This window comes from Rhinichthys klamathensis, unplaced genomic scaffold, assembly GCF_029890125.1.
Source record: "Rhinichthys klamathensis goyatoka isolate OS25496 unplaced genomic scaffold, OSU_Roscu_1.1 h1tg000687l_1, whole genome shotgun sequence".
NCBI lineage: Eukaryota > Metazoa > Chordata > Actinopteri > Cypriniformes > Leuciscidae > Rhinichthys > Rhinichthys klamathensis.
In genome coordinates this window covers 917128-1205485 of record NW_026607115.1, presented here as the reverse complement: position 1 = coordinate 1205485, position 288358 = coordinate 917128, and the positions used below count along the sequence as shown (strand labels likewise).

The 288358-nt window shown below is 43.0% G+C and overlaps 3 protein-coding genes across 5 annotated transcripts in view; 2 read left to right on the top strand and 1 right to left on the bottom strand.

The window, feature by feature from the left end:
- Nucleotides 1-60186: 60186 nt before the first annotated feature.
- On the top strand, nucleotides 60187-276005 carry zgc:174917 (uncharacterized protein LOC565650 homolog). 3 transcript variants are annotated; one of them, XM_056241987.1, is made up of 8 exons: nucleotides 60187-60191; nucleotides 272245-272294; nucleotides 272741-272872; nucleotides 273242-273485; nucleotides 274388-274479; nucleotides 274557-274696; nucleotides 275382-275486; nucleotides 275569-276005. In XM_056241987.1, exons 3-8 carry the CDS (start codon nucleotides 272743-272745, stop codon nucleotides 275650-275652), a joined length of 795 nt encoding a protein of 264 aa, XP_056097962.1. In that variant the 5' UTR covers nucleotides 60187-60191; nucleotides 272245-272294; nucleotides 272741-272742; the 3' UTR covers nucleotides 275653-276005. The 3 variants fall into 3 exon arrangements, with proteins under 3 accessions (XP_056097962.1, XP_056097960.1, XP_056097961.1); XM_056241985.1 differs by lacking the exon at nucleotides 60187-60191 and adding an exon at nucleotides 272078-272141 and having other exon boundaries at nucleotides 272248-272294; nucleotides 272641-272872; XM_056241986.1 differs by lacking the exon at nucleotides 60187-60191 and adding an exon at nucleotides 272117-272141 and having other exon boundaries at nucleotides 272248-272294.
- Nucleotides 267602-270737, top strand: si:ch211-153b23.7 (TNFAIP3-interacting protein 3). Its single transcript, XM_056241990.1, has 3 exons — nucleotides 267602-267707; nucleotides 268445-268570; nucleotides 270323-270737. The coding sequence occupies exons 1-3, from the start codon at nucleotides 267630-267632 to the stop codon at nucleotides 270548-270550; spliced, it is 432 nt and encodes a 143-aa protein (XP_056097965.1). The 5' UTR covers nucleotides 267602-267629; the 3' UTR covers nucleotides 270551-270737.
- An 11379-nt stretch (nucleotides 276006-287384) lies between the features above and the next one.
- si:ch211-153b23.5 (uncharacterized protein LOC321177 homolog) overlaps nucleotides 287385-288358 on the bottom strand; it is a 4262-nt gene continuing 3288 nt past the window's right edge. Inside the window, exons 4-5 of the mRNA XM_056241988.1 lie at nucleotides 288236-288358; nucleotides 287385-287589 (exon numbers count right to left, since the gene is read on the bottom strand). The exon at nucleotides 288236-288358 is cut by the window's right edge and continues 79 nt beyond it. Of these exons, the coding sequence (XP_056097963.1) occupies nucleotides 287397-287589; nucleotides 288236-288358 (316 nt within the window). The 3' untranslated portion in view covers nucleotides 287385-287396. The remainder of the gene's footprint in view (nucleotides 287590-288235) is intronic.

Genomic DNA, 288358 nt, shown 5'->3' with positions numbered 1-288358 from the left:
TTCTGCAGTGTGTGCCAATCCACTCAACCTGAATGGCACACACACACCTGGACACACTATGAATGACCACAGGACTTCACTTCAGCACCTGAATGGACATGTGGTTGACATCACTTAAGGACAATGATGACTCCATGCAGCCACAACAACTTCTGCTCACGGACACAATCTCAGCAGAGCCCTGCCCACAGAGCTCACCAGACAGACAGACCGGGACATATTAGAACCAAGATTCAGCTCCCAAGGACGACTTTCTGGAAAACAGCGAGGGAAACTAGGACAGCATATTACAGCCTCCGAAAACACCAGAGCAACAGCCCCTCTCCCCAGACACGTTATCCCTCTCTCCAGCATCTCCACTTCTGTGCTTCTCAGAGAAAATGGAAAAATTGGTGTATGCTGGAACCAAACTATCCCAGCTCGCCCTCCCCCTCCTCCTGTGAGAGCTCTTCAGACTCTGCCCCTTCTCCATCAGTGATATGTGTCGGGTCCCCGCTATGATAACAGTAACTTTCTTAAATGTTTGCAAAACAAGCGGGAACCCAGTGTGCCTGAATCTTTCTCTATTGCTGTTCAATTACATGATAGAAAATCTAAGGCCTTCAAAAGCAGTAAAGCAAACCCATCTAATCTGGTGCCTATCACACGCCAAACTAAGATTGCTGTGGGGACAAAAAGTAAGACTGTTAAGTTAGCACTTTTAAACATCCGCTCACTCAAAAATAAATCACTTCCAGTCAACGACTTAATAACCACATACAACCTGGACTTTATGTTTCTAAATTAAACTTGGCTAGAAGACAGCTGCAGTGCAACAGTCCTCAATCAAACATCCCCTCCTAACTTTACTTTTATGAGTGTCTGCAGATCGGGTAAGAGAGGTGGGGGCTTAGCTGCTCTTTTTAAAGATGTCCATGAATGAAAGCAAATATCATTTGGGAATTACCCGTCTTTCGAATATCTGGGTATTGTGTTAAAAGGTACTCCACGTATTTTACTTATCATTATTTACAGGCCTCCAAAATACTCTCCAGCCTTTGCTGAGGACTTTACAGAACTGCTATCAACAATTTCCTCAGAGTTTGACTGTTTTGCCATTGCTGGAGATTTTAACATTCACATAGATAATGCAGAAAACAATATGGCAAAAAAAAAAAAAATCAAAACTGTTTTAAAAACCTTTGATCTGACTCAGCATGTATATGGTCCCACACAAAATCGTGGACACACTCTAGATTTACTTATCAGTAAGGGTCGAAACATCTCATTGATTGTTATTGAGTATGTAGCACTGTCTGATAATTTCTGTATTTACTTTGATATATTGATCTCTCCTGCCATTGAAGCTAGATCTGTGTCTGTCAAGAAGAGATGCTTAAATGAGAACACTAGTGTGCTATTTATGAAGGCTATATCTTTAAAACCAAGCATATCTGCTGACTCTGTTGATTTTCTCCTTGATTGTTTTAACTCAAAAGTTAAAAGTGTAATTGATGATATTGCTCCTGTGAAAGTCAGGAAGAATAGTAGTAGACAAAAAGCACCTTGGAGAAACTAAACAGCTGTGCAAAATATGAAAAGACAATGCAGAAGAGCAGAGCCCATGTGGCGGAAGACAAAACTTGTAGTCCATTATAACATCTACAAAGACAGTATCCATGCTTTTAATATGGAACTAGGCAAAGCTAGACAGACTTTCTTCTCGAATATTTTAAACAGCAACTTAAACAACACATGCACTCTTTTTGTTACTGTAGAGAGACTGACAAACCCCCCAAGCCAGATTCCCATTGAAATGCTCTCAGACACCTAGTGCAGTGAGTTTGCTTCTTTCTTCTCTGAGAAAATCAATAATATCAGAAAGGTGATCAGCACATCCTTGTGTAGCTCTGGGGTCAGACAGATCAGACCACAACCTGAGAACGTCTCGGTTACGTATGTAACCCTTGTTCCCTGATAGGGAACGAGACGCTGCGTCAAACGCTGCGGGAACGCCCCTGCGTTGTGCGTCATGAAGCACGTATGGAATCAGCCCAATGGAGAGATGAAACGTCATAGGCGGGTGACGTCATCGACCAGGAAACTATAAAGCACCCCAAAAACACAAGCGCATTAGCTTCTGATAGGCTTGAAGGAAGCGCTAACGGGAGTGCCGGGAGTATGGCGGAGCGACGCAGCGTCTCGTTCCCTATCAGGGAACTAGGGTTACATACGTAACCGAGACGTTCCCTTTCAAGGGAACTTCGAGCTGCGTCAAACGCTGCGGGAACGCGAATACCCACGTCGCCATAGGACCAAATGACCGTCATGTGAGACTAGCGCACAGAGGACGAGAGCACCTGTGCCCCAGGGGTAGAGCTTAAGTCTAGGTCATAGAACTTAATAAAAGTATGCGGTGAAGACCATCCAGCCGCATCACAAACATCACTCAGGGAAACCCTCGACAAAAGAGCTTTAGAAGCAGCCATACTCCTGGTAGAGTGAGCTCGGACAACCAAAGGTGAAGGCTGGCCAGCCGACTCATAAGCAAGTGAGATAGCCTCGACCACCCACTTGCTCATTCTCTGTTTAGACGCAGGACACCCTTTCCTGGGTGGCCCGAAACATACAAAAAGTTGTTCTGATTTCCTCCACAGGGCAGCTCTGTGGACATAAGCGTCTAATGCCCTAACAGGGCAGAGTGAATTAAGTTTCTCCTGGTCCGATGACATAAATGGAGGAGGACAGAAAGCCTGCAGAACCGTAGGTCTAACGATATTAGTAGGGACCTTAGGAACGTAACCTGGTCTAGGATGCAGAAAAGCTTTAACCATGCCAGGTGCAAATTCCAGGCACGAGGGTGAAACCGACAGAGCCTGCAAATCTCCGATTCTTTTTAGTGAAGAGATAGCAAGTAAAAAGATAGTCTTAAAAGTGAGAAACTTCTCGGGAACTTCTTCGATAGGTTCAAAAGGAGCTAGGGAAAGACCTTCTAATACAATGGCCAGATCCCAAGTCGGCACCCTTGTACGAACTGCTGGCCTCAGCCTCAAAGTGCCACGGAGGAAACGAGTTATAAGCGGGTGTCTCCCAAGAGAAACTCCACTGAAAGGGACGTGGTAAGCAGCTAGTGCCGCCACATACACCTTTAGTGTGGAGGGGGATAACCCTGTGGAGAAGCGCTCCTGCAGGAATTCCAGCACTGCACCCACTGGGCAGTTAACTGGGTCCTGCAGGTGTTCTCCACACCAAGAAGTGAAAAGTTTCCACTTCAAGGCATAAAGCTTCCTCGTGGATGGAGCTCTGGAGTTAACCCTCTGGGGACCAGAGTGTTTTTGGGGCCCTTGGGATGTTTTGACATGCACTGACATTTGTGCTTTTTTCAGTTATTTATAAACATGTTAATGGCAAAGGTGTAAATTCACTCTATATAGCACAAACTTGGCTACCATGATGAGTGAGCAACATGTATGTACATGTTTGTATTTTTAATAGAATAATGTTTATGCGTGGTTATTGAAAAAAATAAAAATGAAAGTTGCTGAAATAAGACCACAAAACACATATTGATTATTTCTTCACAAGACTTTTGAAAATTGTATCACATAGCCTAGAATATTTGCTCCAAAACTATGTGAGAATCATCCTGACTACTCATTCAGATAAGTCAATAAAGTCTTTTACATTTTTAATGACGTGTTTTGTTTGAGAAAGCTTTATGCGAGGAGGCGTGGTCTCTCATTAATATGTGTGGAATTTCACACCTGAGAAAGACAAAGACCCTCCCCATAATGGCCCTATTAGGTGCTATCAGGCCATATCATTACAGGAGCTTTGCACAAAGAATGAGGAGATTTAAAAAAGAATGGCTTTTAGATTGTTTGGATTTATATAAGGAAAATACAGGGTGCATAAGTCTGGACACTTCTATCACACACCCTTCACCGTATAGACATGGTTTTATTTCAGTTCAAAGTTAGAGTTGGAAACATCTTGAAAAGAAAATTGTCTTTCTCCATAAATGTCTTAGTTTGATCATACATATTTCAAAGTTGAGGATTCATTATTTTGATAGCTTGAACAAACACTAAAACATCTTAGTTGATTAGTTTATTGACAAAACATACTATATATTTAACATATGAGCAGAAACTCCTAAAAAAAGCTTATTTGATGTCTATTTTAGAGTAAAAACTTTATCCAAAACGAGTCAACGAAATGTTATTTAGTCTGTAACAGTGCGTATCTGTGCGTTCATTCATTCATTCATTCACACACACACACACACACACACACACACACACACACACACACACACACGCACACACACACACACACACACATGATTCACATTTAACAGTACGCTATTTTTCCGTTTACAGACACTACGTTATTCTATATCGCGATTAGAACAAAGCACTTGCAAAAAACACTTACTTCTCAGCTGAATCTGTTCATCCTCGCAGTGAAAATAAACCCAGTGGTAAATGTCCCAGGATTGTTCCTCATATAGCCGCGCAAGACGACAGTAGATTAATCTGACTAAAAAATAATGTGTGTTTTCAGAGTTTATGGGCGTTCACAGCGTCTCAATGTGTTGCTTCACATATTTGCGTTTGAATAGCGCGTGCTCTCCGTGGGCGTGTCACATTACCAGGGATAATCAGCTGAGAGAACGATAATGAGACGGGCTGACACGTCTCTCTTTTTATATAGATAACATAAACGGAGAATATTAATTTTAGTTTTGAATCGGATCATTTAAAAGTACAAACTCAAACGATTTAAAAGATATATTGCTTATGGCTGGGTGAATAGTATAAGCTGAGTTGTGTTGAAGATTAGAGACGTGCTCCAGAAAAAAAGTTCACGGTGACTGCAGGCAGAACGCACACCCTGTTTATTTTCTTTATTTTACAAAAGCACAATATTTTATTTCGATTGTATGTGCGCACATAAAAAAGTAGACATTTAACAGATTATTTTCTCATATTTCTTAACTCTATATGAACAGAAATGATGGTAGTACTTTAAGTCTATTTTTCTGCTATGTGAAAAAAAACGAGCAAAACGTGCCCGCGCGTTTCTGGTCCCCAGAGGGTTAAGAATGGTCTCAACAACCTCGGTTGAGAGACCGGAGTCTATGAGCTGGGCCCCCTCAGAGGCCAAGCCCACAGTTTCCACAATTCTGGGCGGGGGTGAAGTATCGTGCCGCCCGCCTGGGAGAGTAGATCCCTCCTGACCGGGAGCTCCAAAGGAGAACCGTCCAGGAGAGAAATCAGGTCCGCAAACCATACTCGGGCCGGCCAGAACGGGGCTACTAGTAGTAGACTGACCCCGTCCCGGCGGACCCTCTCCAGAACTCCTGGTAACAGAGCAATCGGGGGAAAGGCGTACAGACGTGACCTCGGCCACGGCTGCACCATAGCATCCAACCCCAGGGGGGCTGGATGAGTGATGGAGAACCACCGATGACAATGCGTGGTCTCCTTGGAAGCGAATAGGTCCACCTCGGCGCGACCGAAACTCAACCAAAGGAGCTCCACCACCTCGGGGTGGAGTCTCCATTCCCCTGGCCTCGGCCCCTGCCTCGACAGGGAGTCTGCTACCACATTCAAATACCCAGGAAGATACATTGCTCTCAGAGATAGTAGCTTCCCTTGGGACCACAGGAGGATCTGACGGGCCAACTTGTAAAGCCGGCGAGACCGCAGGCCCCCCTGATGATTTATATAAGAGACCACCGACGTGTTGTCTGATTGAACTAACACATGATGGCCTCTCAGGTCTGTTAGGAAGTATTTCAGAGCCTGAAACACAGCCAACATCTCTAGACAATTTATGTGCCACGATAGATGATGATCCTGCGACAGACCTTGGGCTGGGCGACCACTCATGACCGCCCCCCACCCTGTGAGGGAAGCATCCGTCGTTAGCGTTATGCGACGACAAAGAGCCCCCAGCACAGGACCTTTGGATAGGAACCAAGTTTCTCTCCACATGACCAGAGCACGAAGGCAGCGCCGCGTGACTTTGAACGTGCGGAGCGGATTTCCCCTCGGGGAGAATCCCTTGGTCCTGAGCCACCACTGTAGCGGTCTCATGTACAACAGGCCGCAAGGTATAACGTTGGACGCTGCTGCCATCAGACCCAACAGTCTCTGAAACTGCTTCACAGTGAGTAGCTGGCCTAGCTTCACTTGTTTCACAGCTGAGAGAATCGAAGCGATGCGGGTCGGAGAGAGTCGCGCCCGCATCGAGACCGAATCCCAAACGACACCCAGAAAAGTGGTCTTCTGGGAAGGAGATAATACACTTTTCTTTGCGTTCAGCCTCAACCCCAACTTTCTGATATGAGCGAGGACGACATCTCGATGCTGAACCGCCATCTGCTCCGTCTGAGCTAAAATCAACCAATCGTCGATGTAATTGAGAATACGAATGCCCTGAAGCTTCAGAGGCACTAGTGCTGCATCCATGCATTTCGTGAAAGTGCGGGGAGATAAAGCTAGGCCAAACGGAAGAACCCTGTACTGGTACGCCTCGCCCCCGAAGGCGAACCTCAGGAACTTCCTGTGTTGTGGAAGGATGGAAACGTGGAAGTACGCGTCCTTCAGATCTATCGTGACAAACCAGTCCTCGGATCTGATTTGAGACACGATCTGCTTGATAGTGAGCATCTTGAATTTTAGCTTCCCTACTGAGCGATTCAATATGCGCAGGTCTAAAATTGGACGCAACCCCCCATCCTTCTTTGGAACGATGAAATATCGGCTGTAATAACCTGACTCCAAACTGGGAGGAGGAACCCGTTCTATAGCCTCCTTTTGAAGGAGCGTTTTCACCTCTTGTTCCAATACCAGAGCCTGCTCGGGGCCCACCACTGTGTGCAGAACCCCTCTGAATTTTGGTGGACGACACCTGAACTGGATAGCATAACCCTTTTCTACTGTCTGCAGGACCCAATGAGATATTTTTGGAAGGCTTTTCCACTCTGCCAGAAATTCTACTAAGGGTACCAGTCTCTCGAGACTGGCCTCTGGTGTAACTTGAGCAGCAAACGCAGCGCCCTGTAACGGCGCACCGGCAGGGAACAACTAGTTTGACCGCTCTGAGACCCTCCTCAGAGGGAGCGAGCGTCCCTCGGGAAAGCGCTCGCTGGGATCGTCTGTGCCCCGGCATAAAGGCGGGGTTGGCAGAACGAGCCCCTGAGGGCACCGAGGAGAAATGGGCACCGTAAGAAGAGGTGAACACCTTTCCGCCTCGGTGGGGACCACCCTCAGTATCCTGAATGCCTTGGCGTCAGGACTTCTTCTTAGCCGAAGCCTTCTTAGCCAATATAACTGTCCTCAGATCAGTTCTATTGCTAGAAGGCTTCGGCTGAGAGTGTCGCGGCTGAGCCCACTGTCCAGCAGGGGGAGCACGAGACGCGACACTCTGCCTCTGCTGCGCTCTATGTGATGAGCTCATAGACGGCCGGGGCTGCTCCCGCCCAGCAGCCCCAGGGACGTGAACTTTCAGGGGAAGAAACTTTTTAAAAGCTGCAGTTTGTTTCTTTTCTACCTGGAATTTATCGATAACTGAATTTACAGCATCACCAAACAAACCCAGGGGAGAGAGAGGAGCATCTAAAAGAAAAGCTTTTTCTTTCTCTTTAATATTGGTTTGATTTAACCACAAATGTCTTTCTGCGGCCACCAGAGCTGCCATAGAACGACCCACTAGCTTGGCCGATTCTCTGGTGGCACGCAGGGATAAATCAGCAGCCTGACGCAGTTCGCGAACTACGTCAGCACTGACCTCCTCACTCTCACTCACGTCCCTTAGCAGATCAGCCTGGTATGCCTGCAAGATTGACATAGTATGCAGGCATGACGCAGCCTGACCTGCTGCCGAATATGCTTTACCCACCAAAGCCGAGGTGTTTCTTAAAGGCTTGGTGGGTAATGCCGGTGCCTTAAAAGATGATGCTGCTTCGGGGGAGAGATGGCTCGCAAGCGTCTCTTCCACACGAGGCAAAGCACCATAACCATGAGCCTTGGCTCCCATTATATTTGCATATGTTGAAGTCTGGGGACTAAACACTCTATATGACACCGGTTTTCTCCATGATTTCGACACCTCGGTGTGGAGATCATGGAAAAACGGCAGGCACCGGCGTGGAGGCTGCACACGTGACGGCAAAAATCTCTCATCCAACTTTGATTTAGAAACAGACTCCTGTCTAGTCACTGGCCATTCAATATTGAGTTTTTCAACAGCTCTTGTTAAAACCTCCATAAGCTCATCACTTTTGGGAGTGTGGGGTGGCGAATCCTCCACATCTCCCTCAACACTGACAACATCCAGCTCCTCAGAACTGGATAGCTGCAGCATTGGTGCCTCAGCCCGAGCGGAAGAAACCGCAGCGCGTGCTTCCGAACCCGGGACTGAGGCACTGGATCTCACAGGTGAAGGGAGAGATAAGGCAGAGCCCGTCTCAAACCCCGCTGTGAGATCCATCTGCGATCCCCACGATAAGCGCCGCCGCTCTGCCTCGGCAGAAGCGGGACCCGAACCGCGGGGAGCGCGCACCGAACCGCTCTCCTCAAAGAGCGCTCGGCGGGAGCGGAGCGTCCTTAACGGCAGACGCTCGCAATGCTCACAGTCTGCCCCCTCGAGAGCAGACTGGGCATGCTGAACTCCCAAACAAACAACACAAAGATCATGTGTATCCCCGCTCGTTAAATAACGCGAGCAGGGAGGAACACACTTCCTAAACTGTTGTTCGTCCGCCATATCTCTCAATATAAGGATAAATTGTTTGTGTGGTGCAGGGTATGTAAAGACAGACAATATCACACAGGGACAGATTCACATGTAGCGCGACTGAAAGCACAGAAGCTAATGCGCTTGTGTTTTTGGGGTGCTTTATAGTTTCCTGGTCGATGACGTCACCCGCCTATGACGTTTCATCTCTCCATTGGGCTGATTCCATACGTGCTTCATGACGCACAACGCAGGGGCGTTCCCGCAGCGTTTGACGCAGCTCGAAGTTCCCTTGAAAGGGAAAGTAGTTACTATGTCTGTTTTCGAAGAAATTGAAGGCAAAATTTTGGTAGAAACCGTACAGCACCTTAAAACATCAACCTGCGCCATTGACGCACTTCCTACATCTTTTTTTCAAAAGTGTGTTAAACAGCTTAGAAGCAGATCTCCTAGAATTGGTAAATGTCTCACTTCTCTCTGGGAGTTTTCCAAATTCCCTGAAAACGGCAGTTGTCAAGCCCCTGCTGAAAAAGAGCTATCTGGATAAGACCATCTTAAGCAACTATAGACCGATCTCAAATCTTCCTTTTGTAGTGTTGTAGTGAAAATGACAGTTCCAACCAGAAAAGACTATTATCCGTAAGAACTTCACGGACCCTAATTGCATGTTTGGTTTCTGTGTCAGCATGCAGAAAATCAAACACAGAGCATGCCTTATGTGCATGTAACGATGAAAAGTTATAAGATTGAACTTTTAAGTGTCTAAATTTGTATTTTGTGAGAGTTATTAGAACTCTCAAAGGGGGAAATGTAGTGTTACAAATTTATTAAATGTTTAATTTACGTTCCAGTACAATAGTATATAAACTGAGAAAGTATAGTAGACTGAATTTAGCATTTGAGGTATAAATGAGCAAGAGATTCTGCCAGTCCTGGTCTCTCTATTGTAAGTTAAATGAATCAGATTACTGAGACTCTTCGTCTTTAATGGCTCTTGGAGCCCCTGGCTCAGTTTGAATAGTTATACTGATTGGATTAGGATTGGTAACACTCTCAGGCTGCGTTTACACTTGGCATTAAGATGCGACCTGTCTCTGGATGTTGTCCACATACACATTGAAAAGACAAGTGTAAACGCACATCTGATCGGAATGTTATCCGATCAGCGTGTCCCGGTTCGGAGGTAGTCGAGGACGCATTGTGATACACGGATCTCAGTGTAATGTAAACGCAATCCAGCCATCGTGTCTGCATTCACAGGTGAACGTAATTTAAATCCCCGCCCAGTCTCCCCGCGTGACTGTCAGAAAGTAATGGCCAGCCGCCAGACGCAGTTTAGACACGAAATTAAACTTATTTGAACAATAAACGTCAATCTTTAAAACAGTTTATTTATGTGTCATTTTTTATTTTAATTGTGCAACATTATCTGAACGAGGCGATCGCCTGTACACTCACAGTCAGTCATGAGATCTTAATGAAGAGCTGCACTTGCCAGAGGAATAATCTGACTTTTTTAATGTTTTAAATTTTGAATGTTTTTTTTTTGTTTTAGCATGTTTATCAATCTCCCATTTCTGTCAATATAGTCATTGCACGCAACCTTAAACCCAGATGATCAATGATGTGACTTGTTTAACATGATCAACCCAGTTATTTTTGTAAGATCAATTCTGGAGGTAGGCCTATTCCTTCTTTCAAAAAATATAATTTGATCTAATTAATGGAGATTGCATATGAAAGTAAAGTGAGTGAGTGAAAGCAATTGGGATGTTGTTTAATTTGTATCATCTTTACTATTAATCTGGTGTCGTGCCACAGACCTGATTTAAATATTATGCGGGAAACAGAAATCCGATCGGTTATCCAGATACAGAGGCTGCTTAATGTGAACAAATATAAACGCACCATGTCCTGATTGGCTAATGATCCGCTTGATGATCTGCTTGATCGGATCACGGTGATCGCATGTTAATGCCAAGTGTAAACGCAGCCTCAGTCTAAGAGCAGGTTCCTAAACCTGTATACTTAATTTACATGCTTTGTTTCAGAGTGTCTCCCCCTCGATGTAACTCCTCCCCCTCTAAAATGAATAAACTACAGTCTGTATTTTATTTTAGTCAGACTTGGATGGAAAGACTACAGCAACACAACAGCTCGTCTTCTCAATAAAATAATCAGACTTAAGATACAACTGGAGTCTTCTGGTCTTCGCTTCTGTGTTTTCTAACACTTTAGAAGAAATAAGTTCACAACACTTTCATAGGCAAGATCATTGAAAAAGTTGTCTTCAATCAGCTGAACAAATTCTTAAGCTTGAATGGATACTTTGACAATTTTCAATCTGGTTTCCGATCGCATCACAGCACAGAGAATACAGCACAACACAGCTCATAAAGATAATAAACGATACTTGCTTAAATACTGATACAGGCGAATTATCAGGACTGGTACTACTCGACCTCAGTGCTGCATTTGACACTGTCGATCACAACATACTTCTTGAAAGGATCGAAAACTGGGTGGGGCTTTCTGGGATAGTGCTTAAAGGTTTCAGGTCATACTTAGAAGGGAGAGGTTATTATGAGACCATAAGTCTGAATGGACATCCATGACATGCGGAGTCCCTCAAGGCTCAATTCTTGCTCCACTCCTATTCAACCTGTATATGCTCCCAATGAGCCAAAAAATGAGAAAGAACCAAATTGCTTACCACAGCTATGCAGACGACACACAGCTCTACTTAGCCCTATCGCCTAATGACTACACCCCCATTGACTCCCTGTGCCAATGCATTGATGAAGTAAACAGTTGGATGTGCCAAAACTTTCTTCAGTTAAACAAAGACAAAACTGAAGTCATTGCGTTTGGAAACAAAGATGAAGTTCTCAAGGTGAATGCATACCTTGACGCTAGGGGTCTAACAACTAAAAATCAAGTCAAGTCAATCAAGTACTATCATCTGAAAAATATTGCAAGAATTAGATGCTTTGTTTCCAATCAAGACTTAGAGAAACTTGTGCATGCTTCTATCACCAGCAGGGTGGATTATTGTAATGGACTCCTCACTGGCCTTCCTAAAAAGACCATAAGACAGTTGCAGCTCATACAGAACGCTGCTGCCAGGATTCTGAGCAGGACCAGAAAATATGAACATATCACACCAGTCCTCAGGTCTTTACACTGGCTCCCAGTTACATTTAGGATTGATTTTAAAGTATTATTACTGGTATATAAATCGTTCAAAGGGCTAGGACCTCAATATATTGCAGATATGCTCACTGAATATAAACCTAACAGGATCACTCAGATCATTAGGATCATATCAGTTAGAAATACCAAGGGTTCACTCTAAGCATGGAGAGTCTGCTTTTAGCTATTCTGCCAGCCGCAGCTGGATCCAGCTTCCAGAGGAGATCAGATGTGCTCTTACAGTAGTCACATTCAAATCCAGACTCAAAACACATCTGTTTAGCTATGCATTTACTGAATGCGCACTGTGCCACTGTTAGTCCGACTGTTTTTACTGTACTTTATTTATTTTTTATTCTAAACTGTTTTAATTATTCTTATTTGTTTTGATTATTTTAATTTCTTCTATGTAAAGCACTTTGAATTACCATTGTGTATGAAAGGTGCTAGATAAATGAACTTGCCTTGCTGAATATCTATTACTGAATAAGAGACAAACATGTACCAATTGTCTTTAAAGATTATTTATTCCCTTGCAAGGAATGGTCAGCAATCATACAGTCATACAGGGCAACCTGTTAGCAACTTAGTTGGTTGGCAATGGGAAATTGCATTGCAACCAACAAAGTTGCTAACTTAGTTAGCAACTATGGTTTTGGGAAACGCACCCCAGAGTGGCTGCAGAGTGTGACAATGTGAGGAGGGCATCCTTCCTTCTTTATAGTCCCAACCCCGCCCCCCAAGGTTATTTCTCTAAGCCAAATGAAAATATGTCTTAGCCATAACTAACAGTTCGTTAGATTTGCTTATCTTACAGTGGAGGCACTCTGTCTCATACACATCAGCCACACATTACTTTTTGTCAAGTCACGTATACAAGGTCATACACATTATTCTGTTCTGACCAATTGCGTAGCTTGAGCAAAGCAAGCAAACTGTCATCTACAATGGTGAAAGTCTCAAATTGGTTAAATAAGTCTTGATTGTCTCTTAATGTAAGCAAAACAGTTTGCATGTATTTCACTGTACGAAAACAGAACTCGGTGAATCCAGACATCATATTTAATGGTGAAGCAATCAAATCTGTGACACATGTTAAATATTTAGGAATAATAATAGACCACCAACACCTTTCTTTTAAAAAGCAAGTAAGAAGGGTTATAAATAATGTTACATTTTAATTAAATAATTTTAAAAACATCAGGCACAACCTTTCTCAATCAGCTGCACTACTTTTTGTACATACTCTGATTCTCCCTAAATTTTCTCTTGGAGTAACAAGCAGGTGACAAGCAGGTGCATCTACACTTAAGCCTGTGTACTCCCTCCATAAACAAATTATGAAAGTGCTAGACAACAAACCAAGGGACTATCACCATTGTACTATTTTGAAAAGGTAAAATTTTTAATTTTTTTAATAATTTTGTATTTTATACTGATGTGTGCCTGATGTACAAAATTAAAATTATTCATAATCTTGCTCCCCCTCCTCTTAAAGGATTAGTTCACTTTTTAAAAAACTTTTGCTGATAATTTACTTACCCCCATGTCATCCAAGATGTCCATGTCTTTCTTTCTTCAGTCGAAAAGAAATTAATGTTTTTGATGAAAACATTCCAGGATTTTTCTCCATATAATGGACTTCAATGGTAGCCAAACGGTTCAAGGTCTAAATGACCGTTTCAGTTCAGCTTCAAAGGGCTTTAAACGATACCAGACGATGAATAAGGGTCTTATCTAGAGAAACGATCTGTCATTTCAAAAATAAATAAAAAAGTTTTGTTCATTTTGATGAACGAGTTCGAACAGGAGAGTTCGCAAGGCGAGCATTTGTGCCTATAACACTTTAACTTTTTTATTTATTTTTGAAATGACCGATCGTTTCGCTAGATAAGACCCTTATTCATCGTCTGGTATCGTTTAAAGCCCTTTGAAGCTGCACTGAAACGGTCATTTAGGCCTTGAACCGTTTGGCTACCATTGAAGTCCATTATATGGAGAAAAATCCTGGAATGTTTTCATCAAAAACATTAATTTCTTTTCGACTGAAGAAAGAAGGACATGGACATCTTGGATGACATGGGGGTAAGTAAATTATCAGCAAAAGTTTTTTTAAAAGTGAACTAATCCTTTAAGGGATGCCTGGCCCATAACGGAAGTGCCGGTAGGACTAGAGCATCTGCCAGGGGTGATTTGATACCGCAGTATAGAAAAACAACCTTTGGTCAAAAAGCTTTTTTGGTTAGAGTAGTGGGGACATGGAATTCCTTACCCATAAACATCCGAAGCATTGATAGCTTCTCAATTTTTAAAAACAAGCTTAAGTACTGGCTACTATCAGAACAAATCTGCAACCATTAATGACTGTGTTGTAAATTATCTGTTTAATATACTGATTTTGTAAATCTTACATTCCTGGACACATGTATTGTGATGTTTTATGTGGTGTATATGTAATATTGTATGTTATTTTTTTGTTTACCTGCCCAGGGACAGCAGATGTAAATGAGCTATTAGCCAACTCTGGTGCAATTCCTTTTAATTTTGCATTGTCCCTGTAAAAATAAACAATAAAATAAAATGAAAGGCTTAACAGGCTTAGCATACAACTTGAAAAAGTAACTCCAGAAAGCAGTCTTCATAACTTCAGTGACTTTAAAGCTGCTGTCCGTAACTTTTTTCAAGTTAAAAATAATCCAAAATAATTATTAAAAAAAAACATATTCAGCCAGTGTTCAAAACTATCTGCTTGCCGTAGCTCGATTCAAAACGGTTAGCTTGTAATAATGATTTTATTTCCAGTGGTACTGGTGGATTTCCGCGGGAAATTCGAGCATGTCTTTGCGTCATTACGTCACATCCGTACACATAAAGAAGGAGTTTTGGCTAGCTATACTGCGCGTGAGGATGTTGACGTTGGGGAGAGTAGAGATGCTTTTTCTCGCAGCACTTTACATAATTGAACTTATGGCGGATCCAGAAAGATCCAAACGACAATCATCAGTGTCAACTGGAGATTCACCAGTTATAAAACCCAAAAGACTTCGTATTTCGGATTTAAAGTGGCTAGAGAAAGACAGCAACCGTCTCATGTGAACACAAGGAACATAGGCAGGGCGTTTGGTGCGTGAACTCCGTGTTTTGAAGGGGTTCAAAACGGAAGAAGAGACGCTTTTTTCTGCTGGACAAGTAAGACATTTCAATAGTTCAATCGTGTAACAGTACCACAATTGTTTGCTTAATTCACACAGTTATGGAGTTTCCTTTGTTGTGCCTTTCTCGTTTAGCTATTATGGAGAATATGAATTCTGAACTACAGGTAACCATAAAACACATTAAATGTAGTCACGCAAAGCTGATGTTGTTAACATTAACAATTTGAGAACAAAGTATAATTTGCACGGTTCGACATGATAAGCGATCGTTAGATTTAATCAGCGCGATTTACTGCAGTGCAATCAATGCATTTTCCCCGTAGTTGATCTGAACAAAAGTGAATGTTACTTACTTGTTCAGATGACATTTTCCGGTGAAAATTCTTATGTTGGTCATCCTGTACTTCCAAAAAGTAGAATGTGTGATTCTGAATGCCAGTAACGTTATCCACACCGGCGCTGTGACCGACAGCCGCGACGCGCACTCTCCTCACAACATTGTGTTCATCCGCGCTGTTTCATGCCGATGTACAACTCACGTAAAATTACAGTTTTTCTCGATTGCTTAAACACATTTCTTGAAACTATGCCTCGTATTCTCAAAACAGTAAACACAAATCCATAACGTCTCACCCAATTCCCCAAACATCCTATTTTCAGGTCAAAATGAAGCTCTACACTCAAAACCATTCACTCTTGCTGAAAAACCAAACTTTGCCCTCAGACAGGACACACAAGCCCTCAAAAATACACACACTACAACATAGTCTTACACACTGGTGCTATAAATTCAAAACAACATTTCCAAAACTGGTAATTCATGTAGCTTGTGGTCCCCCGCCCTCCCTCCCCCCCATCTTTTTTTTTACTCTCTCCTACTCTTACGTAAGATGTGTGTGAGCATCATATGACAGTAAAAGAGCACATGCACACAAACCTTATTCAAATATGGAATTGTATTGGAATGGTAAAGAGTGTTGGTACATGCCTCCCTCCACATGTATCCAAGGATACAATATGATGAACAAGTCTAAGAATGTTCCACATATGGTTGAAATACCATCATTTGCCTAGAAAGATAACATTCTGTGAGCTAAGACTATAAAGGAGAAAGGATGCCCTCCCTTCACTATCACACTCTGCAGCCACTCTGTGTGACTGTACGACTGCTGGCCTTTTCTTGCAAGAACATAAACCTCATCAAAGACAATTGGAAATGTTTGTCTCTTATTCAGTGATAGAAATTTGTTTGCCACCACACCTCCCTGAAGGTTCTGATGATGGAGGCGACAGTGAAGCGACTCAAATTTGGCTGTACTCTTTGCCCAGCCTCCCTCATAGTCATACCATGGACAAGGACATGGCCAACTAAAGTGGCTTGAATTTCATCTGAGACTGCTTGTCTTCTTGTCCTTCCTCCTCCTTCTCCTCCTTCTCCTCCTTCTCCTCCCCCTCCTCCCCTCCCTCCTCCTCTTCCTCCTCCTCCTCTCCCTCCTCGACCTATTGCTTACAGTTTTTCTCGATTGCTTAAACACATTTCTTGAACCTATGCCTCGTATTCTCAAAACAGTAAACACAAATCCATAACGTCTCACCCAATTCCCCAAACATCCTATTTTCAGGTCAAAATGAAGCTCTACACTCAAAACCATTCACTCTTGCTGAAAAACCAAACTTTGCCCTCAGACAGGACACACAAGCCCTCAGAAATACACACACTACAACATAGTCTTACACACTGGTGCTATAAATTCAAAATAACATTTCCAAAACTGGTAATTCATGTTGCTTGTGGTCCCCCGCCCTCCCTCCCTCCCCCCCATCTTTTTTTTCCCCTCTCTCCTACTCGTACGTAAGATGTGTGTGAGCATCATATGACAGTAAAAGAGCACACACAAACCTTATTCAAATCTGGAATTGTATTGGAATGGTAAAGAGTGTTGGTATGCCTCCACTCAAGGATACAATATGATGAACAAGTCTAAGAATGTTCCACATATGGTTGAAATACCATCATTGGCCTAGAAAGATAACATTCTGGGAGTCAAGACAATAAAGGAGAAAGGATGCCCTCCCTTCACTGTCACACTCTGCAGCCGCTCTGTGTGACTGTACGACTGCTGGCCTTTTCTTGCAAGAACATAAACCTCATCAAAGACAATTGGAAATGTTTGTCTCTTATTCAGTGATATAAATTTGTTTGCCACCACACCTTCCTGAAGGTTCTGATGATGGAGGCGACGGTGAAGCGACTCAAATTTGGCTGTACTCGTTGCCCAGCCTCCCTCACAGTCATACCATGGACAAGGACATGGCCAACTAAAGTACCTTGAATTTCATCCAAGACTGCTTGTCTTCTTGCCCTTGCCCTTCCTCCTCCTCCTCCTCCGCCTCTTCCTCCTCCTCCTTCTTCTCCTCCTCTTCCTCCTCCTATTCCTCTTCCTCCTCCTGTTCCTCTTCCTCCTCCTCTTCCTCCTCTTCCTCCTCCTCCTTCTTCTCCTCCTCCTCCTCCTCCTCCTCTTCCTCCTCCTATTCCTCTTCCTCCTCCTGTTCCTCTTCCTCCTCCTCTTCCTCTCCCTCCTCCTCTTCCTCTCCCTCCTCCTCCTCCTCTTCCTTTTCCTCCTCCTCATCCTCCTCATCTTCCTCCTCCTCCTCTTCCTCCTCCTCATCCTCCTCCTCTTCCTCTCCCTCCTCGACATATTGCTTAATTTCTCTGTGGATCCATTGTTCCAAAACTCAGTAAACTGATTGTATAACCTTTTATCTATCTATTGAAGGATCTGACTGATGTGTGTTCAATTTTGACTCTTAGTGTTTTCACCTGGGTAATTGTGTGCTAACTGAGCTGAAGCTGTGCTGACTTGAGTGAACAATTTTGAATGCTAGTGCTTTCTAAATGACCACGTGGTGTAGGCAATGAGAAATGAAGGGATTTGTGTGTAGAGTTTTGCTGTGACAGTTCAACAAATCTGACTAATGTGTCAAAACAGGGTAATAGTGTTCATAGTTCAGTGAAATGGGTGTGCTTTTTGATAAATGGCATTATGGTTTTGAAATTTTAGTTCAAAAGCCTGGTTATAGTGTTTAAGCAATCGAGAAAAACTGTAATTTCTCTGTGGATCCATTGTTCCAAAACTCAGTAAACTGATTTTTATCTTTTATAAAATATTGTATAACCTTTTATCTATTGAAGGATCTGACTGATGTGTGTTCAATTTTGACTCTTAGTGTTTTCACCTGGGTAATTGTGTGCTAACTGAGCTGAAGCTGTGCTGACTTGAGTGAACAATATTGAATGCTAGTGCTTTCTAAATGACCACGTGGTGTAGGCAATGAGAAATGAAGGGATTTGTGTGTAGAGTTTTGCTGTGACAGTTCAACAAATTTGACTAATGTGTCAAAACAGGGGAATAGTGTTCATAGTTCAGTGAAATGGGTGTGCTTTTTGATAAATGGCATTATAGTTTTGAAATTTTAGTTCAAAAGCCTGGTTATAGTGTTTAAACAATCAAGAAAAACTGTAATAATTCCGCGAATGACTGCAATTGCAGACTTCAAACAGAGATGGCGACAAAGAGGAAAAGCTACGGACTGCAGCTTTAAGATCAAATATGTTCATAATTGTATATCAAGAGCAGGGATACGTTTGTGAGCATTTCTGTTTAGTGATTTCGGTAACGCTTTAGATTACAGCCCGGAAAGTACTGGGTAATTAAAGCAATTTTACAGCGTAAACTTCGTAGTTATAGTGTGTACCTATAACGTACTTACAATATAAGTATAAGGGAACAATATTTTAAGTTTGGGGAATAAAGGGGTAACAACCAGGAGAATTAAAAAATTATTAATATTGTGAGTAGCTATTATAGAACTAAGGGGTACTTATTCTACTATTATGATATAACAATCTTACATTTGTGATCAATTTAGCAAGAAAATACACTGCGTACCTTTTTGAAATAATGGTGAACCAGTACATTGTATAGGCTTTATAAATAGATATAATAGATATGTACCCTGTAATTTTTTTTTTTAAATAAAAGTGCAATGAAAACGAAAACTATTGCAACTTTAGCTTAAATATTGGGGAAAGATACTCTTGTTTCATGTAGCTTGTTACCCTCTTGTTCCATGTAGTTACAGGGTAAGTACAATAAAAATGCACACACAATCTTATATCACTGACTCAGAAACCTTTATTTATTATACAAGCACCACTTACCCTGTAACCACATGAAACAAGATATATTTCCCAGTATTTAAAAAAATTAAAATAGTCTTAACTTTTCTTGCCTTGAAACATGTTAGCCCAAACTTAAACATCTGCACTTTTGCTATAAAAAAATAAATGAAATAAAAGTATAAATGCATAGATATGTACCCTGTCATTTTTAAAAAGCCTATACAGTATGTATTGCCTTGGTACACAATTATTACAAAAAGGTATGCAGTGTATGTTCTCACGAAATTGCTCCCAAATGTAAGATTGTTGTATCATATAGTAGAATAAGTACCCCTTAGTTCTATAATACTTACAGTATAAATATTTTTTTTAATTCTCCTGGTTGTTACCCCTTTATTCCCCAAACTTTACATATTGTTCCCTTATACTTACATGCAAGTACTTTATAGGTAGGCTTACACTATAATTACAGAAAGTTACTCTGTAAATTCCTCTTAATTACACAGTACTTTCCGGGCTGTAATCTAAAGCGTTACCGTGATTTCACCTGCGAAGACTGTGCACGAGCCACAATAGAATGTTGTTCTCCAACATAATATTGGCAAAAAAACTCACATGATTTCAAAAACACCACATTTAAGCGCCAGATCACCTCTTACTTGACACAAATGAACTTCAACTGCATATGTTTTATTTGGATTAGGTATCCGTGCAGTGAGATGTTTAAAAAGTTTTGGGGACAATATCGACTCTGCATGGCAAAAAGTGATGGGGATATGTCGCACGCGACAAATTACGCATATGATCACAACTATTCAGTGTTTTCAACAACGTTTATTTGAGGTTTCATACATTTAGACCACTGTAACGTCACGCCAGCAGAGGGAGCCTTCTCCTGAATACTGACTGTGTGCCACTCCCTCTGCTTCACTGGTTACTTCCTGTTTGTAAGACATTTAAGCCTGACCTGGCTTACAGACCATCGCAAAGTATTGCCAGCCTGTCTAACTAAGCATTCTATTATCATTGTCTTGTTTATGTTTATTTGTTTATTGTCTTGTTTATGACAATTGTCTGCTTTGTTCCGTTTACGCTATTTGGATTACCCCTTGCTCTGTTGTTTGGACTAGACTGCCTAATTGTGTGTTACCTCTGCCTGCCTCACGTTTATGCTATCTGCCTACCGATTTTGATTTGTTTGCTGTGGAATTGAATAAAGGTCTCCAAATGGATTCTAACTCAGCCTCCGCCTCGTTACAGCTACTATATAAAAAAGACATTTATAGTTTGTTAAATTCAAATTCCATACACTGATGTCTATGGAAGCTATAATAATCCTTTCAGTTATAATTTGACGAAGTGTTATATTCATATCAGATACACATTGTGTATGAAACAATAAAATTTACTCTATTCTTCTCCCAGTTCACCGATCACCTACTTTTATGTATTTCGGGGAAAATAGATGAATTTATGTGATGTAAATCCGACACGATTCTCTGACATGATCAATGTTGGTGTTTAAACGACAAAACACATTCACTTCCACATAGGCTATTTGTCAATAACAAGTTTGTTAAAATAAATTCATTTTAAATTAAAAACGAATTAAACACGATACACATCTGTTGTGGCTGCATGACGCCTCACCAATTATTAATACGCTCTAAAATTATGGTCGCCTTAAAAAAAACTAATGCTGTTTCTCTGGTCAGACAATACGTCGGTGGTCTCCTACATAACTCATCAGGGGGGTCTGCGGTCAATCCTTCTTTACAGACTGGCACACCAGATTCTCCTGTGGGCCCAGGGCAAACTGCTCTCAGTAAGGGCAGTATACATCCCTGGGCACCTGAATCAGGGAGCAGACATCCAGTCGAGGCAGGGGCTGAGGCTTGGGGAATGTAGATTCCACCACGAGGTGGTGGAGTTCATTTGGAGGACGTTCGGCTGGGCGGAAGTTTGCATCCCAGGAAACGACCCCACTGTACTCTCTGGATCCCCCTCATGCATCCAGCCCTGCTGGGGCCATGGTGCAGACGTGGCCAAGGTTGCGTCTGTACTCATTTCCCCCAAATTGCTCTGTTCCCGGGAGTTCTAGGGATGGTTCACTAGGACAGGGTTCATCTAATACTAGTAGCCATGTTATGGCTGGCCCGAGTATTTGACCTGAGGTCCCTTCTCGACGGCTCTCCTTGGGAGATTCCAGTCAGGAGGGACCTTCTTTCTCAGGCAGGGGGTACTGTCTTTCACCCCCATCCAGAACTGTGGAAACTATGGGTTTAGCCCCTGAGTGGGACCAACTCCTGAACTCTGGTCTCTCAACTGAGGTTGTTTAGACCATCCAAAATTAGCAGATATGTTACACTGATAGAATATATAAACTGAGACCAATAGTCATGTTATTGACAGAAGCATTTTGTTTTTGTACTTTTTTGTTGATGTGAAATGTACCCTCAATTATAGCATGGGTCAACTCATTATATTTGCTTACTGCCTACAATGGCTTGGCAACCACTTTAAAAAAGATAACCAGAAATAGAACAGCCCGGACAGCAATGTAATGTCTGAGTGCAGCCTCTGCCTGTCTGCGTGTGTTGCCATGGCAGATAATTGAAATTTAGCCTTGAATATGCCAAAGTGTGGAATGCTTTAATGCAGATGAATGAAATGTATCTACTACTGTTATGTTTCTTGAGAGATATTTAGAAAGATTTATCCTTTTTTATTGAATGCCCACATTGTGTTTTAATGAAGAATATGTCTGAGAGACAGCTCTAGGGTTCCACTATAGTATGAAACCAGACATCAATTTGGAGATGTGTTTCTACCAGACATACTAAACAAAGCAGGAGGAAGCAATTCGACTGTTCTGCATAGTCTTTTATCTAATAGTTTTTCAAACTGTGATGGCAGCAAGTTCAAGCTCACTTTGTAGACTACTCTATATGACAGAAACCCAAGAAACAATTTGACATTTTATCGACAGTTTATATTTTTTTACACCATAAAGCTGACTGTACTTTTAAAAATCTGCCAAATTCTTAGAACTATCATTTTTTTATTCATGTTCAATTCATTTATTGTTATGGGAAAAAAAAAACCTTTTGATAAAATGTCAATGTAATGTGTTATTATTTTTTATATGTTTTTTTTATATGTTTGCACATCTGTTTAGCCATGCATTTACTGAATGAGCACTGTGCCACTGTCCGTCCGACTGTTCTTACTGTACTGGTTTTGTCTTTGTTTGTTTTCCAATTTCTAATTTATTTATTTTTATAATCTCTGGAAGAGATTTTGAAGGAGAGCGGGAGAGTCTTCACTCCGATGAGGCGAGTGAAGGAGTAAGTTATACTGCTGTATAAGAAGTCGCTGAGAGCGTCGTTAAGGGTAATGGCAGCAGACAGCGCACACGAAGCGTGCTGGGCATTACTGGTGTAGCACCACCCCAGCAGAGTACGTCCCTGGGCTAGAGGCCCAGTGGCACCGTAAACCGGCTCAATCTCTTCCATCTCAGATAGGGGTGGACCAGTACTACTTTATTTGATTTATTCTAAACTGTTTTAATTATTCTTATTTGTTTTGATTATTTTAATTTCTTCTATGTAAAGCACTTTGAATTGCCACTGTGTATGAAATATGCTATATAAATAAACTTGCCTTGCCTTGCCTTGCCTTTTTACCAATATATTTGTCAAGGGAAAAAGTATTTTTAAAATTTCTGTACATTTTGCATCATGAACATTTTTAGATTTTCTTCCAATGTCTTAAAAAATATATAAAATATCTTACTGACACAAACTCATAAGGGTCTGCAGGTGTCCTCTCTGTGAAATAATTTCCTGCAGTGTTATGGTGCATGTCCACTATCATGGAGCAAGCGGAGCAGAGCCAGCATTTTCAATTGATTCCTAAGGAAGATGAGATTCCTGGTGGAATGAACTGAAAATGCTTGCTCTGCTCCAAGCCAGTGGACACACACCATTATGATGTAACATATGCTTTGTTTCATTCTATTATAGTTATCCTACTTACTGTGTGACGTAGTCTGCGTTTACACGTGGCATTAACATACGACCTGTATCCGGTTGTCCACATACACATTGAAGAGACAAGTGTAAATGCACTTCTGATCGGATCTCAGTGTAATGTAAACACAATCCAGCCATCATGTCTGCATTCACAGGTAGACGTCATATAAATCCCCGCCCAGTCTCCCCACGTGGCTGTCAGAAAATTATGGCCAGACGCAGTTTAGACAAGAAATTAAATTTATTTGACCCTTACAATAAACGGCAAACTTTAAAACAGTTTATTTAGACTTACATGATACTATGTGTGTCATTTTTCATTTTAATTGTGCAACATTATCTGAACGAGGCGATCGCCTGTACAGTCACAGTCAGTCATGAGATCTTAATGAAGAGCTGCACGCTGCTTTGCCAGAGGAATAATCGGAATCTGATTTTTTAAAATGTTTTAAATGTTTAATGTTTTTATTGTTTCAGCATGTTTATCAATCTTCCATTTCTGTCAATATAGTCATTGCACGCTATAACCTAAAACCCAGATGATCGATGATGTGACTTGTTTAACATGATCAACCCAGTTATTTTTGTATGATCAACTCTGGAAGTATTCCTTCGTTCAAAAAACCTAATTTGATCTAACACTGGAGATTGCATAGGAGTGAGTGAAAGCAATTGGGACACTGTTTAATTTGTATCATCTTTACTTTTAATCTGGTGTCGCGCCTTAGAACTAATTTAAATTAAAAAAAAGTAATGAATTACAATATTGTATTACTCCCTAAAAAGTAACTAATTGCATTACCTTTAATGGAAAAAAATGGTACTTTTGAAAAAGTTATATTTTTGGCAAATGTAAAGGCCCAATTTTTTACACCAAAATTGAAATGAAAAAGCCTCAGGTGGAAGAAAATGCAAATTCACGCCTGTACAGTAGTGGGTGCAGCTCAAACAAACCTTTCAGCTGTGCTGCGATTCTGTACCCCAGAAGGATATGACACAGGAGAAGAAAGTGGAACACTCTTACTTCAACAATAAAAACACAAATGTCATGTTTATTTAAAGTCATGTTTGCTTACCAGGGGTGCGTTTCCCGAAAGCATCGTTAGCCAACTATGGTCGCAAGTTGGTCGCAAATCCCATTGAACTCTATTGGTAACGACGGAACTTGCGACCATAGTTGGCTAACGATGCTTTCGGGAAACGTACCCCAGTATGGTTGAATTGGATCATCAAAAGGCAGCAGCAAAGGCATTACTTAATAAAGTGAGATTAAATACATAAAGTATATTTGTGTTATTTAACATTACTGCAGGTTTGCGTAATATTCTGAGTTTGCATTTCACTGTTTTTACTCATTTTGAGGAATACTGGATCAGTATTTGTGCAAGTGAGTTGAGTAAATACATGCTCAAATTTAGAATTACAATAACCTGTAACGCGTGAGCAGGCATGGGCAGAAGACCACCATGGTGGGGCAGATGACCACCACAGCCTGGCAGACAGGACTGAACATCCCCATGGTGGGGCAGATGACCACCACAGCAGATCAGATAGGATTGAAGACCCCCATGTCGGAGCAGAAGAACACCACAACTGTGTAGACTACCACAGCAGGGCAGGCGGAGCTGAAAACCACCAAGGCGTAGCTGAGCCCCACCAGGGTAGATCGAGTGAAACTGAAACACAGAGCACAGAGAGGTAAGAATTGGCCTCAGAGGCTGTGTCAAAGGGGAGCTCAAGGGCATTCTCGATTATCCTAAAAGGACCAGGTTGTCCTGTGTGGTCATTTTAAGGCAGACAGGCAGTTCAAGAATGACCTCTGTGGTCACATCAGGGCATACTGAAATCTCAGTGCGGCCTCCGTGGTCTCATCAAGGCAGACAGTAAGTTCACTGAATTTGGCATCACATCACTGACCTACTTGTATAACACAAATTATACCAACTTTGCATGATTAGATGTCTCATGAATGAGTTATGCACTTATAGAATCTAGAGTAGTGCACTCACACCTGGGGAAGCATTTTGAAATGAACAGCGTCATCATGGAAAAAAGTTGTGACTGGAGCTGATGCAGAATTCCTGATGTGTGATTTGTTTAATTTTTACGTGTCTGAAGCATTGATTGTTCATTTCATCTCTCACATCAATTATTGTCTCCCATGACTTGCAGAAGCTTTAGTTCATTCTTGGTTGCCATCCAGTGGAGTGTGGCTCATTTTACAACTCACCACATTTTACCATTGACCTTTTTGGAGGTAGAACATTTAAAAAATGCTGCAGATGACATCACAGAAAAGCTTTTTTGTACTATTTATCAATTTACATAAAATATCAGATGTGTGAAATATGATGATAATTCGCTGAATGTTGTAGCATCTTCCATCTTGTTTAGACTTTTTCACCAGAACTGACCATGCAATTATACATTTTTCATGATGTCCTCTAATCAGCATCCAAAAGCATGAATTAGTTTTAACTTTGAACATTGTGTTGACAAATTTGACCTGAGCATGACACTTGCTCCATACAGTTCACTGAATTTGGACATTTTGACATGGATCATGTGAAAGGGCCTTTACAGTAACATTAAAAGAATTTTGAAATTAACAATATTATACATCTAATCTGTGATTTAAATTGGCCGAAAATTTGTATGGGTTCGATGCCAAACTCAAGTGTCAAGTTTTCAAAGTGTGAAAATGTGCCATCTGGTTTTGGGATCAACACAGGTCTTCAAAAAGACATGCCAAAACTGGTCAGATCATACAGATGGTGAGCAGAGAACTTTTTCCACTTTTAATGGTCTCCCGAGACTCGGTTGCAAAAGTAGGCTAGATGTTCACATGGTGGCACATGTTAACAAGACCTCAAGGCCATGAGCCGCATCTTTAATGATGAGATGCACAAGAGCATGAAGTGTGGGCACACTTGAATGCCAAAAAATAATGGAGGCAATTTTTATTATAGAACAGAGAAGGCACTAGACCTGTGTGACAAAGCTGAACATCTTCTCAACGAAATCTCTGCCTAGTGGTGTTGCTGGAATGAGTTTTGGAGGTAAGGGGCAGAAGATGGATGGGTCATGGTGTCACTACATAGAGGAAATTGAGCTCATGAATATTAATTAATGCACACAGACACTGCAAGATAAACTTCTTAGTCCAGTCATGTTGCTAGTAAACATTCATTGCCATAAATGCTGCCTTAGAGATACAATATCAAGTCAGTTTTATGTTTGCTCAAATATTTTGAATGTGTTTTGATACTTTTAATAAATATTGGGAATAATTGAGGAGCAGGTAGTTATTACTTTGTAGTGAAAAATAAAGAAGGATTTTTTTCTTTAAATTGTGCACAATAAAACCATGAAAATAAATAATTAAGAAAGTAAGTTGGATCAATTTTGATTTCATGTTTGAATCTAAATTTGAGTTTAGAATATAAAACCAAGTAAAAAAGAATAACTCCAAGAAAAAATAAAAGAATAATTTATAAAATAGAGCCCTGAAGTTGAAATATTTAATAAAAATATTCTATTCTGTCGTTAAACTGCTGTGGATTATTTAGTCCTGTGAATTCAAGCGAAGGCATAATAAGGAAATGCAGGCAGTACCGAAGATGAATGGGATCATAGAGAATGTGACTGTAGTAATGGTGCTACCTGAACCCAAGAGGACTGTCAGTTTCTCATTAGTCAACACTTTCTTATCTTGGCAACCCTTGTGTTCGTCCCTTGACAGTGAAGTCTCTTAATATCTGCAGTGTCTTATCATACAGTAATCCTCTTAATGCATGATAATACATCAGGTTTACCACTTAAGTTATCCTCTGCACTCCACTCAGAAGGGACCTAGAAGGGGTACAATTAAGTTGGCTCATATCCAGCATACCTTCGCCTGGCAATACTGCCAGCAGCACTGCAGCTATAAAAAATGTAAATGTGCGTTGGGCAGGATAACAGGCCCGGTTTGCTGCTTCAGCGGCTTCACACATGAACATTTAAGAGCGCATCTGTTCTTGCTTACTGTGAGTTATCCTGTGTGTGAATGAATCTGAGCTTGGGAATCATTCACAAGACAGAAAAAATGCTGTTTAGCACTGTGGCAGACAGTGTGTAGGTGTTACCATAAACTGTTAAAGTCATCAAGGACACTTCATGAGAACAGTTGTTAATTTGATGATGGACATGAAACTATTAACACTGCTGACTTGCAAAGTTTTCAGTCGAATTCTTATGCATATATCAGAGATGGGACCATCTTCTCTCCGCAAATGGATTATACTAGTTATTTTGGTGATCTGAATGTAAGAAAATATAGCTTTTGTGTGGTGGTGTATTCTGCTGCCAGGCCAGTAGGTGGCAATGTCACTTTATAAAGAAACTACTCACCAATAGACACGTAATACGTTTGTAGTTTAAACAGAGATGATAACAGTATTGGGTAACACTTTATAATAACTGCATGCTATTAATCATTTGTTAAGCATGAGTAAACAGTTAATCCATCATTTATAAAACATTAATAGACATTAATAAGCAGTTTATAAATACAGCTATAAACGCTTTTTTTCTTGATTTATAAGCATATCTATAATGCGTTTAATAATTGTATTTTCATACCTTGTTAATGATCAATTAATAATTTCTAAATGAAGTATAGCATTATTTACAAACAAGAGTTGTCAGTCATTCATAAGATCACTTAGAAAGTGTAAGTAAATGTAGTAAATACAGGTAGTTATAAAGCATTTAGTAGTGGTCAGTTAACTATTTTGTGAGCTCATCTAAAGTGAGGACTATTCATGCTTTGTAAAGCATTTATAAAGGAGATTTGAAGGCGCATCAATCTTCTAAACAGTAAAATGTAACTAACACAACACAGTGATACAGAACATAGAAATATTTAACAGCCTTTAAATCTCCTTTATAAATGCTTTACAAGGCATGAATAGTCCTCACTTTAGATGAGCTCACAAACATAGTTAACTGACCACTACTAAATGCTTTATAACTACCCGAATTAACCATGAATTACAGCATAAATACATGTTAATAAAGCATTTATTAACACACTAAGTAACCATCACTATATGTCTGAATAATAAGATGTATGAATGTACATTTAAATAGTTTATTAATTAATTTACTTACACGTTCTAAGTAATATATGAACCACTGAAAACTCTTATAGGAAAACTCCGGCGCAAAATGAACCTTTGGTCTAATTACACATTGGTACCTAGTCAACCGTTATCTGAGATTTGTTTTCATGATTATCGAATGTAAATAGTTTTATCTCTAAAAACAGTTTAGCCTATAAAGCTAGTATAACGCTAGTATATTGGGCATAGATCAATGACAAATAAAAATCGCTTGTTAATACCACTAACAAGGCTCAAAATAGCCCCACACTAACACGGTAGCATAATGAGGGTCCCTACCTTCAAACCGAAGCATTGAGAACTTTGTCAGTGTACAGATAGTTTAATAAGAAGATATTTAATACATACAGTCAACTTCGCGTATACAGGCAGGAGCCATCTTTGAGATACAGTCTCTACCAGTCGATCTACGAACGCCGATCCAAGCCTGCTGTTCGCGCTCACCTTATCACAACTTATAGCTCGTTCACATCTCACCAGCGCACTTGGATCGGCGTTCGTAGATTGACTGGTAGAGACTGTATTTCAAAGATGGCTCCTGCCTGTATTCGCGAAGTTGACTGTATGTATTAAATATCTTCTTATTAAACTGTCTGGACACTGACAAAGTTCTCAATGCTTCGGTTTGAAGTTTGAAATCATCAGCCAATGAGATCGCGCATTCAGTCTTTTTACTTTCACGATTGGTTGCTGATAAAAAAAGGAAATGACCATATTTGGATCCAACAGGATTGTACAGAAGAGAGAGAGCTTCCTAACAGTGCATGTGATGAGAGGGTGACGGCAGAGATCGCGGAGAAGTATGTTGATCAAGAACGCAAACTTTTGTTGAATTTATGAGAAATCTACAGACGCAAACAGACGAAGTGTAGTAAAATAAAGACCTAAATGTGTATTTCGGACTTTTTTTCACCACAAGTCTGAAAGAAGACATGTTATTGAAGACAAATATCCAAAAATCTCAAAATTGACCAGTAAAAAAAACGCGACGTTTTCGCCTGCCGTGTCTCGCCTTAATATTTAAACAGTACACACACTGTTATCAGTATTATTTTGGACAAAGTTTTGCACATTTCACTTCAATACACTGAAGCATGCGTCGTGAATTAGCAATGTGGAAACGGTGGTTTGTTACTGCAGTAATATCACGTTCAGTGCTATATAAGTCTGTATATCGTAGCAACGAGCACAAGACTGTGCTGTTATGAATCCAGTGGGAAAATAGATCTCGTGTATTGTTTATATATTTCGTGTGTGTATGTCTCTATGTGATAGAATTATTTTTTGATGCAAATAATTCTAGCCGGCTCAGCCAAACTTTATCAGATGGCGGCTCAATTTGGCTTATGAAATTATTGGCTGGCGGCGGCTGAAATTCTAAATGGCGCAAATGGCGCAAATGGCGGCGGCTTCGGGGTCTAGTGTTGGGGGTACTCCAACACCAGGATTGGGAACCAGTGGCTTAAAATAATTATATATGTAAGGTTGAGGCAGGAATGAAGCGGAGAGCGAATCCAAATGCAAGCACTATTTTAATAATAATAATAATAATACAAAAAGGTAATCCAGGGTAAACAAAGAAATTAGAACAAGAACAAGGCGACAGCTACAAGCAACAGCAAACAACGACCAACAAACAACAACTGAAGCACAGGGGTTTAAATACACAGGCAAACAAGCTAAACAAGATAACAAGGGGGCGGGGCTAATTAGAAACACCTGGAGAGACTAAGGGGGCTTTCACACTGGCAGTTTAGTTCGGAACGGGGCACGGTTCGCATGAAAAATCGCTAATGTGAAGCTGTCATGGGACCCGGGTGCGCACTGGGGTACCGAACCCGAGACTACCTGGAGGAGGTGGTCTGAGTTCGGTTACTCCCGCACCGTGCCACGGTTCGCGTGAATGTGAAAGCAGCATGGACTCATGAGCGCACTTGTTCAGGAAGTAAAGTGACCTGCGCATGCGTTTTAGCTTATTGTGATGTATTCAGTTAAATAAAACACTTGTAAGGGATGATAGTGTTAATGATTTACCTTGGATACGAGCGAGAGTGAGCCTGCAGTGTATTCGTGCATTGCGCGTGAAATCAGGGCACCAAATTTGGAAATCCAATGTCTCCTCGAAAGAGTCCGTTTGCAAGCAGCAGAAGGCCACCTTATGTGACACACGCACAGTAAACCTGTATTGTTCACTCAACTGCGCATAATAGCAGCGAATTAATAAAAAAATGCACAATATTGACCCGCGTTCTGTTTTCTATCATGCGCCGTGCACGTTTGCGATGACGTAATATGCACGCAAACGCATCAAGGTTCGATAGAATCAAGTTGAGTGTGAAACCAGACCAACGCTGCGGGGGGTGCCGGGAACAAACGCGCTCGGGCTCGGGCCGCAGCAATCGAGCCCACTGTGAAAGCCCCCTAATAAACACGAAAAACTACAAAGGACTACAAAACATGGCACAGGACAGGAAATAACAAAAGTCCACACAAGACAAGGAAAACATAAGACAGGAATCGTGAAAAAATATATATATATATAAAAAGATATCGAATATCTTGAATGGAGGACAACAAAGTATTTTTGTTGTCAGCAATCACATACTGGCTTTAATTGATAATCCGGATTCAAGAGTTTGTAACAAAAATGTGTCTGGCACAGTTCTTCAAATCATATACTTCAATGCAGGTAGAATTGAATGGAAAAGCACAGCCCACAGCAAAAGAGTGTACTTTAAAAGATAAGGGCCAATGTCACCTCTTCTGAACGAGGCAATTTCTCCCCTGTCTGAAAATCAAAGTATGATCAATATAACTTTGAGCTGATAAGAAATAATAAGAATAACTAATGCAATCTTTTTATTCTTTTGCCTTTCATTTTTGTGCACTTAAGGTCCTGTCACTAAATTACAGTCAAAGAATTTGAAATTGATAAGGGAAGGTAAGCTGGCCTTTAATGAAACAAGTCAAAAGAGGTATGTGCTGACCAGCATGCTCTATGATTGATTGGCCATTGAAGGTGCCAGACTAGCAGTGCTCTCTATAATCATCGCCTCAAAAAATCTATTCCTCACAAAATTGCATTAATACTTTGGAACCTTGCATTGATATATCAAGTATGTGTGTTGGGCGTTCAGATTTCCTACAGCGTAATAAATTAAAAGTCAAAGTAGCATTTTAGCACAACAAAAACGTGAAGCGAACTGTGTGTGAGAGATTGAGTTATCCCACATATCACTCTTCCTTGACGCAAGCTATAAGGTCATAAGACCATTTTATTTTATTTGTCATTTTCAAGTAATCGTTTTTCAGAACCAAGCTAGAACCAAGATTATCAAATAGATTACCCAGAGTCATAAATTGAGATAAAAAGAATATATAATATATCTGGCATCTAACTAATACTACTGTTTCTAATATTAAAATGTACAGTCTTAAAGACTGGGAATAAAAGATTTGGTACAATTATAATGTATTATAATGGAGGTGTCAGGTTGTGGGTTAGGGATGAGGCGATGAGGTGATGACTCAATCACAGAAGACTGAAGGGCTTTTATTAATAATACAATTAAAACAAAACTCAAACAAAGACTACCCTGAGGGAGGAAAACAAGAGACTTGTGTTGGACTTGACACGACACATGAGGTTACATTCAGCACAGAATGATCCAGCAAGATCCAGCACAGGACTGCAAACATAGGGATAATAAATAGGGAGCAAACAAGGCAGGTAACAAGGGAGGACAGGTGGGGCAAATTAACCAATAATCAGGTAACAAGATGGACGGGGTTAGACAATCGACAGGAGAACACATGGCATAAGGAAACACACATGACCAGCCATGTCTTCACAACAAACATGACTAAAACAAGCCATGTGCTCACAAAAACGAGACATGAGAACTCATAAGCCGCGTGTTCACACAGAACATGACAACATGAAAGCACACAGCCAGTGTACAACACAAGCTGCGTGCTACACAGCACAAGACAAAACACAACATGAAAGCATGTGGCCGATGTAAACACGAATCCCGTGCTACACAGAACACAACGAACGCGGACAGAAGAGCGTACGGTCCGAGCGAACTCGAAACCGCATGCTCACAGGACAAAACCGAGCACACGAGAACGAGTGTAAGCTCATCCTGTGCACTCACAACAGAATACAAACACGCGGAGCATGAATGTCCGAAACCTGACACAGAACCAAGCCAAACTAGAACGAAGTGCCGGGATCCAAACACCATGCCCCGCACATGAAACAAGGCACAGAGACAAGAGCGCAAGGCTCAAGCTTGAAGCCGCGCTCTTGGACAAAGACAAGACAAAACAGGAGTGTCAGGGCTCTGTCACAAAACCAAGAAATAAACTATACAGAAGTGAAAGAACCCTGACAGGAGGATTCTAAAATGTTTTCTTATTTTAAAGACCCGGCGCTTCTCATCTAGTTCTGCAAACCACATATAACCATATATATATATGATTGTGGCAGGGCGGGTTAGATCCCGCCCTATTATTTGTGGTTGTCACCTGAATGATTGGTGCCCATGCCTGGCTTATTTAAGGTGGAGTTCAGGCCACCTGGGTATGCGTCATTGTTACGATCGCTTCTGTGTGTGTGCGCACGTAGCTCTGCGGGAGCCAGGTTAGGGTCGGGATTGGTGCGACTTTGCTGTTGGGTACAGCCTGTCTTTAACTCCAGCTCATGTGTAGGATCAGATGGAACACCTGCACATTTGTGGTTTTCTTATTATGAATGAAGCTGTGATTAGCTGAATAATCTGTGGGTCGTGCGATCTACTACTGGGAGCTGAAGGCCCCCGGTGTAGGGAAGCTAGCTGTCCTTGCCCTTTTGGTGGTGGTGTTTTCTTCACAGAGTGTTTTGCCATTGGCACCTCACCCTCACTTAGCGAGTGTGAGTGTGAGTCTGTTTGTGTGGAGTGTAATTGGGTGAGTGGTGTGGTCGTAGGATACTCACTGCTCAGCTAGCCGCCTTACTGGTAAGCCTCAGCCTGAAAGTTCTTTTTTTCCTTTATTTTAATTTTTTTGTCTGGTGCACTCTGAAGTTGTGTAAACTCTTGCCCTGTGTCAACAGTTTTTATACATTTTATATCATTATTGTTGTGAAAATAAAATTGTTTTGTATTCATATCCACGTGTCCAGCCCAGTCTCACACCCAAGGCGTCAACTAACTGACGCTTTAGACCATGTTTGGCCATGCGTCAATATGCCGACGCACAGGGTACCCCTTGAGCGTCAATATGAGACGCGCCTCCTAGTGGTCTAATCCTAACCCTACCCCAGACCTAAACCTACCCATAACAGAAGCGTCATCTAACTGACGCTAAAGGGTGCGCGGCATTTGATGACGCCCGAGGATGAGCGTCTCATGTTGACGTTTGGGGGGTGGTGTGTGCGTCGGCATGTTGACGCATGGTCAGAAGCGTCAGTTAGATGACGCCTTGGGATGAGACTGTGTTGACGTGTCCGGTCCTCCGTGGTAGCGAACCTGTGACTTATGAAATTTCCCCATTCATGGAAACGGGGTGGTGTAGTCTGCTCTTTATCTTGCTCCATCTTGTTCATTAGTGTAATTGTTGCCCTACCTCGCCACAATCTGGCATATGGAATGTGGACAGTGGACACACGTTGACAAAACATATCAAAGGTTGGCTTGCTCATCCTAAAATTTCGGACCCACTGCTCCTCGTTAAAGCCCGCCACGATCTCATGAAAGTGCGTTTATTGCACGTTTTTTTTTTTCACATGGCATTTACGCCAAAAATAGTTTTTGTGTGCATGATACGCACTTTATGGCGTTTAATACGCACCTTTACAGTCCGTATCATATGCAAGCAAAAACTATTTTTGACGTATAAATGGCATGAGAAATAAAATTTGTGCTATAGATACTCACTTTTATGAGATCGTGTTGTATGTTCCCACCTGTCCTGAGATCTCGCTGCACGTTCTTCCATCTGAGCAAGAAGACCCCTTTAAACATGCGCGATGTTTCAGTCAAGTGTAAACACATGACTCGGATATGGGTCACAATTTAACGAACGTGTAAACGGACGGTAAAAAAAATAGGATATAGGCAACAAATCAGAATTGGGCATCAAGACCTGTAAGTGTAAACGAGGCCTTAGACGGAGACGTGGGTGTATATACAGTTGTTTGTTGTTGTTGTTCTTTGTTGTTGTTGTTCTTTCTTTTTTTTTTCTGTCTCCCCTCTTTTGGTCTTTACTTGGATTGTAGGATTGACTTTTCCTTGGTGAGGAGTGGCAGCAGAACAGCAGTGCACGTCTTGTGTATTAAATCTAGCCCTTATTGTGGGCCTATATTTTCACCTTTCACTGGTACACTGGTGAGTAGTGTTGCTTTCGTCAACGAAAATTATGACTAAATATCGTCGCCAACGAACCTTTATCACGTGACGAAAACGAGACGAGACGCAACGTAAATGCTGATCATGTGACGATGACTATAACTAAATGTATAATGCAATATCGTTGACGAATAAAAACGAGACTAAATGTGGTTTACAAAATAAAAACTATGCTAAAATGTCTCTTCATTTTCGTTGACCAAAACGAGACGAGACGAAATGTTATTTAACGTTATTTCGTCTCGTTAACTTGCATTATTATTATGCAGCATTTCTGTTTCGTGTGTCACTTCAGGGGCTGCATCAGATCGCACTGCGCAGACGCAGGCGACATCACTTCCTCAAGCCCCACTCGCGGCATTATTTAGAAGATCCAGCTGCGTGAGTTACGGCTGTTTCACACATACTCCGTGTGTAGTGCGTATGCGGTGCGTGTTGCGGTGTGTATGCAGGAGCAGCACGAGCTAGTGTGCTTTCACATGTGTTCCGTTTGCAGTGCGCAACTGATCTACGGCTGTACCACAATCACAACATTTATTCTCTATTTTTTATTTCAAATCAATATTTTTAGCCTACATCCATTATGTCGCGTTGTTAAGGTAGGCTACTGTGTAGATCTCTGCTCTGCTGTTATGCACGCACGCATTGACGGACCGCATCCGCGTGCGTGTGAGCGCTCTAACCATATAGGCTCTACATGGGTGCGGGAAAAAATACGGAGTATGTGTGAAACAGGCGTTAGCATAAACGACAACAAACAAAGTTATGCTAACACAGAGCAGTCTGACACAGAGAAAGGGATTCGTCTTTGGGAGAAAAAGAAGAAATGACATTTGGAAAAACTTTCATTTCATCATGTGTGTAGGGTACTTCTAACATGTTTGGTTGGTAAAATAAATATGTTGTAAATTCAAATCAGAGCATTTTCAGTGTCTGGAATGGATGTATTCTTGAGTCTATAAGGTAACAATAATATAATAAGATAACAGAAGATAAGATTGTTTGAAATGGGTTTGGCTAAAAGAAAATTTTGGTTTCGTCTATACTATAGGTCAAGTCAAGTCAAGTCATCTTCATTTATATAGCGCTTTTAACAATGGATTGTTTCAAAGCAGCTTTACAGAGATAAACATATAATTTAAGGTAACAGATAGGTACTTATACTATATTGACTGGGTTAAATAGAATACTAAAAAGAGACTAAAATACAATTTACATTGACTAAAACTAGACTGTCTTTCGTCGACTAAAACTAGACTAAAATGTCATCAGTTTTCGTCGACTAAAACTAGACTAAAATAACATCAGTTTTCGTCGACTAAAACTAGACTAGACTAAAAAGAGTATGAATGTGACTAAAACTAATAAAAACTAAAATGACAGCTTGACACAAAGACTAGACTAAAACTAAAATTAAAACAGGCCGCCAAAAACAAAACTACTGGTGAGTGCCTCTGTAGTTAAAGTATGGAAGAGAAATTACAAGAATTGAGGGAAATGATTGCTCTGCTAAGAGCAGATAATGAGAGGTTGCGTCAGGAGCATATTCCTGTGCCCCCAGGTCCCAGTGACGCACCGCCTCCTCTTCCTGGGCCTTCTGTTCCTTCACAACCCAGCAATGTTAATGTCACCCGACCAGAACGATTTGTTTTTGTACCACGAGACAGGAAGTGTCCAAAATTTAATGCAGGGTTGGCCTGAGGAGGCCCAGGCTTGTATGCGCGATTGTCACCTCACTGATACCGATAAGGTGTTTTACTTGTTTGACCACTTTTAAGGGGAGGCAAGGGAAGATATCAAGTACCGCCCAGAGGTAGAGCGTAAAGACCCAGACAGAATTATTTCAGCTTTGCGAGAATTATATGGTCAGTCATATGTTTCATTACAGGAGGTATTTTTCGCGAGAAAGCAACAGGAGGGGGAGAGCTTGTTGGAGTTCTCCCTTGTCCTGATGGGTCTCCTTGAGCAAGTGAAACAACGATCCCCTCACGGTATGTCAAATTCACATGTTTTACTACGAGACCAATTTGTCGAACGTGTTTTTGATAGCGCCCTCTGTCGCGAATTAAAACAGTTGATACGCAGTGAACCTACATTAACTTTGTTGGAGGTTCGTAGCGAAGCCCTTAGATGGGAGAGGGGGAGGGTATGTCAGGAAGCACCAGGGCCCGAAGTCATTCTGTTCCATCAGCTCATGGGATTCAATTTGGGGTGCAAGGGGATCCATTTGTTGGTGTGAGTAGTATATCTAGGAATTCGGGGTTGGTTGAGTTGAAGGATATGCTTAAAGGTGCCCTAGAATGTTTTTTTTTTTTTTTTTTATAATGTTTCCTGGGTTACCCTTATAATGTTAGTATGTTTTTTAGATAAAAAATAATCATAATTTAGAAATAAATGGCATTTTTCCTAGCCTGCTTTTAGCCTCTGATTTGAACACTCTGTTTGAAGGGGCGTGTCTGCTGTGGGATTCAGTGTAACCGCGGCCACTGCTGTGATTGGCTGACATGCTTGCATATGAAATTGCTACGCATTACATGTGAAACTCTCTCCCGAACAGTGTTGGGCAGTAACGCGTTACTAGTAACGCGTTACTGTAACGCAGTTACTTTTGACAGTAACTAATACTGTAACGCATTACTTTTTAAATAAAGTAACTCCGTTATCGTTACCATATGGTGCGTTGTCCGTTACTTTTTTAAATTAATTAGTTGCTGGAGCGGCTGAGAAGTGTGCGCTGTTACACAGTACGAGATCACTGAAGAGACTGCTAGCATTATACAGAGCGAGAGGACACATAAACTCACTGGCTGAGTTGTTTACGTTAACACGTGAGGCAGCGCGAGCACGGAGATTACAAGCTGCACGGAGAGCGCTGAGCACTTCAGATGCCCATTTAAAACACAGACAGCGAAACGGTATGAATACAGAACACTAAAGTACACATTGCCATATCATTATAAAGTAATATTTTGTCTAGATGCTGCATCAACAGAGAAAGAACAGAAGCTTGCCGTCGAGTCTGAGAGGAATAACATTAGTAACGGCTAACTTACCTCAAGCGATTAAAGCAATGTGACCAAAACACACGCAGACCTGACCCAGATGTTTTATGTCGCAATTGTTACCATCTATTTGCATTAGTTTATATCCAGCTGGTCACTGTTATGCATTCATTAGCCGGCGAAGTTGTATTTTTAAAGCTGACGTGATTGCTTACATTGATATGTTCATGCAGCGACATCAAGTTTCCTAATCAAGTGTTCTAAAATTTAAGCAAATAAAGTGAAAGACTATACATGTAATATATAGGTCTACATTTATGTAATTTTAATGCTCTGGCCTTTGCAGATATTTAAATATGGCCATCTTCTATAAGCTTGAATCATATAAAATGGTAACACTTTACAATGAGATTACAATTTTAGCATTAAATATGGTTAATAAATGTTGTAGAAGTATCATTCATTGTTAGTTTTTTAATTTCAACATTTACTTAATACATTTGAAATTGAGTTTAAATTGTTATTGTATCTGTTATTACCTTAGTTAATTAGCCTACTATGAACTAACAAGAATGATCAAGGTACAATTGTATTGCTCAAATATTCATTCATGCAGTAAAAACGTATTACTGTCAGCTGCATGAACATATCAATGTTGAGAAAGCAAACACATCACTAGCTTTACACATGCTTGTTTTGTTATTTATTTCAGAAATCCTTGTGATATATTCAGTTTGTGCTGGTCTGACTTAAATAAAATAGTGTTTAAAAATTACTTTCTGTTTAAGTCAGTTTTGTGTTTGTATAGACCATAACGCATAAAAGGGCATTAATTGGAACATTAAAGAACTTTCTTTAAAAAAGTAACTAAAAAGTTACTTTTCACAGTAACGCATTACTTTTTGGTGCAAGTAATCAACAAAGTAATTGAGTTACTTTTTGAATGAAGTAACTAGTAACTGTAACTAGTTACTATTTCTTAGTAACTAGCACAACACTGCTCCCGAATACTTTTACTACTGCTATTATACGTTTTTACTATAACAGCTATCGAGATTAACGAATCATGAGATGTTTTTAAAGTATTTAGATCTATTCCCATCACATAAAATGTTGCCGTGATGAGCATTGAGCAGATGACAGTGTTGATCGCGAGAATGAAGATCTTATCATTGCAAAGCAGTTTCTGCACTCTCTCTGCTTTCACCAATGCAAACACGATGATGTAAATACAGTAAGAGCTTCGTTGTGCAGTAACATGCGTCATTGATTTCATAACGAGTTTGGCAAGTGTCCAGATCAACTCGTGCTGTGTGGAAAGATTGTTCTTTGATCCCTTTCTGTATATAATTTGTTCACAATTTAAATACGATTATTTTCATCCTACTAAAAGAAACGATGTGAAGCTGATATTTTAGTCACTGGCTTGACTTACTGATGCATAAACAGTATTGAACGATTTTGAGAGAAAGATTACCTGTCTGAACTTGAACAATTACACATCAGAAAGTGTTGCTTGGTAGCTCGATCCGAGGCCAGCTCTGTATTGGCCCAAGTTGAGGAAACAGTCGTCGGTGAAATGTTTGGAAATTTCCAGAGAAAATAAAATTAACCCATTGTTTCTTCAGAGGCTCAGATGAAGGAACTAAAAAATACTTTTGTGTTCATGTGTACATCCACACTGAGCAACTGCCCTGCTTCGGCTGCGCAGTTCCGCCTGGCATTGAGGGCTGGCATTATGCAAATATTTGGAGGCGTACATATTAATGATCCCGACTATTGCGTCACAGTCGGTATTGTGTGGAGAACCGACCGTTTTTCAGGGATGTTTTTCATAAACGTGAATTAAATGAGAACGCGAAAACAGTCCAGTTTGAGATTCACTCTATGTCATGTCCATGCACTGAAGTCTTGTTATTTGACTATACCAAGGTAAATTCAATTTTGAATTAAAGCTGCTAGCAGCATTTAGCGGTGTTCAAGCATTTAAGACAGTTAAGACAGTTAAGACAGTTAAGCTCAAAAGCATCAAAAGACATTTAAGGTTTATGTAGCAAGCATTTAACCACTAACATCATAGATGGAATAGACCATGTTTTAGCATGATTTGCCATGATATACAACATTTCAGTGTGATTGTTAATGATTTACTATGTTACAGTATGATTTACCATAGTTTACTATGATATACCGAGTTCTAGTATGATTCACCATGGTTTACCCTGTTCTTGCATGATTTACCACAATTGAACACATTCTAGTAGCCTATGATGTAATATGATTCTAGCATGCTTTATCATAGTTTACCTTGATTTGTCTTAGTTTACCTTGATTTACCATGTTATAGGATGATTTACCAGGATTGTAACATGCTTTACCATGATTAATCACATTGCTAGCATGATTTACCATGATACACTATGTAATAATATTATTTACTGTGATTTACCATGTTTCTATCGTGATTTACCATGATTTACCACGTTGCTAGCAATTATGTGAAGCTTCAGAACAGTAAAGTGAATTGAAAGACAAAATATGATTGTGTTATTATAGTATTTTGTCACATAAGGTTATTTTTTAGTGTCTAAATATATGAATGCAAAAGCACATGTGAAAAGACTATTAATAAGTATAATGTCCAACAGAGGGTAGTAGAAGACCACTTATTGCTATAGTACCACTTTTATTTTGAACTACTTGGTTTAATCAGTATTGTGCACTAAAGCAAACCAGTCTTTCAATGTGAATTCCATTATGCATGCTCACACACACACACACACACACACACACACACACACACACACACACACACACACACACACACACACACACACACACACACACACACACACACACACACACACACACACAATTTTGGGTTATGATATTGTGAAAATCTCTTTTTGTGGTCCTTAAGCATTTCAGATATTTATTTGTGATGTAAAAATATTAAACTTTCTAATAAATCATTATTTAATATTATATTATTTATTATAAATATTATTTCCAACATACTAAATATCTTTAAGCATTTGTTTGTTAGCCATTGCTGAAAACTGGTTAAAAAGATTAAAAATGTCTAATGCTGTTGCTCCCTCTAGTGGACAACAGCGGTTTTACAGCCTACATAAACGGTTGAAATGAATGACGGGAAATTAGTTTTTTTTTTTTACTTATATCTCGGGAACGAGAAAGTGTAAAAATCTGAAACTCAGAACTTAGATAGTGTTAGAGGAGCTCTGTTGAACAAGACCATCCCGGTGTTGCTGGGTGATTGGGGGCGGGAGTAATGTCCGTTTAAATGCATATCTTTGTGGGCTTATATCTCGGCAATGCCTGGGTCAAATCGCACCAAACTCGAATCGAAGCGAGATGAGGACGAGCCCTTTCCAACAAGCTCTTCCACAAGGATCTAGATGGTCTGGATCAAGAGTTATAGCCGTTTCAAGTTGGGGTTATCACAGATTAGCGATCCGCGGGGGGGGGGGGGGGGGCGCTCCCGAGCCCCGCGACGATAGATTTGGATCAAGATCCCCGAGAGGACCTTACCATCAAAATTTGAGCGGGCAGAGACTTTCCGTTTTCGAGTTATGAGTGAATTTGTACTTGGGGGGGCGTGGCCCAATGTTTTACTTTCGTTTTGAGGCTTCCTGTGACAATTAATTATAGAGGCAAATTTTGTCTGATTTGTCTGAAATTTTTCAATGCCGTACAGAGTGATATTACACATGTTCTTGACCTTTTTTAAAGAAGATCTGAGCATTCATTCAAGAGATCAGCATTTAAAGCCAATACAGGCAATTTACCATAGGAAATGTATGGTTTTAAAGCTTTTTGACAGTTATAGCGCCAAGTATGGTCTGATCTCCATGAAACTTTGCATGCTTCTTCACCATGTTATGACACATATGCTCACCAATTTTTGTTTAGTTCTGAGTTTTTATTTATGATTTATAGGCTTTTGTGTGTATTTGACACGCCCCTTTTCTAAATGACCCTGTTATAACCATACGAAAAATGCAAAAGTTCAACTTTTTTTCAATGATTATTGATCTTGAGAGTCCAGAGAATTGTCCTAGACTGGTTTGGTTCCGATCGGGCGAAAATCCAGGGACTAGTTCGCAAAAGTAGGTTTTTAACATATTCGTGAATATTTAATGAACGATTTGATTGACAGCAATGGTTCTAGAGGCAAATTTGTTCAGCCTGAGGAGATCTATCAAATGATATGCATATTTTGGGGATGTGTGCAACACCACCTGATTACAGAGCCGTAAAACTTGTTAGCGCCAACTAGTGGCCAATTTCTTTCAAAACTCTTACAGACCTCTTGGGCCATGAGGCAAACATGCCCATCGATTTTCGTTCCGATTGGCCTCCGTTAACCTCGTCTAATAGGTGCTCAAATTCATTGGCCGATGGCGGCCATGTTTTTTGAGTTACGCCAATTTCCTCATACACATACATGGCACCTTGGACCAAGACACTGCATACCAATTTTTAAGTCAATCTGACTAACGGTCAGGTGGTCATAGCCCCATTTAGGTTTTTTGTGTGCTATAGCGCCACCTAGTGTTAGGTCGACGCGATTTTTTTACTGTGACCTCAGATTGAACTCATACACATGTGTTCCAAGTTTGGTGAAGATATCTCATTTACTTCTCGAGTTATAGCCATTTTAGTAAAATAGGCTCCTCCCACAACGATCATTTTACTCCCCCTAGCAACCGTGAATCGAAAATTCAACTTTTTTTCAATGATTATTGATATTCAGACTCCAGAGAACATGTATGCATTTGTCTGGTTTTGATCGGGCGAAAAACCAGGGACTAGTTCGCAAAAGTAGGTTTTTGACAAAATTCAAAATGGCGGAAAAATTTGCATACCGGAAATGAAATCGGAGATATACGTTTTGTTCTTCAGTCCTCCAGCTTTCCAATGATATAAGACACTTGAGTCTACGACATACGGTTTAGGAGTTATGAGCAGTTTCGCGCAATTGATTGCTGTAGCGCCACCTATAGGCCAATCGTGGTCATACTTTCTGAGGCTCTCCTCGATTTTTGTACTACCATCTGACAAAGTTTCAGAGCTCCAGCACTTACGGTTTGTTCTGCACGATGCGTTTTACGGCAGAAGAATAATAATAATAATAATAATAATAATAATAATAATTAAAGCTGCTAGCAGCATTTAGCGGTGTTCAAGCAGTTAAGGCCTTTAAGGCCGTTAAGCACAAAAGCATCAAAAGACATTAAGTTTTATGTAGCAAGCATTTAAACATTGACATCATAGATGGAATAGACCATGTTTTAGCATGATTTACCATGATATACCAAATTTAGTGTGATTTTTCATGATCTACCATGTTCCAGTATGATTTACCATGAATCTAGCATGATTTACCACAGTTTACCATGATTTCCCATGTTATAGGATGATTTACCATGATATACCACATTCTAGAATGATTTACCAGGATTGTAGCATGATTTACCATGATTCATCACATTGCTAGCATGATTTGCCATGATCCACCATGTAATAGTATTTTTTACTATGATTTACCATGTTTCTATCGTGATTTACCATGATTTACCACATTGCTGCATTGATGTGAAGGGCCAATAAAAATGAAGTGATAAACTCTGACAAAAAATGATTGTGTTATAATAGTTAACATGGAAAAACTGGTTTGCTTTAGTGCTTTGATTTACTGTTGAAAATCAAGTGTGTCAAAATGAGAGTGAGACAATAAGTGGTCTTCTACTGCCCTCTGCTGGCCATTCTACTTATTAATAAAGTGTTTTCACAGGTGCTTTTACACTCATATGTAGACATTTGATCACACACACACACACACACATACACACAAAGTCATTATATAAATATATTTTAATGGTCTATAAGCATTTAATGTCTTTGCAAGCTATTAATCAGATTATTCAGCATTTATTCAGAAACCTAGGACTACACACACACATTCTGTTGTAGATACAGATATTTGAACTATGTGATGGAAAAAAGAAATGTTTACTGCAATTGTCCTTCAGGATTCATATTTCTCAATGTACTACAATAGTCAGTTTACCATGGTTTGTCTTAGTTTACCTTGATGTTACCTTGTTGTGACCGAATGTTACACAATAATTTATCATGATATACCACATTCTAGAATGATTCAGCAGGATTGTAGCATGATTTACTATGATTTACCACGTTGTTAGCAATTATGTGAAGCTTCAGAACAGTAAAGTGAATTGAAAGACAAAATATGATTGTGTTATTATAGTAATTGTCACATAAGGTTATTTTTTAGTGTCTGAATATATGAATGCAAAAGCACATGTGAAAAGACTATTAATAAGTATAATGTCCAGCAGAGGGTAGTAGAAGACCACTTATTGCTATAGTACCACTTTTATTTTGAACTACTTGGTTTAATCAGTATCAGGGTTTCCGCGGGGTCATAAAAAGTCATAAAAACGTCCGGCTTTTCCATACAAGGTCATAAATTACATTTAGCCACATCTTAAATTGATATGCTCATTCATTCATTATCGCGATATAATGTTTTCTCTATAAAACGATATCAAGAGTTCGATAAATGTTAGATCATGTTTATGCGCCAAAAGCGGAACGAAACTCATTTGAACCGCGCGCGCCTCACGGAGCGTTTATCCGCTCGGCTCAAAGTCCAAACGGCAGCGTAGCGCGATCAAGCTCACTAGAGCAGACACGTTCTTTTACTGTCTATGGTTAACTTTGATCAGTCTCGATCACGAGATCCAGTGAGAAGCACTTGAATTCAGCGAAGAACACAAATGTCTCAGTGATTTAAACCAGTTTAAAGGCAGATGAAACAGCGCTGACGAACAGGAGAAACACTGTGCGCAACTATACAGTCAGAAAGCTTTTCCATCTACACATTTACATCCTTTACCATGGTTTTACTGTAACGTTAGCCTAGTAATATTAACTGCACCATGAAATGTGGGATACATATTGAATTGTATTATATTATTAATGTAGACAATGTATTAAAGGACTAATGGAATATAATTACAGTATTTATGTATTTAGGCTATAGCCTACTGTTTTTCATACATTTCATAAAGATACGTGCCATCAAAGCCAGGCAACACAAACCTGTTTCAAGACTTGAAACAATATCCCCCATTAGCACATGCAGAAACTAAGAAATTAATTTTGAAATAAAGATATTATTTTTGTTAAGGAAAAAATACAAATGTTTGAATGTTCTACCTCAGATTTGTGAAATGTTCACCTGTTTGGCAAGTGTTTGTCATGATATGTTTTGACAATAAAGAGTAGTTTAAAACCACAATTAACGCTCTGGTTTCTACAACTTTCAGTTAGGAACAAAAATCTGCCTTCAAAGTTCAAAGAAATAAAGAATTGACATTTATCGTCATAATTATCGATATTGACTGATATTATCGTGATAAGTGTTGTGTTGTTCCTGTGTTATTGATACTTAGGAAAAGGGAGCCTTCAGTTTGTTACTCTTAAGAAAATGGAACCTTTCAATAATTAAACTTATTACTTTTAATGAAAGTCAATAAAAAAAGACTTTTGAAAGGAAGTTATTTTTCGTAATTCGAGTAGGTCATAAATTTAAATAATATTGGTCATAAAAAGGTCTTAAAAGGTCTTAAATTTGACTGACTAAACCCTGCAGAAACCCTGAGTATTGTGCACTAAAGCAAACCAGTCTTTCAATGTGAATACCATTATGCATGCTTACACACACACACAAACACACAATTGTGAGTTATGATATTGTGAAAATCTCTTTTTGTGGTCCTTAAGCATTTCAGATATTTATTTGTGATGTAAAAATATTAAACTTTCTAATAAATCATTATTTAATATTATATTATAAGCATTTGTTTGTTAGCCATTGCTGAAAACTGGTTAAAAAAGATTAAAAATATCTAATGCTGTTGCTCCCTCTAGTGGACAACAGCGGTTTTACAGCCTACATAAACGGTTGAAATGAATGACAGGAAATTCGTTTTTTTTTTTACTTATATCTCGGGAACGAGAAAGTGAAAAAATCTGAAACTCAGAACTTAGATAGGGTTAGAGGAGCCCTCTTGAACAAGACCATTCCCGTGTTGCTGAGTGATTGCTGTCGGGAGTAATGTCCGTTTAAATGCATATCTTTGTGGGCTTATATCTCGGGAATGCCCAGGCCAAATCGCACCAAACTCGAATCGAAGCTAGATGAGGACGAGCCCTTTCCAACAAGCTCTTCCACAAGGATCTAGATGGTCTGGATCAAGAGTTACAGCCGTTTCAAGTTGGGGTTCTCACAGATTAGCGATCCGCGGGGGGGCGCTCCCGAGCCCCGCGACGAAAGATTTGGATCAAGATCCCCGAGAGGACCTTACCATCAAAATTTCAGCGGGCAGAGACTTTCCGTTTTCGAGTTATGAGTGAATTCGTGCTTGGGGGGGCGTGGCCCAATGTTTTACTTTCGTTTTGAGGCTTCCTGTGACAATTAATTATAGAGGCAAATTTTGTCTGATTTGTCTGAAATTTTTCAATGCCGTACAGAGTGATATTACACATGTTCTTGACCTTTTTTAAAGAAGATCTGAGCATTCATTTAAGAGATCAGCATTTACAGCCAATACAGGCAATTTGCCATAGGAAATGTATGGTTTTAAAGCTTTTTGACAGTTATAGCGCCAACTATGGTCCGATCTCCATGAAACTTTGCATGCTTCTTCACCATGTTATGACACATATGCTCACCAATTTTTGTTTAGTTCTGAGTTTTTATTTATGATTTATAGGCTTTTGTGTGTATTTGACACGCCCCTTTTCTAAATGACCCTGTTATAGCCATACGAAAAATGCAAAAGTTCAACTTTTTTTCAATGATTATTGATCTAGAGAGTCCAGAGAATTGTCCTAGACTGGTCTGGTTCCAATCGGGCAAAAATCCAGGGACTAGTTCGCAAAAGTAGGTTTTTAACATATTCGTGAATATTTAATGAACGATTTGATTGACAGCAATGGTTCTAGAGGGAAAGTTGTTCATCCTGAGGAGATCTATCAAATGATATGCATATTTTCGGGATGTGTGCAACACCACGTGATTACAGAGCCGTAAAACTCGTTAGCGCCAACTAGTGGCCAATTTCTTTCAAAACTCTTACAGACCTCTTGGGCCATGAGTCAAACATGTCCGTCGAGTTTCGTTCCGATTGGCCTCCGTTAACCTCGTGTAATAGGTGCTCAAATTCATTGGCCGATGGCGGCCATGTTTTTTGAGTTACGCCAATTTCCTCATACACATACATGGCACCTTGGACCAAGACACTGCATACCAATTTTTAAGTCAATCGGACTAACGGTCAGGTGGTCATAGCCCGATTTAGGTTTTTTGTGTGTTATAGCGCCACCTAGTGTTAGGTCGACGCGATTTTTTTACTGTGACCTCAGATTGAACTCATACACATGTGTTCCAAGATTGGTGAAGATATCTCATTTACTTCTCGAGTTATAGCCATATTAGTAAAATAGGCTCCTCCCACAACGATCATTTTACTCCCCCTAGCGACCGTGAATCGAAAATTCAACTTTTTTTCAATGATTATTGATATTCAGACTCCAGAGAACATGTATGCATTTGTCTGGTTTTGATCGGGCGAAAAACCAGGGACTAGTTCGCAAAAGTAGGTTTTTGACAAAATTCAAAATGGCGGAAAAATTTGCATACCGGAAATGAAATCGGAGATATACGTTTTGTTCTTCAGGCCTCCAGCTTTCCAATGATATAAGACACTTGAGTCTACGACATACGGTTTAGGAGTTATGAGCAGTTTCGCGCAATTGATTGCTGTAGCGCCACCTATAGGCCAATCGGGGTCATACTTTCTGAGGCTCTCCTCGATTTTTGTACTACCCTCTGACAAAGTTTCAGAGCTCCAGCACTTACGGTTTGTTCTGCACGATGCGTTTTACGGCAGAAGAATAATAATAATAATAATAATAATAATAATAATAAAAATCAGTACAAATACAATAGGTTTTCAGCACTTCGTGCTTGAACACCTAAAAATCAGTACAAATACAATAGGTTTTCAGCACTTCGTGCTTGAACACCTAATTATAGGTCACCTTTAAATGCCAGCAAGAACAGTTAACTAAACTTGCACAAAGTTTTGGCGTTTGCAGACTCCCCAGTCGCGGAGTCAACCTCCCCGACAGGGGCTTGTTATATGTAGAGTGTGTCAAAAGCCTGGTCATTTTGCCAGGGATTGCGACAGCTGGAGGTAGACAGCCTGGCCCATCGGCAACATCAGGAAACTAGTCCTCTCCATGCTTCTGGGCCATAGCACGGAAGGGAGGTAACTGGCTCAAACGTCTCATTTATGTTGCATCTAATGTCATCATGTTGTACACCTTGTTGTATTGATTGGCGGAGTTCGAGTGCCCTGTTTGGTGGATACTGGCTCCATGGTAACTACGATCACCGATAGTTGTTTTCTGAAACATTTCGAACCATGGGGTCAGGATCGACTTAAAGGGGTCATATAATGGTACATGCACTTTTACAAGTTGATTGTACTGCAATATGTGTTGGCAGTGCCTGCACACAACCATCATTTAATGCTAAAAATCCATCCAGTGGTTTTGTTTTAATCTCCTTATATGTATTCCCGTCTCAAATCGAGCCGTTTCACCGTGTGACGTCACACGGCGCATGACGCCCCTCCCACGGTTGTTGATTGATAGCAGTTTCAACATAGACCGCCCTGAGCGAGCTCTCATCATAGTCCGTCATTGTTGATAGACTAGAGCAGAATGGCGTCTAAGCGATTGTGTTGTTCTGTTCTTGGGTGTAATAACAAACACAGAAATAATTTTGATGTTCCTAAATTTGAACGGCTGAAGACGCAGTGGCTGAGTTTTGTTTACGATGGGAATATTCCCCACGATCATCGTCAAAGCTTTCATGTTTGCGCGAATAATTTATCGTAGACTTCTTTATAAACGAGGGTCACTATAAAGCTGGTTTTGCTAAGAAGCTGCTCCTGAAAAAATAATCAGTACCAACTATTTATGTTCCCTCTGCACCTCCAGAAGAAGGGAGTGTAAAGTTGTATTAACCTTTATATTAATCTTTGCAAATGGCGGGAACAAGTTTTTCATGACCATTAGTTGTAACGTCAATCTGTCAATGAACTAAGGTATACATCAGTAAACACAGCGTTCGTAACTCACTACTCTACCCTGCCAGTGCATACAAAGATAGATCAAAGTGACATTACGTTAACCAACCATTCAGAAACGTCCTGTTCGAGCCTTAATTGTCGAACTTCTTTGCGGCCGTCATCTTGTTCCGGGTGCGACTCCGGTTCAAACTGATACGATTGCACAGATGTGTCCTCAAGAGATTCCAAGAGACTGCCATTCTTTCTCCAAAATATACCCTCAACTGTTGTCAAGGCAACACTTCATGTGCGCTGTGTCTAAACGCCCGCAGAATAGAGGGGTGGGGTTTATTATTTAAAGGAATATGCACTGAAACGGCGTGCTGAAAACAGAGCTGATTTTGACCAGGTAAAATTAGTGTTTTCTTAAAATACTAATGAGAATTTTTAATACAAGTATATTACAAAGTTTTCGTTTAGACCCTAAACATTCATATTAACTTGTACAAAAATGGCATTATATGACCCCTTTAAATCGTGCCAGTGGCTGCAGCTTTGAGCTGCTAATGGTCTTTCAATGCCCTATATCGGTTATATGGATTTGAGCATTGAACTGTGTGGTCAGTTAATTGCAGAATGAAGTGTGCTTGTTGTACGGGACCCTCCTGGTGGCTTGTGTACTCGGGTCCCAGGTGTTCTGCGAATGAATGTCCTTAGCCGATGCTACCAGGAGCTTTTCAGACAACATTGCCTGGCTCTTTTTGATAGAGGTTCCAAATTATGTTATACAGGCACTGCAACATTGTCATCTAGTTGATAATCAGTCTCCTGAGGTAAGTTCAGAAAGAGTTAGAGTGCGAGGGCGGAGACCATGTCGCATCCCAGGTGGCATGAGGAAGTTTGTGGCAGCTACTTGTTCTGAGCAATATGCCAAGAGTACTGTTCTTTTCGAGCCTCCAGATTCCGGGTTACCAGCTGGTCTGTTGGCTTCTCCTGCATTAGTGCAGGTTACATGAGGTACTGTTTATCTGTGTGGTTAGCTTGCCATCAGGAGTTAGTGAGGTCAGGTCTGTAGCAGCCACGGTGGGTTCCCTAGCCCTTGAAGTGATCCCCATTGTTCAAGAACAAATTGAAGCACTTGATTTGTCTGTTTTATCAGAAGTAGAACAGGGTCAGGTAAGGGACCTGCTTTACCTGTTCCAGTCTGTGTTTTCCACTCATGAGGGTGACTTGGGATGTACAGGCTTGATCTCTCACGACATTCCCCTGCCAGACACCATTCCTGTCCGGCAACGGTACAGTTGGATACCTCCGTCAGAATATGAGGTGGTGGAGTCCCACATCAATCAGCTGTTGGAGGCCGAAGTTATAAGGGAGAGTTGTAGTCTGTACACTTCCCCAATTGTCCTTGTTAAAAAGAAAGACGGTAGTCTGCGTATGTGTGTTGACTACCGTCAGCTAAATTCAAAGACTCGAAAGGACGCTTTCCCTCTGCCGCGCATCGAAGAATCGTTGGACTCCTTGACAGGGGCCTGCTGGTTCTCCACTATGGACTTGGCTAGTGGATACAATCAGGTCCCTGTCACTGAGAAAGATAGGCCTAAGACTGCATTCTGCACCCCTTTTGGGTTGTTTGAATGGAATCACATGCTCTTTGGGCTTTGCAATGCCCCAAGCACCTTCCAGCGTTTAATGGAATGGATGTTTGGGGACCAGCAGTGTAGGTCTTTACTCCTCGATGATCCACCCATCTGGATGATCCAAAGGAGGAATGGGAGAAGGTCGTGTGGTCTGATGAGACAAAAATAGAGCTTTTTGGTCTAAACTCCACTCGCCGTGTTTGGAGGAAGAAGAAGGATGAGTACAACCCCAAGAACACCAATCCCAACCGTGAAGCATGGAGGTGGAAACATAATTCTTTGGGGATGCTTTTCTGCAAAGGGGACAGGACAACTGAACCGTATTGAGGGGAGGATGGATGGGGCCATGTATCGGGAGATCTTGGCCAGCAACCTCCTTCCCTCAGTAAGAGCATTGAAGATGGGTCGTGGCTGGGTCTTCCAGCATGACAACGACCCGAAACACACAGCCAGGGCAACTAAGGAGTGGCTCCGTAAGAAGCATCTCAAGGTCCTGGAGTGGCCAAGCCAGTCTCCAGACCTGAACCCAATAGAAAATCTTTGGAGGGAGCTGAAAGTCCATATTACCCAGCGACAGCCCCAAAACCTGAAGGATCTGGAGAAGGTCTGTATAGAGGAGTGGGCCAAAATCCCTGCTGCAGTGTGTGCAAACCTGGTCAAGAACTACAGGAAACGTATGAACTCTGTAATTGCAAACAAAGTTTTCTCTACCAAATATTAAAGTTAAAATTGAAACGATTCTCTGGATTTTTGTTTTAGATTCCGTCACTCAGGAGTACCTATGATAAAAATTACAGACTTCTACATGCTTTGTAAGTGGGAAAACCTGCAAAATCAAAGTATCAAATACTTGTTCACCCCCACTGTATATACACTCACCTAAAGGATTATTAGGAACACCTGTTCAATTTCTCATTAATGCAATTATCTAATCAACCAATCACATGGCAGTTGCTTCAATGCATTTAGGGGTGTGGTCCTGGTCAAGACAATCTCCTGAACTCCAAACTGAATGTCATAATGGGAAAGAAAGGTGATTTAAGCAATTTTGAGCGTGGCATGGTTGTTGGTGCCAGACGGGCCGGTCTGAGTATTTCACAATCTGCTCAGTTACTGGGATTTTCACGCACAACCATTTCTAGGTTTTACAAAGAATGGCGTGAAAAGGGAAAAACATCCAGTATGCGGCAGTCCTGTGGGCGAAAATGCCTTGTTGATGCTAGTGGTCAGAGGAGAATGGGCCGACTGTTTCAAGCTGACAGAACAGCAACTTTGACTGAAATAACCACTTTTTACAACCGAGGTATGCAGCAAAGCATTTGTGAAGCCACAACACGCACAACCTTGAGGCGGATGGGCTACAACAGCAGAAGACCCCACCAGGTACCACTCATCTCCACTACAAGTAGGAAAAAAAGGCTACAATTTGCAAGAGCTCACCAAAATGTTGCCTGGTCTGATGAGTCTCGATTTCTGTTGAGACATTCAGATGGTAGAGTCAGAATTTGGCGTAAACAGAATGAGAACATGGATCCATCATGCCTTGTTACCACTGTGCAGGCTGGTGGTGGTGGTGTAATGGTGTGGGGATGTTTTCTTGGCACACTTTAGGCCCCTTAGTGCCAATTGGGCATCGTTTAAATGCCACGGCCTACCTGAGCATTGTTTCTGACCATGTCCATCCCTTTATGGCCAACATGTACCCATCCTCTGATGGCTACTTCCAGCAGGATAATGCACCATGTCACAAAGCTCGAATCATTTCAAATTGGTTTCTTGAACATGAAAATGAGTTCACTGTACTAAAATGGCCCCCACAGTCACCAGATCTCAACCCAATAGAGCATCTTTGGGATGTGGTGGAACGGGAGCTTCGTGCCCTGGATGTGCATCCCTCAAATCTCCATCAACTGCAAGTAAGTCTGATTTTGCCATATTACTCCTTATTACGACATACCAACAAAAACTTAAACCCAACGAACTCAGATAAAAAGACCATTAAGTGTTCGCTGCAGGCTGTTGATCTGTTAAGGGAATGCTTTGACTGAAATATTTGAAACAAACACAGACACCATACAGTACATAAACTTCTGTAAGAATTGTGTGTTAGGAGAAAACAGTCACTCTTTATTACCACAACAAATGCATTCTTAAAGCAAGTGCAACTGCCGGGGAGCAGAAAACAAATATCAGATACTGATGAATATGAAGCATCAACATATAAACTGCACACAGCCATTAAACAACAAATCAATCCATGCACATCAAATTAAAGAACAGTTTCATTCAGACTGTTTGGAAGAACCTTTGCAAAAAACCTCTAGAATCCCTACCAGATGATGAAGATGTTCCAAATTGGCATGGGGAGTTACTTTGAATGCTTTAATAATTCAGGTTGAGCATCTCTCCCACTTCCACCATTGACCCTGTCTCACTGACTCAATTTGATTAATTTCGATATATATAGGGTATATAAATTTTGCCAGGGGAAAAAAAATCTCTCAATTAATGCTGTAAACCAGTGGTTCCCAACCTTTTTAGGGTACTGAACCACCAAAACATTTTATCCTGCCTGAAGTACCCCCACAAGCGCATGTGATCGGTGTGATTTTTAGATTTGGTGTAAATTTTAGGTGATACCTGAATTTACCTGTAAATAATGATATTTTACTTCCTATAATAAATCTTATAATATAATACTTGTCTTTGTTCAATATTTGTATGACTTTTTCACATCTTCACATGTCAAGACCAATTATACAAAAACAAAGATCACATTTTATATAATAATAATAATAAATTTATTTTATATAGCGCCTTTAAAAGTTGCTTTCTCAAAGCGGTTTACAGGCAAACATAACAACAGAGAAAAATACACACTTTAAATACAAAAATAAACTAATACAATTAAGAATCAAGGAAAAGCAATCATAAAATAAAATGTTTTGAGAAAAGATTTAAAAGTCACTAATGTATTTGAATTCCAAAGCATAGGAAGAAAATTCTCTATCACAGAACGAAGCTGTGTCTTGGGAACAACCAAGAGACCAATCTGAGAGGAACGCAGATTACGACGGAGAAAACTTTGTACATAGTAGCAGCCTACTCTAAATATGTTTAGACCTGTGTATGACACAAAAGGACTTACCAATCAATGAGAAACTTGACCCTGTCTCTCACTCATAAGCTTGGTCAGTTTTGGGGGCAATGTGGCAACAGCGGCTATCAGGCTTTTCTCCAAGTTGAGTCTGGTTCTGTGCTTGGACTTGATTACGGCCATGGATGAAAATGTCACTTCACATAAATAGGTAGATCCAAATGGCAGGAGTTCATTCAGTGAATGTTTCCCCAAATCAGGATATTCCTTCTCCACATCACACCAGAACTGTGACAGGTTTGTTCTGAGTACCTCATCTTCAGTCCACGGTCTGAGGACACATCCAGCAGATTTTCCTGTAGTCTGGTAGGAATGTTGTTATCCGTACTTTCAGTCATGAAAGGATTACGGACCCAGTCAAGTTTGGCAGACTTGCTTTAATTATCAGGGAAGTAGGAGTTGAACTCACTGTTGAGTTTGGATAAATGTGTGCTTACTAATTGCACTATAGAAGCTCTGTCAACATCACCTGCAGAAAGATAGCTGTTGAGCTGCTGGAAACAACTTGTGTCCCCATCTTTACATTTACTCTCCCACAGTTTGATCTTCTTCATGAATCCACACACTTTGTCATACATGTTTAGGATGTGTGTGTCTTTACCCTGTAAAGTTAAATTCAGGTTGTTCAGTTTGCTAAAAAAATCAGCAAGATATGCAAGGCGGGCTACCCAGTCTGTGTTCTCCAACATAACAACAAGGGGATGTGAGTGTTCTGCCAGAAAAGCGCTTACTTCGTTGCGCAGCTCCAAAAGCCTCTGTAGTGCTTTACCTTTCGATAGCCAACGTACGTTGGTGTGAAGAAGTAGCTGTTGGTGCTCAGCGCCACTGTCATAACAGAGCCTTTCAAACAGTCTGTGATTCAGAGGCCGCGATTCAACAAAGTTTATCACTTTCACTGCGTCATTCAAAACTTCATGTAACTCAGGACTCATTCTCTTACTGGCCAGTGCCTCTCTGTGGATGATACAGTGATTCCACTGAACGTCGGAGTTTACTTTCTTAATCTGCGCGATTAACCCTTTCACCCTCCCAGTCATTGATGCTGCACCATCCGTGCACACATGAATACAGGACTTCCAATCCAGATTGTGCTCTGAGAAAAAGGTGTCGATAACGTGAAACACATCTTTACCGGTAGTGCTCCCCGTTAGCTTCTTGGAGAATAGAATGTGCTCGTTAATTTCAGAAATGTCTCTGTATCGCACAAACGCAATCAGCTGCGCTTCCCCAGTAACATCTGGTGACTCATCCAACTGCAGCGCGAATGGACCAGAAAGTTTGAACTTTTCAACTACTTGATCGACAATATCAACGGCCATGTCATCAATCCTACGGCACACTGTGTTATTGGACAATGGTACCGTTTTCAGTGTTATCAATCATTGTTTCTGCAAGAATTACAGCAGCAGGCAAAATTAGCTCCTCAGCAACAGTAAATGGCTTTTTGGATTTAGCCACAAGTAGCGACACAGCATATGAGGCCTCCAATGCTTTGGTTGACACTGCGGTCGTTTTTTTTTTGTTTTTTTTTGACTTCACTTAAACTCCGATAGTTTTCTTTGAAAAAACTCTGCTGTCTTACCGACACAGGTAAGATGCTTGGTACTTAGGTGTCGTTGTAAATGGGCTGGTTTCATGCTATTATTAGAGAGTACATCCCCGCAAAGGAAACACAGCGGCTGAGGCGGTTCAGAAGGTGTGGACGTGAAACCGAAAACGGCATACTGTCCATGAAATTGCCGGTACTTATCAGCTTTTTTTTTTTTTTTTTTTGGGTTCACTTGAGGTGCCGCTAGCACCGCTGCTGCTTGGAACGGCGTGTTTTTTTTAGCCATTGATACATGGCTAGCTAGTGTTCTACTCAAAGCTAGCCTCTCTGCCTGTTGCTATGGTCACTCTACTGCGCGGCCACACAGTGCGCGTCCACGGACAAGCACATTTGGCGGGAAGGACAGGGTGACTATATTATAACATGATTATAATGTTATATAATATATATATATATATATTATATAATTAAATTATATTATGTAATGTTTTGAAAATAGTCAATGGCTAAAAAAAATGTTTTAGTCTTTTGAGAATCATCCCACGTACCCCTAGGGGTACACGTACCCCCGGTTGGGAAACACTGCTGTAAACTATAGAGGGAACCCTGTGAGTTGGAGTTGGTACATTGCTATACTATTAAAAATAACAACCGATTTGTATACAAACATTTACATTGAACATAAGAGCATTTATTATAATAATAAAGTTATAATAATACATTTGTAATGCCACAATTATGTTTCTACTCCAATTCGTTTTTGAAATATAAACATTTAAACGGTAGCTGTCATAAAAACTTGTTTTCATGATGGATTTATTCAAACATACATTAAATTTTGATATTGAAGAACAGGTTAAGCAAAAATAGGTTACACTTTATTTCGATAGTCCACTTTAGACATTCTACTCACTATAAGTAACTTTTCAACAATGTCAACTAACTCTCATTGGAGTGTTAGTAGGCTGTAGTAGACTGCAAGGTTAAGGTTAGGTATTAGGGTTCGGGTTAGGAGAAAAAGTTAACTTGTAGTTGCCAGTAGAATGTCTGTTGGGGGACCAACAAAATAAAGTGTTAGGAGATATTAAGCCGACAGTCTACTAATCCTCTAATGGCAATTAGTTGACATGTAGCTGCAAAGTTACTTATAGTTAGTAGAATGTCTAAAGTGGACTACTGAAATAAAGTGTTACCCAAAAAGACAATGAATATGTAATATAGTGCATATCAAAATGTTTCTCTCTAGAATTATTTCTTTTAGCTGACTATTGAGTTTATGATCATTGAATGGCTTTTCTGAGGTAAATGTCCGTTAACGTTACTTGGCATTTTTTACAAGCTTATTCACGTCTTTCCCTGGTTGAAACACTAATTGAGCGATTACATGAGACATGATACATTTCAGTAAGCTACAGGCTACTGTATCTTTCAATATACCTTCTGATGTTCATTCATGTTTGTATCTTGTAATATATATATTACGAGAAACCAACATGAATGAACATCAGAAGGTATATTGAAAGATAAGCCTGCAGCTTACTGAAATCTATTATGTCTCATGTAATCGCGTATATATATATATATATATATATAATTTCTTGTTATAACTAGTAGTAAATGAGAAAAGATGGCCGATGGTCACCACAACTTTGCCAAGTATGACATGTTCCTGGATCAACATATTTTGTTGATCCTGGAACAACATTCCAGTCTGAAAATTTAGCCCACCAACAGGGCTATGGAAGATGCCACCAACATAGAACTTGAAGAGTTCCAAACTCTTAGAAGATGCACCAAACACCTATCAACGCATCCTTTTATTGACATTAACAGCTCTATTCTGTCGGCAATGATAGCCTAGTGGTTAGCGCACTGACATATGGTGCAACTGTGCCTCCGGCCGACCTGGGTTCAAATCTGCCTCGAGGTCCTTTGCAGATCCCATTCCTCTCTCTCCACCCAAAAACTTTCCTGTCAATCTCCATTATCCTATCGGCAAAAAGGCCCAAAAAAAGAGATATAAAAAAAGATAAACTACTCTATTCTCTCTTCACCTACAGTACAGATAAAATCGTCAGAAATGCTGCCTACACCACCGTTTTTAGGCTCATCTCTGAAAAGTTAACAACTTGAAATGGACAGAGCAACCTCCGGTGGTATCAGCAATGATCATTAATTGAACACATCAAACACCTTTGAAATCCTTGTGGATTTAGGACATTCAACTTGAAAATGGCAATTCAACATTTCACCAAAAAGGCACATCAAATACTGTGCATGAACTGTACTGTAGAACTTAGGCAATTCAGAATGACTCAGCACCTCTTAGTCAGTTCTTACACTGACATTGAGGAGAGCATTTTGGCATCATCTATCAGTGACTCCATAACAAAGGAAAAACAGTAACATGTCATCTTCAAACCCTTGGGGATCACAGGTTCCGAGCTCCCATCAGTGGAATCCCTGTACATACACACTAAAAAGATTGTTAAGGGCCCATCTCACCCAGCACATGACATGTTTCAGCCATTCCCCTCAGGCAGAGGTCTGAGATCATGAATAGCCTTTTTTTTCTCTTTTCCCTATTACCAGAAAGATATCACTGAAATAGGTGTCCTGAGGATATGTGACAGCTGCAGACTCTGTCAACAGAAATAAAGAGTCGGGAGAGTTCAGTGGCATGCAGATGTGTTCTAAAAAGAGTAGACAAAGTCTTCATCATTTGTTTGTTTGTCAAAATTTGAATACATGATACCGTTTCCAGACACATTTTCCAAGTAAAATAAATAAATAAATAAAAACATTTATTACACTATCAAAAAGTATTTTGCATTTTTAAATTTATAATAAATATAATGTTATATTTGTTTTTATCTAGTATAAATCTTGGTAATAGTTTAGAATAAAAGACCATCATTATTGGGTAACTGTGCAGGGAATAATGCATTCAAAAAGCAGAATTGCACTTTTATGACTTCACCTTAAAGGAGAACTCTGGGCAATTTTTAAGTTAATCTTGATCGTTATACCTTTGTGAGTATTGTCTCGCGCTGAAGTCCTGTGGGAACTCAGTTGTAGCCAGAAAAAGGTAAATAGCAGTGCGCAGGTGGGAGGAGCGTAGTGTGTGAAGAGTGATGATTGGAGTTGCTCACAAATGAAGAAGCTTGGAGTAATGTAACAATGGAGAATATAGAAGATTTTCAAGCCGTGTGTGCCCAAATGAAAGGATAAATAAAGTTTACATTACCTCCACAGTGGTTGCACCCGTCTTCGTCCACGGAATGGCATTTTTCTTCTGGAGGTAATGTGGGCTGGTGTGGCTACAGTGCCAGGGCTCAATTCTTTTCCCAGTGTTCAGCAATTTTAACATAATATCGTCATTATATCAGTGTTGATGGACCAAAATAAAACCATCAAGTAAATAGTATTGTGATACTTGGTGCCACAGTGACACTCTTGTCCCAAAAAGTATTGCTATACCACGATACTCAATATGTTGACCCACGGTGAGTCATTTTTCCCTGTTGCACCTACACAAAATTTGTGTCTCTCCTCTCCATTAGCCCTTCGTCTGCGCCGTGTGCTCCACCACCTTCGTCTCTTTTGCCTTTGTTCGTCCCTAAGGTGTCGTTGAGGCCTTCACCACCATGGCTCCTCCCTCCAGCGCCGCCACCGTGGTCCACCCATCCTGGCTGTGGCCTGGGTCACCATCTGCCGCTTCCTGCTCAAGGCTCCTCCCTGGCTTTCATCACCGTCATCACCACCCTGGATTCTTCTGTTCTACCTTCTCCCAATCAGCTGTCCACCTCCAGAGCAGCCTACAGTATCCTCTGCCTGTCTCAACATCTCCTCATCCTCTGCGCCTCCTCTCTACGGAGCGAGGACACGCCTTCCAAGAGGAGGCGTTCTGTCACGGTTCTGTTAGTTTGGACTTTTTGTGTTTCATCACCCTCAGCCCGAGTTAGTCGTTTTTTGTCTTGGTTACTCAGCCGTGCACTAATTATCTCCCTCATTTATCACGTATACTTAAGTTATGTTTGTGTTTCATTGTTCGGTCTCGTCTGATTATACGTGTGATTGCTCAGTTTGTGCCTTGTTCTGTGATTGCCTGTTGGATTATCTATTAAAGTCTTTACTTTGACATTCATATTCATCGCCGTGTGCCTATCTACAACCATCGTACGTGACAATACTATACAATGTGAATACTGAAAAGTTTTTTTTTTTTTTTCTGTAATGTTTAATGGTAATCTGATGGTTTAATTTGCTGGAGATAGCAAATGATGAAAAAAATGAATGTGTTAAACAAGATAAATAGTGTATGCTTAATTTCACTATAAGGGTGTGATTAATCGCAATTAAAAATGTTACTCTATTGACAGCCCTATATAAATATATATATATATATGAATGATAACATGAATGCCTGACGGGCTTTCTTGATCATAAACATGGAAATTTTGGCCGATACTGATAACTCTTCATATTTTGAAACCGATAACCGATGTATTGGCCAATAAATACAAATCTTTCTGAGCCTGATTACAAAAACAAAAGGCAAACAAATACAGTGAACAACTTTTTTTATTACTGCCGAAAACAAGGAAACATCTTGATCTTTTTTTCCCCAAAATCAACATGTTTCTTAACTTTTAAAATTAATTATATATATGGCCAACTTTTTTCATTTTATATAAATATCTATTGCCTGACAAAAAAAAGAAAATAATGCATAAATAAAGCTTACAAGTTACTGAACAACATTAACATAAATAATCAAAATACCAATCAAAGAATCAGAATGTGCAATGGATAAATAAAGCATGACTTTGTGTGTATTTAAGAACAGGTAGGCCAACTAGAAATGAATGATATGGAATTGTCTGACCATTTCGTTACTACTTATGTGAATGTAAGAGTGTAATGTTTTTGTTTTGTTTTTTAACGAAGTGAAGCATTTCGGCTTTCTCACACATAAGTCTGTTTCTATTTTCATCAATCACGTTTGATGCCGTTGAGATGGGATGTTCGCTGTCTACACTTACAGGGAGCTGACTGGTATTTGCGTGCTGCTTGGGCAAGGGCTAGAAAACGGGACATATTGCTTTTCCAAAACTGCAGTAGGCACTCATTCCTGGAAATGGGTGGCTCGCTTAGATGCATTCACCTACAAAGAAGAATACAAAGTGTATTACAATATGATGTTTTATATGTTAACAAAGTTCGGTTAGGAGCATGTTCAGATAGTTAACCTTATTAACATTAGAGGTGCGCATTCAGTTAATCAACTCATTAACGATAAGAGGTATATATACAGCAGACTTACCTCTGTTCGTCGATAGTTTATCAGCATCCCTCCACCGCCTTATCTCCTCACTTGTAGAATTATATTGACCTGACTTTAATAAATTAGTTTAATCTTGAATAACTTATAAAAAAAAGTTTGCTTAAACATTGCTTAACTTATTTTGATGAGTTACAGTAATGTAAAAACATTTTGTCATGGCTTATTGATTATATTTTTTACAGTGAACCTGGAACATGAATGTTTTGCTTTCTACTCTATATCGAAGTTGTCAAATAAAATGTTATTTATTTGTTGTATTTCTGTTTTTCTTCTTCTTTATCTTACAGAATGGTTAGGCAAAGCACTTTTGATTATGAGGGGGAAAAAACCTGAAAAAAACTTTGTATGTCTGATGTTCCTTGGTCATGTTTTCTTCAGGACCCTGACCATACATGTCAACCAGGGATGTTGCGCCTCCGTCGCTCTCAGTGCGTCTCTTTTTTAAAGGCGACTCTGTCTCACTTCTCTCTTTCTCTGTGTAATTTTCTGGTGTTGTCATCTTGTTCAGTTGTCTCAGCAGCATTTCTGTTGCTCGTTGATTAGTGGCTTTTTCAAAAAAGCTATCTTTATATTTTGGGTCCAAGATTGTTGCCAAGATGTACAAAGGCTCGGTGTATATGCTGTTAAACCGCTGCTTCACAGCCCCCAGCAGAGTCGTTTTTGTCGTCTTCACTCTACTATCTGTACTAAGACACTTGTTCAGTAAACGTTTCAAAGCCTCAACAGAGGGAAACACGTTTGAAGTCATTGCCGTGTGTGAACTTATTTCTCTCGTCAGTTATTAAAAAGGGTGCAAGAGTGTTACTGCATTTTCAATAAGGCCCCACTGGTACACGCTGAATAATGCGGGAAGCTTGTAGTCTGTGCTAACAAACTCGACATCATATAAAATGTACTGTTCCCTTGAGTCGGAGTGTCTTGTTGGAGGATCTTTTTTGACAATCCTAGCGCTGTCTGTATCTCTCCGAGTCGGGACATGGCAAGCTGAGAATGTTTGAAGTGTCCGCCTATCTTTTTCTCTATCGCCATAAGGTCGGAAATCTGGCTCAGAACTCATTTGTATATGGCTAACTAAAGAGTATGAGCTATGCAGCCAAGACTGTTCAAACCACAATCTTCCATGGCTTTCGCCATAGTTTGGCCATTATCTTGCATCACAACATGCACCAAATCTTTTGTTATGTTCCACTGAGCTAACAGGCATTCTTGTGCATGCAGCATTACTCTCTTCATCTCAAAGTGTTCCTCAATTCACTGAGCAGTAAGGCTCAACATACTCACTGGACTTACGTTGGAACTCCATATGTCAGTAATAAAACTTATATCAGGTACATCAACGATGCTAAAAGGTTGGTCATCAACTGAAATCATTTTCATAACTTTGCATGTGATTGCTTTTGCTTTGGCACTGCTCTTGCCGAATTTCCTCGTAATGTCAAGTATTTGTTGTACTGGCCTGTTGGTAAAGGCTACCGCTGTTTGTTTGGCAGTGACTTTTGTCTGATAGTCTTTATAAATTTCGGATTGGCGAAACTTCAGATGGCTTATTAAATTAGTTGTATTGAAGTTTTTTGTTCTACTTCCTCCTCGCAGTACCTCACAATGGCAGCTGTTGTTGCAAATTGCAATTGATGTCCTGTTTTTTCACGGTGAACAACTCCCACACCACCGACATCTTGTCTTCACTCTAGCATAAACTCTTTTAAAGCGCGCGTCTGCTGCGTGCTATGTGTCGTGTCATGTGGAAGGCACCAATCAAAACCCTCTTGGCCAACAACGTGCATCTGAAGTGGTTCAACCGGCAGAAATAATCCATAATTTATCTGTATTAATATATCGACAATTTTCTTATCGGACCGATAACACTAAAAATAATAATTTATCGACCGATAACGATATGGCGTTGATACATCGTGCATCCCTAATGTATATATATATATATATATATATATATATATACATGGCTTCTCCCGTGCTGATTTGGGTAGATTATCTGAACATTCTCATCCTGAACTTTGTTATTAAAACATGTGTCATGTCAAGAGTGATGCATCTTGATATCATAAAGAATTGTATCAAAATGTCCCGCAAGAGCATCTTTTCCAAACGACCCAGAAGGAATTTGTTGATGATCTGTGCTGTATGATGGAGCACCATGTCACAAGGCAAGCGTGATAATGTGGCTTGGAGATCATTATATTGACATTTTGCATCCGTGGCCAGGCAACTCCCCGGATCTTAATCTCATATAGAAAATCTTCAAAAGTTGAGAGGACAAGCAGAAGTTCTCAAATTGTGATATTGTGATCAACTCCGAGCGCTAATAAGGCAAGAATGGATCTTCATCAGTCAGGATTTGGCCCAGAAGCTGATATCCAGCACGCTAGAGCGAATTGCAAAGATTATGAAGAAGGGTCAACACTGTAAATATTAACTCTTTGCATATATTGAATGTTTTGGGCAATAAAAGCCTTTACAACTTACGAAATGCTTATCACTGTTTTCCAGTATACCATAGAAACATGAAAAGGCAAACACAAAAAATTAGGTGTCACTTTATTTTGATGGTCTCTTTAACACATTCTGTTGACTATACGTAACGTTGCACCAACATGTCTACTTACTCTCATTAAGAGTGTTAGTAGAGTATTAGTAGACTGGTAGGGTTAGGGTTAAAATAAGTAGACATGTAGTTACAAAATGTTATAGTCAGTAGAATGTCTGTTGGAGGACCATCACAATAAAGTGTTAGCAGATATTAAGCAGACAGTCTACTAATACTTGAATGAGAGTTAGTAGTTATATAGTAATTTGTGCTGCATTAGCTATTGATTAGTCTCACATTAATTATGAAGCTGTATATAGCTTCTTAGTTGTTTTCTGAGAGACATGAAAAAAAGTAGTTCCTAATTAGCTACAGATGACAGTTAACTACCGCAATCAACTGTGTGCTATTAATAATTCGAAAAGTTTGTAAATTCCTTCATGTTTTGATTTAATATAAATCCACCAATGGGGACCATTCACAATGCCTCCTTCTGAAATGAAAGCGTAGCGTAAGTTCCGCCAGGAAGACTCAATTGTTACGTCATGTATTACCTTCTCATCTATCCAATCGCGTCTAATACTTACGGTATAAAGACCGGTACTTACACGTGTTTGAGTTCGCAGATGCTGATGCTTCCATTGACCTCCATCCTCCCCACCACCTCCAAGATGGTTCCTTCCCTTCCAACCTCCCCACCACCACCAGTCCGGACCCTCGGATTGCGAGCTATGGACGGGGCCTACGCCAAAGAACTTTATTGCATGTATGGCTTGCTGGGCTGTTAATAAAATGCATCATTGTACAGTATCTTATCTCCCGAGTCTTTCTGGTAGAAATGTAATGCACTGGTTAGCACTGTTTGACAGTGTTACTTTGAATAATTTATAAATCACAAATTTGTATACTCTCATGATTTTCATTATTTAATTTTTGTTGTTGTGCAGTTGATTGTTTTCCTTGTCTCCTCTTGGAAAACTCCTCTGAGTTGTGAAGCTTGAGCAGTGAGATACTTCTTCTGAAGCGTTCTGAGGTTGTTATCTTCATTACATTTATTCTACCAGAAAGACTCGGGAGATAAAATTATATAACAAAGCGTATATGTATTAACAGCTCGCCAAGCATGAATTTATAAAGTTATTTGGCGTAGGCCCCGTCCTTAGCGATCAATGCGAGGGTAGAGGAATCTGCATGTCCTGCCTGAAGATAAAGGCGGGGCGCAGCCGACCCCTCTGGAGGTAAAGGAAGGGACCATCCTGGTGGTGGTGGGGAGGATGAAGGGGAAGGTACCATCTTGGTGGTGGTTGGGGAGGATGGAGGTAATTGGCAGCGTCAGTATCTGCGAACTCAGACAAATGTTAGCAAATGTGCAAACTCAGACAAATGTGAGTGTTAGCACATGATTGGTTAGAAGTGAGGTAATACATGACGCACTGATTGAGTCCTCCTAGCAGAACTACGCTAAAGCTTTCATTCATGGTTGTAGTAAAATGTCAGAAAAGTATATATTTTTTTTATTTAAAATGTTATCAGCACTAAAGGTAATATACACTCACCTAAAGGATTATTAGGAACACCTGTTCAATTTCTCATTAATGCAATTATCGAATCAACCAATCACATGGCAGTTGCTTCAATGCATTTAGGGTTGTGGTCCTGGTCAAGACAATCTCCTGAACTCCAAAATGAATGTCAGAATGGGAAAGAAAGGTGATTTAAGCAATTTTGAGCGTGGCATGGTTGTTGGTGCCAGACGGGCCGGTCTGAGTTTTTCACAATCTGCTCAGTTACTGAGATTTTCTCGCACAACCATTTCTAGGGTTTACAAAGAATGGTGTGAAAAGGGAAAAACATAGAGTATGCCGCAGTCCTGTGGGCGAAAATGCCTTGTTGATGCTAGAGGTCAGAGGAGAATGGGCCGAATGATTCAAGCTGATAGAAGAGCAACTTTGAATGAAATAACCACTCGTTACAACCGAGGTATGCAGCAAAGCATTTGTGAAGCCACAACACGCACAACCTTGAGGCGGATGGGCTACAACAGCAGAAGACCCCACCGGGTACCACTCATCTCCACTACAAATAAGAAAAAGAGGCTACAATTTGCAAGAGCTCACCAAAATTGGACAGTTGAAGACTGGAAAAATATTGCCTGGTCTGATGAGTCTCGATTTCTGTTGAGACATTCAGATGGTAGAGTCAGAATTTGGCGTAAACAGAATGAGAACATGGATCCATCATGCCTTGTCATGGCATGATGACAAGGCCCCTTTAGGCCTTGTCATCATTTAGGCCCCTTAGTGCCAATGGGGCATCGTTTAAATGCCACGGCCTACCTGAGCATTGTTTCTGACCATGTCCATCCCTTTATAGCCACCATGTACCCATCCTCTGATGGCTACTTCCAGCAGGATAATGCAACATGTCACAAAGCTTGAATCATTTCAAATTGGTTTCTTGAACATGACAATGAGTTCACTGTACTAAAATGGCCCCCACAGTCACCAGATGTCACCACTCGGTGAGTTGCTGTCACATGCCTGTCCTGTCTTGTGCTGCACTTGGGTGTTTTGTTATTTTGGGCCATGTGTTTGTGTCATTGTCTGATCCCTCCCCCTTATTACCTGATTATTGTTTGAGTTCTTCCACCTGTCCTCTCTTGATTAGTCCCCTTCTTAAGTCTCCTCTTGTTTGCAGTCTTTGTCGGATTGTTGTCTAATCTCTCCCGTTCCCCGTGATCCTCTGTTCAGGTTCAGTTGTTGTTTTATTTTTATTCATTGTGTTTTTCCCCCTCGTGGGTTTTGCTTTGTGTTTGTGTCACAGGTCGGGGTGGTCGACTGAGACCGCCAGCAGGGTCGAGCTCCAGCTCACACCAGGGCTCTTCTCGGCCCGACAAGATGAGGGGGAAGGGACAGCCCCTCGTTGGTGTGTTTCCAAGAAATGGTAGACGGAGCTTACGACTGGATGGACCTACTTCGGCCAGACGAGGTGAGTAGGGCGGTATGGTTCCTCTTCGGAAGAACTTCAATGACAAGATGGGGGCGTACAGCTAGATGGACACACTCAAGCCAGACGAGGTGAGTAGGCCGGTATGGTTCCTCTTTAGACGAACTTCAAGTGACAGGACAAGGGCGTACAGCTGGATGGACACACTCAAACCAGACGAGGTGAGTAGGCCGGTATGGTTCCTCTTCAGACGAACTTCAAGTGACAAGATAGGGGCGTACAGCTGGATGGGCACACTCAAGCCAGACGAGGTGAGTAGGCCGGTATGGTTCCTCTTTAGACGAACTTCAAGTGACAAGACAGGGGCGTACAGGTGGATGGACACACTCAAACCAGACGAGGTGAGTAGGCCGGTATGGTTCCTCTTTAGACGAACTTCAAGTGACAAGACGGGGCGTACAGGTGGATGGACAGACTCAAACCAGACGAGGTGAGTAGGCCGGTATGGTTCCTCTTCAGACAAGCTTCAAGTGACAGGACAGGGGCGTACAGATGGATGGACACACTCAAGCTAGACGAGGTGAGTAGGCCGGTATGGTTCCTCTTTAGATGAACTTCAAGTGACAAGACGGGTGTACAGCTGAATGGACAGAGACTTACAATTGAATGGACCCGCTCCGGTCAGTGAAGTGTGAATATTACATTCAAGTTCAAGTTTCAAGTTTACTTTATTTATATAGCACATTTAAAACAGTCGCAGACTGACCAAAGTGCTTCACAACAAAAGAACAGAACAAAAGAACATTAAATGAGCGCAATCCACTATAAGGCATACAGTTTCTGGTCCATCAAGGATTTTTTATTACATTGATCCTCAGCGGACACACCCTCAAGCTGGGCTGGTCCTCTCCATTCCCCTTTGACTGAACAGCACCGTAAGGGTCAGAACTGTGAGCAACAGCAATGTTATGTTCCACACTCAATAATTCTTCACTTCAACAACACTTCCGTGATACACATCAACTTCAACACTGCACTTCGCACACTGGGTGAAATAAGGCCATCGCTCACACTCTAACCTGACTCCTCTGCCACAATCCTGAACGGGGTCTGGGTGTCAGAGGGGTGAACTGGAGACCCGGGAGACACACTATTAACGGGTTAATTTTCAGCACTTTGTCCAAGCACACTGAGACAGCGATCTGGGATAGAGGTGATGCACACATAAATACTGGGAGAAGAGAGCAAAATATCATGAGCCAGTTATCCTCAAGACTGGATTTTACACAGTATTTCTTACTCCATTAACACATCTTCCATTCCTCATATCCATATAACAGCAGTACTGAAGGCTTGAATAAAGTCAATGAGTACTTATCTTCCTCAAGTGCATCGATGTTTTCCAGTTCACCCAATTCCTCTCCCTCCAGTTGGAACAACACTCCACAATGATCTTTCTTGGTTGCAATGAATACAAAGTCCAATAGCCCGCCCGTGAACAACAACTCCGACCGTATCGCCCTGTCTCTCCAGCTGAATTGAACCACACCCTTCACTCTCCGCCATCCCTTTTTATCAGCCGGATTCCTCATACGTGTCCCAATCATTGATCGCGGGGCTCTCGTGCACACCTGTTGTGTATTTCCTCCTCAATGGCTGCTCTTCCGATGACTCGCAAGCGGCCGGAACCAGCCTGGTGTTACACCGGGACTCTTCCGATGGGGAAACATTTGCCGCGAAATTTAGTTACGCTTGTTTCGGGTCACCCCGTGACATCTGTTTATTTAATCATTAAAGTATCATGTTCTCCTGCACTTGAGTCCTCACACCCTTTTTTCCTTGCACATTCCGTGACAGTTGCACAGTTTTTAAAACTAACGTTAAGGGTTGTTTTAAGGACATGTTTGTGCATGGCCATAGACAGCCACTCTGAAGCGGTCAGAGGCGATTCTAAAATAATCAAAAAGTCGAGACAGGACCCATCGTCACAATTTCTGTGTCCACCACTCTAGTTCATCCAAAACAAACTAGAAAATAGACTCAAAGTGCTAAATACCGGAATTATCCTTTAAGGCAGTTCTGAAGGCGAAAGGGGGTCAAGCACAGTATTAGTATGGTGTTCCTAATAATCCTTTAGGTAAGTGTATATTCCACACTAGTAACAGTTATTTTTAAAACATACAGATGCACCCATTTTGCATGGGTGCCTGGAAATGCACAATTTATCTGTCTACAGATGCCAGATTACTTTAAATAATGAATATGACATGTAGAATAAATGCCTCAGAGCCTTATGCATGTGAGACTATTGCCAGGCTATGTCTATCTATTATACTATTTTAGGCGGGGGAACTGCTGTTCCGTCTCCTTATTTTCTCTAAACATCAGATAAAATATGCAGAAGGTGTGCATATGACCCCAGCATCTCCATGCAGATAATGACAGGAAGAAGCAGTGTCTAAACGTTTGCGCAGCAGAGATGTCTACTAGTACTTGGGGTTGTCTTCAGGCTTGACTGCCTTGACCTGGTCCATGTGGATTTCTTGTCTCTAGTGATCAACATCATAAAGTATAGTGCGCACACTTTTAAGAGCAGTACTGTCAGTGTGTGGTGCTGGTTTAAAGATTTAATTTACTTTTAAAAAATACTGACGAAGTGAAACTGTGAATATAGGCAATGAGTGAATAATTAGTAGAAAACTAATTCAATTAAAAAGTAAACATTTTCCTGCTCATGTAAGCATCTTCTTTGTGCAAGGAGAATTAAAAGTGTGTAGCCCACATTAAATGAAAAATATTAGCGGAAGATTTCCGTGTGGAGGGGGAGTAAGTTTCACAGTTATGACAAAATAAGAACATTAAAAATGAGTGTTATCTGTCCCAAGTGTTACTATTTTACCCAGCATGTTTCTGACATTTATTTTGTTGGGCTGTATTTATGCAATACAGCAAAAAGCAAAATGAATAAATAAGTAATGATACAAAATGATGTCTTATAGATGAGATTTGAGCAAAACTGTGTGACAAGGCTATCAAGTTTTAATGTAATTGCATAGAGTAGTTCATTTTGGTCCTCTGATTGGGCAAGGTTTTCCTTAAAAGGAGAAACATTTAACTGTGAGATGATTTAAATAAAACACTCTTTAAAGATTTACTTTTTGTAGTCATTTGTAGACAGAACTTTTTGTAGTCCAAATGAAGTGACAAATATGCAATGAAACATTGGGGTTCAAAGTCTACAAATCTGAGCTACAAAGCTGTGAAAACACAATATTGAAACAGCCACTCAACCAGATTTCATTGTTGATTTTTTTCATGATGTGGTTCATAGGTGTGAAGGCAATTTCAAGGTGGACTGACCGTTCAGTCAAGATCAAGTCAAATTTATTTGTATAGTTCTTTTCACAATACTCCTAGTTTCAAAGCAGCCCCGTTAAGTTAATAATGCTTAAATGCGGTTTTATGGCTGGGCGATATGTAACAATGAATGATCCTCTGAATTTAAATTGAGCTATATTGTATTATTTTGGACCATTTCTGCAGGTTACATTTACATTAATGTATTTAGCAGATGCTTTTATCTCTATACTGTAACTCTATATCTCTATATATGATCTTTAGATGTTACAATAAAATTGTAAGGAATTAGGCTATATCAGTTGGAAAGATCATTCCACCAGTGAGGAACAGTGAAGGTACTGGAAAGTGATTTTGTGCCTGTATCTGTGATGTACCAGGAGGCACTGCTCACACACCGACTTCGGGCTTCTGGAGAGGATGACAATTTGTAAGAGGAGTGGCCTGTTGAGTACCGAAGCATCAATGTCTTGAACTTTATAACGTTGAAAAATGTTGCGTTTGCTTCACACAAGAGCAGGCATTTCCCCCTGTTGCCATGGGAACGTTATGAAGTGACGTAATTGCGCGATTTGAACATCATCGAAAAGCTGTAAAACAGGAGCACAGTTAATTTTTTTTTTATATTTTATTTATACATTTTTAAAGAAGTTGTAGCATATTCGTTTTGTAAAGCTACAGAACTTGTTTGACTCATCAATGTTTTGTAAGTTTGATGTGTTTATTAAGGTCTGAAATAAAACAAGATGAGAACTTAAATATTCCCAGCACTTTCTGTGATGAATGCATGCTTATCATTGGAAGTAATAAGAAATGACTCTTAACATTAAGGTAGTAGCCTAGTGAGAACAGGGTGTTGGGGGGATAACTTTTTTTTCTCTTTTTCATCAAACCGCCGTTTTTGCAAGTTCCCGAAGTTTTTGCAAGTTCCCGCAATTTCATTGCATAAAATTGTATAAATATCCCGAATATTCCATCGCATTTTTTAAGAAACTGGGCCGCAAAATCAAGGATTTTTGCCCGCAACATTCACAAAAAAACTGTTTTTTCTGGAAGGACTGTCTATTCGACCAACGATCTTTCGCAGCAAAATCTGCTTCATTCATCACATTATTCAACACTCGATTGGATTGGTCTATTACTGACACTAAACTACTGGTTCGTCATTTTGGTTGCCAAAGAGCCCTGACCTGCGTTGTGTGCAGTTCGCACGGTCACTCACCATCTTTCTCCCCCAAAACGTACAATAGCCAAGGTCCAGTAGCTGTCCGTGGTGCTGAACCACGAAGCGCCTCATTTGATGTAAAAATCCAATTAACGTAGCAACACTATCTAGCTGCCTTTCCCTCACCCTGATTCATCTTTCGTAGATCATCTAATTCCTCGGCTTTCTCAAGGGTTTTCGGGTTGGTGTTCTTTCTCAACTGTCTACTTCCTATTTAGCAAAAAATCTGCAGTCTGTCCTACTTGAACCTGAAATGGTTTCCTGTCTTTTATCAAAAATGAATTGAATAGAGGTTACTTCATTGGACTTTTCAGGTCCCTTCCTTTTATTCAATTTCGAGTCAATTTGTTCGGCATAGCAACACGCAAATATTTAGGGAAAATGCGTCTTATTTTTTGACATGTCCTATTAGTATATACACTCCAATAGCTTCGCAAGCATTAACGAATGCATCCCCTTAGAACCTTTCTCTTTGTATTATGCTTCAGTTGACAATGGTATTCAGTCAATCAAGCTGGCGGGACACGGCGCTCTGCTAGCCAAAGCGGACATTACCGACACTTTCAAAATCATGCCTATGCACCCCTCTGATTGGCCTCTTTTCGGTGTTAAATGGGAATCTAAATTCTATTTCGCAGTAAAAATCGCCTTTGGTTGTAGGAGCAGTCTTCATATCTTCAACTGCCTGTCAGAAGCTCTGTATTAGATCTTATTGAACTTTTGCAAGTTTCCTTTTGTGTTACACTTGCTCAACTATTTTTTGTTTAAAGATTTTCCTTCTTCGCAAAGCTCTGTGCTCGATACGCTAAAACAAGTTTTTCGTGATTTAGGAGTTCCCCTCTCAAATGAGAAAACCGTGGGTTCTTCAATGTCTCTAGACTTTCTATGCATAAATCTAGACGCTGTTTAGATGCAATTCTCTCTCCCTAATGAGAAACAAACAGAATTAGATCAGTTACTGAATCCGTTCTCTCGTTACAAACAGTATCTAAACGTGACATGCTCTCCCTCCTCGGCCATCTCAACTTCACCATGATAATTATTCCCCAAGTGTAAGAGACCGTGTGCATCTGCGGCTGATTATGGATTGATCGTCAACTGAGTCTTCCTCGGTCAGAAGGAATAGGCAAATCCAATGATGCAGTTTTGACTATTTATTGAGGAGAAGTCAGGTACATGGAGATGATGATGGTTTACAGGTATCAATATGACAAAATAGGTGTGTTTGTAGGTGTGTGTGTGTGTGTGTGTGTGTGTGTGTGTGTGGTTCTCTGAAACAGAAAATACAATAAAATGTATATTAATAAACATGTAGGCTATGGTTACATATAGTTGCATAAAGAAATGACCCGCAGTACGACCAAAATCCACTAGTGGGAGCTCTAACACTATAAATTAACTTGCATAGATGCCATAAATCTCCACATGGTGGAAAGTGCCAAAATAGGCGAACTATACATTAAATATAATATTTACGGTTATTTGCAAGGCAATAACTAAAGTATATACAGTAAATGGCTACTTTATGAGTGCATATGGACCGCCGTAGCGCATATGGGGCGCCGTAACGGCAACAGCCGTATAGCAGTAGTGAATAACACGAGTATAACAACTTCGCCATCTGGGCTAATAACTCTGCAATAAACGAGTCATTCATGCAAAAGCTGTACTTACATCTTAAGGACGCACACAGCACTCATACACACAAGATTAGCGCAGGATTAACAAAGGATGACAATTCTCTGCACCGTGAATACTGCTCTCATGGCACTGACTGGACCACACCAAACTGAAAGCTCCTAGCGCAACCACGAGCGATCGGAACTGCAACGAACGCATGCATTATGGGTAACGTAGTCTATGTCAGGGCATGGACTTTTAACAGCCGCCCCTGCATTTGCCTAGCAAATACACTCATTCAAAAGTCAACTAGTTTGAAGAAGTGCCGCTTGAATCCTCAGGCATTTCAGGGAGTTCCACCAGTTTGGTTACAGGGCGAATGTAGATACTGTCTTTAACCTTCATCTCCGCAGCTCGAACAACAACATCTGTCCCTGGGAAAACCTTGGTGATGGTCCCAACAAGCCAAAGTCCTCTGGGAAGATTGGAGTCAATGATCATCACAATTTGTCCCACAGTAGCATTATCAGTGGATTTCCTCCATTTATGTCTCAGCTGAAGCCCTGGGAGGTAGTTCTGGACGTTTCCAGAAATGATCACTGATCACATATGACTGTACTTTCTTCTTTACCACTCTTTTATAAACAAGCACTTTCTATTTTTATATCGTGTGAACTTATCTTTGATACTATTCCCTATAAAAAACAACCGGATTGCTTTGATATCGCTACTTAGATCCAACTTTGCGAATCTCGGCTACTAGCCTTTCAGCCCGCTAGCATTTCCGTGGCCTCGCGCCTATCGACCGTCTGATTTTACACCCGTTTCACTGAAAGGATACAGGTTATATCCAGCATTCCAGTCCTAAATTAGTAGTGATATTGGTTATCACTACTAATTTACTGTTCATCTGTTATAATGGCGAACATATCGGATGTGTGTCTAACGTTACCTCTGAGTGCAGGTGAGGACACATTCCAGCTGATTTCGGTACGATTGGAGCTGGAATCGGTGGAGAAACAGATCCGTGGTCTGCTGGAGAAACAAGCCGAGCTGCGGGATCGGCGATCAGCGCTTGAAACGTCACACGCCAATGCTCACAAGTCAGTGGTTAGTAACTTTTTGACTCCGACTTCGTCTACTCCGTGCGTTTCTCTGCCCAGGAGGACGCGATCATCTCTGGCTTCATTCACTCCGGCACCGACACAACACCATGGACCCTGGGTGATCCCACAGCGGAAGACACGAGCCAGGACCAGAGCAAGAACCTCTCCGCCCCTCCCGGTCTTCGAGATCTCCACCCGGAACCGCTTCTCCCCTCTTCGCGAGTCGGAACGCGACGACGCTGTGATCATCGGCACTTCCATGGTCCGCCATGTCCGCGCTACCTCATCAGGTAAGGGTAAGGTGCGCACTCACTGCTTTCCTGGTGCTCGTGTTCTTGATGTCGCCGCACAGGTTCCCGAGATCCTGAACGGTGAAGAGCGCTTTGGAGCTGTGGTGCTGCACGCGGGAACGAACGACATCAGGCTGCGGCAGACGGAGGTTCTGAAGAAGGACTACAGGAGCCTGATCGAGACGGTACGCAGCACAGCGCCTGAGGCAACGATCATCGTGTCTTGACCGCTTCCCACGTACCGACAAGGACAGGAAAGGTTCAGTAGATTATTTGCACTAAATGAATGGTTAATGTCATTGTGTAATGAACAGAAACTGCTGTTTGTAAAGAATTGGAATCTGTTCTGGGAGCGACCTAGTCTCTACCGTGCTGATGGCCTGCACCCCAGCAGATTCGGAGCGGCTGTTCTGTCGGACAACATCTCCAAGATGTTACACACCAACTGACTAGTAAGTCAAAGTCCAAATCACAGTCTTTACTGTCCCAACTTAATTGATATAAGTAGTGTAGAACATTATATAGAAACTGTGTCTATTCCTCGTCTAGTGAGGCCAAACAATAAATCTAGTGTAGGATCTAGGAAAAATCTTATTGTAATTAAACCAGAAAATCTAAATATCAGTGAACAAAAACCATTTCTAAAACTAGGTCTTCTAAACATTAGATCGCTCACACCTAAGGCGGTTATTGTAAATGAAATCGTCACAGATTATAGCTTCGATGTACTTTGCCTTACTGAAACCTGGCTTAAACCAAATGAGTATTTCGGTCTAAATGAGTCTACTCCACCAGGATACTGTTATAAGCATGAGCCCCGTCTGATCGGTCGTGGCGGCGGTGTTGCAACAATCTATAGAGATATTCTTAATGTTACTCAGAAAACAGGTCACAGGTTTAATTCGTCTGAAGTACTTGTGCTAAATGTTACGCTCTTAGATGTAAGAAAGAAATCCCTATTATCTCTAGCCTTGGCGACCGTATATAGACCTCCAGGGCCATATGCTGATTTCCTAAAAGAGTTTGCAGACTTTCTCTCAGATCTATTGATCAATGCCGACAAAACAATAATTGTTGGAGATTTTAACATACACGTAGATAACACAAATGATGCATTAGGGACTGCGTTTACAGATTTATTAAACTCCTTTGGGGTCAAGCAAAACGTCAGTGGTCCCACTCATCGTCTAAATCAAACACTAGATTTAATTATATCATACGGAACCAATCCAACCGATATAGATATTATACCGCAAAGTGACGATCTCACTGATCATTACATGGTAATTTGCATACTACGCACTGCTGAAATTAGTCATGTTGCGCCACGTTATAGACCAGGCAGAACAATCCTTCCAACCACTATAGATAGATTCTCAAATACCTTACCTGATCTATCTCATCTGCTCAGTGAACCCAAACAAACAGATGACCTAGAGGAAATGACTAGCAGTTTGAGCACCATTTTCTCTAGTACATTAGATATTGTTGCACCAATTAGATTAAAAAAGGTTAGAGAGAAAATTAAAGCACCATGGTACAATAGTACTACACATGTTATCAAGAGAGAAACTCGTAACTTAGAGCGTAAATGGAAACAAACTAATTTAGAGGTCTTTAGAATCGCGTGGAAAGACAGTATGTCACGTTATAAAAAGGCTCTTAAAGCAGCCAGGGCTTAGCATCTCCGCAAACTAATAGAAAATAACCAAAATAATCCAAGGTTTGTATTTAACACCGTGGCTAGACTAACAAATAAACAGACATCACCAGAGCAAAATATTCCGTTACAGTATAGTTGTAATGATTTTATGAATTACTTCAATGAGAAAATAGAAAGCATCCGAAACACAATTGTAAATGTACAATCGTCTATGGTGTCTTATGATTCAGCCTCAATTATGGCCCCTCAAGAACAACTACACCGCTTTACAACTATAGGACAGGAAGAGCTAAATAAACTTATCATTGCATCTAAACCAACAACATGTTTATTAGATCCAATACCCACTAAACTACTGAAAGAAGTGTTACCTGTAGTGGAAGAGCCTCTTCTCAATATTATTAACTCATCTTTGTTTTTAGGTCATGTTCCAAAAATATTCAAGCTGGCAGTAATAAAACCTCTTATTAAGAAACCGCAATTAGATCCAAATAACCTAGCAAATTACAGACCAATTTCAAATCTTCCATTTATGTCTAAAATACTAGAAAAAACTGTGTCCGCTCAATTGTGCTCTTTCTTGCAAGAAAATGAGATATATGAAAAATTTCAGTCAGGATTCAGACCGCATCATAGCACAGAAACTGCGCTAGTTAAAATTACAAATGATTTACTTTTAGCTTCTGACCAAGGCTGTATCTCAATACTAGTTCTACTCGATCTTAGCGCTGCGTTTGACACTATCGATCATAAAATACTCTTGGATCGACTACAAAACTACACTGGTGTTCAGGGACAGGCATTAAGCTGGTTCAGATCGCACTTATCAGACCGTTACCATTTTGTCTGTTCAAATGGGGAAAAATCGAAGATAATTCAGTAGACTATGGAGTGCCGCAAGGATCGGTGTTAGGCCCTCTGCTATTCTCAATATATATGCTGCCACTTGGTAATATTATAAGAAAACATGGAATTAATTTCCACTGCTATGCTGATGACACTCAATTATATATTTCATCACGACCAGATGAAAACACTAACTTATCTAAATTGACAGAGTGCCTTAAAGATATAAAATGCTGGATGAAGTGTAATTTCCTGCTATTAAATCCAGATAAAACGGAGGTATTACTTATTGGTCCAAAAAACTACCCACAAAATCTCTTACAATACAACTTTAATTTAGAAGGATGTCCTGTTACTTTATCCACTACAGTAAAAGACCTGGGTGTTATACTAGACCACAACTTGTCTTTCGAAAATCATATTTCATATATTACAAGAACTGCCTTTTTCCACCTTAGAAACATTGCTAAATTACGTAACATGCTATCTATTTCTGATGCAGAAAAGTTAGTTCATGCATTCATGACCTCGAGACTAGATTACTGTAATGCTTTATTAGCTGGTTGTCCTCCATCCTCAATAAACAAGCTACAGTTAGTGCAAAATGCACCCGCTAGAGTTCTTACCAGGACAAGAAAATATGATCATATAACACCAATTTTATCATCTCTACACTGGTTACCTATTAAGTTCCGTATCAATTACAAAGTACTACTACTGACCTATAAAGCCCTAAATGGTTAAGCTCCTGTGTATTTAATGGACCTTCTATCCCCCTACAATCCATCGCGTTCTTTAAGATCACTAAATTCGAGGCTTCTGGTCATTCCTAGGATATCTAAGTCCACTAAAGGAGGGAGGGCGTTCTCACATTTAGCTCCTAGACTCTGAAATAGCCTTCCTGATATTGTTCGAGGATCAGACTCGATATCCCAGTTCAAAACTAGATTAAAGACGCATCTCTTCAGCCAAGCATTCACATAATGCTTACCTTTTATACCACTGTTGAATCAGATTGAATGCATTAATATTATGAACAGCAGCTACGCGAATTATTTCCCATCTGCTTTTCTGCTGTTATCTCGGGACGCTAGACGACTCGACACCTGTGAAGAGACGACTCAACCCCGGCAATATGTTATGCCCTAAATTAATACATGATGATTAACTAACTGTATTTTTCTATGTACATTTCTGAAATGCACTTTCTGTAAAGCTGCTTTGAAACAATATGTATTGTGAAAAGCGCTATACAAATAAATTTGAATTGAATTGAATTGAATTGACTGTGTTTCCATCTTCTGTTGGATAGAGCATCATGAGGGCCGTATACTGCCTGTGGTAAGGCAGCGTCGCGCCGCCCCATTAGCAGCAGGTTTGGCGTGATGGGGTCCGGGTCAGCCACATCAGATGAAGCATATCCGAGTGGTTTAGAATTAAGGAGTCCTATAACTTCTATGAAAGCTGTTAGGAGCACTTCCTCTGCCACAACTTGGTCTTTCAGGACGCCTTGCAAGGCTGACTTAACGGATCGGATTTCCCTCTCCCAGGCTCCCCCGAAATGAGGAGAGTATGGTGGGTTGAAGTGGAAGTTGATAGTCTGATTAGCCAGTTGCTGCTGCAACTTTGGTGCCATGCTCTCAAAGGTACTCTGTAGTTCTTTATGGCCGCCCCTGAAATTGGTGCCCCGGTCAGACCACAGCTCGTACGGCTTCCCCCGGCGTGCAATAAACCTGCGTAATGACATTAAGAAAGAGTCAGTATCAAGGCTAGGGGTGAGATCTAACTGAATGCATCTAGTGGTGAGGCATTTGTAGATGATTCCCCAGCGTTTTTCTCTCCTACGCCCAATCTTAATCAGGTATGGTCCGAAACAGTCTACGCCTGTAGACCAGAAGGGCGGTTTGTAGAGTCTCAACCGAGATAAGGGAAGGTCAGCCGTCTTTGGTGTGGAGGGTGAGGCACGCCATCTCCTGCAGTCCACACACCGGTACTGATGTTTCTTAATGGCCTGGCGACCTCTGAGGATCCAGTAGATGCAGCGTAACTCTGCATAGAGTCTCTCTGTACCGGGGTGATACACTGAACATCATAGTACTTTATAATGAGCTGAGTCAGAGGGTGATCGGGTGATAACACAACTGGGTGGATGCTGTCAGGATCTACATCTGCAGCTTGACGCAGGCGACCTCCCACTCTGACTAGTCCACTGAGGCTGTCATACTCAGGGGAAAGGGTGCTGAGACGACTGCTCGAGCGAACAGGGTTACCTGCTTGTAAGGCTTGGACCTCCTCTGGGAAGCTGTCCTTCTGTGCAGATTGAATCAGCTGGGTCTCTGCCTCCAGGCACTCACTTGCAGTGTAGGGGGTGGTAGCCGCCCCCTGCAGGGATTGGTGAGTGGCCAGAATCAAATCATCTAAAGATGTGTACTGTGCTGGATCTGGCAGACTTGATGATACATTTGTAAGGCCACAGAAGGCGGTCTTTCTGAGTTCTTCACTGCTACATTCTGGGAACTCTGTCGGGGACTTCGGCCAGGTGTCAGGAGTCTGTGTGAGAAAGTGTGGGCCCTGTGACCATCGGCTGGAGACCGTGAGCTCTGACAGTGGTTTCCCTCTTGTGATGTCATCGGCTGGATTATCATCAGAGTTCACATACCCCCACTGTTCCGGAGAGGTCAGCTCCTGTATCTCACAGATCCGAGTCCCCACAAAAACTTTGTACCTGCAGGAACTGGACTGGATCCACTGAAGCACTGTCGTGGAATCTGTCCACAGGTAGACTGAGTGAAGGGGTTGTGAAAGCTCAGTTTGAAGTACCTTGGCCAGTTGGGCTCCAGTGAGCGCAGCACACAGCTCCAGTCGGGGTATCGACACCTGCTTACGGGGCGCTACTCTGGAACGTGCCTGCTCTATGACTCTGAGATAGGCCACAGCTCCATACGCCTTCTCTGAGAAGTCACAGAAGATGTGAGCCTCATATGTCGCACTGTTGCTGTTGTGAGGAGGAGCGTAACATCAGGGAATGGTTATATACTGGAGATGAGACAATTCCTTTTCCCATTCGAGCCAGGACCAAAGCAGGTTTCCTTCTATGGGCTCATCCCATCCTCTCTCTGTGCTCCACAGGGCCTGCACAATGAGCTTTGCTCTTGTAGTGTAGGGGGAGATATAACCCAATGGGTCATACTGACTGGCCAGGACTTTGTAAACATTGCGCAGCGTCACAGTTGTGTAGGTTACAGGGCGGTGCTTGTATCCCAGGACGTCAGTAGTGCAGTGCCAGCTGAGACCCAGTGTTGACTCCTGAGGATCAAGACCTTTAAGGTTTAACCACAGTTCACAACTAGCTGACCTGGCCGTACCTGGCAGATGAGCGACTACCTCAGGGATGTTGCTAGCCCACTGACGTATCTCAAATCCACCTTGGATAAGCAGCTCTCTCATTCTGTCAATGAGCAACTTGGCCTCTTGTGGGTCAAAAAGGGACTGCAGACAGTTGTCCACGTAGAAAGCTGTGTGGACAGAGTTGTAGGCGTTTTTATAGGTGTCTCTGTGCCTCCTTACGTGGCTCTGAAGGGCAAAGGTAGCACAGGGGCTACACGTTGTACCAAAGGGCAGGACTCTCCACTCATATGTGACCGATCACGGAAACTAGGGACACAAGTCGGTTCTTCGGCATTTTGAGTTATTCATAGATTCTGAAAGTGTAGTCTCCAAGCTTTCCAACGATGTGTAACACGTGGAAATCTGATAATATTTGGAGAAGTTGTGGCCATTTGAAGGTAGGAACTCAAAAAAGGTAAAATGGGAGAAAACGGCCTCAAAAGATTGTGCATTCTCACCTCTCTCTCCTGCTGGGAGTGACAATAGGGCTCATTTACATCTCATTTAGATAAGCCATACCCCCTGTAAAGCTCCCCCTGTGCTTTACAGCTTTTTTTTCTTTCCTGAGCTAGCTAATAACAATAGGTAGGTATGGGAAGGTCTAAACAGACCAAACATGAGATAACATGTACGTGTTCTTAGAATTAAAACAAAACGACAAACTTTAATGCTTAATGCAAACTCACCCCCAGGACCGGCGAATGCACTTCTGCCGCTCTAGGCGAAAAACAATTGTGCTGCCCCTCTATTTGCAACGTTTACCAGCAACAACACACAAAGACCAATATGCCATATACATATAACGCAAAACCAGCAACAACACACAAAGACCAATAAGCCATAGGCCTACATATAACGCAAATAGTGCGCAACGCGCGTGTGCCCAAAATGTCAACAATATTAAAGTTTATGCAGGAGGTAAATGCCTGCTGGCATTTTTCTTTAAGCAGTCATGACAGGAATTTTCCAAATAATCATATTTCCTCCTCAGATTACTGTTGCAAATCTCTTTACACCACTTTCTTATGTGCGTATACACACACAAATGAAATGTCCGCAAGCACATTATATCATCAGCAGGTTCAGCATCTTAAATAACGACTAGAGAGCAAATGAAGCTTAACTTACGTTTCAGAAACGCGCACGGCAGGCCTTCATCGCAGCAAAGGTCTTAACTGCATCCTCTATTTCGATTCTCTGTGCCAGTTCATGTTCTATGGAGATTGTTGCCAGTCCATTAAGTCTGTTCCCTGTTCACAAAACGTTCCCCATTCAAAGCAATCGGGACATCACATATGAAACAGTTAGCCACCGCTGTCAGCGAGCCGAGCCGCCGTATTCAAGCACCGAGGGCACGCGCGCCGCGCCCATACCTCCGGTTCAGTTTCCCGAGCCCACAAAGTGCGGCGAAAACATTTTCGGTGTAACTGCCACGCTTCAGCTCGTCTGCGACAATCTTTGCGGCGTCCATCTTCATTGAATTTTGATATCAGATAGAGCCGGCCAGAGCGCTGCATATTAAGTAGCCACGCTGTTGGGGGGCGGGGGCAAAAGCGCCGGCGGCTATTCAGTATGGAAATACACACAGACAATGACACGCCCCTACTGCATGCTAGAATCTCCGAAAAACAAGCCGATTTCAACCTCAAAATGTACGCTTTTAAATATACCAATACTGTTATCTCAAACATGTAGAGGCTTCTTCATGATCTCAACTAACAGATTCTGCAAAAAAGCGGAAATCACCAATTTTGGAAAAAAACGCTTCTTTCTCATTTTGCTCGCAAGTTGTGCTGCCGACTTGTGTCCCTGGTTTCCGTGACGGGTCACATATACATCTGGGGGCCTCTCTGTTTCACAGTCTCTCCATAAGAACCGCAGCAGGGGGCAGTCTTCAGGAAGCAGGCGGATCTGGTGAAACATGGCTTTTATGTCTCCGCTCACTGCTACAGGATACTGGCGGAAACGCAGAAGTACACCCAGCAGTGTAGGCCCCATGGTAGGTCCCGGCAGGAGGTAGTGGTTAAGAACGGTCCCCTGGAACTCAAAGGAGCAGTTAAAGACCACCCGAGCTTTGTTGTTATTATGTACAATGTGTTGTGGTACATACCAAGATTCAGCAGAGCTATGAATCTCTTCGGGAGTCAGCTTGACAACATAACCAGAATCTATCAACCTCTTGATCTCTTGGTTATACAGTATGTGAGTGCCAGGTCAGGATTCCTAGCTAGCTTACGCTCAGTGGACCTCAGAAGGCCTTTAACTACTTCAGAGGAGACATGCATCTGTGGGAAGTCCTTCTTCCTGAGCAGGGGGGTGGCATATCGCTCTACACCATCCACAGGTACTCTGATGGTCTTTGCCTCTAACATGGCTATGGCCTCTCTGTCCTCCTTTGAGAGTGTGACCTCTTTCCCAGGTCTATGAAGGGGAGCATCTAGTTGCCATAGACGCTGTACATCCTGTTGAAGGGCAATGGCAGGAGAAAGGCATGATATGTTCAGGCAGTGCGCCTCCCCCTGCTGTGTAGGCATACTGCAGCTCCGACCCTGGATGGCCCACCCGAGCCCACCGGTGAAGACATCGACAGGTCCTTGGGCTGAGCCTCGCAGGAAAGAACCTGCAGGAGTTATGAGGTGGGCATTGTCAGAGCCGATTAACACAAGTGGCTGTATCTGATTGAATCCTTCAAGCTGCACTCGTTGTAGGTGATGATACTTCTCCTTTAAGAGCTCCACTGCATGACTGTTCAGCTAAGCTGAGCTGTTGGGCGGTGAAGGCACGCGTGATCTTGTAACGTATTTCTGGCTTGGCCTTTGGGGACACGTGGAAAGAAACATAGCCTCCTTTAATATGGATCACATCTTGACGAATAGTACGCAGAGACAGAGTTTCCTCCTCCTGGATTAAGCCTAACGACTTGACAGCAGCAGGGAGTATAATGGTTTTCTCTGAGCCATCATCAAGAAGAGCATATGTGTCCAGAGATTTCCTTTGATAGTGTAACTGGATAGGCACAACCTTAAGCATTACACGGCCAGAGTGACTGATAGGATCCAAAAACACTCGGCTGGTGCTCACTGTTAAGCCCCGTTCACACTACAAGCGACTTTGTCGCTGCATGTCGCCAGTGGCTGGCGATGAGGTCGCTAGTGGGAGTTCCCACTACTGGTTGCCTTTATAAATGACATCCAATGATGTGGAGAAGGATCATACGCGCTCCGCTCCTATTGGTTGTCGCTCTCGAAAGTCGCTCCCCATTTGCATAAAGTTAAACAGATCTCAACTTTGTCGCGTCGCCAGACACGCCCCATCCGGTCGCCAACGGTCGCTGTCGCGCGTGTCGCCGGAAATCGCCAGCTCCCCATTGAAATGAATGGTATCGTGTCGCTTTGTCGCTTGTAGTGTGAACGGGGCTTTAGGATATTCGGGTCCCTCCTCTTCGCTTCAGACAGGTCATGAAGCACAATAAGTGCTATTCTCCACAGGTGCTACACATCTTCTTCAGAGTGCACTGCTCGGGGGTATGTTTACGGCCACAGCGCCAACATTTGGATTTTTCCTTTATCCAAGAAGCTGCAGCTTTGAGGTCTAGCTTCTTAAAATCTACACAGCCACTGAGGTAGTGCTCGGTCCCTTTACAGTATGGGCAGTATGGCTTAAACTGCTTCTTCTTAAAGGAGGGATAAGGATTAGTTATGAGTGCTTTAGTGTCTATCTTTGGCGGTGTTTGAGCGGGATCTGAGCCATAATATATGGATGTAGACTTACACTGTGCCCTGGACCCTGCAGAGGCTCTGGGGTTGCCCCTCTCTGGGCGTGGTCTGTCTGAGGGCTGTGGCTGAATGGCTTGCCGTGGTAACTGTAGAACTTGGGACTTGAACTCGAGCCACCCGGAGAAGTCGTACATATTGTAGGTGCGACTGCTGCCAGTGCGTATGATGCCACGTGTGATGCAGTTCTCGATGAAACTGTCTCTGTAGCTAGGCGGAAGTTTAGTGAGTAACCTATCTACGTGTGAACCACACTGGAGCTCACTGGCTGCCACATCGTCCATAGTACTGAGGAGCCCCACTAGGCTGGACACTGCCAGGGAGAAATCTTCAAAGGCTTGAGGTTCACCTGCTTTAATAGGAGAGCAGTTAAGTATAGCACTCAGTTCACTCTGGACTAATTGCCTGGGTTGCCCATATCTCTGCTCTAAAGCTTTCATTGCACAAGTGTAGGGAGTGCGGTCATGAATATAGCGTCTGGCCACTTGTAACGCACATGGATGCTCTAACTGATTATCAGAATGTGATATTTATACTCCTCTGTGAGATGAGCATGTGGCCCAAGTAGGCTGACCAGTCCTTTCTTCAGTAACACAAAGTCACTATCTCTACCTGATTTGAATGTCCTTAGTCTAGGCTTCGGGATGCCATGTGAAGATGCTAAGAGCATCTCCATCAGGTTTGGCTGGGTGACTTCAGCTGCAGGAGGTACTGTGTCTTGTGCAGTAAATGCAGCAGGCAGTGAAGGATAGGCAGAGACTGATGGATAGGCAGCAGAGTAGTAGCTGGCAGAATCAGGAGGAGGAGCTGCATAAAACTGGCTATAAGTCTGCTGTGCTGATATCCCTGGTGGTGGCTGATACAGTGACGCTGAGACTACAGGGAAGTCGTGGGATTGTGCAGAGAGTACCTGAGTGGAGCTGCCTGGAAACTGCGAGTGTTGGTACCTCTGACTGTATAAGGGCTCAGCCTGACGTGGTTCAAGCCTCCTAAACTGTACTGATTGGGCTACTTGATTGACAGGTTGTAGAGCAGGCTGAATCACATGACTCATTCTGGGGGGCGGAGCAAGTAGCAGTGCCGGCTGAATACCTGGATGGGCCACAGGGATTCTCAACTGGGGAGCAGGCTGTGGCACGGACCAAGGTGTAGACTGACCTGCAGGCTGAAATGCAGTATTCACCCTGGGCTGCAGTACAGGCGGTGTCACTGTCGGTTGCTGAAGCACAGGTTGAGGTACTAGCACTGCGCCTGGTTGCTGTGCAGGTTGAGCTACAGGATTCGGTGACAGCGGGCCTGGCTGAATATTTGAAATAGGTTGAATAATAGGGCCTAAATGTAGTGGAGCTGACTTAGGTGCTGAATGAAGAATGGGGTTTGAATTTTGCAGTGGTGAAGATGCAATGTGTTCTACTGGCCTTAACAGGTTCACAGGCGTTCTAATGTCCTGCCTCACTGCTGGTGCCAGTACTTGTAGCTGATCAGTAGTATGGATGTTGCTCATGCTCCCACTGCTATGCTGTGGTGTTTGGAGTAGAGCAGGAAGTGAAGCGGCTCTATCTTGCTGTTGAGCATCACTCTGAGTTGGTAGAAGGCTGCATGACACGCATGATCGCTCCAGTTGTTCCCCACGCTTTCTTAAGGCACCACTGGTCTCCTTCATAGTGATTTGCATCTCATTCACCATTTCCTTTTTCTTCTCCTTATAAGATTCCTCTGAACTGCTGCTGCTTGAAGACTCTGTCTCCTCTGGATCAGGTAGGTCGTGCTCATAATCCGGCAGATGTCCCGGAAGCTTTCTGTTCCTTCTTGGACGGGAAGTATGCTTTGGACTCTTCTCCTGAGGAAATTCATCTTGTGGAGTTGCCATCTTGTTGACTCAGCCAATAAACATCCGGCTCGAAGGACCACTTGTAAGAGACCGTGTGCGTCTGCAGCTGATTATGGATTGATCGTCAACTGAGTCTTCCTCGGTCAGAAGGAATAGGCAAATCCAATGATGCAGTTTTGACTATTTATTGAGGAGAAGTCAGGTACATGGAGATGATGATGGTTTACAGGTATCAATATGACAAAATAGGTGTGTTTGTAGGTGTGTGTGTGTGTGTGTGTGTGGTTCTCTGAAACAGAAAATACAATGAAATGTATATTAATAAACATGTAGGCTATGGTTGTTACATGTGTGTCCTGTGTTTCCCCCGTTCTTTGTGTATTTGGTTCAGTCCTGTTTCCAGTTTCCCGCTCCTCGTTAGTGTTTAGTTTATTCACCTGTGTCTAGTTCATTTGCCCCAGCTGTGCCTTGTTTCCCTAATCTGTTCTCTGTCTATGTAAACCCTGTGTTCTCCCTCACTCCTTGTCGGTTCTCGTTTATGTAACGTTTGTGTATGGTGTGTTGCTGTTTCCCGTGATCCTTGTTTTGTTTGAGTAAATTATATTTGAATTGGACCTGTTGACTGCTGCCTCTTCCTCTGCCTGCACCACACCCGTAACAGAAGAACCGACCAAGAAAAAGAAAAGAGAATGGATTTTGCAGCAGTAGAGATTCTGCTTCTCTCCCAGGAGGATCTGTCCCTCGAGGCCCACACACTGAGGTATTTGAACTTAGTACCATATGTTCATTATGATGACACCAGCCTCAGTGTGTTCTTCCGGGCAGGTCTCAATGCTGAGACCAAGGCACGCCTGCCCGGAGATGGGCCTCGGGGGAACTTTGTGAAGTATGTGCAGTGGGTGTTGAAGCATAATCGTGAGTCTCATCCTGCTGAGACTTGTTCACCGCTGGTCCCGTCCAGCATAGATCCAGAGCTTCCACCACTGATCCCGTCCAGCCCAGAGCAGCCTTCGCCGCTGGTTCCATCCAGCACCAGGCCCTCTACACCGCTGGTTCCGTCCAGTCCAGCCGACCTTTCACCACTGGTTCCGTCCAGTCCAGCCAAACCCTCGCCACTGGTTCCGTCCAGTCCAGCCAAGCCCTCGCCGCTGGTTCCGTCCAGCCCAGCCAATCCCTCGCCGCTGGTTCCGTCCAGCCCAGCCAAGCCTGCACCGCTGGTTCTGTCCAGCCAATCCGAGCCAGAGCCCGCTGATCCTGCGCCGGAGCCCGCTGATCCTGCGCTGGAGCCCATTCATGCTGCACTTGAGTCTGCTCTGGAAGACACGGCGCTCATTGTGGTGTCCGTGGCTGTTTTGTGTGTGTGGGCAGCACACACATCAACTACAGCCCATGAACCCAGCCCAGAGCTTCCCTGCAGCCCTGCAGAGCCTGAGCCCGTCGCCTGCCCGCCAGAGCCTGAGCCCGTCGCCTGCCCGCCAGAGCCTGAGCCCGTCGCCTGCCCGCCAGAGCCTGAGCCCGTCGCCTGCCCGCCAGAGCCTGAGCCCGTCGCCTGCCCGCCTGAGCCCGTCGCCTGCCCGCCAGAGCCTGAGCTTCAAGCCAGCCCTACAGAGCCTTCTCTACTGGTCCCATCCAGCCCTCCCAAGCCTGACCTGATCCACGTCCCGTCTGCCCACCCAGAGACTGTCCACGTCCCAGAGCCTGTCCCAGAGCCTGTGATTCCCCCCAAGAAAGTTTTGGGGGGGGGGATATAGGCCACCTGAAGGTGCGTCTCCACCATGGCCACCTGAAGTGGCCTCTCCACCCTGGCCACCTGAAGTGGCCTCTCCACCCTGGCCACCTGAAGTGGCCTCTCCACCCTGGCCACCTGAAGTGGCCTCTCCACCCTGGCCACCTGAAGTGGCCTCTCCACCCTGGCCACCTGAAGTGGCCTCTCCACCCTGGCCACCTGAAGTGGCCTCTCCACCCTGGCCACCTGAAGTGGCCTCTCCACCCTGGCCGCCCGAGGGAAAGTCTCCACCCTGGCCGCCCGAGGGAAAGTCTCCACCCTGGCCGCCCGAGGGAAAGTCTCCACCCTGGCCGCCCGAGGGAAAGTCTCCGCCCTGGCCGCCCGAGGGAAAGTCTCCGCCCTGGCCTCCTGCACATCCTGCTCCGCCCTGGCCTCCTGCACATCCTGCTCCGCCCTGGCCTCCTGCACGTCCTGCTCCGCCCTGGAGGCTTCCTGCTCAGGGTAGGCCACGCCCTCGTCAGCCTCCAGGGCGCCCGCCCCCCCACCCCTTTTGAAGTTATACGGCGCGAGGACGCGCCTTTTTGGAGGGGGCGTTATGTTACATGTGTGTCCTGTGTTTCCCCCGTTCTTTGTGTATTTGGTTCAGTCCTGTTTCCAGTTTCCCGCTCCTCGTTAGTGTTTAGTTTATTCACCTGTGTCTAGTTCATTTGCCCCAGCTGTGCCTTGTTTCCCTAATCTGTTCTCTGTCTATGTAAACCCTGTGTTCTCCCTCACTCCTTGTCGGTTCTCGTTTATGTAACGTTTGTGTATGGTGTGTTGCTGTTTCCCGTGATCCTTGTTTTGTTTGAGTAAATTATATTTGAATTGGACCTGTTGACTGCTGCCTCTTCCTCTGCCTGCACCACACCCGTAACAATGGTTACATATAGTTGCATAAAGAAATGACCCGCAGTACGACCAAAATCCACTAGTGGGAGCTTTAACACTATAAATTAACTTGCATAGATGCCATAAATCTCCACATGGTGGAAAGTGCCAAAATAGGCGAACTATACATTAAATATAATATTTACGGTTATTTGCAAGGCAATAACTAAAGTATATACAGTAAATGGCTACTTTATGAGCGCATATGGAGCGCCGTAGCGCATATGGAGCGCCGTAACGGCAACAGCCGTATAGCAGTAGTGAATAACACGAGTATAACAACTTCGCCATCTGGGCTAATAACTCTGCAATAAACGAGTCATTCATGCAAAAGCTGTACTTACATCTTAAGGACGCACACAGCACTCATACACACAAGATTAGCGCAGGATTAACAAAGGATGACAATTCTCGGTAACACTTTATTTTACGACCCGCAAACAACTGCGTAAGTAAACCGAAATTACGGTGTACGTTTCTGTAATTATAGTGTACTTCCGTGTAGGTATGAGGGAACAATATGTTAAGTTTTGGGTAATAAAGAGGTAACAAGCAGATATACAACCTGCAAATAACCTCGTAAGTAAACCGAAATTACTGTGTATGTTACTGTAATTATAGTGTACTTCCGTGTAGGTATAAGGGGAAAATATGTTAAGTTTTGGGTAATAAAGGGGTAACAAGCAGATATACAAGCAAATTATTTATAATGTAATTATTTTAAAACTAACAGGTACTCTGTTAATATATTCCAGGCAAAAATTGTACGTCTGTTGTATATAAAAGTTATCATCACATTTATGGCAAAATATGTTCTTGTGCAATGTTACAGGGTAATTGTGACATCTGTGGGTTGAAAATTAAACATATATATATATATATATATATATATATATATATGGCTGTAATGTATGTAAGCACAGTATGATAAAAATTGAATTTATTGGCTTTTCTTACTAGATTACTTAATGTTAAGTCAAAAAAATAGTTTCTGCTATGATTTTAATTTAGACCGTACCATGTAGTACTTAGTACTTACCTTATCACATTGTATTGCAATGACACTTAAATGTCAGGGCAAATATACTGTGTAATTAAAACGTTTTTTTTTTTTTTTTTCTTAATAAGAGTAGGCCCTACATTTCTCTGTAATTACTGTGCGAATAGTGTTGTTTCGTATTGTTACATAGTAAGTAGTGTTTGTTACCCGTTTCAACTATGTTTTTTACAGGGTAAGTGTAACTCCCGCGGGCTGTAAATTAAAGTGGCGCTTGTTACCTCCTTGTTCTGTGTAGTTACAGGGTAAGTACAACATTAAACCAGTATGCTGAAACAGACAAACCTAGCTTCACCACTAGCATTATCAACAAATTTCTAAATTGTAAAAGTACAGTAGCACAACTAAACCAAAACCATTTATTAAAACAAGTTTAACAATAAACAATCACAATGTTGAAATTACATCAACACAAACTGTAAACAGAACAGAAATAATCTTAAAATCACACTGTACATATGTTGCCAGAAATGTGATGATAACTTTTATATACAACAGACGTACAATTTTTGCCTGGAATATATTAACAGAATAGGTACCTGTTAGTTTAAACATAATTACATTATAAATAATTTGCTTGTATGTCTGCTTGTTACCCCTTTATTACCCAACACTTAACATATTGTTCCCTTATACCTACACGGAAGTACATTATAATTACAGAAACGTACACCGTAATTTCGGTTTACTTACGCAGTTGTTTGCGGGTCGTAAAATAAAGTGTTACCCAATTCTCTGCACCGTGAATACTGCTCTCATGGCACTGACTGGACCACACCAAATCGAAAGCGCCTAGCGCAACCACGAGCGATCGGAACTACAACGAACGCATGCATTATGGGTAACGTAGTCTTTGTCAGGGCACGGACTTTTAACACCAAGGTTTATCTTTTATTTTATTCCTTCCATAACTTAAGTGACATGGTCTACCTAGATGAAGGGTGCATGTCAGACCTTAAGTTTTGGGTGCATCTGCAAGACAATTGGAACGGCATCTCTTTGTTCTATAATGACAGCGGCATCTCTTTGTTCTGAGTCATCTGATGCTCTTGAGATTTTTACTGACACAGCCCCCTTGATTGGTTTTGGGGGATTTCTTTAAAAGGCCAAATTAATCCAAATTCTCGTTTTTGTCCCAAAATTCAGTCTCATCTACTCTAAATGATCATCTACTCTGAATCTCGACTTGGAAAGCGCAAACACATTATTATGTAGTTTGACAATGAAGCAGTTGTTGCCATTATTAACAAATTAATATCCCATTTCCAGGCAATTATGCTTATTCTTAGACGTCTAACCTGGCAATCCATTACTCATAATTTTATTATCAAAGCGAACATATCCCTGGTTATTCTACAGTAACTAAATTGCTGACTCCATCTCTCGCTTTCGTTTTCAGGCTTTCAGACGTCTCTCTCTAAGAGCCAACTTGGATCCAACACCCTTCCCGACCTTGTCCGAAATACAATAATTAAATTTGGTTTATGCCAAAGAAATGTGTGATACGATTATTGCTTGGATATATTTCTAAAAATTTTCTTTAATTCTTTCACAAAATAAAATCCAATTAAACATTTATCTGCCTATGGAGTCTTTCTGGTAGAAATTGTATGCCCGGAAATGGCAATTATTTGTATCATGATGTGAATAACGTGATGTGAACCAGTTTACTGCCATGTTGGTCAAGTGCTGGAGTTCCTTTAAGAGCGTCTCTCAGCAGGGCTGGCTCCAGCTACCTTAAAGGTTTATGTGGCCACAATTTCCGCTGACCACATACCTTTGGAAGGTGCTTCTGGGAGGCATCCCTTGGTGTCTCGGTTCTTGCATGGTGCCAGACGTTTGAGGCCTATCTTATCTTTTTTTTTTTTTTTTTTCATGGCTCCAACACACTCCAAAAAAGTTGTTGGGGCAGTGGCATGTTTACCACTGTGTCGCATCACATTTCCTTTTAATTACAGGAAACAAATCACAGATTCTTGATTTTATTGCATTTCACAAAATGTCCCAACTTTTCTTGAAATGGGGTTGTGTATTCCCAAAGTACTTTCTGCGGCTGGTCAGCCTGTTGTTTTCCAGGGTTTCTTTCCTCCATTTCATGAGACACAGGAGCAAGAAATTCCTCCATCTGTTATGTCCAGTCTGTGCTTTGACAGTTTATGTCCACCGTTCAGGCCAGTGGCATAGATGCTCTCAGTTTCTGGTATGTTTTTGTGGTCACAATAGAGGTAATGCGAACCATCGTTTCTGGCATGGGAGGCAGGTGCAAACAGGGACGATAAAGACTGCAGCCAATTTCTATTGTGTAAACTAGGTCCAATGTGTTGTTTTCCCTTGTTGCGAAGTTCACATGTTGGTAGAACTTAAAAAAAGTCATCAGTTGTTGATTTGTTGCTCACTAATAGAGCTGTACAGTTTGCAAAGAGCATCCCTGGTGTTGACACATGGGAGAATATACACAGCCACAATAACAATGGCTGTGAACACCCTCCGCAGATAGAAGGGTCGGCACTTCACAAACATGCTCCACCAGTGATGAACAGTGTTTGGACACTACTACAGCATTGTTACATTGTATTTGTTGATATAAACACATAAACCAACTCCAGACAGTGTTATGTCTCTGTCTGCTTGATACCAGGTTAGTCCGTGTAGCTGAACAGCAGAGTCCAGGACGTTTCAGTGAAAAATTATGTTTTATTTAAGTTCGGGAGGAGCACATTCAAATGATTTATCCAACCAGCATGAGAGGGCTATAAATACATTTTTTCTGCATCCTTCCACCACCCTGTCTCCTCACACTCGCCTGGTTACTATTCTAACCAGAGATACAGGGAGAGTTCTCTAGGTTCAGGCCACATTCGAAGCTTGAAGCCCTCCCCGGACAGCACGCCAAATGCGCAAACACTTTTACTCTATCTAATCATTTGTAAGTGTGAACTCTTGAATAAACAAACAGCAATCCCTTGTCTCACGCTGTGTAGACTGACAGAGTCTAATAAAGTCCCGTTTATTTTCCAGAGAGTATACATTTGAGAGCATGAGTGATGGGAGAGCTGGTCTTGTGGGGTTAGCTTTTAGTCTAGCTCATATGCCTCCGCGGTTTCCATGTTTCCTTCCCCTCTCACACAGCTTGCATGCGGGCAGCATCAGTGAGCGAATCCGCGGTCTTAGGGTTTGGCTTTCACAGACAAAGCTTCTTAGTGCTTCTAGCTTCTCAGTAGTCATCGGCAAAGGGTGATAGTTACAAGGCATTGGCAATCGTAGACATGTTGCAGTGTGGTTTCCTGATGTTTAAACGTTTAAGGAAGACTATTTGAATATGAGGAGACAAGACTAAATGGCTTAAAAACACTGTCTTTAATCTCTTAAGACCAAAAAACATTAAAACATTGTCTTTAGGACCCGGAGTAGCCTTTGCGTCTGACCACGCCACCATCTGGTTATGGTAGGCCTCAGAGCTTAACTTTTTTGCTCACTAGCCAATGTGGATAGTGGTTTTCCAAAATTACTAGCCACACAGCATTTTTACAAGCCACATTTTTGTTGTTGGAAAATTACGTTTTATATGATTAAAGTTGACAATGGGGCTTAAAACGTGCTAAAATGTACGGTACTTTCCTGTTATCCGGACCCCACCATATACCTAGGGGTAGGCCATCGTCCCTGATTGGTCTTAACCCCAGTGACGGGTAGGTTTAGGGGCGGGGTTAGGGGCAGGCCATCGTCCCTGATTGGTCTTAACCCCAGTGACGGGTAGGTTTAGGGGCGGGGTTAGGGGTAGGCCATCGTGGGGTCCGGATAACAGGAAAGTTATAATTTTTTCTAAGAAAAAATCCACAATTAAGGCAACAGGATTACAACTTTATATAGGCCTATATGACAGGTTTGGGGACTTTGGATTATTTGTTTTGCATCAGCATTTCCTCAGAGCTCTGAATTAATAATTATCATCATGAAGCTCTGGTAGCTCTGAGTAACTGGAGATATGTCCACCTGAAACAAGTATAGGCCTACAGGTCTTTATTTTCCAGATTATTTCCACAAACGCATCTCCTGCTTTCTTTCATGGCTTGATTAATTTTATTAAAACATAGAATTAACTCTGGAAAGATAGTTGTGATATGACGTGACATAAGGACATCCCTGCTAGTAGTTACACCTTGTCCCTTAATCGTGAAGATAATTTTTTCTTTATATCGGCCACGCACACTCACGCACTGACAATGTCTGAAGAGGGACTACATGAGCCTGATCGAGGCGGTACGCAACACAGCGCCTGAGGCAACGATCATCGTGTCTGGACCGCTTCCCACGTACCGACAAGGACAGGAAAGGTTCAGTAGACTATTTGCACTAAATGAATGGTTAATGTCACTGTGTAATGAACAGAAACTGCTCTTTGTAAATAATTGGAATCTGTTTTGGGAGCGACCCAGGCTGTACCGTGCTGATGGCCTGCACCCCAGCAGAGCCGGAGCGGCTGTTCTGTCGGATAATATCTCCAAGACGTTACGCACCAGATGACTAATAAGACAAAATCCAAATCACAGTCTTTGCTGTCCAAACTTAATTGATATACGTAGTGAAGAACATTATATAGAAACTGTGTCTATTCCTCGTTTAGTGAAGCCAAACAATAAATCTAGTGCAGGATCTAGCAAAAATCTTATTGTAATTAAACCAGAAAATCTAAATATCAGTGAACAAAAAGAATTTCTAAAGCTAGGTCTTCTAAACATTAGATCGCTCACACCTAAGGCGGTTATTGTAAATGAAATGGTCACAGATAATAATTTCGATATACTTTGCCTTACTGAAACCTGGCTTAAACCAAATGAGTATTTCGGTCTAAATGAGTCTACTCCGCCAAGATACTGTTATAAGCATGAGCCCCGTCTGATCGGTCGTGGCGGCGGTGTTGCAACAATCTATAAAGATATTCTTAATGTTTCTCAGAAAACAGGTCACAGATTTAATTCGTTTGAAGTACTTATGCTAAATGTTACGCTCTTAGATGTAAGAAAGAAATCCATATTATCTCTAGCCTTGGCTACTGTATATAGACCTCCAGGGCCATATGCTGAATTTCTAAAAGAGTTTGCAGACTTTCTCTCGGATCTATTGGTCAATGTCGATAAAGCAATAATTGTTGGAGATTTTAACATACACGTAGACAATAAAAATGATGCGTTAGGGGCTGCGTTTACAGATTTATTAAACTCCTTTGGGGTCAAGCAAAACGTCCGTGGTCCCACTCATCGTCTAAATCATACACTAGATTTAATTATATCATACGGAACCAATCCAACTGATATAGATATTATACCGCAAAGTGATGATGTCACTGATCATTACATGGTAACGTGCATAATACGTACTGCTGAAATATGTCATGTTGCGCCACGTTATAGACCAGGCAGAACAATCCTTCCAATCACTATAGATAGATTCTCAAATAGCTTACCTGATCTATCTCAGCTGCTTAGTGAACCCAAACAAACAGATGAACTAGAGGAAATGACTAGCAGTTTGAGCACCATTTTCACTAGTACATTAGATATTGTTGCACCAATTAGATTAAAAAAGGTTAAAGAGAAAACTAAAGCACCCTGGTACAACAGTGCTACGCATGATATCAAGAGAGAAACTCGTAACCTAGAGCGTAAATGGAAACAAACTAATTTAGAGGTCTTTAGAATCGCGTGGAAAGACAGTATGTCACGTTATAAAAAGGCTCTAAAAACAGCCAGGGCTGAGCACCTCCGCAAACTAATAGAAAATAACCAAAATAATCCAAGGTTCTTATTTAACACCGTGGCTAGACTAACAAATAAACAGACATCACCAGAGCAAAATATACCGTTACAGTTTAGTAGTAATGATTTTATGAATTATTTCAATGAGAAAATAGAAAGCATTCGAAACACAATTGTAAATGTACAATCCTCTATGGTCTCTTATGCTTCAACCTCAATTATGGCCCCTCTAGAACAACTACACCGCTTTGCAACGATAGGACAGGAAGAGCTAAATAAACTTATTATTGCATCTAAACCAACAACATGTTTATTAGATCCAATACCCACTAAACTACTGAAAGAAGTGTTACCTGTAGTGGAAGAGCCTCTTCTCAATATTATTAACTCGTCTTTATTCTTAGGTCATGTTCCAAGAATATTCAAGTTGGCAGTAATAAAACCTCTCATTAAGAAACCGCAATTAGATCCAAATAACCTAGCAAATTACAGACCCATTTCAAATCTTCCATTTATGTCCAAAATACTAGAAAAAGTTGTATCCGCTCAACTGTGCTCTTTTTTGCAAGAAAATGATATCTATGAAAAATTCCAGTCAGGATTCAGACCGCATCATAGTACAGAAACTGCGCTAGTTAAAATTACAAATGATCTACTCTTAGCTTCTGACCAAGGCTGTATCTCAATACTAGTCCTACTTGATCTTAGCGCCGCGTTCGACACTATAGATCATAAAATACTCTTGGATCGACTACAAAACTACACTGGTGTTCAGGGACAGGCATTAAGCTGGTTTAGATCGTACTTATCTGACCGTTATCATTTTGTCTCTTTACACGGGGGAAAATCAAAGTTAACGTCAGTAGACTACGGAGTACCGCAAGGATCGGTGCTAGGCCCTCTGCTATTCTCAATATATATGCTGCCACTTGGTAATATTATAAGAAAACATGGAATTAATTTCCACTGTTATGCTGACGACACTCAATTATATATTTCATCACGACCAGATGAAAACATTACCTCATCTAAATTGACAGAATGTCTCAAAGATATAAAATGCTGGATGACGCGTAATTTCCTGCTATTAAATTCAGATAAAACGGAGGTATTACTTATTGGTCCAAAAAACTACACACAAAACCTCTTACAATACGACTTTAATATAGAAGGATGTCCTGTTACTTTTTCCACTACAGTAAAAGACCTGGGTGTTATACTAGACCGCAACTTGTCTTTCGAAAATCATATTTCATATGTTACAAGAACAGCCTTTTTCCACCTTAGAAACATTGCTAAATTACGTAACATGCTATCTGTTTCTGATGCAGAAAAGTTAGTTCATGCATTCATGACCTCGAGACTAGATTACTGTAATGCTTTATTAGCTGGTTGTCCTGCATCTTCAATAAACAAGCTACAGTTAGTCCAAAATGCAGCCGCTAGAGTTCTTACTAGATCAAGAAAATATGATCATATAACACCGATTTTATCATCTCTGCACTGGTTACCTATTAAGTTCCGTATCAATTACAAAGTACTACTACTGACCTATAAAGCCCTTAATGGTTTAGCTCCTATGTACTTAACGGACCTTCTTTCGCCCTACAATCCACCGCGTTCTCTAAGATCACTAAATTCAAGGCTTCTGGTCATTCCTAGGATATCGAAGTCCACGAAAGGAGGGAGGGCATTCTCGCATTTAGCTCCAAAACTCTGGAATAGCCTTCCCGATACGGTCCGATGCTCTGACTCGCTGACACAGTTTAAAACTAGACTAAAGACGTGTCTCTTTAGTCAAGCATTCACATAATGCTTACCTTTTAGTCCTCTGCTATGCCATACGGAACCGTTTGCCACTGAAACTGCTTAACGCACCAGTGGGGCTCGACAGCCTTATAGACAAACGGGTCGGTCCGTATGGTTGCGGTTGGGTTGCGGAGAGTTTGGGTTGCGGAGAGTTGTGAGATTATGGTTTTCTAACACCTACTCCCGTGTAATGGAAATCATTATGAACATCAGCTATGCTAATTATTTCCCATCTGCCTTTCTGCTGTTATCTCGGGACGCTTGTCCCGAGAAAAATGGCGTTCGTAGGCTCCAGTTTTGTATCCTGCCTCTCACGGGGATTTCGGATGCCCCAACGCCTGTGATGAGAAGACCAACGCCTGTGAAGAGACGACTCAACGCCTGCGAAGAGACGACTCAACGCCGGCGATATGTTATCCCCTTAATATTACATGATTAACTAAATGTATTTTTTCCAGGTACTTTCTGATATGCACTTACTGTAAAGCTTCTTTGAAACCCTATGATTGTTAGCCAGAGAAGAACTGGCCCCTGACTAGCCTGGGTTCTCCCAAGGTTTTTTTCTCCATCCAATCTGATGGAGTTTTGGTTCCTTGCCACTGTCGCCTTGCTTTTGGCTTGCTTAGTTGGGGATATTTAATATTCAACAATATTATTGAACTGTGTTGTACTACTTTCATGTTATCACTGTGAAGCTGCTTTGATGCAATCTGTATTGTGAAAAGCGCTATATAAATAAATGTGACTTGACTTGACTTGACTGACTGAACGCTGTGTTGATGTGTGTGTGCATGCGACCAGTCACGTGTGATGATCGTTTGACAAAAGTCTGGATGTCATATTTGGCGCGCGCACCCTCGCACAGCGGCACTGCAGGAGAGCGTGAGACGCGCCTGTGGTCTGGATTCTCCTGCTATTAAAAAAGATCGCTATATCACCACATTAAGTTGATAATTAAATGTGCTCTATGTAACTTTTCTACTAAAATGAATCCTTTTTTTATTGCCTGTGTGTGAAGGGGTTGTAATCACACATTAAAATGATCCACTTGTCGAGTTTTGCTATTACCTCTGAAGGCCAGTATTCCTATTTCTATGTGAAGTCTCCGGGTCGGATTTACCGCGAAATCCAACGGATGTGACGTGCATGCATGCTCCCGAGCCTCTCTCCTTATATACAGTCTATTGTAGACGGTCAGGGAGTTACGTCCGGTTAAAGGCGCACGTTTTTCGGCTTATATCTCAGTCAATCTTTGATCAATATTCCCAAGACTCTAATCGTTCATAGTGCTGGACGGGGCCTTTTGAACGAGCCCACCCCCGAGGTCCAACTCGCCCGGCTCCCCGAGTTATAGCCGTTTGAAATCGGGGGTCCCAGCGAACGGCGATCCGGTAGGGGGCATCCCCGAGGCCGGCCACTCTAGAGTTCGGGCAAGGGTTCCCCTGGGACCTCCTCCCCCGAATATGAGCTCTCTGGGTCTTTGCGTTCCAGAGATACGAGCGATTTTCTTCTGAGATCGTGACGTCACCGGCGTCCGCAATTTTGCAGCGCGCCCGATGGTTTTCTGCTAATATCTCCGCGAAAACACCACCAAAAACTACGGAACTTATATGGTTCTTTTCAGCTCGACTAGATGGTCCCAACGAGCTAGGTGCTTGCCGAATCCGTCAAGTATTCGCCGAGATATTTGCGTAATAGACAGTATTGTCTATGAGTACGAGCACGAGCGCTCTTGTAAAATTTGGTTGCAATCTGAAACATCACCACTAGAGGCCGCTAAAAGTTACGTAGAGCACCTTTAAGGGCAGACTAAAACAGCCCTCAGTCCGACGGCCAGTCCGCGAGTTTAATCTCCGCGTGTCTTCTTGTTTACAGTGTTGTCGTTCAAGAGGCTTCACGAATGGACCAATGAGCAAACATAGGCTATGTGCAGGTAGTAGTACTCATGGGAGTTGTAGTGTCAAATTGCAATTCATTTGTTATGTCAGATGTCTTTTGACAAGACTACAATTTTTCAACACGCCAAAGTGGCTACTGGGAGTGACTGTGTTACCCGCCACGGGTGAAATCCACCCGCATTTGGCGGGTTGGTGGGTGTTAATGTCCAGTGTTGGGGAGTAACGGAATACATGTACTCAGAATACAAATTATGAGTAACTGTATTCCGTTACAGTTACAATTTAAATAGTTGGTATTTAGAATACAGTTACATTGTTGAAATCAATGGATTACATGACGATACTTCTCTGTTTCACGAGTTTATTCACTCTCTAAATAAATTAAGGCAACTCAAAATTTCCCAGAAGCCCCAATATGAAAACGAAAAAAATGCGCGGTTTGCGTGCGTGATCAGTCAATGGAGTTGGAAGAGGTGCAGCGGGAGCTAGAGATGGAGCCGGAACAACAGCAGAGCAAGAATGCATTTATATCTTGGAAATTTAAACGGGGGTAAATTTTACGGTAAAGAAAGAGAAGGGAGGGGGACGAAATATAACTGTGCAGTGCAACCTCTGCTTGCCAGCAACTAACCTCCTTTCAGCGTCCAAAGACTCCACCTCCAACCTGAAGAAGCATCTTAAAGTAAGTTTTTTATAATTTTTTTTATTAACGTTAGTCGTCTCCTGTAGTTTTACTGGTCACCTTGCTATTTTAAAGTTTTATATCCGGTAGCTACCTGCTTAGTTGACGTGCGTATTCATTTACTTCACATTCTCCTATGTGCTGATTTACTAGCCCCCGAGCCATTGAAAGACTGACTAGCCCCATTTGACATTAACGTTAGGGTGACCATACGTCCTCTTTTTCCCGGACATGTCTTCTTTTTGGACCTAAATAAATGCGTCCGGCCGCCCATTTCTAGATCACCCAAAATGTCGGGGATTCGGCTTTTGCTTTCTACAGTCGCCGTTCATTATGTTTATGCACACCTTTTGTTTCAATCGGACTGAATTCATTCAGATTGATGAAACTGAATGTAGTGTTTACATGAATGCTAAACAAGTGATTGCCGCTTTGATAGCGACCTAGAAGCCCGCATAAGGAAAGTAGGCTTATACAAGAGAACATCAGAAGCACTGAAATCTTTTTTTTTTTTTTACTGAAATAGTGTTTTTCTGTAAAAAAAATATTTTCTTTTAACCAATGGCCAAGAAAAGAAACTGTGTCATGTAAAAGGTGTTACAAGCTAAACTCTTTTTAATTATTATTATTTGTTTGTCATTATTCTATTGTTGCAGGCAAAAAGTTGAATGGAAATTATGTATTACTTGTGGAAGTAATCCAAGTATTCAGAATACAATACTTAGATTGAGTAATGTAACGGAATACGTTACAAATTACATTTTTGGGCATGTATTCTGTATTCTGTAACGAAATACATTTTGAAAGTATCCTTCCCAACACTGTTAATGTCAAGCCCTGGTAGGCCTACTATTGTTATGATACTATTGAAGTTCCTATAGTGTCAACATAATGCAGTGTCGAAGTTCCACTTTGAAGGAGAACGTCTCAGGTTATGAATGTTACAAACAAACACACTTTTTGTTATTTCATTTCTCTAATCTTCAGCTTTTTATTTCTGCTCTAGCTTCTGTACTTCTGTACTCTTGAGACTTGGCATTGTAGGTAAATTAAATTTCAATAAAAAATAAAGATATGCTCTCATAACGAATGCAACAGCCATTGAGTGGGGATTATTACTTTTAAATTCCTACTCTATCTATCTATTCCTAAACAGGGTGGATAAAAATTCTATAAATATATCAAGATTTTATGTTCCTACCAACTGGACTTTTTCTAGTGCCAAACAAGGCAGATTAACGGTGCAGGCATCATTGCATGGTGATGTAAAATGCAATACATTTTAGGGTTGAAGTTCCAGCCCAAATAATATATAGACCTATGATATAGGTCATGATATAGACTTATACCACAACTGTGATATCAAATGATATGATTTTAAACACACCACATACCTTTTAATATAAAGATGAAAATGTTGGAGTGCAAGCCTATACGTTCAAGAGATCCTGCTTTGTGGCCCCTGAGCTTTTAAAAGATGGAAAGCCCTGGACTGCAGTCTTAACAATATACGTGTAGAATCTGTCTTACAGTAAAAAGAAACAAAAAGAGTGAGACCTTGAGACAGATGCTTTGATTGGCAAGGAAACAATGAGCCAGGGCTCGTTCTCCACTGAGGAGGTGTTGCCTAGCAGCAGTAATGTGGCACTCTGCTGTATGTGTGTGTGCTTGTGTCGGTAAGAATGGATACAGGTCTGTAGGACTATTTAATGAGTATTGGCGGTGGCCAGAGATGTATTATCCCTCTGAATCACAATTTGGGATGCAATGAAAATATAAAATGCACCTGAGAATAGCAGAAAGCTCAGATTGAAGTCTCTATACTCACAAACCTATAAGTGTTTTTTAATGAGCACTTTAGTTTTCCTACTGCATTACAATTCTATAAATGTGCATTGATTCAGAGAGATGGTAGAACATTGGTGATTCATTGTTTCTCCCTCAGTCTTTTTTTCTTACCAGATTTAAACCCGGATTCAGTAATTAACAGCCATTAACTAGTGGGTCTCTTGTCACCATTTTGCACAAAATCTCAGTCATTACTATTGCTCTTCAGTGTCACCCATTTGTCTGCCCAGGTAGAAGGTGACGTTCCCGCGACCATGGGTAACGTTTCCTAAAAGTTCTCTAAAGGTGACGAACATTCCGAACCTTTACAGAACATTAGGGACGTTCCTGAAACGTCCTCTTTTGGTAATGAAAGTGCTGCAGTTCAGTACGTTCCTTAAATGACTTTAGGGGGACGTTCCGTAATGGTAATCTTATGGTCACATAACAACGTTACAAAGAGGACGTAATCAAAACGTTCTCATATGGGTCTAAGTTGGTCCTATTATAACGTTCCTTAAATTACTTTAGGGAGACGTTCCGTAATGGTAATCTTATGGTCACATAACAACGTTACAAAGAGGATGTAATCAAAACGTTCTCATATGGGTCTAAGTTGGTCCTATTATAACGTTGCGTATAGTACTTTAGGGGGACGTTCCGTAATGGTAATCTTATGGTCACATAACAACGTTACAAAGAGGACGTAATCAAAACGTTCTCATATGGGTCTAAGTTGGTCCTATTATAACGTTCCTTAAATTACTTTAGGGAGACGTTCCGTAATGGTAATCTTATGGTCACATAACAATGTTACAAAGAGGACGTAATCAAAACGTTCTCATATGGGTCTAAGTTGGTCATATTATAACGTTCCTTATAGGACTTTAGGGAGACGTTCCGCAATGGTAATCTTATGGTCACATAACAACGTTGCAAAGAGGATGTAATCAGAGCGTTCTCATATGGGTCTAAGTTGGTCCTATTATAACGTTCCTTATAGGACTTTAGGGGGACGTTCCGTAATGGTAATCTTATGGTCACATAACAACGTTACAAATAGGACGTAATCAAAACGTTCTCATATGGGTCTAAGTTGGTCCTATTATAACGTTCCTTAAATTACTTTAGGGAGACGTTCCGTAATGGTAATCTTATGGTCACATAACAATGTTACAAAGAGGACGTAATCAAAACGTTCTCAAATGGGTCTAAGTTGGTCCTATTATAACGTTCCTTATAGGACTTTAGGGGGACGTTCCGTAATGGTAATCTTATGGTCACATAACAACGTTACAAATAGGATGTAATCAAAACGTTCTCATATGGGTCTAAGTTGGTCCTATTATAACGTTCCTTAAATTACTTTAGGGAGACGTTCCGTAATGGTAATCTTATGGTCACATAACAATGTTACAAAGAGGACGTAATCAAAACGTTCTCATATGGGTCTAAGTTGGTCCTATTATAACGTTCCTTATAGGACTTTAGGGGGACGTTCCGTAAGGGTAATCTTATGGTTACACAACAACGTTACAAATAGGACGTAATCAAAACGTTCTCATATGGGTCTAAGTTGGTCATACAATGACGTTCTTTATGTGACTTTAGGGGAACGTTCCATATTGGTTATTTTATGGTCACATAGCAACATTACAAAGAGGACATAATAAGGACGTTCCCATATGGTTCTCTGTTGACCATATGAGAACGTTTTGTGACTAACTTAATGAGAACATTCTCATATACATCATGTTTTGTGCGCGGTGACGAGGGACGAACCGAGGTTCAACTTCCGTCAACTTCTGTCACGTTTCTCTGGTTTGTCTGCGGGCTGGACCCTTCTCGGACGGACACCTGGCGGCGGTCTTTTTCCTGTTTTCTTCACCGACAGCGAGCCAGAAAAAGCCAATGTGATTATCATGTAAAGTTATTTTAATGAACCATTCTCGCGTAGATGGTCAGGCTATATTGGCTTTTTTTTTTTTGATAAACAAGCTAACGTAAGCGCTAGGCCTATTCCAATTTGCTTATTTTAACTCTTGTTTACATAGCCTGCAGGGTCTCCTCACGAAATCTAAGCGGCATAAAGTTCAATGCGAGGGTCTTTAGAATATGTTTGTATTATTTTTGTCTCTTTTCTTTTATTGTCATTTTTTCCTATTATTTGGTAAAGGCTACACACCACTTTTCCATTGGAAAAAAGTTGTGGTGATCCCGCTATTTGGCCCGTTGATGTAAAACAGTCTTTTACAATTGTTATTATAAAATCAAGAATGCAGACGTTTTAAGCTCAGCAACAATGGCAGCAAAATGTACACAGTATATAAAAAAAAACTCCTGACACACACACAGAGCCTGCAAATCAGGTTGAAGCGGAGAAGCATCAGCTTCTTATTCTTTAAATATAACAGAAGACCTTAATAGGACAAAAAAAATAATATTCTAAGTTGGTCCCTAAAAGTTCTGCAGGACATTCTCAGAATGTTTTGGAAACATTGGATTTCTGAATTAAATATGGTCTTCTAAACGTTTCCAGAACGTCCTGAATGTTCCCTGAAGGTCCTCCAAATAACGTCCCCAAACCCTTTAAAGAACTGTCTGTGAACGTTGTAGGAACATTACTGTAACGATCAGCTGGAGTGCCCTCGAGAGCCACCAGAGGGCGCTCCACAATAGACTATGATCACTTCCTCACAAACTACATTTCCCATAACTCACTGCCCGGATTCATCAGCACTCATTTCATTCACCTGTGTCTTATCACCTTGTTTCTCTCACACCATAAATACCTGGTTTTCACATTCACTCGGTGCAAAGTATTGTTTTCCCAGTGAACTATTCTGAGCGTTTGTACCCTGTGTTTGTTTACCTGTTACGACTTTATCTGGACCTTACCTCTCGTTGTCTGCTGCCTGCCTTACTCTCTGCCTGGACTCTGTATTCTGATTGTTTCGCCGCCTGCCCCGACCCTTTGCCTGTTCTTGGACTCTGATTGTGTGCATTCTGCTCTGCTTATATCCCTGGTATTCGACCCTTGCCTGTCTGACCCTGTTATTTAATAAAGCCTGCAAATGGATCTCTCCTCGTCCGCTGCATCATTACAATTACCAAGCGACGTTCTTGACACCATCGGGACGTTCTCAGAATGTTTTGGAAACATTGGATTTCTAAATTAAATATTGTCCTCTAAACGTTTCCAGAACATCCTGAATGTTCCCCGAAAGTCCTCCAAATAACGTCCCCAAACCCTTTAAAGAACTCCACATTGTGACTGTCTGGGAACGTTGTGGGAACATTACCAAGCGACGTTCCTGACACCAGCGGGACGTTCTCAGAATGTTTTGGAAACATTGGATTTCTGAATTAAATATTGTCCTCTAAATGTTCCCAGAACATCCTGAATGTTCCCTGGAGGTCATCCAAATAACGTCCCCAAACCCTTTAAAGAACTCCACATTGTGTCTGTCTGGGAACGTTGTGGGAACGTTACCAGGCGGCGTCCTTGACACCAGCGGGGACGTTCTCAGAATGTTCTGGGAACATTGGATTTCTGAATTAAATATTGTCCTCTAAACGTTCCCAGAACATCCTGAATGTTCCCTGAAGGTCCTCCAAATAACGTCCCCAAACCCTTTAAAGAACTCCACATCGTGTCTGTCTGGGAACGTTGTGGGAACGTTACCAGGCGGCGTCCTTGACACCAGCGGGGACGTTCTCAGAATGTTCTGGGAACATTGGATTTCTGAATTAAATATTGTCCTCTAAACGTTCTCAGAACATCCTGAATGTTCCCTGAAGGTCCTCCAAATAACGTCCCCAAACCCTTTAAAGAACTCCACATCGTGTCTTTCTGGGAACGTTGTGGGAACGTTACCAGGCGACGTCCTTGACACCAGCAGGGACGTTCTCAGAATGTTCTGGGAACATTGGATTTCTGAATTAAATATTGTCCTCTAAACGTTCCCAGAACATCCCGAATGTTCCCTGAAGGTCCTCCAAATAACGTCCCCAAACCCTTTAAAGAACTCCACATTGTGTCTGTCTGGGAACGTTGTGGGAACGTTACCAGGCGGCGTCCTTGACACCAGCGGGGACGTTCTCAGAATGTTCTGGGAACATTGGATTTCTGAATTAAATATTGTCCTCTAAACGTTCCCAGAACATCCTGAATGTTCCCTGAAGGTCCTCCAAATAACGTCCCCAAACACTTTAAAGAACTCCACATCGTGTCTGTCTGGGAACGTTGTGGGAACGTTACCAGGCGGCGTCCTTGACACCAGCGGGGACGTTCTCAGAAAGTTCTGGGAACATTGGATTTCTGAATTAAATATTGTCCTCTAAACGTTCTCAGAACATCCTGAATGTTCCCTGAAGGTCCTCCAAATAACGTCCCCAAACCCTTTAAAGAACTCCACATCGTGTCTTTCTGGGAACGTTGTGGGAACGTTACCAGGCGACGTCCTTGACACCAGCAGGGACGTTCTCAGAATGTTCTGGGAACATTGGATTTCTGAATTAAATATTGTCCTCTAAACGTTCCCAGAACATCCCGAATGTTCCCTGAAGGTCCTCCAAATAACGTCCCCAAACCCTTTAAAGAACTCCACATCGTGTCTGTCTGGGTACGTTGTGGGAACGTTACCAGGCGACGTCCTTGACACCAGCGGGGACGTTCTCAGAATGTTCTGGGAACATTGGATTTCTGAATTAAATATTGTCCTCTAAACGTTCCCAGAACATCCTGAATGTTCCCTGAAGGTCCTCCAAATAACGTCCCCAAACCCTTTAAAGAACTCCACATCGTGTCTGTCTGGGAACGTTGTGGGAACGTTACCAGGCAACGTCCTTGACACCAGCGGGGACGTTCTCAGAACGTTCTGGGAACGTAAAATTTCTAGCTGGGTGGCTACCTTTAAGTCCTTCTAGTGAGCCCCTACTTTTATCTTTGAAAGGCATGATTATGATGTGAGGTGAGTTCAACTGACTTTGGTCAGATTAGAATAGAGTAGAATTGAATGCAATTTCCTAATTCTTTCTCTTCCAAAACACAGGAAGCTTTTATTACTCTTGTGACAAAATGAAGCGCAAAGGATGTACATAATGTGTGTAATTCATGCATTTTCTCATACTTCGGCTTGCACAAGCAAACAGCTCTGAGGCTGCATGTTGCCTCATAAACTCACTAAATGAGTAGAATTAAGTATTGCGGGGAGATTGTTCTTATGTGGGCCGGAATAAATTACAACGCATTTGTAGCTGCCATTTTTAAGGATGCACAGATTTTTTAATTCTGGCAAATACCAATAATTATTTTCATGTTATCAATTACTGATGCTACTATAAATATTATAATATTTATAAGTAATATTTATCCAAATAAATTAAAATTAACATTAGAAAATAAAATCAATCATTTAAAGTGTTACGGAATGGCTGTATCAAAGAAGCACACAACGAAGGATAATTTTAGGAAAGAGGTTTTTTATCCAAACCCACAAGGAACAGGAAGAGAAACTCAGGAAACAACCATCCAACATCAACGACGACAGACAACTAGACAGTACAGGGGCCTGTTTCAGAAAGGAGGCTAAGTGAAAACTCTGAGTATGTTAACCCTGAAATGAGGGAAACTCTGGGTTTTCCATTTCAGAATGGGATTTATGTCAAACCCATGAAAGCAGAGTAAGTCAAGCCCGTTTCTGAAAGAGAGGTAACTTATACTCAGAGTCAGTTACCATGGTAACTTATTAAGTAAGTAAGTAAGGTTTATTTCTATAGCACATTTAAAACAGCTCGCACTGACCAAAGTGCTGTACATAGTGCAGTAGGAACAGGGTAATAAAATAAAATAAAATACACAAATCAGTGATTTAGGCTAAATCCACATCAAGAGACAGACACTTAATTACAAACACAACAGAATTAGACAATTAAGATGCCGGAAAGGCCAATGTAAAAAGGTGAGTTTTGAGCCTGGCTTTAAAATTCACAATTGAAGGGGAACTTCTGATGTCAGATGGCAGTCGGTTCCACAGCTGAGGGCCAGCAACAGAAAAGGCTCTGTCACCTTTTTGCTTAAGCCGGGACCGTGGGACCTGGAGGAGGCCTTGACTGGAGGATCTGAGTGACCTAGGGCTACGTAAGGATGAATGATATCTGTTATGTAGCTGGGGGCCAGGGCGTGAAGAGATTTAAAAACCATCTAAAACCAGTATTTTAAATTGTATCCTAGACTGGACTGGAAGCCAGTGCAAGGAGGCTAGGACAGGTGTAATGTGTTCACGCTTTTTTTTTTTTTTTGTGAGCAGCCTAGCCGCTGCATTTTGAACCATCTGAAGCCGTGCCACCAGAGTTAGAGGAAGACCAAAGTAAAGAGAGTTACTATAGTCTAGGCGGGAGGTTATGAAGGCATGGATGACTTTTTCCAGATCATTGTATGACAGGACAGACTTGAGTTTGGAAATTATTTTTAATTGGTAAAAACTGGTATTTACAACAGATGATATTTGTTTCTCCAGGTTTAGATGGGAGTCAAAAATAACACCCAAGTTACGTGCATGGGATTTAACATAGGGTGCAAGGGGACCAAAGTCAGCAGGGATGGCAGTTTTGGATTTTGAGGGGCCAAAGACAATAACTTCAGTTCTCTTACGAGAGGTTCTCTCTTATTGCGTAAGTTTAGCTTACGCTACGGGAAAGATTCATCTTCTCGAGATATTGAAGCCAAAAAATTATCCTTAATTTTGTATTCATTTTCAACGCAGTGCAGCAGCTAGCTGACCTAGAGCAGGCAGTCTTGCATGCTCATTGGCTGCCCTGCTGGCATCTGCTGCAGCCTACCAGTGAGCCCCGCGTGACGTCACGCCCAATGAAGGGCGCCCGCGCCTTCATAGCGTCATAGCCCGCCAGAATGGGCGTGGCTTAGCGTATAAAAGAAGGGGCTGTAGGCTGAATTCCCTGATTTTCGTCTCTTCAGCGAAGCCCTTCGCATCGCTGGATCTGAGAGAAGCCACCGCCGCCGTCGAACAGCGAACAGCCAGCTTAGGACAGCGCTGAGGAAGCCGGCCGTCTTCGCCACCTTCAGCCATCCGTGCGAGCTACGCTATCCGGCGACGTATCCTTTTTACATTGCTTTTGTATTCTCTTACTCCTAAAAGAGCAGCGAGCGTCTTTTTCAAGATGCCTCGCACTTCCTGTGGCTCGTGCAGGGCCCCGCTCAGCGTCGGAGACCGCCACGTGATCTGCGCTCTCTGCCTGGGCCAGGAACACGCGGAGCTCGCCCTCGCGTCCGGGGGCTGCGAGTTCTGTGAAGCGCTTCCGCTGTCGACCCTGCGGGCTCGACTCAAGGCCTTCAACCCGGAAGCAGTCACTCCGCCCTTTGTGGGACCGCGCAAAAAGAAGCGCCGTTCCCAGAGACAGACGGAACCTGTGGCCACAGCGACGCGCTCGCCAGAGAACCTCCCTCGAGCCTCGCTCTCGCCTTCCCCGCCTCCCTTCACCGACGCGCAGCTGCCGCTCAAGAGCCTCACTGCCATCGCGTCTGAGGATGAGGCCGAAGGACACGCCACGAGAGACTGCTGCTCCATCCGCTGGCATCGGATAGCGAGGAATGGTCGCTAAACTCCGCCTCCTCGTCGATCCAGGTATCCGGCCGTACCCGCGCTGGAGCTGATGCGGAGCTGGTGCGTCTGTTGACGCAGGCGGTTGACCGACTCGGGCTCGAGTGGTCGCTGCCGAAGGAACCCATGCCGAACAGGCTCGACGGATGTTTCCTGCAAAGTCGCCGCCGTTCAGCCCCAGCAAGCAGGCCCGCTTCGTTCCTACCGGAGCTTCACACGTGGAATGGCTGTATCAAAGAAGCACACAACGAAGGATAATTTTAGGAAAGAGGTTTTTTATCCAAACCCACAAGGAACAGGAAGAGAAACTCAGGAAACAACCATCCAACATCAACGACGACAGACAACTAGACAGTACAGGGGCCTGTTTCAGAAAGGAGGCTAAGTGAAAACTCTGAGTATGTTAACCCTGAAATGAGGGAAACTCTGGGTTTTCCATTTCAGAATGGGATTTATGTCAAACCCATGAAAGCAGAGTAAGTCAAGCCCGTTTCTGAAAGAGAGGTAACTTATACTCAGAGTCAGTTACCATGGTAACTTATTAAGTAAGTAAGTAAGGTTTATTTCTATAGCACATTTAAAACAGCTCGCACTGACCAAAGTGCTGTACATAGTGCAGTAGGAACAGGGTAATAAAATAAAATAAAATACACAAATCAGTGATTTAGGCTAAATCCACATCAAGAGACAGACACTTAATTACAAACACAACAGAATTAGACAATTAAGATGCCGGAAAGGCCAATGTAAAAAGGTGAGTTTTGAGCCTGGCTTTAAAATTCACAATTGAAGGGGAACTTCTGATGTCAGATGGCAGTCGGTTCCACAGCTGAGGGCCAGCAACAGAAAAGGCTCTGTCACCTTTTTGCTTAAGCCGGGACCGTGGGACCTGGAGGAGGCCTTGACTGGAGGATCTGAGTGACCTAGGGCTACGTAAGGATGAATGATATCTGTTATGTAGCTGGGGGCCAGGGCGTGAAGAGATTTAAAAACCATCTAAAACCAGTATTTTAAATTGTATCCTAGACTGGACTGGAAGCCAGTGCAAGGAGGCTAGGACAGGTGTAATGTGTTCACGCTTTTTTTTTTTTTTTGTGAGCAGCCTAGCCGCTGCATTTTGAACCATCTGAAGCCGTGCCACCAGAGTTAGAGGAAGACCAAAGTAAAGAGAGTTACTATAGTCTAGGCGGGAGGTTATGAAGGCATGGATGACTTTTTCCAGATCATTGTATGACAGGACAGACTTGAGTTTGGAAATTATTTTTAATTGGTAAAAACTGGTATTTACAACAGATGATATTTGTTTCTCCAGGTTTAGATGGGAGTCAAAAATAACACCCAAGTTACGTGCATGGGATTTAACATAGGGTGCAAGGGGACCAAAGTCAGCAGGGATGGCAGTTTTGGATTTTGAGGGGCCAAAGACAATAACTTCAGTTCTCTTACGAGAGGTTCTCTCTTATTGCGTAAGTTTAGCTTACGCTACGGGAAAGATTCATCTTCTCGAGATATTGAAGCCAAAAAATTATCCTTAATTTTGTATTCATTTTCAACGCAGTGCAGCAGCTAGCTGACCTAGAGCAGGCAGTCTTGCATGCTCATTGGCTGCCCTGCTGGCATCTGCTGCAGCCTACCAGTGAGCCCCGCGTGACGTCACGCCCAATGAAGGGCGCCCGCGCCTTCATAGCGTCATAGCCCGCCAGAATGGGCGTGGCTTAGCGTATAAAAGAAGGGGCTGTAGGCTGAATTCCCTGATTTTCGTCTCTTCAGCGAAGCCCTTCGCATCGCTGGATCTGAGAGAAGCCACCGCCGCCGTCGAACAGCGAACAGCCAGCTTAGGACAGCGCTGAGGAAGCCGGCCGTCTTCGCCACCTTCAGCCATCCGTGCGAGCTACGCTATCCGGCGACGTATCCTTTTTACATTGCTTTTGTATTCTCTTACTCCTAAAAGAGCAGCGAGCGTCTTTTTCAAGATGCCTCGCACTTCCTGTGGCTCGTGCAGGGCCCCGCTCAGCGTCGGAGACCGCCACGTGATCTGCGCTCTCTGCCTGGGCCAGGAACACGCGGAGCTCGCCCTCGCGTCCGGGGGCTGCGAGTTCTGTGAAGCGCTTCCGCTGTCGACCCTGCGGGCTCGACTCAAGGCCTTCAACCCGGAAGCAGTCACTCCGCCCTTTGTGGGACCGCGCAAAAAGAAGCGCCGTTCCCAGAGACAGACGGAACCTGTGGCCACAGCGACGCGCTCGCCAGAGAACCTCCCTCGAGCCTCGCTCTCGCCTTCCCCGCCTCCCTTCACCGACGCGCAGCTGCCGCTCAAGAGCCTCACTGCCATCGCGTCTGAGGATGAGGCCGAAGGACACGCCACGAGAGACTGCTGCTCCATCCGCTGGCATCGGATAGCGAGGAATGGTCGCTAAACTCCGCCTCCTCGTCGATCCAGGTATCCGGCCGTACCCGCGCTGGAGCTGATGCGGAGCTGGTGCGTCTGTTGACGCAGGCGGTTGACCGACTCGGGCTCGAGTGGTCGCTGCCGAAGGAACCCATGCCGAACAGGCTCGACGGATGTTTCCTGCAAAGTCGCCGCCGTTCAGCCCCAGCAAGCAGGCCCGCTTCGTTCCTACCGGAGCTTCACACGTGGAACACACCCTTCTCTTCGAGGCTTCAGTCTCAGGCCTCCGCGTTGCTCTCCCAAGTGGACGGCGCCGCCGAGAGAGGATACACGGCTATTCCTCCTGTAGAAGAGACGGTCGCAGCGCACCTTTGTCCGCCCTCCGCGAGATGGCGGTCAAGGTCAGCCCTCCCGTCCAAAGCATGCAGAGCCACGTCCGCCTTGGTCGGCCGCGCATATGCCGCCTCCGGCCAGGACGCGTCTGCTCTCCACTTGGCTGTTTTACAAATCCTGCAAGCCGACCTCCTCCGTGAATGGGACGAGATGGGCCAGGACCCAGCTGCGGTTACAGATCTGAGAAGCGCGACGGATCTCTCTCTCCGCGCCACCAAGACCAGAGCTCAAGCCATCGGACGAGACATGGCCGCGTTGACTGGGACAGAGAGTCACCTCTGGTTAACGCTCGCGGATATGAGGGAGGCTGAGAACGCGCCGCTCTCCCCTACTGGTCTCTTCGGCCCAGCGGTGAACGGGATCGTTGACCGTTCTTCTGAGGTACAGAAGACAACGCAGGCCATGAACCTCTTCCTGCCGCGACGCTCAAGCTCCGCCACAGGCCGCTCTCGCGAGAGACAGAGCCAGCGTCTGGCGCGAACCAGCACCCAGCGTCCAGCACAGCCTCAGCCTTCGCAGCGACGCCAGGGCGGCCGCCCTAGGTCGCGCTCAGACAGCCGTCACAGACCGCCGCCCCCCAGAGGGCCTCGGCAAAAGATCACGCTGAAGTCTGAGCACACGAAGCAGTCCTAACCAAGAGAGAGAAAAGTGTTGAATATAAGAAATGGGTCCACAGGTCTGTGCCCACTATCTGCCCGCTCTGTGACACGGTCAATAAAACAGGTTATGAATGTGAGTCTCGTGCCCCTGAGAACTCAGGGGCTGCGAAAAAGGATGATTGGCTGATATTGGCACAGTCAGAGACGGAACTGTTATCTCACAGAACAGTGCTTCTCAGTCACCTGGAAAGCTTGGGTCTCACGGTCAACTGGACCAAGAGCTCAGTAATGCCCAGTCAGTCAATTTCCTTTTTAGGAATAGAAATGGAAGCTTTAGCTTAAGTTCTGTCAGGAAGACTCAATCAGCGCGCCATGTATTACCTCATCCCTATCCAATCAGGTGTTAACAGTCACAGTATATAAGATTGGTACTTACACTTGTCTGAGTTCGCAGATGCTGACGCTGCCATTCATTTGCTCGCGATCAGTTGCGTACCGCCATGTCTCAGGTAACTCAAATTGTCTGTGACTATTCCGAATCTGACGACGAATTCGTCCAGCCACCGTCTACTACTGCACGGCCCAGTACACGTATTCAGCGCCGTGACTCTCTATGGACACTCTCGTCTTCGGACATCATAACCAACTCCCTCGAAGCAGCTGGTATTCCCTTTAACCACGACTTGTCCAGGGAGGATCTGGTTCTCTTGGCCCAGAATACTCTGGGCAATCCTCCTAATCCTCTGGAAGGAAATCTGTAACAACACATTTTCAATGACTAATAACACTAACCTCCAGCTCATACAGTTCAAGATTATTCACAGGATTCACATCACTGAAAGAAAGATGTTTGTAATGGGCCTGAGGGACACAGACATTTGTTCACAATGCACACTGGGGAGCACAGATGACTATTTTCATGCCCTATGGACCTGTCAATCAGTTCATTCATTTTGGATATCAGTGACCACAAAACTCTCCGTTATCATGGGTTGTGGAATCCCTCCATCCCCGTCACTCTGTTTACTTAATAACTGCATGGAAGTTGATAATCTCCCAATCAAATACAAAAACCCCCTCCTCATCTCTCTAACTATCGCCAAGAAAGTAATTTTGCAAAACTGGAAGTCCAAGAACTGTATACATATCAAACACTGGACTAACCTTCTAATAGAATACATCACATTAGAAAAAATGACATACACTAACAAGAATATTATATCTACATTTCTTGATATCTGGAAACCATTCCTAACTTATCTTCATACAAATCAATAACCTGGAACCGGACCAACGCATTCTCCAAACTACACGTTTATAGACAAATAATGAATAATCTCTGAGTATTACTGTACAAGTACTATAATTATTCAGTATAGATGTCCTTTATATATATAAATATATATATATATATATATATATATACATATATATATATATATATATATATATATATGTATGTACATGTATCTATTTGTATGTATGTGTGTGTATGTATATTTGTAGATGTATGCATGCGTGTGTATATGTATGTGTGTGTGTATGTATGTATACATATGTTCGATAAGTTGTACTTTTATTTTATTTCTGCATACTATTGCTATTTTTATTTTTATTTTTATTAAAGATGGTGGTAGTAGGGATGATGATATTGACATTATTATTATTATTATTATTATAGAATGATTAGTCTTCCCTTCCTCTCTCTTTCTATATAAATGACAATTCAGAAAATATTACGTATAAATATGTATAAAATTTTGTTCAAAACATAAATGGTACATACATACCTCCCGATGCAGATACTAAAGCAGCCCTAAAAACTCTGTCTTATTCCATAAACGAGCTGCAAACTACACATCCAGAGGGAGTACTCATAGTTGCTGGGGACTTCAATCAGGCAAACATGAGAAAAGTCCTCCCTCATTTTTACCAACATGTGGACTTTGCTACAAGGGGAACCAACACACTGGACCATGTTTATACAAACATTAAGGGAGCATTCAAAGCATCACCCCGCCCCCACCTTGGCTCATCTGACCACCTTTCTGTCATGCTAACTCCATCATACAGACCCCTGCTTGTTAGAACAAAGCCCTCCTCAAAGCAGGTGAGAGTCTGGCCAGAGGGAGCCATGTCAGCTCTGCAGGACGGCTTTGAATGCACTGACTGGTCTGTCTTCAGAGATGCTGCCACCAAAAGCCATACTACAGACATCGAGGAGTATGATGATGTCGTATCAGGATACATACTCAAGTGCATGGATGATGTATGTGTCACAAAAAACATTACAGTCCGGGCAAACCAGAAACCATGGATGACAACTGAGGTCCGAGCCCTGCTCAAGGCCCGGAACTCTGCCTTCAAATCTGGGGATGTCACTGCTCTCAGGTCTGCAAGAGCCAATCTGAACAAAGCAATCAGATTGGCAAAGAGGGCACATGAACAAAAAATCCAGGGTCACTTCAATGACCACAGAGATACCAGGAAACTGTGGCAGGGAATCCAGGCTGTCACGGACTATAGGACTGCACCCCAGTCCTGTGATGACAACATGGATTTCTTTAACAACCTTAACAATTACTTCGGTAGGTTTGAAGCACAGAATACCATACCAGCAAGGAAAACCACCCCACAGGAAGGAGACCAGGTGCTCAGACTGGATCCAGCAGATGTCCAGCGGGTGCTGAAGAAAATCGACCCGCGGAAAGCTGCTGGTCCAGACATGATACCGGGCTGCTTGCTGAGGGAGTGTGCAGTCCAACTGTCTCATGTCCTCACAGACATATTCAACATCTCCCTGAGTCAAGCTGTTGTGCCTTCATGCTATAAAACCTCAGCCATCATTCCTGTTCCAAAAAAACACACTATCAATAGTCTGAATGACTACCGGCCCGTAGCACTCACTTCCATAATAATGAAGTGCTTTGAGAGACTAGTAAAGGACCATATCTCATCTACCCTCCCCCTCTCACTGGACCCATTTCAGTTTGCCTACCGCCCAAACCGCTCTACTGGGGATGCCATATCCACCACACTACACTTTAGCCTGGAACATCTGGAGAACAAGAACTCTCTTGTGCGAATGCTGTTTGTTGATTTCAGCTCGGCATTCAATACCATAATCCCCCAGCATCTGGTCAACAAGCTGGGCTCAGACGCATTGGGCATAAGTTCTCCTCTGTGTAACTGGATACTGGATTTTCTCACAGACAGGCCTCAGTTTTTGCGAGTAGGCAACAATACATCTACCATCATCTCACTGAGCACTGGCTCCCCGCAGGGATGTGTTCTTAGCCCTCTACTCTTCACACTGATGACTCATGACTGTTGCGCAAAGTCCAGCACCAATCACATCATAAAGTATGCAGACGACACGACAGTGGTGGGTCCTATCCAGGACGGAGATGAGAGAGCATATAGGGAGGAGGTGAGACTCTTTGCAGACTGGTGCAGGACAAACAACTTAGTCCTGAACGTCGATAAAACTAAGGAGATGGTGATTGACTTCAGGAGAAATCAGCCTGTGTATGCCCCGATCTACATCAATGGGACTGCTGTGGAGATCGTAAAAAACACAAAGTTCCTGAGGGTTCACATGGCTGACAACCTGTCCTGGAATCTGCACACCTCCTCCCTCATCAAAAAGGCACACCAGCGTTTGCACTTCCTGCGGCGGCTGAAGAGGGCCCACTTTAGTCCATCCAACCTGACCACTTTCTATAGGGGCACCATTGAAAGTGTTCTGACCAGCAACATCTCTCTTTGGTTTGAGAACTGTAAAGCTTCAGAGAGAAAGGCGCTGAGCAGAGTGGTGAGGATAGCTGAGCGGACTATTGGGACTACTCTGTCGACCATTCAGGAGCTGGCCCAGAAAAGATGCCTGTCAAGAGCAAAGGGCATCATCAAGGACCCCACTCATCCTGGCCACAAATTGTTTTCCCACCTTCCCTCTGGTAGGAGGTATCGCAGTCTGAGAACAAGGACTGCAAGGTTCAAAACTAGCTTCTTCCCCACTGCTGTCAGACTATTGAACACAAAAACCTACTAAAACATACCAATCAATGTGAATACTTCCTGTACATAATTATCTGTTCTGACCGCACCTTATGCTCAAATGCATTATTTTAGATATGGATATTTATACCTTCAATTATATATATCTAGATATTTATATTTACCAGTTTTAAGACGTTGTATATTTATATTTATCATTCTACATGCTCCGCATACCCATACAAACATTTTTTATTTATTTTTATTATGTAGCTAATATATATATATTTTTTTACGGTGTTTTTGATTGTTTCTGTGCTATTTTTTCAAGCTGTGAACTTTGCACGTAATTTCGTACTACAGTGTACTGTGGTATGACAATAAAGAAATCTTGAATCTTGAATCTTGAATGGTCTGGGTCGGGCGTCAGTTCTAGGTGCTGGTGGTGGGTACAACTGGCATATCCTGTTGGCATAATCATTACAGACTTAGTGATTGGACTGACTGGCCCCTCCCTTTCACTGCCTCTGGCCAGATCCCTCCCTCATGTTAAAGAATAATATTGATTTGATACCTGGGTTGGATGTGGTGTCTCTGGCTGGGGAGCTAACCAGTGCACACCTTGCTCAAAGCCATGGAAGGAAAAAAAAAAAGGAAAAAAAAGGGGGGCAAGAGGGCCAACCACCCATAACATTTGGTTATGTCAGGTCACAAACAAACTAAGGGAGCTTGGTTTGGAGGTGCCTGTTATGGTGCCCCGGCGCACTTTTTAGAGAAAACCTCAATGGAGCCTTAAAACATAACTACGGGGGTTGGGTGTCGCTGGCGGCGGTGAGGGGGAATCGGATTATTGAATAGAGGAGAGGTGTCGGTGTTTGTGTGGGTAGGGGGGTGGGGATGTCTGTTGGTTGTGCTCACTGGCAGCTGTGGATCAGCCCCCTGACCTAGAGTTTAGAGCAGGTACGGTGACATTATTTTGACTGACCTAAATGCATTGTTATTAGTACTATTGTTACTATTATTAAAGATTTCTAGAGCTAATGCTCCTATTATTGTCATGAATTATCATTATAAATATTATCATTGATACTATCACCACTAATATTAATATATTGCTGTTGTTGTTGTGATTGTTGGGATAATTAATACTTCACTAAAACTATACTGATACTACCGGACTGTCCCTATCCATACTTGCATCACAGAAAGGATCTCATGTCCCTACATACACCACTTTATCGATGACTGTACTGGGCTGTTTTGTATTTCGTTGTTTTTGTTTTGTTTTTGTGCTTTTTCTCTCTTATGTATTGTATATGTGTCTCACTACCTTGTATGTATTACTCCTTTGTTAATTTGCAATAAAAAAAAAAAAAAAAAAAAAAAAAAAAATCCTCCTAATCCAACGGATCAATCTTCTTCTACAAGTACTCCGTCAACTCAGCCAAAACAAGCAAGCCGGAAGAGAACAGCGAAATCTTCTTCAACCCATCCAGCAAAAAGATCCTCGCAGCAAGCCCGGGCCTCTTCTCCTGTTGACACCACTGATCGTGCAGATCCAAACGATCTCCTCATCCAAGCAGTACAAAGCCTCTCACAAACCGTCAAAGGATTAGAATCAAAGATGGCGAAGTTTGAAAATACTTTCGTTAATCCTCTCTTCAGCACAGAGCCCCGCCATAAACGTTTCAGTCATTCCTCAGGCCGGTCCTTCTTTTGCCGGATCCAGCGATCCATTGAGCGTGCCTTCATCTCACCAGCAAGCCCTTCCTTCAACGAACCATAATCCATTTCTGGATGTTCCTGCTCCTCTCTCAACTCCAGCTTTTAATCTCGTTACGGTATCACCAGCTCAATCATTTGGTAGGCGATTTGTTTCACCAGCCGCCGCCACTGTGTCTTCCAATGTCAGAACCAATATCATTCAAGGTAAGGACATTAATTTGGCTTCTCTACTACTTCCTTCGCCTGCAGCAGACAGGAAAATGGTTGACTGCGGTGACGTGGCAGTCTTTCTCAAGACATCCGATCCCAGATTGCAACGCAATCTTTCTTTTTCTGAATTTGTTATCGCTTTTAGCATCTTCAGAGACATTCTGTGTCAGACATTTCCCGATAGAAGGGAAGAGCTCGTCCTTTATTCAGCTATGATGGCTGACTTTAACCAAAGGTATGGGGGCACCCTCTTCTATGAATACCACAAGTCATTCTCCGCTAAATCTGCATCTTTTATCACGCTGTACAATTCAAAACTAGACTGGTCTGTCACTGACTCCGAACTGCTCATTCGCCATTTCGGCGGTCAAAAAACTCTGGCTTGCTCTATTTGTAGATCTCACGGACATTCTGCTCCATTTTGCCATAAAGTTTTCACCAACGACACGACGAACGCTGTCCGTGGTGCTGAAAAAGTAAGGCCCTTTCATGATGGCCGCAATCGATCAGTCGTTGATTCCAACGGAGTCCCTATTTGTGTGAACTTTAATGAATCTGTATGCTCATTTCCTAACTGTCGATTTACTCATATTTGTAGCTTCTGCAAGGATCCGCACCCGACCAACTCCCCGCGGGAAAGCCCCAAACCGGAAAAAATTCTGATTAACGCACATCCTTCTACTCCTATTAATGTTGCAGTTCTATCACGCAACCTCTCTTCTCACCCCGATTCGACTTTCGTTGATTCCGGTCTGTCCCAAGGGTTTCGGGTGGGCATCCTTTCCCAACTCACTTCTATTTTCCTAGCAAAAAATTTGCAATCAGCCACAAATGAACCAGACATGGTCTCCGCCTTGCTAGAGAGAGAAGTTAATAAAGGATATGTTATTGGCCCTTTTGCTTCTCCCCCTTTTTCTCCTTTCCGGATCAATTCTATCGGTGTAGCCACACGCAAATACTCCGGTAAAAAACGCCTCATTTTTGACATGTCTTCACCGCATTCCTCTTACACAGCAAGCGTAAACGAATGTATTCCTCTTCCACCTTTTTCTCTTCACTACGCGTCAGTTGACAATGCCATTCATTTAATTAAGCTAGCCGGTCAGGGTGCTTGGTTAGCAAAAGCTGGCATTACAGACGCTTTCAAGACTATGCCAATTCATCCTTCAGACTGGCCACTTTTCGGCGTCAGATGGAATTCAAAATTTTATTTCGCAGTAAGACTCACTTTCGGGTGTAGAAGCAGCCCTCACATTTTTAATAATCTCTCAGAGGCTCTGTGTTGGATCTTGTTGAACGTGTGTAAGCTACCTTTCGTTTTACATATCGTCGCTGCCCGATGAAACTCACGTATGTCCAAAACGGTTACTTTTCAGGAAGTGAAAAAAACACGTAATTTCAAAAGCAGTTGAACGTAGCGTTGTCATACTTGGTACGACAACTTTAAATGTAACCATATTCTTGCCAGTGTAATGATATAATCCACATTTGACCAAAATTGAGTTTAAATGGACATACGTGCATATTTTACAGTAACGGTGGTCGATACGCGTTTTTCCGATCATTAATTAGAATGACCCAGTCGCGTTTCATATTGACAGATGAATAGGCTACGCTCAGTTTATTAAATAGCCTACGTCTCAGTTTATTATATGTCTCTTGCAAACTATGAAGGGACAATGAATCAATACACTGACATGGCAATGATAGACTGATACTATGAGGGGGAAGCACAGGCGGAGCACTGCTACTTGGGCGCAGAGATCAGCTATCAAGCAACACCTGAAATAAAGCTTGCAAATTTGTTGATGAAAACATTTATTAAAATGAAGATACAATTTATACAAAACGAAATTTCAAGCAAAAATAATATTCGAAGATCGCTGGGTATTATTTGATTATTAGCATGTGAGCAAAGCGGAGCGGTGTGACGCTTATAAGTTAAAAAACTTAAACATACGTTAACGTTTCATATTTATGTTTAAATAATACAATGTTATTTTTTTTATTTCATCTATGTTGATTATATGAAAACGGAACCGCATGAGATCAGTAAGATAGGATCATAAGATGACCAATTAGGCCTATATCGGAAAACATTTGGAATGGGTCAGATTTTGATCTACTAAGCTTTGTTTTGTAGAAAGCCTTTCCTTAAATTTTATTTCGTTTTGTATAAATTGAATCTTCATTTTAATCAATGTTTCATCAACAAATTTGCCTGGATTAATAAATAAGCACTCATATGAAGTGTGCATTTCTCTCTATAGGCGCGTTCACTACTGCGAAAATGGCGAGTCTGCATCGTCAACTTTATCAACAATTCAAATGTTTCATGCATAATCATTACCTTCGCCGGTTCTTTGTGGCAAGCTTTATTTCAGGTGTTGCGTGATATCTCTGTGCCCAAGTAGCAGTGCTTCAAAACTTCACGAGACCGGCGAGATGCATCCACAGGGTGGGAGATACGCGGCGTGATTGACAGCTTTGACACCAAATGGATATACGTGAAAATCAGATGACATGATTTCACAACTTTTCATTGGTCATTTAGATAATGTGAAGCATGCTGTATACGGAAATGAACCTGGACATTATATCTGCAAAAAATCTCAAAATCGGCAAAATGGACATACGCGGTTTTCATCGGACAGCGACGAAATGCTCGATGACTTTCTGCTTATTGATTTTCCATCTAACCATTCCTCTATTCTAGACATCCTTAAACAGGTCTTCAGCGATGTCGGCGTTCCCCTCTCCGCTGAAAAAACCATGGGCCCTTCTACTTCGCTAGAATTTCTAGGCATTACACTCGACACGATTAACATGCAAGCTTCTCTCCCTCTCGAAAAGCTTGTAAGAATTAGGTCTTTCTTGGAATCTTTCTCTTTTCTACGAGTCGTATCGAAGCGCGACGTGCTGTCTCTGCTCGGGCATTTAAATTTCGCTATGAGCATTATTCCCCAAGGCAGGACTTTCATTTCTCGATTATTAACATTGGCTCACTCTGTCCCAAATTTAAGTGATTCGATTTTACTCGACGAAGGCTGTCTGTCCGATCTCAAATTTTGGACTCGCTCGCTGAATAACTGGAACGGGATTTCCTTTTTCTATAATGACGCTCTCGAATCATCCGCTGATTTACAATTATTCTCCGACGTCTTTTTTCAAGCCCAATGGGTCGCCGAAAAATGGCCAAAAGATTTTCCTAAATCTGATTCTGGCTCAATCTCTTCCGCGCTCTATGAGATTTATCCTCTCGCCGTCGCCAGCGTCATCTGGGGTTCGGCATGGACGCGCAAACGCATCTTGTTGTTTTGCGATAACGAAGCAACCGTTGCTATCATTAATAAAGGCAGAGCTTCTTGCCCTAAGATCATGCCTTTCCTGAGACACCTAGTATGGCAATCTGTCGTCTTTAATTTCATAATTAAAGCGGCTCACATTCCTGGTCACCAAAACACTATTGCTGATGCACTATCTCGTTTTCGTTTTCAGGCTTTCAGACAGCTCTGCCCTTCAGCCAATACCGATCCAACACCATGCCCTCCCCAAGCAGCCATAATGCTAAATTAGGAGAGTTGCTCAGCTCGGCTAGACGCTTTATCTCACTGGGTGTCGCTCCCTCCACACTTAAAGCTTACATTTCCGCATGGTCCGCTTTCGTTATGTTTTGTTTTTCCATGCATATTCCGTTATTTCCCATTTTGATTTCGACCGTTTGCTCTTTTTTAGTTTTCAATTTTGAAAATCGCAACCTTAAAATTTCTTCTTTACGTAGGTTGCTCGCTGGTATTCAATTCCATGCTAAATACTTTGATCCTAATTTTACAAGTCTCTTCTCGGCATATTCCATCCGATTATTACTTGAAGGCTTAGCTAAATCCTCTACTAAAACACCAGACAAACGCTTGCCAATCACATTGCCTTTATTGCACAGGCTTATTACCTCTCTTCGGAACGGTCTCTTTTCTACCTATTCAAACATTCTGCTCGAGGCTGTTTTTCTATCAGCTTTCTATGGTTTCATGCGTGCAGGTGAACTCACCTCAGAAACCAAAAATTTCGATCCTGCCCGTGGTATTTCTTTTTCCGACCTTCGCTTTTCACCCGATTTCTTCACTCTCTTTCTTAAACACTCTAAGACCGACTCTCAAGGCTCGGGTGTCACAATAACTATTTCAAAAATTAATAACACTTTCTGTCCCTTTCTCTCCATGATTACATTTCTTAAAATTCGTCCCTCTACTCCCAGTCACGCCTCTTTATTCATTCTTACTAACGGAGCACCTTTCTCCAAAACCTGGTTTAGGACTCATTTAGTTTCTACCCTCAAAAGCTGCTGTTTACCCCCCTCCCTTTATACCGGTCATTCGTTCCGGATTGGGGCAGCCACCACAGCAGCCGAACGAGGAGTGTCTACATCAGCTATCAAAATAATGGGAAGATGGTCTTCCTCAGCTTTCGAATCCTACATAAGAACTGATTCAAAAATTATCATTGAAGCCCAGAAAGCTCTCCATTAATAATCCAGGTAAATCCTCTTGCAACTACTGGTGGTGGTGGTACTACGTTATCCACTTTAGCGCAGTTCAATTTGCACTATCTGATAACGCCCCTCTGTACTCGTCTCTGTGTTTGTGTTTTGTCCCGCGGTGTCTCCGCTCGTCTTCTGTCTTTATGTGATCCTCCTCGGCCACTAGTCTAGCCGTGGTCCGTGCAGGCTATCATAGCTTTGTCCTTACTGTCCATCGCGGCCTGGTCTGTCTGGTCTAGTGACCTTGTTTCGTGAATATTGTCTTTCATGTGGCATTAGCGGACGGTGTGGCTCCTAAGCGGTCTCATCTCTGTGGTCTCCCATGTCCGTGTGGCCTATCGTGGCCTTGTCCTCTAAGGTCCATCGTGGCCTAGTGACCTCTAGGGGTCTTGGTTTTATGTGGCTCTATGGCCGTGTCTATGATTAGCTCGTTATGTGTGGCATATTGAAGCCTGTCCTACTTGTGGCCATCCCTGGTCTGTGGTCCATCGCGACCTTCTGTGTGGCTTAGTAGCTCTGTCTTATAGGTTTGTCTTCATGTGGCATTAGCGGCTGGTGTGGCTCCTAAGCGGTCTCGTCTCTGTGGTCTCCCATGGCCGTGTGCCCTACCGTGGCCTTGTCCTCCAAGGTCCATCGTGGCCTAGTGACCTCTAGAGGTCTTGGTTTTATGTGGCTCTATGGCCGAGTCTATGATTAGCTCGTTATGTGTGGCATATTGAAGCCTGTCCTACATGTGGCCATCCGTGGTCTGTGGTCCATCGCGACCTTCTGTGTGGCTTAGCAGCTCTGTCTTATAGGTTTGTCTTCATGTGGCATTAGCGGCCGGTGTGGCTCCTAAGCGGTCTCGTCTCTGTGGTCTCCCATGGCCGTGTGGCCTACCGTGGCCTTGTCCTCCAAGGTCCATCGTGGCCTAGTGACCTCTAGGGGTCTTGGTTTTATGTGGCTCTATGGGCGTGTCTATGATTAGCTGTTATGTGTGGCATATTGAAGCCTGTCCTACATGTGGCCATCCGTGGTCCGTGGTCCATCGCGACCTTCTGTGTGGCATAGCAGCTCTGTCTTATAGGTTTGTCTTCATGTGGCATTAGCGGCCGGTGTGGCTCCTAAGCGGTCTCGTCTCTGTGGTCTCCCATGGCCATGTGGCCTACCGTGGCCTTGTCCTCCAAGGTCCATCGTGGCCTAGTGACCTCTAGGGGTCTTGGTTTTATGTGGCTCTATGGCCATGTCTATGATTAGCTCGTTATGTGTAGCATATTGAAGCCTGTCCTACATGTGGCCATCCGTAGTCCGTGGTCCATCGCGACCTTCTGTGTGGCTTAGCAGCTCTGTCTTATAGGTTTGTCTTCATGTGGCATTAGCGACCGGTGTGGCTCCTAAGTGGTCTCTCATGCCCGTGTGGCCTACCATGGCCTTTTTCTATATGTGGCTATCAGGGCCTGTGGTCAAGCTGACCTCGTGTTTATGTGGTCTATCATGGCCTGTGGTCAAGCTGACCTCGTGTTTATGTGGTCTATCATGGCCTGTGGTCAAGCTGACCTTGTGTTTATGTGGTCTATCATGGCCTGCGGTCAAACTGACCCTGCGTTTATGTGGTCTATCACGGCCTGTGGTCAAGCTGACCTTGTGTTTATGTGGTCTATCATGGCCTGTGGTCAAACTGACCTCGTGTTTATGTGGTCTATCATGGCCTGTGGTCAAGCTGAGCTTGTGTTTATGTGGCCTATCATGGCCTGTGGTCAGGCTGACCTTGTGTTTATGTGGCCTATCATGGCCTGCGGTCAGGCTGACCTTGTGTTTATGTGGCGTATCATGGACTGTGGTCAAGCTGACCTTGTGTTTATGTGGCCTATCATGGCCTGTGGTCAGGGTGACCTTGTGTTTATGCGGTCAATCATGGCCTGTGGTCAAGATGACCTCATGTTATGTGGTCTAGCATGATGGTCCATTGGGCCCGGTTCTATATAAATAAATATATAAATAAATAATTTCATAAATAAATATTCATCATCTTATCTGTATTCTTCTTTCTCGTTTCAGGAACCGCAGGACCCACGACTGGTGGGTATATTTATTTACAGTTCTTTGGGGGTGGGCTCCGTCCTTGTGGAATTATTCTTCCACTTCTCTTTGGGGGTCGGCTGCGCCCCCGCCTTCATCTCAGGCGGGACATGCAGATTCGGCTAACCTCGCTTTGCTCGCTAAGGACGGGGCCTACGCCAAAGAACTCATAAATTTATGCTTGCTGAGCTGTCAATAAATGTATACAGCTTTTCAATTTATCTCCCGAGTCTTTCTGGTAGAACTGAATTCTGTGGCCATGACGGCTCGTTTGCCGCCTAGCCGCGTCTTTCCAGAAGGGTAGCTTTCTCCCTTTGAAAACGTTTCAAAGGATGCTGGGCTGTATGGCTTCAGAGGCAGCGATGCTCCAGCTGGGCCTACTGCGCATGTGCCCGCTCCAACACTGGTTGAATGCTCGCGCGTCTCGCCGAGCCTGGGTTTCTGGCGGCCAGAAAATCAGAACCTGCATAGCGGCTCTGCAGCCCTGGTTAGTAGCCGACTGGTACCAGCAGGGAGTGATGATGGGAACCATCTCTTATCGGAAAGTCATTTCGACAGACGCATCCAACTCGGGTTGGGGCGCGCTGTTCGAAGGCAGACCGGCCTTTGGCCAGTGGTCAGACCAAGAGAAGTGTTTTCACATAAACTGTCTGGAAATGATAGCGGTCGAGAACGCGCTGAAGCGCTTCCTCCCGTTCATACAGGACCAACATGTTCTCGTCCGCCCAGACAACATGTCTGTGGTTTCCTATGTAAACCGTCAGGGCGGTGTCAGATCCAGAAACCTCTGCAATCTGACGGAACGCATCCTTATTTGGTCCCAGATGCACCTGCGCTCGCATCAGTGCAATTGGATCAGCATTGGACATGATCCAATGTCTTAAAGTGACAGTGGGTAATAAACCTAATGCGGTCTGTATCCTTAATATTGGTCAAGCAACAAAAGAAAAAGAGAAAAGCATTCACTGCTCGTTAATAGCTTTAATAAGGATTTATTAGATTTAATTCATACAAATAAATGTCTTGTGCTTGAAATAATAAAGAATGTTGTATTTAAGTAGTTTTAAAGAATGCATATCATTAATTGAAAAGAAGACTGTTCTTATTTAGGAAAATTTTAGGTTCTACTTTATTTTTTAAGTCACAGTAGTAACTTAAATCTGTATCTGTATTGCATGTTCAAACTATAAAATCATTCAAATTAACAGGTTAATAGATGTTTTCTCCGGAAGTATGCGGGTTTGAAAATTTTAGAGAAATTCTAAATTAATGCATTACAATTGAACTAAACCCATTATATTTTAGTCATCTAAATTGTTTTAGTGTTAGTCTAGTTTTAGTCGACGAAATAAAATACGATTTTAGTCGACTAAATGTATTTCGTCGACTAAAACTAGACTAACACTAAAACAATTCAGATGACTAAAATATGACTAAAACTAAATGGCATTTTAGTCAAAAGACTATTACTAAAACTAAATCAATTAATTTTCTTCTTCTCTTCAGAAACAAGGAAGCTCTGGCTCTGCAACAAAACAGAAAAGAAAATGTCTTCCTGAATGGAAAAAGTGCTATTCGTTCATTGAATATGATGAACCTGCACAACTGATGCACTGCAAAACATGCAGGAGCTGCCCAGCTCAGGCCATGGGGAACGCCCTGTTCCATGGGGTAACTGGACAGAAAGTCAGAGTGAGGAGCATCAAAGAGCATGCAGCCACGATTGCACACAAATCAGCTGATGATGCCCTACAAGCAAGAGCTCATCCAGAAAGAGGAGCACTGGTGGCAGCTTTTGACAGAATGGATGCAGCAATACAGGAAAAGATGGTGAAACTCTTCAACATAGCCTACTTCATTTCCAAAGAGGAGGCGGCCTTCACAATGTTCCCCAAGCTGGTGCCTCTTCATCACACCAATGGCCTGGACCTCGGCAATACATATAGCAATGACCAGGCATGCCGCATGTTCATCACAGCCATCAGTATGACTTTCATTGAGGAGCTTCAGGAAAAGTTGCGATCAGCCAGGTTCTTTTCTATCGTATCTGACTCTTCAGTTGACCGATCAGTGAAGGACCAGGAGCTAATCTATTGCGTCTACCTCCAGAATGGCAAACCAGTGAACCAGCTTATCCAGATTGTTGCCCTGGACCATGCCCATAGCCAGGGCATTTTGGATGCCATTCTAGCTGGACTGTTGAAGGTTGGTGTGGGTGAGGAGAACCTGAAAAAACATCTGGTTGGCTTTGGGTGTGATGGTGCTGCCGTTATGCTGGGTGTGAACAACGGAGTGACCGCCAGACTTCAGTGTTTGTGCCCGTCCCTTGTCTCAATCTGGTGTGTGGCTCATCGTCTACAGCTAGCTGCTCTAGACTGTGTCAAACAGGTTCCTCAGCTGCAAGACATTAAGCTAACACTACGTGCCATCCACAAGCACTACACCTGCTCTGCGAAGGCCTCACGGGAGCTTCAGGAGATCAGCAAGGCGATGGAGATCTCCATTGTGAGGCCAGGCAACACTGAAGGTACTCGCTGGCTACCACACATGTCACATGCATTGGAGGCATTGATGAGGAACTACAGGCCCATCTTGGTACACTTTGAGAACCATGCCAGTGACCCTAATGACAGGGAAGCAAGTGCAGCCATGAAGGGAAGAGCAAAGCTTGTGCAGCACACCCTGAAACAGTACAATATGCTGCTATTTATCCACCTCATGCTGGATGTCTTGCAAGAACTGAAGCACCTCAGCCTCCTGTTCCAGCAAGAAGGCCTCACTTTGCAGATGGTCTCGGATGGACTGCAGACAACATGCCTTGCTCTTGTGGCCATGCAGGTGAGAATTTTTTTTAGATTTGGCATTATTAGGTGCTAAATGTCGGGTGGAAAACCTTATTTGTCATTGACCCATATACATACATATTTAACTATTTTATAATTACATAATTCTATTTAATATTGTCACAGCTCAACATTTGTATGGGTCCTTTTAGGAAAATAAAATTACTAAAATGTTCTTTACCTCTTTTCTTTCTAAACTGTAGACAAACCAAGGCCCAAGGCTACACCAGTTCATGGATGAGGTTGGGGCTGGAAGTACCTGGCAGGGTGTTCAGATCAGCAGGACCAATGCTGATGACGACAACTTCAAAAACCTCAAGCTTCGCCTCACCAACAGCTTCTGTGAGTTTGTGTCAGAGCGTTTCAAAAGTCTGGAGACCGGCGTTCTGAAGGCAACCTCCACACTCTTTGACCTGTCCAACTGGCCAGAAGACACTGCTGATCTGGCAACATTTGGCACAGCTGAGATGAATGCCTTCATGGAGCATTTCCATCCCATACTTGAGACATGTGAGGACTTTGAATCCGTGGAGGCAGCTAGGCGAGAGTGGCTTGACCTTAAGATTCTTGTTTCCCGTCACTACAGGCACCTCGATTCCCAGGTGCTGTGGCAGCGGCTGATTCAGGGTGCCATTGGAAGGGATGGCCAGTTTCAGCACATGCAGGTGGTAGCAGAGATCAGTCTTGTCCTCCCCATGAGCTCCTCTTGCTGTGAGCGTAGCTTCTCCAGCATGAAGAGGATCAAGTCAGACTGGAGGTCCTTCCTGTCCAATGAGATGCTCAACAGCCTCCTTCAAATCTCTGTTCATGGCCCTCCTGCACAACACTATGACTCTGTGAAAGCAGTGACCGAGTGGTGGAGTAGTGGCTTCAGGGCACGAAGACCTCAGTACAAAGACTGAGACGGAGACACAGAATTTCCCCCAAATTCTGTGTTCGAAAGAAGTCATATTACACTTTTTTAAAAGGCATTTAACTCCTGTTATTTCTTATTAAATCTGTTTTTTACCTGTTTACAGATAACTACTTTTAATAGAACTAAATAAATATAATAATATATATCAAACATTTTAATGGTGTTTTTATTATGTGACTAACAACTAACAACTATAGATGATAATAACAAAGTACAGAAAATAACATTTTTATTTTGGTTCCAGGACGGAGGTGAAAAAAGTTAGTCTGGAGCCCTGGTCAGGGCGCTGAGGTTTTACACTACGCGTTCCGCCTCTTTCAGGCGCACGGAGCAGCTGTTTGTTTCGTTTGGTGGGCGCACCAAAGGTCTCGCTGCCTCGAAACAGACTCTGTCCAGATGGATAGTGGACGCTATAGCGGCCGCTTACGCGTCAAAAGGTCTGCAATGCCCTCTGGGCATCGGGGCTCATTCCACTAGAGGCATGGCCTCATCGTAGGCGTGGTCCAGCGGGATTTCTATCCACGACATATGTGTAGCGGCGGGCTGGAGCTCCCCGTCTACCTTTGTCAGGTTCTATAACCTAGAAGTTCCCGCCCTGCAGGCTAAACTTCTGTCAGTCTAAGCGAGTTGTGCGTTCTGCCCATATATATCATGCTCAGACCACTCTCACGTGACTCAGCTCTCCTGGTTGAGCTGCACTAGTAGGGATGTGCTATATGCTTATACAGACCAGTGCTCTGCTCTGTACTCCCTATGTGTGCTTATGTACGAGTGATGGCCCGCGTGGCTGGCCACCTTATTTTTCCACTTATTGGGTTCCCCGAGAAACCTCGGCGACTCATGGGTGGTTGCTTGGCGCGCACAGCGTTGACAAAAAGTTCCCGTAGCGTAAGCTAAACTTACGCAATACGAGAGAACCTCTCGTAAGAGAACGTACTCGGTTACTAACGTAACCTCGGTTCTCTCTAGAGAGGGAACGAGTATTGCGTAACCGGCCGTGCTCGCGCCATGAGCGACTTCGCTTCAGTCGACAAAAACCAGGGAATTCAGCCTACAGCCCCTTCTTTTATACGCTAAGCCACGCTATGAAGGCGCGGGCGCCCTTCATTGGGCATGACGTCACGCGGGGCTCACTGGTAGGCTGCAGCAGATGAGCCAATGAGCACGCAAGACTGCCTGCTCTAGGTCTGCTAGCTGCTGCACTGCGTTGACAATGAAAGTTTTTTTATTTTATTTTTTATTTTATTTTTTTCTGTACTTTTTGTCTCTGTCCAGCGCTTTGATCAACTCTGGTTGTTGTAAAGCGCTTTATACATAAAAAAATTGATTGATTGAATGAATACAAAATTAAGGATACTTTTTTGGCTTCAATATCTCGAGAAGATGAATCTTTCCCGTAGCGTAAGCTAAACTTACGCAATACTCGTTCCCTCTCTAGAGAGAACCGAGGTTACGTTAGTAACCGAGTACGTTTTGTAGTCATTTAGCTGAAGAAAATTGTTAGCCATTCAGATTTTAATTTCTTTCAGACAGTCTAAAAGAGGCTGCATGAAGTTGTTGGATTTAAGTGGGATGTATAATTGGGAATCATCTGCATAGAAGTGAAATGAGATATTACATTTTCTGATGATGTTACCTAGGGGGAGCATGTAGAGGCAGAAGAGAACTGGACCAAGAATGGATCCCTGGGGGACACCATATGACACAGCGGCAGGGGAAGAAGAGTACTGGCCTATAGACACTGAAAAAAGATCTTTGGTGGAGATAGGAGTGAAACCAGTTTAGAGCTGTACCCTTGATACCAACCCAGTTTTCAAGACGCTCTAGTAGTGTACCATGGTCTACAGTGTCAAATGCAGCGCTAAGATCTAGCAGAACCAGAATGGCATTATCACCTGAGTCAAGAGTGAGCAAAAGGTATTTTGTCACCTTTAACAGGGCTGTCTCAGTGCTGTGGTGGGTTTTAAACCCAGATTGAAATGGCTCTAGGATCTCTGTGGAATTGAGGTATGAAAGCAGCTGCGTTAACACCACCTTCTCCAACATTTTTTAAATAAATGGCAGTTTCGATATGGGCCGGAAATTATTATGACATTTTACATCTAGGTTATGTTTCTTTAGCATAGGCTGGACAACCGCATGCTTGAAACATGTTGGAACATGTTGGCAAGGCAGGAGTTAAGAATAAATTGAATAGAGGGACCAACAGCATCAAAAGCATCTTTAATAATCTGTGAGGGGATGGGATCGTATGGGGTTGTTGATGGTTTCATGTGCTTTACAATGTCCCATAGTTCAGTGAAGGACACTGCTTGGAATCGGTCAAACGTAGCGATAGCTATGGGGAAATGTGGTTGGGTGTCAGATACAGATTGGGTGGCATTTTCCAAATAACATTCAGAAAACTAATTTGCAGTAGAAGAGTTAATATGATGAAAGTAGTGACCAGAAGATCTGGCTGCATAAAATGAGTTAAGAAGTTTAACATTAAACATAATAGGCATATGGTCAGAGAAGGATGCATCCTCAATGCTTATGCTCTTAATAGAAAAACCATGGGATAGAATCAGATCAAGAGTGTGCCCCTGTTCGCCAAAAACAGTTAGCCAAAAACAGATGTTTCACCAGCACCAGAGCCAATCCATGTCTCCGTTAAAAATAACATATCCAGCTTACTTTTAGTAAAAAAAAGTCGTTTAAGATAAAAGTCTTGTTTGACACGGACCTGCAGTTCAGTAGAGCTGCTTTAGCCACGAAGTAATCCACAGGCTGTGGAGATTGAGAGCATTGCAGTGGGCGAATGTTCAGGAAGTTCACCCCGCCGCTTCGGATGCGCAGTCTTGGTGGAGCTGCAGGGCAATCAAGAGTCGATGACCGAGCAGGAAAAATGGCAAGATGACAGGTGTATCTCAGGTCCCATGATCGACGAGCCAAGTAGAGGTCTCTGATTCCTGCAATGTCGATGGAGGGCCGACGCGATAAAAGTTGTACATGGGAGACAGTCGCATATCCCCTGATCCGCACTCGAACACCGCCGCGATATCCTCGCTTCCTGCGCCGCTTCTTGCGATGGGAAATGCACCAGGAGAGCCGGCGAACGCAGTCCACGGGAGAGTTGATGAATGTCGGGTGACATCTGAAGTGAGGGCCAAGGTGCCCAGTGGATTGTAGGTATGTAGCAGTATAGAACGATTATAAGTCCGAAGGGCATCGGTGCAATGCCAGAAAGACAACAGGAGGAAAACAAACAGACACAATAGCGCTCGGGCAGGTAAGAGCTGACGGCAAGCTGACAAACACACTGGTGCCATCATGCTCCGTCCCAATAGAGGAACTGTCAACGGAACCGATTGCTTGATCCAAAAAATGGTAATTGTAACTGTGTATTAGATGTTATTCTGGATCTTTGATGTGGAACTTATTTTGAAATGTACTAAAACTTACTCTGTGAACCTAACCTGGTTGGGAGCAGGTTTTCTCATGTGAGTTTTTCTTTTAGTAAATGCATCTTGATTTAAGAATCTTTAGATATTTTGACTGGAAACAACAAGACAAAAATGCTAAGGAAGAAAAGCATTTTTTGCAGTGCAGTACATTCATTCATTTCACTTTTTTCTATGTAACATCTGAGAGAGCACATTAGTAAGGCTGCTGTATCAGAGCGGGAAGGAAACTGTGCCTCACTCTCACGCTCTTTCTGAGATTTTTTGTGTTATTTCCTGGACACAAACCCATGAGATCCATCAAAGAGAAGTTTCACAGGATTGCAGGACAATGGACATGCATATTCCCATCATCGCACCTTCCGAAAATGAAACCGATTACTGTATGGAATGGAAGCATGCCAGATGGAAGGATAGTCTGAGATATATATAACCACCACCACAGCTGTTAAATACACACAAATTATTCACAATTTATTTGGTCATCTTCATTTCCTACAAATACAAAAGCAACAGTTATTATTTTTCCTGTTGGATTTTAATATTCTTCCAATATTGTGTATCTCCTCTTCATCTATCAGTGGTGGTGCAGGTTGTTGTTGGCCCAGTAGAAGTCAAATGTTAATTTCATTAGCCTAATTAAAAAAATGTAACAGGTTGGATTAGAGAACATTTAATTATGTGAAAAGAGCATTGTACTATGTGGAAACAGCTGCTGCACATTGAAATAGACACTGAATTGTTTAATATGTCAAATGTTTGTAAAGTCATGTCGCCTACAGCCATGAACCTTTTATGCTTAAAGATTTAACTGATTGAATTATGAACGTATTGTTCATTTTTTGTTGCTGCCACATTCTTTTTTTTTGTTTTTTTTTGGATACCTTGAAAATGAGTATTAGTTCAATAACTTGTATTTATGTCGGTTTTCACCTGATAATATAACAGTGATTAAGAATTATACTTGTCTATTGACTCGAAAGTATGTGGACGTCTTTTTGTCGGGTGCTGTTGCCATGGTGAATCGTAATTTCTGAGCTCCATTGATCATGGCTTTTCATAGTCGTGGTGCACGTGCTTAAGAAGAGGATCTTTGACCTCTGGAAGCATCTCTTTCAATAGTTTAGTCGGTATAGGGTCTAACATACATGTTGTCGATTTAGATGATTTAATGAGTTTAGAAAATTCTTCCTCTCCTATAGCAATGAATTAATCAAAATTTTCCTCAGGGAGACTACAATGCACTGGCTGATGCAATACTGTAGTAAACGGTTGCATAGTTATAATTTTCTCCCTGATATTATCAATCTTGTAAGTAAAGAAGTTCATAAAGTAATTACTGCTGTGCTGCTTGGAAACGTCTGGGGTTGAAGCTTCATTTTTCGTTAATTTAGCCACTGTTTCAATTAAATACCCAGGGTTTTGTTTATTTTCTTCTAATAGGGTTGAAAAATAAGCAGATCTAGCAGTTTATAAGGCGTCTCTGTATGCAATCGTGCTCTCTTTCCATGAAATGCAAAAAAACTATTTTGTTTTCTTCCAGTTTCGCTCCATTTTTCTGGCTGCTCTCTTAAGGGCCTGAGTGTGCTCGTTGTACCACGGCATTGGACTATTTTCTTTAATCTTCTTTAAGCACAAAGGAGCAACTGTGTCTGAAGTGCTGGAAAAAAGAGAGTCAAAAGTTTCTGTCACAATATCGAGTTCTTCTAAGCTTTCTGGGATGCTGAGGAGATGAAATTAATCAGGAATATTATTAATAAAGCAATATTTAGTGGCAGACGTGATAGGTCTAACATATTTGTAACACGGAGTTGACTTTGAATAAATTAAGTATACACGCAACTAGACAATGATCTGAGATGTCATCACTGTGTTGCAGAATTTCAACGGCATCAACATTAATTCCATGTAATAATATTAGATCTAGAGTATGATTACGACAATGACTAGGTCCACGTGTTGTCTAACTCCAAAAGAGTTCAGAATGTCTTTAAATGCCACTCCCAGTGCATCTCTTTCGTTATCTACATGTATATTAAAATCACCAACAATTAGGACTTTATCTGCAACCAGTACTAACTCTAATAGAAAATTAGAAAATTATTTGATAAAGTCTGTATGGTGCTCTGGTGGCCTGTATACAGTAGCCAGCACAAATCTCAAACGTGATTTATCATTTGCATTAGATAATGTTACATTAGGTTAATAACATTTATTTACATTGGAGCAAATGATGATCATTCGGGAATGAGGGCAACACAATTTAATTCACAGACTAAACTTCTTAATATTTATTTAAAGACTTGGGAAATATATCGTTGTGGTTAACTCCTTGTGTCACAGCTGTAAATATGCACGATTTCCATATACTTACATTAGAAAACAGAAAGAGCTTGTCTTGTATGGCAGATGGCTGCAGTTGCTAAAGTAGGATCAGCATCTCTAATTGTTTTAACTGCTGACAAATACAAACCAAACACAATGACACAGAAGGGTTAATGCATCGGAGATGATATGTGTGATCAAAAATAGACAGAAAAACTGTTCCTGCCAGTGTGAAAATTCCACTTCAGCCGTGAAGTCTCATTACTGGCCTCTACAATCAGTAAACAGCATGAGTGCTGCCTGTATTTTCCCTGGCCAAACAAAATCACAAGCTTTCTGCTGTAGCTGAATGTCGTAAATATAGCTCAGTGGCCTCTCACCACACACAGATGACTTCAGAAAGCTTCTTTCGCTTCTTTAAGCTTTTGGTAGCTCTCAGCTTTCCCTTCATGCTTCATTTCATTCTACAAGTGCAAACAGCCTCACAGAGTCATGAACCTTGTCTTCTGAGGAAGATTTTCCATATGGAGGACACTTTCAGCACCATGGGTAATAGAGAAAACTTCTGTGGAAGTCAAAGAATATGAGCCCCTATTGTTAATATTTGTTTACAGCCCATATTTTTTAAGGAAAATATGGAGGACATTTAGCTGTTATTAATGAGAGATGCTGGAAATCATTTGCACTGTGATAGCAAAATGCCCTCAGAAATTAGTAGATAAAGATGGAGCCAAAATGACTCAGTTTCTGTTGCCTCATTTCTCATGTAACAGATGGAAGAGGACAAAACAATTAGACATACTCATCTGTGTTTAACTGGCTGGGCAAAATAACTTTCTAAGAATGATTAGACTTTAATGGAGGTTCAGGATCAGTATGCAAATGTTCATCTCTCAATCAAACAATCCAAATAAAGCTCAGTTGATGAAACAGGAATACGTCAGTAAGACTCCCTGAGGGACACTGGACAGGCAGAATTGAATGGCAGTTCAGTCATGACAACTCTCAGAGTAATTTTTTAGTATTTTAATGGATATGACAACGTTAATATATTTGACCTTGGCAGACTAGCTCTGCTAGACGGAGAGTACGGAGAGTTTCTAAGTGCCAATAAAAACAAGGCATGCTGGCTGACATGCATGTAGCAGAGTCCTAGTAGTCTGATGAGAGTGACCTCTAGTGGTATGGAGGAGTCAATGTCATTGCTGATATCAGGGCTGCTACTTCTACTTCGCTTTTTTGATGCCCTTCCCTCACTAACTTCCTCCATCTTGTTGATTTGGATGTATGCCATTGCTTACGTTGCTCACTACTAGGGGAACCTGGGCAATGGGTTGAACTGGAACATCTTACTAAGCCATTGATCACTTTGAAACCGCCAATGAGATGATTCATAAGGCCGAATACAGTTTTTCACATTTTTTTCCATTTACTTTGCCAATTTTTTCACCAGCAGATATTATACCAAACAATGCACAATATAACTTAATAAATAAATACAATTTGGCCATCTTTGAGCCCCACTTCTTGAATAGCCTATATTAGGCCAATAACTGACTGCTGAAAGAATATAACATACATAACATGTACGCCTACAACTAAAAAGTGCAACAAAAAAAAAGTGGATGAACCCACAACAAAATTAATAATCATCCTAAACATAAGTCTACTTTTTCAGGAAAAGTGGCAGGTTCTTCTAAATGAAAAGTAACTTCTCTGCTTACATGAAATTCTGTTCCTCTTCTCATCGATGACATGAGATGCAGCACTAAACAGTTTCTCACTGTCTGCTTGTGCGTGGATCGGAATCGTTATATATTTAAATATTGCGGTTTTTTTGACAGTTGCTCATTTCAGTGGAGTGGGTGTGCTGGGACGAGGAAGAGGAACTTTCCTTTTTCGCTGATGCCGCCGTGTCTTTCTCATACTCTGTATGCTTTTTCGGGTGTCTTGATTTTAAATGATAAATTAAACTTGTAGTGCTTTTAGTTTTTGAAGATGCACCGGTAACACTTTATAATAACTGCACGCTATGAATCATTAAAGTGGAAAGTTGCATGTTAGGGTTAATGATATATTAATCTTATTTCCAAAAGACAATAATCCTAATTATTTCGGATTATTATGATTTTTTTTCTTGTTTTTCGTAGCAATATCTGGCAACATTTTACTGTCGGCATTAAAAAAAAAAAGCTTATAGACAAACTGTAATTGCATTAAGCTACCACATTCGGTAAGACAAAGGCAATGATCATCGTGATTATCTGTAAGAAATGTATAATAACACTATCAGAAACTATAGCATAATACAGATCTGTATGAATGAAATTTGCCAAATAACTTACTAGCCAGCAGGAAGACGGCTCATGCTGTTTAGTTAACCTTTCACAAAGTCATCATAAAAACATTAATTAAAGCAGTGTTTCTCAACTAGCAATCAATTTAGTCAGTATATTTGTGTTTGATCTGTGTGAATTACAGAAATATAAGACTTGCTAGACCTACTTTTTTTTCTATATTTCTTTGCACAAAACTCTCCAGAAAGTGCCATTTAATGGTTTATTTATTTATTTTTTAAATTCTGAAAAAAACATTTTTTTTCGTTCTCTTTTAAAGATATGATGTTTTATTAACAAAGTTCGGGAGGAGCACGTTCAGATAATTAAACCTAATTAAACACACGTGGAGCACATTCAGATAATCAAACCTAATTAGACAAGAGTGGTGCTTAATCAACGAGTTAAGCGCTGTGTATATATACAGCAAACTAACCTCCGTTCCTTGACAGTTTAACAGCATCCCTCCACCACCCCATCTCCTCACTTATAGTCCTAATACTCTTACAACAACGGGGGGAGTACTCTGGGTTCGGGCAAAATTCCGAGCTCGGAGCCCTCCCCCCGGACAGCACGCCAAATTCGCATAATCTTTACTCTGTTTAATTGATGTAAGTGTGAACTCGTGAACGAATGGGGGGCCCCATACTACCTTCGCCTTGGGCCCCCAATTTGCTAAATCCGCCACTGACTGTGACTTAGAACTAAGCCAGTCCTATGCATCCGAGTGTCAAGTGAACCCTATCTGCACCAAATATCAATGTTTCCACATCATCCTGATTTCCATTTTTTGGAGAACAAACGTACACGACTCAGGCCTTGATTATATTGATTATATGTGACTGAAGTGTGCACAGCCTGGTGAGAATTCATGTGGGAGATTGTTGGAAGACTGCTTGTGTTACAAATTCCGGCTGCATTGAATTTATGCCATATGAGTAAAGCCAATGTGCCTTCTTTGTTGTGATATAATGATGACATATACAGTACACAGCGTAAATGAGTACAGTCCCTCTGAACATAAAGGCGTATACATGACCACTATCACTTTTTTTTCTCCAAGTGCATTTCATGTATTCAGAATAAAACTATGTGTAGTCACCTCGTACAGGACCAGGAAAGTCACGCAAAAAATGTCACTGGAGCAACCGTGAGGATATTTGACGTTTATGTCAGAGCAGCTTTTTAGTCAAGTCAACTTCAATTATATAGCGCTTTATACAACACAGATTGTTTCAAAGCAGCTTTACTGTGATAACAGGAAAATAATGATCAATGATACAAACAGAATTAAATTCTGCTGTAAATCAGTTCTACAGAAAATAAGTGTCATTATTCACTTTGAGTCTGTTCAATATTGATTCAATTCAGTTCAGTAACAGTGTTGATGTTGCATAAATTTGTCAATTATGTAATAATCAAATCAGCTTTTTTAGCTGAATATTTTGGTAAAAATTCTGTCTCATCCATTCCTTTGTCTGTCAAGTCAGGCTTTGATCCTGAGTTCATGGACCGCGTGCACATGAAAGTGTGACTCCAGTCCCTGTCCCTTTCCAGAAAAGTCCAGAGGTGACTCCTGTCCCTGTCCAGAAGAGTCCAGAGGTGACTCCGTCTCCTGTCCAGGAGAGTCCAGAGAGGACTTCAGTCCCCGTCCAGAGACAACTTCAGTTCCCGAGCTCGCTCCAGAGTCCAGAGCCCGACCCCGACCACCCTGGGCCCCTGAACCGCCGGCTCTGCCCTGGAGGCTTCCTGCTCTGGGTAAGCCACGCCCTCATCAGCCTCCAGGACAAGGTGATGTAATATGGCGCGAGGCCTCGCCTTGTGGGAGTGGGAGGTACTGTCACGGTTTAAGTTCTGTTTTGAGTTAGTTTTCATTGTGTTCATGTTATGTTTGCCTGTGACACCCAGTTTGCCCATGTGTTTCATTGATTTAATCCCTGTCACCTGACAGCTTACCTGTAACTCAAACAGTAGTTGAGAGTTGGCGCTTGCAATGCCAAGGCCATGGGTTCGATTCCTAGGGTAAGCGAGAACTGATAAGAATGTATATGTGTACCTTGATATGCAATGTAAGTCGCTTTGGATAAAAGCATCTGCCAAATGTAAATGTCTTGTTAATTACTGTTGTTATGAGTTCATTTGTCCCAGCTGTGTCTAGTTTCCCTGATCTGTTCTCTGTGTATTTAATCCCTGTGTTTGTCTGTTCCTTGTCTGTTGACATTACGTATCTTCGGTTGTTCTGTTTCGTTGTTCCTGTTTGTGAGTTTGTTTAATAAACACTGCTGGAAATTAGATCCTGCATCTGTCATGAACTGCACGTGGAACAAGGACAGAGGTGATCCAAACGCAGGCTTTATTAAGAGGAGAATCCAGAGACAGGTACAAGGAAACAGGCAGGGGTCAAAACCAGGTAAGCAGTCCAAACAAACATCAAATCCGTGCAGGGATAAGGCAAACGGGAAACCGGGAACAGGCAGATAATCAGGGAACCGAAACACTAGAATACAAGGAAACGCTAGGAAACTAGGAAAACGCTAGGATGCAGTGAGACACATACAAACACTTACAATACTGAGCCCTGAACAAAGGGAAAACTCAGGCTTAAATCAGGGACGCTCAATCTAAAACAGGTGCAACAAATAAACCATAATCAGTCCAGGGTGAAACATAATGGAAACAATAAACTAGGAAGGAGTGCCCTCCAGAGGCTCAAGCGGGCACTCCAGCCGCAGATCGTCACATAACCCCCCCTCTAAGGAGCGGCTTCCAGACGCTCCTAAGAGCTCCGGAGGGAGGTCGACGGGGGATGGGATGGAGGGCCAGGCCCGTGGAGAGGCAGGGGGCCAGGCCCATGGAGAGACCTGGGGCCTGGAGACCAGAGCAGGGCAAGAGACCACGGGGAGGCACGCTCTGCAAGTAGCCAGGGCGGAGCATGCTTGGCAGGAAGACAGGCTGGAGCAAAAGTGACAGGAGAACAGGACAGAGTACACATAACACAGGACCAGGGCAGAGTACACTTAACAGGGGACCAAGACGTGGGGAGCACAGGGCTGGACAGGACCAGTGGCATGGTAAGCTCAGGCGAAGGTGGTTGTGCAAAGGTCCATGTAGGCACCACCTCCATGACCCTCTCAGGTGTAGGTGGTAGTGCAAGGGTCCACGTAGATGCCACCTCCATGGCCCTCTTAGGGTACCTATTGCCCCCCCCCAAAAAAAGTTCTTGGGGAAATTTAAAGCTAAAGCCTCCGGGCTGGAAACCGCTACTGGAAAAGGCTCCCGAAGCTTGAGAGGCGCAGGTAAGGCGAGGCGCAGAGGCGGGACCGGAAAGGCGAGGCGCAGAGGCGGGGCCGGCAGGGCGAGGCGCGGAGGCGGGGCCGGCAGGGCGAGGCGCAGAGGCGGGGCCGGCAGGGCGAGGCGCAGAGGTGGGGCCGGCAGGGCGAGGAGTCTGGGAACACCCACCGGAGCCTGGCGAACCAAACGAGTCCTCCTTCTCCTCCTGCGACGGCGAGTCACTGGGCTTGATACACTGACTTGACTGGATTCACTCATTTGGCTCGACTCATTTGATTCACTCGACTTGGTACTAGATTCACTTGACACGGCACTAGATTCACTTGACACGGCACTTGATTCACTTGACTCGGGACTTGACTCACTTGACTCGGGACTTGACTCACTTGACTCGGGACTTGACTCACTTGACTCGGGACTTGACTCACTTGACTCGGTGGCACTTGACTCGGTGGCACTTGACTCACTGGCACTTGACTCACTTGACTCGGCGACACTTGACTCACTTGACTCGGCGGCACTTGACTCACTTGACTCGGCGGCACTTGACTCACTTGAATCGGCGGTACTTGACTCGGCAGTTGACTCACTTGACTCGGCACTTGACTCACTTGACTCACTTGATTCAGCTGGCACGCGCTCAGACTCAGTAGAAAACTCTTGAGGCAGGAATATAACGGAGCTTACGTGAAGTGTTAGAACGTCGGGATTCACATGTTGCGTGGATACGGCGGACCCTTTACGAAGCGCTGGTTCAACTGGGCTTTCATGTAGCGCAAACTCGGCGGAGCACGTGTGATGCGCTGGTTCACCGGGAGACAATTGATGCGTGGATTCAGTGGGTACCTTGTAAAGTGGCGAATAGTCGGGTCCTTTGTGAAGCAAAAGTTTAAAAAAATCCACAGTAAAAGCCGAACCGCTCATGGAAAGGGCCAGGTCAATATATTGGGTTAGAGTCCAGCCTGAACACGGAAATGGTATAGCAGAGCCGAGCGGTTCAGACAGTCCTCCCCGAAAGAACATCATCAAACAGAAATCATTCAAGTAGGACTGACGAGAGAGCTTCAAAAAATCTGTCACAAAAACCTTGAGAGGACGTTCTTGACGGAGGCTTACGATCTGCGCTGTGGGATCCATATCGAGGTCCGTGTTCCTCTCAGCCGCTGGATCAGTTGTGGCTCAGTATTCTGTCATGAACTGCACGTGGAACAAGGACAGAGGTGATCCAAATGCAGGCTTTATTAAGAGGAGAATCCAGAGACAGGTACAAGGAAACAGGCAGGGGTCAAAACCAGGTAAGCAGTCCAAACAAACATCAAATCCGTGCAGGGATAAGGCAAACGGGAAACCGGGAACAGGCAGATAATCAGGGAACCGAAACACTAGAATACAAGGAAACGCTAGGAAACTAGGAAAACGCTAGGATGCAGTGAGACACATACAAACACTTACAATACTGAGCCCTGAACAAAGGGAAAACTCAGGCTTAAATCAGGGACGCTCAATCTAAAACAGGTGCAACAAATAAACCATAATCAGTCCAGGGTGAAACATAATGGAAACAATAAACTAGGAAGGAGTGCCCTCCAGAGGCTCAAGCGGGCACTCCAGCCGCAGATCGTCACAGCATCCTTCCCTGCTTCAATCTGTGTGTGACATAAATAAGCTTCTCTGTATCATTAAAACGTAACCTCGGTTCTCTCTAGAAGAGGGAACGAGTACTGCGTAATATCTTAGGCTAGGGGAAAACCTCTTTTCCACGAGATATTGAAGCCAAAAATTATCCTTAATTTTGAATTAATGTAAAACGTGTTGCATGCAGCATGCAGACATAGGCAAGACGTCTCGCATGCCTATTGGCTGTCCTGAGAGAGAGAGGCCCTTGGTGACGTCAGATCCAATGGGGGCGCTTCGCGCCCACTACGTCACCTACTGCCAAAGCGGACGTGGCCTGGGCCTATAAATATAGCTCGATGGGCTGATCTGGTTTTTCATCACCGAAGCGAACCAGAGCATGTTGCAGGCACGGCAAAGATACGCAGTACTCGTTCCCTCTTCTAGAGAGAACAGAGGTTACGTTAGTAACCGAGTACGTTCTCTTACGAGAGGTTCTCTCGTACTGCGTAATATCTTACGCTAGGGGAACACAGTGCAAAACGTAGTGCGTGCTGGGATCCAACGCCAAAGTCCCAAGGGCAGGTGCCCGGGGCTCATATGGTGCATAATCACCAGGGACTCACAAAGAGTCTGAGAAGAGAGGCTAGAACTACATTCCCAATAAGTTAGCGTCCTAAGGGAGCTAATCACATCAACAGTGTTCCACACAGTCAGGGTGGAAATGTTCAGCCTGAACTGGGTAACGGTATGGGTCTTACTTTTGCCCATGGAGTTATTTTATCGATCAGCGAGCGGTGCTCAAGCGGTTGTAGTATTCTGAGCCGAAGCAACGGGGCAGACAATACTGATTTTTAGACCGAAAGTAGTTTAGCCTGTAAGGCGGGAACCTCTAGGTTATAAAACCTTATAAATGTAGACGGGGAGGCCCAGCCTGCCGCCATACAGATATCCTGCAAGGTAATCCCGCTAGACCAAGCCCACGACGAGGCCATGCATCTTGTGGAGTGCGCTCTAACACCTAAAGGACACTTCAAGCCTTTAGACGTGTATGCCAGCACTATGGCATCAACTATCCATCTGGATAGGCTCTGTTTCGATGCGGCTAGTCCCTTAGCACGTCCGCTGAACGAAACGAGGAGCTGCTCAGTCTGTCTGAAAACAGTCGAGCGAGACACATAAGCTCTTAATGCCCTGACTGGGCAAAGGAAGTTCCTTTTCCTCGTTGTAAACCGGCAGGGCAGACAGGGAAATAACCTGAGCCCTGAACGGTGTGTTGAGGGATTTAGGCACGTATCCGTGTCTTGGTTTGAGTATGACTTTCGAGTCATTTGGCCCAAATTTCATACACGTCGCGCTTACTGAGAGCGCTTGTAAATCCCCTATGCGCTTCACTGAAGCAAGAGCCATGAGAAACACTGTCTTGAACGACAGATGTTACATGTCTGACAAATGGATTGGCTCGAACGGGGCACCTTTCATGGCTTCCAAAACCGTGGAAAGGTCCCACATAGAGACTGAGGGGGGTCTGGGAGGATTCAGCCTTTTAGCTCCCTTGAGGAAGCGGATGACCAGATCGTTCTTCCCTAGTGACTGGCCAGTCGCGGGTTTTGTAAACGCTGCTATGGCCGTCACGTAAACTTTGAGCGTGGATTCTGCCCTTATCCAGTAGCTCTTGAAGGAAGGAGAGAGCTTTCCTTAACCCCGCAGTCTAGGGGTGAAAAGCCTCGAGCTTTGCACCAGCCAGAAAACACAGACCATTTTGAGGAATAAAGTCATCTAGTAGACGGTGCTCTAATCCTGCGTGATCGTCTTTAACACTCCCTCGGGAGGTTTGTGGGTACCCGTTGATGGCCCATGCGTGCAGGGACCACAGCTCCGGGCGAGGATGCCAAATCGAGCCCTTGGCCTGAGAGAGGAGGTCTTTCCTCGTCGGTATTGGCCATGGGGCAGTGCTTGAGAGCTGCATCAGAACTGGGAACCAACCCTGGTTTTTCCAGAGCGGAGCCACAAGTAGCATTGAGCATCCGTTTTCCCTGATTCGTTCCAATACCTGAGGCAGGAGCGAGACGGGGGGGAAAGCATAGAGTGGGCAGCGGGGCCAGACGTGGGCCAGCGCATCCCTGCTCTTGGAGAAAAACTTCGGACAGTGAGCGTTTTCTTGGGACGCAAACAGGTCTACCTGCGCTCTGCCAAATGTCTCCCACAGCAGTAGGACCGTCTGCGAGTGAAGAGACAATTCTCCTGCTGGAACATTGTTTCTGGACAGTCTGTCTGGTCCCAAATTCAGGTGACCAGCCACATGTGCTGCTCTCAATGAGCGCAGATTGTGCTGAGCCCAGACCAGGAGGCGTTCCGTCAGCCTGTAAAGGTTTCGGGACCTGACGCCACCCTGGCGATTTATGTAGGCCACCACTGACATGTTGTCCGAGCGGACCAAGACGTGGTGACCTTTTATTCTGGGACAAAAACGCCTCAGCGCGTTGTTGACTGCCATAATTTCTAGACAGTTTATGTGTAGGAGCTCCTCCCATTCTGACCACTGGCCAAAGAACGGTCTGCCCTTGAGCAGCGCTCCCCATCCCGAGGTGGAGGTGTCCGTGGACAACACCTTGACCCTGAGGCGAAACAGACCGGAGGCCCATGCCCGAGGTGGTACTCGCGCTTTTAGCCATAACTGCAGCGGGTGCATGCCCGAGGTGGTACTCGCGCTTTTAGCCATAACTGCAGCAGGCGCATGCGAAGCAGACCCAACTGGAGTACTGATGATGCTGAGCCCATGAGGCCCAGCATTTTTTTAAACCTTTTGAGCGGGACTATAGTGCAGCAGCGGAAGAATTCCGTGATGCACTGAATGTTCAGTCTGCGCTCTGGCGACAGTCGCGCAGTCATAGACAGCGAGTCCAGTTCTGTGCCCAGAAAAGATATTCTCTGACTGGGAGAGAGCAAACTTTTCTCCCAATTGACTTTGAGACCTAGATTCTCGAGATGTTCGAGTAATATGGTCCTGTGTTCTATGAGCTCTGAGTGTGATCAAGCTAGAATCAGCCAATCGTCCAAGTAGTTCAGAACTCGCATGCCCCGAAGTTTCAGGGGTGCGAGAGCCGCGTCCATGCACATTGTAAATTGAAGGGTGTGCTAGGGACAGGCCGAACGGTAGGACTGTGTATTGATATGCCTGGCCCTCGAAGGCGAATCTCAAGAATCGCCTGTGACGTGACGCTATTTGCATTTGGTGTTATTGCACTCATAACACGGCTGTGGCCGGAAAACCAGAAATTACACTGTATATGTGATTTATCTGGGTCGCCGTGGAAACGGCATTTGTGTGCAGGCATGCGGGCCGTGGTACCGGCTTGTTTACTGCAAAATACACTGGAACAGTCGCATTTTCTGGAACTGAACGAGTGGAAAGTTTCGGTGGAAGTCTGGCCGCGGCGAGACTTAAACACTGTCGTTTTCCTAGGAGGGCTAGGAAGACTTTGAGGCCTCGGGCTTGATCTCAATATTTTGACTACGTTGAGTACGCTGAGTACGTCGTTTTTTTTCGGCGCGGCACTATGCGGGTGGAAGTGCAGACTCTGAGAAAAATGCCAGACGAGTCCTCAGAGTCCCCATGGCAATAGCTCGCAATGATGGCAGCCGCCGTCAGCGAGCGCGAGAGCTGCATGATCCTTACCCAGGCAGGAAACGAAGATGAAATGGTGGTCCCCGTCACTGAGTGCGGCTCGGCACGAGCCACAGGAACGAGGCATCTTTAAAAAGACTCTGCTCTTCTAGATAGAGAGAGAGTGTGAGTCGCAGCGGCGAACACACACTCGGCAGAGTAAAAGGATATAAACGCCGGAAAACATAGCAGGTACAGTGACTGAAGGCGGCGAGATGAAGGCCAGCAGCTTCAGATCCAAAGGCTCGTCCCGCAGAAAGCTTTTCTTAGATGGCGCGGCTTCTTCACTCCAGATCCAGCGATGCGTGAGCTTCGCTGAAGAGATGAAAAATCAGATTATATCAGCTCATCGAGCTATATTTATAGGCCCAGGCCACGCCTGCTTTGGAGGGAGGTGACGTAGTGATCGTCACCCATTGGATCTGACGTCACCAAGGGCCTCTCTCGATAGGCTGCTGCAGTTGCCGCTGGACAGCCAATAGGCACGCGATTGCCTATGTCTGCATGCTGCCGCAACGTGTTTAACATTAATTCAAAATTAAGGATAATTTTTGGCTTCAATATCTCGTGGAAAAGAGGTTTTCCCCTAGCGTAAGATATTACGCAGTACAAGAGAACCTCTCGTAAGAGAACTCAAAAACCGCCTCACCTTAAATATTTCTTAACTGATAAAAACAAGACTGAAACCACTTAATTTTGAAAGTTAAGATTGGTGTCAAAATAAACCTGCTTAATTTTCAGAAAAACCTAAATAAGAGCTAGCTCAATCAGATTTTTACTTGAGCTCTCACCAGTTATCACATCTTCAGTTTTATCAGTCTTAACTGCAGAAAGTTTGAGGCCATCCAAATTTTTTATATCTGTTAAACATGCTTGAAGGAAATCCAGACTAGTCAAGTCCTTGGAACTCAGTGATAAATATTACTGTAGGTCATCTGCATAGAGGTGAAATTTTATTTTATGTTTTCGAATTATAGAGCCAGGAGGAAGCAATTAAATTGAAAACAGAACTGGTCCTAACAGGGAACCCTGCGGAACATTTTAACATCTGAAATTTTAAATTTCAGAACAGTGGGATACTTCATCTCCAACTGATACTACAAACTACCTATTTGACAAGTAAGACACAAACCAATTAAATGCCCTGCCTAAAACCTCAACCCATGTTTTTCCTTATTAATTAAAAACTAAACATTCTTCAGCATCCTCTGCCATGAGTAAATCATTTGTCACTTGTAAAAGCGCAGTTTCAGCACTATGATTTGGTCTAAAACCAGACTGAAATTTTTCAAAAATATTCTCATTAACAACCTTCAACAATTTCTTGGCTACTGCCTTCTCTATTACTTTTGAAATAAAAGCTAATTTAGAGATAGGTCTATAATTGTTTTCAGCTGCAGGATAAGCCAAGCCACTTTCATGGTGCAAACTAAACTGAAACATACCTAGCTAGCCATGCGCATTACAGCACTACTCATGTGCGCAAGATATTTTTGAATCCGATTGAAAAGTGGTTAAATGCTTTTTTTTTTTTTTTTCTATTTATCCGATAATGTCAGATCTATATCACCCCTTTAAATCAGATCAATATTTTATTCGGATCAAGTTCAATAGGATCGATGGATTTGTTTGCATGAAGGCTTTTCAATCATCAATATGATTTTTAACAGATAATATGTGTAAATGTAAACATAGCTAATGACTAATAGGCCGTGAGACAGAGGGTTTATTGGTACCATTTTGAGGGATTAAACCGCATGGTGATTTTTGTGTAGGTATATAACCCTTAGTGATGCGCGGGTCGGCTTTTTTTCCAACCCGCGGGTCCCACTTTTATTAAATAATTTGGCCCGCCCCAGCCCGCACCGCACCACTGTATCTATTTTTACAACCCACCCCGCCCCCGCGACCGTTAAATAGACATACTACTAGGCATTGTAATGTAAATGAAAACAGCCTTTATTTCAGCCTGAAAGTGCTTGGAAACATCGCCCTGTAAACTGGCAACAAGAGACGATTATGAATATGAATCATAAATCAGGTCATATTAATAAGATACTAATAAACATTTTCAACATTTACAAAGCACCGTTTGTATTCATCTAATAGGCTAAACCATTTTTTATTTCTTAGACCCCCCACAAATATGTCTTGACATGCTGGAAGTGCCCGTTTTGTGGCGCTACTGTTTGTATATTTTTCACACGAGTTGCACTTCAGTATAGCCGATCTAGCTACTGTTGTCTCCTGCTGCAACTATTTCTGAGAACAGCTCCCAAACATTAGATTTAGCAGCCTAACCTTATTTTTCTTTTCAATTTAATCAGGTAAATTCCCGACCTCAATTTCTCCCGCACCTCGTCTTCCATCTTCACTTTTATTTTCTCTGTTGTTGTTGTTGTCGTGGCTGGCGGCGGGAGCTGCGGAGCTGCTTGGCGCGCCGCTTTCGTGACGTGTCACGTGACACCAAAGGTTATAATGGACCTCACGCAAGTTAAGTTGCTACGGCATTCGTATAGTAACCTTATCAAATAACCTAATAAAATACGAAAATAGATATTCCCAAATATTTAATATAGGCTGGAAATTGCAAGCAACATAAATGGATTAAAAAAAAACAATAACAATGACCCGCCCCAACCCGCCCCGCAAATAAAGTGACAATTTCTTTACCCGCCCAAACCCGACCCGCGGGGTCCGCGGGTTACGAGTCGGCCCGCGCATCACTAATGACCCTGTATTTGAAAAATGTGTGAAAGCATTAGATGCAAGTTAGTTTTTGGTTACGGAGGACGATTTTCAAACATATGTCAAGAAAAAGTATAAATGAATTTATCTTTAAAATAAATTAAAAAAAATAATAATTTTATAAAAAAATTATTAATTTTTTTAATTTTTTAAAATAAATTTTAATAATAAAAAAAAATCTATTTTTTTAAAATAATTTTTTTAAATTATAAAAGGATAAAATTTTCTTTCTTGTAGTCACTGAACACCTTACCTTGAGGTAGGATTATATAAGTGTTGATTTCTAATGAAAGCTACCATGGATCGGATGCCATCACACATTTTCCAACACTAGAGATGTGTACCTTCATGAAAATCAAAAAGTAATTTAATCCCTCAAAATGGTACCGGTAGCCCAAATTTGGGGTCCCGTCTCATGGCCTATAATGAAAAATAAATTGTAATCCAAATCTATTTCACATATCAGTCAGGACTGCAGTCAGGAGTCAGGATGGAGAGACTGGATGGATGAATGGAGGGGCACTGCTGATGCACAAGTGAAGGGCAGCCACTCACTTTGCTGCTGTAAAGCAATCAACATATTTCACTGTCCATAGACACAGTGTTCACTTTCCTGTGTGGGTCTCCAAAATATCTACCGATAATCTGTGTATTAAAGAGTCAATATGTGCTTTTGAAAAACCCACATCATTTAGCTAGGAGAAAGATTAATTACACCAAATTAATTATTAATTCGACCTTGAATTAATAGTCACCATATGGAAAGAAAATGATGTTGGCTCACTGGAAAAAAAGTTAACTAATAGTCAGTAGGGTGCAGTAGCAAAAGCCAGCTGAACCGATTTAACCTATTATTACCTATATTTCTTTTCCCATTTAATTTTTTAAAGCATGTTCCAGTTTTTTTGTGTGTGTATGATTCATCAGTGCACGTTATTTAATTTGAAGAAAAATATTTGCCTTTGTAATCTTGTATCAAAATGTCATCACTCGAGAAAAAAAAAGGCAGAGCAAGTTATGTCTCCAAGTGCTCTTGTGATACAGTAAACCAGGTAGCCAGCGCAATCGGGCCGATTGCGGCTGAGTGTCGGCTCACTCGGCCGTGTTCTGGCAGCAGCTCACCAAAAGTCAGCCAGCTCTGGCCCAGTATGGTTGCCAGATTTGGCTAGGCTTTGGATGTACAGATTCGGCCTGATTTGCGCTGAGACACAACATATTTAGCCACATCAGGCCCGATTACGGACCATAAGGGCTGGTCTGATTTTGGGTGAGATATGGCCATTCAGACCTGGACCAGTGTAGGTTGAGTGCAGGGGGTGGGTCTCCTTATACAAAGTGGTAAATTGTAGGTAACAGTGACCCTTAAACTTAAACATAACATCCTTTCCCTGTCTACGTTTTGTTATTTGTGTTTTTTATTTAAATTCCTATTAATATTTTTGTTTCCTTTTTTCCCACGTTCTCTTTTTTCTTAACTAACTATATTTGGAAATTAATGTTTTAATTCATATAATGAAACAAGCTTAAAGTGGTTATGGGAACTTTAACATTATTTCTGCTATATGATTCTCAAGACATGCGCACTAGCTGGGACATCTAGTGACGACACCTGGCGGGCTATTTGTGCTGCTAATTGCCAGAAGACCAGAAGAACTTCTTGCTACCATGGTGAGTAAACCTTTGATAATCTAACATATAATATAATTTTAATAAACCGTTCAACACACTAATTAAACACACCTGAATCAGCTAATCAAAGTCAGCAGGATTACTAAAAACTTCCAGGCAAGTGTTTTGGAGCTGGTTGGAGCTACACTCAGGACACCAGCTACTAAACTAACCAATGTGAAGTCTTCATTTTCTAATAAATTCATAAACAGTTCTTATTGCTTTGTCTGTAGTCAGAATATTAAATGATTTTTTTCCACAATTGAAACATTCTATTATTCGACAGATTGATCAATAGTACAATATCAGGAGCAAAATCAACAAAAATGATGTTTTCATGATATTGCAGCTTCAATGGTGTAATGGCCAAACCCTTACTCTTTGTAAAGTTGAAATATTTAGTTGACATGCATAAGTACATGTAGGCTTAACAAGGACACTGTACCTTTTTTTTAGTTGATTACTTTAGTTTAGTACATTTTAAGGTAATAATGGCATTTTGAAGAAAAAAAAATATTCAAAGCTTTGTTTTTAAATAAAAACTGGAATGAGTCTTTAATACACATATTTTAAAAGTTGTACTAAACACACACAAAAAAAGATATAAGTATAAGAGTAAGTGCAAGTATATATTTTTTTATTTAGCCAACAGGACTCAGACCAGTACCGGCTAAGTGTACCATTTTTATTATTTAGCCAACAAGACTCAGACCGGTACCGGCTGAGTGTACCATTTTTTGTCGGTGATTGTGGCCCAATGCCGGCAGTGTCGGCTCAGTTTTAGTACCCAGACTCGGGCCAGTACCGCGTAAGTGTTCAATTCTTGTCGGCATGATTGTGGCTCAATGCCAGCTGTTTTGTTAGCCGGACTCGGGTCAGTGTATTTGGGCCGATTCTGGGGAATAATTCATCCCGTGTTCATCACAAGTCTGGCAACCGGGCCGAGTTATTTCTTCTGGCCTGCCGGATCCGGGCCAAATGGGTACCTGGGAACTGTCACAATTGGCATATAGAGGCACTTTTCACCATCCAATCCTTTTCCAATGAGTAAAATCAAATACAAACAGTTTTTCTGTTGAAATTTTACTCAAAACTGCATCACATTGTTGCAAAGTCGTTTCATGTTGATGTTACTTTTTACTTGTTACATTTGTGTTAAAATATTAAAAGGATAGCTCACCTAAAAAATTTAATTGTCATAATTTACATATCCTCATGCCATTCTAATACTTATATGCATTTACTCTCTTCTGTGGAACAAAAAATATATTTTGAAAAAATGCTATTTTTTCCATATAATCAAAGTCAGTGTGGTTCAATGTTGTTTGGACCTATTCTTTTCTTCAAATTAATCAATATTTTAAAACAGCTTCACAATTTCACTGATGATGTGGACTGAAGCAGGATTAATCTTGCACAGTGTGTTCTCTTCAGGACGGCACAAAGTCCTATAAAGTAAAGCTGACCATCTCTCTTTGTGATGCATTTGCCACTACATGGAGGCCATTGTTATGCTGAAATAGATGATAAATACACACTTGTTTTGTAATTTAATTTATTTGATCATTATACAATCAAATTAATCTGTTTTGTTGTCAATGTTCAGTTTGATTTTTGCTCTTATACATTTAATTGTGTTCTGTTTGAGGCATAACAACTGTGTCTTGGGTCATGAAGGTCAGTAATGCATTTACATTTATTCATTTAGCAGACGCTTTTATCCAAAGCGACTTACAAATGAGAATAGAAGCAGTTAAACTAACAGAAGGACAACAATACGTAAGTGCTATAACCCCTCTCAGTTTAATTTTAGTGCAGTTTTTTTTTTTTTTTTAAGAATAGAAGAGAAGAGAAAGTGTTAATTCTACTGAATCAAGTGCTGCCGAAAAAGATATGTCTTCAGCAGTTTCTTGAAAGTGGCTACTGACTCAGAAGCTCTGGTTGAGTTAGGCAGATCATTCCACCAATAGGGAACAGCCATGGTAAAGGTCCGAGAAAGAGATTTTGTGCCTCTTTGAGATGGTACCACAAGACGACATTCGCTAGCAGAGCTAGCAATGCACTACGTGTTCACAAATGCATATGCAAACTTAGAATGTATCTCTTTTTAGAGTACTTGTTTTAGCTAGACCTTCCTTCTCTCTATGGCCTTTGGAAGTGTGGGTATCTTTGTCTTCAAAAAACTATTTGATTCATAGTCTCTTTATTGGCTATAAATGGGTTTCCCAACATCGGAAAATCCTATGATCAGATTTAACAATTGTCATGTGATTTACAGTGTGAGTCTTCACATCATTTCATAACTCTTCTCCCGTGGCCTCATAGGATAGTAAAGTTTTCATCAGATTTGCAATCTTGGTGGTAGTAGCAGGTCATCTGGGTATTTTTCCCCTACTGTTTCACGTATTGTTTTGTCCACCTATTATGTCACAAGCTGGGATGAACCCCCCTGGCGCAGACCACCCCTGTGAGCGTACCACCTCGAGGAGTTACCCAGAGACACCACGAAACCAGACAAGGTATCAAGTATAAAAAGTATTTTATTGAATTAATTTCCTAAACTAAAACTTGGTGTCTCCTCTTCCTGGCCGCCAGGAGTGTGCGACGGAGCAGGCACTAACAGTGGATACACGCAGCGGGGCCTCTTCGGGCGGCCAAAGGTAAGTCACGGAACAGACTCTTGCAAGGAATTCACACCGTCGTTCTCCTCACAGCCAGAGGCCAGTAAATGAGCAGATGCTTCTCAGGAGTACACCCGACAGTTCCTCTTCGCACCACCAGGGGCAAGTAATGGAGCAGATGCTGATCTGGAATTCGCACGACAGTTCCTCTTCGGGCAGCCAGGGTTAAGTAAGGGAGCAGATGTTGATCTGGAATGCACACGACCGTTCCTCTTCGGGCAGCCAGGGGTAAGCAATGGATGAACATTTCACGAATCCTCTTCAAGTCAACAGCATGCATATACTCACGACAGGGCTTTCTTCAGTGTGAGAAGCTCAATGGGCAGATACTGGTTCTTATTTGGAACAGGGGAATCAAACAGCAATACATGAATGTTTCACAAATCCTCTTCAAGTCATCAATATTTAAATACTCACAGCAGGGGCTTTCTTCAGTGTGAGAAGCTCAATGGGCAGATACTGGTTCTTATTTGGAACAGGGCAATCAAACAGCAATACATGAATGTTTCACCAATCCTCTTCAAGTCAACAGCATGCACATACTCACGACAGGGCTTTCTTCAGTGTGAGAAAGCTCAATGGGCAGATACTGGTTCCTATTTGGAACAGGAGAATCAAACAGCCATACATGAACCTTTCACGAATCCTCTTCACACTGGACAGACTGGAGCTACAACCCTCTACAGTGCACACTCCTCACACAGTAAATGGTTACTTCTGACTCAGCACTCCAGGACAGTGAGTGTAACGGCTGGGAACACGGACAGACACAAGGTGACAATCCTCACACCGGTGCATACATCAATCACTTCAAATAGTAACAGGTGTTCACTTCACACTAAGCACTGCAACTCACACCAACTCGCAGTGAATAAGGTCTCCGCTCGTTATCCCAGCCGACTCCCTCCTCCTGAGTTGATGAAACAGCACATCCAGACTGTACGGGAAATGTACTACGCACACACCACTGACATTAAAAGTTCTCTGTTACTGTTGTCTCTCCTTCCCCATCCAGGTTGAATCGCCGTTTTAGACTCCTTCTCTGCCGTGGATCGCCCCTTCCCGCTCTATCCTTCCAGCTCTGCATGCTTTCTTCACTCAAACATCCGCTTTTATGATCCCCCTCGTGAACGCCATGATTCAATCTCCGCCCATCTCGCAGCTGCCGCTCGTTTCTCCCGTTTGCGGGATCCAGCCGAACTGTTTTTCCTGGGGCAAAAGTGGCACATTGAATTACATTAAAGTGGTTACATTAAATTAGCTCCCCATGGAAACAACACCGAAATAATGGTTCCGCCCTTCGTCACCTGGTGACAATTATATAGTAAAATATCACTGCATAGTCTTCACTGTATAAATTAAACATAAATTAATCCTTAAGTTATTCAGATAAGAGAAGGTGAGTGATTGTCTCTTTGTCTTTTGTTGTTTGATTAATATTAATGACATACAGCAGCCGGATTATTAGGATACTGTTACTTTAAGACCTGCACGGATCCAGTATACTGATACTGTACACATTTGTTTTCTTTCTCAACTATTTATGTTAACTTAACCTCTTAAGGCCCAAGCTGATTTTTTACATGCATTTTTTAATTCTCTTTGCTATTTGGGCTTATTGGAACCTAATTCGAATAAAAACTAAGAATCATCTTTTGATATGATGTACTTTTAGAGAAAAATGATGTCCACATATGTGGACTCATGGTCCGAATTTCCATAAAACACAATAAAGTCACCTTTGTGTAATAGAATGAAAAACCCTTTATTTCTGCCTTGAACACAGCAGTTTTTTTCCTGACTGTTTTTTAATGTATTAATAACACATACACACATATTTTTTAACACGTTTTGACTATCAGAGAGTAAAAACAACATGGAAACATTGCAATATTTAAAAATGTATACGATGGTTAATAGGGAGCCAATGCAATTGTCAGGGTTGTGGTGCGGGTTGAAGAAGAGTCTGGGGCAAGAAGGCTCCAATTTTAACATTTACTGATAACAAACTAAAAACAGGTACAGGCAGGATAACAAAACTCACACTACTACAACTATACATTGACGACGACCGACAAAGACTGAATGAACAGAAGCAAACTAAATACAGAGACAAATGAACACTAACGAGGTGAAGACAGGTGACACAGATGATGATGACGAGGGACAGGTGGATAATGAGGGAGTGAGTACAGGTGTGGAGACAAGGAGGATTCTGGGTAGTGTAGTGAAGATGACTAAGACAGACAGGTGCAGACGAAGACTGTGACAGAACGCCCCCCTTCAACAAGGCGCGACCTCGCGCCGTAGAACATCAATGGGGTGGGGGGGCGGGCGCCCTGAAGGCTGGCCAGGGTGTGGCCAAACTGGGACGGGAAGCCTCCAGGGTGGATCAGGAAGTGCAGGCGGCCAGGGCGGAGCAGGACGTGAAGGCGGCCAGGGCGGAGCAGGACGTGGCCAGGGCGGAGCAGGACATGGGCGTGGCCAGGGCGGTGGAGACCCTTCGGGCGGCCATGGCGGTGCGGACCCTTCGGGCGGCCATGGCGGTGCGGACCCTTCGGGCGGCCATGGCGGTGCGGACCCTTCGGGCGGCCATGGCGGTGCGGACCCTTCGGGCGGCCATGGCGGTGCGGGCCCTTCGGGCGGCCATGGCGGTGCGGGCCCTTCGGGCGGCCATGGCGGTGCGGGCCCTTCGGGCGGCCATGGCGGTGCGGGCCCTTCGGGCGGCCATGGCGGTGCGGGCCCTTCGGGCGGCCATGGCGGTGCGGACCCTTCGGGTGGCCATGGCGGTGCGGGCCCTTCGGGCGGCCATGGCGGTGCGGACCCTTCGGGCGGCCATGGCGGTGCGGACCCTTCGGGTGGCCATGGCGATGGAGGCCCTTCGGGCGGCCATGGCGGAGCCCTATGGCCCCCCCCAAAAAATTTAATAGGGAGAGTGACAGAGTCATTACTAGTCTCTGGGCTGGACGGAACCAGCGGTGAAGGGGTCTCTGGGCTGGACGGAACCAGCGGTGAAGGGGTCTCTGGGCTGGACGGAACCAGCGGTGAAGGGGTCTCTGGGCTGGACGGAACCAGCGGTGAAGGGGTCTCTGGGCTGGACGGAACCAGCGGTGAAGGGGTCTCTGGGCTGGACGGAACCAGCGGTGAAGGGGTCTCTGGGCTGGACGGAACCAGCGGTGAAGGGGTCTCTGGGCTGGACGGAACCAGCGGCGAAGGGGTCTCTGGGCTGGACGGAACCAGCGGCGAAGGGGTCTCTGGGCTGGACGGAACCAGCGGCGAAGGGGTCTCTGGGCTGGACGGAACCAGCGGCGAAGGCTTGATGCAGGACGGATCTGTCTCAGGCTGGGCAGGCATGACATGAACCGTCTCTGGCTGGGCAGGCTGGACGTGAACCGTCTCTGGCTGGGCAGGCTGGACGTGAATCGTCTCTGGCGCAGGATCAGCGGGCTCTGCTGGATCCGGGGTGAAAATGGACGGCGTGGCGAAGATGGTTGGAGGCATCACTGGGGTGATGGTGATGCGGAGACCTCTCTCAAACAGGATCCTGATGAGGTAGTCTGTTAGGGTATGGCCCGCCAAGTCCATCTTTTGTTTGGTCGGTCGTTCTGTCAGGGTTGTGGTGCGGGTTGAAGAAGAGTCTGGGGCAAGAAGGCTCCAATTTTAACATTTACTGATAACAAACTAAAAACAGGTACAGGCAGGATAACAAAACTCACACTACTACAACTATACATTGACGACGACCGACAAAGACTGAATGAACAGAAGCAAACTAAATACAGAGACAAATGAACACTAACGAGGTGAAGACAGGTGACACAGATGATGATGACGAGGGACAGGTGGATAATGAGGGAGTGAGTACAGGTGTGGAGACAAGGAGGATTCTGGGTAGTGTAGTGAAGATGACTAAGACAGACAGGTGCAGACGAAGACTGTGACAGCAATGTTGACATAACCGGGCAATATGGTCATACTTCCTGGTTCTGGTAAGAACTCTAGTGGCTGCGTTTTGAACCAGCTGAGGTTTGTTTATTAAGCGTGCAGGGCAACCATCCAGTAGAGCATTACAATGATCTAGCCTTGATGTAATGAACTAACTGTTCCACATTTTTCATTGAAAGCACATGACGTAATTTAGATTTTTTAGTTTTAAAGTTGGTAATTGATAGTCATCCAGTTTTTATATCAGCAATGCATTAGGTTTTTTTGTATTGGCAAGTTTCGTCGGGGCGTGAAGAAATATAGAGCTGAGTATCATCAGCATAACAGTGAAAACTAATGCCATGCTTCCTAATGATATCTCCCAAGGGGAGCATGTATAGAGTGAACTGCAACGGTCCTAGTACTGAGCCTTCTGCCTTGTGGTACACCATACTGAACTTGTGATCAATAAGACATCTCTAAGGGATCATCGTTATCAGACACATCCAAATCTGTGTTATCTCCATCAATTAACCCAAAGTAGCTCCAATGCTCTTTGCACAGAAAAACGCTCTGGAAATAAAAACATGATAAAATCAAATACAAATTAATTTAATTTATGTAGGTTTGCATTATTTATTTGTTATTTATTCCAATAAATAACATAATTGGATAATATACAAGCTAATTTACATGTGCACATTTTTACTAGCATATTACATTTTTACTAACATTTTCAACCCAACTAATTTAAGTATGTACGTATGTATTTAGTGATTTAATTGTTATTTATGTCATTGGGACCATGTGCACCTTTTTAGCTGCATCAGAGCTAGCTTTTTTCCCATTTTATGTGTGTGCATGTTTACTAGCATATTAGTTGTTTCGAGGAGCTTCAGTCCATAAGTACACATCCGTGTACTTCATGTTTAGCGACCTACAAAGTTGGTAGTTTTGCACTTTTTTTTTCAAAGTTGCATGTCATGACAAATATACAAGGCTTTTATAAATATCTAAATCAGAATAAGCCATGAAATATGACAGAACTTCTTAACTGGTCGACGTTTGTGTATGGAGCTACCACTTGAATCTTTCCTTGTGTTTGCCGCCATTTTGAATTTTGACCATAGTGTGTTATAAATTTCTGACACTACCAGATGGCAGTATAAGTACCCCCATACGTGTCCATAACACCACCAATTCAGCAGTGAACACAATTGTGGACATAAGAGCAAAAATGTGCTGTCCACGTATGTGGCCACTAAGCCCTAGGAGGGACATAACTGACTATGTTTACTAGGATACTTTGTGTGAATTTGTTCTTTCAAGCGCAAGAAGATGTGAAAGAGAGCTCAAATTCAGCATTCATGTGCTGTCTGAGAAATGGCTTTCTGGGCACACGCTGTTGTTTGTGCATAGAAAACTTCCCACGGCGCGCAAGTAACGAATTGAGTTCACTTTCGCGTCTTTGTTGTGCTTGAATGTTTAAATTGGCAAGGCTTAAACTTTTGTGATGATGCAGCACCGCCCCGTCAACTGTTCAGAGCGCCGTTCGCGCTTGTTCATGTTCTCACAACATGCATTGTTAGAATTCATAAAAGCAGCCAACTGGCGGTTGACACCGTTTCATATATTTGTCATTGGAGATTTTTACTCGCATTTGGCACTTGCTTGGTGAGTGTTAATTTCAGACGCTGTGCATAAGTATATGGAGGATCAAACCTGAAGAAATTAAAAATAGATAAATGTGAAAATATGAATTTATTCCCAGATTTTTTATTTTTACTTCACTGACATCTAGTGATTGGTGACATCTAGTGGTAAACCATCAGAATTTTGCAATGTTTCAAAAACAAGGTTTGAAACATTGACTATAATCGTTTGTAGAAATCACCTGATTTAGTGAGTTTGATACATGCCTGTCAGGATACAGGCACAGAGGCGGAGGTAAGTGAAAGCAAACGTGAGTTTATTAACAGTGATATATGTGCAGAGACAAAGTTCATGTGCAGGTGCGTTGACGATCACGTCGTGCAGAGAATCCCAGGTGAGCAGACCCTTCTTCAGAGAGTTGGACGTGGGTAGACAACGTCCAGTGAAATGAATACTCTTCTGTTTCAGATCCAGGGAGACACAGGGAGATTTCGGTGGACACGTGGAGCACTTGGATTCCAATGGCAAGACTCGGGAAACAGGGAACCAGACTGGAATACTGGAGACAGCAAGACAGGGAGACAAAGGTGAGTATATTCAGGGATGAGTATAGTTACGTGATGGGTCTTCGTTGGCAGATTAGAAACTTCAGGAAATCGTGGGTAACGGTCTTCTCCTGTTGGAGGCTTGACAATGACTGGGGTGTGCGTGAGTGTTTTATAGGGCTGGGTAACGAGGTGACTGATTGTGAACAGGTGTGACTGGTTAATATTCCGGGGAGAGTGATCTTTGAGTGGTGGATGGGAATTAATCTGATTGATTCCTGACACTACCCCCTCCTCCAGCGTCCGCGCCAGCGGACCTAGGACCCCGACGTCGTGGGGGTCTACCTCGAGGTCGAGGAGCAGGTTTGTCAGGGTGTTGTTCGTGGAAAGCAGTGAGTAGCATGGGATCAAGGATGTCCTTACGAGGTATCCAACACCTCTCTTCCGGTCCATAATTTTCCCAGTCAACCAGATACTCGAGTAGACCACCCCGACGTCGGGAGTCCAGGATCTCTCTTACAGCGAAGATGGATTCTGTTTCAATGGGGGGTACCGGAGGATTTTCATCTTGTGCTAGATCTGTAGAGGGGACTGGAACGGATGAGTGATGGGGCTTCAGGAGGGAAACATGGAATGAGGGGTGGATGCGGTATTGACTTGGCAGACGGAGTTGGTAGGTAACTGGATTGATTTGTCTTGTTATGGGAAACGGACCGATATATCTTGGACTTAACTTGCGACAGGGTAGTCTCAACCGGATATCCTTTGTTGAGAGCCAAACCAATTGTCCAGGTTGGTATTCGGGGGTGTTGCTTCGGTGAACGTTTGCAAAGTGACTGTGGCGGTTTATGGCTTGTTGGAGGTGATGGTGAGCTTGGTTCCATATTCTCTCACTGTCCCGGAACCAGGCATTAACTGCTGGGACTTCTGAGGGTTCCCCGGACCACGGAAACAGTGGAGGTTGGTAACCCAGAATGCATTGGAACGGAGTGAGATTGGTGGAGGTTTGTCTAAGGGAATTTTGGGCATACTCGGCCCACACGAGGTAACGACTCCAGAGGTGCTGATTGGCATGGCAGAAAGTTCGGAGGAAACGACTGACATCCTGGACCTTTCTTTCTGCCTGACCATTTGCCTGTGGGTGATACCCTGAAGTGAGACTTACGGTGACATTCATCAGTGCAAAGAAGGCTCGCCAAACTTTTGAAATGAATTGAGGCCCCCTATCTGATACAATGTCCTCTGGAAGGCCGAAATTCCGGAAGACATGTTCCATTAACAGTTCTGCGGTTGCAAATGCTGTGGGTAAGTTTCTCAGGGGAATCAGCTTACACGCTTTCGAAAAGCGGTCGACGGCCACCAGGATGCAGGTGTTCTCTTCGGAGGGTGGAAGATCAGTCACAAAATCCACCCCAATGTGCGACCAGGGTCTTTGAGGAACGGGTAGAGGCATGAGTTTTCCTGCGGGCAAATGACGAGGGTTTTTGTTCATTGCACATAGGATGCACCCCTGGATGAATGATTTGACATCTCGGAGCATGTTGGGCCACCAGTAGCAGTTTTGGAGAGTGGAGCAGGTTTTGGTGACTCCTGGGTGACCCGTACCCACGGAGGAGTGCGCTGAGGAGATAAGTGCTATACGGAATTCATCGGGTACGTAGATTTTCCCAGCTGGGCATTCCGTAGGACTGGGTTGGTCTCGAGACAATTCCATCAGTTGTTCGTTTAAGTCCCACTGAATGGGATTGACAAAGATTTTCTCTGGCAAGATGTTCTCGGGTTCTTCATGGTGAGTTTCAGGAGCATGGAGACGAGACAGAGCATCCGCTCGGATGTTCTTAGAGCCTGGACGATAGGAGATCTGGAAGTGAAATCGAGTGAAGAAAAGCGCCCATCTAGCCTGGCGTGGATTGAGTCGTTTTGCTTCTTTCAGATACTGGAGGTTCTTATGGTCGGTGAGAACCAGGAACGGGTGTTTGGCGCCCTCCAACCAGTGTCGCCATTCTTCAAGCGCAAGTTTTACCGCCAGGAGTTCCCGATTGCCGATATCATAGTTTACTTCGGCGGGTGATAACTTGTGGGAGAAGAACGCACATGGCATAGGTTTGGGTGACAAATTGGAATACTGAGACAACACTGCTCCTACTCCAGTGGTGGAGGCATCAACTTCTACGATGAACATCTCTTCGGGATTAGGATGTTGGAGTAGAGGGGCAGTGGTGAAGGCGGTTTTCAAAGACTGGAATGCGTGGTCGGCTTCCTCAGTCCAGAGCAGCGTCTTTGGTTTTCCCTTTAGGAGTGACGTTAGGGGAGCTGTTAGCAGGCTGTACTGGTGAACGAACCTCCGATAAAAGTTGGCAAAGCCAAGGAATCTTTGCAATTCCTTTACCGTTTGTGGGGTTGGCCATGAAGTGATCGCCTTGGTCTTGCGATCGTCCATCTGTACTCCTTTTTCACTGAGTTGATAGCCTAGGAATTCGACTGAAGTTTGGTGAAATGAGCATTTTTCTGCCTTTAGGAACAAAGAGAACTCACGTAGCCGTTGGAGGACTAAGGAGACGTGTCGTTGGTGTTCCACTGGATTCTTGGAATAGATTAAAATGTCATCGATGTAGATTATTACGAATTGGTTCAGATAATCTCGGAATACCTCATCCATGAAGCTTTGAAAGATGGAAGGAGCGTTGACCAGTCCATACGGCATAACCAAATATTCGTAGTGGCCAGCAGGGGTGATGAACGCGGTCTTACATTCGTCGCCTTCACGAATTCGGATGAGGTTATATGCGCTCCTCAAGTCCAGTTTAGTGAACATCTTGGCCTCACGCAGCTGCTCCAGTGATGAAGGAACCAACGGTAGTGGATAGCTGAACTTCACGGTTATTCTGTTCAGGGTTCGATAGTCGATACACGGACGTAGTCCGCCATCCTTCTAAGGAACAAAGAAAAAGCTGGCAGCAGCAGGCGACGTGGAGGAACGGATATACCCTTGTTTCAGAGCCTCTTCAATGTACTGCTGCATGGCTTTCTGTTCAGGAATAGACAGGGAGTAGATTCGTCCCTTAGGAATGGGTTCTCCTGGAACAAGGTCGATCGCACAATCCCAAGCTCGATGAGGGGGTAATTTAGCAGCCTCGACAGGATTGAACACATCTGCAAACGAGGAATAACAGGTAGGTATGGAAACGGACAGGCTCTCAGTGGGGCTTTCGATGGAGGTTGAGTTTACTGGGACAATGTTAGGTGCATCAACGATGGATGTGATCGCCAGCTCGGCAGTTCTGGATGCACACTTACAACCCCAGTTTAGGATCTTACCAGATGACCAGTTGATATTGGGTTGGTGTCGAATAAGCCATGGGCGACCCAGAATTAGATCAGTCTGACTGTTCTCTAATATGAAAGGTTCAAAGAGTTCGTGATGTGTATTTTCGACACCCAGGATGATGGGTTTAATCTGAGCTGTGACATACCCCTTGTTTATGGTTTCACCCGTCACTGCATGGATGGAGTATGGTCTGGCGGTGGCTGATTTCTCGAGCCGGAGTTTTTGGCAGAGTCGTCCCGAGATGAAGTTCCCTGCCGACCCGGAGTCCACAATGGCTGTGGCTGAAACATGGAAAGTCGTGGATTTTAAGATCACTGAAATAGTTAGTGGGGCTGAGACCGAATCGGCCGTAAAGACAGAACTCACAAGCATCCTGGGGGGTCGAGTCGGACATGACTGACGAAAGTGTCCTCCCATTCCACAATACAGACATAACCTGAGTTCACGGCGCCGGGCACGTTCCGCTGGGGACAGTCGGTAAGTATCCACTTGCATCTTCTCTTCATCTGCTTCGGGCGGAGTCACTGTGGGATATTGAGAATTACTAGTGGATCGGCGATTTTCTGAGTAACAGCCCTGAGATCGTTGATGCACACGGAGAGCTTGTTGGATAAATTTTTCTACACCCAGACTGTCATCATATATCGCCATTTGCAGACGGAGAGCAGGATTCAGACCACGTCGGTAAACAGAAATGAGTGCCTTGTCGTTCCACCCACTTACAGAGGCTAAAGTGCGAAATTCCAACGAATACTCAGAAACAGATTTTCGACCTTGGTATAGTTGCAGTAGTTTGTCACTGGTGGAAGAATCATCAACTGGTCGTCCGAAAACTTCTTTAAAATGGTCTACAAACCCTTGTACCGATGAAGTTGTAGTGGACTCCTGTAACCACATGGTTTCAGCCCATCTCAAAGCAGCCCCGGATAACTGTTGGATGATAAAAGCGATTTTCGATCTTTCTGTGGGATATAACTGATTTTGCTGTTCCAGAGCGAGCGAACACTGAAGCAGGAACCCGTTGCAATCCTCCGCCCGTCCGGAGAATGGCGCTGGACGTGATGCCTGGTTAGCGAAGCATATCACCGAAGTAGTGGAGTCTGCGGAAGTTCTGAGCGTAGACTGACCGGAATCTTGAACAGCGGCTGCAGCCTGTACAGGGTTATCATCATGGTGAATATCTTCCATCGCGCTGTTTCACTTTTCTGTTCTGGTCAAGCCTTCTGTCAGGATACAGGCACAGAGGCGGAGGTAAGTGAAAGCAAACGTGAGTTTATTAACAGTGATATATGTGCAGAGACAAAGTTCATGTGCAGGTGCGTTGACGATCACGTCGTGCAGAGAATCCCAGGTGAGCAGACCCTTCTTCAGAGAGTTGGACGTGGGTAGACAACGTCCAGTGAAATGAATACTCTTCTGTTTCAGATCCAGGGAGACACAGGGAGATTTCGGTGGACACGTGGAGCACTTGGATTCCAATGGCAAGACTCGGGAAACAGGGAACCAGACTGGAATACTGGAGACAGCAAGACAGGGAGACAAAGGTGAGTATATTCAGGGATGAGTATAGTTACGTGATGGGTCTTCGTTGGCAGATTAGAAACTTCAGGAAATCGTGGGTAACGGTCTTCTCCTGTTGGAGGCTTGACAATGACTGGGGTGTGCGTGAGTGTTTTATAGGGCTGGGTAACGAGGTGACTGATTGTGAACAGGTGTGACTGGTTAATATTCCGGGGAGAGTGATCTTTGAGTGGTGGATGGGAATGAATCTGATTGATTCCTGACAATGCCCCAATCCACTGATTCAAAACAAAAGATTTGCAAATGTTTCGAAGCTTGAAACAGTGTTTCGAAAGTGCCCATCTCTACTTGATTCTGGCTTCTAGTTTCATGATTAGCTTTCACTTGCTGTGGTTGGATCCTGCTCTCCCTTGCTTCTAAGACTCTCGCTGTGACAAGACTGAGTGAAAAATGAAATCTTTATAAAGTTATATCCCCTTTTCTGCCTTATTGGCTGCTTTTGCTCATATAATAAAAGTTAGAATTCAAATCAGCGACAAGAAGGCTAAAACATAGAAGATCTGTATCTATATGTATTATGAATGTTGTATGATAATGAACCAGATTAAACAGAATCCACAAAAAAAATATATATATATATATTACACTATAAAATCCAACGAGTTACTGTCACAGGTGTGGTGCGTGCTGAAAAAAGGCTGAGTCAAAAAGGCTCCAATTCAAATATTTACTAAATCCAAAACACAGGTAGGCCTACAGGGCAGGGCTCCAGACTGCGACCAAATGGCCGCATTTTGCGACTAAAATTTGAGAGTGTACGACTGAATTTTACATCCAGTCGCACATGTGCGACCAGTATATTTGCCTCACGTTAAACGGATGGTTAAGCGTGGAAGGGGCGCGTCAATGAATCCGGAATGAGTGAGTGTGACAAGAATAGAGAGCGCGCGTGTCTGTGGGAAGGAGACGGAGACAAATATCACAAGCTGCTATGTCCGTCTGAGCAATGAGCGATCTATCGACTCGTTACCAAGCAGCGAATGCAAACAAAATGAAAGTGGAACGAAAATACGCTACTCATTTATGCTTCACGGACCGTTAATTATTCCGGACCAATAATAGACAGAGCAGCGCAAAGCCTTTCTTATATATCAATGGAGCAGCGCCCCGAACCATTGACAGTAAAATAAAGACCCGAACTTGCCAGTCGCGGGCCGATCTCGCTCACGCGACACTGTTACTAGGAGATCCAGTGAAGAAATCCATTGAATTCGCCTCAGAATTAATAACATCATCGCTACGAGATCCAGTGAGAAACATTCCGATTCGGCGCAGAGTTCTGTTATAAACCATAGATATCAGATCAGACAGTGCTGACGTGGAAACCAGGAGAAAAACTTATAGAAGGCTTTCAGTCCACAAATCAGCAACATTCACCATAGATTTAGGCTAATGTAGTAAGTAACTCTAACCATAAATATGATAATGTGACAGAAATAGTCAAACGCAGCTAGCCTACACATCTTTTCTAGCACTTCAAAACTATAATATCATATATAAATGCTTTTTTTTATTTATTTTTTATGTGATGACCAATCCTTCAAAGATTGTCCTAAAACTAAAAAATTGAAGATGTTGGATAACTCTTATATAAAAAAAAAATACCATTGTAAACAGTAGGATGTTTATTGGCTATATTCACTCCTTAATATAAATTTTTTTCACTCCTTTTGTTTTTTAATTAATATTAAGACATTATGAATGACAATAATAACAAAAGTTAATTTCATCTACACCCTAAAATCAGCTTAGTGATTTATTGTCAGCCCCAGTGCTACCAGATTGTATTTTTATTTTTTTGTAGAACTCAATGTGAGTTCTCATTTGAAGTGATGCTGCCCTCAAATTTGAGTCTGGAGCCCTGTGACCTTAAAATAAAACTGCATATCGTAATATCTGTACGTTAAGTCTCTTTATTATTAAAGAAATGGTCAGTATTACAGTTATTTTGGGGGAAATTTGAATAATTGCATTGCAAGCTGATTTAAGGTGTGCCCCTAAATTTTCTGCTTGTGCTCCTAAAATGTTCAGTCAGGGGCAACAGCGCTCCTAGTAAAAAAAGTTAGTCTGGAGCCCTGCAGGGATAACGGGCAGAAGGTAAATTCTCACACAGAACACAAGGTAACATAAACAAGAACCGACAAGGACTAACTGGGCAGAAGAAAACTAAATACAGATACAAATCAAACATAAGGTGATCATAGGTGACACTGATGAAGACGATGAACAGGTGGACAATTAAGGGAGTGAGTTCAGGTGTGGAGACCAGGAGGATTCTGGGAAGTGTAGTGCAGATTGAGACAGACTGGTGCAGACGACACTGTGACAATACGCTCCCCTTCAAAAAGGCGTGACCTCGCGCCGTAGAACATCAACAGGGGTGGGCGCCCTGAAGGCTGAATAGGGCATGGCCTAACAGGGGCAGGAAGCCTCCAGGGCGGAGCAGGGTGTGCAGGCGGCCAGGGCGGAGCAGGATGTGCAGGCGGCGAGGGTGGAGCTGGCAGTGCAGGCTGTTCGGACGGCCATGGCGGTGAACCCGTTCGAACGGCCATGGCGGGGAGGACCCTTCGGGCGGCCATGGCGGTGAAGACTTTTCTGGTTGCCGTGGGCCCTTGGGCGGCCACGGCGAGGACCTATGCATTAAATTAAACTCTGGGGTGGTTTCCCGGACCAAGATTAAGCCTAGTCCTAGACTAAAATGGCCATTTAAATCAGATTAACAAAAATGTGCTTTCTCTGTCATGGATTTAAAAAGTCTAAGACTTGGTCTAGTCCTGAATTTAATAGGCTAATTTCCTGGAGGAAGCCTAGAGCAACTTCAGGACTAAATTGAGGTTTAAATTAAACCTACCAGCAGTCAGGTTTAACTTCAGATTAATTTCATTTGGAGGACACATGGATTACTTGGACTATGTCAATGATGATCAGCGCTTTCCACCAGCCAGGCAAGTTCTTGCAGACAGAAGTGACCCATTGCAACGTTTTGATGAAATAAGTTTTCGAGATTGTTTCCGCATGCATATAGTAAATGCAGTGGAGATAATTTCACTCTTAGAACCCAGGCTTTCATTTGTGACCCAAAAAGGACAGCCTATTCCAGTTTGTCTCCAGGTGCTCATAACTTTAAGGTTCTTGGCATATGGCACCTTTCATCGAGAAATGGGGATTTATGTGGTGTCAGTGAACCAACAGTATGTAAAGTCATTCACAGAGTGTGCAGGGCCATTTGTGAATTAAAAGCACATTACATAAACTTCCCTGATGCTAGAACCCAGGCTAACTACAAGGTACTATTCTATGAATAATTTCCCAGTAGGTTGTATAGATGGAACCCATATTCCCATTAAGCATCCCTCTACTCCAGATGCTGAGGAATACAGGAACCGAAAGAACTGGTTTTCCATAAATGTCCAAGGTGTATGCACTCCCCAGTTAGAATATTCAAACATTGTTGCACGGTGGAAAGGTGCAACTCATGATTCCCGAATTTTCCTCAACTCATCTCTGTATACTCAATTTGAAAGAAGAGATCATAGTGGAATTTTGCTTGGTGACAGTGGGTATGCTCAAAAGGATTTCTTGTTTACGCCATACTTGCCCCCAACAACAGCTGAACAACTGCTCTACAACCAGGCTCATATGCGCACAAGGGGTTTAGTCGAGCGCATGTTTGGTGTTTGGAAGAGTCGTTTTCAGTGCCTTAGGAAAACACTCAGATTCAAACCAAGTAGATTCTGCACTGGCATCATTGCAACAGCTGTTCTTTACAACTACCTAAAAAAGCAGGGATGCCCAGATCCCCCAATAGAAGAGGATGACAATCCAGATGTGCCACCATTTACAACAAACCACAGAGAAGGACTTGCATACAGGGATGCTTTTGCATTGTGCCACTTTAAATAGAACGTTTTACATTATTTAACTTTCAACCCTCTGTTCAGATCTTATACATGTAATAATAAAACCAAATATTTGTTAAAAGTGTACAACTTTTTGGTCTGGTATGTTACTGAAACCACCACAACATCCATCTTTCCCTATTTATTTCACAGATTCATGTACTGATGTGACATTTGAGCCTGTACTGATGTGACGTTTGAGCCTGCATCACTCTCTCCTTCATTTTTATCTCCAGTTCTACTTGTAGTATCTTCATCTTCATTTCATGCTCCTCCTTAAGATACTTCAATTTATGTTCATGAAAATCATTAGCCAACTTTTCATGAACAGTGAGTCTTTTCTTCTGGTTACCAGTACTAGCAGACATTGCCACCCTTGCTTCTGAGGATGTGGAGGGTAAGCTGCTTTCCAATTCTTCAGTTCTGTTTTGACCTTCTCATTGAAACATGAACAGTTCATATATGGTCAAATAAATACAGATTAAATGGGAAAATGTTTCACATCATATGACAGAAGCAAATAGAAGTTTGAGAGGAGAGAAACAAAAGCCAAAATCAAATTCAAATACTTAATATAGGTGCATGTGATCCATCATCTGAACTGTCCAGATGGTCATCATCTAGTATGTTCTCCAAAGGTTGCTGATTCTCCAGTATTCCTGTCAGTAACTCATCCAAATCATCAGTCTTTATTTGCAGGTCCTCCGCCAGTCTTAAACCTCTCTCTTTGAGCTTCAGCAACAGTTTTTTTTACGTTTATTTTAACACAGTCTCATCCCAAGACGTCATATGACTGACGCTTTTGACCATACTTCAACATCCGACGTTTTAGGGTACCCTTTAACGTCAGTTAGATGACGATCCTAGGGCGTCATATGTCTGACGCTTTACCTTTAGCGTCAGTTAGATGACGCGGGTAGGTTTAGGTCTGGGGTAGGGTTAGGATTTCATATTTTCCCACAACACCTGTATTAAATCACTATTATAAATACAACAGTGACTTTAAAAAGCCATAATGAAACTAATGATTCTTACCTGAAGTTGTTGTATTGTTCTTGTAGATGTGTGTTCATTTGCATTAAATTCATTACAAATAGATGTCCAGGCATTCCTTTTCTTTGATTCAACAGCTGATGTGTGCAGTTTATCTTCGATAACAGGATGTCTCAAAATTATTTGCTTTAAAAGACTTTTCTCATGTTCAGAAAAGTTATTTGATCGCACTCTCTATTCAACGCCCATTGCCATTTGCTTCTCAGTTGCATACAATTTTAACCTTTTCTTGGTTCATTCCATGTTTTATAGGCAACCTCAATCCAGCTAATCCTGATTTGCACAGGTGGTTTTAAATTAATCGAGTGTATTTTAGTTGAGGACTCCATAGTCCAGGTGCTAGTAATCTGTACTTAATCTGTGTTTCAGAAAGCCATTTTTTAAGACATGATTAACTATTCTAGATTAAGGCCTACACCCGTCTTAATTTAATCTTGGTCCGGGAAACCGCCCCTAAATCTACTAGGTTCATAAACTTGCTCAAAACCATTAAAATCAGAATTTACATCAACTCAATAGCTTGTATTGTTAGCAGCTAGCTAGCAATAACACAAGCACACATGCATGTAGCCTACTAAAGTCATTAGCAAACAGATATTTGGCTGCATCAGAAATCGCATACTCTCTGAGTGGGTACTTAATTTCAATAAGTACTAAGTGAATGCTAAAAGAGTACGTACTATATAGCCTATAGTATGAATGCAATCCGGACATCATCCGCCATGTTGACGCCCCATGTTGACGTGACCTACAATGTAATAACAAGCGCAACAACTTAAAAGGTATGAGCGACAGGTTATTTTGGATTGAATTTTCTAATGTTATTAATTGCAATGTGCTCCCGGGTTTCTCTCTGTTTTTTTTTTTTAAAGATGCAGCGTTTAGCTTTTTAAACATACAAAAAGCTCACATTAATGAATACTTTATTATTAATCTATTATTGCTCCTTGCTAAATTTCATATTCACCGCAGCAAATTCCTTTATTTTTTCATTTTTAAAGAAGAGGTTCAACAGTAGGCTACATCCAAAGTATTTCATCCTCTAAGAATCCTAAAGCACTTAAGACAGTAAACTTATTTCACCTTTTTAATTTATTTTGTTAAAGCTTTCATGGTTTGTATTTTTTGTTTATTTATTGATACATGCGTGTATAAATGGTTTATTGTAATTTCTTTGTATGCAATTTTGACATTTTCTGTACGAGGTATGACCTACAGGTGCACTAACATCAGTAACTCAACAACCCTACCTAGTATATATATATATATATTAACAATTAATTAATGCATAAATGAATGAACTTATATTAATATTATTTATTTATTACGGACAACAATAGGGAACTTGAATACATGAGTAAATTAATAAATAAAAGTAACCATCACAATAAATAAATACATTTACAAGTCAACAACACATGAATCAAAGCTTTATTCAAATTTATTGTTCTAACAAACTATCAACCCACATCCTGCTGCCATCTAAACACAGCTGTGCCAATTCTGTTTCTTTATTTTGATGAAGCAGCTGACCACCGTGCCCACTGTGCCTGTCTTTGCCATCCATCATGTCCTTCATTGCTGCAGTCAGACTGGAATCTGATCATGGATTGGAAAGGGACATCGAGGCTATTGTTGCCCGAGTGCACCATCTGCCTCATCACCTCATACAGAAAGCCTGTACAGAACCCTGTGAGGCTCATCTCAACAGCAAGCCCCCCCGTGCACAAAGCATACTAGAGCGAGTCTTTGTCATGGTGAAAAAACACTGGTGCTCTATTTTCTTCATGGCCAGAGGTGAGCCATGCATTTGTGCCCTAGGTTGTTGCATGCTGTGCTTCACAATCTCGCTCTTCTCAATGGGGACATCATTGAGCCAGAGGATGAGGAAGACCATGATGACGGCCCCCTTGAACTCCACAACCTTTTAGAAAGAGGGGGAGAACGTGCGAGACAATCTGGCTGCCACCAGAGCCATGGGCATGAATACAAGTAAAACATAAAACAGATTAAAACGTAAAAAAAAAAGATTGTCACCTTTTCGAATACGAACAAGGTTATAAGCGCTCCGCAGGTCCAGCTTCATGAAGATGCGAGCTCCACACAACTGTTTCAGGGCATATGGGACCAGAGGAAGTGGGTATCGGAACCTGACAGTTTGGGCACTGAGAGCACAGTAACTGATGCAGGGCTGCAAGCCTCTGTCCTTTTTTCCAAAGAAGAAGAAACTGGAAGCGGTGGTGGTTGGACGAGTTAGGCGAATGGATCTGGTGGTGAAGGGCCAGTATCACGAGACTCTGCGGCGGGTTGCATGTTGGTCTTCCTTTTGTCACGGAACAGAAGATTGCAAACACAGGTAAAATCAGAATGGAGTTTATTCAATGACACACAAGGTGAGTATCTGAATTGCAGATAGTTCTGGTGATACTGGCATGTGAATGAAAGTTTTATCTTTTGTAGGTGATGAAAAGAAGTGGCTGGAGAACTGGAGACTGGCAGATGATGACACACAGAGGACTGAAGAAGACAAAGGACAAGACAGTTTGATGCACTATGTTTTCCACATGTAGGTGGTCGGGTATGAGTTCAATGTTGATCCACGAGACCAGGTAATGTGAACTGGGGTGTGCTGGTCTCTATGGTGACTGCGATGTTTGAGTGCAGGTGGTGCTGATCAGTAATCAGGTGATTGGGAGCATGTTTAGGAATCTGGTGCTGAGGGCATGGCGGATGGTGTGGCTGATTCCGTGACAGTAGACGCATGCATTTTCTTTAAAGCTGCTTTGAAACGATATATATTGTGAAAAGCGCTATACAAATAAATGTGAATTGAATGGACTATATGCACGGCCACTTCCTGGTTTAGATAAGCCAGCTCAGTCATTTCCGGTCCACTGTCCAAAATCAAGCGGCCGTGAAGATGTCTTTCTACACTCGCTGCCTTCAGGATTTACCTCAAGTCAACATCAATGATGTACAACGCCTTATTCAGGAAAACTCGAAGGCTTCGTCCAGTAAACGGGAAAAAGGATTTAAGTTGTACATATCCAGTTATATTCATGACTGTGAAGGTAAGTTACCGATTACCAATGGCGCTTTTCCACTGCTGGTACGGCTCGGTACGGCTCAGTACGGTTCGGCTCGGCGCGACACGGTTCGGCTCGCTTCGCTTTTCCACTGCTTGGTACGACTCGGCTCGGCACGGCACGGCTCGGCTCGGTTTGCTTTTCCACTGCAGTAGTACCGCTTCAAAGTGGGTGGGATTATAGTCGGACCGTTATAGTTTATCCGCTCCTCGGCAACCAACGAGACAAACGTCTGCACTTCGTCCACTGACCACGATTCAGCCATTTCTTTTTTATGGAAGTTTTCTTTACTTGCTTGACTTGCTTGAAGAAAAAAGAAAGAGTTTTAAAACAGGTGCTACAGCGGTGGCTGTTGTCTACTGGCTATTTAAATCTAGTGGGTTTAGTGTCTCGTGTCGCAAATACAATGACGCTGATAGTGACGATTCTGTCTGTCTGACCAATCAGTGATCTGTAGTGTTTTCACGTCACATTTTAGTATCGGTACGGTACGCTTGGAACCTCAACAGACCAGGTACCATTTAAAGCGAGCCGAAGCGAGCCGAAGCGAGCCGTACCGTACCGTACCATGCAGTGGAAATGCGCCATAAGTGAGCCGTCCCGAACCGTTCCATGCAGTGGAAAAGCGCCACAAGACTACTGTTAGGATGTTGTTTATGAGATAGGATCGCTAGCAAACATCCAAACAGTTAACTCGTTAACATAGTGTTTAACGTTAGTTGTCAGCATTTAAATGTTGCGTGTCTAGGTACTCTCCCGTGATTACCAGGCTCGACATTCACTAGAATGTTGTTAAGTAACATGAAACTGTAAAATACCACAATCGTTACTTAGCTGCTGTCTTTAACTTTTTTTATTTTCAAAATTTACACAATTTAAATGATGAGCGAGTACATCATGAATCTACCCACAAACCGTGTTTTTGTCTGACCCTGATCACTACGTTACACACCTATAATAGTGTTTATATTGGGACTCTTTTAAACAAGTACATGTGTATTGATATTCCATGTGTTGTAATTATTTAGTTTTTCAGTTTCTGACAAGAACGAGGCAGGAGAGGTTTGAGGAGAGGTTTACAGGTTGAGGAGAGGAGAGGTTTACAACTTGTGTTTAGGGGAATGAGACCAGATTCAATGTAATAAGGTTCACAGTGTCTGCTCTCTGGGATTTAAATAAAAAAATTTTTTTTATTTTTTTTAATGCAGATAGTGATTGTAATAGACCACTGTTTGGACACAGGCTTACAGCCTAACTGTTGCTGTCAGGACAGTAGTTCACTGTACCACTATACCAACTGCACACTGTGTAATCTAAAAAGTAACAAGTCATTTATTTCAAATACGGCCTATTAAGATTCCCAGAGAGTAGAGTTAGTTAGCTTGCCAACATTTGACACTGTAGCCCAAGGAAGGTTCAAACACTAGCTACAGTGTAAACCAACATAATTCAACTAATGATGATTTATTCCAGTAATAACAGCGACTATGATTGCCTGAATCCTAACACACAGGATATATACAATTGATATCTGTTTCGTTTACAGGTTGTCCTCAAGCACACTAAACCTGTTGTGCTGTTGGCCTATCAGTGCTCATGTGTGGCAGGGCTTGCTCTATGTAATCACATTGCAGCATTGCTCTTCCAAACAGCACATTACAGCCAACAGGGAGCAGCAGCTGTCCCCCCGACTCACAGCTGCACAGGGTCTGAGCAGCAATGGCACAAACCCAGGACCCAGGTGATGCTGCTCAACACTCTCGCAATTAATACATTGTTAATTTACACATTATAATATAATCCTACATCTTCTTTGTTACATAAGTTTTGTTCTTGTTCTCACATCAACTTCCAATAACCGATGCTAGGTAAATCATTGAGCTAAAGTAAACTAAATACAGCACAAATAAGTTATTATACAACATTGGTTTACAGGGCTTTAAGCCTGGTCCAACAAATAAAATGGTGGTATTGCCAGCTAGGCCCAAGGAGAGAAGATTGGCAGAAGGTATCAGGTAAGGTGTAGAAATGGGAAGGTTTTTTTTACTACATGCATGTGTTGAAAATATGTATTAAAATGTAAAATACTTTTTTCAGACTGGTTTATGATCACTGTAATCGACACATTACATGAACCTTTAATTAACACTGTGTGCATGTATTTTATGCATGTTTTCAGGAGCAACCTGTATAAAGCTGCCTGTAACCTGACCTGTGGCCTTCCAGACATGTCAGTTCTACGGGTGAAGGATATTTACAAAGGCATGGCAAGAGAAACTGCTCCTTTAATGGCCACCATGGGGATTTCAGGGGATGTGCCTTTAGTGGACAGTGCTTTTGGAAAAGTCCAAGAAGGGAGTTTACTCTCCTATCAACTTCCAGCATGGAGCCCACCAAAGACCTGTCCACATAGCACTGCACCACCACGACCATACTTACCCCTGGACGGTAGACTTGTAGTCAAGACCGCCTAAACCGAGACCAAGACACTACCAAGACCAGAGGGTATCGAGACCAAGACCAAGACAGACCAAGTCGAGACCAAGACCGAGACCAAGTCGAGACCAAGACCGAGACCGGAGGGTAAAAAAACAGACTAGTGTTGTTGAAGCTAAGCAATAACTTGTAAGATTTTGTTTTGCATTGCCTGCCTATCTCTGCCGATTTCGAAATGAATCCATTCTGCAACTTTTAAATACATAATTATATTTTTAATAACGAAATTATAAGCTTAAGTGCAGGATCCGAGAGTTGGCCAGGTTGAATAAAAGAAAGGCATTGGAGGAGGATGCTGCCAAATGTGCCAAGCTTACAGATTATTTTCAAGAGGACAAACACAAGTGGCAACAGGTAAAGAGAGATAGGCCTAGTAATGATTAGTATTAGCAACGTAATTATTCGGCAAATACCGTTGTAGCGTTGTCAACCTATTCAACCTATTCACAAGCAAGATATTAAATGTAATTATTAAGGCGAGACACGGCAGACTGGTCAATTTTGAGATTTTGGGATATTTGTTTTCTTTCAGAAGACTTGTGATGAAATAAAGTCCGAAATAGACATTTAGGTCTTTAGCTTACCTACACTACCTGTCTGTTTGCGTCTGTAGATTTCTCATAAATTCATCAAAAGTTGGTGATCTAAATCATCCGCTGCTCCGCGATCGCTGTCTGCACCCTGTCATCACACATACCGTTAGAAAGCTCTCTCTCTCTCCTGTACAATGCTGTTGGATCCAAATATGGTCATTTCCTTTTTATCAGCAACCAATCGTGAAAGTAAAAGGGGGGATTTAACTCTAAATGCGCAATCTCATTGGCTGACGCTAAATCTTTAAAGCCCGTTTTCTCAAAATGACTTTTCTCTCATACTCCAAGTCCGAAATCTCCACTTCAGTAGCACCTATATACACCAAACCTTCCAAGCTTGTACCTAGTTATACTATGAAGACATTTACAGAGGGATTTGTAAATATATTATTCCTAGCCTGATTTATATAACATTTTATTCCAAAAAATTATTTTTAAGGCTATTGACAGTATATTCTGATTTACAGGATAACAAAAGTAGATATCCATAAACCCCTCTGTAATTTTAAGAAAGAGCAGTATATGATGGTACATGATAAACCAAAATGTATTGTTTGTTCAGAAGTTTGTTCAGAAGTAAAGGATTTGATACCCATGCAGAAAAATGATAATGACCATGATATTTTTTGTTATCTTCTCAGCTTAAGTGAATTATTATTTAACCTTTACATTATTGTTGAACCATGGTATTAATAAAAACTACACAATAGTAAGAGCTGAACAGTTGCTTCATCTATCCAACTTCCTCCATGGAAAAAGTGGGCCGGTCTTGGGCCTGAAACTCCCGGTCTGAAAAGTGGCCCCACTCCGGCCCTGCTGTCAGTTGTGCAGTTACCCAAAATCTCCTGAATGAAGTTAAAACCCACCATGTCACTGATATGTGTTTCGGCTCGTTGCCGCTGCGATCAGTGGCACGGATTCAGTGTTTTCTCGTGTGGCTCGCGCACACCGCGCTGTCTTCACTCGGACGCGCGCTTCAATCCGTTGCGGATATCGTCGTGGATATTGTAGTATTGTATTGCTAAATCCTCTATGTCGGTCTTAGACGGCGAGACCAAGACAAGACCAAGACCAAAGACCGTCAAGACCGTGACAAGACCAAGACCACGTAAAAGTGGTCTCGAGACCGGTCTCGAGACATACATCACTACTGGACGGCTACTGTCTAGGTCCCTCAGAGTGCTGTTTTATGTTGACTCACCATCAGCAGCTGCACATGACTTCTCTAGCAACAACAGAGGTCATGGCACACGAAATTGAGATGGGAACAAGACAGTCCTTCCAGAAAAACGCAGAGTTTTTTTGTGATTGTTGCGGGCAAAAATCCTTGATTATGCGGCCTGTTTTCTTTAAAAATGCGATGGAATATGCGGGATATTTATGCAATTTTATGCTATGAAATTGCGGGAACTTGCAAAAACTGCGGGAACTTGCAAAAACTGCGGTTTGATGAAAAAGAGAAGAAAAAAAAGTGATTCCCCCAACACCCTGTTCTCACTGGGCTACTACCTTAATGTTAAGAATAATTTCTTATTACTTCCTATGATAAGCAAGCATAACTACATCACAGAAAGTGCTGGGAATATTTCAGTTCACATCTTGTTTTATTTCAGACCTTAATAAACAGATCAAACTTACAAAACATTGATGAGTCAAACAAGTTCTGTAGCTTTACAAAAGGAATATGCTTCAACTTCTGTAAAAATGAATAAATGAAAAAATAAAGTGTGCTCCTGTTTTACAGCTTTTCGATGATGTTCACGTCGCGTAATTGCGTCACTTCATAACGTTCCCATGGGAACAGGGGGAAATGGCTGCTCTTGTGTGAAGCAAACGCAACATTTTTCAACTTTCTGCTAAGATATATGTGACTTTTTTGCAACGAAAATGCGAGGATTATGAAATCATGCAAGCCCTGCATATTTTGCACGGAAATCGGCGATTTATGTGGCAAAAGTGCGGCGTATGTGAAAAAATGTGGCCCCTGCATAAATATGCGGACTTTGGTTGATTATGCACTAAATCATGCGATCGCATAATCGCGTTTTTCTGGAGGGACTGACAAGACAACAAAGCACAATGAGGGAATGGCATTTATTGAGAAAGCCACGTGTGACCTCCTCTAGTTTCAGGTAACTCTAAACTATACTGTGACATTCAGCGCATTTTGTTTTCTCATTTAATACTCATTTATTGTCATCTCTTATATAAATACTAAAGTTATTTTTATGTGTATCAAATTATTTCTAGAGAAGTTTGCCATGTGAGAGGGCAGTCCTCAGCGGCGAGAATTTTGCAGTCAGGCTATCAGTCTGCAGAAATGAAGAGGGGCCTTCAGATGGAGCCCAAAGCTATTGAGGAATACTGCTGCATTCAGGAGGTAAATCACTACCCTTGTGGTTTTACCATCCACCCTGATTTACCTTGGCTTGGCTCATCACCAGATGGGTTGGTGTACGACCCTAAAGCTGATCCTGTGTTTGGACTGGTAGAAGTGAAGTGCTCAAATTTGAGAAGCTATGTGGACTGTGCCTACCTTAGGATCTCTGGTGGAGTGCTACAGCTCAAACAGTCTCACACTTACTACTGGCAGGTGCAGGGCCAACTATTCATTTCCGGGATGAAGTGGTGTGATTTTGTTGTGTTTACTGAAGACGACATGTTCATACAAAGAATATACAGAGATTAGGGAGTCATTAAAACAATCAAGCAAAAGGTTGATTACTTTTACTTTTATCTTCCAACACTTTTGGCTTGAAACGTTTCAATCCAATTAATCAACTGTTTCCACAAATGTACAGGATCTGTTGTTAACTAATTAAATGACATATACAGAGCTTAAATCTAGAGGCGTGCTATTTACAAGGATTAAGAGAGGATAAAAACAAGAGGCACTTCTACTCAGCTCAAGCTTTTACAAGGGGCCCACTCTGATAATTTAACAGTAGGCATGCAACTGCATAAAGCTGATTTATGTTACCAAACATGTTTAAGGGGATGACAGTGTCAAAGAATTTAAATTCCTTCAGTCTACGAAATAGGCGCTCAGTGTGCACTCTGAGATGTGCAATAGATTGGGTCTCCCTGACCTTGTGCTTTGGCATCTGAGGTCTACCAGCGAGGAATGCAGGCCTGTACACCTCACAGGGCACACAGTCATCCACAAGGAAGCCTCTGTCGACCATAATTTCCATATCTGGCCTAAGCAGAGTAAGAATACCAATCATTCCCTTCAGGGTACAGTGAGACTTATAGTTTGAGTATACCTCACTCTGAAGTAAAGGGAGGAGGGTGTTTAACACCGGAGCTCTGTGCAGTCCAGAATTGTGGTGGTGTCTGGGTAGTCTTCAAATTCTGATGCCAAGTGTTCCTTATTTTTGTCTTGAGTCATCCAAATGCATTGTGAACCAAGAACAGAGAATAAAAAATTGCTCCAGGTCAGAATGATTCTGCTTACAGTAGACTGATGCACCCCATACCGCTCAGCTAGGTCCCTCTGCTTCAGACCAAGGGCAAGGTAGTTCAGGAAGAGGAACAGTTCATCTATTGACTGTAAGGACAGACCGATCACAACACAATTACATGTATATGTATTTGCCAATACTGGCAGGTGTACAGTAAGTACAGTTACAAGAACAGACATCTGATGGTGTGGGATTTATTTCCATTCATTCTACATTCAATTCTAAAAGTGCTAGTGTTGGTCATAAGACGAAAATCCTGGCTTCAGAAAGTAAAAGTCCATCCATGTGTGACAGGTTGAGTATTTTTAATATTTGTATTATTGCCTTATAATTAGTTTTCCATTTTTAATGGTTCTGTGTATTTTAATTGAGAAGACCTGCCCACTGGTGTTGAACGACAGCTTGATATTGAGCACACCTGTGGTTTTTAGTGGCGTGATAAAAAGCCTGTCTAAGTGTGGCATTGTTAGTCTTCTCTGTTCTGTGTGTTGTATCGGGTTACCCATTCCTATTTCCTGTTGCTTTCCCTGGTGAGTCGTTTGATTTATTGCTCTTTCTCTTAGTCGTAATAGATCACAGTGTAAATATGTGTTTGTCATTAGGAACGTGTGTGTGTGCGTGAAATGGCGAGCGCAGGTAGCATAAAGCTCACTGCAGTCTAAATTTCACCTATGAGGTAAGAAGCTTTATTATGGGTTTTCTCTTATTCTGTGAGGGGGGAAATCTTTTGAAATCGATGCACTATTTGTGCTTCTACTGCATTCTTATTGCAGGTGCGGCCCAGAGCGCTAGCTGCTGTTTTGTTTATACCCGTTTGTGTTGTTGTCTCATTGTCCTGTTTGTACGGTGCAGTGGACGTTTGCGGCTTCGAACCGCGGCTTTGAACCACAGCTCTTTAACGACTTCTGCCCTAATCGGTATTTAAAATGTATTTGCCAGTGTATGTCCACATGCAAATTATCTGACTTGTGATACTGAGGCCCCGTCCACACTACTGCGTTTTCGTTTAACCCTCTGGGGACCAGAGTGTTTTTGGGGCCCTTGGGATGTTTTGACATGCACTGACATTTGTGCTTTTTTCAGTTATTTATAAACATGTTAATGGCAAAGGTGTAAATTCACTCTATATAGCACAAACGGGGCTACCATGATGAGTGAGCAACATGTATGTACATGTTTGTATTTTTAAGAAAATAATGTTTATGCGTGGTTAAATTGAAAAAAATAAAAATGAAAGTTGCTGAAATAAGACCACAAAACACATATTGATTATTTCTTCACAAGACTTTTGAAAATTGTATCACATAGTCTAGAATATTTGCTCCAAAACTATGTGAGAATCATCCTGACTACTCATTCAGATAAGTCAATAAAGTATTTTACATTTTTAATGACGTGTTTTGTTTGAGAAAGCTTTATGCGAGGATGCGTGATCTCTCATTAATATGTGTGGCATTACACACCTGAGAAAGACAAAGACCCTCCCCATAATGGCCCTATTAGGTGCTATCAGGCCCTATCATTACAGGAGACTTGCACAAAGAATGAGGAGATTTAAAAAAAGAATGGCTTTTAGATTGTTTGGATTTATATAAGGAAAATACAGGGTGCATACGTCTGGACACTTCTATCACACACCCTTCACCATATAGACATGGTTTTATTTCAGTTCAAAGTTAGAGTTGGAAACATCTTGAAAAGAAAATTGTCTTTTTCCATAAATGTCTTAGTTTGATCATACATATTTAAAAGTTGAGGATTCATTATTTTGATATAGCTTGATCAAACACCATAACATCTTAGTTGATTAGTTTATTGACAAAACATACTATATATTTAACATATGAGCAGAAACTCCTAACAAAAGCTTATTTGATGTCTATTTTAGAGTCTGTAACAGTGCGTATCTGTGCGTTCATTCATTCATTCATTCATTCATTCATTCATTCATTCATTCATTCATTCATTCATTCACACACACACACACACACACACACAAACATGATTCACATTTAAACAGTATGCTATTTTTCCGTTTACAGACACTAACGTTATTCTATATCGCGATTAGAACAAAGCACTTGCATAAAACACTTACTTCTCAGCTGAATCTGTTGCTCCTCCTCGAAGTGAAAATAAACCAGCACTTGTTCTATGGTAAATTGTCCCAGGATTGTTCCATATAGCCGCGCAAGACGACAGTAGATTAATCTGACTAAAAAATAATGTGTGTTTTCAGAGTTTATGGGCGTTAACGCGTCTCAATGTGTTGCTTCACATATTTGCGTTTGAATAGCGCGTGCTCTCCGTGGGCGTGTCACATTACCAGAGATAATCAGCTCGAGAACGATAATGAGACGGGCTGACACGTCTCTCTTTTTATATAGATGACATAAACGGAGAATATTAATTTTAGTTTTGAATCGGATCATTTAAAAGTACAAACTCAAATGATTTAAAAGATATATTGCTTATGGCTGGGTGAATAGTATTAGCTCAGTTGTGTTGAAGATTAGAGACGTGCTGCAGAAAAAAAGTTCACGGTGACTGAGAGGCAGAACGCACACCCTGTTTATTTTCTTTATTTTACAAAAGTACAATATTTTATTTCGATTGTATGTGGGTACATAAAAAAGTAGACATTTAACAGATTATTTTCTCATATTTCTTAACTCTATATGAACAGAAATGATGGTAGTACTTTAAGTCTATTTTTCTGCTATGTGAAAAAAAACGAGCAAAACGCGGCGGCGCGTTTCTGGTCCCCAGAGGGTTAAAAACGGAGAATTAAAACGAATACGATCTCCGTTCACACCAGCGTTTTATCTGCGTATTAGAATTGATCTCCGTCAAAACGCCTGAAAACCCGGATCACGTGACCATTCACCGACACTGGGCATGCGCGTGCCGGTGTAAACAGGAAACGGATTGACATGTGATGGGTGGCCGACGAATCAGGGAAGGATACGTCATGACTGATGACACCCAATCATAAAGCCGAGCGTGAGCCTTCATTTCTAAAGTCCTCCGTTTTGTCCCATCTTCACTAAAACACCCTCCGGAGATTCAAAACGCAAAACGGAGCTGCAGCGTTTCTAAACTTCTCTGTTTTAGGTCTTCGTTTTTTCCGTTTTAGTCTGGACGGGAGGTAACCTGGCCCTAGCCAGATGAATTTCGCTCCGCCTAGCTTCACTCACATCCATCTGGAACCTCTTCCATTGAGAGTGATTTCTCCAACCAACTTTATGGTTTAGCCAATCAGGACGCAGGGCGGGAGTTTCATAGATGTGACGTAGTGGAGAAGCGACCGTGAGACTGTTTTGATTCAGACAACAATGGCGGCTCGCATCGAGGAAACTAGCGTTAACATTGATGCTGCTATTTCATCCGTGTTGTCCAATCTACCTAATATTGTTTCATTAAAAGAACATCAGAGAACGGCTCTTAAGGCTTTTTTTTTTCACGGGTTGGCTTCGGTGTGAGTGGTTGAAATAGCACGTCGATAAAGATGACAGACAAGTGGCTTATCCAATCATATGCAAGGATTTTTGATAAGGCCCAGCCTTCTGAAACGCCATTTCAATGGATCGGTTCCAGATGGATGAGTGAAGCTAGGCGGAGCGAAATTCATCTGGCTAGGGCCAGGTTAGACGGGAGGTGCAAACGTAGCAAAAGGTCTCCATTTTTAAACAAAAACGCAGTAGTGTGGACGGGGCCTGAGGCTTAGCAGAAGAGGAGAGTGTATTTTCTTTTGATATTGTTTTTTTTATTTTTGTTTATCACTTGCTTTAACTTTTATTCACTGTTTTGTGTGGTTTGCCCTTCTGCTAAAGTGGATTAATTACGGTCTCTTATCAACAGTGGGTATTTAATTGGTAAACTGTATGAGATCTATTTTTAGGATGTTTTAAACTGAATGTTTCCTGTGTGAAATAAACGTTGTACTTTTGGAAGTCACGTCTCTGTCTTTGACGCAATCCGAACCAGCAGGGTCCTTCATATCATTGTAATTCTTTTGGGTTTAATTCTTTTTGGGGGTATTTTGTTTATTTTTATATATTTCCCTGGGTGAAGTAACCTAGGTGGCGTAGTAGGTTTTTTATTATTTAGCCAAAGGTTACACATGTATTGAAAAAGTATATGATAGGATGCATAATTTCTGTAGCCGCAGAGTTTGGTCAGAGTAGCACAGACCTACCATGGAAGCACTTTGCTTTTCAGATTCAACATTTGCAGTTCCTGTTCTGGTTACCTGAACCATGAATTTCAGTGATGGTTCAATGACCTGCCAAAACCGCATCAGATGATCATAAGATGAAAACCTGTAAATAGTGTAAATGTCAAAGCATTGACATTTCTTGCATTTAGCACCATACATGTTATTAGATTTATAGGTTCTTATTTTGACAGTGCACACCAGGTCAGAGGTGAACCTGAAGTAGGAAGTGACTTCCACTGGTCTATTTGACATGCTGATTATATTTAATCTTCAATGTTTGTGGTTTGGACACCCTAGGGGGAAAAAAAACCTAAACCAAAATGTATTTAAAATATATTTATTTAATACTAAGTATACTACAAATTGATACTGACATAATGCTTGAAGCTCACTGATATAAATATTACAATTAAACTTTATTTGGAGTACTTATTTATTGCACGATGCACATTAACACTTAAAAGTGTTTTAATATTAAATATTTTATTTTAAATATAATTAGTAAAGATAGTTTGATCACTGTATAATTTCAGTCTTTAAATGCAAGATATTTAAAGTGTTCTTAAAGTATAATGCGTTTATATTAAATTAAATTAAATTAAATTTCTACATACCTGGTGTAGAAACGGATGTCACTGTCAGAACCTGTAAAACGATGTAGCCCAAAACGCTGTTTGAGTGACATCTGTTCCAGATGCTGCTGGACGATTTTTTTGCGAAGACTTGCAAATCGTGGTCGTTGGTAGATATACGTTCAGAATATTCCCCAGTTTCCATACTCTCTGGTCTCATTCTCCTTTCCAAAGCCCCAAGCCTTCTCTCTCCAAGAGAGTAATTATTCCAAGGGAACAGTTCAGCCTTCGCCTCCCTCTGACTTCGGCAGGCTCATTGAGCTCTTCTGGCACAAAGTGCCGACTGCACACCCGTGTATGGTGTGATATAATTAAATTGTCTCTTCTTATATTTATTATCCATTTCTTTCTCTGTTGTACGTCGGAAGGGAAAGTATGAAAACTAATGGTTGAATTAAATTTCGCTGAGGATGAACACTGAGGGACACAACAGTGCTCAGCTGACGTCCCCTCACAGCGCTGAAATTGTAATGCCTTGTTCATTTCGTTAACTTAAGTTATCATTACTTTATTTTCACGTATTGAATAAATAATCAATTAAATAAATAACTTCTAGTTCAAACTTTATCTATTAAAAACCACTAGTCTCAAGGAGTCTTTACCTCACGGATTTGAAGGTGCCACCCACTAACCTAAAAGCACCACAACATCAAATGACATTCCACCGGAAGTTTATGAGCTGGCTTATCTTTATGCGGAAGTTCTAAAGAACGCTCCGAGCATATAGTCCATTGAACACAAATGTTCCTCAATTTATCAACAGTAGTAATGGAGTACTGGAATAAAATAGATAACTTATGTTTAGTTACGTTAGATTTGTTTATTTACCTTACTTGTTACATTTATCTAATTTAAGCAGTTTTGACAACAGTGAATTCACTCAGATGTCTATTTCATGTTGTGATGTGCTCATCTGCAATACTTATCAAAGATTTTCCTGTCAGATGTTAAATTGACATTTAGTAAGCTTCTTTAAGATGTGTGTACATCCAATTTGGAGACGTACATGTGCTTACTGGAGCTCCCCTGTTAGCTATACATAATAAAATGTGTTTTTACAGCAAAATCATAAATATACTATCTACCATCTTTACACCTACAACAATTCAACAGTTCACTCTGCAGTAGTTCAACAAATGGCATTTTAACACAAGGATCCATGTTTTTGGTTTCTAACACTCGCATTTGAAAACACCGTGTCGCCGTTCTCCTCCATGTTCGATTATAACGTATCCTCTCCCGTGGCCTCCTGGGATAGAAAGTGTCCATCGGATGCACACTTCAGAATCTGGGCCGAAGCAGGTGGCCAACCGGATTTCTCGCCTACTGTTTTATGAATACTGAGGTTTCGAACATACTCTTTTCACATACTATTTTCTTCTACTATATAGTAGGTTAGTAGCCATATTCGGACGCAGCATTAGAATACGCACGTCTGAATCTCGTGAGAAATAGTACACCACCCAGGTATTTCTCGTCTACTCTTTTATAAATACTGAAGATTTAAACATACTAATTGTTAGCCCACAGCTTTTTTCCTACTCTATAGTAGGGGAGTATGCGGTTTCGGGTGCAGCCGATCACTGTGCTGAAGCGTGCACATCCATAGCTTTCTAAGTAAGGCAATGTGATTCGGTCAATCCTTGATCTAACAGGCTCTGATCTTTATTGCAATGGTAACCCCCCAAAACTCAGACATAACAGAAACCCTTTTAATTTCAGATCTCCCCCTCTATTCATCTTGAGCAAAATTTGCAGGAAATAACACTTAAAGGTAGGGTAGGCAATTTTATTCATAAACCCTTTTTGTCATTATGGTTGAAACTTTTTTAACATCATGATAGCACTCAATAATAGAAGTGGTCTAAATATTAAAACAATTACATATATCTTCTGGGGAAGTCTCGGGACCAAAACCATTTTCATTCAATCATTGTATTCGGTCCGAATGCAATTATACAATTTAAATTACTTTTAAAAATGATATTCTTAATACGTTTGTTTTGATGTTTGAGCATATATATATCTATATTAATAACAGGCTGAATAATTCTGAGTCTTGAACTGTAAACTCTCAAGTGTCAGCTTTCTAAAAATATGTTGATTATATGGCTATTCAGAATGACTTGTGAGCAGCAACCTTTTAATTTTGATTAATTCTATTCTAGTGAGTTTATACAAATAGTGAAATGAAACAGGCGATGTTAGTTCCACTTCACCTTTTTTGACTGAATGTGCAATCAAACGAGATGCTGGCCTTAACATTTCAGTAAAACTTTGTGAGGGTGTTTACCCAAAATGATGTCATAGGACAATCCCATTTGGTCATTACAAGTCAGCCCCAATTTTGGCAAGTGATGCATTCATGACATACCCAAAATAAAATAAAAATTCCGCTGATAATTTATTCTGAATAGACACATAACACACATATATTTAGAAAGCCAACCCTTGAGAGTTTCCAGATCAAGACTCAACATTAATCAGACTGTTATTAATATTGAGATATATAAGCACAAACATAAAAAAAATGTTTTTATATATATATTTATTAAACGTATTAAAATATTATGTGAATGTAGGATTGCAACTCATAACCACAACTAAAGTGTAGTCACAATTGTGATCATGCTTCGTTTACTTTTTTTTCCGTTCCGCTTTCAGTGCCCACCTTTTCAAAGAAAGAGCAATTTCTGAAACCTCTGGGCCCCAAGGGCACGCCATGCCTTGTCACTCCCGAGCTCCTTTTTCATCGCCAGCGGGCAGCAGTGGCTGTGTTCTGGACGCAGTGTCGCCTCCGCACACTCACTCTGCCCTCCGACGGAAGCAGGTACGTTTTGCACCACACGTTCACAGCCGCCCGAGTCAGGTCCCTGCATTCCGCCACGCTGCCCCACTCCGGGTACGTCTGTGGTGCCGTTGATCCCGGTTGCTCGGTCTCTGGGAGCTTGGTTAACGCTTCCCAGCCCGTCTCGCTGGCTCATCCGTACCATCAGACTCGGCTATGCGATTCAGTTCGCCCGGCGCCGCCCTGTTTTCAAGGGCATCCTGTTCACCCGTGTTCAGGCGGGCAGTGCCCCTGTTCCCAGGGCGGAGATTGCAGTCCTACTGGCGAAGGACGCGATCGAGCCAGTCCCTCCAGCCGATATGAAGACCGGCTTCTACAGCCCGTACTTCATTGTACCCAAGAAAGGAGGTGGGTTACGGACAATCTTGGACCTGCGCGTCCTGAATCGGTCCCTTCCCAGGCTACCCTTCAAGATGCTTACGCAGAAACGCATTTTCAAATGCATCCGTCCCCAAGATTGGTTTGCATCGATCGACCTGAAGGACGCATACTTTCATGTCTCGATTCTCCCTCGACACAGACCGTTTCTTCGCTTTGCGTTCGAGGGACGGGTATATCAGTACAAAGTCTTACCCTTCGGGCTGGCCCTGTCGCCCCGTGTCTTCACTAAAGTCGCGGAGGCGGCCATTGCTCCCATGTGCGAGCGTGGTGTTTGCGTTCTCAACTACCTCGATGACTGGCTTATTCTCGCCCAGTCGAGAGAGCAGTTGTGTGAACACAGGGACATGGTGCTCTGTCACCTCAGCCACCTAGGGCTTCGGGTCAACTGGGAGAAGAGCAAACTCACCCCCGGGCAGAGGATCTCTTTTCTCGGTATGGAGTTGGACTCAATCAACATGACAGCTCGCCTCACCGAGGCCCGCATCCAGTCAGTGTTGAACTGCGTGAGCACGCTCAGACGCAGGACAGCGGCACCACTGAAACTATTTCAGAGGCTCCTGGGGCATATGGCATCTGCAGCCGCGGTTACGCCGCTCGTATTACTTCATATGAGACCGCTCCAATACTGGCTCCACGATCAAGTCCCGAGATGGGCGTGGCAGAGCGGCTCGTGCCGGGTTCCAGTGACCCCGCACTGTCGCCAAACTGTCAGCTTGTGGTCGGACCCTTCGGTCCTGCGGGCAGGTGTTCCCCTAGAACAAGTGTCCAGGCACTCTGTGGTCTCCACGGATGCCTCTATCACCGGCTGGGGGGGCCACGTACAACGGGCATGCAGCTTCAGATCTATGGACGGGTCCTCAACTGCATTGGCACATCAACTGCCTTGAGTTGTTAGCAGTACATCTTGCGTTGGGCCGCTTCAAAACGTCACTACAAGGCAAGCAAGTACTGGTCCGTACGGACAACACTGCGACCGTTGCGCACATCAATCGTCAGGGTGGTCTTCGCTCCCGCCGCATGTCACAACTCGCCCGCCATCTCCTCCTTTGGAGTCAGAAGCATCTGAAGTCGCTTCGTGCCATTTACATTCCGGGCCTGCTCAACCGTGCAGCCGACGAGCTCTCACGGCAGCAGGTGCTACCGGGAGAATGGCGAATCAATCCCCAGGTGGTCCAGCTGATTTTCAGGCGCTTCGGGACCGCACAGATAGATATGTTTGCCGCCCCGGACACGTCTCACGTTGTTCTATTCCCTGACCGAGGGGACCCTCGGCACGGATGCTCTTGCACACAGCTGGTCCCAGGGCCTTCGCAAGTATGCGTTTCCCCGAGTGAGCCTTCTGGCACATACCTTGTGCAAAGTCAGGTAGGACGAGGAGCAGGTCTTGTTAGTTGCGCCGTGTTGGCCCAACCGGACCTGGTTCCCGGAACTAGTGCTCCTCGCGACAGCCCCTCCCTGGCCCATCCCTCTGAGAGAGGACCTGCTCTCTCAGAGACGGGGCACCCTGTGGCACCCGCGTCCAGACCTCTGGAAACTCCATGTCTGGTCCCTGGACGGGACGCGTAGGTTCTAGGTGACCTACCCCCAGCGGTAGTTGACACCATCTCTTCCGCTAGGGCCCCCTCTACGAGGCGCCTCTATGTATTGAAGTGGAACCTATTCGTTGATTGGTGTTCTTCGCTCGAGGAGAACCCCCGAACTTGCTCGATCAGAGCCGTGCTTTCCTTCCTGCAAGATGGGTTGTCGCTATTGCCGTTCATCACGACGCTGTTGATGGTAAGTCTTTGGGGAAACACGACCTGATCATAAGGTTCCTGAGGGGAGCGAGGAGACTGAATCCTCCTCGCCCACTCTCTATACCCTCTTGGGATTTGCCTCTGGTCCTTTCGGCACTTCAGAGACCACCCTTTGAGCCTCTGCAATCACCTGTGTTAAACATCTTGTCCTGTAATACAGTCCTCCTGGTTGCATTGGCCTCTATCAAGAGGGTAGGGGACCTGCATGCATTTTCGGTCGACGAATCGTGCCTGGAATTCGGCCCGGATAACTCTCATGTGATCCTGAGACCCCGGCCCGGATACGTGCCCAAAGTTCCTACCACTCCCTTCCGGGACCAGGTGGTGAACCTGCATGCGCTGCCCTTGGAGGAGGCAGACCCAGCCCTGGCTTTTCTCTCTCCCGTCCGTGCTCTGCACCTGTACGTGGACAGAACGCAAAGCCTCAGGACCTCAGATCAGCTCTTCGTCTGTTACGGAGGCCAGCAGAAAGGAAAGGCTGTCTCCAAGCAGAGGATGGCCCACTGGATAGTGGATGCCATCGCCTTGGCTTATGAAGCCCAAGGCGTACCTTGCCCGCCCGGGTTGAGAGTCTACTCCACTAGGAGTGTCGCTTCTTCTTGGGCACTGGCACACGGTGCCTCGCTGACAGAAATCTGTAGAGCTGTGGGCTGGGCGACACCTAAATTCTAAAAATGCATGCCCCTACCGGCCAGTCCATATGTGTGTTCTCCACATGTTACCTCCCTTCGGGCAGGATGTGGCTTCCGCAGCGTCCCCTTCCCCTGGAAAGGCACGCTTCCCAGTGTTATCCAAGCGTTCACTGTATGGGTATATGGAACAGCAGTTGAACTCCCTTTACGCAGGTCTTCCGCCCCAGCAGTTGGGGGTCTGGCGTGACGCGTTCACGCACGCCAACGTTCATTGGCTTGTTCTTTAGATACTCGAAGTTGATAGGGCTCCCTGAAGTGATCCCCTAACGTCGTCAGGTCGACGTCACGTCTCCCGTTCCCTCCTTCAGGGAACGAGGGTGACATCAGTAACCGAGACGTTTTCTTATGTCTCATTCGGACTACAGAAATGCGACCCGATCTGGCAATCTTACATAGCGTGGATATATCAGATAAAGGACCGCAAAGCGGTGGCATAAGTGCATTTCACCATGTCACGACTTGATGAACCACTGAAACGATTTTGAAAACATTATTTTAAGGTAAAAATTCTTACTTAGTGTTGCTTTAATAGAAATATTATTCGGTATGACGAAATATTTTACAAACATGTGATATGTGCACCATTGGACTAAAAGCTCTGGCGGATGCTGTATATTGCATGTATGTGAACAAAAATAAACCGGAGAAGACGTGAATGAATGCTTTATGAGTGATGAATTCTATTAAAAATAACCAAAGTTACAGATTTATTATTTTGCACTCCTGGCATAAATTAAGAAATTAATGTAACTGCAAACCAGTTTAATCATAAAAAGTGGTCAAATATTGAAGCTGGAGTCTTAAATCTTTCTAATGATGCTGAGTTTGTCCAGATCAAGTAAGTGTGTGATGTTTAAATGAGTAATGAAGGTAGAACAGCGATAATCTGGGGCCGTCTGTGATCTTTGACGGGCAAGGGGTTAATTGTTGATGTTTGTTTTTTCATCGCTAGAAATTCATCACATAGATATAATTTTCATGTGATCACTTCAGGATTACTTTTGTTTAGTGTTTAGGGGGTTTTCTCAATGTAAGGAATTTAAATGGCTTTATTTACCGCCTCACAAGGTGATCATGTCCCAACTTTTGCCAATTTGGATATGTTCCTGGATCAACATCCATGCTGGTTATCACTGAATTTCATACCTATCAGCAGAGATGGGGGACTCGAGTCACATGACTTGACTCGAGTCAGACTCGAGTCGCAAATTTAAGGACTTGAGACTTGCTTGACTAAATTAAGAAAATGACTCGACTTGACTTTGACTTGAGATCCAATGACTTGAGACTTGACTTGAACTGTATGACTCGAGAATGACTTGATATACATTTTTATATAAATCATCGCAACATCCATTGATAAACAAAATGAAAGCAACGGAACCATTGACGTCAGTCATCAGATTCTGCGCGATTGCGTGACGCTGCACAAGCCCAGAAATAGCCTACATCGCGGTGAGCGCGCTAAATACAAAAACATCTCCCAGCATCGTATCTTTTTGGATATAAACACTAGAAAATAACCATATTCATGCAAGAAGATTTGTTGTACGCATAATAACTAGCAAGGGATATCGGACGACCATCACAACCTCGAACAGTCGAACTTCATTCACCACGTCTAAAAGTAAGCTATGGCTTGTTTAACCTGTTTGTTATAGTTAATTCGACTATCTTTAAATCTAGAGAGAATAATGTTGGTCAAAACAGCATGCCTCTTTGTACACAATTATGTTTTCAAATGTAGCTTAATGTTGTCAATATTCAAATGATAATTAATGATGGTATATGTTTTGTATAACATTTGCCAAATTTCTTTTTAAATCATGCTACGGCTGTTATAACTTATATAAAGGGGATGCCAGTTTGAAGAATGCCATTTGGTGGCATAGGAACCATTATACTTGAATTGTGAATTGTTTAATACCTTTTAATGGTCTTCTGCAATGTTTGAGGCATATTTATTTTTTCATGCTTTAATGTTGGCCTAATTTCAGTTACATTTACATTTTAGGCTATGTAGTTTAAAATTGTATTTATTTTTTATTTTTTTTAGATTTTTATTGTAGTAACCACTCAGCTGTATGTGGAAATGCATATGTAAAGAAAATATGTTGCAAATAAAACCATAGTCCACAACTTATGTAGTTTTAACTTATTTTATTATACATTCAGTGAAATCATCAAACGTTTATATGACTTGCCAGTGACTTGTGACCCAAGCTACGACTTGACTTGACTTGCTTGACATAAGGCAGTGACTTGACTTGACTTGCTTGCTTTTATAAAAAATTTACTTGGACTTGCTTGAGACTCGAAGGTTAAGACTTGAGACTTGCTTGTGACTTGCACATGTGTGACTTACTCCCACCTCTGCCTATCAGTCAATGGTGAAAGCTCATGGCTCATTTCTTCTGGAGATACAAGCAGAAGTTTTTCTTGAGCCATACACCATACAACCCACAACCACCACAACCAGCAATCAAATTTTTGATTGTTAATCAGATGAGATTGTAATTACAATGCATGTTCGCTCTGTGAATTTTTCTGCCTGTTTTAGCCTGGGCATCTTCAAAGACATGGACATGTATCTCCAGACATATGGCAGATACCTGCTATCTCTCTCTGTGCGCTTGACAGACCAGTCGATGCTTTTAATCAGCTGATTGGAAGCCAAAGCAAATCCTATTCAACACAGAGGCAGGTGAAGGGAATTGATTTACCAACAAATGGCCTTGGGAGGTTCATTAAAGATGTTTACTCGGTGTTAGCTCACCGATATTAGATTCTTCCCTGACCACGTAACGTTATTGCTGTATAGTGATGGAGACAACCCAGGATCATTGGGAAAACATGCTTCTACCTAAATTTTTGCAAAACTTCATGGACATACAATTCACTGCAGTTTTCAGCTAAAATGAAAAATGGGGTAGTAAAACACAAATTATGATTACAAGGGCAACTTATTGTTTTTTTGTTGTTTTTATGGTGTTTTTTTGCCTTTTATTATCTTATTTATTTATTTATTTATTCATCTTTTATGAATTATTAAATTGATAAAAAAGTTAAATTGTCATATGTTAAGGCATTTAAATATGCATTTTTATTGTTGTTGTGGTATTTCATTTAGTGAGCCTGCCCTAGGTTAAGCCAGTCTAAACTGAACCTTGGGAGGAAAAAGTGGGGGCATACTGAAGGTATTTGCCTGTAGCAAATATTTCCCTTTCAAAGTGGAACTCGACACTTCATCTTGGATGGATTCTATGGGGAACGTCATCAGCATGACTGGTGTCTGTAGCATGAGTAAACACGTCCATATTAGGTAACACTTTATAATAACTACACGCTAATAATCATTAGTTAAGCATGAGTAAACAGTTAATTCATCATTCATAAAGCATTAATAGACATTAATAAGCAGTTTATAAATACAGCTATAAATGCTTTCTTCTTGATTTACAAGCATATCTATAATTTATTTAATACTTGTATTTTCATCCTTTATTAATGATCAATTTATTATTTCTAAATGAATAATTGCATTTTTTATAAACCAGTTATTTAAGAGTTTTCTGTGGTTCATAAGATTACTTAGAACGTGTAAGTAAATGATTAATAAACTATTTAAATGTACATTCATACATCTTATTATTCAGACATATAGTGATGGTTACTTAGTGTGTTAATAAATGCTTTATTAACATGTATTTATGCTGTAATTCAGGGTTAATTCGGGTAGTTATAAAGCATTTAGTAGTGGTCAGTTAACTATGTTTGTGAGCTCATCTAAAGTGAGGACTATTCATGCCTTGTAAAGCATTTATAAAGGAGATTTAAAGGCTGTTAAATATTTCTATGTTCTGTATCACTGTGTTGTGTTTGTTACATTTTACTGTTTAGAAAATTGATGAGCCTTTAAATCTCCTTTATAAATGCTTTACAAGGCATGAATAGTCCTCACTTTAGATTAGCTCACAAAATAGTTAACTGACCACTACTAAATGCTTTATAACTACCTGTATTTACTACATTTACTTACACTTTCTAAGTGATCTTATGAATGACTGACAACTCTTGTTTGTGTGGCGACCCGAGTAAAGATGCACTAAGATTTAGAAAATTTCGCTCAACCTACACGTTAGCCCAGACAACTGGGCCACAAGTGAGGTGGGCGGTTATAAAGTTACCGACTACGCCACCCCGGGGCCTACTTCCGGGGAATTTCCCTTCGCACTAGAGCAAGGCTCACAGGCTCGTTTTAACAGAGTCAGGTATCAGACTTGGGTTGAGTACAAACAATAAAAACTTTATTTTCTCATCAAAAGTCTTCCAATTTTATTTAACAAGACACCAATAAATCAAAAAGAAGAATACACACAAATAACACACAGACCTTGCTTCAGAATTGGGCGCTGGCTTCCCGTGGCAGCAATGACACAGCAATCATACGTGCACACTCACATCACACCTCAATATGAGCACAGCATTCGGAGCACAGCATTCAGGCAAAAGAACCCACCACCACAATCGGGAAGAGACGCTTATCTTTCTGCCACTGATCGCCCCAATTCTGAAGGAAGAGAAAAAAAAAGACCAAGTAACACGAAACACACACACACAAGCAATCATATACAAAACGTCTCAGGTTACAAATGTAACCTTTGTTCCCTGAGAACAGGGAACGAGACAATACGTCATCGACGTTATGGGGAACGCCTCAGGCGTGACAGGTGTCTGAAATCACTATCAAATCACGTCAATCACATTGACCGGCGACAGCCCGTGAATCATTAGCGTGAATGATTAACGTGCGACCTGGAAGTATATAAGGGCGCCTTGCAAACATGACAAATCACCTTATCGTCTGAAGGGACTGTACGGCAGGCAAGACCCCGAGGCATGGCAGGGAGACGTATTGTCTCGTTCCCTGTTCTCAGGGAACAAAGGTTACATTTGTAACCTGAGACGTTCCCTTTCGAAGGGAACTCAACAATACGTCATCGACGTTATGGGGAACGATATACCCACGCCGCCATGCTGAGGGGAGTGCATGCCCTCAGGCAGTGACAACTGTCCGAACCAGCAAATTCAAATGAAATGCTAGAACCACTCACCCTCAGGTCACACTGGGCTGTCAGTGACAGCATTCCCTACGGTCATAGCCCAAGCTATAAGCCTAACAGGAAAACCTCCATAAACATAGTTAAATGAAAGCCTACCTGGGCCTGCTCAAAGGCCTAGGACCACAACTTCAATTAGAAGGGGCCCCTTCTAGGGAATGTGGCTAGGGAATCCGAAGGAACCCCAGCCAGTCACTATTCAGGGGAACGTACTCACCCCGATATGCCACCAGGACGGCCTGACCTGGCGTCAGATACATAGACACTTAGTCTGGCCACTTCCTGTCTGTCCGAAGACAGAGCCTCTGGAAAAAAGCCTAAAAAAAGCCGATATCCCGGAGAGTATGACTCAGCATAGTGCTTTATGACCCTTGCTAGCGAGGGGAGTTTCTCTACTCGATCCATGGATCAACCCAGTTTTTGCAAACACTGAGGAGGCCTGTGAAGGCCTAATGGCTGATCTAACCGGGAGGCCTCACGAGAGGCCTACGACCGTCTGACCAGACTCAGGAGTCCGCGTGTTCACAGTGACCCTCAATGAGGGGAGCATATGGTCCCCCTGGTAGGCAAAACCAGGCTTTAGGCAGGAAAGAGGTTCCGAGAGGGAACCAGCAGCAGAGAATGAACACTTCAGTCGAGCCAGGGCGCAAGCTCGCCTTCAGCAGCTGCCTGATAAGGCCAGCTGAAATGATAGCAAGAGGCCACTAGCTTCCTGAACCCAGCACCGCTAGGGAACCACTCACAAGGAGGCCTGGTGAGGCCTACTACCTGATAGCAACAGTATGTGGGACCACAACTTCAATTAGAAGGGGTCCCTTCTAGGGAATGTGGCTAGGGAACCCGAAGGAACCCCAGCCAGTCACTATTCAGGGGAACGTACTCACCCCGATATGCCACCAGGACGGCGTGACCTGGTGTCAGAACATAGACACTTAGTCTGGCCACTTCCTGTCTGTCCGAAGACAGAGCCTCTGGACACTTGCCTTAAGTAAGGCATCCAACCCGAGGGACTGCGAAGCTGGCAGTGAACCACTCGTCCCGGATCTCAGAGACGGGATATCCCGGAGAGTATGACTCAGCAAGTGCTTTCCAACCCTTACCAGCGAGGGGAGTTTCTCTACTCGATCCATGGATCTACCCAGTGCTTGTGTTACAAACACTGAGGAGGCCTGTGAAGGCCTAAGGGCTGATCTAACTGGGAGGCCTCGCGAGAGGCCTACGACCGTCTGACCAGACTCAGGAGTCCGCGTGTTCACAGTGACCCTCAATGAGGGGAGCATATGGTCCCCCTGGTAGGCAAAACCAGGCTGTAGGCAGGAAAAGGTTCCAGGAGGGAACAAATAGCAGAGAATAAACACTTTAGCGAGCCAGGGCGCAAGCTCGCCCTCAGCAGCTGCCTATTAAGGCTAGCTGAAACTGATAGCAAGAGGCCACTAGCTTCATAAACCCAGCACCATTAGAGAAACATTACAGGGAGGCCCGGAGAGGCCTACTACCTGATAACCCCAGTATGTGGGGTGCTCCACCTTCAGGGAGGCCCAGAGTGGCCTACTACCTGATAACCACAGTATGTGGGGAGCTCACCTTCAGGGAGGCCTGGTGAGGCCTGCTACCTTACAACCACAGTATGTGGGGAGCTCACCTTCAGGGAGGCCTGGTGAGGCCTACTACCTGATTGCTACAGTCTGTGGGAACTCACCTTCAGGGAGGCCTGGTAAGGCCTACTACCTGATAGCAACAGTATGTGGTCACCCACAGGGAGGCCTAGAGAGGCCTACTACCTGATAACCACAGTATGTGGGAACTCACCTTCAGGGAGGCCCGGTGAGGCCTGCTACCCTACAACCACAGTATGTGGGGAGCTCACCTTCAGGGAGGCCCGGTGAGGCCTGCTACCTTACAACCACAGTATGTGGGGAGCTCACCTTCAGGGAGGCCTGGTGAGGCCTGCTACCTTACAACCACAGTATGTGGGGAGCTCACCTTCAGGGAGGCCTGGTGAGGCCTACTACCTGATTGCTACAGTCTGTGGGAACTCACCTTCAGGGAGGCCTGGTAAGGCCTACTACCTGATAGCAACAGTATGTGGTCACCTACAGGGAGGCCTAGAGAGGCCTACTACCTGATAGCGATAGTACGTGGGGAACTCACCCTCAGGGAGGCCTGGTGAGGCCTGCTACCTGATAATCACAGCATGTGGGAACTCGTTTTCAGGGAGGCCTAGTGAGGCCTACTACCTGACAGCCATAATATCTGGGAGCTTTTTACTGCTACCCGATAGTAAGCCAGGCTAGCTGTCCAGTTGCCCGTCCTTGGGCTTGTCTCTTCAGGGAGGCCTGGTGAGGCCTACTACCTGATAACCATCTTAAGTGGGAATTCACCTTCAGGGAGGCCTGAGGGGCCTACCACCTGATAGCAACTGGTAGCTGAGTCCGGGTAACAGTTCCAAGGTGGCCTGCTAAGGCCAGCCAGCTGGGGACTCGCCTATCAGGGAGGCCTGGTTGGGCCTACTAGCTGACAGCAAGTCAATTCTGCTACAAAGGAACACTGTTGGGAACCATACCACACCAATGGAACTATTGGGCCCACCCACAGGAGGCCTAGTACGGCTAGCTACCTGTAGCAGCTATAAAGTATGTCCCACCATGTTGGGACTCACCTCAGAGGAAGCCTGTTTAAGGCCTACTACCCACCGGTGAGTCAACTGCCCGAACCACCAAAGCCAACCATTTCTCTCGAGAAGTGGCCTACAGCGCCCTATTGGGGGCTGCCCATACAAGGAGGCCTGCTGAGGCCTACTACCTGATGGCGCAGCCTTCGTTGGCAGATAAGCTGTTTACACAGCGCCTACAGCATCCTGGTGCCTAATCACATTGCCCATGGCAGTGTACTCAGCATAGAGAGCTAATACCCTTAGAACAAGGGGAGTACAACATACGTCACTCTGCCTCAGTGGAGGCCCCAGTTAGTCAGGGGCCTACCATCTATGCATGGGCGTCAGCACAGGGCAATGCTCTGGCTTCAGGGGAGCGAACTTCGACCAAAGAAGAAGTGAAGGCTTACTTCATACTCGACCCGAGCCATAGTAGTGCGAGGTAGGATAAAAACAGAACTGGGAGTGAAGTGCTCAGACCTACCCTGAATCACAGGGGAATACTCACACCTCACCCTGAGTTTACCAGGGTGCGGGCCTGCCAGCAGCTCTAGGGGTAACAGAAAAACATCTGTGCCCAACCTAGGGGAGTGGGGCTTGAATGAAAGCCAACCACCTACAACCCACAGCCTGAGCAGTAGCTCAGCAAGGTATTAGTGAAGCCTACACTGGCGGCCTAAATCCGTAGGCCAGTTCTGCACGGCAGGGTCGGGCAGGAGACTCAGTCTTCTTCGTGAAGCGAAAGACGGCCTAACCCTGCTCAAAAGGACTTATATACCACGGAGGCCTAACTGAGGCCTACCATGTCCTTATAAACCATCCTCTGCACCACGCTGCATTACTCTAGTCACCCCAGAATGCAGAGAAGGGGGCGGGCCTTGGCCTAACGACTCCCATGGGAGGAGGCTGATTATACAGGGATGCCAAAAACCTACATTCACAAAGTGAAGGGTCAGAGGAAGAAATGCTAATTTTAGCAGAACGCCTCTAATATCCCTGGCACAGCCTAGGCCAGCTACAGAGGCGGCCCTGGTGAGGGCCAACCTGTAAGCATAGATCTATCTGAGGGCTCAGAGGAGCCACAGCCTACTAAAGAATATAGTCTGTATTATTCCATACAAAGGGCTGTAGAACGCTTAACCTAATGAAAACTCAACAGAGCTCAAGGAGTGAAATACTCAGAAAAGTCAAAACGGTCCCATGGGCCGGACATAAGATCTATCTGAAGCTCTAGCGTCAGTCAACACTCTAAGTAAACATTCTATCATAGAGAGACCAACTACTCTACCCTGAGGTGGCTAGTAGCCCGAAGGCTAACATAGTTATCATTCTGGCCACCTAACGGGGAACTTCAGGGCCCTAATAATCCAATAAAGTTACCTTACCTTTATTACCTTGACATGACCCCATAACTCTTTATACAGGGAACGAGGTCTGTAAAGAGAAATATGTTATTTTTTATCACAAAAAATATACTCCTTGAAAAGACCAGCAGCTCACCTGCGGCGTGCAAAGTGAAGACTCACCAGACAGTTCTTCATGAACATGGGGTCTACCACCTTTACATACCTGAAAGAGGCACTCTCACTAACCAAGCCGAGGCGGGCCATCAGAACATTATTCTAACCATGAGCCCAGCCTCAGGCCTGATGTAAGAAGCGCCTGGGGAGTCGGGGAAGAGAGGAAAAGGCAAAGATATAATCACGCCCTCAGGGAAGATGATCCAAGACCAACGCAACGTGCGTTTGTGCCGGATCACCTCCCTCAGATCCCTCTTCCCATCCACGCATACCCACGCTCTCCTATCCTCTCAACATCAGCGAGCTAGCCCGCTGATGTTGGTGGATACAGGCAGAGTATGGGTTCTTCCATGTCCTCTCGATCTCAGTATGAGATCGGGAAGAAATGAAAGGCTCACCTGAGCTGGTGGTTCTATGACCGGGGAAAAACCGCTCTCATCGCGAGCGATTTCTCCCCCAACGAGCAGCCACGGCAGCTGCAGCCTGCCCGCGGCGCGTTCTATAATACCAACCAGCTCAGCATACACGGGGCAGGGTGGCTGAGAAGATACAGGAAAATATTTTATTATTTTCACCCTCATCAGCCATCTCCTGTTTGTCCGGGAGAGCGCTTGCTGCCGGACTAAGTTTTCCCTTTTTTTTTTAAAACACTTTATCCAATTGCAGCTTCTCATCAGCCGCCGCATCGTCTGAGAGGATTACACCCCTCTCAAGGCGATCGGCGAGCTTCAGCTGTGACATCCAGACGCTGAACCCTCTTCTCTCGAGAAGAGGGACAGGCGCGATCACAATTTGTACAGGCAGTTCCCTCGAGAACCGCCTGTGCGCGTCTTCCTTCCCAGACAAAAAATGCACAGTTCACGTGTGTCACCCGGCTACAAATATCTTGGGCACGGATCTGCACACTTCTGAAAGCATTTCATAATTACCTGATTTTCAAAGCAGTTACAGACAAAACAGTCCCTGAAGACGAAAAGATGATTTGTCATGTTTGCAAGGCGCCCTTATATACTTCCAGGTCGCACGTTAATCATTCACGCTAATGATTCACGGGCTGTCGCCGGTCAATGTGATTGACGTGATTTGATAGTGATTTCAGACACCTGTCACGCCTGAGGCGTTCCCCATAACGTCGATGACGTATTGTTGAGTTCCCTTCGAAAGGGAACAGTCACTACAAACAAGTCTAAAATACAATACTAAAAGAGTTCACCACACCAGCTTGGCTCGTCAACTCAAGGTGCCGCGTCCGGTCACCCCGACAACCAATCTTTGGGCTGGGCAAAGAATGGGCAAAAGCAGCCAACAATATTACAAAAAAAGAAAAAAAAGAAAACACCTTCAATAGGCCGCCCTCGGGTTGGCCACACATAAACAGCGAACAAAGAAAACTGATCTCACGTACAAAATAGGTAACATTACATGAATGACATACTAACCATAATTCAACACAAGAAAATATAAGTTTCACAACAATCAACTCACAAGGAAAGAAAATAATATTTAAAGAAAACAAAACAATGCAGAACAGATGGGGACAGTTAGATGGCTAATCTAATCGTTAAACGCCACTGGAAACTCAAAGTACTCACAGCCCATAATCAACAGTCCAGCTGATCCAGCGACAGCGTTCGGAACTCCATGAATGAAGCGATGAGACGGGACCCGGCGTGTCGATGCACCACGCGAACTGAAACAGAGTTAACTTCGCTCGTCTGCTAATTCAGTACGCAGACGAACCCGTATGGACCAGTCTCCCTCAAACCGACAGGAAAGTCACGCTGATAAGTCGATGTCAGTACAGGTAGCCAAACCAAGCAGACAATAAAGAGTGTCTGCACAAAAGTTTAGCTAACCCAAAACAGCAGCCCACTATAACGCCTCTTGCACGTTGGCCCGCACCTGTTGTGCGATTCAAACGGCACCAAAAACTGCTGCGCATCACACACAGTCCATGAAACGAATCAACTTCGAAGGCATCCCACAAAGCTCCTCCGTCCACCCTTACAAACATGCGTGTGTCCCGCGTCCCACCGGAAACACGGTGACTCGCTCAATGCCACAGAGAGAACGCACACTCATGGCGACGCCCTTATATGTCGCAGAAGGACGCAATTAAAGGGGCACTCCCCCTCATATGAAGTGACTCCGACAGATGTAACCAGTACTGCTACATTTGTAAATAATGCTATACTTCTTTTAGAAATTATTAATTGATCATTAACAAGGTATGAAAATACAATTATTAAACGCATTATAGATATGCTTATAAATCAAGAAGAAAGCATTTATAGCTGTATTTATAAACTGCTTATTAATGTCTATTAATGCTTTATAAATGATGAATTAACTGTTTACTCATGCTTAACAAATGATTAATAGCATGCAGTTATTATAAAGTGTTACCCAATATGATTGGCCAACAACAGTCCATGACGTCATTACCGGATCACCCATAAGTATAAGAGGGTTACTGCAATGTAGGGCATCAGCTTTTTTTTAATATTCAGGAGCCGTTTGTTTGTATTAGCGCGTATTAAAAGCAATCATCATGGATAAACACTCATCCAAGAGTTTTAGGAAGTGTGTACCTCCGTGTCCCAGGATTTTGACACACACACGACCTGTGCTTTATGTGTTTGGGTGAGGAGCAAACGCATTCAGTTCTCGAGGGAGCTGAATTTGGCCCTATTTTTGAGGGATGTGGGACAAGCATCTGCGCCCAGCAGCTTGGGCCCCACGGTAGGCGAGGCAGAGTGGAGACTGAAGTTGTGGGGATCGTAGGTCGAGATGCCGGAGGAGTTCGAGAAAGGTATGACTCTCTTGCGTTCCTCAGTCACTCAATCTGGATCAGGTACTGTCTCTTGAGTCTTCTGATCCAGCAGATAGCATGTTGTTGGAACCATCCAGCCAGGATGAGGCGGAGTGGTTGAGGAGGGCGAGGATATCGTTTGCAGTGAGTCCTCTCAGACTGCCAGCCCCACATAAGAGTTGATGTTGGAGATTATGACCCGTGCCATGACTAGATCTGATCTAGTTTGGGGGTGCATGCGGTTCAAGTGGTTCATGTCAGGCCATAACCATCCTGCTCTAGGGAGCTTTCCGTTTCCTCCTGAAATCAATTGTCATATGTTAAGGATTAAGGATTAAGTCGTGGAGGAAGCCATATTCAGCTCGCATCTATCCCTTTCAGCATTCAAATTATTTAAATGTGGAGGGATTGTGTGAACGGGGATATGTGAGGATGCCTCATCTTTGAAGCAGTAAGTCGGGCCAGTGGTGCCTTGCACACCATGGCCATGCTGCAGGCATACCAGGAAGATCTGCTTTAAGATTTGGATCAGGGGCAGGGACTGTCTCCTGAAGCAGTTGCTGAGCCTCACCACTGCACCAAACAAACAGCCGCTGTCATTGGTTTTTCAATTGCAGCGATGGTGGTGTAACCCAGGTTACAAAGAGTTAAGACGTGACCGAATAATGCAAATGAAAAGAATGTAATTATTTTTTATGAAAAATAAAACAGCCAATGAAAATATGTTGTACTTTGGGGACTTGGCCAATGATGATTGAGAATGTTGTATAGAGCGTTCTTTGTTCCCTTTCAAGGGAACTTCGAGCTGCGTCAAACGCTGTGGTAACGCCCCTGCGTTGCGCGTCATGAAACACGTATGCATCAGCTTCTGTGCTTTCAGTCGCGCTATATGTGAATCTGTCCCTGTGTGAATATTGTCTGTCTTTACATACTCTGCACCACACAAACAATTTATATATATTTGAGAGATATGGCGAACGAACAGCAATTTAAGAAGTGTGTTCCTCCCTGCTCGCGTTAATTAACGGGTGGGGATACACACGTTCTTTGTGTTGTTTGTTTGGGAGTGCAGCATGCCCAGTCAGCTCTTGAGGGAGCTGACTGCGAGCATTGCGAGCGTCTGCCTCTAAGGACGCTCCGCTCCCGCCGGGCGCTCTTTGAGGAGGACGGTTCGGTGCGCGCTCTCCGCGGTTCGGGTCCCGCTTCTGCCGAGGCAGAGCGGCGGCGCTCATCGTGGGGATCGCAGATGGATCTCACAGGGGAGTTAGAGACGGGCGCTGCCTTATCTCTCCCTTCACCTGTGAGATCCAGTGCCTCAGTCTCGGGTTCGGAAGCACGCGCTGCGGTTTCTTCCGCTCAGGCTGAGGCACCAGTACTACAGCTATCCAGTTCTGAGGAGCTGGATGTTGTCAGTATGGAGGGAGAGACTGAGGATTCGCCACCTCACTCTCCCGAAAGTGATGAGCTTATGGAGGTTTTAACACGAGCTGTTGAAAAACTCAGTATTGAATGGCCAATGATTAGACAGGAGTCTGTGTCGAAATCGAAACTTGATGAAAGATTTTTGCCTTCACGTGTTCAGCCTCCACGCCGGTGTCTGCCGTTCTTTCACGATCTCCACACTGAGGTGTCGAGATCGTGGAAGAAACCGGTTTCATATAGAATATTTAGTTCGAGAACTGCGTCAGGCTGCTGATTATCCCTGCGCGCCACCAGAGAATCGGCCAAGCTAGTGGGTCGATCTATGGCAGCTCTGGTGGCCGCAGAAAGACATCTCTGGTTAAATCAGACAAATATGAAAGAGAAAGAAAAAGCTTTTCTTTTAGATGCTCCTCTCTCTCCTTCGGGGTTATTTGGCGAAGCTGTTAATTCTGTTATAGACAAATTCCAGGAAGAGAAAAAACAAGCTGCGGCTTTCAAAAAATTTCTCCCGTTAACCCTCTGGGGACCAGAAACGCGCCGGCGCGTTTTGCTCGTTTTTTTTCACATAGCAGAAAAATAGACTTAAAGTACTACCATCATTTCTGTTCATATAGAGTTAAGAAATATGAAAAAATAATCTGGTAAATGTCTACTTTTTTATGTGCCCACATACAATCGAAATAAAATATTGTGCTTTTGTAAAATAAAGAAAATAAACAGGGTGTGCGTTCTGCCTCTCAGTCACCGTGAACTTTTTTCTGGAGCACGTCTCTAATCTTCAACACAACTCAGCTAATACTATTCACCCAGCCATAAGCAATATATCTTTTAAATCATTTGAGTTTGTACTTTTAAATGATCCAATTCAAAACTAAAATTAATATTCTCCGTTTATGTCATCTATATAAAAAGAGAGACGTGTCAGCCCGTCTCATTATCGTTCTCGAGCTGATTATCTCTGGTAATGTGACACGCCCACGGAGAGCACGCGCTATTCAAACGCAAATATGTGAAGCAACACATTGAGACGCGTTAACGCCCATAAACTCTGAAAACACACATTATTTTTTAGTCAGATTAATCTACTGTCGTCTTGCGCGGCTATATGAGGAACAATCCTGGGACATTTACCACTGGGTTTATTTTCACTTCGAGGATGAACAGATTCAGCTGAGAAGTGTAAGTGTTTTTTGCAAGTGCTTTGTTCTAATCGCGATATAGAATAACGTAGTGTCTGTAAACAGAAAAATAGCATACTGTTTAAAAATGTGAATCATGTTTGTGTGTGTGTGTGTGAATAAATGAATGAATGAACGCACAGATACGCACTGTTACAGACTAAATAACAGACAACATTTCGTTGACTCGTTTTGGATAAAGTTTTTACTCTAAAATAGACATCAAATAAGCTTTTTTTAGGAGTTTCTGCTCATATGTTAAATATATAGTATGTTTTGTCAATAAACTAATCAACTAAGATGTTATAGTGTTTGTTCAAGCTATATCAAAATAATGAATCCTCAACTTTGAAATATGCATGATCAAACTAAGATATTTATGGAGAAAGACCATTTTCTTTTCAAGATTTTTCCAACTCTAACTTTGAACTTTGAACTGAAATAAAACCATGTCTATACGATGAAGGGTGCGTGATAGAAGTGTCCAGACGTATGCACCCTGTATTTTCCTTATATAAATCCAAACAATCTAAAAGCCATTCTTTTTTAAATCTCCTCATTCTTTGTGCAAGGCTCCTGTAATGATAGGGCCTGATAGCACCTAATAGGGCCATTATGGGGAGGGTCTTTGTCTTTCTCAGGTGTGGAATGCCACACATATTAATGAGAGATCACGCCTCCTGCATAAAGCTTTCTCAAACAAAACACGTCATTAAAAATGTAAAAGACTTTATTGACTTATCTGAATGAGTAGTCAGGATGATTCTCACATAGTTTTGGAGCAAATATTCTAGGCTATGTGATACAATTTTCAAAAGTCTTGTGAAGAAATAATCAATATGTGTTTTGTGGTCTTATTTCAGCAACTTTCATTTTTATTTTTTTCAATAACCACGCATAAACATTATTCTATTAAAAATACAAACATGTACATAAATGTTGCTCAGATATCATGGTAGCCAAGTTTGTGCTATATAGAGTGAATTTACACCTTTGCCATTAACATGTTTATAAATAACTGAAAAAAGCACAAATGTCAGTGCATGTCAAAACATCCCAAGGGCCCCAAAAACACTCTGGTCCCCAGAGGGTTAAAAATTCACGTCCCTGGGGCTGCTGGGCGGGAGCAGCCCCGGCCGTCTACAAGCTCATCCCATAGGGCGCAGCAGAAGCAGAGTGTCGCGTCTCGTGCTCCCCCTGCTGGACAGTGGGCTCAGGCGCGGCACTCTCAGCCGAGGTCTTCTAGCAATAGACCTGATCTGAGGACAGTGATATTGTCTAAGAAGGCTTCGGCTAAGAAGAAGTCCTGACGGCGAGGCGTTCAGGATGCTGAGGGTGGTCCCCACCGAGGCGGAAAGGAGTTCACCTCTCTTTACGGTGCCCATTCTTCCTCGGTCCCCTTAGGGGGCCGTTCTGCCAACCCCGCCTTTATGCCGGGGTGTAGACGGTCCCAGCGAGCGCTTTCCCGAGGGACGCTCGCTCCCTCTGAGGAGGGTCTCAGAGCAGTTAAACCAGTCGTTCCCTGCCGGTGCGCCGTTACAGGGCGCTGCGTTTGCTGCTCAAGTTATACCAGAGGCCAGTCTCGAGAGACTGGTACCCTTAGTAGATTTTCTGGCAGAGTGGAAAAGCCTTCCAAAAATATCTCATTGGGTCCTGCAGACAGTAGAAAAGGGTTATGCTATCCAATTCAGGTGTCATCCACCAAAATTCAAAGGGGTTCTGCACACAGTGGTGGGCCCCGAGCAGGCTCTGGTAATGGAACAAGAGGTGAAAACGCTCCTTCAAAAGGAGGCTATAGAACGGGTCCCTCCTCCCAGTTTGGAGTCAGGTTATTACAGCAGATATTTCATCGTTCCAAAGAAGGATGGGGGGTTGCGTCCAATTTTAGACCTGCGCCTGTTGAATCGCTCGGTAGGGAAGCTAAAGTTCAAGATGCTCACTATCAAGCAGATCGTGTCTCAAATCAGATCCGAGGACTGGTTTGTCACGATAGACCTAAAGGACGCATACTTCCACATCTCCATCCTTCCACAACACAGGAAGTTCCTGAGGTTCGCCTTCGGGGGCGAGGCGTACCAATACAGGGTTCTTCCGTTTGGCCTAGCCTTATCTCCCCGCACTTTCACGAAATGCATGGATACAGCACTAATGCCTCTGAGGCTTCAGGGCATTCGTATTCTCAATTATATGGACGATCGGTTGATTTTAGCTTAGACGGAGCAGATGGCGGTTCGGCATCGAGATGTCGTCCTCGCTCATATCAGAAAGTTGGGGTTGAGGCTGAACGCAAAGAAAAGTGTACTATCTCCTTCCCAGAGGACCACTTTTCTGGGTGTCGTTTGGGATTCGGTCTCGATGCGGGCGCGACTTTCTCCGACCCGCATCGCTTCGATTCTCTCAGCTGTGAAACAAGCAAAGCTAGGCCAGCTACTTACTGTGAAGCAGTTTCAGAGACTGCTGGGTCTGATGGCAGCAGCGTCCAACGTTATACCTTGCGGCCTGTTGTACATGAGACCGTTACAGTGGTGGCTCAGGACCAGGGGGTTCTCCCCGAGGGGAAATCCGCTCCGCACGATCAAAGTCACGCGGCGCTGCCTTCGTGTTCTGGTCATGTGGAAAGAAACTTGGTTCCTGTCCAAGGGTCCTGTGCTGGGGGCTCTTTGTCGTTGCGTAACGCTAACGACGGATGCTTCCCTCACAGGGTGGGGGGCGGTCATGAGTGGTCGCCCAGCCCAAGGTCTGTGGCAGGACCATCATCTCTCGTGGCATATAAATTGTCTGGAGATGTTGGCAGTGTTTCAGGCTCTGAAGCACTTCCTAGCAGACCTGAGTGGTCATCATGTGTTAGTTCAGTCAGACAACACGTCGGTGGTTTCTTATATCAATCATCAGGGGGGCCTGCGGTCTCGCCGGCTTTACAAGTTGGCCCGTCAGATCCTCCTGTGGTCCCAGGGGAAGCTACTATCACTGAGAGCAATGTATCTTCCCGGGTATTTAAATGTGGTAGCGGACTCCCTGTCGAGGCAGGGGCCGAGGCCGGGGGAATGGAGACTCCACCCCGAGGTGGTGGAGCTCCTTTGGTTGAGTTTCGGTCGTGCCGAGGTGGACCTATTCGCTTCCAAGGAGACCACGCATTGTCATCTGTGGTTCTCCATCAGTCTTCCAGCCCCTCTGGGGTTGGACGCTATGGTGCAGCCGTGGCCGAGGTCACGCCTGTACGCCTTTCCCCCGATTGCTCTGCTACCAGGAGTTCTGGAGAGGGTTCGCCGGGACGGGGTCAGCCTACTATTAGTAGCCCCGTTTTGGCCGGCCCGAGTATGGTTCGCGGACCTGATCTCTCTCCTGGATGGCTCTCCTTTGGAGCTCCCGGTCGGGAGGGATCTACTCTCTCAGGCGTGCGGCACGATATGTCACCCCCGCCCAGAATTGTGGAAACTGTGGGCTTGGCCTCTGAGGGCCTTCTGAGTCGGCTGGTCAGCCTTCACCTTTGGCTGTTCGAGCCCACTCTACTAGGAGTATGGCGGCTTCCAAAGCTCTATTGTCGGGGGTTTCCCTGAGTGATGTTTGTGATGCGGCTGGATGGTCTTCACCGCATACTTTTGTTAGGTTCTATGACCTAGACTTAAGTTCTACCCCTGGGGCACAGGTGCTCTCATCCTCTGTGCGCTAGTTCTCACATGATGGTCACTTGGTCCTATGGCGACGTGGGTATTCGCGTTCCCACAGCGTTTGACGCAGCTCGAAGTTCCCTTGAAAGGGAACGTCTCGGTTACGGATGTAACCCTAGTTCCCTGATAGGGAACGAGACGCTGCGTCGTTCTGCCATACTCCGGCATTCCCGTTAAGCGCTCCTTCAAGCCTATCAGAAGCTGATGCGCTTGTGTTTTTGGGGTGCTTTATAGTTTCCTGGTCGATGACGTCACCCGCCTATGACGTTCCATCTCTCCATTGGGCTGATTCCATACGTGTTTCATGACGCACAACGCAGGGGCGTTCCCACAGCGTTTGACAACGCAGGGGCGTTCCCACAGCGTTTGACGCAGCGTCTCGTTCCCTATCAGGGAACTAGGGTTACATACGTAACCGAGACGTTTTCTGGAATTCGCACAAGGTTGAAGCTCTCTATCTCTCTCTCTCTCTATTGGTTTTGGTTCAATATGTCAGGTTTTGGTTCAAAATTTGTTTTGGTTCAAACCTGAACCAAACATATATTTTTATTCAAAAATCAACAGTCTGTCATTATTCTTTAGTCTGCCACAAAAACATTAAAATCATGAACTCAAATGTCATTGTGAAAAAAAAAACGTGTTACTGTTGTAACAGTGCACAGGCTAAATCAGACCTTTCAGGCTATAGCCTAACGCCAATAAGCCTTATGCCAAAATTATTCTTATTACAACTAAATTGTCGGTCATTAAATAGGAAAACTAAATAATTGTGTAGATGAGATGAAGTGTAACCCGACATCTTAATCAGACATTAAGGCCCGGCCGAAGTATTTTTTTGCACACAGTGACGAGACCAATCAATCACTCCTTTAATGCTGCGTTCACACCAGACGCAAATAGCGCGTCAAATTCGCGCCTACCGCGTCTAGTTATGCGCGTGAACACTTTGAATCCAAGTTTAGACTGGCTGCCTGCTCATTCACTGTCCTCGCGGCTGCGGCTGCTGCAACTTGAGGGGGCTGGCTGCAGGACGACTCAACTTCCACGGACAGTTTTTAATGTTTTATATCAAGATTTTGCTTTAGTATAATTTTCGGGACAATTAAGGCCTGTTAGACATCGACAACAGCTTAGATTTCGGGACTGTCCTGAATTTTTCGGGACTTCTGGTCACCCTATTTCTCCTTGATGGTCTAGCCCTCTGAATTTTTTGGGAAGTCTGTAGAGATGGTAGTCAGGAAGTTTAGAGAGGCGGCTATAATAAGCCTTGGCGGCTTTCAGGAAGTACATAATTGCGCTGATCTAAATCTTCACCTTAGACCACTGGGAGACCTTTTTTTTTTTCGGTCTTTGCTTTAAAGTAATCAGAAATACTTTGCAGCCATTTACAGTTAGCGAACATCCAGACGCCGTCCATGCTGCTGAGATGTGCTTTCCTCTCAATAACAAAATGACAGTGGTGAGAAAGCAGCAGTTAAGAAAGCATCTGATCATAGTGATGTGGATATATTTGCACAAGCTCTGCAATTCACCGGCATCACGTTGACAGGAGGTAATTAAAATTACGCTGTTATAGTGTCGCGGGACACCGAAAGGGAAAGCAAACTAACAAGATGACTACGCCACCCTGTATACAGGGAAATGTTATACTCAATTTATTGCCGAAACAAGGGCACACAGGTTCATAGTTTCACAAAACTTTATTCAGCAATAATCAAGCAAAGACTTTAAAAACATTAAAAGACTGGATGACCCGGGCCAGAGTATACACACAAAAGACAACCACTGCTAGAAGGAGGCCGAGGTTTGCCAGTGGCATGTAAGTGTGATACACACAAAGTATGTACACAATTGTGTTTTTTCCCCCTTCTTTTGAATATGGTTAAGAGTAAAATGATTGCATTATTGGCTTATGTTGTATGCAAATTAACATACTTATATTTAAATTTGTATGGACAAAAAAAAAGGACTCTTATTTTGACATGCTGGCTGGAGAGTCGCGGACGAAACCGTGAACTGCGCATGCTCCCTCATATCTTCAGAGGAGCTGTGAAAGAGCAGACGCGACTCTCTCGTTCTTTACATTGAATCCTGTTTTACAGATCACAGTAATCTGTCAGCTGGGTCTCCTGAGCCGGGACCTGCAACAGATTCTTGGGGGCTCGTCCACTCATCCTGGGGTTGACGCTAGGAGGCGGATCCAGAGATATCAGGACCGTGGGACAAGGTGGCACTGGGGCTAGAGGCCGGTGGCTGCTGCATCAACGGTGACAACGAGACACGCACAGAGGGCTGAACAGACGGCTGTCTGCATCCTGAGGTTAAGGCAGTTTCGGGAAGGACAACAGAGAACAACGTCATGGCAGATCGTACGAGGAAACGCTTGGTGTGGGACATCAGAAAAGACCTGATGACACTGCCTGCTGATGAACTGTTTCGCATCGCCAAGGTCATCGGGCCAGTAAGAGGTAAAGACTCATTTGAACTTGACCTGGAAGACCGCGAGGGTTGTTTCGAGTACATCGATGCCTTCATGTCAAGTGAATCTTTGCTCGAGACTGAGGACCAAGGTATGAGTGAACTGTTGTCATTGCAAGAGACTGAAAAATCAGCAAAACAGATTTGCACTGCTGTATGTACATCTGGTGTTGATACAGACACTCACCCTACACATGTGTTAAATCCACCTACCACTGATAATCCTTATCTGACATCACATATTGCACCTGACTCTGGGAGTGTTAAGGGGGCTGTACCTGAAACAGACACAGACATGCGTAAAATGCTTGCAAAGTACGAAGAAATTGGCAGAAAAATTCGCCAGTACATGACACCTACCCAAAACACTAACTTGACCCACACTGTAGCACAGGGAGGCGCCACTACAGCACACATGTACCAGACTGAACAGCAAAAAAATGTAGCTCATGACTTTGCGTTCCCTATGGGGGGGGGGTTTAAGTATATACAGCCCCGTGAGTTTAAGATACATGGAGGCCAGATTGGAGATAATTCGTCAGACATCACGTTCAACAATGTCTGCAGGCAAATGGACAGCGGTTTAAAAGAGAGCTTCAGCGATGCCGACGTGGTTAGAGGGGTGCTGCGAATTATCAAGCCAGGCATTTTTAAAGATATGCTGATGAACAAAGATGACATGACTGTAGCTGAACAAAAAGGGTTCTTACAATCACACTTGGGGGACCGAAATAGCACAGAGCTATTCCAAGAACTAATGTGCACCAAGCAGAGTGAACACGAAACCCCTCAACAGTTTCTGTACCGAGTCATGGGGTTGAAACAAAAAATACTCTTTGCGGCTAAACAAGCGGACTCAGACAGGAAGTATAGTGCGGCTACGGTGCAGGATGTGTTCTTACACACTGTTTACCAGGGTCTAAGCCACCGGTGTAAAGATATTCGCAGCGAACTAAAACCCTTGCTAGCCGATAGTGATGTAACTGACGATGCTATCCTCAGGCACGTTATGAAAATCACAAGTGACGAGAATGAGAGGCTGCGTCGACTGGGCCCACCAACCAGAGTAAAACCATCCATGGCTAATAGTGCCCAAGTTATCAATGAAACTGGCGGAGATGCGAAAGCTGCAAGAGAGTTTGCTACACAAAAAGGGCAGAACGATCAAATTAAGCTTCTTACTGCCAGGATTGATGCTCTAACCAGCATGGTAGACGCTATACAACACTCCATGCCAGTGCGAACGGAGGGTGGCTGCCAATGCTCCTCCAGTGACCGCACAGCAAATGCCCCAACCAGAAGTTGCTCCCCTATATCTGGCCAGGCCTAGGGAGAGAGAAGTGCTAGAACAAGAAAATGAGCACCAGGGACAAACAAACAAATCTATAAATGAGGTGAGGTCCAGGAGCCAAGGAGCAAGTGTTCTGGGCTCCTGTAAGACCAAAAATGACAACATAATCAAATTGATCGGAAGCAAGGCACTGACCCAGTGCAACTTGAATGGCTTGACAGTGAGGGCATTGCTCGACACAGGTGCCCAAGTCAGCATGGTGGACCGTGAGTGGAAAGAGAAATATCTGCCAAGTGTCGAGGTGAGGCCGCTTTGGGAACTTCTTGGGTGTCAAGATGATCTGAAAGTCTATGCAGTAAATGGAGACCTTATCCCATTTGACGGCTGGGCGGTCATCACAGTCAACCTGCTAGGAAATGAGGACCCGAGCCTATCTATTAATGTCCCATTCCTGGTGAGTAAGATGGCAATTGAGAGACCACTCCTGGGTTTCAACTTAATTGAAGAACTGATTCAAGGACAGTCTGAGCAGTTGATGCCAACACTTACCTCACTACTGGCCGGGGCCATTGATATCCCTCGCGAAAAGGCACAAACTTTAGTCAAGGTGATCCAAGCTGTTGAAGAAGATAACGGAGACGGGTACTTGAAGGTTGGTCCAAGAGGGGTAGTTATCCGAGCAGGACAGGTAACTTGGGTGAAGTGCAGAATCCCTTTGAAGATGACATAGTCTGACACGGTGGTCTTGTTTGAACCTCATGAAAATGACCATTTAAGATTCTTGGACATTGGAGAGGGGCTCTTAGAAATACAACCCCAAAGTAACCCTTGTGTTTCCATACCCATTGGAAATAACACAGTGGGTGATGTGACGCTGCCACGTGGCACAGTGATTGGCACATTACAGCGGATTGAGAGAATATTAGTGGAGCCTGGTAAAACAAGTGAGCCAACGCAGACAATGATCCATTCTGCGACCACTCGAGAGGATGAGGTGAAAACATCATTGTGGCATCCACCCGTCAACCTGGACCACCTGGAAGAGGGCCAACGAGAGGTTGTTCAAAGAATGTTGTATGAGGAGTCTGGTGCCTTCAGCAGAGGTGACAATGACATTGGTTGCATACCCAGCTTGCAGATGCCGATCACACTTAAAGACGACATCCCGGTTCAGAGGGCGTACTCATCAGTGCCAAAACCCTTGTTTAACGAGGTGAAGGGCTACATACAAGATATCCTAGCGAAAGGATGGATCGTCAAATCAAAGTCACCATACGCCGCTCCAGTAGTCTGTGTCCGCAAGAAGGGCGGCAAACTGAGGCTCTGTGTTGATTACCGTCTTCTAAACAGGAAAACCATCCCTGACCGTCACCCATTGCCTAGCATACAGGATCTAATTGACACCCTTGGGGGATACTCCTGGTTCAGCATTCTAGACCAAGGCAAAGCGTACCACCAGGGGTACATCGCAGAGGGATCCAGACACATGACAGCATTCATCACACCCTGGGGGCTGTATGAGTGGGTCCGGATACCCTTTGGGTTGTCCAATGCGCCTGCTGCCTTCCAACGCAGTATGGAAGAAATGCTTGACTCGCTCAGGGATGAGTGCTGCATCCCATACTTAGATGATGTCTTATGCTATGCGAGGTCCTTTGAAGAGCATGTTGAGAACATCCGTAGAGTGTTAAGGGCCCTCCAGCATCATGGGGTAAAGCTGAAACCTGCAAAGTGTGAAATGTTCCGGAGTGAGGTCAGGTACGTCGGACGCCTGGTATCAGCGGAAGGAGTGTGGATAGATCCTAAGGATCTGGAGGCTGTCCGATCCTTAACAACCAGGACTCCCCAGACTGTAGGTGATGTGAGGAGGTTACTTGGGTTCCTCAGCTACTACCGTGCCTTCATTCAAGACTTTTCCAGGACAGCAAAACCCTTGTACGAACTGCCACAGGGGAAGCCTGGAGCAACACTGGATACTCGCAGCAGGAAGAAAGCTAAAGGCCCACAAGTTCCCTCCAGAACTCCAGTAGAATGGACCAGGGACCACCAACAGATCCTGGAGGAACTAATTGGCATGTTAGCAAGCCCACCTATACTGGCATATCCAGACTTTAACTTACCCTTCACGCTCCACACTGACGCATCTGAAAGGGGCCTAGGGGCTATCCTATACCAGCGACAAGATGGGAGGTTGAGAGTAATTGGATATGGTTCCAGAACATTAACAACGACGGAGAGGAACTACAGATTGCACAGTGGTAAACTTGAGTTCCTGGCATTAAAGTGGGCGGTGTCCGAGAAGTTCCGGGACTACCTGTTCTACGCCCCACACTTCACAGTGTACACCGACAACAACCCCCTGACATACGCGATGAGCACGGCAAAGCTCAACGCAGTAGGCCATCGGTGGGTCGGGGAGCTGTCTGACTACCGGTTCGATGTCAAGTATCGGCCAGGAAAGGTCAACATCGACGCAGACACCTTGTCTCGTCTTCCTCTGGACATTGATGGATACACTTCACAGTGCACGGAAGGGCTACCCGCAGGGGCAATACAAGCAGCATGGGAGGGCAGTCATGTGTCAAAGATGAAGGACGTGGCCTGGGTCGCTGCCCTGTATATGTCGACTGGGGAGGATGAACCACATCAACCCACCACCTGGTTGCCAACAATAGGACGGGATGAACTGATTCAAGCTCAGAAAGAGGATTCTGTAATCTCTCAAGTGAGACAATGGAAGGAGGAGAGTGTCACCCTCACAGACGAGATGAGGGGAGTTTTGACAGGAACCAACAGAAAGCTGATGTATGAGTGGAATAAGTTACATCTTGAGGGAGGACTCCTATATCGAAGAACGAGGGAGAGAAAACAGCTGGTCTTACCGAGCAAGTACAAAAAGCTGGCACTTGAGCACCTGCATGACAAGATGGGACATGTGGGTACGGAGCGAGTACTGAGCCTGGCGAGGGAACGGTTCTACTGGCCATGCATGAAAGCTGAAGTGGAAGAATATGTGACCAGAAAGTGCTCGTGTATAAAACAGAAGAAGCCGACTGTACATGTACGAGCGCCCATGGGTAGCATCACAACACACTCACCTATGGAGCTGGTCTGCATTGACTACCTGCACCTGGAGCCGAGCCGTGGAGGATATGAATATATCCTGGTCGCCATGGACCATTTCACAAGGTTCGCCCAAGCCTACCCAACCAAGAACAAGTCAGGGCGGACTGCAGCTGAACGCTTGTTCCAAGATTACATTCCGTGCTTCGGGTATCCGGCCAAGTTACATCATGACCAGGGGCGTGAGTTTGAGAATGAACTTTTTCGCACTCTCCAACAGTTTGCTGGCATCGGCCATTCTCGAACGTCGCCATACCACCCCCAAGGAAACCCAGTCGAGAGGTTCAATCAGACCCTTCTACAGATGTTGAGGACTCTGGCAGACAAAGAAAAAGAAAGGTGGAAAGAGCACTTACCTCAAATCGTGCATGCCTACAACTGTACACGGCACGAGTCCACTGGATATTCTCCCTTTTACCTGTTGTACGGACGGCATCCTCACCTTCCAGTAGACCTGATCTTCGGCCTGGTGGAGCCAACGGACGGAGTCACTTCAAAGGGATATGCAAATCAGTGGGCGGCGCGGATGGCTGAGGCATACAAGATTGCTGAAGGAAACAGTCGTCAAGCAAGTGCGAGAGGGAAGGCTCAATATGACCGAAAGGTGAGAGGAGTGGTACTGAAAGTGGGAGACAGAGTGCTCGTCAGAAACCTTGGAGAGCGAGGGGGTCCAGGGAAGTTACGATCCTACTGGGAAAAGGTGGTTTACGTGGTGAAGGGGCAGGTATCTGATAACCCAGTTTATGTAGTCTCCCCTGAAAATGGTGACAATAAGAAAACTAGGACACTGCACCGGAATCTACTACTACTGGTGAATGACTTACCTGTGGAGGCTCCCACGACGACGTTCCGATCGACAAAACCTGAAAGACAAAAAAAGAAAAGAGGTCAGTCACCCAACAGAGGAGACATTAGAGACAGAGACAGTGACATGACGGACTCAGATGAGGAAAGTAATGGAGGAGGATACTGGCTGAGAAACCCAGTTAGCTGGACCGAACCAATGAATAACCTGCTACCTGAGCGAGCACCTGTAAGAGAAGAGTTCAATCAAACACAAAGAAGGGGAGTATCAAGGATACTGGAAAATTCACCAGAAAGAGAACCAAATACTTACCTGGTACCACCTGTGGAGGATGATGTGGATGTGGAGAGGGAAACAGCAGCTTGTGTTGAGTCAGAGGGAGTAGCAAGAGAGGCCGAAACTCCAAGTGTGGGGGATGAAGCGGCAGGGAGAAGGTCTACTAGAGAGAAAAGGCCACGACAGATTTACACATATGACACTTTAGGTCAGCCTGTGCTACGGCCATACCCGACACTTAATGAAGTAACCGCTTATCCAATCACACACGTACCATTCTGGGGTATAAATAGTTACTTACCACAAATTGGCTATCCCAATTCATACACTCCCCACACATGCATACCTTACAATTTCACTGTGCCCGTGTGTTGATTGCACATATTGGAGGAAAGAGGTTGACCACTGGAGCTTTTCTTATTTTGTCAGGGAGAGTGTGATACACACAAAGTATGTACACAATTGTGTTTTTTCCTCCTTCTTTTGAATATGGTTAAGAGTAAAATGATTGCATTATTAGCTTATGTTGTATGCAAATTAACATACTTATGTTTAAATTTGTATGGACAAAAAAAAAGGACTCTTATTTTGACATGCTGGCTGGAGAGTCGCGGACGAAACCGTGAACTGCACATGCTCCCTCATATCTTCAGAGGAGCTGTGAAAGAGCAGACGCGACTCTCTCGTTCTTTACATTGAATCCTGTTTTACAGATCACAGTAATCTGTCAGCTGGGTCTCCTGAGCCGGGACCTGCAACATAAGCTAGTGTCACGATCCCTGTAATGTCTTGGGTTTTGTAGGACATTTGTGTTGAAATATATTTTTAGTTATCCATTGTTTCTGTGTTTGGTTCCTGTTTTGCCTTATACCTTGTTTGTCACCATAGTTACCCTATTTAGCTCCCATGACATCAATCACCAACACCTGTCCCTCATCAGCCCCGTGTTAACTAGTCCATTTAAACCTCTGTGCTTCAGTTGTTGTTTGTCGGTCGTTGCTGTTTGTGTATTCCTGTCGTTGTTCCCCTGTCTCCTCTTTGTGGATGTTTTTTTTAATTATCTTGCGTTTATGTTTGTCTATTAAACTTGTGTTTGCATATGGATTTTTTCTCTCCGCTTCGTCCCTGCCTATAAGTTACAGCTAGCTTAATGAGGAAAAACCTCATATTTTTCAAAGTCTCACGACCCAGTGCACAAGCTCACCATGCGCACAACTGAAGTCACGCATGAATACACTGTACTTAGTGACAGGAAACCCACTACCACACACTAGGGCTGACTAGCTGCCTGCCCTGAAGCCTCGGCTCCTGCTACGGAAGATAAAATGTATAACATACAGGTAGAAAATAGTAATAATAATAATAACAATAATTATTATTACTATTGTAATGCTTACAATTAAACCAAACTTAAAAAAAAGAAACCAAGAAAGTTGAACACAAACATCTACTAAGAGGTTCAAATAGGACACTAAAATGAGGTGATTATTCACAACACATCATTTGAGCAAGACAATTGCAAACTAAGCAGAAAGAAATACAAACTGACCAAAGCAAGTCCAAGCTAAGGACTTGTAAGACAAATAAGACAAACTGAAACAAATACACACTGAGCAAAGTGGAGAACTAGTTTAGTAGCAGAAAATCGAATGCAGACAAAGCAGCGCCGTCAGAAAGTGTTGCCCCACAGGGTTCACTGAATGAAAGGTGTCCGAGAACACAGACTATTCCTCCTAAAATTTAAACATAAAATTACTTACAACATAACTATTAATGAAGGATGCGCAACAACAGCGATTGTTCCACATACCTTTATTCCGTAGCACAGGAGGCTCAGGACTGCGGGAAGAGAATGTGGAGAGGGAATGGCAGCCGCCAGCATCCCACAGCAATGGACTGGACAAACCAAACTAACTATTACATAAAATCACACAACTTTGTGCTAACTAGTTAACCAAACAGCACATACCTGTACTTCCAAGCAGAAGGGATCAAAAACCAGAATGGGTGGTCCCAGGCAGTGACGCAGAGACGGTGCTCAAACACACGGGCGGTGTCGTAAAATTACCTTTTGTATGCTCCCTCGCGGGATATAATTGGATCACTTGCGCACCCAAGGGCATTAGGCTAATTAAAAGAAACTCAGTATGTCCCACTATAGCTTGATGATAAAGTATATTTAAGAATATATAGACTAAATATATCTGGGTATGTGAGACTATAGTTTGAATGAATCCAATTTCTTTGCATGACACATTGACGTTACTGTACAGAACAGCTCTATCTGAAGAGATTATCCTGAACATTGTATCTATGTGTCACTGAAAGGAAGAGAGGCTCCCAGGAGAGCTTGTAAACGTCACATCCTTTTGATTATCCTGGAAAAAACATCCAAAGTCCTTCACATAAAAATCAGTCTACAGGATTTCATAGACAACCTAGGAAGTCGGGGAAGGTCTTGTAAAGTTTTGTTACAAGCTGTTTACACATTGGCAATAAAAAAGCGATTAATATATGAAAATTCATACATATAGCCCCTTTAACAAATCCTTGCTTCTCTCATGAACTCTCATAAACCTGCTGATTAGTTGGAATTAATGATTTTCGAGGACGTGTGGCTTTTTTCTTACTCGAAGCCATTGTATGGCTTTAGAAGACTTGGAAAATAGCAAGAGTCATATGGACAATTTTTATACTTTTATGGTGCTTATTTGCAATTTTGGTATATATTATTATTTATACCATTATTATATAACATTCTTCAGACATTCATCTAATGATGATGGCTAAATAATTATTTTAATTTTGAGGTGATTTAAACCCTTAAATATTCTCCACACTCTTGGCAGTGTTGAGGATAAATGAAAGATTTCATAAAGCAACTTCCTAATTTTATGGCTCAATGAAAGCAACCTTTTCCATTAAGAATAAAAGAAATGAACTACATGATAGATGCCATGACTGACCCAGCAAGATTTTAATTTAGTATGGCAACTCACAGGTGCCACAGAGTGTTAGTGTTTATCACACTTCATGACTGTGTGATTCATCATTTGTCCACACATGTCAATATTCATTCTCCCAATGCATGAAGCAGAACATTCTAGTGACAGAAGTTCCTAGCTGCCTCCATGTGGAATACTGAAGAGATTCATCCTCGTAAGAACCAGCACACAAACACAAGATTATATACCGCTGTACCTGAGAAGGTTGTAGAATGAGTGAAATGTGTTACCTGCTCTTCATTAACACAATAAAAGCAACATGAAGAGGTCCAACAGTCGGCACACCCTCAGGCTGCAGATTTTATAACATGGACTGTGATATGCATATCTGACTAGAGCTTTCTCAAAATGGCAAGCTCGAATCAAGTTCTTGTTGTTCAACAAGAAAACAAAGTCCTGTTTGCAAATGTTTCCTGGGTTATGTTCAAAGTCAGATCTGTGTCTGACCTCTGACCATATTGCTTAAAAGCTATAAAAGCTTCTTGGGTTTTTTTTTTTCAGTAAGCGAAAAAGGTAGATGTAAAGGTGCGATTACTTAAGCACAAAAAAGGTCCATTAATAGAGCAATGCACACAGAGTTCTGCTCATACAGAGGTCACTTTTAAACCAAGCAGATTTCTGATGATCAACACAGCGATTTTGAATGACCATCTTAAACCTGATGCGAAGCCCATGTGGGGAAATTTTCCACCCTCAAGCGAAATTCCAGATCATGCCAGTTCCTATTGAAATTACTATATTTTAAACTTCAAATTTAGCCAAGCAAATGAATGTGATTGTGATTGCACCTTCAGGCTGAAAGCCAACTTGTGCGCAAAATTGGATTATTGCATAAAACATGTATGAATAAATCACTCTTTCCATACCGTGTGTTCAAGAGAAGAAAATCGTCACTTCATGGGAAATTGGCGCAAAATGTCTGTAATAAAAATGGAAGTTGCTGCAATTGGGGAAGCCACTGTCGATCTTTTTTCCTCCCTCATTAATGACATGCAGCTCAGGGTGCGCTGACAAAAAGCAATAAACGCTGTCATGTTCTCTTGGGCTCGGATGCCTGGTGAATGCAATCATGTGAGACACTTCTGGGCAGGAATTAAACCAAATCATGCTCATGACAGACTTTGGCTCAGGCATTTCAGAATGATCCGACCAACATTTGAGATGCTGTGTGATGAAATTGGTCTTCTGGTTAGTCCAGTTATCCTATCACATCTACTGTTGAGGAAAAGTCAGAAAAAAGAGTTTATTGTTGCACATCGAGGGATTTATCCAGTTAATGTGTTTCCAGCTCAGTGTATGTGGATATCTCCTAATCGGATCAAAAATATTTCCACCTAATTGAGCGCATACATTTTTTATGCGCATTTGTACAATTTGTGAATGTAAAATAGGTGGATGGAAACATATTTCATTTTTTTCCTACTGAAATAATTTCACAACATAATTATGATTCTGAACATGTAAATAGAAATGTCTCCAGGAGATTTGAGTGAACACTAAGTTGTAATTTGTAATTTATAGATTCTGATGGACATTTTTAATATCTTCCTTTCCAAAGACAAAAGTTCCAACATGTTTTAAGTCTGCTACAATTATCCCTGTCCCAAAGTGTCAAGCCTAAATGACAACCATTCAGTGGCACTTATTTCACTAGTCTTGAAATGCTTTTTGTGGTTATGGCTCACATTAAGATTTACTAAACAAGGCTAAAATTAACGTGAGAGCGCAATCCTATAAAAGTGCCAATGGGAGTGGAAAGTTCTGTGCCTGATCTACTGACGACGCACAAATTAAAGAACACAGACACAGCCGGATCATTTCCATAATGACCAACACAATAGTGTGTCTTTGTATGTGTCTTTAGTAAATCCTGACAGTAGTTTATTAACGCCAAAAAAGGGTTTGCGCTGGTGCAAGCTGTAAGTAAATCTGGCCCAAAGGATAATATAGGGGCCATTGTGGACCCCTACAAGTGTTCATATAGGGAAAACCGCTCTACTGCAGATGCTATCTCAGTGTGGTTCATTTAGCCCATGTTCATTTGGAGAACAGAGATTCAGAGTTAGACTTTAATTCTTGGATTTTAGCTCAGCTTTTAATACTATTATTCCACAACCTCTGGTGAATAAGTTGGCAATGCTTGGTCGTCCATCTTGGTAGTCCATCTCTAAGTAATTGGATACTGGATTTTCTAACAAATAGGCCACATTGTGTTAGAATTCACACCCTCTCACCCTCCACCATTATCCTTATAGCGGCTCCCCACAGGGCTGTGTCTTGAGCCCCCTTCTGTACACTCTATACACCTATGATTGCACAGTCACACGCTCAAGCACTTGCATTGTTAAATTTGCAGACGATACTGTAGTGATGGGTCTAATTTCCAACAATGATGAGTTAAAGTACAGACAGGAGGTGGATTCAATGGAGATTTGGTGCAGAGCAAATAACCTCTGCATTAATGTGAAAAAAACAAGAGATGATTGTGGACTGCAGGGGCGTCGCTAGGCCCTTTTTAGGGGGGCTTCAGCCCCCCTAAACTTCTGCCTAGCCCCCCTAAAAATGTGAGATTAATGTAGGCTACACAAATTCGTGTTCGCTTCAGTCTTGTTATAATCAGATTCAGCGCATTCTTCATCTTCAATCCGCAGCGGCGCCGAGCAGAGAGCACGTCAGAAACAGAGGACAGGGTGTGTGTGTGTGTGTGTGTGTGTGTGTGTGTGTTCATGTGTGTGTTCATCTGAGCCTCATTGGTCTGTCACTGCTCGTCAATGTCAGAATATTTGAGATGACCAATCAAATCAAAGTAGGCGGGCTTTATGTTCACAGACGCTGCTGAGCGCGAATTTTAACAGTGCGACTCGACACGTACGGTCAAGTGCGAGATAAGATGTAAGTAGCTAAACTTAACATTTCATATTTTACTTTTTTTATGTCATAAATGTTAAACGAATGACGAAAAATAATCAGGCAAACTAATATAGTTTTGTCTAATTTCGCCATTTTGAAATGAAAATAGGCCTATATAACGTGACTCATGTAATGTAATAATTAGTTTACAAGAAACATTAACAAAGCCGTTTTCATCATGTTAGGCACAAGATTAATAATGAATGTGTACATATTGAGAATATAATACAAATTGTAGCCTTTAGTAAATTAAAAAAGCTCAGCTTTAGGAGGGGAAGAGAAAGGGATGAAGAGACTGAGAAAAAAAGAAAGAGTGATGGAGATGAGAAGAGAGCAGGTATTGACAAATAATCTGCCCACTGATATGGTTTTAAAGCTATTTCTTATCCTTTTTTTTGGTCTTCAAACGTCTTGAAATGCACATATCAGAGAAATAAAAAATGTGAACCCCCTACCAACCTCAAATTTAGGACCTCTGTGATTATAAAGCCCTGTCTACGGCCATGTATTAGGCATAAGATCAACAATAAATGTGTAGCCTACATATTGTGAATGCATTTAATAAACTTAATTACCTTTAGTAGCTTTCAGTAAATAAACGCCTCTGAGAAAATGATTCATAGGCAAAATCAACCTATCAGTTGACCCTATGTTTACTGACAGACAAAAATGAAAAAGCCTATATCAGTCAAAGCTCAGCTTTAGGAGGGGAAGAGACAGGGCAAGAGAAAAACAAAGAGAAAAAGAGTGTGATGCTGATGAGGAGAGAAAAATAATCAGCTGCCCACTATCCAAGTTTTTTGGCCTTCAGAACATCTTAAAATGCACATATGTAGATCAGAGAAATCAAAATTTTCTCGGGGAGAGCCCGAACCCCCGTATTTGCCCTACCTCACATTTGGGACCACAGTTATTATAAAACCGTGCCTTTGCATCGTAATGAAAATGGTTAATAGTGAGCTTTAGATCCTAAACTAAAGTGTTACATTTTTTTAAATAATTTTTTTTAAAATCATATTGGGGGCTTAGCCCCCTAAAGTGAAAATCCTAGTGACGCCCCTGGTGGACTGTAGGAAAAGTGGCAACATCCATCCTTCTCTAGACATTGGAGGAGTACTGTAGCTGTTGAGGTGGTCTCCAGGTTCAAACACTTGTGAGTGCATATTAGTAATGAGCTCACTTAGAGTAGCCTAACAATAGCCTGATAAAGAAGTCCCATCAACGCCGATATTTCTTGAGGAAATTGAAGCATGCTGGCATTGGCATTTCAATCCTCACATCCTTCTACAGATGTATGGTGGAGATTGCCCTCACCTCCTGTATCACTGTGTGCTTGGGATATTGTTCCGTTGCTGACAGGAGGGCACTACAGCGGGTTGGTAAGTCTGCCCAGAAAATCCATCAAGCACAGTTTGCCATCTGTAAGTGATATTTACATCACCATATCCTGAAGGAGGGCAACTTGTTTTATGACTGAGGGATTGTGTAGCCACAATCTGGCTGCTTGCATGTTAGACTGACCATGTACTGTAGTTAATATCTCTGAATATCTGACAGGTTGCCTTGTACCTGACTCCCTGCATGCTTTCAAAGTGGTTTTCTTTCTAATCAAGAGCAGGGGAATAAAGCAAATGAAACTTTTTTTTTTTTTTCAAAAGCAGTGCACTCTAATATTACAAGCCCTCAGAGGAAAGCCGCTCCTTTGGAAAAGAGAGAGCTGAGAACCACTTTTCCAATTAAAGGCCGTGAATGAAATCTGTGGCAGTGCTCATTTGAAAGTCTTGATCTATAAGAGCTGTCTGTAGCCGAAGGCAGAGCCGTGACTCACTGCAGTCCAGCAGCCCACTGTGGGAGTCTGAAATCAAACCTTGCCAATTGTGTTCTCTTCCTCTGTCACATATTACAATGTTTATGAATACAATAAATAAAGAGACTAAAAAGTAGCCTGTGGGCAGGGGAAACAATTGTCACTGAAATCTCATTTATATGCCACTCCTCATTGCCACACCAAATGTTTCAATAAGCTTCATATGCTAAATCTTTCATAAAAAACAAACAAACAAACAAACTTTACTTTAAAGCTGCAGTCCGTAGTTTTTCCTCTTTGTTACCATCTCGGTTCTAAATCTGCAATTGCAGCCTCGGCACGGCAAAGCACGGATGAATCCAATGTTTTGGGGAGAATGTGCGGCTCTCAGTCACTGCGCCGGTGTGGATACTGGCATTCAGAATCACAGATTATACTTTTTGGAAGTATGACCAACATAAGAATTTTCATTGGAAAATGTAATCTGAATAAGTAACATCCACTTTTGTTCTGACCAACTAAGGGAAAAAAAGCATTGCAGTAAATCGCACTGATTAAATCTAACAGTCGCTTATCAGATCACATCAAACTTGGCAAATTATACTTTGTTCTCAATTTTTTTATGTTAACAACATCAGCATTGCGTGACTACATTTAATGCCCTTCTGATATGTATCCGAAGTCTTTTGCATTTTACAACGGGTGAATCTCCAGTTGTCACTGGTGATTGTCGTTTGAACCTTTCTGAATCCGCCATCAAATTGATTAGTTTAATTATATCAAGTGCTGTGAGAAAAGGCTATAAATCTCCACCTCTAGGATCCTCACTCATAGTCTACTAGCCGAGACTCCTTCTTAATGTGTACAGATTAGTGATCGACCGATATATATCGGCCAGCCGATATATCGGGCCGATATTTGCGGTTTTTACGTGTATCGGAATCGGCCGATACGCGGCTGCTGCGTTCGCCGATAGTTTTTTCCCGGCATTATTTATAGACAGGCGTCCACAGGCAGCTCTGTGCTGCTGGAGACGCTGCAGTTCACGTGCAGACCCTGCACTGTCCCTCCCCCACTAGCAGAGTGCAACCTGCGCTTCAAGATAACGGTAACTTTTAAACTTTCAAAGCATCTTTTAACTGTTTGACTGCTGAAATATTGTCAAACACTTTGAAAATGGAAACACGTTGCCAGTGTTGAGCATGTTACTTAAAAAAAGTAATTAGTTATAGTTACTATTTACTTCTCACAAATAGTAACTGAGTTAGTAACTGAGTTACATCATTATAAAAGTAACTAATTACCAGAGAAAGTAACTATTGCGTTACTTAAAAAAAAAAAATTCAAATAGGCCTATGTCAAATAATTTGGATGCCCCCAGTATTAAATATGTTAAATTAATGAAATGGACACTTAATAGTGTAGATTAGTGTTCAATGTTTTATAATAATAATTTATTCTATTTTATCGCACAGACCACAACTGGCCAACAAATAAGTTTAAAAATAAATTATGATTCTTAAGAAATGTACCAAAAATGAATAAATAATAATAAAAAATATACATACTCTTTGTGCATATTAAATGATAAAACTGTTACACAACTTCACAACTAGTAGACATACTGTAGCCTAAGTATTTTCTTCCTCACAAAAGTAAACAGTTTAACAAGTCCTTTCTCAATATAATACTGAACAATGTACCAAAAAATATATAATACTAAAATATAATATTTTGGGGGTTTATTTTTAGCAAACGTCATCATCAGAGGTTATTTAAGCCTAATTCTTGCCGCACGTGTTTTCAACCGGTCAAACAAAGATGTTTTCTGGGAATGTTCCCTGCAGGTTATTTTCGGGTTTTATTTTATAACCTAAACAGAACGTTCCCTGTAGGTTATTTTTTAGATTTTATTTGTATAACCATGTCAATTAATTAACGTTGCAGATGATACCAATAGGCTATAGATAATGCTGTCTAATGCTGAAATGTGTCATTTATTTATAAACAAACTATATAGCTAATGCTCAGACACCCTCGGTCTCTCTTGCGCAACTGTTGAGCGCGCTCTCGGACACACTCGGTCTCTCTCGCGCATTGAGCGCGCTCGCGCCGTTCGCTTCGCTTTTGTCCACTCCGGCGCCTCACACACACACACACACACACACACACACACACACACACACACACCAGAGAAAAAACTTTGCAGGTCCTATGGCGGAGAGAGCCTACTCGGATGAAAAACGCTTCAGTGAGTTCAATTATAGTAACGCCACTTTTTTTTTGTCTGTAAAGGTAACTGCGTTGTAACGGGGGAAACAGTAATTCGTTTCATTACTCGTTACTGAAAAAGATAACGCCGTTAGTAACGCCGTTTATTTATAATGCCGTTATTCCCATCACTGCACGTTGCTCTATAACTGTTATGTGGTTGCAACTATATAGCTAAGCAAGTTTGTGGGTCCAAATGGAAAACGCGAATGACTCGTCTATAAAACGATACTCGGTTACTAACGTAACCTCGGTTCTCTCTAGAGAGGGAACGAGTATTGCGTAAGTTTAGCTTAAGCTACGGGAAAGATTCATCTTCTCGAGATATTGAAGCCAAAAAATTATCCTTAATTTTGTATTCATTGTCAACGCAGTGCAGCAGCTAGCAGACCTAGAGCAGGCCATCTCGCGTGCTTATTGGCTGCCCTGCATGCATCTGCTGCAGCCTACCAGTGAGCCCCGCGTGACGTCACACCCAATGAAGGGCGCTCGCGCCTTCATTGCGTCATAGCCCGCCAGAATGGGCGTGGCTTAGCGTATATAAGAAGGGGCTCGTAGGCTGAATTCCCTGGTTTTTCGACAACTGAAGCGAAGTCGCTCGTGGCGCGAGCACGGCCGGTTACGCAATACTCGTTCCCTCTCTAGAGAGAACCGAGGTTACGTTAGTAACCGAGTATCGTTCTCTTACGAGAGGTTCTCTCGTATTGCGTAAGTTTAGCTTACGCTACGGGAACACTTTGTCAACGCCGTGCGCGCCAAGCATCCACCATGAGGCCCCGAACTTTCAGGGAACCCCTATGAGGTGGAGAATAAGGTGGCCAGCTACGCGGGCCATCACTTGTACATAAGCACACATAGGGAATACAGAGCAGCGCGCCGGTCTGTATAGGCACATGGCTCATACCCCACTTAGTGCAGCTCAACCAGGAGAGCTGGGTCATGTGAGAGTGATCTGAGCAGGAGGTCTGGGCAGAATACACCTCTCCTCTAAACCGACAACAGTTTAGCCTGCAAGGCAGGAACTTCCAGGTTATAAAACCTGACAAAGGTAGACGGGGAGCTCCAGCCCGCCGCCACACATATGTCATGGATAGAAATTCCACTGGACCATGCCCACGAAGAGGCCACGCCTCTCGTGGAATGAGCCCTGATGCCCAGAGGGCATTGCAGACCTTTTGACGCGTAAGCGGCTGCTATAGCGTCCACTATCCATCTGGACAGGCTCTGTTTCGAGGAGGCGAGACCTTTGGTGCGCCCACCGAACGAAACAAACAGCTGTTCCGAACGCCTGAATGAGGCGGAGCGCGTAATGTAAAACCTCAGCGCTCTGACAGGGCAGAGGAGGTTCACATCACTTTCGCTGTCAGATGCTGGGAGCGCTGACAACGAGATGACTTGCGCTCTGAACGGAGTGCCCATCACTTTCGGAACATAACCATGTCTAGGTCTGAGGATGACTTTAGAGTCATTCGGCCCGAACTCAAGACACGACGCGCTGACAGACAGCGCATGTAGGTCCCCCACACGCTTTACTGACGACAGTGCAGTCAGAAAGACGGTTTTTAGTGATAGATATTTCAACTCCACAGAATCCAGTGGTTCGAAGGGAAAAGCTTTCAGGGCCTCCAGGACCAGTGAAAGATCCCACATGGGAACCGACGGGGGGCGCGGCGAGTTCATCCTCCTAGCTCCTCTTAGGAAGCGGATGACCAACTCATGTCTTCCCAATGACTGGCCGTGCGTCGATTCTGCGAACGCTGCCACGGCCGCCACATACACTTTGAGCGTGGATGGGGACCTCCCCTTATCCAACAGCTCTTGTAGGAAGGAGAGCAGCTGCGCCACCCCGCATGTCCGCGGGTCCAGACCTCTGTCGGTGCACCATTCCGAGAACACCGACCATTTAGACGCGTAGAGCCTTCTTGTAGAAGGGGCTCTAGACTGCGTGATCGTGTTCATTACTCCTTCTGGCAGGGCAACGAGTACCCGTTGATCAACCATGCGTGCAGAGACCAGTGCTCTGGATGGGGATGCCAGATCGTGCCGCGAGCCTGAGAGAGGAGATCTGCCCTCACCGGAATCGGCCACGGAGCTGTATGTGACAGCCGTGCCAGCTCCGGGAACCAAATCTAATTCTCCCAACGCAGGGCTATGAGGAGCACCGAGTGGCGCGTTTCCCTGATTCTCTTGATTACCTGTGGTAACAGAGAGACCGGGGGAAAAGCATATAGCCGGAGGCTGGGCCAAACCTGGGCCAGCGCGTCCTCGTCCTTCGAGAAGAACGTTGGGCATTGAGCGTTGTCTTTTGACGCAAATAGGTCGACTTCCGCCCTGCCGAACAGGCGCCACAGTTTCTGGACCGTTTGGGGGTGCAGGGACCATTCCCCTGGGGGAACGTTGTCCCTGGACAGTTTGTCTGGGCCGTCGTTCAAATGGCCCGGCACATGCGCCGCCCTCAGCGAGCGCAGGTGCAACTGGGACCAAATAAGGAGGCGCTCCGTCAGATTGCAGAGATTTCTGGATCTGACACCGCCCTGACGGTTTACATAGGATACCACAGACATGTTGTCCGAGCGGACGAGAACATGTTGGTCCTGTATGAACGGGAGGAAGCACTTCAGCGCATTCTCGACCGCTATCATTTCCAGACAGTTTATGTGAAAACACCTCTCTTGGTCTGACCACTGGCCGAAGACCGGTCTGCCCTCGAACAGCGCGCCCCAACCCCAGTTGGACGCGTCTGTCGAAATGACTTTCCGATAAGAGACGGTTCCCATCGTCACTCCCAGCTGGTACCAGTCGGCCACTAACCAGGGCTGCAGAGCCGCTATGCAGGTCTGAGTCACTCTGATTTTCTGACCGCCAGAAACCCAAGCTCGGCGGGACGCGCGAGCATTCAGCCAGCGTTGGAGCGGGCGCATGCGCAGTAGGCCCAGCTGAAGCACCGCTGCAGCTGACGCCATACAGCCCAACATCCTCTGAAAAGTTTTCAAAGGGAGAAAGCTGTCCCTTTCGAAAGACGCGGCTAGGTGGCGAACACGGAGCGCGCGCTGTGCCGATAGACGAGCCGACATAGTCACCGAGTCCAGTTCCATTCCTAAAAAGGAAATTGACTGGCTGGGTAGTAATGAGCTCTTGGTCCAGTTGACCGTGAGACCCAAGCTTTCCAGGTGACTGAGAAGCACTGTTCTGTGAGACAGCAGCTCCGTCTCTGACTGTGCCAAAATCAGCCAATCGTCCAGATAGTTCATTATCCGCAGCCCCTGACTTCTCAGGGGGGCGAGCGCCGCGTCCATGCACTTCGTAAATGTACGGGGTGCCAGAGACAGGCCGAACGGCAGGACGGTGTATTGATATACCTGACCATCGAAGGCGAATCTCAAAAATCGCCTGTGACGGGGTATTATCTGAATCTAGAAATAGGCATCCTTCAGATCTAGAGAAATAAACCAGTCCCTCGGGGCGAACGTGCGCGAGGATTTTTCTGGTCGTAAGCATTTTGAACGGTCTTTTCACAAGCACCCTGTTCAAATGTCTCAGATCTAGGATCGGTCTGAAGGTTCCGTCCTTCTTGGGTACGAGAAAATAACGGCTGTAAAAGCCTGACTCGCTCAGAGAAGGCGGCACCTTTTCTATAGCCCCTTTGCACAGCAGCTTTGCTATTTCTGCGTGAAGTAGGTGTGCTACTTCCGTATTCACTATCGTCGCGGTCCGGGCTCGAAAGCGCGGGGGACGGCGAATGAATTGAAGTGTATAGCCCTGCTTTATTGTGCTCAGCACCCATTCCGAAATCCCCGGGATAGATTCCCACGCAACTATGTGAGCCGCTAGGGGGCGAATGGCCTCCAGGTTCAGATCGCCGCCATTCGCGGGCTTGTGAAACTGAACCGGAGCTGAGAGCGTGGCGCGCGCGCTCTCTGTTCTGGGCAACGGCTGCTCGCTGAAAACCGAAACCGGCTGCTTTGTGTGAGATGTCCCAATCATAAGGGATGGGGAACCTTTTTTCCTCACTTTTTGACACGCGAGCGGCGCTTTGGGCGGAAAAGCGTTCTGTAAGCGTGAGCGCGTTTGCGCGGGCACGAGACTTACACATGTATTTGACGCCCCGATCAAAATGGATGGGGAGCGTTTTATTATCGCCCTGCGTTTCATGATAACACTTAAACGCGCGGGCGGCGCCCGGGGGGAGGTTTGTGTTAGCAAGCGTGAACGCTCTCTGGCGGGCACGGGACTTACATTCATAACCTGCTGTCTTGACCGTGTAACAGAGCGGGCAGATAGTGGGCACAACACTGTGGACACATTTCTTACATTCAACACTCGAGCGGCTTTTCTGCGCTTTATGAGAGTGTGCTCTGTGGGTGACACGATATTTGATGTGCTTGTGTGTAGGGGTGAACACTGGGAGGTGGGCACTTTCACTACACTTAGAACACTGACGGCGTGAGCCGGACCAGACATAATACTCTTTTTGAGATTTCTCTGGGTCGCCGTGAAAACGGCGTTTGTGTGCAGGCGAGAGGGTGGACAAACCGGCTCGTTGGCTGCTAAATGAACCACTGCAGTAGCCTGACTGAAGGGGACTGACAGGGAAATAAGCTTCGACGGCGGTCCGGCCGCGGCGGGACACGCGCGTCTTTTCTCTCTCTTTGTTAGGAGGATTTCGCGTGCTCAGACTTCAGCGTGATCTTCTGCCGAGGCCCCCTGGGGGGCGGCGGTCTGTGACGGCTGTCTGAGCGCGACCTAGGGCGGCCGCCCTGACGTCGCTGCGAAGGCTGGGGTTGTGCTGGACGCTGGGTGTTAGCTCGTACAGGAGGCTGGCTTTGTTTCTCGCGAGAGCGGCCTGTAGCGGAGCTCGAGCGTCGCGGCAGGAAGAGATTCATGGCCTGCGTGGTCTTCTGCACTTCAGAGAAACGGTCAACGATCCCGTTAACCGCTGGGCCGAAGAGACCAGTGGGGGAGAGCGGCGCGTTCAGGAAGGTGGCTCGCTCAGTTTCCCTCATATCCGCGAGCGTCAACCAGAGATGCCTCTCTGTTACAGTCAACGCGGCCATGGCTCGTCCGATAGCCTGAGCTGCGGTTTTGGTGGCGCGGAGAGAGAGATCCGTCGCGCTTCTCAGATCTGTAACCGCAGCTGGATCCCGGCCCTTCTCGTCCCATTCACGGAGGAGGTCGGCTTGCAGGATCTGTAACACAGCCATGGAGTGGAGAGCAGACGCGGCCTGGCCGGAGGCGGCATATGCGCGGCCGACCAAGGCGGACGTGGCTCTGCAGGCTTTAGACGGGAGGGCTGACCGAGACCGCCATCTCGCGGAGGGCGGGCAAAGGTGCGCTGCGACCGTCTCTTCCACAGGGGGAAAAGCCGTGTATCCCTTCTCGGCGGCGCCGTCCACTTGGGAGAGCGACGCGGAGGCCTGGGACTGAAGTCTCGAGGAGAATGGTGCATTCCAGGACTTCGTTAGCTCCGTATGAAGTTCCGGCAGGAAAGGAGCGGGCCTGCTCGTTGAAGCTGCACGGCGGCGGCTTTGAAGGAAACAGCCGTCGAGCCTGTTCGGCGCGGGTTCCTTCGGCAGCGACCACTCGAGCCCGAGGCGGTCGACGGCCTGCGTCAGCAGGCGCATAAGCTCCGCGTCAGCTCCAACGCGGGAACGGCTGGATTCCTGGATCGACGAGGAGCCGGAGTGAAGCGACCATTCCTCGCTGTCCGATGCCAGGATGGAGCAGCAGTCTCTCGTGGCATGTTCCTCGGCCTCCTCCTCAGACGCGACGGCAGTGAGGCTCGTGAGCGGCAGCTGCGCGTCGGGGAGGGGAGGCGGGGAGGGCGAAAGCGAGGCTCGAGGGAGATCCTCCGGCGAGCGCGTCGCTGTGGCCACGGGCTCCGGCTGCCTCAGGGAACGTCGCTTCTTCCTGCGCGGTCCCCCGGAGGGCGGAGCGGCTGCATCCGGGTTAAAGACTTCGAGTCGAGCCCGTAGGGTCGACAGCGGAAGCGCTTCGCAGAACTCGCAGCCCCCGGACGCGAGGGCGAGCTCTGCATGTTCCAGGCCCAGGCAGAGAGCGCAGATCACGTGGCGGTTTCCAACGCTGAGCGGGGCTCTGCACGAGCCGCAGGAAGTGCGAGGCATCTTTAAAAAGACGCTCGCGCTCTTTTAGAAATAGCTCTTTTAGAATGCAATGTAAAAGGATACGTCGCCGGATAGCGTAGCTCGCACGGATGGCTGAAGGTGGCGAAGACGGCCGGCTTCCTCAGCGCTGTCCTAAGCTGGCTGTTCGCTGTTCGACGGCGGCGGTGGCTTCTCTCAGATCCAGCGATGCGGAGAGCTCGCTGAAGAGTCGAAAAATCAGGGAATTCAGCCTACGAGCCCCTTCTTATATACGCTAAGCCACGCCCATTCTGGCGGGCTATGACGCTATGAAGGCGCGAGCGCCCTTCATTGGGTGTGACGTCACGCGGGGCTCACTGGTAGGCTGCAGCAGATGCATGCAGGGCAGCCAATAAGCACGCGAGATGGCCTGCTCTAGGTCTGCTAGCTGCTGCACTGCGTTGACAATGAATACAAAATTAAGGATAATTTTTTGGCTTCAATATCTCGAGAAGATGAATCTTTCCCGTAGCGTAAGCTAAACTTACGCAATACGAGAGAACCTCTCGTAAGAGAACTGCTTGCTTGCCATTGTATTTAGGGAGCTGCAAATAGCTGTAGGCTATCCGTTCAGTATGCATTAGGGCTGTCAATGAATATTCTAAATACGAATATATATTCGAATAGTTTAAAAAAAACAGAATTTTGAAGGTGAAAATTAATATTCGAATGTGGAAAAACACGCCCGCGGTAGCAGACTAACGTTACCACAGCACCTCGCTCGGAGCGCTCAGTGTCGGTTCTATGTACTGTGAAACTTCAATTAATGTATTTGTTTCAATCACTGAATGAAGCCTGCTATATACCTTAAATTGCTTGCACAAAACTCTTGATCAGCACTAAACATTTTTTTGTTGTTCTTCATTTAAACCGGTATGCGCGGAGAGCGTGAGGGTGAGTGCGAGAGAGAGAGAGAGTGCGCCTGCGAGTCCGGGCGAGCCAGAGTGAGCTCTGCGGTCTTGGCCATTAACTCGGTTTTTTTTGTAGTAATACGTTGTCAAATATGTTTAAACTCAAATAAGCTACTTAATACTAGTAGTTATGTCTCTTTGTATTAATTTGTCCTGTTATTGACGTAATGCGCGTCATTGACCAAATGCACGACGATATGTTCAAATATGTTTTTTAGAGGGAATATACAAACGCCATTTGAGCAATTTTGACAGCCCTAGTATGCGTACGGTAGCTGTTACGAACACTGGTCATAGGATTAAGTAATACCAACGTTGTTCCGTGCTTTTTGTGGGAGATTTATTCAGCGACCACCTGGCTGAGGTTTGGACGCGTGTGGTGTGTGTCTCCCTCGCCATCGCAGTGATATTAGAGACTAGACATGCTCATTTTATTTTATGTAGAAAAATTTAAACCATGGCAGTAAATAGTTCGTTACTTTTAAAATGAAGTACAGTGTGCACTGTGCACTTTATTATGCTGGTTGCTACTGTGTGCAATAGTGTAATTATTTTATTTATGCTTAAATATTTATTTTCAGCAGTGAACTTTTTTTTGTTCTACCTCATGTTTTTAATATTTGTTAAATATTGTTTATCTACTTGTTCTTGTTCTACCTCACATGTTTTTACTATTTGTTAAATATTGATTTTTTTACGTTAAATAAATGTTACTTTTATTAAATTGAGACCTGTAACATTTGTTAACATCATGTCATTTTTATGATGTAAATTCAGGGAGCACAATGTATCGGCTCCAAATATCGGCTCAAGAAAATCGGCAGCCCGTATCGGTCATCGGCTAAGGCTGATGGGAAAAAAATCGGTATCGGTATCGGCACAAAAAAATCCATATCGGTCGATCCCTAGTACAGATGTGTGTGTACAGATGTGACGTAATGACGCAAAGACATGCTCGAATTTCCCGCGGAAATCCACCAGTACCACTGGAATTAAAGACATTATTACAAGCTTACCATTTTGAATCGAGCTACGGCAAGCAGATAGTTTTGAACACTGGCTGCCTGGTTATGTACTTGCTCAAATTTATTTTGGATCATTTTTAACCCAAAAAAGTTACGGACTGCAGCTTTAGGCAGCTTTATGCTCATGATTTTCATTTTTAGGATGGCGTGTCTCCCCAAATGGAAATAATCTTGCTTTACAAAAATATGTTGAGTGTGTCTTGGGTCATGAACTGTAATTTATTATTTTATAAAGTTTCCTGAGGTCCACTTATAATGTTGGTAGATTTGAAATTTTCCGGCTTTCCTAGTGTGGCCTACTGGGCGCCTTCTCATCATCCCTAACCATTTACAGGTAAAGTTGGGCTATCAATAGCAAACAACTAAAATAATATCTAGATGCACTATAGGACAATACAGGAATTACTCTATCTCCTAATTAAAGGACAAAGGTGGACACTGGTGTAAAAAAAACAATCGGTAACTGTGGCGAGCAGGACGAGGCCGGGGGCCCTTAGAGATTGATAATGAGCGACACCTGCGCGACGCACCGGTCTCGTATCTCTCACAGGGGAGCAGAAGCATAAAAGGAGTGAAGAGCGAAAGAGGAACAGGCCTGGACTTATGTTGTGTTTTGTTTTATTATATGTGACAGCAGTCATCCATGAGGGGCTGCTGTCTTTAGTTTCATTTTGTTGTTTGGTTATTTTACATCATTAAATTTGTTGAACGTTCACTGGTTTCCGCCTCCTTCACACAACGTCTAACCTCGTTACAGTAACACTTTATTTCGCCATGTTACACATAAATATACAGGTATAAATACTATAACAATAATAGGCAGCCATCTCCTACAAAACAGTGGAATTACACAATTTACAGATTGCCTTTTAATACCAGCACAATAGTAACAACACTAGCAAAAATAACATAAAAAAAGAAAAGATAAAGGGATAAAGCTGTAAGAACAACGGTAAGTATGAGTACCAGGACGCTTCGCTTCAAAACAATTTTAGAACAACAGTTCGAGGGACGCTAACACACGCGTCCTCCCGGCAGAACACACACATAGCCGCTTGTTCAGTCTTGCGCAGAAGCGTGTTTTTAAAATAATTACATTTTAATGTTAGAATTTGACATAAAAGGTGATGTATACATCTAATAAGTTCAGAAAAAATGCCCCTGGAAATCAATTTAAGGTGGCAAATATTGCCCCTTAATAAAAAATTTCATTTCTGTCACTGCTGTGATCTGGCAACTGCATAGAATATGAATATCTGTCTAAGTCAGCTGTCAACAACAGGCCTAAACCAGCCATGAGACCTGTACATAAACACACTCAGCAAAATATCATCAAATTATTATAGACAAACTTTGAAAATATCTAGATTTTTTTTCTTTTTTCAAAATTGCACACCCATAATGTACCCCTGTCAAAATTACAGTCACAGCAGTATACACTCAAAGCAAAACATAAATATTGTATTTGTTTGCATGACCATCAATCAACATCGGAGAACCACCAACATGCAAAAGTGGTTCAGCTGACAAAAAGTTTGGGAAACTCTACTTTTTAGTGATCAGAAAACGGAAAATAACAAATGGCCAAACGCCCAGCAACTACCCAGAGCTTTGTGGACGTGATAAAATAATCTTACGCAAGAACCTTTTCCCAGTGAAAATGAAAGGTCTTTACTTTTCCATTTGTGTTTCTGTCATTACAGGATGTTTGCAGCAATCACATTTCTTGTAATAAATCTTTTCATGTTGAATAATAACACACAGTCATATTAATTATGCATAGGGGCATTAAAAAAGCCCAATTAATGGGGAATTGTAAGTACTTTGTGATTAACTCAAAGAATTAATAAAGGCGCTATCAAAGTGAATCAAGGCTGACCCCATTAGAATCTTCCTAACAGAGAAGCATTAGGCCTGGACCACAGTGAGCTATTGAGATAAATGAACCTCAAAGAGCGGGGAGGAGACGAGACGGCTGCCTTGTGTTCAGTAAAAATGATAACTGAATGTCATTCATCTGTGTGTCATTCATTTCTACTCGTGCTGCTGATATGAAGATAAATGTTGTTCTACTAGATTCTGTTTAAAGGGTTAGTTCACCCAAAAATGAAAATTATGTAATTAATGGCTCACCCTCATGTCGTTCTAAGCCCGTAAGACCTCATCTTCGGAACACAGACTGTAAACGAAGCTCGGGCGCACCAGATAACATGTCAGCTGCGTCACTGGGGACTCGTGAACGCGGATTGACAACAGAACCGGAAGAGAATACATTTTTGGGTGAAGTAACCCTTTAATGCACAAAAATATAGAAGTTTAATTGAGTTAGATAATGTTTGAGCTGTACATCCAGATCTTCACATGATGTATGAGATGGTAATAATACCATGCTACTTTTTATATAAATATTGCCACATGGTATTTATTTGGAACTACATTGTAGAGTGTAATGATGGGAAAAAAAACAGTTACACTAACCTTTGTTATGATTTTTTTTTGTGTAATTTATTTTTACATGAAGTTGAAACTAGCGTGATATGTTCCTGAAAAGTTTTTCTGGGGTGCGTTTGCCAAAAGCATCGTTAGCCAACTATGTTTGCAAGTTTCATTGTTTTCAGCATAGTTCAAGGAGTCAGTGTTTCCCGAAACCATCGTTTGGAACGACAGCTCTCGGCCTGTGGTTAGAAGTATAGTTTCTAGTTCCCTTTCTAGGGAACTCGAGCTGCGTCAAGACGCTGTGGGAACGCCCCTGCGTGATTGCATCGTGAAGCATGTGTATAATCAGTCCAATGGAGAGACAAGACGTCATAGGCGGGTGATGTCATCGACCAGGAAACCAAAGAGTATAGAAGCGAAACTCTGATGCTTTTTTGGTAACAGCCACTAGGTGGCGCTTCGGTAGCGCGGCCGCCATTTTGGGGTGAAGATTGCAACTGGAGTTACTGGACAAACTCACTGTTGCGCACCCAAAATCAGAGAATCTCCCAGCCAAATCAGAAGCGCAATAGAAAAGTTCTTAAATTAAGCCATCAGTACATTTTGTTCACGTGGTACACCTACAGTAAATGCTGTATTGTCTAGTATATGTTTTTTTTATATATATTTTTTTTTTATCAGTTGTGGAATCCAATCATTAAATACCCATTGAGGTAGTTTTTTCTTGCTTTATTGAGTATTTCCATTTTATGCAACTTTACACATTTACTACTATAATTAGTTACCAACTCCACTAGGCCTGAAATATATTTTGTAAGTTTTAATCCCTTGGATCATGCTACAAACTCGATGATCTTATATAACATGATGCATTGCTGTGTCTGTTATCCTATAATTGCCACTTTTGGACAGTTGCTGTGTTTTTTTTTGTTTACATAGTCTTGCTTTAACGCTCATTAATATAAGATATAAAGCTATTCTATTGTTGTTATATAGGCTATTTATTGTCCAACATTCCCAAATATCTGATATTGCATGTCCTTTCATTTTACATGTTGGTATTAATTCAGTGTTTGTAATGCTAATACTAAAGGTTGTGTGGGGAAAAAGTAGAAGACTTGTGTAAGTCTGTGAAATAAAGTGTTAAGAGGGATTTAATGATCACTAGTGATTGTACGGGGATTTATTCTTTAATGTACTTTTTTTTTTTTTTTTACCAAGCAGCTGATATTGCCATAGCGACAGCAAGAAGCTAGTGGATAGTGATGGGAAGTCTGGCTCTTTTCAAAGAATCGGCGAACTGGTTCGCGAACGACACATCACTAGTTGACTGCCGAGTCGCTTTCACCCCAAAATGGCGGAAGCGTAGCGCTCACAGCCGGCTTCAGACTGCGCTCAGCAGGGGGGCATTTATTTTCAATGGGTGGACACTTCGGTATGGGGCCTTTTTTTCGGATATCAGATATCCTATATTTATTATTGCTACTGCCTTTTCTGTTAGCTATTACCATGAAGTGATGCAACCCATAGAATAAACACATAAACCATTACACATTGTTGCAAGACGTGCAACTCTTAAGAAATTTGATTAAATAAGGGTTAAATAGGCCTATAAAAAAATTTGCAAGACCGACTCTGACCACAGCTTTATTATAGCTAACGAACATACACATAGTGTCATACACACTGACAGGATAGTAGTTCTCCACGGCGGGAGTGACATTTCAGGTCAACGGACAGCGCAAAAAAACTGAACTAAATAGGCCTACTAAACTATTAGTCTCATCACAACAACATAACGTGACAACACAATATAGTGAACTTTGACAGTACATAATGCCAGTTAGATAAATACACTAACAACAGCATGAAACTTTAAATTTAACTTGCAGTTAGAAAAGCTGAAGACGCCGCTTGTGAGCTGATTGGAACTTCCTGAGAACAGCGTCCATGCACCACAACACTCTTTTTTTTTTTTTTTCGAATGCAAGTTGAACTAGTCTGGCCTTTCTTGTGTGAAGCATGCTGCTTCTGTGTTCTGAAAACACATTTTTGAGCGTGGAGAACGAATTTTCGCAGGTCGCGGTAAAAGCACCAAATACCAAAGCCAGTTGGAGTGCCGTCAACACAGTGGGCATCGCCTTAAGCGTTTTGTAATGTTTGGACAACAGTCTCTGAACTGTCCATTTCTCCTCTAAATAATCTTCCATTTGGGACTGGAGAAATCGACGTGTGACGCAGAACTCCGACTCCACTATCTCCACTCCTACTAAATCCATAATGTGTTTGAGTTTTTTCACATCCAGAAAACTTTTATTTTCTGGGTCAAGAGCTTCCAATGCGCTTATCAGCTTCCCATTGCGCTCGCTGAAACGCACATCCATTTCTCCAAGTACGGCATCAATCGCACTGAAAATAAGTCTCTTCAGCTCTGACTTGTCGTTATTTGTGTCGTTGTGTCCCACACTCTCCTCAAGAACGTACTCCTCCAGGTTCCTGTTCATAACACGTCTCCTTTTGCTGGGTTGTACGGGCTCGTTGTTGTTGGTAGCAGTACTCCAGAGCTCGGTAAATGCATCGTCGCATCTCAGATCACGAACACAGTCTATCGCACTGTGCACGAGTTTCACTGCATTCAGTAGGTCCATTTCCTTCGCCTGTAGCTGTTTGTTAGGCGAGTCCAGAATCAGTAATATCTTGTGCACACTATGTCCAATGAACACAAAGCTGTGCTCCTTTATCTGGTGTAAAAGGCCAGTTGCCAGCACTCTCACTTCTGAACCAAAGGCCCGAGAGCTGATCGTCTTTGACAGTACCGCAATGATATCCTCCAAGTTTTTAAGGATCAAAGAGACCGTTGCTAGATGGCCTGTCCAGCGTTGGTCAAGGAGGCGCTTCAGGGTATCACCTTTATAGTGAGTGGAAACGGTGGGCTTTCTCAGGAAATTATAAAGCATGCCACACACATTAAAGAAGTCACCAATTGCTTCTTCAGCCGACAGAGCATGAACGACCACAAGGTGCAGCTGGTGGTTAAAGCAGTGGATGTAAGGGATTTCTCTGCCAAGTCTATCCTGTAGCAGTTTTTGGACTCCTCCGTGTTTCCCAGACATGAGGGATGCACCGTCATAGCACTGACTCAATATCTTTGCACTGCTGAGCCCCGCTTTTTGAAGTTCTTGTAATATGGTGTCAGTGAGTGTCCCTGCGTCCCCAGCTTCTGCAGTGGCCATGGTAAGCAGACGTTCTGTCACCTTACAACTGTCCTCTGATATGAACCGAATGACTATTGAAATGTTCTCACACCCAGTGATGTCACGAGTCCCGTCAACTTTGATCGTGAACCACTGCGAGCCTATGCCACGTACAATAGCATACGTTATGACACTGCTCATTGCCTCAAGTAGTTCGTTTTGTATTTCGTGACTTGTGTATGTTGTGTTGCGAGGTATTGTTTTCACGACTTTAACCAGCTGCTGGTCTTTTCGGAGGATGTATTCAAATAGAGAAAGGAACAGTCCACTCGCCCCCTCTGACATACTATCAAATGCATCTAGCTTACCTCTCAAAGGCAGATGATTTGTTGCCAGAAACTCCAAAATGTCAATAAGGGCAGACACGTAGTATCGGTTCCTTGAAAGCTGCTCTGTGTTAATCTGTGCGTTTCCCTCGTTCCCTCCAAGCGGTAAAGCATGTCAGGTGCTCTTTGGAAGTGGCATGATTATGGAAGCCTTTGTTGGATTCGTTTGCATGCTTCCAGTTGCAATATCCTTTTGTGGTAAAAACCGAATCAACATTGGTATATGCTGTCACTGACCGAAATTTCCGACAAGGAAAACAGAAAGCGCTGTCTGTGTTCACAGAGTATTCCAGCCAGTCTCTCCCATGGTACCATGTACTAACAAATGAGCGTTTTTTCCCATTATAAAGGTGGCTTGGATACTTGTCCAGTTTCACCTGGTTGGGCTTTTCGTCAACGAGATCTTCAGGTGGACCTTGAGGTGTAGGAGGGTCTGGTCCAAATGTAGTGGAGCTGGAGCTACAGGTGCTAGCTTGGGAAGCTGCGATGTTGGCGGCCACGGAGTCACAAATGTTAGCCGGGCTGTCGTTGTCTTGCTGTATGGGGTCAGCAGAATCGCTAATCGGCGTGGAACTTGAAGGAGAACCTGTGGTTTTGAACCATTTCCTAATATTTTTGGAGAGTTTTGAATGCAGCGCGCCAACTGAAAATCATTTCATTCATGTATTAACGATTTAACGTGCGTGATTGGGGGGGCGTCAGGGGGTTTCCTCACAGCGCCACACTGGTTTTATGTTGGCTTTATTATATTTTCAGATAATGAGCAGTTTGTAGACATATATTTTTATTATTTCTCACTGAAATGTGAATTAAATTAAACTGATATTTTTTTGTAAATTATATCATAATTCAATTTGGGGGGGCATAAAAGACATTTGGGGAGGGGCATGCTGCTGCAATGGAACGTTCTATTGGCTTTCACTTCTTGTCAATATAAGTTCTTTGAGGAAACTATAAAGCACACCTGAAAACACCGCGCTAGCTTCTGTGCCTTCAGCAAGCTCTCTGTGTGTTTCTGTCTCTGACTATTTATTCTTTTTTGTCCACAAATATATATATATATATACATATATTTGAGAGTTTTAGCCCTGCTCTTGTTGGCTTTCTTCTCGAGGGAAGAAAGTCAATAAAGATTTGGCTCTGATCTTGCGTTTGCCGAGGTAGAGCGTAGATTACTGGTCTGCAATAAAGATTCTGTGTCTCGATCTCGGATCTCGCGTGTAGAGGCAGCGTAGAGTCTGCATCTCTACAATAAGAATCTATGGCTCAGATCGCTTGCCGAGGCAGCGCGTAGATTATGGGTCTACATATCTTCATTATAAAGTGGCTCTTCTCACGTTTGCCGAGGCAACGTGTAGATAATGGTCCGCAATGTATAATATGCGCAGGGAACTGAGTAGACGGGAAATTTCCCTTTCTCTCGTTCTCTTATGATTGTGTGAAAACTAATTTTGTATTCTTTATTGTTTGAGATTATAATATGAGGTCTATATTAATACACTATATTCAGCCTTTAAACTAGACCGTTTCTACTTGTCTGGTTGATATTTGGCTGCATTTCATTTTTGAGAAAATTAAATATGTACTCATCTAATCTTTGAGTTAAATGTCTGTATTAATATACTATTCAGCTTTTTCTTCCAGACTGTGTTTATTTGTCCGGTTGATATTTGGCTGTATTAAATTTTCTCAAAAATGAAATATGTACTCATCTTATCCTTGGTGTTAGATGTCTGTATTAATATACTATTCAGCTTTGGCTGTTTTTAATTGAGAAAATTAAATATGTACTCATCTGATCTTTGAGGAGTCATTTAATTTGACTCCTCAACCGAATTGTGGTCAGTTCGGTTGATCTCCGCTGCTTGTCTCAATGTTATGTCCTGTATTAATGTGGGCTCTGTGATTATTTTCTGTGTCGATTTGTGTTGTTTTATTGCATGAACTGTCCTTATGCCCTTGCAATCCGTGCTTGCTTGTTTGTTTGTGTTTGTCTGAATTGTGTGCCATATGTTTTAGTATGTCTGTTCCCTCTTGCTTAGTCGTGCTGTAAAATAATTGTAACGTATTTTATTTGATGTATGCCTTCTGACAACTGGCTGGGGACTACAGCTGGAAATTAGCCGTAGAGGCTAAAGCTGCTCTTTTTATCAAAAGGGACTGTCCACGTCATTATAAACTAATTAACTAAACTAATTCTGAGGAAATAAATGGTAGTTCCCAGGGCCAAATGGATAACACCTCATTATATGGTGCCCATCTCCCCTTCGGTGCCCTCCAGCGAGTTCTAGTCACAGTGTCTGACTCGCAGAAGGGGGGTTTAAGAGTGGTCAGTTCGGTTATTTCCTGCCGGTCATCCGTTTCAGGACGCCGGATTGGCTTCTCAAGCTATACTAGAGACCAGTCTCGAGAGGCTGGTTCCTTTTTAATAGTCTCAGCTGTAGTTGTCTTTGGATAAGACATGTCTGAGGACAGTCGTTATCCCAAAGAAGGCTTCGACAAAGAAGAAGTCCTGACACTGAGGCTATCGGGCTTCTGAGGGTGGCCCCCTCCGGAGAGAGACGGGTTCGAGAATCCGTGTCTCTTCGACGCCCTCTGGGGGGGGTGACTCTCTGAGGAGGGTCGCAGCGCTACCAGTTTGTTTGTTCCCTGCCGGTTCGCTGCTTAGCAGCGAGTGTAGCAATATCGGGTTCTTCTATTCGGCCTAGGTAAAACTAGGCCAGTCACTCACTGCGAAACAGTTTCAGAGACTGGTGAGTCTCATGGCAGCTGTGTCCAACGTAATAACTTTTGCCTCCTGTACATGAGACCCCTGCAGTGGTGGCTCAGGACCAAGGGGTTTTCTCCTAGGGAAAATCCGTTTCACATGATCAAGGTCACGCGGCGATGCCTACGTGCCTTAGTCATGTGGAACAAACCTTGGTTCCTCGCCCAAGGCCCAGTGCTGGGGGCTTCTTGTCGACACGTACGCTATCGACGGATGCTTCCCTGTTTCAACCGGTTTCTTTTATTTACAATAAATAAAAATGTAATTTACAATACATAAAAATGTCATTTACATCCTAGTTTGTCAAGAGATTTAAAGCACAGTTTTTTGAAGACTGCGCATGTGCAAACGTGCTCTACTATGTAAGAACGAGCCTATGATTGAATCTGGAAATAAAGCAAAATAACTGAGAAAAATGAGAAATAGTCCATACCTGTCAACACTCCCGTTTTTCCCGAGTTTCTCCCGTTTTTTAGCCCTATCTCCCGGACCCCTCCCGGTTTGTTATTTCTCCGGGAAACTCCCGTAATTTGCATGGCCCAAACTCCTTTATGAATAATCGGAACAATATGTTTGTCTGATGTTGACCAGTTGCCAGATCTTGTATTAAATGCATTATATTCACACAATCCACACACCATATACAATTTCAACCCGTTTGTCATCTCAACCTGGCAACCTATAACCCAGTTGCGCAGTCGCGGAAAGCTTAACCCGAAATAGAGTGCGGCGCGGGACTAGATTTGATGGCCGAGTGCGAGCGCGGGCGGTAATGCACTCACTCTGTGTGTGTGAGAATAAAACGATTCGCGGGACTCCCGCAAACTAGAAATATTTATGAATAAAACACAAAAAACTAATACATTTTTATTCATCTGTTGCAGAAGAGCAACAATAACAACAAAAACGATTTACAGGCCAGAGTTTATATTTAAAACATGTTTGCAGCGTTGAGCGATGTAGCCAATCACAGACATATGTGTTGATTTCTTGAACGCAATGGCCAATCAGAAGCATTTAAGATAGACTCCCCTCACCGCTCAAAGCTTTTTTGTTCAGTGCTGAATTCTGTATGCTGGCAAATCCTCTAATTATAACAAACAAAGTGTATATATTATGAAAGATTCACTGTGCAGTCAGCTACATTGATAATAACAGAAATGTGTGAAAGAGAACACCCCCCCCCCCCCCCCCCCCCCCGCGCCGAACAAATCTCCCGGATTTTGAAAACCAAATGTTGACAGCTATGAAATAGTCTTTAGATGCCATGTCTGTAATTTATATCAAAACGTCTAGCGTTAATTCGATCTCAAACAGTTTCATTAAAAAAAGTTAGTACTCCACCACGTGCGTGACGTCATAAAGCAACGTGGTTGAACGACCACTTTGCGACAATATGGTTTCGGGAAACAGTCGTGACTAGCAAGTTGATTTATTCAACGATGCATCATACTACGATAGTGAAGCAGCGGGTTTTGTTGTTGTACGTGAAACGCATCCCTGGATAGCTATCAATGAAATACAAAGTTCTGTCATGAAACTCTAGATGGCACTGGCTAATAGGTCTGTAACTCAACCTGCTTGTAATCACATCCTTCTCTATAGGACACAGCTGATTGATTCCTGTTGTATCAGTAGTCAATGAGCTCTGTGTTTTCATTGTTATTTGCTAGGGGGGCGCTATGACACATCTTCTGAAAGAGTATTAAATCTCCTGGTCATAACACATACTAAGAAGACGCAGAAAAAAGTGGTTTCATATGTAGTTATGCATATGTAAAATAACGCGATCATCAACATTTAACAGCATATAAATCAAAACTACCTACTGAATGAAATGTCAACCATGATGAGCTATAGGACTGTGAAGCTTTGGAGGTGTTGATGGACTCCATCTACTCCATCTATGTTTTGATCATCATTCTGAATCCGATCAAGGTGTAGTCTTTGACAAAACTGTGATTTTCTCAGCTTTTTGCTCAAAATCTTTTTTTATGAAACTTACCCATATTCAACTGTTGATAATAAAAAAAAAGCTGAAATAAAACTTTTTTTTGTTTTATTTTGTTAAAAAGCAGAGGGGCTGTTTTTTCTTTTGATACTGTATATTGCATGTTCAGATATCCATACAACAAAATTGTGTGACATTTCTGTGAAAATGATCAAAAACGCTTGTGCTGGCTGGCAACTTTAAAAAAAATAAAACGCTGGTGGAGAAAGAGTAAATGAAGTTCAATAATATATACTGGTAACTGGTCATACTGTGTGGTTTGTAGCATCTATTACTCATTATGTTGATCTGCAAAGCTTCTGTTTTTTAGTGTGTAGGCCTAATCATTATAGTCTTACACTGTTGATACTACTGTTGTTGTGTGCTGATCCATTATCTGTCTGAATTTCTCTAAGGCATAAGCAATTTTGTCTATCTTTATGCAGTAAATCTTTTATCTGCATGGAGGTACTGTTCTATAGTCCCTCAGAATCTGCTGAAGTTGAAAAACAAGTTTTGTTTTTTGTTTTTTACTGTTGTCTATTAGGTTGATGATATCAGTTTGACAGGGCTTAGCAAAGTTAAGTGCTTGGTTAAGGGATTAGCTTTGTGTACGATTACCGAAGACAGATAACACATTGAATATTTAAATATTCAGACAAATATTGTGTGAATATTATTATTATTATTAGTGGTGGTGGTGGTGTTTGCTAAGTCAGGCATCACCTACCACATTAAACTTTGACATGTAACCCATCACACCATTTGTGCTTGTTGGAGGACATTTAGGATGAGATATATGCCTGATTCATCAACCTTTTCAGCATTGCCATCCATCTTAATAATCGTCTGGACCTTTGTCACAAGTGTTTCGACCAAGTCACGGGTCAACTCTGTGGACCTTGAAGCCTGAGTCGAGAGAGAAGAAAATCAATGTTGTCTCTGCAAGGGTCTTTGAACAGTTGCAGTTGGCCACCATATCCTGCATTACAAAGCTGGTGAGCATTACAGAGCTGGTGAGTCTTATTACATCAGGCAAATCAGGGGCTAGTGTTCTACCTATTTTACTCACGTGTGGTGTCATCTCTGGTTATCACTGAACAATCCATGCATTAACTGGGCAGAGAGTAATAATTCAGCCCATTGTTTTGTGTCTGTTTCTGTCACAGAAGGAGGCTATTGGTCCCAGGTTCCGGTGGTGTACATCATCTGTGAGCAGTCTTCAGTCGGTCCCGAGCAGCATCTCTTTCTCTCTACTGGCCGTATGATTGCTGGCCATTAATCTCCTCCTTGGAACTTCTTCGCAACTTTTCCCTTTGTTCACACCAAATGGAAAAATGGTTTACACCAAATGTTCTCTGGCCAAATGGAAATATTAGTCTCAGACAGTATTTTTTTTGTCACTCCTTGACTCCAGCTAGAACGGGGTTCTAGAGCGGGGTTCTTATTTGTGAAAAAGAAGGATGGCTCTTTGCGCCTGTGCATCAATTATCATGGGCTGGATTGCATAACCACTAAGAACAGGTACTGTTCTTTGGTTGCATCATTTCGGGGGAGGAAATACTCTTGAACAGGGGTCTCAAACTCAGCTTAACTGGGGGCCGCTGGAGGTAGAGTCTGGGTCAGGCTGGGCCGCATCAAGTATTCCACAAAAAATAGTATTCAAGTATTCCAAAAAAGGTGCACAACTGATCCAATCTTCATGAGCTGTCCTTCTGACAGTTGAAGTTCATTTTCCTTATACACAAAATCTTTGTGATACTTCATTTTACAAACATTCTTTTTCTTTTCCTTATAACACATATTTGTGATACTTATATTTGCTTATGTCCTTTTTATTTTCTTTATACAACACATTAATGATATTGAATGTTTTTTTTGGAAGGCACATTTCCTTTTATTATACTTAGAAAAACGATTATTGCTTTTGAAATACAAATATTTGCAGTCATGTCTGCCCGTCTTAGGGCCTGTACACATATCGCGTCTTTTGCGCGCTCAAGTTCGTTATTTCAAATGTAGGTGCGCATTATGCACGCTCATAATGGAAGCGACGCGGTAGTGGTGCGACGCGCTCGTTTTTTCCAACCGCGTGCGCGCCGCATCGAGATAAAAACATCTCAACTTTTCAGAATGCCGCAAGCGCACCGTAGCTTAGCAACGACAGACGCCTACAGAGCGCAACCGCCCTAGCGCTTTGGAAAAAGGAGAACGCGGCGCGCCTAGCGTTTTCTACGCGTTTTTGGGCGCTAAATGTGAATTCAGCCTTATTTAATTATTTCTACACATGTATAGTGTCTCAGGCAAATTACTGACTTTGCACAAATCAAAGCAAACCTTCTTATCAACCTGCTGGACACATATTACAAGCTCAAAATGATTATTCTCACATTGTTTTAGAGCAGGGGTCTCCAACACGTCGCTCGCGAGCTACCAGTAGGTCGTGGCATGTTCACATAACGCGCTCACATATTTTGCTTGCTCAAGTTCGTTAATTCAAATGTAGGCACGCGGCAAGCGCGCTCATAAGCGACGCGCTCATTTTTTCCAGGCGCAGTAAGTTTGTACTTCGCGGTTGTCTATGACAACTATTGACAACAAACCCACCGTAAGCTGTCATGAGAGTATCTATGGTAGCCCATAAGGGATAACATTTTTTTTTTTTTTTTTTACGCGGCACACGCAACGACGGGCCGCACTAACATTAAACTTTAATGTCAAGTAGGGGGCCCCCGCGGGCCGCGAGTTTGAGACCACTGCTCTTGAACCTTGCAAAGGTAAGGATCATTGCAGACTGGCCAATACCTGGCTTGTGCATCCCCTGCAACAATTCCTGGGCTTATTCATGTATCGTTATGCCATCAGAAACCAGGAGCTTTTAGCAGTGTGGCTGGTGTTTGCCTAGTGGTGCCATTGGTAGAATTAACGCGGTTCCTTTTACGGTGTGGACCAACCATTGAAACCTGGAATACATTCGGCCCACTGAGAGGCTGAACTTCCAGCCATGTGGCCATTGTTCTTTGACTTTATCCTGTCTCACCGGCCGGGTTCCAAGTATGGTACTGTTACGATCCTTGGTATCTGTTTTGTGTGGGTTGTTTTTTTCTGTATATGTGTGCAGGGATTGGCTGCCGACAGAGGAGCCGGATTTACTGAGGTGCCGCTTTAAAAGGGTGGCACTAATCGAAGATGTCGAGCTCATTCTGGCGTTGGCCTTGTGGCGTGAAGAGCTCCGGATTCCTCCTCCCGTTGACAGATCCCAAAACCTTCTGTTGATCATGTTCATTTGTTTGTGGTGATTTAATTAGTTTCTTTCTTATGTTTTAGGAGCGTAGGGGTGTCCTGCTATTTATTTTGACTTTGTATGTGATTTGTTTATTTATGGGGAGTTAGGGAAGTTTCTTTGTAATTGTGTTTATTTCCTGATCAGGGATTAGAATTTTGTCACAGGTCGGGGGGAGCCAAGCCAGACTGCGCCCACCCCTCAAACCCAGGACCACCTCGAGGAGCGTACCAGAGACCAGACAGACAAGAAGATTTTCTAAAAGTAACAATCTTTATTTAAATAAAAGCAAGAATTAAAAGTCTTAATACGGGCTTCGTCTCTCTTTCCAAGGAGGAGAAGGCCCGGGTTACTGGCAGCCACAGAGGAGGAGGGAGCCGAACGCCCGTCTGGCGTGCAGGTAAGTAACGTGGTAAGGAGGCTCTTTTCGGCGTAATACAGGCGGACAACGGTCCGGGCAGACCAGGGCCGGGACCACGGGCCAGGAGGGACTCTCTCCACAGGACAGGTGGGTAGCAGGTAAGTTTTTCCCAAGCGTCAGCTATTCGGCAGGTGATCGGCCCAGGGGGCGATGGAGTCCAGGAGGAGGACTCACTGCCGGTCAGGTAGGTAGTCGGGTAGGCAGGTCTCCTCCGTGTAGGGTGCTCTCCCCCGTAGCGTCACTGAGCAGCAGGTGTGAGGTCCCCCGAGTGCCTTTCCGCCCTTGACGGCTCCAGCCAGAGACAAGGGTACCCTGTATAATCCAGGACAGAGACAAGTGTGCAGGTTCAATTCTATTTTGGTGAAATATGGACTTACGGCTGGAGCGGGTGGTTCGGGACAAGCAGCGCTGCTGCTGAGGTGTGTCTCTCCTCCGAACAGGCAGCACACAAGAAGGCCGAGACAGAAGAATATTCTATTTAAATAGGCAAAGCCTTTGATACAAGAACGAACAGGATCCTTTCGTATAATGGAGAGTCGGCTTACGGCTGGACTGGGTTGCTCCACACAGGCACTAGGGCTGGGGTGTGTCTCTCCTCCGAACAGGCAACACCCAAAAAGGCAGTGACAGAAGAACCTTAAATAGACGGAGCATTTGATACAAGAACAAACATGATCCTTTCGTATAATGGGGAATCAGGCTTACGGCTGGGCTGGGTGATTCCCACGGTAACACGAAGGCTGGGGTGCGTCTTTCCTCTGAACAGGCAGCACACAAGAAGTCGGTGGCAGGGGAACGTTCTATTTAAATAGACAGGACAAGTTAAACAGGACAATCACACTCCTCTCCCATATCATAGGGCCTGGTGGCCGAAGTGGAACATACACTTCCAACCTGAGGGCTTCGTTCCGCAAACACTGGCGAGAATGTGAACTGGAGAACACTGGCGGTTAAATAAACATGTACATCCACACACTGCAACTTCACGTCAAGTCCAATACTGTGTGACACTTCAATTCAGGCACCGCAATCCACTCTCAAATCTTAGTGCAATAAGGCCAGCACTCACCCAATGTTCAATCCCTCCACTGTTGCGCTGATTCAACACTCAGAAGCTGATGAGGTGCAGAGGATTTCGCATCGCATGGAACACAGCGTCTTCAACACTCTTTCACACTCAGAAGAAGATATCAGGGTTTCAAAGATGAATCAGTTCACACTCTTAGTGGTAATTATATTTGTGGTCAATACACTTCACAATTCCTTATCCAATTCAGTGCAAGACATGCATTCACACGGATCCGGTGTTTCATTACTTATCTTTCTCCCTCGAGTGATGGCATTCGCCAATCCTGACTCAATCTCCACAATTCACTCACTTCACATCCAATTCACGTTCCAGCTTGCACTCCCTCAATCACCGTTGCACCCCTTTCCAGTCAGATCCTCACAGCCGCTCCAAAGATCCCAGCAAACCCAAGCCACTGCCAAAGGAATCGATCTCTCCCGGGGGAGTACCACCCTCGAATGCCTTTTCCTTGTAACTGCTTCTTTTGGTCGTGTTTCCTAATCACAAATCCCCACATCAAACACCCGCACCTGGTCCCGCTTAGCTAAATCAGCTGCCGCTGTCATGGCAACTGACAACAGCAAACCAGCACGGTGTGCCGGTGAAATCGTCCCGGGGGGAAACACACTCCTAGCGGAAATTAGTTCCACTAGATTTGTCACCTTGTGACATACCCCCCCACCAAACCCTAGAAGTCCCTAGTCCCTAGAACGGGGCTCGGCCACCCAGTCTCCGTACCGTGTTGGAGGCTGGCCTCGATTACCCCGCTGTGATCGCCTTGGCGGTGAGGCAGGATCTACTTGGCGCGGCTCTGCGCCCAGTCCCCTTGGGACCACTGCCCAACCCAACAGCATCGATGGTGTTTCAACCGGGGGGTTTCTCTCCACTGGTTTCGGGTAACTTGGACACGGACGGATCAAGTTTCGATGTAGCACTCGCTCTGGGCCAGCTCTCCCTTCTGGACGAATAGCGTATACCGGTTGGTCTGGGTGCGGCTGTCGTTGAACCACGTATGGTTGGGACTCCCATCGGTCGCTCAGTTTTCCCTTCCCTTGGCGACGATTGTCCCGTACCAGCACTCTTTCTCCTGGTAGTAACGGTGCTTCTCGAGCTGTTCGGTCATACAGCCTCTTATTCTTCACTGCTGCTTGATTTATCTGGTCCGAGACCTGTTCGTAAGCGATGTGAAGGCGCTGGTGATGTCCTGCCACCCACTCTATCAAGCTGCCCCCCTCCTCCGCTGGAGTGGCTCCTAATAGCAGATCGATAGGCAGTCTCACGTGTCTCCCGAACATCAGGTAGGTTGGGGCATACCCGGTGGTGCTATGCACGCTGTTATTGTACGCTTGAACCAGCATCGGAAGTCTGTCCACCCAGTGGCCCTGCTGCTCTCCTTCCAGGGTCCCCAGGAGACTTAGCAGTGTCTGATTCAGCCTTTCGCACCCCCCATTCCCTTGGGGGTGATATGGGGTGGTGTGGGTCTTCTTACATCCGTACAGCCGACACAGTTCGTGGATCACCCGAGACTCGAAGTTGGGCCCTTGATCGGCGTGGAGTATTTCGGGACACCCAAATGGCTGGATAGCATACTTCCATAAAGCATTGGCAGTGGTAGTGGCAGTCTGATCCAGGGTTGGAATGGCCCAGGCGTACTTCGTGAATAGGTCAGTGACTACAAGAATGTTCTGTATCCGATCCATCGGTCGTCCCAGCGTCAAGTAGTCCATGGCTACGATGTGCAGTGGGGCCTTAGCCCGGATCGGCACCAACGGGGCCCGTACCTCCTTCCTTGCCTTAAAGAGCATGCAGCGTGGGCACCCTTGAAGGTAAGTCCTCGTGGTTCCCTCCATCCCAGGCCAGTAGAAATACCGCCGTAGCAGAGACAACGTCCTTTCCTGCCCTTGATGTCCCAGTTTGGAATTATATGCCTGTAGCAGGGAATGACATTGTCCTTCGGGAACTACTACCTGGCAGATCTCATCGCCCCGAGTCGGGTCCTGGAGGGACCGACAAATCACCCCTTCTTTCAGGAAGAGCCTCTCTTTCTGTCCCAGCAGCCCCCGCACCACTCGTGTCTGGGCCCGGCGTTCCTCGCCTTCGGGCCAAGCTCCTCCACCCAGCCAAGTCCGTACCAGCCTCAAGTCCTCGTCCTCCTCCTGCCACATCCTCCAACGCTGCGGGTCCCATCCCCAATTTGCAGGGGGTTCGACCGATGATTTGCCCGGTGCCTCCACAATGCCCACCATCAGTCCCTCCTCACACCCCTCACTCACTGCTGGTGTTGGCCCCATGGATCGCGCTTCAGGAAGTCTGGACAGTACATCGGCATTGGTATGCTCTTTCCCCGGCCGATACTGAAGCTGGTAATCGTAGTTGGCCAACTGTGCCACCCACCTCTGCTCAACCGCCCCCAGCTTGGCGGTCTGTAGATGCACTAGAGGATTATTGTCAGTCACAACGAGCACCTTTGCTCCCCACAGATAATCCTTAAACTTCTCACTCAGCGCCCATTTCATTGCCAGCAATTCGAGCTTAAAGGAATTGTAGTTTGCATCGTTTTTCTCAGCCGGATGTAAGCTTCGACTGGCATAAGCGATGACTCTCTCTTTGCCCTGCTGTTTCTGAGCTAGTACAGCTCCCAGACCCAGATTGCTGGCATCGGTGTATAGGACGAAGGGTTGAGTGAAGTCGGCATAGGCCAGAATCGGGGCTTTGCAGCAGTTCTTGCTTGAGCTGCTGGAAGGCAGCTTCACAGGCTGGATCCCACCGGATTGGAGGAGATCCCCGGCCCCAGGACCGTCCGGTGCCCCCTAACAGCTGGTTTATGGACTTGGCGATGTGGGAGAAGCCTTTTATGAACCGCCTGTAGTATCCTACAAAGCCCAGGAAGGATCTGACCTGGCGTACGGTCTTGGGCGCTGTCCACCCCTGGACGACTGATACCTTCTCTGGGTCAACCGCAATCCCTGCTGCACTCACGATATGACCCAAGAACTTCACCTCCTTCTGGAAGAGCTGGCATTTTTCCGGCTGGAGCTTCAGCCCATATTTCTCCAAGGAGTAGAAGACTTGTTCGAGATGCTGAAGGTGGGACTCGAAATCTGGGGAATAGACAATCACGTCGTCCAGGTATACTAGGGTGGACTCCATCAGCTGGCCGCCCAAACAACGCTGCATCAACCGTTGGAATGTGGCTGGAGCGTTGCACAGGCCGAACGGCATCCGGTCCCACTCATAGAGCCCAAAGGGGGTGGTGAAAGCCGTCTTCTCCCGGTCCCGCTCATCCACCTCCACCTGCCAATACCCACTGGCCAAATCAAGAGTAGAATACCAGGCCGCTTGTGTCAGGCTTGTGAGGGAGTCCTCCACTCGGGGCAACGGGAAAGCATCTCTCTTAGTCACCAGATTTAACTTCCGGTAGTCCACACAGAACCACCAGGAGCCGGTCTTCTTCCGTACTAAGACAATGGGCGCAGCCCAGGGACTACTGCTCTCCCGGATGATTCCCTTATCCAGCATCCCCCGCAGGAGGGTGCGGACCTCGGAGTACAAGGTAGGGGGTACAGGCCGGTAGCGCTCTCTACTGGGTGCGGCATCTCCAAATGGGATCTGATGTTTGACTGCACCCGTGCGACCGTAGTCTTCGTCGTGGGTGGAAAACAAGTGCTGCCATCTCAACAAAAAGCCCTGAAGCTGTTTAGTCTGACCCCCTTCCAGGCCTTCTCCCCACAGTGACTCTCCCTCAAGATGGGCCGGGACTCCCTCCCCGGTCTCCTCCACGTGCTGGTCTGTCTGTGCCAGGGCCACTTCTACTACTGTCGGACTCACCCGGCTGAATTTGACTTCTAATAATAAATAATAATAATTCATTACATTTATATAGCGCTTTTCTAGGCACTCAAAGCGCTTCACATGGAAGGGGGAATCTCCTCAACCACCACCAATGTGCAGCATCCACTTGGATGATGCGACGGCAGCCATAGTGCGCCAGAACGCTCACCACACACCAGCTTACTGGTGGAGAGGAGACAGAGTAATGAAGCCAATCAGTGTATATATATATATATATATATGGGGATTATTAGGAGGCCATGATGGACAAAGGCCACTGGGCAAATTTGGCCAGGATGTCGGGGTTACACCCCTACTCTTGCGAAAGACATCCTGGGATTTTTAATGACCACAGAGAGTCAGGACCTCGGTTTAACGTCTCATCCGAAGGATGGACGTCTCATCCGAAGGACGGTTCTCCTGGTTCTCGAACTTGCTGTACCTTCACCGAGGTAACTCGGACTAAAGGCTGGTGGCGATATAAGTGGACAGGGAAGGGGTTCGTGTTCCTGACTTTCACAAAGACCCGGCCTCTCCGTGCGGACGCCAATCCTCGGGCGACCTCCACCTTGGAACAATCTGAATGGGGTTCCACCAAGACCCACTCCTCTGAGCGATAGAGTCGGGAAGGCAGCCTGGCCCAGACCACGGCCTCACTCCGAGCTGGAATTTCCAGAGCATAGCGACAAGCCACCCTCCCGGTGCTCTCACGGTTCCCCTGTGACTCAGCCAGGCAGACCCGACGACAATCGGCTTTCACACGATTCCATTCTCGGCCCTCCGAGGTTGATACTGCTCGACTTGGTCCATTTCGGAATATCTCCTCCCAGCACTCCGAAACAACATTCATGCCCAGCAGTGCCCGGTGTGACCCCAGGCATGTATCCCGTACAATCACCACTCCCTTCTGAGGCACAACAATCCCATGTATCTCCAGGTCGGTTACTAGATATCCTACGTACGGGATGTCGAGTCCGTTGGCTCCCCGCAAGGTCAGCCATGGGGCTTCTGTCATGGGCCGGCCCTGGGCACCAAACAACTCCCGAGACAAACTTTCTGAGACGAGAGTGACTTGCGATCCCGTGTCCAGGAGGCATTGTACTTTCTGGCCATTCACCTGGACCATCACCACGGGGCAACGCCCCACCAAACTCTCCTGGGAAGTCCCAGACGAACATGGGTCCGATGAGGGGGTCCCGACCACTTGACCCACAGTGGCCGGTGACACTAAAAACCCCCTTGTGAGGCAGGGCGGGAGTGGCACTGGCGAAGGTAGTGTCCTGGCTCTCCGCAACCATTGCAGATTGGACGCCCTTGCTCATCCCACTGGAATCGAGTCCCGGCTGGCCGAAGTGGACGGTGTGCTGGAGGTCGATTCCCCTCTGAATGGGCTCGCTCCCTCGGCAAAGACAAGGAATGGAGGTGTTCTCAGCGAAGTTCTTCCATAAAGGATTTCGTCAATGAGGACATTTGATCCCGAACATCCCTCTTCAGTTCTTCACGGAAGGCCTGCTTCCAATCAGACATGACGGGGGACGGAGGTCTACCAGCAGCATTCGTGGCCATGCAGTGGGGAGGAACTACACTCTCGGCATTATCTTGCTCAAGTGCTAAGGCTTCCCTCCGTAGATCTTCAAAAGTGAGGTCTGGCTCTCGTCGGAACTGTATCCGTAAACTTTGGCGCACGGGACCTTCCAGCAATCCCAGTAAGAACTGATCCCTCAGTAGAACTTCCTCACCTCCCAGGCCATGATCCTGTCTCTTCTTCAACCGGGAGAACTGCTCCCTCAGCTGCAGTGCAAATGCCCGGATAGTTTGTCGCGGTCCCTGCTTACAATTAAAGAACTGTGTTCGCAGCACAGCAACCGGGGTGGTGTCTCCATATTGCTCCGTAAGGAAATCAAAGATGGCCCGAACCGTGGTTCTCGTTGCTTCCGGTGCTGCTTGCACTTCTCTTCTCGCTTCTCCCTCTAGTGAATTTAAAACAAACAGCACTCCTTGGGGGGCACTTAAACCTTGGAGTCCTACCAGGTACTCAACCTGGGTCTTCCATGCCGACAAACTCACTTCCGATCCTGGGCCTCCATACTGCTGGGCCCATGGGGCTCCCATAAAGATCGGCATGACCGGCTGACGCACCACAGGTGCCTCTTCGTCCGCCATCTTGGTCCCTGGCCGCTCAACTCAAGGTGGTACCCTGCCGACTTACGCCAAATCTGTCACAGGTCGGGGGGAGCCAAGCCAGACTGCGCCCACCCCTCAAACCCAGGACCACCTCGAGGAGCGTACCAGAGACCAGACAGACAAGAAGATTTTCTAAAAGTAACAATCTTTATTTAAATAAAAGCAAGAATTAAAAGTCTTAATACGGGCTTCGTCTCTCTTTCCAAGGAGGAGAAGGCCCGGGTTACTGGCAGCCACAGAGAAGGAGGGAGCCGAACGCCCGTCTGGCGTGCAGGTAAGTAACGTGGTAAGGAGGCTCTTTTCGGCGTAATACAGGCGGACAACGGTCCGGGCAGACCAGGGCCGGGACCACGGGCAAGGAGGGACTCTCTCCACAGGACAGGTGGGTAGCAGATAAGTTTTTCCCAAGCGTCAGCTATTCGACAGGTGATCGGCCCAGGGGGCGATGGAGTCCAGGAGGAGGACTCACTGCCGGTCAGGTAGGTAGTCGGGTAGGCAGGTCTCCTCCGTGTAGGGTGCTCTCCCCCGTAGCGTCACTGAGCAGCAGGTGTGAGGTCCCCCGAGTGCCTTTCCGCCCTTGACGGCTCCAGCCAGAGACAAGGGTACCCTGTATAATCCAGGACAGAGACAAGTGTGCAGGTTCAATTCTATTTCGGTGAAATATGGACTTACGGCTGGAGCGGGTGGTTCGGGACAAGCAGCGCTGCTGCTGGGGTGTGTCTCTCCTCCGAACAGGCAGCACACAAGAAGGCCGAGACAGAAGAATCTTCTATTTAAATAGGCAAAGCCTTTGATACAAGAACGAACAGGATCCTTTCGTATAATGGAGAGTCGGCTTACGGCTGGACTGGGTTGCCTCCGAACAGGCAACACCCAAAAAGGCAGTGGCAGAAGAACCTTAAATAGACGGAGCATTTGATACAAAAACAAACATGATCCTTTCGTATAATGGGGAATCAGGCTTACGGCTGGGCTGGGTGATTCCCACGGTAACACGAAGGCTGGGGTGCGTCTTTCCTCTGAACAGGCAGCACACAAGAAGTCGGTGGCAGGGGAACGTTCTATTTAAATAGACAGGACAAGTTAAACAGGACAATCACACTCCTCTCCCATATCATAGGGCCTGGTGGCCGAAGTGGAACATACACTTCCAACCTGAGGGCTTTGTTCTGCAAACACTGGCGAGAATGTGAACTGGAGAACACTGGCGGTTAAATAAACATGTACATCCACACACTGCAACTTCACGTCAAGTCCAATACTGTGTGACACTTCAATTCAGGCACCGCAATCCACTCTCAAATCTTAGTGCAATAAGGCCAGCACTGACCCAATGTTCAATCCCTCCACTGTTGTGCTGATTCAACACTCAGAAGCTGATGAGGTGCAGAGGATTTCGCATCACATGGAACACAGCGTCTTCAACACTCTTTCACACTCAGAAGAAGATATCAGGGTTTCAAAGATGAATCAGTTCACACTCTTAGTGGTAATTATATTTGTGGTCACGTCAAGCCTGTCCTTATTGTACGGGTCGTAACAGGTAAGCAGGATGCCTTGTTGTGGTGCTTCATCTCCAGCGTTCTCACCTCAATACTGTCTTGCCTTCAGGCCGCATGATGGGGGCTACTGCCTTAGGTCATGAAGACGATGTTAGGCAGGCCTTGGATGGAGTTGTGGTACCGAGGGACACTCTTCTGGGACAGATCTTCTGTACTTTCTGTAGTCGGTTCCCTCTATGGTGCCCCAGTGGGGTCATCATTCAAGCTGGCTTGCCATCCAGGAGTGTGGAGGTAATAGGTTGGCATCTGTCAGTATTTTGTTGGGCGGCCATAGTGGAGGACATCTGTCAGTTCATGGGCGCATACTTTGTCATTGCTCAAAACAAGACATCCAATCCCAAGGCCTCCTGTTGGTCTACTACACCCTCTTCCCGGTCCATCCCGTCCCTGGTCATATATTGCTAGGGTGGCTTAAGAAAATGTATTAGTCATAAATATTTTTTACTGGCCATTAAACTGTTTTAGCAAAAAAACAGCCAGTTATGACACCAAAAGTTTAGATACCAGTGAAAATTCACTTCTCTATTTCAAATTTTATACCACAGCTGAAACTATTAGCCTAAATAATATAAATTTAAAACATTATTAAAGACCAGTAATACCACTAGATCATTGTTTACTTTTTCAACTGTTTACATTCACTCAAGACATAACCGAGTTTGTCTACTAGGATAATCACTGAGACATTTTTGGACATAATTTTGTTTGAATATGCCCGTTCAAGTGCAAGGCTGCATGGAACCGAGCTCATTTCAGTATTTGTGAGCTGTCTGAGACGCGTATTTCTGGGCGCACGCTTCGGATGTGTGCGCACACTAAACTTCCCACACAGCACTCAAGTAACGAATTGAGTTCCCTTTTGTGTCTTCTTGTGTTTGAATGTGAAGGCAGTTCACTTCGTTCCCCTTCTCAAACTCCCATCTTCTGAGGACACAGCCCGAGTGGCCGTGGACCATCTTGATCGGATTCTGTATCTTTCTGCTTTTGGGTCCTCATTACAGATCTGTGACACTCACATGTTGTTTAGAACATGTAGAAATCTACTTTCTATATTATTATTCATGAAAGTTATGAAGCAACCAAATTGACCCACATATCCAAAAACCCAATTGAAATTAATTAATAAATATTTAAATTAATTATATAAAACAAGGACACTATTTTCACATGGATGACACTACGTTTTGCTGTCCTTATTATTTTAAATTTGTTTGTTCTTTTTTCTTTGCATTTATGATCAAACCATAGTGCCTTCTGATTTTTCTGAATGAGTTTGATTTTATTTATTTTTTATGCTGATGTAGCACCAGGTCATAGTTAATCATCCTTGTCCTTCACGTGTGTTCTGTTTCAAAGCGAAGGTTGGACATACCATTTCAAAGCACATTTTGTCCTTGGTCCTGATAGTGCATTGGGTCAATAAAACCATTGCTAAAGCACTCTCTTCAGCCATAGCTGACTAGAGTTAATGCTCTAACTAATGCTAGACTCAGCAATACACTGACTGGCAAGTCGTCATAATGAATGGAGTAATCATGACCGTTGGAAGGGTAATGTGGCCATTCTGGTAATCCATCTCTGGGATCACACCTGCAATGTTTAGAATGAAACACCAGCATACTTCCTACTATTTATACTGTACCTACAATTTGTAAAAAAAAAAAAAAAAAAAAAAAAAAAGTACAACACACATTTAGTTTACAATGTAGTCGCACCACTCAAAGTGTAAACATGGTGTCAGTGTAGATGGGGTGTTCCAGCTGTAAAAAGTCTGCACTGATCTGCAAAATTACTGATTTACACTCATCATTTGATTTCAGTTGATTTTTTGTAGTTATTTTTAATCTTTTGTTTTGATTTAAGTCACTATATATTCACAATAAATTTTTCTTTCACTAAATACTATACTACAGTTTCGGTTAGTACAATGAAACGGTGAACATCAATCATCCACCATTGAACTTAATATTTCCCAGTACTGTCATGAAAAGTAATAATATTAAATCCACATAAATTTACAACTATCTATTGCAGTAGTAACAACAACTCTTGTAACTGGAATTTTGGTGGAAAATATGGTTACCGTGGTACATTTTTTTACAGTAGGCTAAAAAATTAAACAGACATCCTGGGAGTTGAAAATAACCCTCCAATGTCCTTTCACTCATGTGTTAACAGTGAGACATTGTGGTTTGGCTTTTAGCCGTCTTTCAGAAAGCCCACAGAAAACAGATGATACTGAAGTGGAAATTCCCTGCAGCCTACCAGCAAATCACTTCCTTATTTTGTATCTCAATCTAGTAACCATAACAAATAGGCTACATAAAATCACCATTTCAAATAATAGGTCACTCAATAGTGCTACATATTTGGCTAAATTAATTATTCCCATTATATTGTTATTAGTTTGTAAAGATCATTCAGTTTTGACATATGATTGTTTGTTATTGTGTCACGCCGAGCATTACTTCCTACTCTGTGATGTATTGCATGTCAATGAGGGGGTTTAAATTTGAACTTCCCCTCCAGTGAATAACATTACTGCCTTTAGGCTGTACACTTTTACATCATTTGGATTTAGGAGTAAAACAAAGACGACAAGAGGATTAGAACCACAGCTATTAATCAGTTGGATTCAGATTTTTAAGGGTCATGGAAGGAAGTTCACAGTCTTCACTGTCAGAAGAGGACTCTTCAAGCAAAGAGCGCTCTTTACCTGAGGAGGAGAATGATCTTCAGTCTGAGTGGGTATTATTTTACTGTCTTTCAGCATCTACATTTGCAGATTAAATGGACTTCATCCGGAGTGTTATAAGGTGTATGTGTGTGGACAGGCCTCTGAAATTGGGTAAAGTGCAATCAGTTTGTCATAGAAGAAAACTGTAAACAGGAAGTAGAGACTATTTTGTAATAATTTGCCAATACACTCATAAAAATAGGGTTCTTTATTGGCGTTGATGGTTCAATGAAGAACCTTTAACATCCATGGGAAGTTTTTATTCTAAAATACCAAAACCAGGAGCTCTCGCGTGTAATCACTGATCTCTCTTTGCTGAAACTAGCGCATTACACGAGGCAATGCTGTAAAGCCAGCGTCACAACACCATCTCTTAAAGGACCCACGACCAATTTATGCTTAGTGTCCTATTTTGTTATAATCATCCCACTTGGCTACATAACACTAAAATAAGTTTTGTGCCTCTAACAAGTGCTTTCGACCTTCTTCTTGATCTGAATGGTATCTGGAAAACACTTCCAAGCGCCTCCATTCTTGAAAAAAACGAAACAGAAAACATTTTTAAACAGAAAATGACGGAATATTTACGTACATATTTACAGCGGGTCTATTCGCATGTGATTAGTATTACCTGAGGTAATTTTTCTGGGCCTTTTTACAGAAGGTAAAAGTCGCCGTAATCTTCACAACATTGTCCGTAATGATTACTGAGATTGCACCTTCGGAAGGGACTAAAATCACTGAGAAGTTCTGGTAATTGTTACTTTACCCAACTCTCCATGTTAAACTAATCCCGTCCAAATAGGGCTTTAGTGACAGTTTCACCAATACAGCATCACACGGGTGTACATGTTGACCTTTAGTTTAAATAGTCACTTTACATGACAAGGGCCACACCGCACATAAATGTTAATATAATTAACTGACTTAGCATTAGCGTAACTGTTAACTTTAATTTTAATATATTTGTTTGATGTCCTGACAGAAAATAAAATCCCAGTCTCACAGAAAGGGAGAATAGAAACAGAAACCCATCCCAGCTCAAATTTCCCAAAGCTTTTTTATAGTCATTTTCTTTTTATGGGCGTTGGTGATGTGTTTGTCTAACTTTTATTAGTTCATACTTTGTCAAAGTTTAGCATGAGTCATTCATCATGAGACTGAAATGAAATATGGGGACATTTGCATAACACCCATGACTTTATTTGAGCTGGTTCAGATTCTCAGAGTTCATCTGCCCATTACTGTATCACCACAGCAGCAATAACAGCAGTGTTGATCCCTAAGGAGGTAAAAAAAAAAAAATTATATAATAAAAATTAAATTAACTTTAAACGTGAACCTGTGATAAGCGCTGATGGCGTTCACATGCGCATTAAGAATTTTTTCTATAGTTATGTGCGTTTGAATATATGTGCGCAGGTTTGTAATTCCCTACAAACCATACCTAAACAAACTACTTGTCTTGCCTATACATTTTGATACGGAATTTTGGTAACACTTTATAATAACTACACGCTAATAATCATTAGTTAAGCATGAGTAAACAGTTAATTCATCATTCATAAAGCATTAATAGACATAAATAAGCAGTTTATAAATACAGCTATAAATGCTTTCTTCTTGATTTACAAGCATATCTATAATTTATTTAATAATTGTATTTTCATCCTTTATTAATGATAAATTTATTATTTCTAAATGAATAATTGCATTTTTTATAAACCAGTTATTTGAGAGTTTCCAGTGGTTCATAAGATTACTTAGAACATGTAAGTAAATGATTAATAAACTATTTAAATGTACATTCATACATCTTATTATTCAGACATATAGTGATGGTTACTTAGTGTGTTAATAAATGCTTTATTAACATGTATTTATGCTGTAATTCAGGGTTAATTCGGGTAGTTATAAAGCATTTAGTAGTGGTCAGTTAACTATGTTTGTGAGCTCATCTAAAGTGAGGACTATTCATGCCTTGTAAAGCATTTATAAAGGAGATTTAAAGGCTGTTAAATATTTCTATGTTCTGTATCACTGTGTTGTGTTAGTTACATTTTACTGTTTAGAAGATTGATGCGCCTTCAAATCTCCTTTATAAATGCTTTACAAGGCATGAATAGTCCTCACTTTAGATTAGCTCACAAAATAGTTAACTGACCACTACTAAATGCTTTATAACTACCTGTATTTACTACATTTACTTACACTTTCTAAGTGATCTTATGAATGACTGATAACTCTTGTTTGTAAATAATGCTATACTTCATTTAGAAATTATTAATTGATCATTAACAAAGTATGAAAATACAATTATTAAACGCATTATAGATATGCTTATAAATCAAGAAAAAAAAGCGTTTATAGCTGCATTTATAAACTGCTTATTAATGTCTATTAATGCTTTATAAATCATGAATTGACTGTTTACTCATGCTTAACAAATGATTAATAGCATGCAGTTATTATAAAGTGTTACCAGAATGGTATTTTATTTTATCACTTTGGGGTTGGTATGTGAACCCTAATTTCCACAACGCTTTATCTGTAGAGTGGAATAGGGATCCTCCATAGGGAGAGGCTAGTTGGCACTTCAGCACTGCGTTGTCATCGGGTCCAGGCGCAGGTCCTTCGTCAGATCTGGAAACGACCTGGATCCGGCAGGCTGTGGGAAAACCTTGGGATAAACAAAGACAATAAAATTAGCGTAGATGCCATTCTTCTTATGATGTAATGAGTACATCAGGATTTAGGGGAAGTGTTCCCAGTTCCGGCTGACCTAATCTATGCAGCCTAACATTGAATTATAGAAGTCGATTATGTATTATGTGAATACTAGGTCAAAGAGATGTGTCTTTAGTCTAGCTTTGAACTGACAGAGTGTGTCTGCTTCCTGGACAATGGTTGGAAGACTGTTCCAAAGTTGTGGTGTTAAATAGGAAAAGGATCTACGGCCAGCAGTCGATTTTGATATTCTAGGTATTATCAACTGGCCGGAACTTTGAGATCGCAATAGACGTGAAGGACTATAATGCGTTAAGAGCTCGCTCAAGTACTGCGGAGCTAAACCATTTAGTGCTTTGTAAATAATCAGCAATATTTTGAAATTTATACGATGTTTAATAGGCAGCCAATGCAGTGTTGACAGAACAGGGCTAATATGGTCATATGACCTGGCTCTGGTAAGAACTCGAGCTGCTGCGTTTTGAACTAGCTGTAGTTTGTTTATTAAGCGTGCAGGGCAACCACCCAGTAGAGCATTACAATAATCTAGCCTTGATGTCATGAACGCATTAACTAATTGTTCCGCATTTGTCAATGAGAGCATATCGCGTAATTTAGATATATTTTTAAGATGGAAAAATGCGGTTTTACAGAGACTAGACAGGTGACTTTCAAATGAAAGATTGATATCAAAGAGCACACCCAGGTTCCTAACCGACGACAAAGACTTAACAGAGCAGCCATCAACTGTTAGACAGTATTCTAGGTTATTACGTGAGTACGTTTTTTGTCCAATAATTAGAATCTCTGTTTTTTCAGAATTTAGTAGTAGAGGAAATTACAAGTCATCCAATTTTTTTTATATCAGCTATGATGGCATCAGCTTGGCATCCGTAATGGAAGCTGTTCACAATGTACACATCCAGCTCCCTCGAGAGCTGACTGTGCATGCTTAGCTCCCAGACAAACAACACATAAATCATATGTATCCCACCTGTGATGTAGCGTGGGCAGGGATGAACACAAGATCTAAATTGATGTTTTCTCGCCATGATAATATATTTATTATAATAATAATAATAATGTGAGAGATCCTAAAATAAAAAAAATAAAAAAAGTAACGTGTGGGTGTTTGCATGCGTTGTAGGCAGGTGGAGGATGTGGCACATCAAGAGTCTCTTCTCTCTGGGGAGGAGCAGTTAACCCTCATCACAGAAAGCATGTCAATCACCTCCTCTGATGAAGAGAAGCTTCAGCTCCTCAACAAAAACACTGAACTGCGGAGACTCAACAAAGAGGTAGAATAAAACACCATGACCCTAGAACTCAAATGTTATAATCCACTAGTATACAGTGTACCTGATGTATAATTCTGTAATTCACCATAAAAAGAAAAGAAAATACGATTTTTTATAACTACAATAGTTCAGAACATGGATTTAACTTTCATTTTGAAAGTTCTTTTTCATTTGCACCTTTTTTTAAATTAAGTGTCCAATATATTGAATTCTTATACAGGTGAAACCCGAAAAATTAGAATATCGTGCAACAGTTCATTTATTTCAGTAATTCAACTTATAAGGTGAAACTAATATATTAAATAGACTCATTACATGCAAAGTGAGATATTTCAAGCCTATATTTGTTATAATTTTGATGATTATCTGAAATGTGCGTCAGAATTGAGTCAGAATTGCGAAATAAAAAGTCACAATTATTTTTCAATTTGTTTTATACCGTGGTGGAAACAAGGAAATAAATAAACGAACAAACAAATGAATGTTAGGTGCAATGTTTTTATTGTGTTGATGTTGTATTGTAAAACAATTGTGCTATTAAGGTGGGATACGGGGAAGGTTAGAACAGGTTTGGTAGTATGGGGAGGTTTAAGGGTGGGTTAAGGTGTAAGGAAAAGTCAACAGTGTAATTATAGATGTAAATCAAGCTAAATCAAGATGTCAGTTCTGGCAGGTCACGTTAGTCAAGCTCGCATCAGCTGACTCTCAGCTGATCCACGTCTACCTACAGGAATACGACGCCTTTCACTGTATTCATATGTAAGCTTCAGTAATATCAGCAGCTATCGCGTTTCTCAGGAGCGAATTACCCTCCTCCCTCCCCAGCTCCTCCTCTCGTCAGTCAGGATTTGGCATTCTGATTCCCCCTGAATCAGACTAAAATTCTCTAATTATGATGTACATTAAACTTAATTAATGATATCTGTAATACATTCATGTTGGTTCTGTTCTGTTTACTCTAAGGGGGGTTATTGCTGCTCTCCCGGCTCTTATCCATGCTAAGCTGTATGGATGCGCAGGGAGTTCTTGCCCAGAACAGAACCACACCGCCAATCCTACTGGATGATAACTTTCACTCGTATTTGACGATAGTGGTCCTGACAAAATTACAGAAATTAATTACAGCTGGAATTACATGCAAGTACATTTAAAAAAAAGTAAAAACATGTATATACCGTACACAATAAGTGCATTGTATCAAATGATTCATTGAAATGTTAGCACAGACACTTAATGGAACCAATAATTTTAGCTCTATACAAGTGTTTTGGGTGTAGGTGAATCAGATTTTGCTAAGTTTGTGGGGATCAAATGTCATTGCAATGATAGTAAAAACAGGTAGACAGTGGCCCCTATGGTTTCTGCAGGGGTTTAGGGTTAGTGTAGGCTTAGGATACAACAAATACAACTACAAAGCAGATTAACAAATAGAAGTCATAGGTTTAGGGTTAGGGGATCGAATATATATAGTCTGTGCAGTCTAAAAATCATGTTAATGGAAAGTCCCCATAAAACATGGAAACCCATCACGTGTGTGTGTGTGTGTGTGTGTGTGTGTGTGTGTGTGTGTGTGTGTGTGTGTGTGTGTGTGTGTGTGTGTGTGTGTGTGTGTGTGTGTGTGTGTGTGTGTGTGTGTGTGTGTGTGTGTGTGTGTGTGTGTGTGTGTGTCAGCTGATGAAACTGAACGAGGAGTGGGATCATATCTACCACAGCACAAGTGCGGGCCTCCAGCAGCGTGTGGCGGATTTCGAGGAGGAAAACGCTGCCCTCAAACAGCTCAAAAGCAGACTGCTGTTCAAAGTAGAACATGAACAGGTGCGTGGGCAGACACTCACACTCACAAATTCTTATGGCAGAGGTGTGTTTAAAGCTAAGTGTGTAATTTTAGCATCATTGTTGTCACTAAACAGAAAAGTAAATATTGTTAGAGTATACCTGTTAACATCCCGTTTGCCAGTGGTTGGGCAAACAGGCAATCCTTCTCTGAACTCAAATCACTGGCACGAAACAGAAGTTGCAATCATCTTCTCGAACAAGAAAGATTATAGGGTAGGAATTGATTTTGTCCATAGTGAACTGATTGGATGGTGGTGGATTGCTATTGGTGGATCTCATGTGAGTGACAGATTGCCCCGCCCTCACACCAGTAACAGAGAAGAGAAGAGAATAGATGTCTCTGCAAGAATTAGGGGGAGTTATTTTTAATTAAAGCTCATGAGGCACATTAATAAAAAATAAAAAAATTATATATATATATATATATATATATATATTAGGGCTGTCAAACGATTAATCACGATTAATCGCATCCAAAATAAAAGTTTGTGTTTACATAAGTGTGTACTGTTTATAATTATTTTGTATATAAATGCACACATGTATATATTTAAGAAAAATATGTTATTTATATATAAAATGTTTATATTTATATAAAATATACATATGTCATATATAGGCTACATTCAGTCTATATACTGTATATACATGCAAATATTTCTTAAATACACATGCATGTGTGGGTATTTATGTATTAAAAATAATTATACACAGTACACACACATATATTATGTAAACACAAACTTTTATTTTGGATGTGATTAATCGCGATTAATCGTTTGACAAGTATGACAGCCCTAATATATATATATATATATATATATATATATATATATATATATATATATGCACGGATCAATCATTTATAATAAATACTGCAATATTTCAGTAAAAAAATGACACTTTCGATTTCATGGTGACTGCTAATAAAAATGACTTCCAATGGAATAATCTAAGCTAGTCCGGTTGATTCAGTCATATTAAATTTTGAATCGTTTTTTTTTTTTTATTTTTTTTATTTAAGGTTTTTAAAATGTTTACACTGTGATAACATTTTAGCATTTTTTGGATATCTTCCATGGTAACACCAAGTTTGAAGTAATGAAATCACAATTATATATTGAGCTTCGACACTGAATCAGTCTGGATGTCAATTAGCACTTGCATCAGCTTTAATACAAATACAAATCCTAGTGAGCACTTTCATGTGTGATATTTAAACAAAAAATTAGACTAACACATTTTGTGCATCGGTCTCAGAAAACACATTGTAATTGTATAAAATGCAAAATAGTGACCTGCTGAAAAAGGATCAAACCAAATCGTCAAAGAGAAACACAGATAAAGCAAAATAACACGTAAAGAATGACCTGTGAGAAATTCAGTACTGTGACTTTTTTGCCATGTGTTCTTGGATCAGCATCCTTCATCCCTGAACAACATTCCTACACTGTAAAACCTGATGAGTTAGTTCAACTCAAACCGTTTGAGGAAACCGATTGCCTTAAATCATTTAAGTTTATTAACTCAAACAATTTAAGCTTAAAAAAATATTTGATTTGTGTTTGAATAACTCAATAACTTATTGTTAAGATAACTTGGGTAAATAAAGTTAATAGTACTAATTCCATTCAGTTAATATAACTTAAATCGATGAAGTACACTGTAAACCCAAATAAGTTGGCAGAACTCAAAATACTTTTATTAGTATGAACTTAGTTAGCTTTAAAAAGCTAATCTGCTAACATAGTAAATGCTAACATATTAGCAATAGTATGTTATACAGAAACACTTGCTGTATGAACACATAATGAAGTATTTGCTCTCAAATCAAGCTGCATGCACCACTTGTCACCATGATGGTAACTATCCTAAAGCCAACATTAACAGAAATTCTTCTAAATTAGCATAACAAAACATGAATCACTACTAAATCTCACACATAACATTAATCTTACACACAAAAAAACATTATATTACACTTAATTTTAGCATTTACTCTCCCTTTCGAGTGCCATCGGCAAAGCATGCTGGGAAATAGACATCCCAGCTGTTTCAGTTAAACTTAAGTTCGTCTAAATTAAAATAAATAATTTCATAAAACTCAAAACTATGAAACAGTTCAGTTTAATTAAAATATATCAGTTCAGTGAACTTGAAAGAAAAAGAAAGTGCTAAATACTCATAAAAGTTCATTTGACTGAACTAATTTGGGTTTACAGTGTATTAGCCAATCAGATTGGACTATGCAAGTCCATAACCTGCTGCACAAACCCTGCTTCTTTGAGTGACTGGAAAAGCAATATGTGTGATGAGTCATCTCTCACCTGATTTATTACATCTGGACTGCTTTATATTTGAGGAAAGCCAAAGGATGGCTTCAAGTCATAATATGTTGTTTGGAGTAATTAGTTCATTTGATGGTCGAGAGCCAGGAATCTTGCAGAATCACTCGGATCCCTTATGCATCTCCCATACTCCAGCACACTAATGTCATAACACACTGCTGAAGACATTCAAGTGTAGATTTCTGAACAGCAGGATGAACCCAAGCTCTCGTGGTCTACCAGTGAACAGATGTAATCTGAAGAGGGTTGTTTGGTGATACTGGTGGTCAGCCAAGTGTTGGTAATTGTAAGCCATATTGGGAAGACTTGTCAATTACAAGTAACTTAATGCTTGAGATCTTGGCTGCCCGAGGGTGGTTACATATCACATAATAAAAAAAAAGGTTCATCAGTGGATTTTTGTAGCTCCTCCTCTTAGCTGAGAACATTGAACATTTATTTATTTATTTAGTGTTTGTTTGTTTGTACATTTTCATGGAATGCTATGGTGTGACTTTCTGTAATTCAGAAGTAGATACATGAGCGGACACTGACACTTTTGTTCTGTTATGTGTGTGTAGAATAAGGGGGAATATTATGAACAAACACTGATGCAGGAACTGAAGAAAAACCAGCATCTCCAGGAGTATATCCGACTGCTGGAGAGCCGACTGCACCAAACAGATCTTCACCAGTGGACCAGAGGGACACAGGTCAGCTTACACAATCAGTCAGACCAGAGATTTACAGTAGCTATACTACATGTCTATCTTTTAACATTTCGATTGACTTTTTCTCTGTTGGAAGACCCCAGATATGAGTGGCACCTCAGACTCTCAGCTACTCCAGCGGTCCTCTAAACCTTCCCTGGATGTACGGTCTACAAAGTCGAGCCTCAGACTGGCTGCTATGGGAATGGAGATCCGGTCTGACCCGGTGAGAGAGGTTCAGGATCTGAAAGAACAGCTGGAGGCGCTGCGGTGTCAGGCGAGTTAACATGCGACCGTAACATCCAAAAACAACCAAGACAGTTTCAAATAGGCCTGTGGTTTTATGACTTCAGATGTAGGAGTCTTATGATCTCAGTTTTATTCGATGCCCAAACTGAGCGAAAATATGCAATTTGGTGCAGTTGCTGATATTTATATTTTCAAAAAGAAAGATGAAATTCTCATCTTCATAGCAGTATAGCCGTATACTTACATAAAACGCATATAGATATACGTTTTAACTCTATCTCTCAATAATATGTATTTAACTCTGGCGTGCAAAACGTCTAATGCAGTGCAATAAAATGATAAAGAGACATGCACAAAAAAACGTTATTCAAAAGTCTGATCGATCATATTTGATACTAATATTTGAACATGATTTCTAACAATGTTGAATATATAAATATAGTTGGTTTCATTTTATTATTCTTTTTATTGTATTTATATATATATATATATATATATATATATATATATATTACATTACAGTAAAGTAAATTATGAAAATAAGAATAATGAAAAAATAACCTCTAATGGTCTTAAAATTTTAAAAAAGAAACCTTTAAATTTGGGGTTTATCGTTATTTAAAATGTTTGTTTCTTAGATGTTTTTACAAAAACATAGTTTGCATTTTAAACGAACAGCTGGAGATTAAAGTTGTAAAGGTTTCATACATCACAGTTGAATGTGACTAGGCACGGTCAAATCTCAATAATGTTTCCCATCCACAGACTAAAATCTATGAGGCTGATTATAAGACGGAGCAGAAGGACCATGAGCGCATGCTGCAGGAGAACAAGAGACTGCGGCGCAGAGAAGCGGACATGCGTCAGCAGATGGCGCTGTTGCAGGAGCAGGTGAGCATCAACCCCGCCAGTCCAAGCGGCTGTTACCGAGCTCCACCACTGGGGGGCAGGTGTTACCAGATTATCACCATCTCCTATGGAACACAGTGATCTCCCTCTGTTTGTGGGCTGATTCCTCCAGCCTACCAACCGTTTTAGCAGTCTGACATGTCAGATACTGAATCATTTTACAGTAAAGTTCATTTATTTACCACTACATTAGTGAACTTATCTAACAATTAATTAATCTTAGTTCCTGTTAATTACTAATGCATTATTAAAATCCAAAATCGTGTCTGTTAATATTATTTAATGATCCTGGGCTGACGTGAACTAACAATGAACATGACTAACATTGACAAAGATTAATAAGTACTAGGGCTGTAACGAGACCCTCATGTCACGATTGGATACATATCACGATTCTGAACTCACAATATGATATTATTGTGATTATTGTGATTATTTTGTTTACATGATTACATTGTGTGTGTAAATGAATAGGCTTGGACTTAGTGCTGGAAACCCAAAGCAAAGGACAATAGAGACACCAGAATAACAATATTCATGATTCTGAAGATGAAAATACAATTGTTTTAAAATAAACATGCTTTCACTCTGACTAGTAGATATATTTAAAATAACGTAGGCCACTTTTTACTGGTAACATCAGACATTTGCCATTATCAGGATCCACAAGTATTCCCCCATTGCATTATTATACATTATATTCAACATTATATATAATAGTGTAATGAGGTACTGACACTAAAACTTTTCACACACAGTAATTTTTATTTTGGGTGAACTATACACAATACATATTGTTGGATTTTTGTATTGCGATATATTGTGACACAAAATATTGTTACACCCCTAATAAATACTGTTTCAAATGTTTTGCTCATTGTTAGTTCACATTAACTAATGAGACCTGCGTCTGTTGCCTTATGCAATAGATTATTACATTTATGATTTTGCATTACAGCATTACAAGTCCTAAACCTGTCCCTACCCATAAACTAACCCTAACCATAACTTATACCATAAACCAGAAGGAAATGATAGGTGAGTAACACTTATGTAGACGCACCTACGCCTGGTTGTAAGACTAAACTTGGCATAAACTGTAAACCTATCCCTCAAATCCGATTGGTTGATTGGAATGTTGTTCCAGGATTAACATGTTTGATCAATTTCTTGGTGAAATCACATTTACCTATTGGACACATAAGCAGAATATTAGACACTCAATTCATTTAGTTGATGACAAAACGGAGTGTTTCTACAAGAAGTGTTTCTACAAGACGATGCACCTTTATCATGATGTTGTCACCTGTAGATCGCGCTCATCAGACTTCCGTCAAAGATTTCCATTGTGATTTTGAAGTACCTGTCACATGAACAAAGAATCTATTTGCAAAAGGAAATGATCGGTAGTTTCCAGTGAAACCAATTTAAATGTCATGATGTCGTGATGTTGAATATGTCCTAATACATGAGAGTCTTGCACGCTTATCTATTTAACAGGAATGTTGATAATTATCTTGTCAGGTTTTAATGGATTGATGTGAACATTAATATTAGTTGAACCATTATTTACCATTTCATTTCTGCATGTGAACTACAATACTGTCGTTATAGTCTGTAATGCAATTACAGAAACAACTTACTGCACATTTCCAATGAATGAAAGGCACAATCAAACCGATATCTAATGTTTTTTTTTATTTTTTTTTATCTTGATTTGTTCTTTTTTCTTAGCTAAAGGTGTATGAGGATGATTTTCACAAGGAACGCTCAGACAAACAGATTCTCCAGAGACTGCTGATGAAGAAATCTCCAGCCGAGAAAGATCCGGTTCTGGTGCATCGCTGCAACAACGAGCAGGACCGGCCCAGGACCGACAGGAGGAAGAACCGAGAAGATCAGCGGGGGGGATACGTTTGTCCCAAACACTGTGAACATCACGGCCAGCTGGACTTCCCCTGAACGCTGACACGCATTCATTCATCACATTCAAGAAAGCTAGTTTCTATCTTTTAGGTCCCTTTTAACTGCTATATTTATTTGAGGTTTTTTTTCTTGTTATTCTTTTTTGTATTATTCTTTTATGTTCTTGAAGGGATTGTGTTTGTACAATGACTGTATGGAAACTGTGCACTTTTGTAGTTTTAATATGAGACAATCTGAACCAGTTCAATGGCTGAACACATGAAACTCAAACAATCCATGTCAGACAGTAAATATTGTAATCTTTATAGGCCTATTTGTTTTTTTTTCAGTTAATATGTCAGCAAATGGACCTTTTCTTAATACGTTACTAACAGGAAACAGCTTGAGATGATTTTGCACTTTGACTTTAAGGAAACCCGAGGCCATTGGAATTTCCTGAGTAATGACAACAGATTTTTTCCAGGATATTTGCTCAGTTTTGTCAAACAATTCAACTTTATTTAGATAGCATATTTCCCAAACAAATCAATCAAGAGCAATTGACACTAGGATAAAAATGACATAATAAATCAAATAGATTGTAACAATAACATTAAAAAGTTAAACATGTGGAATAGTAAATCTATAATGAAAAAGAAAACAGGATATGAATGATGATTAATTTAAATTCAATGTGGTTGTCTCTCAATAATGCCCATCCCTGCTCTTGCACCTGTTATAGGTCAGGCATTGTTAATGTTTGTTTGTTTGTTATTTACGATTATATCCAATTCAATGTGTCCCTTTAGAATTGCTTTGAAATGTTCAACTATATTGTTTCAATAAAATACACATTAACAATATAGTTGATTGTACCACCCACATTCTTAAGACAAGACAACATATATATACTGTATATAAAGGAATATAAAAAATAATAATGACCATGTCATTATTGGTAGATGGTTTATACTATTGTTTTCTCTGTAAAAAAGAAAAAGAAAAAAAAGTTTCAGTTTCTTTAACAACTGAAATCATTGTAATTGCATTGTAAATGTCACCATATGTAAATAAATGGGCATTTTTTAATAGAAATCTTAAGAAGTAGAATTATTTTTATTTTAATAAATATTTTAAGCCATTATTTTGTTCACCTTTAGGCAAAGCGTAAGAATGTTTTAAAATGGATACAAACTGTGTAAATAGTTTCATATAGTACAATATTTAGTAAAAAACTATGGGTATGGGAGTCATAGGTTTAGTCAGTGTGTTCATTTTTGAAAACATAATTTCACTTTGCCACAATGTTGATCAATAGGTGACAAGGTGACATTCAGCACATGCTGAGAGATGACAGGTTTCCATTGTGTTTTGATGAGTAGGTAATATCCAGCGACAGATACACACAAAGAATGACTCACAAAAGGAAATGCTCTTTTTGGAGTTTCTTGAAACGTATTCAATGTTTACACACCCTAGGATATTTAAAAAAATATATGCCCTCTTTTCTTCCCTGGAATCTGCAGGTATGTGTGATGTTGTAATGGGGGAGGAGCCTAATTCTCAAATGATTATAAATATTCACAGTTTGATGGGAAAGAGCACAACACCTCAGGAAGAAACAGCCGGAACAGCAGAGAAGCAGCAGGTATTGCTGATGCATGGTGCTTCAATACAATTTTAAGCGTCTGTACTTTTTAAAAAAAATTATAAGTTTGTGTGTGTTTTTATTTTAATTTATTTCATCTTTGCAGCTTGCACCAAGACTCAGCAGAAAGAAACCAACAGCTTTCGGACTCAGGTGCGTGTTTCTTGTTGTTGCCAAACTCAGTGAACTTTAGCAATGAAAACGAGTGTACTAGACAGATGGCTAAATAGATGCCAGCGTTTAACTGCTAACTGTGACTCACCTCCACCCTTATATGCTTAAGAGTAAGTTGTTCTCCCCATTTAATTGCTCATGGACCATTGCTTCCAGGCACCATAGGCCTCTCTGTCCCTGCATAAATAACCCTGAATAAATTTGCCATGAATAAATGAGGTGTAGTAAGGCCAAGACAAGGAGGTTTTCAGAGGTCAAAAAAGGAAATGCCAGACTGAGCATGGACCCAAAGTTTAATTTCCATCTTTCTCTCTCCATACCACAGGTTATAAAAACAGGTTCTCTCTCCCGGTGGAGTTTGCACAGCTGAGATTAAGCCAAGCTCTTGAGAAAGCAGACAAGCGGAAGTTTCCCTGCCTTTTCAGACATGAACCGAGACGCGGCTGAGATTCGGGCCCAGTACGAGCAGCAGGGGTATCTGTCGGCTCTTCCCATCCTGAGTCCAGAAGAGCTTCAGCAGTCCCGGGATGCCTTCGCTGAGCTGGAGAGAAAACATGGTGAGGTTCGGTATATTGATCTGTCTGAATTGACACCAATAAATGAGAACCAACCGAGCTGGACGATGACATCACGGTTTTCTCCAGAACGGCTATTTATATATAAATGAACTAAATGTACAATAAAAATGAACCATCACTGAACTTACTTACGCTGGACTGTGATGCTATTTTCTTCTGGAAACAAACTTTGTTGCATTATTTTCCTGTTATCTCTGTGAAGCTGCTTTGAAACAATCTGTATCGTAAAAAAAGTGCTATATAAATAAAGGTGACTTGACTTGACTTCAGTGGAACTGCTGCATTCCTGTTGTTGGCTTGGACTCAATTGAATTGAAATATCGAAATAACCCAGGTGTTCTCTTACAGGTGAAGATTACACTGCTTACAGCCTTCATAACATCCACAAGGATAATGACTGGGTGATGGCCCTCGCCAAGCACCCTCGGCTACTTGAGGTGGTCACTGCAGTTCTGGGGCCCGACGTTATCCTGCTTGACTCCAGATTCATTTGTAAATATCCAGTGCGAAAGCCAGAAAGCAATGGCATCATCAATGTGAGCAGTGATAAGATGGAAGCAATGCCGTTTGTGGCCTGGCACCAGGACATGACGTAAGCACCATTCCGTAATGAGAGTAAAACTGAGGTTTTGATTGTAGGCTCTCCCGTCTCATCTTGCTTTCCTGATCATTTGGGTTCTTTATCCCTAAAGACTGAGAATCATGTAAAGAGTTTAGGGGTAATTATGGACTCAGCACTTAACTTTAAGAAACAGATCGGTGCTGTTGTCAAAGGAAGCTTTTTTAACCTGAGATCAATTGCTAAAGTAAAGCATTTTTTATCTAGTGAGGATTTAGAAATTGTAGTTCATTCTTTATTACATCTAAGCTTGACTACTGCAATTCTTTATATATCGGTCTCCCCCAGACTCTTCTTGTCCGCCTACAGTTAGTGCAGAATGCAGCGGCAAGGCTTTTAACGGGGGTGCGAAAGAGAGAACATATTACTCCCATCCTGCAATCCCTACATTGGCTACCGGTCAAATTTAGGATTGATTTTAAAATTCTCTTGTTTGTTTACAAGGCCTTGCCCCCCAGTACATCAGTGATCTTATAATTCCTTACTCTCCTTTTAGAGTTCTAAGGTCCTCCGATCAACGACTTTTAAAGGTACCTCGTTGTAATTTAAAATCAAAAGGAGATCGTGCTTTTTCCGTGGTAGGTCCCAAACTTTGGAATAGTCTCCCATTCCATGTGAGGTCAGCTCCATCGATTACAACTTTTAAGTCTTATTTAAAAACGTATTTATTTTCTTTAGCTTTTGAATAAAGTATGTCTGTTTTGTTGTATGACTTTTATGTTATTATTCTGTAAAGCACTTTGGGGCAACGTCTGTTGTTTAAAAAATGTGCTGTATAAATAAAGTTGCTTGCTTGCTTGCTTGCATTCGATTATGTGTTTTTTTTGTTGTTGTTTATTTTATTGGCTCATGTTTCATCATGTTTTGGTCTTTAGGTACTGGGGTTTTGATGGAGGTCCCGTTCTGTCTGTATGGCTTGCCCTTGATGACTCGCTTGAGGACAATGGAGCACTGCAAGTTATTCCAGGTACAAACACTGCTCTATGTGCCTCTATGTCTGGTTTGTAATGGGAAGTGTCTAAATTGTCCTTATTCATCCAACAGGTAGTCACCAATCCGGTCTTCTGCCCCATCTCCAATCAAAACGAGCTGGGAACATGCTGAGTGTCAATCAGGAGATCCCAGAGGAGCTGGTGCACCCAGAGAAGGCCCTCTTATGCCCCCTTCAAGCTGGTCAGATGTCTGTGAGTGTCTATTTATATGTTCCCCAGGCATTTCTTTAATGTATGACAAAAACAATATGCAGTGACAGAATGCAGGTACACTACCCGTCAAGGTTACACTTTATTTCAATAGCCCATTTTAGACACTTTACTAACTATAATTTGTTACTACATGTCAACTACCAGAGTATTAGTAGTAGACTGTTAGGTTAGGGTTCGAGTAGATTGAGTTTACATGTAGTTGCATAGTTACTTGTAGTCAGTAGAATGTCTGAAGTGGACCATCGAAATAAAGTATTATCCTGGGACATTACACACTGACCAAGTACAAATCAAAACGATCTTATCCACCTATTTTTCGACGTAGAAGTAAGCGATTTTCTGCAAATATGTGAGCCTTCTGATTCATTAGCCGCTGTAAATAAATAACTAGAAGAATAGCAGTAATGCAGTGAATGGTAAAACTGTTTGCACTCCAAACCAGTGAGTTTATAATTACAACAATACTTTGAAATAACATGGTAAGAAATACCAGTTTGCAATATCAAGCAGCAAAATGAGCTGTTTTGAACAGGTAAAAATAACTAGAAGCAGATGAGACCAGAACACAGACACGTCCAATATTATGTTCAAAAATAAGGTGGATGTCTGAGTTTAATTGAAGCATTTTCCAAGCATTCATTGTCTGAATTCTGTTCCCACACAGGTCCATGATGGACTTCTGGTTCATGCCAGCGATCCCAACACATCTAATAGGAGGCGCTGTGGCTACGTCATCCGATATGTCCCTACGTGTGCTTATCCAATCCAGGTAAAAATCTCTCTCAGTTTACAAAATCATGTAGTCATAGATATTTAGCAGTAAAGATCATAAATATGTTCTTTCCTGATAGGACCCTGAGCGGCCCAGGAGTTTTCCTGACACAGTGGTGGTCAGTGGTTTTGACAAATACAACCATTTCTCCTCCAAACTGTGACCGGCTTATACTGAACTCTTTATTTTAAACATGGGTGCTTTGGCTATAGGAACTAATTTATCTCTAACAGTGTGTGTCCCTTCGAATGAAACATAGTATTTTTAGCTCGTATTTATTATTATTTGCAATATTAACAAGTTTGCAATCAAAGTATAAAGTTAAATATTTTTCTATGCAAAATTTACTTTGTTATTGCACTACAACTATTCAAACTTTGGGTATGTATCTTTCAGGCTTTTCAGGAAATCATGTGTCATGGGATTTTAAACTATGATCGTATGTGTCCTTCAACGGAACTGTCACATTCTGAACATAGAACTGATCTGAAATGCTCAATAAATTGTTCAATATTACCTTTGGATGTTTTAAGTCATTTGCAACGTATTCAACAAATCTTTGTCAAAAATCACAAAACATAAACTTAAGTATTCCACACGTGGTATCAGACCAACGTATGCCTCGCTCAGTAAAATATTATTAAAATCATACAGTGTAATGTCTAAGGTTTTTACCAATACTAACCACATAGAAAGTGGAATCTGGCATGCTAATGTTGGTTCAGGCTGTGTATACAAATGGTCTGTGTCCAGTGGCAGTGTTGCTTTGGCTGTTGATGCAATATGTCATTTGAACCTTGGTCTGGGTTTAGTAAGACCGATACAAAATAAAGACTACAGAATATATCAAATAAAGAAAAGAAAGGAAAGAACAGCATCAATTCCACATATATGCAGTCATGATCTTGTTATAGTCTTGGTCTTGAAACCTCTATAGACACATAGAGACATGGGCCCGCATGGGCGTACATTTAATCTAACAGTAGGGGGGACAATAAACAAAAAAAAACACTAAGGGGACACTAATAATACAGCTAAAATTGCACTACTTACACAAAGGCTCATCAAGATTTTTAAATATGAGTTAGATTCATAGGTTCACCACGCGGTCACATTATAATTATTGAATTATCTTGTGTCCTCCACATAGTATTTTAGGTTTTGTCTGGGACTAACAAGCCCACTGATCTGCCACTTTGCATCATATTGAGCAAATCCCAACACAACGGATCTACAATATTACTTAATATCAGTTCACACATAGTCTTCTCGCTGTGTTAGTTGTAGATGGTGACTTACTATCCAACAAGCTACTGTATTAAACAAGCTACCAAACAAGCTAGGTAACATTATAATTGCTGACATAGCGGACTCATGGAAAGATAGATTGGATATCTTTTTTTTTTTTTTTTTTTTTTTTGTCATGACCAATTTATTAATGACACAGCATCATCTGTATTAAAGAGAAAAGAATCACTTCATCCGATGATTAAAGTGAGTAAGATAGCCTTGACAGCCAACTTACTGGAGTTCCACAACTACTGGAGAACTTGTTTCTGTCTCCCACCGGACTCAAAATGTTTCTGAATATAAATCTTTTGTATTGTTTTACTACGTACACAATAATTTTAAGTATATATTATTTACAATACACAGCATGGTATTTAATGATATTTTTAAGGGGGGGGGGGGTGGCAACCCTCAGATGGGGTGGGTCCTGACCCCCCACGATTTCATAAACTTATACATAAACTTCTCAGATATGCTCTTAAGAATAGTCTTAAGCTTTGACTTAAATGTAAAAAAAATATATATATAATTTTATAAAGAAGCTAAAAGCAACTTTCAGTAAAGTCTGAGACTGATTCTTAAGTGCTGACTGAAGTGGCACTTAAGTGTTGTGAACTAAGGACTACAATGATGTAAACCCAAAATGACCACCCTCAACCACTGAATCAGCCAATAGTGAGTCTGCAAGGGGAAGTCACAGCAGCATGACACCAATCATTTTTTTTTATATTGTGCAAAATTATCATGAATTAGTATTGATGCTGTGGAATCATTATATATATATATACATGTGTGTGTGTGTGTGTGTGTGTGTGTGTGTGTGTGTGTGTGTGTGTGTGTGTGTGTGTGTGTGTGTGTGTATGTCTCCTCATTTGCTGTTGAAGCAATGATGCAAACATGAGTTCCATCATTGTCTCCAACAACTCGAAGAAGCTTCCAATCCTCATAATAGTGACTTGCTTTTGCCACATGGTTTGAAGATCAGTTGGAAAGTCAATGAACTGCCATACACAGCAGTGCCCAAAAGTGATGTGCAGCCTAGGACAATTTACATATTAACCCTTTATTCAAATATTATTCAAATGTGTTAAAGATTTAGTAAGCATATGGAGTCAATTGTTTTATTTGTTGATAATGCAATGAAACATGCCAAATCATGCAAAGAAATTATGAACACATGCAAAAACAAGATAGAACCAGATAAATATTAATAACCGAGTATGTTGTTGTCAATGTATTATTTTTCCTGTGAGTATTTTTTAAAACCTATAGCTGTAGTTTGCCTTTTTTGCCAAATAATTTTGTCAGATAAATACATTCAATTCAATTCAGCTTTATTGGCATGAATGTGTACAATAGCACAATATTGCCAAAGCAATAGACATATACAAACATATAGATAAATAAAAGTGAACAATAAAAAATAACATTCACTAGGTTTAGTGTGGTCAGTGCCACAATAGTGCTATTAAAACCCTGCTTACTGTGGACTGATGAGCTCAAGCCATCACCTGAACACTGCTGCATTCTTCCAGTCGACAAAAAATGTCCTTATTACTTTCATCACTGCAGTCAGAGCATTGATTTGCTATTACATTTCTTACAAGGTCAGTTACAAAAAGAATACCTTTACGATCAAAATGTTATTGTTTCATCAACTCCCTTACATCATTTAACTCCAATACATTATATTTTTGATGGAAAGAGTGGTCTCCTCCTCTCTGCTGCCATCTTGTTACTCCTAGGTTAGGATACCTCTCCAGCACTCTTAAATAATTTAGGAGCTGAGACCTAGTCTTAACACTTAGGAACCTTTATGAATCACACATATTCTTAAATCTAAGAATAAGAGTAAAATTACGTCATTCTTAGAATTTTGACACACTTAAGACAACATTTTTACTCTGAGAGGCTTTATACATACTTTATACATATGGAATTGCAGACTGATCTCATGAAATGGCGTATGTATGACACGCCAATTCGTATTTCCATTTTTGGCGTGCTATCAACACGCATAATCGCTTTTCAGCGTGTTTATCAACGCCTTTGACTTAACGTTATATTACTGTATTATGTATATATAAATATATGACCTACCCCAACCCCGTCCCTAAACCTACCCGTCACTGGGGTTAATACCATTTATGAGTTTTCTCCTACCATCCTAGGAAAAGAAATATCGCTCCACAGATGTAGATATAGATTTTGCTTCGTTTCGCTCGGACATTTAACGGCGTACACATACACGCGGAATCACTCGGACATTTAACGGCGTACACATACACGCGGAATCACTCGGACATTTAATGGCGTACACATACACGCAAAAGATTTCGGCGTGGACATACACGCGGATATCTCAAAATGCGTATAGATAACACGCCACTTGAATTGAAAGTGGCGTGTATGTTTACGCAAAGTCATGATGTCATGTTGGGAATTGTGATTTTGCATTGGCAAAAAACGTTGCAAACCAGCAGCAGTTTCTTTGTTCCCTTTCAGTTCGGTCACGTTCGATGTAGTCGGACGTACCATACTGATTGGGATCACGCTTAGGGAGCCTGTCATCTTCGATTATTGAAAAAACGAGCCAATGCACATTGGCATCTCGCGCTCCGCCCCGCAGCGCGGGTATAAATACGGAAGCAGATGCACGCACCACTTGTCTTTCGCTTTGGAGCCGATCGGATGTCGATGTCTCTGAAGAGTGTTGGAGTGTTTTCAACGAGTGAGTGTGTCGATGCTTCTTCTGGAAGTCTCTCCCGATGCTGGTATGTCTACAGCAAGAGTGCAGCGGTTATCGCAAGCCTTCTGAGCTCTCAACTGCTGTTTTAACAGCATTCTTTGTGTTTGTTTGATCTGACGGTTGGTTAGTGGGCGAAGAAGGTGAGTGCTTCACTGGTACAGGCTGCACCATCTATTGTCAGTGTTGCCGCGGTCATTCCCCTGTGTACTCCGGCACTGGTGAGAGTGCTATTTCCTGAAACAGCAACACTGGTGTGTCTGCGTCTTTTTCAAGATGCCATTCCACTCGTGCGTTTCTGGATGCGGTCGTTCCCTGTCCCCAGCTGATGGTCACAATAGATACATCACATGTTTGGGCTTACAGCACGCTGAAGCAGCTTTTGTAGATAGTTCATGTTCTCATTGCGGTAACATGACTATCTCGGTGTTGAGATCGAGACTCGCTTTCATCCGTGAAGGTGGAGTCCCCATTCCCATGCCCCGCTCTAGCGCCCCTTCATGCCCACCCAGAAGAGCTACTGCGCCGTGTGGGATGGGTGATCTGAGGATCAGAGTGAGAGCTTCCCCACCCAATAACCAGTCCCCGTGAGCCCCTCACTCCTCTGTCGCACCGCAGCTGGTGGAGCTCCCTGTGGAACGTGCTGGTCCTTCTGTAGTGGACCGACCAGCCGTTTCCAGGATGTCGATCGCTGCATAGGAAGGGGAGCTGGACACTAGAGATGACGACTCGGCTGCACTACCTCCTTCTGGGCGAGAAGCATTGCCTGAGCCGGATCCAGTAACGACAGCCATGCTGAAATGGGCCGCAGAGACGGTTGGGCTTGCGTGGAACCCTCCACCGTGTCCCGAACCGTCTGGGTTGGATGATTGGTTTCTCGGGGCGGGCCGTGCTGGTCCTCAGCGCGCCGCCCCAGTGCCTTTCTTTCCCAAGGTGCATCATAAGGATACTAGGTCATGGACGGCACCTTGCTCAGCCAGAAACCGCCTTAGTACCTCCTGCCCCCTCACTACCCTTGACGGAGGAACGGCGAAGGGTTACCAGGCTATCCCTCCAGTGGAGTGGTCTGTCGCGATGCAACTGTGTCCGCCAACCACTACCTCTTGGAAGGGTGATCCTTGTCTCCCCTCTCGGGCCTTTAAGATCTCGTCCGTTCTCACAGGCAAGGCTTACAAAGCCTGTGGGCAAGCCGCTTCCTCCCTGCATGCCATGGCGTTGCTGCAGGTCCACCAGGCCAAAGCACTCATGAACATGCACGAGGGTAGTCCAGACCGTGAGCTCATGGGTGAGCTCCGCACCACAACCGACCTCGCCCTGCGGGGCACGAAGGTTGCGGCTTGCACGGTCGGTCTGGCTCCTCCGCACCATCAGACTCGACTATACGATTCAGTTTGGCCGGCGTCCGCCCAAGTTCAGCGGTGTTCGTTACACTTCGGTGTTGAGCGAATTTGCCCCGGTCATGCGTGCAGAGATCGCTGTCCTACTGGCGAAGGATGTGATAGAGCCGTCCCCTCCAGCCGATATGAAGACCGGCTTCTACAGCCCGTACTTCATTGTACCCAAGAAAGGCGGTGGGTTACGGACAATCTTGGACCTGCGAGTCTTTAATCGAGCCCTTCACAAGCTTCCATTCAAGATGCTAATGCAGAAACGCATTTTCGAATGCATCCGTCCCCGAGATTGGTATGCAGCAATCGACCTGAAGGATGCGTACTTTCAAGTCTCCATCCTCCTGCGACACAGGCCATTCCTGTGCTTTGCGTTCTGGATATGTGCCAAAGGTTCCTACCACTCCCTTTTGGGACCAGGTGGTGAACCTGCAAGCGCTGCCCCCGGAGGAGACAGACCCAGCCCTGGCTTTTCTCTGTCCCTTCCGCACTCTGCGCCTGTACGTGGACAGAATGCAAACCCTCAGGACCTCAGACCAGCTCTTCGTCTGTTACGGAGGCCAGCAGAAGGGAAAGGCTGTCTCCAAGCAGAGGTTGGCCCACTGGATAGTGGATGCCATCGTCTTGGCGTATCAATCCTAAGACGCACCATGCCCCCTCGGGTTGCGTGCCCACTCCCCTCGGAGTGTAGATTCTTCCTGGGCGCTGGCACAGGGTGCCTCGCTGACAGATATTTGTAGAGCTGCGGGCTGGGTGACACCAAATATGTTCGCCAGATTCTATAGCCTACGTGTCGAGCTTCGCGTGTGCTCTCTTCGCACAGAAGCCAGTCAACACCGTAAGCCCCGCACGAAGTGTCAGCTTGCTGCGCCATTCCCCTCCTATGGATTGGATTTGTGTGCCATTCTTGCTCCAGTAGAGCTCATTAGCCGAACCCTGTTGAGTTCCTCCATGCCAGGCCTAACACTCGTATCCATTGGTGGAACCTGTGCTAGGCTGGGTCCCATATGTTGTGATCCCTACGGTGATCCCATATATGTATTCTTCCACTGTACGGCTCCCTGCGGCGAGCTCGTGTCTTCCCTTGGCAGAGCTCCCTCTGCTGTCTCTGACCGGTGTTGTCTCCCCCCTGCTATAGGCCGGAGCCTCCTCAGTGACATACCATATGTTGTACTGCCCGGAAACACCCAGTCCATATGTGTAACCTCCACATGATACCTCCTGCTTCCACAGCTTCTGCTTTTCCACCGAAAGGGCACGCTTTCCCAGTGTTATCCAAGTCGGTCTGAGTGGGTCATGTGGAACAGCATTGGACTTCCCTGGCCTACGGCCTGTCCCATCGCGGCCGGGGGGTTCAGGAGGCTTCCGTTAGGCACTGGAAGGTGGCAGCACTAGGTGGCGTTTTAATTGGGATCCCAATCAGTACGGTACGTCCGACTAAGAAAACTGAAAGCAGTATAGAGTATATACTATATATACAATATTTTAGCTGTGGTGATGTTATCAATATCATACACTCCCATCACCTTTCCATCAGAAGATGGCATGTGTCTGGCCAACAATGTAGATTTTATAACCTGATTTTCAGGAAAGTAAAATAAATGTATCAAGATAAAAAAAATTTGCCTAGCAATAATAGAAATGTAGCTATAGATACAATTATTTGACTTACATAACCTAAAGTAGCCAGGTTTTCACTTTAAATTCACTTTACTCAAAATTGATTATTCTTTGTTTTACAATAAAGTTATTGTATAAATTAGATTGCGTGGATCTTTTTTCAGTAAATTAGCTCTCATTGTTACATCTATCCCCAGCTAGTGTTACAACAACAGTAGTCGGGTAGATTGCAACAATGGAACTCTTTGTGTTTGACATTAAATTAAAAATATTTGAGTATAAGTGAGTTTTTGTCCAAGTCGTGTTTCAAAGTTTAAGAGATAAAGCACAAACAACCACTTTACTGATGCTCAAACAAAAGGTGTTACTTCCGTCCCCGGTCTCCCCTATTATATGGTCTGCTTCACAGTTGCAGTTCAATGTTCAGTGTTGCCACGGCCATTCCCCTGTGTGCTCCGGCACTGGTGATGGGTCCTATTTCCTGAAAGAGCAACACGGGTGAGCAACATCAACATCTTACAGCGCAAGTGCAGCGGTGATCGCGAGCTTTCAACTGCTGTTTTAACAGCAACAAATTTCTAAATGTTTGTGTTTGTTGACGGCTAGTTAGAGGGCGGAAAGGTGAGTGCTTCACTGTTTCAGTTCACTGTTCAGTGTTGCTACGGTCATTCCCCTGTGTGCTCCGGCACTGGTGATGGGTCCTATTTCCTGAAAGAGCAACACGGGTGCGTTTGCGTCTTTTTCAAGATGTCATTCCACCCGTGCGTTTTTGAATGCTGTTCCTCTCTGACGGTCACAATGGTTGCATCACGTGTTTAGTTACCTACTATTTATTTATTTAGTCATTATCACTGTGATAAGCACAAAAAAAGTCAATCATTACTTATTAAAAAAATGAAAACTTTCAAGGTACATTTCAAACAATTCTAATGTCCTATAGATTGTGGGTCTCTTACCTAGTTCCTTATTCCAGCTACAGACTGAGATTTCAACAGTCCTAAGTTAGTATAGGAGAATAAATCATCATCCCAGTAAACAATTACCGTCTTTCAACGTTGAAATATGGTTGAAAATAAGTCGGTCCACCTTGGACTGGTTTACGACGTGATTTCAACTAAGTAGTTTCGGCTGGACTGTTTGACTACGTGTTTTCAACTGATCATCTAAGATGTTCAACTGATAATCAAGACAGGATAATTGTTATAGGCTACATGTTAAAACAACGGAGAAAACAAACTACCAAACCATGTTTATTATTATCTCAAATAAATTTAAAGACTTTTACATATTCCGTAATAATAAAAATAAAAAATATATATATATATATATATAGAAACTGCGTTTGAGGTGCAATGAGGATTCATACTTGGAAGAATTACCACACCCCAGCTGGTGGCGGTAATGCACCATTTAAGTTAGTTGCCAACCGCCATAAAACCGGAAGAAGAGGAAGATGAGGACATACAGCAGAGGAAGCGTGCGAATCTGTATTATTCATCCCATCAAGCCAACCGCCAGAATGGCTGAGACACTTAAACATGCCCCCGGGAGAGCTGGAGGTGGAGGTCGCAAAGTGTGAACATTTGTAGTGTACATTTTTTAAGTTGTTTTGTGTTGACTCTTTGAATGTGCTTTTGGAATGTGAAATCTGTGTTGGTTACTGGTTTGCACTATTTTAAAATGTGTTGTTTTAATAAAGCTATTCTAAGCTAACTCTTTAAAGCTTTGTTTCATTCATATGTTAATCTAAAATGTAATTGGCATATTGTTGGACTTGAGAATTGTCAATGGAGTAAACGTTGAAGATCAACCTGTTTTCAACGTTGAAAAGTCGGACAAATTTGACGTCTTTTCAATTCTTCATTTTCAACCTTCAATGGACCGTAATTAGACGTTGAAGATCAACCTGTTTTCAACGTTGAAAAGTTGGACAGATTTGACGTCTTTTCAATTTTCATTTTCAACCTTCAGTGGACCGTAATTAGACGTTGAAGATTTACGTCTATTCAACGTCTAATAGACGACTTTTTGCTAGCTGGATAGCATGCACTAGTGGTAAACAAAAAGAGCAAGATCAATCACACTTCAGCAATTGTAGTTTTTATGTGCACTGAAAAAAGAGGAGGAAAGAGGAGAATATGGATGCGGTCATGAATAGGGAAAAGAGGCCAGATTGGCATGACAATTTTGCAAATGAAGCTTGAGGAAAGTAAGTTTTAGCGCCATGTCGTGTTGATCAATACGCCATTTCATGTTGCATTTTTATTGACTAGTCAGCAGACATAGGTCATAGCAGCAAACACACACTGTGAGACGATCATGCTAAATTTAAGACACTGTCAAATAATTATCGCAGGCTATCTTTGGTCACACGACCGTGATAACGGCCGTCTTTAAACCTCTCTCACTGTACGATGTAGGACCACCGTTTAGGAGCCGAACACAGAAATCACCATGATTGGTCATCTTTCGTCTGAGACAGCCCAAAATCATGTGTATGTGTACCGGGCATTAGTTTGGCACAGTTTAGAATCTGATTAACTCTCAGGCCGATCAAATTTAAAACATATTCACTTATTTTCCCTTTTTTATGTTTTTCATGTCAGTATATGAGGATTTAAAGAATGGATCCTTTTCACATTTCAGGGTTTGGCCATGGAAGAAAATGATAGCAGGGTAAGCAGCACCTCTGGCTTATAGAGGTAAACGGAAAAGCAGAGCCAATTTAATTTCAGTGTTCCCTTTAGGTCGAAAAATCCATCATCACATCACATCACATCACATCTACAACTGTCCAAAGGGGAAAAGTAGAGAGAGATGGATTATGGCAATGAGAAGAGAGAAAGTGGCAAAGTGTTGACTAGTTTACTAGTGTATTGGATCATATCCCACAGTGATCTAAATATACTTTAAAAAAATATATATATAATAAAGTACATTAATCGTCATCTGTGATAAGAATTCATCATCACTTTTTTAACATGAGGAAATGTATAAGATAAGATATGAGTATGAGACTTGCTGTCACAACTAGCAACACTGGAAATTACTCTATCTAATATAGGCCTTGGTCTAAATAAAAGAGTAAAGTGTACATATAAAAAACCTGACAATGATTCTGTACTGTAATGAGATCTTTAAAAGCACCACTGGATGCTTGTATTCCTGTTTTTGGATTATTATATTAAAGACTGTTATCTCCGATCGGCGTGCAATTCAATTTAAGATGCCAGAGCACTGTGCAGCATATTCGTGCTCAAATCTGCGGACCATCGCAAATAGGGCTCGGGGGATTACTTTTCACAAGTAAGATTTAACATTACCGTACTATTGGTTGTATTTTGTGTATTTGTACCATGTGTCTCGTATCATAGCTACATGTATGACCATTGCAGCAAAAAAACCAGCGTGAAAATCAGTTCGGTATTCAGTGAGATATAATTAATTAAATGCGCTGAAAGCTCATTGCACCTGCCAAACAGATTACACTGAGCAGAGCGGGTGACCGGTCTAAGATGGCGGCCCCACGGCTCGTCCGCGCCATAGACAGTAAAAGAAATGGACACAGCGATCCCATAGATTTCAACGGAGAAAAGTGAAGCCAATTAGCAGCACTCGCTTCCTGATGGCTGAGCGTACTGCGCCGGCTCAAACTGAGCTTGACGACGGAGATGTGACGTGAGCAACCTGACTGACAGTTGAACGTCTTCTAGTAGCGGTGCCAAGAGGAATCTGAATCATTCCCTTCCGAATCTTGCAGACCCGGAGATCGTGAGTATTAGCTGTCCATGAGCAGCAGGAGCAACTTTATGACTCTCTATGGGCTTCTCCCTTGACTTTATGCCTCCACGTCCCCCCGATTGCCTGTGAGCTTCTCCTCCTGTCTATACGGTAATTTCTCTACTGTGCGACAGAAAGTTGCGTGGTTATGACGCAATCGTTAGCCTATTTTTACAAAAACGGCTTCTACGGGGCCATAACGTAAGATACAAAGTAATGGAGCCTTTTATACATTGTTGTGTTTCTTTAGAAATAAAATAATGGACAAATGGAGTCTTTAAACGCCTCAGATGTAAAGTTATTCGCTGTAGAAGTGACGCCAAAATGAATGGGAGTCAATGGAATGCTAACAGCAGGTGATGGTCTGCTACAATGGCGGCCCTCAAGGGAAGCTTCAGTTTCCGGCTGATGGATTTGCTCAACGCCAGTAGGCAGTAGCGGTCAATAGGCCGGCTACTCTCTATTATGTCTATGGTTGAGACTACAAACACTCGTTCCTTATTTTCCCAGGGTGTGGGACCCACTCACGCTAATTACAGATCAGTGGGTGGGACTTCAATTTTTTTTTAACTAAAAGCAATATCCTCCATCTTGTTTGGAAGCTAAGCTAACAGGCGCTGTGGAGCCAGATGTAAAGTTACGACAATGGTGAAATGTAGCTACTCAATATGATATGGAAGAAGAGGATTTTGAAAGTCTGATGCTCGAATCAGATGTTCGTGGCTACTTTTACGAGCCGTATGTGTTGTGAATGCACTGTTATGCAAGTTGAAAACCACTATATTGTTGTGATCATAAACACAGCTCAAAGGCTTCATACCAGTGGCCCTCCTTCACAAAACATAACATCTTCCACAGTTTTATCATTGGTACAATATATTACATATTCATGAAAGACTGAATCAATACGAGCAAGGACATGTTTAAATTCAGTTCAGTTTTATTGATAATAGATTACCCCAACAACACAAACATTGACAGATGGTTTGTTCTGTTACTCCTTTTCTATACAAAAAAAAAAAATGAACTGGTTACCGGTTTTGTGATGTATTTGCTTATAAATAAATAGACTTCTGTTAAAAGTTAGGCTAGTTTGAGAACTTCTTTAATCATCACACCCAGACCATCAAAGATCTCATGGATGGGAGCGTTGCACATGAACGCACTCGTAGTCACCAGTTTGTTCTTGGAATCCACATGCACCTCACCAACATTTTTATTCAAGTGTTTGCTTCCCAGTTCTGCCATGGTTTTGGCCACCTGAGCGTACGGCCACCTGCGGTAGCAAGAAAGACAATATCAACCAGTTATACCACCAGAGCCCACTTTTAAGAACTCTGCTGCTTAAAGGTGCATTGTGTAATATTTAGGAGGATCTGTTTACAGAAATGCAATATCATATGCATAACTATGTTTTCAGTGGTGGATAAAGACCTTACATAATGAACCGTTATGTTTTTATTACCTTAGAATGAGCCATTTCTATCTGCATACACCACGGGTCCTCTTACATTGATATAGCCATTTTGCGCTGCCATGTTTCTACAGTGGCCCTAAACGGACAAACTACTACAGAGCGCGTTTCATCACTATGTTGTTCTTCATGGAAAGAGGCTAGCTAAAGTCAGTGAATAAAACACTGACACAATGATAAAGAAGTAACAATTATATTCGCAATAACATATCGTTTTACTGAATAATTAAGTAAACCTAATTTATTAATTTATCTTTGTAAAGAAACCTCATTGCTTAACTGGCTACTCTCTGCTGTCTCAGACGACGACATCACTTCCTGTCGGCCACAGTAACTTCTGTTGGTTGCAATTCGCAACCTCACCACTAGATGTCAAATTTACACACTGCACCTTTAAACCATCATCTCTATTATATAAACCCTGCTAGAAAATATTGCCCAAACTCACTTCTCACACTCGCAGTCGTGTCCGACGGTGATCTCACATCCTGGGATAGCTTTGGCTGCCAGCACAGGGGAGATGCAGCACATGCCCATGGGTTTCTTCGCCTGATGGAAAGCTTTAATGACC

Excerpts from the sequence above, each read along its gene's own strand:
- zgc:174917 (XM_056241987.1), top strand. The coding sequence starts at position 272,743 with ATGAACCGAGACGCGGCTGAGATTCGGGCCCAGTACGAGCAGCAGGGG. Across the intron at positions 274,480-274,556 it reads AGCACTGCAAGTTATTCCAG|GTAGTCACCAATCCGGTCTT; the intron begins GTACAAACACTG and ends TTCATCCAACAG. Across the intron at positions 274,697-275,381 it reads TTCAAGCTGGTCAGATGTCT|GTCCATGATGGACTTCTGGT; the intron begins GTGAGTGTCTAT and ends GTTCCCACACAG.
- si:ch211-153b23.7 (XM_056241990.1), top strand. The coding sequence starts at position 267,630 with ATGGGAATGGAGATCCGGTCTGACCCGGTGAGAGAGGTTCAGGATCTG. Across the intron at positions 267,708-268,444 it reads TGGAGGCGCTGCGGTGTCAG|ACTAAAATCTATGAGGCTGA; the intron begins GCGAGTTAACAT and ends TCCCATCCACAG. Across the intron at positions 268,571-270,322 it reads TGGCGCTGTTGCAGGAGCAG|CTAAAGGTGTATGAGGATGA; the intron begins GTGAGCATCAAC and ends CTTTTTTCTTAG.